Below are 288,358 nucleotides of genomic sequence, written 5' to 3'. Positions count from 1 at the left end.
GCCAGTAGCTTGCACAAATAATACCAGTTCAATTCACAAACAAACAAAGAAAAATGGTATAAATTGATACATTTGTATTCTGCTTTGCTATTTTGCCATTTGAAAACAGAGGAAGAGAATGGGATAAGTGAAAGGCTATTATTACAGCAATGATATATTATATGCTACTTTACATTATTAGGAGATAATGCAATAGCATTTTTGTGGATCACTACAGGTCATAATTCCTGACACCTATAAGCATGTCCACAAAAAGGTCACAGTTATGGGCTGTCACAGTCCACTGAATAAAACGAAATGCAATACTATGCTGCCATAAATACTTGAGTTTTAAAGAGGAGTAACAATTTATTGAGCAGATTAAGAATTTGAACAGTCCACTGCTAAAAAGCTGTTTTAATACCAGATATATTCTTACATAAGGCTGAGGGTGTAAAACCATTTGAAGTAGAGGATTATGCTAGAAGAAAAGTTGTGTGGCTACAGGGCAGATGGAATCACAACACCAATGTGCTGCAAGAAGCCAGCATCATGATGAAAATAAAATTTTGGCCATGCAAATTTTATGGAGACTTTACAAGCCACCTCTGACGATACAAAACTGCTGAAATTGCTAAATACTAAGATTTATGCTCTAAGTTTTTTTCTGTGTTGGCACAGCCTAGGTGATAGGCAGGGAGGCAAGGGCATCACCAAACCAGCTGTCAGTATGTAAATAATCTTCATGGATGTGCTATATTGCTTACTGATGGGTAAAATTATATTATACTGGTCTTCACTAAATGTTTTCCTCCTGAATTACTACTCACCACATGTTGATGTTTAAAGAATATTAATGTTGTGGGTCGAGTTATACTCAACTGATACTGGCTAACACTTTCACTTCCTTCTTTAAAATGCCTTTGAATTTCTCCATAGGACTAGGTATAGTTGAAACAATTGCCTCTAACTTTAGGGTAAGTATAAATCCTAGTAAAACAGAGACACCCTTCTGAGACTTACACTGTGGTAATTATATGGTCAAAGGCAGCTTCTTGACTCATTTTTGTAGGAATGATGTGGGAAGGTTTTAATCATATTCACCTGTAATCATGCTATCACCAAGCCAGAGTGTCTATAAAGCTTATTTCTTTGAGCTTCTCCTTTCTGCTTCTTCTGGACACTCTTATTGCAGAAACTGTATTAGTTCATAACTTGGCATATTAACTTAAGTAAACCATCAATTTTCATTTGCATTACTATTTTTGGCCTTTTACTGCACTCACTAGTTGAGGGCAGAACATGCTGTCTGATGAAGGAGTAGAGCAGCTAGAACGGAAAAGCTTTTGCAGACACTGCAGCTAAATCCAACACAGCCCATGAGGCACAGCCCTGGGGAGGATGGAGACATGGAAGAAGAGGACAGCAGTGAGCCAGACGGGATCCTCTAGATGCAATCATAAAAACTCTAGTGGCACAGCAGTGACATCTTTCAGGTTAAATGTAGGCTGAAAGGAGTTTGGCACCACAAGCAAGGGAACTTTTTCTCTTATCCAGAGAGCAGAGAATTTGGCTGTTATTCAGCAGTTTCTCTTTTGGAAGAAACGTTCACAGGATTCGAAATTTTGATTCAAGTGCTTAGGTCAAATAAGAATAACAATTTAGAATACAATATAACATGTTAGGTTCATATCCTGTACAGAAAGCCAATTCAAACAATATTCCATTGAACACAGTGATGCTTGATGTTTGTTATCTACTTTGTATCATAGTAGACAAGTCAGCAAGGCTAGAAAGGAGAGGAAGTGCTACCATACCTATAAGCACAAAAGGTGAAATCATCCATTTGTCAGGAAAGTATGCCAGTAAAAATATTTTAAGTGCATGTCTTGCACAGGGACAGAAGCTGTGGAGCTCAGGTTTAATACCTTGGTTAAGAAGACTTTAGTCTCTGACACAACTGATCTGATGTAGGCCATGTCTTCAGACTTGAGAACAGTTGCATAACTTTCATAATCAAATTGGCCCCAAATGTAGCTTGATGATGTCTTATTTGTAATACAGAGCTGACCAGGTCACAGAGGGCCATGAGAATGATGAGGGGTCTGGAGGGGAAGCTGTATGGGGAGTAGCTGAGGACACCTGGTCTGTTCAGCCTGGAGAAGGGGAGACTGAGGGGAGACCTCATTGTGGTCTTCAAGGTCCTCACAAGGGGAAGTGGAGGGGTAGGCACTGATCTCTTCACTCTCATGAACAGTGACAAGACTTGAAGGGATGGCATGAAGCTGAGTAGAGGGAGGTTTAGGTTGGATATCAGGAAAAGGTATCTGACCAGAAAGTTAAGGCATTGAAACACGCTCCAGGGAAGTGGTTACAGCACAAAGCCTGACAGTACAAGAAGGGTTTGGACAACACTCTCAGGCACATGATGTGATTCTTGGGGTGTCCTGCACAGGGCAGGAGTTGGAATTGATCATTCTGAAAACTCCCTTCCAAGTGAGCGTATTCTGTGATTCTATGATAACTCTTTTGAGATTGTGAGTATAGAAAAAGAGTGTGACTTTTTCTACTTTGTGTTTTCATCAATGTTATCTGCCTCTGTTTTGCTGTACTTTATTAATTTAATTATCCATATGCTAATAGTTTTTAAAATATTGCATGTGGGTCATGGTATTTGCCATTCATCATCAGCAGATATCTTATTCCAAATGTAGCTGTATTAGTTTTTAATTCCTACTGTTGTTTGGGTTTTTTAATTTATTGACATCCCTGTGTGGGAAAAAATTGGGAAAAAGCTGTGTATCTCTGTGTAGCTAATGCTAAAGCTCCTCCATAGATTATTTTTTCTCATCTCAGTGTCATATCATCAGATTTTCCTAAATCAATAGTCACCCTAGCCACTTCACTGTGTTTGATAACTGTGGAATGCATTATGTTCTTCTAGCAAGCAACCAAGTAAGGTAATACTGAAAGGCAACACATTTTATACTGAAAATATGGAGAAAAAATTAAAAGTATGGGTTTGTTGAATCTTTTTATTTTCAACTTTTGTAGAGTACCAAGTTCTGCTGACACCAGTAGCTCTTCTCTGTAGCTTTTAAGCAGAACTGGAGCATAAATCATATGAGCAGCAACAAAAAAACTCTTATAATCATCAGATAATACTGGGTGACAGAAAATGCAATCATATACATGAAAATAGCTTTGAAGCTATACTGACTCTAAAAGTGTAATGGACTACATTTATTAAGGTCATATTCCTTAGAGACTTTATACTTGCTTATAGGTTCTGTAAGCTGCTTATGTCCCTGCATGACTTCCCGACAGCTTTCTTGCCTTTGCTCTCATGATTTCTTCAATTTTCTCACATTTTCCCTATCTTTCATTCATCTGTGTGTCAGTGTCTAACAACACAAATGAGCTATAGCCTCAAAGCCTCAGGGTTCTATACACATCACTTGAAATGAATGGCTTACCTTGATGCAAGGTTTAGGTTGCCGAATAAGCCTGCAGATTTTGTTTTGTTTTGTTTTTAATGATTCTACGTTTTTACTACTAAATTCATTAATTTGAATTCCTCAGCTTGGAGAAATTTTGAATACTGCTGCAGACTATTACTGTAAGAATCCAGAAGGTGAAATATTTTCAGGTCTAAGTACATTCAGTACTTTTTTCTTAATACTACTGCTGGTATGTTGCTGATAAATTGGAACAGATATGCTAATTAACCCAGTACTGGCTCCGCTCCTGTTTAACATCTTTATTAATGACGTGAATGATGTGGCAGAGTGTACCCTCAGCAAGGTTGTAAATGACATTAAACTGCAAGGAATGGCTGATGTCAGGGTCAGTGGGCTGTGCTGCCATCCAGAAGGACCTCAACAGGTGGAGAAATAGACTCTCAGGAATCTCATGAGGTTCAAAAAGGAGAAGTGAAAAATTCTGCACGGGGGGAGGAACAGCACCAGGTGGCAATATACATGGGGCTGTACAGCTGGAAAGCAGGTTGGCAGAAAAAGTCCTGGGGATCCCAGTGAATACCAGGCTGGATATGAGCCAAGAATGTGCTCTTGCTGCAAAGGAAATGAAACATATTCTGGTCTGGATTAGGCAAATCATTGCCAGAAAGACAGACATAAATAAAGATTTATGCCCTGTCTCTGTATGTTGAAAATAAGCAATACATCTGAGTCTGTGGGCCTTGCTCTTCTAGAAATTGGGGTTGTTCAAGTGTGTTGCTAAAACCTATCAAGGTTATAGAAAATCAGAAGTTAGCCACCTGGTCTAATTCAGCCCCTGGAGTAATTTTCCTTCTTTGTTAAGTATGCACCAAGGATCCTAATTTCTTCAAAGTGAAGTTAGCAATCGTGACTCTCCCTGTAAGGGATAATTAGACTTTACAGTAATCAACTGTGTCTTTTGACTTCAAAGGTCAAGAATTACTCCAACACATCCCTGACAACTATTCACTTTAAGATGAAAATAATTAGCAGACAACCAGAAATAGGGATAACCTAAGCAGTTATTTCAAATTTTTGGAATAAATTAAAAGAAAAATAATAGTTTTGATAAGTCCAGACTATATTAGCTGCAGTTTTAGTTTATTTCCTTCACTGAAACATGCAATTTATAATAACACCCTTAGAATTCTTTACTGACTAACATGGATGGACATCTTTTTTTGTTAAATATTCAGGTATTAGAAAATTTTCTAAAAAATTCAGAACATTCTGAGTGATCGGTGATGTTGCAAACAGAATTCTAAATTTTTCCATTCCTCTCTAGGTTTTTATTTCATTGTTACAAGTTGATTTTCTAATTAGCCTCTATTTTTCCCCTATTTCTCATAGAATTCTAGAGGGACACACAAAAACACTTGCTATATTCCTGATTCCTGAATTGTTGTTTCACATGTTTTGTATTAGTATTCACTCTCCAAAAGAACACAAGGAGAAAGGAGGTCTAGAATAACAATTTTTTACCTTAAAGCCTGCAAAAGTGCTGCTTTTTTCATTTTATATATATATATATATATATATATATACACACATGGATGGCTGAACTGCAAACTATGAAGTTGATCACAAGCATGTTTCTTAAAAATCATATCTAAGGCAGCCCTTGATTTAACATTACATTAGTTGTCATCTTAACCTAAAATTCTCCTTTGCATAGTAAGGTATTTACTTGAGATCCAATGTTATGCCAGTGTTACAGAGCAAATAATAAGTGCAGGATTGTGACAGTTTTTCTTTCAAGAATTTGGAGCATAGAGTGGCTATTAAAAAATGTATGAATTATGTCTCTAAATAATGCTGAAAGACCCTGCTTCTTTGGGCAAACATAATCTCTCATTGTGAGAATATATTATTCTCTTTAGGCATTTCTGGATATTAGTAGCATTTTAAATGTTTACATCTGCTAATATTAAGTCTAATTATTTTCTATGGTGTTTACAATTAACTGATTTAACCCATTACATGATTTTGAATGAAATATATATTTTTAGTAAAGAGATTTCCAAGCCTTAATAAAATTTGGAATATTGGGCTATTTATAGCATCTCTAAGTGACTTTTTAAAATCCTAAATTTAAGAACATTGCTAAAATTAAAAGAAAATTAAGAAATACATTTAGTTGTTTTCTGCAGAAGAAAAGTACACAGTACTACAGGAGCTATTGCTGTAGGCTCTGCAACTGTAGGAGGACTGATTTATATTGAGAGATCAATACAGTGGCCCTCCATTTCTCATTTTGAAAGGAGCCATTGTCACCTGGCATCAAAATGATGATTTAAAAATGCCCAATATGGTTTGCTCCTCTCTTTTAGGAGCAGGTTTTACCAGCTTAACCCAGACTGAATATTATCCAAAAGTGACTCACTCCAGCAGCAAGAAACAAATGCTTTCACACATTTAGCTTCAAAACTATGGAGGAGTAATAATTTCTGGGTTACTCCTTAATTTTTATTTTTCTCTCTTATGCATAATTTCACTAGATCACTTTAGAAAAAAACACAGGAAATAAGCACATTCAAGCATTCTGAAATCTCTGTATATTGAGAACCTTGTGCTGAGGAGATTCTTATGAAGCATTTCAAAATTGCAAGGTTGGTAGGAAATGGTCACCTTTCTACTCACTGATTTGTATGAACAGAATCTTTGCTAGATTTCCAGAGAGCTTTATGGCATCCATCTTATTTGCAAGTAGTCTAAGATGTAAATGTATAATACTCCAATTAATGGCACCTATCATAGCAGGTCTCTATAATTCCATCAGACTTTTATGTTAGCACAAGTAGAATGAGGTCGAGATACTCTCCAGGGAATTCTTCCTGCTCCACAAATTGATATTTTCGTTTATCCTGCCAACATAGAAGGAGTTGGATAAGGATGTCTTTGGAGTTTCTAGTGGGCAAAATCTGGAGATTTAAAAACATCTGAAAAAGGCTGACCAATTGCTATGGTGTCATAGTGTTTTGAAAGTGCAGCTATTTCTGACATTTGTTGACAGATTTATCCTTGAAATATACATGCTTCAATTAGGAAAATATTGAGCAGATTACATAAACCATGAACAAATAAACTTCAAAATAGGAATCAGATTTAATTTTGCAAATCCATATAATTTCAGCATTGGGATTAAGATCAGAGACCCTACAAACTAAGGACTTTGTAAAGCATGTACACTGACACATTCAAAGAATAATGTTAATATACAAGAAATCAGGAGATACTATTAGATATTAATATATATAAAGCTACTCATTACTTTTAAAAGAAATCTTGTCCAACTGAATGGTTGTAAGTTGGTTTAATGGTAAAATATGCTCTCCTCTAAGCATCGTGATTCTTTCTAGTACCATGATTCCATGGTACTATAAGGATGTTCTTTTTATTTAATGAACAAGTCTAATAATCTCTCCTTATAAAATCTCAGCTGTGCAACCTCTTTCAATCTTTCTGTTTCCCAAGATCCTTACCTTACAATTACATATCTGATTTCCCAGTATTATCAATACAGGAATCTTGTAGATTCTTGAAAAAAAAGAAAAATCTGAAACAGTTCCTAAATGAGTAAAAATGTTCTCACAGAGCTCAGAACATTAGAATTTGATCAGCACTTTTCACTTACTTAAGTAATTTCATTAATTCATGTTAATAATTAATAATACTATTTGTATTTTTAAGTGTTCCATTGACTTAGAAACTTTGTGAATAATCATCTGCCATAGGAATCCCAGAGTAGTCCTCATCTGTCTGTTTTGTATAAAATTAGCCTGAGGGAATGCAGCATTATGCTGGTTGGGACCTGCCAAACAATGCTGATTCTGTTTGTAGGATTTGCCTCTCAAGTTTGTGTTACAGACATAGGTATTAGCTGGAAAAATTATACTGTAAGGATACTAAATTCAGACATCAACTTCTATTTCTGCAGGATGACATTTCATTTTTTCCCATTGTTACTGTAATCAATTCATTAGCTTCTTTAGACTCCAAATGTAATGGAAGATCCCCTCATGATAAATGTGAGCTCTGTATTTTTTCCCAAGATAAATATAATTATACATATATCTAAATTATTATCATTAATTTTCTAAAACCTTATAAACAATGTTGATTTTCTTAAGATGAATTATTTTTCTTTTAACTTTATAATTAAAAAGTCAGCTGCTGCTCTGAAAAAATACTCTGGTTTTAAAGGTCAGAAAATTTAAAATTCCATTCCTAAATTAAGTTAAGAGCAGTGTTTAGATTTGAAAGATCATTCCTCTACTGGAGGCATTCGAGCAGGTTGATTGCAGAGCATGTTTTGTGTAAGCCTGGTTAGTCAGGCTCCATGAAAGCAGCAGTAGAGAAGAGTGGAAAGGTGGTTTGTAGGGATAGTGCAGAAGGCAATTTCCCCCAATGAATTACAGCTGTACTGATTGCTGAGGAGTTGAAATAGCCTTGTCTGCCCAATGAGGATGGGGGTTTTAAAAGAGTGGGATTGCTGGTCACAAGTTATGGCTGGAGCTTGTGACCCAGAGTTTGCTGCAGTTTGGGATGGAGTCTGCTGGGTGTGCTGTGAGGAGGTAAGGGGTGTGTGGTCATGCAAGGGACAGACAAGGTAAGAAGATGTGTGAGGGACAGAGGATTAGGGAGCTGGGTAAGGGACAGGATGGGGTTAGCCAGTCATGCAGAAGGAAGAAGGAAACTTGTAGAGAGGAGTCAGTGCTGTGTGGAGCTGCCTGAGAGATGTCTGCTGGCATGAAGAAACTGGTGATGGTGTTAGTTGTGTCCTCTTGACAGATGCAATAGAGATGAGCCCATGGAGGTGGTGGTGCTGCCTTTCAGTATGACCTGCTTCCTTCTGAGATGTGCATAACAAATAGGCACTAACCTCTAGTGTAGAGCAGTACTGTAGAGCAAGCAGTACTCAGTCACTAACACTAGAGAAATCCAGAGAGATTTCTTTTGGAAGAACCTTTGATCCCACAAGCATCTGGCTTGTGTGTTTTACTGTGGAACAAAAACCAAGATAGAGTAAATGCAGAGGAGAAAGAGGCTTAGGAAACTCATGCTTAACCAAAAAATGCCTTCACAACATGGAAAGGGAGCTTCAGACCCCTACAGCTGGGTTCACAGTCATACCTTCTAAGCACAGAAGGCTGGCTATTCTGGGGAAGAGGGTATACCCAGTAACATTCCAGCTCTACTAAAACACAGAAAGAGAATAGAAAAAATTGACAGAGAATGGGAATGTATTTCCAGGCACTAAGGAGGGAGGAAGAGAATGACAGGAGGATGTCTGATATCCAATGGCTGATCCTATGTTTCTTGTACATTTTGGGTACAGGAGGTTGGGTATAAAATGCATAAACAAACCTAAAAATGGGAACCAGGGTGTCCTGAATCTTGCAGGGAGGTAGGTAAAAGGAGTACATGATGTTCTTCATTCCCAGTTAACCAGAGAATTGTCCTGTACTGATTCACTCATGCTTACTTTCAAAAGAACACTCCAATCTGTGGAATAATCACCCTGCACCTACATCTTGGAGCAAGGAAGAGTGAGGGTCTGTGTCTTCAAGCTTCTTCCCAGTCCATGACATGTTCTACTGTCTCAATACAGCACATCTACCCTAAAGCTATTTGGCCTAAATGTGACTGTAGCACCCTTAATTTTGAGCCATCCTTTCAAGGGTAAGGTACAAAACCCGCTGCATCAGTGCCCGCACCTTTCTTTGGGCTAACTCCATAAGGAACACTAGCCTTGGAACTTCAGTGTGCTGTGCAAAGGAAGTTGTCACCCTGCCAAACAAAAATTTAGAAATATGTGCCTAGTTCCTTGTGGGCTCTTTCAGAACTCTGTATTATAAAAATAAGTACAGATCAAATATCACATCTCCAGAGACATAAAAGTTGAACAAACTGGCAACCACTCACAATAAAACTACCCTTATAGGCCTTATTCCCCAAAGATTGATTAGATTTTTTTTTTTTTTTTTTTTTTTTTTTTTTTTTTTCCCATGGAATCAGCTGGAAGCTGTCTCAGGGGAGGATTAGAGAGGATACTACAAGAAGATCCTTCACGCAGAGATGGATTTGTTACTGGAACAGGCTCCCCAAGAATGTGGTCATAGCATGATGCCTGAGTTTAAGAAGCATTTGGAAAATGCTCTCTAACCTGTGGTGTGATTCCCAGGATTGTCCTAGGTAGGGCCAGCAGTTGGACTCCATGATCCTTGTGGGTCCCTTACAACTTAAGAGATGTTATTTCCAACTTTTTTTCTACACATAATACCAGAGTGATACAAATGCTAGAGGAGGAAACAGTGACAACTGCTACAGAGACTGCTCACTACTGCAGACTTTTGGCTGCTATTTAACATATAATACATGCAATGTTCCCTCTCTTAATGGACAATTAATGTGTTGTGAGTGCTGTGACACAGGCAGCTAAGACTGCCTTGTAGGAAATCTGATGATTACTGGACTCCCAGAACCACTTTGGCATTTTTAGAAAAACAAGCATGCAAATAGGCTAAAAAAAAGAGGCAAAAATATTCCGCTCATGTGTTTTGGGGTTTTTTTATTACTTTTGTTGCACTAAAGTTTAGTGCAAAGAAACTCAAGTGCTCATTCTGAAAAAAGTGAATAGCATTAAAACAGGATGAGATTTCAGGCAGGAAAATGGTTATAACAGTGAGGTCTCCCTATTTGACTCATCTGTTAAATATAAAGACCATAAAGTTGATGGGGTGACCTCTAGGCAGCAAGAGTAAGAGCCATTGTATTGCTATGGGCTATTGTCTCAGGAAGTTCTGTCTCTTGTTTTACATAATTTTTAGACATTCCCTCTCTAATATTTTTTTTTATTAAATGGTTTAGTTCTAGCAGAGAAAAACACATTAACTTATGTCTTGCCAACCATATTAAAATCACAAATCATGTTTTGGGACCAGATGTAGAGGCAGATTGAACATAGTGGGGATTCATGTATTTCAGAAATCTACACAAAGGGTCTTTGGAAGCTGGGTACTTCTATCTGATATTGCCTCTTTTATTACCATTGCATCAATATTTTTCCCAAGGGATGTAGAATTTTTTTGTTGTTGTTTTTTTTCCCCACTATATTTTAGGAAAACATTTTTCCTTTTCCGAAATCTTCAATAGAATGCTCTAGCTTAAGCAAGATCTGTTTTCATTCACAGTCAGAGGGGTTTGCATCATCCAAATGTCCACATTCCACCTAGATGAAGCTCTGTGTGTTCCCCCCAGAAAGTTCCAAGCCCCAGATACCTAGCAAGAGTGAGGGACCTACTGAGGGAGCAAGTGAAAGGCTTTGTTTGTTTCTGATTCAGTCAGACTGCCTGGGACATTAACAGAATTGCAGATTTTGGCCTCAGGATAATGGCTAATGTCTGACATTATTTACTTACTGGTAGTCTAAGAGCCATTAGTTCAGATTACTTTCCCCCTCATTTTGACTCCTCCAGAGCCAGGGATGAGCATAAATGGTGACACACATACCCTGAATCTACTTCTAGTGGTTGAGTAAACTATTTATGATGTCCTTGCTTATTGTTCCACTATTAAATGGTCATGTTTGTGAATAAACCTGACAAAAGTAATAAAAGTAAAAAATACCCTGGTACATTGTTACAATGTGTATATTGATATATATACACACAAGATGTCCATGTATTTAGGTATCTCTCATATACATATTTATGTATAACAATATATAATGTTTAAAACAAGAAGGAGGTCAATAAAACTTCCTTCTGTGTTATGTTGTGGCATTATAATTTTGGGCAGCAAAAACCTCATCTTTTACTTGTCATGTGTCTCCATTCATGTGATAGAATATTTGTAAAGGAGAGATGCTATTGGAAAAAATAGTGTCAATTTAGGTTTACATTCCACCTAGAAGGATCTCAGTGTGACATGAAGATATTTTTGCCCTGTTTTCCTGTTCTTTGCTCTGAACAGAAAAACTACATGTGAAAAAGGCATAGTCTCAAAGGTCTCTGAAGGCCTGAGGTAGCACAGCTTATGGGTCTCTCTGCATGTGGAATCAAAGCAGATGCTTAGAAAGCTCCAGACTGTGGAAGAAGTGGAAAAAAAAATCACCTCTGCCCTTCACTCGATGCAAAGCCTAACTGGGGTCCTTTGCTATCCTCTAGTCCCCTTTGGGGCCTGATAAAAGAACAGATGCCCATTTTGTGATTCCTGTGATGGTTTCCTGATGTGGTCTATTCTCTGCTTTGTAGATTTGATGGAATATTTGAACCACTCAAAGTGCTGGTGTGAGCTTCAGGAAACTCCTGTGAATACCTTTCTTTGTCTAGGCAAGATCACAACAGGTAATGCTGTAATTTTAAATCCCCACTAATTCCTTAGAGATACAGAAGAGAAAATAAAAAATATGGTAAAGGAGTTAGACATGTAGTTCCTTGATATAATGTGTTTAATTTGTATAACTGCATTTAAAGTAGGGGTAGCTACAATTTTCTCACTCCATTCAGGAGAACTAAAGCATAGAATTACTAAATGTTGTGCCTAATATTGCCTTGTGTATCAAAAGTGGCTGGAAAGGAAGCACAGTCATCTTATTGCAGCCTTTGGTATATACCCTGACCAAATATGTTAGAGTAGTTCCATAAAACAGGATATAAAACACTAATGGAATAGAGTTTCACTTTAAATGAGTAAAAATAGGTTCAATTTAATTATTTGACAGTTATAGTTCTCTTATAAATATATTTTTCCATTACCTTTGGCACAAAAGTGAAGTGACCTATGAGTCCTCCTGAAGTAGAGTTTGCAGTGACAGAGGCAATTGTCACTTGATGGTGCTGTGGTTCCATGGCTGTCTTTTTCCAGCTTTTCCGTATTACCACGTCCGAGATGCAGAGTATAAATCTTCTCTGGCAAACACAGATCTCAGAAGTTCAAATAAAGACCATAATATCAAAAGTGCTTCCAGCGTGGAGCCGACCGGCAGCGAGGTGCTCCGGCCTGAGGAAAAGACGCGCTTGGCGGTCGGAGCGCAGTACGGTGGGTGCCTGATGGACTGCTGACACAGGGGCTGCTGCTAAGTTCCAAGTGCTAAAGGGAAAGCAGAAAAACAGGGAGGTGGCAAAGCAAGTTATCTGAAAGCAGGATCAGGAAGTCCAGAGTGCCACCAACATGACTTTTCCCTTTGTTTTGACATTGACTTTGGACACAAGGGGTAAACCTATAAAGTTGGAGTTGAGATGGAACAATGAATGGACAAGAATGTACACGTTTTAGAATGTGCGTAGCTGTCAAACATTCACGCCTACAGAGAACATTAGCATAATTTGAATAACTCAATTATACTTTAGAGAGGTTTTGGAAAAAATCCTGAAGTTTCCAAGGACGATAGCTACCCAAAAGTATGTTTAGATATTAATGCACAGGATTTCATTAATTCTACCTCCAAAACAACGCTGCAAACCCACAGTCTTTTACCAAATTCAATTTTCTGTTTTCTTGGTTATTTTTATTTGGGGATGGAGAAGAGGAGGCAGCTGGGCAAAATAAATATAGAATGCCTAATTAGCAATGTTGCCCATCACTTCCATTTTAAGACCCTGATTTCATTTGTTTATAAGTTTGCCAAACTTCAGCCATCTGGACTGAAATTTCCCAGCCTGTAGGTTGACTAAAAGGAACAGAAAAGAAAAAAAAAAAAAAAGAATAGAGCTATCCAGGCATTTTTAGGGATTGGAATACAAGAATGTATTTTTTTTCACCATTGTAAAAGAAAATAAAAGGTATAATTTTCTCTGATATGTCTGGTTTTTTACTCCTGTAGTAAAAGGTCTTGAAAAGCAGTAGAGAAAGGGTGATGTAGGAAATGTGACTTATTTTTTTTTATGTTCCAAAAACTCTGCACAAGTAGGTCAAATTTAAAGACTTTTTTTTTTTTTTTCCATCACTTCAGTACACACATGCCCTCAGCAGACTTGTTTACTTTAGAGTTCTTAAATCTTCCAAGACTTTAGTCCTACTGGTCATGCTTCAGCCTGGTGACAGAGTCCTTGATGCTATCATCTGAGTTCCTGTGGGCCCCACAAAGTACCTGTGCAGATTGTGCAAAACACATTTTTCAGCATCCTAATTTTACCTGATTTGATTTGTGAGGTTTGTTTGTTTTTCCCAGTGAAAAGAAATATAAATAGAAAGAGGGAAAAAATACCTGAGTAGAAACTTAAACAAAATAAATCTAAAAATCTGGGCTTGGAATGACTAAACCAAAAACTGAGGAAGGAAAAGTAGGGATAGAAGATCTGAGAAGAAAAAGAGGCATGGGGGTAAAGTTTTTAAAATGCTGCAATGAACTATGAACACCAGCATTTAGTTCTCATCAGAACCTGAAATATTACTGAAAGTTATTCTTTCCCATCATGTGTCTTGTGTTCATAAAATGCCAAGGTCAAGTGTTTTTTTTCTTTAATCCTGGTCTGCACAGCTAAGCACAACATAAACCTGTTATTCCAGTAATTCAAGTGCTAAAGGTGTGTGTAGTGACCATCACAAACCACTTGATATCCAGTGTGTGGTTTTCTGTCCAGTTCAACCATGAAAATTTTACAGGGAAAACCCCATAGTTCTTGGTGTTGCAGACAAATGTTAAAAAGAGTTTAATGTTGCCAGGGGAATTAACTACTATATTAAAATATCCATACACGGGAGGAGATTTACACTAACATGCATAATCCTGAACTTCCATGGGGTTTTTCTGAGCACTTAACTTTGCAACTCGAAGAATATACTTTTAATGAGTAGTTTTAAACAACTTGGAAGTCTATGCAATATTAAGAGTGCTAAATTCTTTTGAGAAGAATATTGAAGATTAATCTTATCAGAGACAGTTTTCTGTGTGTTTCCCATGGACCACAGAGATAGCAATTCTGATACTTCTCAAGTATACTCATCTTTCACAGACACACATACATAAAGTCCTGTTTTGATGAGATATTGAATAGCAGGGCAGCTTTGAACAAGGTTTTACACTTCAGGATTTTTTCCATGGCTTTAAAGAACCAAAAGGTTCTTCTTAATAGAAGAAAAAGTCTGAGGATATGTACAATTAACTAGATCTTGTTCAATTTTTGCTTCTGTGATAATCTGTGAAGTTGTGCAGCATATTTTAAGTACTTATTGGTATAAATTTGTGTATCTAAAAATGTCTTTGACTTCAACGTATATTATTTTTTAGATAGTCAAGAATGCATTTTATCACTATCTTACAGCCTCCCTACTACTAAAAAGGGATGGGATTTTCCAGTGAAACCCTTCCTAATTTTTTGGCAGATTGTTCACTTCCCTGATGTACAACACTATCAGCTACTTGAAGCTTTTCAGACTCCCATAGTATAAGAACACACATTTTATGCCTTGAGCATATATTGAATATCTCACACAGAGATTAAACATTCAGCATTTCAAATAAAAATAACTGTCATGTGATTTCTGGCAAGGCTTTAGTGAAAATCAAAATAATGTTGAAGGATGAACAGCAAATAACAGATATGTTCAGAGTACTTGCTGTGAGAAATGCAAAGCTGATAGCAAATTCTTCTAAGAGTGATCAAACAGCAGACTCATGAGGACAAGAATACAACCACAATTATGGTGAATATAATGAATAAAAAGGCATAAAATGCCCTTGATGTATAATGAAGAATATAAACAGACACACACACACAAAAGTAAGTGGGGGAAAAAGGATGAAAAATGCTTACAGTGTGAATTTACAAGCAGCAGCATACCAAAATTATGGATATAAAAAAACCTGCTGGAATCTGGCAGTTCAGAAGAGAAGAGATATTAACCTCAGGGTGATTTGCATCTGTTACTCCTAACAGATTTGAACTAGCTGAAGCCAGGTAACATAATGCAAGTATTTATATAATAGATAAAATTAGAATTTTAACTCCTTTACACTTTTACAAAGTATTATTAAGGTAGGCGTTATTTTACCCAGGAGGAAAAAAAAGACTTTTCACTTTTTTACTTTCTTTTATCTTTCATACCAACAGTTCTGTATTTCAAATATGCCTATTCATTAAGAAATTGATGCTCTAATGAATATAAATTACTGTTGCAATGAATGATAATTAAAAATCAGTGTAGAACAATCAGCCATCTTTCTATTCTGATCTTGGGTGCAGCTTCTAGTTGTTGCTATAAAACAGATTAGTGTAGTGACATACCTTAAAATTAAAAGAAAAGATAATTCTGGATTCAAGCAGAGCTAGTTTTTTTATTTGCTTCAAATTTGTTTTGTTCTTCAATAAACAGAAATAGAGATGAGTGTCTCTCAGAAAATGTGTAGCAACAATCCTATACAGTTGTGCCAATGTGTAAAGGTCATGATGCATCTGTTCTAAGAGTGAGAAACTGCCTCCAGACTTCCAAGCTTAGCTCCTCCATCCCCATACTGCCAGTACTCTGCATGAAAGAGTAGGAGTACAATTTATTTTTGACCATTTTTTTTTTTACGTCAACAAAGCCTAAAATAGCTGTTTCAGTTCTGTATTTATGGCTTGGAAACCAGTACAAAGCAGCTCAGCAAAAAGAGTACTTTCAATTGACTTTAAAAATTATATTTAATATAATAATAATTCAAAATATTTTATTTGTCAGGATCATTTATTTATACAGATTAGTGCATATTTGTATAGCCTTTCTCACAAAACCTATGAGAATAGCCTAATGAATCTAAGTTGTAAACATTTTTCTTTCCACTAGGAAGGGATGCAGGTGGATATGTGCTGTAAGAAGTACTAACCAACCCATTTGTCATTTAGGTGCATCTGCTTTGGAGGCCTCTGTTGTTGAGACCAGAAAAGAGAAATGACCCCTGGACATGCTCAGGACAATGGCCACCTATTGCAGCATTTGCTCTGTGCTTTATAGCACCATGCTCAGAATAATCTTCTAAAGGCAGAAGTGCACACATTCACACACTGAGCACAACACAAAAACACGTAGGCAGTCAGATGTTTATTGTTCATTTCCCCACAAAGACAGAGATAAGTGACTGTTTCACCTAATACTGTATTTAGAGGCAGCTTGACAGAAGTTACAGCAAAATGTGATTGTAGTACCCTGAGCAATTATTGTTATCCAACTGCTAGATCTGGCAGGGCTAAAATTACCAAATAGCAGCAAACTGTCAGCATAATTTGTATAATTTTTTGCATCTGCAGAGATCTGACACATATTGGTTGTTGATTTATGCTTACTTACCACAACCAGCCATAGCACAAGTTTTATTGGACTGCAAGGCTGTGCTTTTCCCTGTGCGTCCTATAGTAAGTCCTGATCCCCTTTAGTCAGCAGCTACCTAGTTACACAGGAACCATATCTGTATATTAAAGATCTACAATAAGGCCTACTGAATACTACAGACAGGTAAAGGAAGAGTTGAAATAGAAGAACAACTTCTTTCTCTCTTCTTGAGAAAAGAGTTTGATGTTATGTCTTGCAAAACTGCCTGCACTGCTTAGAAAACAGCAAATGGGTTCTAGGATTCAGACTTAATGTAATAGAAGGGATATTGTCCAGTCCTGGCTTGTATGTTTCATGACATGGAACAATTTTTTCCTTGTGAGAATCCCTGGAAATTTATCACTCGTATCACACAGACCTGACACCGTCACCCCTGTAATGAGAAAGTCCAATCATCCTTCTTCATTTACAAATTAAGTCCAAATTCTAGAATTCACTTAAAATTTCTGTGCATTTTATGCAGCTTCATAAGAACATGAACCTGTATTAAAAAAATAACAACAAAACAAACAAACCAACCAACAACTTGCAGAGAAGCTGATTAAGGAAAAAACTTAGGACACAAGACAGATAGTAATCAAAATAGATATTATGTTTTTACTAAGGGAGTCAGAGTAGTGATATTTGCAGGCTTCTACTCATCCTGCTATGTTTTGCCTTCTGGAAATACTTCAGTGAATATATACCAAATAGCATTTTCTTCATGTATCATGTTGTTTAAATGCTCTTTCTATTAAAATGATTTCCATTACAAAGTAGATATTATCATTATGTCGACTCTAATGACATATAACATGATACAAAAATATTATAATGTAAGTGGTATCAGAGTTTTTGTATTCAGAATAGATTATTAATTAATGCTGTGTCAGCATGCTCAGTAGAGTGAAATGGAGTCACAATAAATAACAATAGCTCTGGTGGCCTATATTCACATCTCATGCTGGATTCACTCCAAAGGCTTGTCATTTCATTTTATTATCAGTAGTCATTTGAGATGGAGCACTGGAAGTAGCCAGATATAATGGGAAATACTGTTTTCTCATTTCAAAACTCACTGTAGAAAGAGATGCAACTTTTTCCATGCCAAGCTAGTGAATCAGGAGAGGTAGGAGAAAACGTTGATCTCAAAAGATGAACTTAGGTGTTTCAAGTAATGGTTGATTTTATAAGTGTTTCTTAAAGGAAAAAATATAAAACATATTGGTGGTGATTATATCTGCACAAAAATTAGTTAGAATCAGCCAGTCCACCTAGTAATTGTTACTTTTCTAATTTGGTGTACAAACCTCTCCTAAACCACCAAAGGTTGTCTAGCTTTAATCACAGAAACATAGAATAGCTTGGGTTGGAAGGGGCATTAAAATCTCACATAGTCCAATCCCCCCTGTAATGAGAAGGGACGTGTTCTGCTAGATCATGTTGTTCAAAACCCCTCCCTTTCAACCTGACTTAGAATGTTTCCAGGGATGGGGCAACCTACTCCAGTGTTTCATCACCTTCATCATAAAAAATTTCTTCCCTCCATCTGGTCTAAATAATTTTAATCTTCTTTCAGTTTAAAACCAGTGTTCCTTGACCTATCACAACAGGCCCTGCTAAAAATCTGTCCCCAACTTTCAATAGCCTCCTTTAGGTATTGAAATGCCCCAATAAGGTGTCTCTGGAGTTTTCTGCTTTCCATGCTGAACAGCTCATATCAAATATCCAGGAGAATGGCTTGGTGACTATATCAGCTAATTCCCTCAGGACTTTGGGATCCCTATTACTGGGTCCCATAGACTTCTGACTATTCAGGTTCCTCAGGTGGTCATGAACCCAACCTTCTCTTACACAGGGAGTAACTCTGCTCCCCTATCCCCTGTCTTGCAGTTCAACCACTGCAGAAGTGTGAAAGAAATTGTGTCATTGAAGACTTCAGCAAAAGTCTTTTGAGTACCTCAGCCTTCTGAGGTACCTTCATTCCCAGTTTGCAAGTCATGCTGACTGGTTGGAGCGCTTCAGGGTAAGATACACACTTTCTTTGAACCAGCCACTTCCCACAAAGTCCCAATCCAAATGAGAAAAATAAAATCTTATCTATTCCTTTTTAGCAAAATATTAAACATTATCCTGTTACTACAGTAGCAATGTATGTCAATATAGCAACAGATTAATTCCATTCTGTTCTCCCTTCAAAACTGGCTTTATTTTCAATAGAATATACATTTATTTCAATTTGACTATTTTCCCTCTTTACAGCAAAAGGGAAGTGTATTAAGTATTTTTTAAAAAGTATTCTATTCCAAAATATAGCTTCTGTATTGTATTTGATAACTAATTGGGATAAAAAAAAACCCAAACACCCAAAAAATATCAACAAACCATTAAGCAGCCATATAAAACAGAAATTGGAAGCTGCTGTGAAATTGTATCTAATGGAACAACTCTCCATGCATGATAGTCACAGAACTATTAGATTGGCAGGTTTTCTCTTTTGTCTCCTTAAAGGGCTGTGAGCACAGCAAGCAGCCTCAGTGTTTGCTCTGAGGCATAAATCACTGTGAAAACATCTTACTCTGATAAACTGGTTTAGTCACAGAGCTTACTTTGGTGCCTTGCATACCTTTTGTTTAATTGTATTTTAGTTTCTCTTTAGGTAAAAGATTTTCAGGTAATGAGATAAGAGATATTTGTTATTAATCTAGTGCACTGGTGATCTGTGGTAACTAAATTATTCCTGGAGAAAGGAGGGAGAAAAGATAGAGATATACAGAACCCCACAAAAATAGTGTGTTTGTGACATTTAATCTATTGCCTATTGCATACATAGCTAATGTGTGTATATATACATACATTATTTATATAAATGTTAAATTATATAGATAGATAGCTATCTAATTCTTTATAGATAGATAACTATATATCTAATTCTTTATAGCAGATATTATTTTGAAAGTGTGTCTATGGAGGAGTTTGTATGTTATATGCCTTCCATAGTATAAGTTGCAAAATGTTTTCCTGTCAACTTTTGTTCTTGTGTAATGTTAAAAAAAAAAAAATCTGATGTTTCTGGACAGAATACCTAATCTCAAGTAGCAATTTTTTTGTGGGTTTTTCTTTTTCCTGATTTTTACACAATCAAAGGTAAAATTAATTTTAGAATATTGTTTATTACTGTATAACAAATTCTTAGGGGAAAGATTGCATGTGTTCAGCAAGCCTGTATGATACTGATCAACATGCAGTTTACTTTTAGAAAACCGTAAATGACTGTGAATAGATATTATGAAGCTACTTGCAGATTTGTTTCTTTGTGTGTTGTCATGTATGCTGCGTTCTGCAATGTTGCACATATCCTCAGGTGTATTCAACATTTATAATCCTGGATAAAAAATGAGCATTACAGACACTGGATGGAAAATAAATGAGCTGTATCTGTGTTCCTTTTTTTAAGCCTGAATGTGATGAGGTTCAAATTTGGAGTTTAACACGCACTTCCTCATGATAACAATTACATCTCTAGCTGATCATTTTCTGAAGGGACATACAAGCCTGTCCCCATTTTCCCTCTGTTTTGACTCATATATTACTGTTTTTATTTAAGACAAAGCAGACAAGAACCCAGTTTTTTATGATCTAAGAGGCCACATGTTCTAAATATTTAGGAATGAAAGAAATACAAGTAACTGCCTACTTTGATTCAGTTATGGGAGATGTTGCACTTTCATTTATCATAATAGTTGATCACTTGACTAGGTCTCCAGGTGCTGAAGTAAAATTTATTCTTGACAAAATAGTTAAATCATTGGAGCATTTTCCTTCTTAAACAAAAATTAAATTTATGAGACTCTTAAAAATTATTTTTTTAACTCTCCTGAATTCTTTCTTTACTTAGATAAGGACTTGTATCACTCAATTACTGTTGTCATTTGGAGGACTGATTGTCTAATTTTTCTCTGGACGCCTCAATCTTTATCCCTTGAGTTATCTTGGACGTGACACAGCTTTCTCCTAATAGTCCTTATGATTAATACATTTGCTGATAAAAGAATGCTGTAAATGTCCTAAAAAAGACCTGCTGTCCATCCAGTTCAGCATCTTTTCTGCAGAAAAGCTGTTTGTATTGATCAAAACTAAAGTGAATCATAGATGGTGAATTTGAGGTTGAAGACCTCTTTGCAGTTCCCAGCAAATATCAGATTAAGATTTCAGACATAAGATTTTGTTTGTTTTCAATATTTCTTCTCTTGTGGCTAATTTGGAAATTGAGCACACAAGAAAAAGTGTCCAAATAAAGGTTTGTGTTGTTTTTTAAATTTTACACATTTGTAACTAAGATGAAATTACACATCCTGTTTTGGCTCCAGCTAGTCCATGGCAGAAGTTTATCAGCTCCAGGCCATCACTTGTTTGATTGCCCCTGAGAGTGAATGAGCATTGAGGATGAGCATTGCCTGATATTTGCCAGCTGATATAATAATTTTATCACTCACTAGTCTACTTCAGGGAAAAGAAGCCAAGATAGTTTAAACATTTGATTGAAAGTTTATGAAGCAGACCAACTAGCAGACTGGCAAGACATGGCATGGGATATGGCAAGATGATGCAAACTCAGACTAATACCTCTTCAGGAGCACACCAGAACCTGAGGACCTCATGTGTGTGTGTGGTTAGGTGTACTAAGATTTTTTGTTATCTTCTCTGACAGGAAATTTTTACTTGGAATCTATGTAAAAGGAGACCTCTGAGCTCTCCCTCCCTCTAGCTGCTGATTTCTATGCTTGCATTAGAGTTTGAAATGGTGAATTACAGTGCTCTATACTCACCTACTACTCCTCACAACAGGGAGGGAAAGTTCTCATTTTCCAGGTCCATGAGGGAACAGTAGCATTGCCATTTTTTTCAGCAATTTTTATATGCCTGGAAAAATGGGGCAGATATATCAGTAGTCTACAGCAGCAGGACCCAAATCTTTTTTCAGGTGGGTAACCATACCCATTTAATCACAGTTCTCTTTTTTAGTTGCTCAGCTGGTAGCAGACCTTTAATAGCAATTTACATTTAATCTCATCACTGATCGATCCCATTCACCCAGTTAACACCTCTGTCACAGAACAATGGAGGTATTCTCTAAAATATTGTTCTTGGCTCAATAAGATCGATTAAATATAAATGTCTGTTACTTTTCTGTGTTTCAGTGTGTCTGACTAGCTGCTAGCTCTTGAGCTGCCTTAAATTTTATAGTGCAACCTCACATACATTTTTTCCTTTTACCTGAAAGTGAAAAATTTGGAAATCAAATGAAGAATTTTTTTTATTACCGATAATTGCTGTTATATGGCCTATGCTAATAATGGCACCATTTTGTATTCTGGGGAATTCATGATGGTGTTATTCAAATAGACTTTGATTTTAAACCAGTAGAGGTTTGACAGAAGTTTCCTGTTCTTCTTTTTGTCTGTCAGAAATAAGTCAACCTGAACAGCAGCCACTTTGCCTCCCATTCTTCTTTAGGCTAGTTGAGAGTTATGTATATATAGGCTTGCATCCTGAAAAAAATAAATGCAAAATGATTCATCTGATTCTAAAGGATGTTATGAAATTTAAATGACAAAGTGTTAGTTACTGTTCTTAAGGCACTATTCAGTGCTAGAAACATTTATTTTGCTGTATGGCAACAAAGTGTTTGAAGAAGCTTTGGGCTGTTGCTCTAATCTCTAGTCCGCATGAGAGTGACCCGATCTCAGTCTTCAGTTCTGGGGTTAGCATTTTAAAGACAGAAGAAACCAAGGTGTTTCCAGTATGGAAAACAGAACATCAGGTGAAGCATCACCCCTTCACATTTCAGTGTACATGGACACATAGAAACTATAGAACCAAATATGCACAATCCAAGCATCAGGTTTCAAAGGAATTTTGATCTGTAGAGAAACATTTTTATGGAGAGATCTCTTCAGAATAGTGGATCACATCTGGCTTTTCAGAGTTTGATTTAGGATGTAAGAATGGTTAAGTTTGCCTGTGTCTTAGACCTTGTTTTTTATGTCACTGCAACCTCACAGCAAAAGTCCACAACTTCTTTGTTTAAATGTTTCTTATCCCTGTAATAGTATCAAATCTTCAGGCATACAAACCTTCACCAATGTAAGCACCCAGGGTTATTTTCAATGCTGTTAGAATGGTTTGTTTTGAAAATGGCTGCACCCAGACAACAAATGTGATAGAGAGTCTAGAGAGTTGTTTGTTCTCACCCATACTGCTTCTGTAGAAGCACAGAGATCTCATAGTTATGAGAAGATCACTGCTAGGCAGTGCTCTGAACAAAGATTAGAGGAGACTTAGATGACTTTTATGTTCGTCAGCCCAGTATTCAGATTTAGGACACTGAAATCCAGTTCCATCCACTGCCAATGTGGGAAACCAATTAGGGAGCCAAAGAGAAAGGATAAACTCTGGCTCAGGGGTCTCCAAACATGGCTGAACTAGTGTCTCTTCTCTTTCCCCGTGCTCTGCATATATAAAGTGTTTCTAATGTTTGCCATTATCACTGTTACTCATCTCACATTTGTTTTAAAGAAAGTTTCAGTGCGAGGGAAGACCTCCTGTGTCTTTTTGAGCTCTGTTTTTGTTTACCTAACCATTTGGATCTGAGACAGGATAGTTTAACAATAACACTGACAGATCTGCATATAGCTGAGCGTTGAATTGAACAAATGCTCTCATTCTTTCACTTTTAATAATTTTGATTCTCCAGTTGGGTTTCCTGGTATGGCCATAACAAATACTGTTTTGTAAGGCTTGTTATCCATGAAACCTGGGCTTTGGTGGCTTTCTACAGGGAACACCTATGATGTAATAATGCAGATGAGACCCTCCTTAACAGGCATCTTGAATAATATCTGAGACAATTTTGTCCTTTTTTGAATGCCAACATTTCCTAGTAACACTAAATTATTTTGAAAATGTTTCTTGTAGGATGTTTTGGTTTAGGGGTCACTCCAAGACATGACTTCTTGGCATTTTGATCTTACTTATAGTATTTTGTTCAGAAGTCTATTTTGCAGTAACAGGAAATGAACAAAACCTCAACTAGATGCTGCATTTTAGAGAAACAGTTTTCATATGGGAGCGTGGAAAGTTATTCCAAAGGCTGACACTTTGTGCAACTAAAACCCTGTGCTGCTTTTAGGGTTTTTTGGCCTTTTGTTTTGTAGTCAGTGTTTTGGTTGGTTTTCTTTGGTTGGTTTGGTTTCTTCACTATTGGACAAAGAATAAGTTACTCTTATTCATTCTAAGCCATTTATTTACTACTAAAAATATGAATGGACAATTTATGGTGTTAAAAAACATGTTGATGTCTTCCTTATTAATGAATGTACCTAAAAACACATAGATGAAGCTCAATTGCTAAATCATATGTTATTTTAACTGTCTGAGCAATGCTGGACATATCTGGGACACTGAGAAGGTCTTCCAGCTAGGTAGTCTAATAAAATTATGAAATACTAATAAATTAGTATAGTACATAAACCTACAAATATGTGCATTTGTTATTGCTGGCTATAATATAGCAAAGTATTTATTCTACCTTAATCATCAGTTTTGTTTTGTGTCTAAAGTATACTAGTGTAGTAATAATGACAGTAAACATTTTTTAATCTAATTTGTTATCAAATTGTCCTATTTCACAATACTTTCATTTCAGAAAGTGAGAATGAAGACATAAACCAGGACTAACTATGAGCAATTTTCTATTTTGGCATGACTGTTGTCTTAACAATGTTATATTATTTTACAGTACTGAAACAATACAGAAATGAAAAGTTAAGGGAAATCAGTAATACTTGTAACCATTTAGTACTTTTAGAATAATATGCATTAGATTCTATGAGATCTCCTGGACTGGAAGATACAGGTATTTCATTTGTATTCTGCGTAGTGTTTGGCACACTGGGTCAAATGACCTAATGTGTGGTCTGTAAACAATGTTGGGAAACAGATAATTCTACTAGACAACCATAACAAGGGAAAATTAATGAGGCATCTTCACAGAGAGTAAAAGATACACAATCCAGAAAATGTACAAGCCAGGAAACTTATTCTTCCGGGAAGTTTTGTTTTCACATATTTTTGGTGGAAGATAAATTCATGGGCCCTGATGGAATGCATCCATCAGCACTGAGTGAGATAGCAGAAATCATTTTAAAGCCATTGTCCATAATCTTTGATCCATCAAGGAGACTTGGAGGAGCACCAGAAGACGAGAAAAGCAATTGTCACTACTCTCTTCAAAGAAGGGTAAGAAGGAGGACTCAGGGAACTGTAAGCTGGTCACCCTGACTTTGATCTCCACAAAGAGGTTGTAGCAGCTAATCTTGAATAACATTTCTAGGCCCATTAAAGACAAAAAAAACCCCATGAGGAGCATTCAGCATTGCTTCACTAATGGGAAGTGTTGTATTACCAATTTGGTAAAATTTGATGAAGTGACGGTCCTGGTGGACATGGTGGGAGCAGAGGCTTTTGTCTACCTGAACTGCAGTAGTGCCTCTGACATGCTCTCCTATAACAGTTCCATAAAGGAGCTGTTGATGGATAAGCAAACAGTGAAGTAGATTGAAAATTGGCTGAACTCTCTGAGGTCGGGTGGTGGTGATGAGCAGCACAGCTCTGGCTGGATGCCAGCGACCAGCAGTGTATTTTAGGGGTCAGTACTGCGTTACTGCATCCTGTCCTGTTCAGCATCTTCATAGTAATAGGGGTGACGGATCAGTGTGCCCTCAGCAAATTTGCAGGTGGCACCAAACTGGGAGCAGTGGCTGATACCACAGCCAGGGGGCCATGCTGCCATCCAGAGGGACCTCAACAGTGGAGAAAGTGGTATTGGGAAACTTAGGAAATCTGAGTGTGAAGAGGAAAAATCCCAGGCACCAATGTATGTGGGAGGTAGCCCAGCTGCAAAGCAGCTGAGCCAAAAAAAAAACAACCAAACAAAAAAAAAAAAAAAAACAAACACCAAAACAAAACATAAAAACAAAACAAAAAAGAAACAAACAAACAAACAAAAAAAACCTGTGACTCTCAGTGGACACCAGGTTGGATATGAATCAGGAATGGGCTATAGATGCAAAGAAAGCAAACTGGCCACAAGGATAATTAAGGTATCAGGGTACCTTATATATGAAGAAAGTTTGAGAGCTGGGGCTCTTCAGCTTGGAGACAAGAAGAATGAAGGGGGATCTTAGCCATATATATAAATATTTAAAGGGAGAGTACAAAGGAGATAGAGCCAGGCACTGGCAGTGGACACAAACTTAATCACAGAAGGTTTCCTCTGAACATATCAGGAACCACTTTTTTTTTTTTTTTTTTTTTTTTTTTTACTGTGAGGATGACTGAGAACTGGCACAGTTACCCAGAGAGGTAGTTGAGTCTCCCTCCTCAGAAATATTCAAAAGCTGTGTGGACACGGTCTTGACAATATGCTTCAAGTGGCCCTGTTTGTGCAACAAGACTGGACCAGGTTACCTCCAAAAGTCCACATTAGCAGTTGTGCATATTAGGCTGAGTAATATGAAGCACAAATAAGTTTCATTGACTGACAGCCCTACTCCTCCCTAAAAATGTTTAGAGTTTATACAAGCTCCTACCTTTTAAAGTAAACCAAGTTACAAGGATTATGTGTTTCAAACAGAAAAAAAAAATATCCAAAAGTGAATTAAAATTCAATAACAGAATTTGATCAGGTAATTTTATTTTAAACCCTCCCATCTGTGCAACCAATAATCACAACTGGTATAATTATCCAATTGCTCAGTAGATAGCAATCTTATTACTGTAAACAAAATACTGTGTTAACATTAATCGCTTTTTAATGATGTCTTTTGTGTAAAGGCTACAAAGCACCTATTCTAAAATTAACAACTTGGAAATTAATGTTCTGTACACCTCAGTTTTACCCACACTTCCACCTGGCTGGTGAAGAAATGCAGAGCACATCTATGGCTTTCCAGTTCTCCTCATAGCATTCCAAAAATCTTTCTATTTGCAGGTTACCCCCCTCATATGAACTAGAAATATGATATCACATAACCCTATAAAATATGTCTACTTTATCTCTTCTGTATGATTGTAATTTCAGTGATATTTTTCTGACATTTACTGTTCAGATATCAATAAATCTTTTACAATATTTTCTCTTTGTGTCATCTATATCTAACCCTTGTAAAGTTTTTGGTTTGGTTTGGTTTTTAGGGTTTTTTTGATTCATAACAAAACTAGTTTATCTGTTAGTATGGGCACTGGATGTCCTTCCTGTGGACAAAAAAAAAAAAAAACCCAAACAATAAAAAAATATTAAAAGTCTTCACCATAGCTTTCTGTCCTGTATTTTCTGTACATTATTCTATTATCATTCAATTCTATTTTATTTCTCACTCTTACTTCCATTAAGCTCCTTCAAATTACCATTAGCAATGATACTCTAAACAGGAAACAATACAGGTAAATAGGTTTAATATTTTTCTAGCTGTTCATCTGCCTTGTGCTAACAACTGCTAATGCTAGAACTCTGCTTCTGCAAAGTACTTATTCAAGTTGGTTATTTAAAGGCACTTTGCTAGTTTATAGACCATGAATGTTTTGTATTTAAATAAAAATCTGGTTCACTGATCATATTAGAGATGGTATTTTCTTCTAGAACAGAACACACATCCCCAGCTCATAAAGAGTAGATGTGATAGAACTCTTTAGAGAAATCCATGGAAGGTGAATGCAAGTAACTGCTTCACACATCAACAATGTTTCTTTCATCTAATAATTTGCAAATTTTCTGGGGATAACACTTACTTTTAGGTATGTTTGACTAACATAGATTTTAAAACTAGAAATAGCTTTGCAGTTCCTTGAAGCACTATTCTAGGAAAAGGATCTTTTTCCTGTTGATTGCAACATTTCCATAGTTACTCATTTACCCCTTACTTGTGCAGATACATGTATAAAAAACACTACTTTTCCCTTAACTCTATATTAAAGCCATGTTTTCTTAATCTATTTAATTATGTATTTCAAAACAATTGCTCAGGCTTGAACTTCCCTCTCCATTTGTCCTAAACTACTGTAATTGTTTCACTTATGCTCTGTCACATGAAAAGGGGAGATTACCTCAACCCTAAGTGCAGGGAGGTTTACTCAACCCTTACTGCTTGATTTGTCTGTCAGTGCCCCAGGAGAGCAGGGATCCCTGTGCCTGACCAGCCTCTCAGCATCCCATGATGGGATGGGGATCCTTCGCTGAGCAATCCTGCTGGTTCAGAGGGTGGCTCAATTGACTTATTCGGGGACACACCAACAGCATAAGGAAAACTTCTCTGCAGGTATTCCCATTTTATGATCCATTAGTGGGTCTTCCACTTTATTCAAGTATGTTACCCACTGCCAGCAACAGCCAGCACCCATGAAGGACTCACACCAACAGTTTGTGGAATAGCACTCTTTATTAATAGAAAATTGTGACAGGTTAATGTTTGAGGATTGCTGGTGATAATATCTGACTGCAAAAACATATTCAAAGTAATACATGCACAAGCTGTAATCCCCAATAAAATATTCAGAACACAAAGAGTATGGTTTTACCCAAGACATGTCCCTATGGGTGAGAGGTCGTTTCAGTCCATCTCCTGATCCCTGCACTTATGATGGAGTCTTCTCTTACTTTTCGGATTTTCAACTTACTTTTATACTATTTCTTTGTGTTTAGGTGGAGCTTGAGGGACTCTAGTAATACATTTTTTTTTTACTGATAAGTGCAAAATTCTCTTACTTTTCTCTCAAAGATACAGCCAATAAAATACAGAGCACATGCCCAGTGAGGGGTGGTCATATCCTGGATGGGGGTAACTTTAGGATGGAAGTGTGCCTTGATATTGCAATTAGGTTACAGTGAACCAAGCTCATTGGAGGAGTGTAGAGGAGATAAATCCCTCTGCAGATATCCCTGTGAGGGTCCCCTGGCACTTAATTTGAGATAAGAAAAACTGCTTGCTTAGAATGACTCATGTTAGAAAAAAAGTAAGCTCTTCTTCTTATCTTTTTAGAATATTATCAGTTAGGTTTGATTCTTTATAATTGGTTGTCCCAAACAAAGAAAGATAATGTAGTTGGCCAAAATGTGTTAACCCTGTTTTCCATTGGTTTACTTGTGATCCCCCCAAACCCTATAAAAGTACATGTGTGATCCCCCATCTTTGGATTTGTAGCCTGACCCCTTCACAGACGATAATAAAGCCTGTGGAAAAAGTCTGAGCTGCTCTCCCGGTCTTTTTATGGCAGCTGGAAACTACAGGTTTGTGTGAGAAACCATGAAGCTGAGCACATGAAAGGCCAGCACTCACAAACCTTGGAACTTTCCCCTGCCCGACAACAGCAGGGCAAGGGACACAAGAAAAAGTTACAGAGGAGAGTGGTTTCACCACAGCTGCAGGCTCAGCAGCAGGACATCTCCCCTGTCTGCTCTGGCTGACTGCTGCTGGGTCATTTCTCAGCTGCAAGGTACCATCAAGTTCCCCTCCCTGCAAGGATTTCAACAGAGCTGGGCTGTGGTGTCTCCACACTGCTCCCCTCTCTGATCCATCCCCCTTAGAAGGTGCTATGGATACAGGTCATGGGTGTGAGGAATTATCATGGAATAACTTTTGAGCATGCCAACTGTATTCCCTTCAGGGAGCAGCAACTGTATTTTACCCTATAATTCCTGTGCTGTTATTGCTTCTGTTAAGGTGCAAATACAATGCCTCAGTTCCCTCTAATTTTACCCTCAGCCATCTTTTCATACACACCTTAACCTGAAGCTCATGAAAGCATTGCACAGAAGGAGGTACCTTCAGGGGAGTCCACTGTGCTGTGGGAGTGCCAATTTAGGAAATTGGAAATGTCATATAGGTAGGCGTGAATTTTCTGTCCGTGAAGTAGTTCATCAAACATTCTATTTCAAATTAGAACAGTCTGGCCTCAGAGTGTGAAAATCAAAACCAAAAACAAAGGTAGTACTGTGATTATGGTAGTTACCGAGAGTGGGTGAGGGCATGAATATTGCTTTCTCTAGAAAGGCATTGTTGTTTGAAATTTAAAATTCCCTAAAGATCAACTCTAGTGTTGATAATTTCCCTGAACTTCTTTAGTAAATTTAGACAACTGAGATCCTCTAAAATGTGGGATGAAAAATCAGTCATAAAATACATATATAACCCCAGGAGGTGTTCAGAGAAGTCCTAGAGGCTTTTTTCCCTTGTTTTGTGCCAGTATCTCTCTTAACCTCATTTTATTGTTGATAATTGCAATTGTGACTCTTCCAGTGGGTCTGAAATGGTAATTTTAGCTTTGTTTTGGCTTCTTTTTTAATGTTAAAATAAAATAATAAAAATTAAATATAGCAAATAATATATTTAATTCTTACTGATATGATTTATAAAACAAATTGTGGAATAAAAGAAATGTTATCTATACATACTCATGGGGTATTTAAATTCCTTTAGTTGCTGTATATCACTAAAAAAATATTTTCTGGAAATTTTCAACCACTTTTAATTATTTCAAACAGTTTTACTGTTTATGTTGTCATGTAAATGTAGATTTCAGGAATTCTGTCAAAGACAAGTACTGACATTGCCTTTGAAATGCACTTCAGTATAATTCTACAGTCCACCTTCAAGGCATGGGAAATAAGATCACATGTTTAGTTTATTCATTGTTGAATTGTGCTAGTAATCTTGATATTGCACTGTGTAAAAGGAAAGAGGCTTTTTTGATCCAGATAGGTAACAATTCTAGTTATCACTGGTACGTGTTAAATATGAACTTTGACTATGAATTTGATCATTGATTATAGAGAAAATTCTAATACTGTTTCTAATATTCTGAATTCTAAGGGAGGATAATAATGAAATAAATAGACAAAACTTTGCCCAAGGCCTGGTTTGAAGTCAGTTTTATTTAAGAGGATTTAAAAGAAAATTGCCGTATCTTGAGTTTTCTGATTTAACTGCAGTAAGATAGTTGTGTCTTTGAAACATACATCACCACTAGAAGGTAGTGCTGCAAAGAACATTTCTTAAAATACCATTTTCTGAAGTAACAGTAGTAAAAAGTAACCAAAATTCCTGGAGTGGCAGCCACTACATTTCTATTTGTGAAATTTAACAGCATAAGATATTCAGAACACAACCTGGCATTACTTCTCAACTACAATGTACATAATGTACATTCTCTAATTTTAAATTTATTGGACACATTCTTGCAGCTGAATATGTTCCTCTTGTATTTAGTCAGGCAAAGCTGTGCTGCGTTGATTCCAGAATGATGTAACACATTACATTAGACAGTGACATGGTCACAGTAGTTTTGTTGGGCTTGGTTGCCTTTTCAGTGCAAACAGTACTCCTGAGCCTGTGACTGTTCTATACAATCATTTAAATATTACAGTAAACAACAGATTTTCATTTGATTATATATGTATTTGGTTTAGACAATTCTGATTAAAAGAGCCAGGTTTTGTTGGGTTTTGATGTGGCCAGCAAAACTGGGTTTTTCCACACAACATTCTGATTAAAGGAATTAGCACTAGTCAAGATCAATGTAGCACCTAGTCAATAGATGACAAAGTGATAACTGGTGGATAACAAAATGTAATCACTAATAGGAAATCACAGAATGAACACAGAACCTCAATCCAATGCAACTCAATGTCTCCATCAGAGATGTGAAGAAAATATAAGCAATTTTCCATCAAGGTTTATAGACTACCAAGGAGTGGTGAAGTGATAGATAAAAGCAGGGGGCATTTTTGAATTGAGGCAAACCATTTTTAAGAGGGTCACAGTCAAAGATGAGTAACAGGCTCTGTCTGCTACCATTTTTCCTACAGTCAGCTGAAAAGACATAAATATGGAGGGACAAAAGATTATTGAACATCCTGGGAAGAAGCAACGACCTTGACGAAGATTTAGTGTTTGACCATGCTGCAAAACCACCTGCCCATGAATTTCCAAAACCATTAAAAAATTCAAGGGCTAAAATGGGAGGTAGACAAATTCAAAAAGGAAGAAGGACATATTCTAACAGTGATTAACCTTTTGAGAAACTTCCCTGGAGAAATGATGGAGGCACCTTCATAAAAGTTTTTAAGCTAAGACTATCTATGTAAAATCTGTACTTATTCATCCAAAAATTATTAGATTCAATGAAGGTATTGCAAGGTGAATTTTTATAGTCAATATTATATAGGAGCTTTAAATAAAAATGCATTAAGGCTCATTTTAACTTGAAGATTAGTGGAAGGAGGAAAAAAAGGGACCCACACTATAATCTGGATTTATAAATTTTGTTGAAACTACTTTTAAAATGAAAAGCTTAAGACCATGCAGGGTTCCTCCCTTCTCCCCAAAAATAGTGCCTCCATTTGACATGTTACTCGGGAAAATAGTCAAAAAATCAAAATGCACGTGGATGCTATTCTACAGAGTCATTGTGTTTTTCATGTTATTCCTCTAAGAAAACATCCTGCTTTCACTGTTGTGAAACGCTAAGTGACTGTGCTCAAAAATACTCTAAATAAAGGCACCAGAGCACAGAGTGTATAGAATGAATATGCAGTGAAAATATCAGGTCGGAGAAACTGATAGAAGAATGGGGATAATACAAAGAAAATTAAGATAATCAAGGGCAGTAATGAGAATAGACTTCTTTATCACTGCCTCCTCTTATGTGTCTTTTCCCCCATCCTCAATGAGTCAAGAAGAAACACAGCAAGACACTCTGGGCTGCATTACAGGAAGCCTTACTGTACAAATAGATGACTTTTCAAAGTGTAGTTTGTAAACATAAGTCAAAGTATGGGCCAGAAAAATAAGATATTTTATCTTTTAAAGTCAAAAGCAATAAAGAGACAGCAACAACCTCCTGTTCCTGCTTTTCTAGTTTCTTTTCCTAATTTTTCCCTTTTTTTTTTTTTTTTTGGTGTAACATATTGCCTCAGTTTAGAAAGGACCCACTACTTTACATCACTGCACATCATTTCTTTTTTCTACTTTTTCTCCTTCAACATGACTTTCAGATTTACAGAGAATCCACTTTGGAACCCTGCTTTAATTAGGTATTGGTTAATTAATCCCTAAAGCTCCTATGTAACTAATCCCTCATTAAAAAATCCCTATGAAAAATATGCACACTTTTGTTATGTATATTTTATGCTAGCTTCTCTTCCTTGCCACATCTCATTTCAGTAGCAAAATTAAAAAAAAATCAAAAATAAAAAAAATAAAAAGGGAAAAAGACCAAGATATCCTGAGTTCAAAAAGCTAAATGAATGAATTTTAAATAAATACTTCTGAATACTATAGGTGAAACCTTGGCTATGCTGAAAACAGTATGTATTTGTTACAAATTTACTGGGGCCAGGCATTGAAACCATAACTTCCAAAACAGTTCTAGTGTTATCAAATTTATCACAAACTTCTTACATTCATCTGAGATATAACTTCTCAGTTATATTTATATGATAAGATCATCAGATTTATAGTAGGGAAGTCAGCTTCAGCATTTGGTCTGTATGTCATATCACAATTCTCTAGTATTCTGTAAAGTAGCTTGATTTATTTATTAATAAGCAGGTGAAAAACAATGACAGAACAGATGACACTTTTAAGACATGTACAGTGTGTGCATCACCAGGAGAGTTGTGCATGGAATGTTCTTATAGACAATAATGAGACTCACTCTTAATAAAATTATTACATTGGTGTGTAGAAGTTACCTGGAATACCAATGCAGCATGCCAAGAGATCTGTCTTAGTATAAAGTCTCTGGTACCTAAAATCTCTGGATGTGTTTATTGCTGCACTGGAAAAGCAAGCTCTACGTGCACCATGGCTGTGTCAGAGTAACAGCTTTAAGAGATCATCTTTCTAAATAAGTACAATATAAAAACATGCCAAGCACATTCTGTACTAGACAAATAAATTTTATTTCTACTAAAATTTTGTATCTAGGTAAAAAAAAATAATTGCATGGGTAAAATTACAAAAAAAAAAAAAAAAGACAAAATTATGACAGCATGGTTTATGACTTTGTTAGTGAATGACCATGCATAAATCAGAAATAAAATAAAAAGTAATAAATAAGATGCAAAAAACTTTACTGCAGATTACAGTTTTAGTAGCCTTTTAATTTTAGGCAGCATTACTGTAGGTAGAAGATGAGGTAAGAACACAACTGGGCAATAGAAAATATTCTAGAATGGGTGGCTAAAATTATGTAGCATCTATACCATTATTTCATGTATATATGTGATTACGCAAAAATATTTGCATTATGATATATTGATTCTGAAATACTTAGGAGCATCAATATTACATGCTCAGCAAGGAGGAAGTTTCCTGTAGGATGATGCTAGTCAAAATCAGAAAAATCAGCAAAATAATATAAAACCAAATATGCTGAAATTAAGATTGACTATATAATTAGTTTAAAACCTATTGCTATTTTCAAGATGTTCCCCCTAAATCTGGAACTAAAAAAAAGCTTTAAAAAATTGTAGGAATAAAGGGAGTGGAAAATGAGTTGTCAGAAAGAGCTGTAAAGAAATGTTGACAGAAAGAAAGACTGCAGAAGTCTCAGTAGGGTTTTCCAGTAAGAAATAAACCTTAGGGAAGAGTGAATAGAAGTGTACACTCTATATTTTTGCTCTTTGCATGCATGCTTTGAGAGTTCAGAGTCCTTTGTTTTACATAAACTGTTATTTCCTTTAGGAGACCTCACTGTCAAGAGACCCGTTGTTCTTTCCCAGAGAGAAAAGAATCACAGAACTGGAGCTGAGGCAGACCACAGAGCTCTGGCTGCAGGCTTGATCACCTGAATTACTCTGGTAGCTGATACTCAGGAAACCTGCATAGAAACCTGAAGGACTAGAGCTTAACCTTCCCTCCCAGGCAGTGACTTACAGCCTGAGATCATGAAAAGATATTTGCAGCTCCTAAAGAGACCCATTAAATACATATTTCCAAGGCAGCTTGCATATGTATGTCAAAATAATATGAGGAATGATACCTTCAGCTACCCTCATTTAGTAGGTTGGGGGTGGTTTTTAGGAAAAGTGAATAATCAAATGTTGTCTTTTCCAAAGATCTCATCTTCGTGACTTTTCCATATTCATTAAAGGAATGGTATATGCTAACTAGGACTATTTGGTAATTTGAAAAGGTAACTTGAGTAACATCCTTTGATTAGGACAATAGATTCTTTAGATAATTGCCTATGTAAGGTGCATCTGTATTTTGTAAGCACTATTGATCTGTGCAGTTATTGCACTCCTTTGCTTTGATTTAGTGCTCATCTTAAAACCAGCCAAGTCTATTTCAAGTGACAGTATCTTGTGAACAGTGATCAAAGTGTAAATTTATGCAAATTCAATGCTTCACCTTAATTACCTTGATGGTGCTTGTCAGCACCCTTCCCCATGCTTTCACTGATTAGCAAGCTATCACAAATAATTATTATTTCATCTGCAATGACAATGATGCAGTTCACTGGCTCACTGCCCAGCCACAGTACTGAATCCCACTCCTCAGCCTGCTCTTCTGGAGTTATGCCACAGTGCATGTCTCAGGAATTAGCATCCCTACTTTATTCAGTCAATCACCTAAACTCCTGAACTTTATGATCCCATAAGGCAGGTTCTCTGTAACATTTTACAAGTAGGATTACTACATAAAATTGCTAAATATAGCCTGGAAAAATGTGAGGGCAAGGAAAGGCTTTTTTTTCCGTGAGAATTTTGTACTATCTCCACTTTATCTTTAACTCACTATTTCATTCATCCCCTCCCCCTCCCTTTTTTTGGTCATTGACCAAAAAAAAAAAAAAACTCTATCCCAGCCAAAACCATGACAGAATTTTACTTGAGCAGATAACTGATGCTACTTCTGATCAATGAAATATGAGATTTAGAGGTTAACAAATCATTCTCAGGCAGCCCATGGTTACTGAAAAATGGACACTACAGCATGGAAGTGTGTTTGGTTCCATCATGCTGGAAGCCATGAGTTAATCTGAATATGAGGTGCAAGCAAAGAACAACTCAGAAAGTAAATAAATACCTGCTTGTTCCTTTTTTTTTCCAGCTGAGTAATGGAGCAGAAAAACTAACGTACCCAAGCCCTGTCCCCATTTCAAACAAAGCTTGTTTTTCATTACACTGGATATGCTTGCATATATTAAAAAGGGCATGAAGAACGTGGGGAAGTGAATGGCTGGCTGGTTCTCTTTATGAATGCTTGTACATCATCTTAAATCGCTAGCTATTGCTTACAAGCCAAAGGAATGCAAATATAAGAGTAAAAAAAAGGCAATTAAGTAGCAACATATGGTCAAATATAATCCCCAAAAGCAGGAATATAAAAGAAAAAAAGACAAAAAAATATTGGAAGAGAAGCCTGAAGCAATGTTTCCATACTTTAAGTGAAAACAGTGTTTATTGAGTCTTCAAGGTCAGAAGAAAAACACCTGAAACTGAAATAAATGCTCTAGCTGCACAAACTCAAACTAAGAAAATAAATTAGAGGATGATACAGAGAAGCCAGAGGTAATAGAAGCTACCAGTTCTAAAATCATAAATGACAAGTACCCATAAAACATAACCCATATATTCCATAAATGGAAAGACACATTTTTTTAAGTAGTCCCCAGAATGTGACACAGGAGTTCAAGTAATAACTTAGAATTACTAACATTATAATAATTTGACCAAAGGAAAGTACTTTAATTAGTCCTGTCATAAATTAAAGAGGAAAAATTCCAACTTTAGCCAGAAACATCTACAAGGTATTAAAGTACATTGCTTACCACCATGTATTTTGAAACTACAGTATAATGTCCCAGAAAAACAAACTCAATCAGCAGACAGAAGAACCAGCACCGATTTAATATGAAAATTTAAACAGAACACAAAGATGGTAAAAAAATGCAAATCTATTTATTTGGGCTAATCAAGTAGGAACAGGTATTTCCAAGAGACATATAAAAGAAAACAGCATCAGGGCTGGATACAAATCAGAACCAGAAAAACAAGTCTGTTGAAGGTTCATAATTCTGCTTAATATTTTGCAAAAAACCCACCAGATACTAAACCCAACAACAAATTAGTGGGGTCAGTATATCTGATGAAAATTTCTCTTTTGAAAATATGAAGATAAGCAGGTGTTTCAAATCAGCTGTTCCAGTATAACACAAAGTAAAATAATACAACTCTCTGGTAACATCTGCACTCAGCTGAGTCTGATGAACTCAAGAGAGCTGTGACATGAAATACAAGCATCTACAGACAAATGAGTTAACTAACTTCCTACAATCCAATGACTGTATTCACCAGGCCTGTGGTGGGTATGATGGGAATTTCTAGCTCACATATGGACATCTAGACCTGAACACACAGGTGTAATGCCAGCCAAGAAGTCTGTGCAGTCTGGCAGACACAGCACAGGACCTACAGGAGACTTAGGCTTTCTGTTCTGCTATCTACAGGCCAGGTGGAATATCCTACATTATGTTACTAAAACATGTGCTATTTAGGCTTAATACCTATTGGATTAAGTCAAATCTGTGCTGAACCAAATTCTAATGGGTATCTGCCACTCCCAAAGTAAAATTTGGTGAAACGTTCACAGCAGAGAAAGATTCTCAAATATTAATATAAATTCTCAGTAGAAAAAAATACTCCCAAACTCCCAGTAGATACAGTGCTTTCTAGGTAGTCATTGTCTAAGAAGAACTCAGAAAATAATCTAACAAAGGGAATTATCATACACTAACATATAAAAATCCTTTTTTGTAGCAGAGTAATATTCTTTCAAATTATTTGCTTGTAGGAGGTCACTGACCACTAGGCACATCTATTACTAGAAAAGAGAAAGGTAGCAAAACAATGTAACAAACTGTTGCCACATTATGAATTGAAACCAATAATAAGCAAAAATTACAATCTCAAATTTCTTTTATAGCCTCATCATTTAGAAACCGTGTTCAATTATTATTTGAGAATGTTCCCCTGCACGTTAGAAACTCCCTGCAATCATGACAGTAAGAATACATGGGTATTTATGGAATTTTACAAGGAAAAAAATGAACTGGTAATCCATTTCTTTGCTAACTACTGGGAAAAGTGGACAGGATTTCTCTTTCACTGATGGGGAGAAAAATCCTTCCTAATATTAAAGTAATCCTGAATTAATGAGCTGAAATAGAATGTACTGGTACACGAGATATATATTGCATAATGAAAAATGCAGGAAGGCATGTTTGAAATAATTTACTAAAAACTCAATAATTTTACCCAGTGCCCTAAAGCTGAGGAAGTTTGAAATAGAAAAGAACTATATAATCTAATTAAGTTTATTCCAAAATTTTCTCAATTGTGCATTTACCAGGGTTTTGGTCAGACTACCTTTAAGTGCATTACTAAGGTTATTTTCCGGGTTGGAAAATATCCCACACCTTATCAGAACACAAGCAAGAAGCTGTTCCAGCTATTTGTGCTTCAGTCATGTCATCCCCCTTCTTCACTGTTATGCCCTATTTGCTGCCATCAGGTTAAACATGAGGGTGCTGAGTAGAACTGTGGTGCAGTAAGCACGGGTAGTACACGTTACTGAAGTTATTTTCATCACCCTTTGCAAATGGAAATGTTTACTGCTCAAGTGTTGCATGTGGGTAATCCTACACACCACAGAATAAGATGCACACTAATAAACTGCTTTGCCCCACTAGGTCTGATTTGTAAAGCACTTCTACTGACTGATGTTCTTTGCAATCTGTAGCACTGTACATGTGGAGAAGATTTTTTATCAGCAAGACAATGCAGATGAATACTTTGTGCAGAGTGTATTGATGATATAACCATTTGTACATAATAAAGGTAAGTGAGCATTTGCTAATGGAATTGTTTATTTTACTGGTGGAAGAATGCTTCTGAGAAAATCTATTTCATATAAATCTATTTACTAAATCTGCTTTAGACTGTCATTTGCTCATTGTCCAAGAGCAAAAACCCTATCATTAAAAACCTAGGAGTTCATGTATCCTCTCTGTTTATACTAATAGGATTTTATCAGTGGTTCACTGGCAGCTTGACATTGTGCTATATAAATCCATTTTGCATTTTGTTACCTTCACCTTTACTTGCAAGCTACAGCAGAAACACATTATGTGGAATTTTCTGTTGCATTTGTCTTTAACCTGCTGTCTTTATCTTCCCTGAGTACATGAAAAACTTTTCTTACTAATTGCTTTCCATTACCTTTTCCATTTTGAAACAATCTCTGAAGTAAAATTCAATTCTTACTTCAAAGAGAAAAAAAATAAGATTTTAATATGGGTAAACATAACTATCCTGTACCTGAAAACGTGGAGAAAAAATGAAGCATCCTCCCATGCATGGCTGTAAAGTTCTGTTGACCTTTAGTTTGTTGTATCAACCAGCCTTCAGTTTCATCATTAAGAGGCATTAAATGATTTCTATTAACTCATCCCTCTACCTCATTGGCCAGTTTTAAAGTCCAATTATTAATAGAGTATTTGACCTATGTAGCTCATGAAACCATTAATATTTCCCTCATATGCCCTGCACAGGCTCCAAGGTTGTGTCTGTTCCACCACACAAGCTTGGAGCTGGCTGCAGCACACTGCTGTGTGCTGAAGCCCAGGCTACTGACCACCTGCACTGCATTTCTACCTCCAAACCTGGAGCGAGGGTGGACGACAGGAACAGGTTGCCTAGTGGTGAAATGGGCAGGGGAGCACTGTGGATGGGTTAGAGCTAAGATTCGTGCACAGTGATGTGTTGGCAAGGCCTGACAGAGCATTCCTTCAAAATCAAGCCTGAGTTTGCGCCATTGTACAAAAGGCAGTCCAGAAAAAGCCTCAGTCTTTTTCATCATCCCTCAGTTTAAAGTGGTGTCTTCAGTTTCAGATTTTTCCAGCAGTGGGTTTAGAGCAGCTTCAAAGGGCTCTAGTTCTGCCCAGTCTATTGGAAGATGAGGTTGTCTGGGAAGACATCACCCCTTGAAAAACTGTTTCAATAGAAGCTCATATAAAATTTATTCCTACAGCTCTGGCAAAAGGTGCATAAAAAGCCCTGATCAAACCTCAGAGTCCTAACACGGATGTTCGGAAATAGCCATCTGTCACAAACAGCTACTGCAGCAACAGAAATAATATCAAACCTGAATTTCTGCTAGCGTTTCCTTCTGCAGCTTTATCACAAGCACAGGTGCCTTGTGATGTTGGCCATATCCTTTTAGAAAACCAAAACGTTCGAAGTCACCCTTAGCAAAAGCCTTGGGTGCAGACAGCTGCTTTCTAATGAATATTAAATTTCATCTGAGATTATTTCCATTGAATTTTATCAAAACCAAAAGCGTTCTTCTAGTAATGAGCCATTTAAAACCTTCAAGGATCTCTTTCTAGAGGGTCTGTATAAAGTAAATGCTATTCAGGAAAAGAACTGCCATTGAAATAGTTTTCTGGATTTCTTGTAAAAGCTTAACAAAGCAAAATGAAGCCCAGGATGACTTTTCTGTGTCATTCCCAACAGCACAGCCTGACATGTCTTTGCCATAGACAGCAATAGTGAAGTGTGGTGAGTGTCCTTACAGGAAAGCCAGAAAAGATGATAGATGGAAAGGAGCTGAATCAGCCTGAAGTGCATTTCAACAGCCGGTGCCATGCTACAGGAGCAGAAGGGTAGCAAGTGAATTTAGTCTGCAGAGAAATGTGGATTTATTCTTAGGCTCAATCACATTCTGGACAGATTGTGGACCTGTTCATATCTTATCTTTCTGATAAATTTGTACTGAGATTACCATCTCAGAAGCAAAATAAGCAATTTCCTGTAATATTCTATTAATGTTACTGTAAATGGTTTCTTGTCTTATAAAATCTTTCTAAATATGTGCACTTGTGCTGCGTAACACAATAGGGTCCCAATCTCACTAAATTTTGCAAAATGAATGCAGTACCTGTAGAATCATATGGACAGAGAAACAGAAAAAATACTTTTTTATTTCAGTATTGTCTACTTAGTCAACAATTATACTAACTTATTTCTGTGTGTACCTAGTAGTAAAATTTTACTTATCTTTCAAAAACTTGGAATAAATAGAACATCCACTTGATAAGAACAGTCAGTCCCGGTAGAATGTTCCAAAACCATTTCGAAGCAAGCATCTTTATCATTCATCAAATTGAAAACATTTCACTGAGACTATTCAAATTCAATAAATTCTAAAGAGCTTTTGACATAGGTTTTTCAGCCTATGAGAAACTAAAGTCCTTGTCTCCCTCCCTTCCTTTATAATGAAGGACCATACCAGTGTGAGGTTGGAAAACCCTATTTTGAAGAAAATGAAGAAAAACTGGTCAAAAGCCTGGACTTGTGAGAATGCTGTCCTTAATTTTCATCCTATTCCTAAATTACTTGGCCTTGTTTTATTATTATTTTTAAACAAAAAGCCTTAAACTTTGGATCAGAAAAATACAGAATTTTCAGGCAGCACAAAGCAGTGTACATTGCTTATTCCAGACTGTTTAATCTTTCCTGTTTCTTTTTACTGGAGAAGACAATACTTTCTGAGGCCAGATATCCCATAGATAAACAGATAAGTCCAAGTAACTGGTTTATTAATTTAATTTCTAGTTCCTAAACCCACCTGTCATCCTGACAGCTAAGTGCTGATTATGGAAAATTAAAACACAAAATTAGAACCAAGAAAAACAGTTAATCAAGTGCTATACAAAATAAATGGGTCTTGCTTCCTGCCCTGAATTCATTGAAATTCATTGAAATTAATCATGTATTAGATTCTACTCTATTGCCACCTGCATTTAATAATGAAATCTTTAGTAATCTTAAGTTTTCATGTTTCCATTCCTCGGCAGGAGGTACAATAGGCAACAAAAAGCAATTTGACAGTACCATTATCTACCTTCAGACTAATTTATTAAAGATACTTTCAAACTGGTTCACTTACTTCCCTTTATCCTATCTTCCCAAGAGAATGAGTTTTATGTGATCAGGAGAGGTTGGCATTATAGGGGAAGTGGGAGGAAACTGAAACACCTTTGGGTACGCCAATTGTTGAACCTGATAGCATCCAAATCCATCCAAGTGAAGCTTCACATTGCGAATTACACTGAGAAACAACTAGTAAAAGAGCCTCACTGAGGAAAGCACCTCTCTGCTTGCTCTGTGGGAGACTTTACAGTTGATACTCTCATGGTGTTGAACATTCTAGTGAACTCATATGGAGAGAGGATCTTACAGAGATCCAAGCTATAGGAAAACTTTAATTGAGGTTCATGACCCTATTAAAAAATATGTATGAATTTTAGTTTAATTATATTTCACACTTACGACAGCACTTACTGTTAGTGTTTTGGTATTTCACAGGCTCAGAGAATGGTGCAGGAGGTTAGGAAGTCCAACATTTCAGCGTGGGTCCAAAGCTGTTTTCTCTGTGTAGTTTGTGGAGAAAACAGGGCTGAGATACACTGGACTTGTAGGAGTCCAGTCATTGGACTCCTACACCCATCACTGGACCTATATGCCAGTCATTTATAAACTGCCCTGGAGACAGCAGAGTTCTGCTTTTGTACATTTAAGATTGACCCTATGGTGAAGAGCATGCTGAGGAAGCTTGATAAATTTAATATAGGGAGAAATTGATCTGGAATTGAAAATCACTTGAAGATTATGATGAAAACAGTTTCATATATGAAAAGCAGAAACAAGGAAGTTCTTATTTATCAGGCTGCAATCTGTAAGTGGCCGTTCCTATGGAGGTCTGAAAGTCTTTTCACCAAAGTGTATTTATGTTCTTATTAATTATATGATGAGGCAACCTGCGTTAATCATAAATTCATAGCATGATACCTCATTAAAATGCCATTAAAAATAAAGTGTCTGTAGTAAATTTTTTTCAAAAGAATAAGTAATAAAAAGTCTGTATCATACAGTTTAGCAGATTTGAAATGTGAGTGAACAGCATGTTAAACTAGTATATTCAGAGACTGTAGTAAAAAGTGCTTTAACATGAGTAACTTTCAAAGACTGGAAAAAGATTATAACATTTTATTAGACAAAAAAAAAATACATAAAAATTTATAGATAAGGTAGATGTTAAATTTATCTTTATGACCTTTAAAGCAGAACTGTTTAAAGATCAATGCAAATGTAGAAAATCTTCAATACTGTGATCATATCTACCACTAAAACGATCTTTTGTACTGATATGTCACTGCCAACTGTCTTATTTTTTCCTTAAAAAAGAAAGCTTTTATTTTTTTCTATTTATTCCATAGATTTAATATATCTTTAGCCTTCAGACATTTTATCTTTGAATGTCACCATGCAATCATGAAAAGATTTGGTGGATAAATAAAATAAAATGAAGTGTATTTAAACAGAAGTAAATCTCAAGATTTCAAGATGAAAAGGACTATAATACACTCATAGAGAGTAAAATATGCCCAGGAGACCCTATTTTATTCAATGCAGTTGTACAAGTGAAATGAAGAGAAAAATTTAAAGGTAGTGGTGTTCAACAGCTGGTCTATAACTTGAACTATGATCCTCTAGTAACATTGCTGGATTTATGACTAATAGAACATTTTTTTTTTTTTTAACCAGGTAGGAGCTCAGTCTTGAAAAAAAAATTATGTAGCACATCACTATTGCAGTTCAGTTTGTTTCTGTGCTTTTCTTTCTTCACCACGTTCACAGCAGCACACCTACATTCCTCAGGTGTGCTGCTGTGTAGAAGTAAAACCTCTCTGTGCAAACAAGCCATTAAGCTGTGGCCATGTAGGAAAGTGCATTTTGCATGTCCAGACATTGCTAACACTTGCAAAATTTTTGTGCTTTTGCTGATACTACAGCTTGCACTTCTGTCATGAATATAATCTTATATGATCTTTGATTGTAATTCCACTCCCTCTCCCCTCCACTTTTCTCTTAGATAATCCTGTAAGGCACTAGCAGGAAGGAGAGCTTGAAATATTTTGTGGTAGTTTGGGGCATGACCTTTAAGGCTGCTGTAGCCTGTAATGCTTTCTAAATGCTAATTATCCTAAAACCTCTAGAATTAAAAGCAAACCAAAGAGAGACCTGAAAATCACAGTCACTCATTTTTTTCTGTGGATATTTAAGGGAAAGATGGAAGATATCATCAATGCCAGATTTTTCACTTGCTGCCTAGTTATTCTCAACAGTGATGTGTACTGTTTGGGTGGGAATTCATGGCATGTTATTCAAGAGCTAAAGCTGGATTGCCTGAAAGGATTTTTATGCAGCCATAGCTATTGCAGCACTGAAATTACCTGTCCAAATCCTGCTGCCTGCACATTGCATGGAGAGATTTGACTTGGTGAGTCACCATAAACTGGGTAGAGATGCAACTCTAAGACACCTTAGAAAGTGGACTTGGCACACATGAAATATGTGGAAATATGTGGAAAACAAGTGATCAAATGTGCAAGTTGCTCTGCGCAAGTCCTGTTTGGTCTGTACATCCAGAGAGCTAAACTAATGATTAAGATGAGATTTTCCACTGCTGTGGTGTAGACAGATGAGTAAATGTCCCATAACCAACCTTAAAAACCATAGGAGCACAACAGCCAAATGCTGCATGCTTGCAAAGAGTGTTTCTCGTTTTAGCAGGTGTTTCTTTCACTATGTTATTCAACATTTCTGTTATAATGTTTGGATTTAAATGGCACACTTGGTTATTTTTTTTGGAGGGTGGGTGCAGGGATAGGCTATAGGGTTGACTCCTGTGTGAAGGTGCCAGAGTCTTCCCCCATGTCCACCTGGGCCAATGCCAGCTGGCTCCAACACAGATCCACCTCTGGCCAATGCAGAGGTCTGTGAAGATTTGAAAACTTTGTACAGGTGCTTTAGTTTTATGTGCTCAGAGAAACCAGTGGGTAGGAGTAAGTGCTCTGGACTTCATTGATTTCCATTTTTATTGACTATTTTATCATCTTTTTATTAGAAAGTGGAAAGTAAAATTGTTGACCTTTCATATCTGCTACCCTGAGGATAGCAAGATGAAAAACATTAAATGTTATCCTTTTCCTTTAATAACAGAAATTGGATATTTTGTTTGTAAGAGCAAAATAATCTCAGTCCTGGAGTTCATTTCACAGTGCAACAGAAAATATGCTTTGATATGTAATAGAAAGCACATATACTTTTACTATTCTCTCATAAAATGATAAAACATATTATTTGTTCATATAGGAGGTTCTGAGCAGGTGGCAGCCTTAATCTACACTTTAGGGTACCTAGCTGGTATTTGAAGTGCTTAGAAAGATTTGAAAACTGAAAACTGTATTTAAATATAGATAGCATGTCGTTGGCTAGAAATTATTTGCATTCACATCCTTAAGTGATTGCAATATAAGGTAGATATAATTCACTTTTTCCAGTAGCACTGGGTTTTAGTCAGGTGCTCTTTTCTAATGACCAAACTACAAATCATAAAACCCAGTGCAGAATTATTTCACTATGTGAATTACTTTCTTCTAAGTGGTATCAGCTCTAAGAAGTCATGTAAACCAATTTAACATATAATAGCAGATACATGTATTGGGCTTCAGTGGCATTGGTAAAACAGACTAGATTTAAATAAATAATTTTAATTTATTACCAATCAAATCAGAGTAGGATAGTGAGAAATAAAACCAAACTCTAAAAAAAAGACTTTTTCCTTGCCTTCCTTTCTTCCTGGGCTTAATTTTACTCCCAGTTGTCTCTACCTCCTTTCCTCATAGGCTCAAGGGACTGGGAAAGGGGGGCTGCAGTCTGTTCATCACACCTTTCTATCACTCATTCAAATCAGAGGGAGGACTTCTCACAGTCCTACCCTCCTCCAGCCCAGGGCTCCTCACACAGGAGACTGTTCCAACACTGGAACTCCAACATGGGTCCTTCCCACAGACTGCAGTTCTTCCCAAACTGTCCCAACATGGGTCCTCTCCATGGGGTACAGTCCTTCAGGAACAAACTGTTCCAGCACGGATCTCCCACAGGGTCACAAGCCCTGTCACCAAACCTCCTCCAAGACGGACTCCTTTCTCCATGGGGCCACAGGTCCTGCCAGGAGCCTGTTCCAGCATGGTTTTCCTATGGTGACAACCTACTTCAGGCATCCACTTGCTCCAGCCTGCAGGTCTCCATCTGAAGGTGGATCTCTCTCCTGCCATGGTCTTCCATAGCATTCAGGGGCACAGCTGCCTCACCAAGGTCTTCACCATGCTCTTCTCCATGGGCTGCAGGAGAATCTCTGCACTTACACCTGGAGCACCTCCTCCTCCTTCACTGACCTTGGTGTCTGCTGGGCGTTTCTCTCACAAATTCTCACCCTTCTCTTCTCTGGTTGCAATTACTTTCCCACACTAACTACTTTTCCCTTCTTAAATCTTTTATCCCAAAGGCCAAAATGTGCCCTGGAAAGAAAATGCCATCTGCTTCACAATCAGATCCTCAGATGATTCTAGGAAATCTATTGATGCAAAAAAAAAGAGAGAAGTTTCTTAAAAAAAAAAAAACACGAATCAATCCTTGTATGTCAGTCTGATCTGAAAGCAATGTTTGCTTTCCACCTTACACATGGTGAATGGATAAACAATTTGCAACATCTCTCTAGAAGTGAGATAGTGTTTAATAACATTTAATTAATTCTTACCCAATGTTTCAGTGAAGAACAAGAATAAATCTTACAAGCTGAAAAAAAAGTCCCTTCACTAGCTGCCTCTTTTAAGAAGTAGTGACATTTTAAAATGTAACTATTCTAAATGGTGGTCAGAGACAAGGCAGCAGTGTTCAAAAGCTGTCTCGCAAAGGGTTAGCCTACTTCTCAGCAATCTTTACGTCTGGAAATGTTTTCATGTTTTAAATTAGAGATTGTGTAACTGCTTCAGGGGTAGTAGTAGATTTCTAAACGTAGACATCAGCTTTCCACTACTGCTCTCAAGCTATTTAATAAGAGATACTACTTTCAGAAGATTGCTTCATGCTGCATATTGAAATGCATTGATCTCAGTCTGCTTTCTAGTGGCCTGATTTTCCACATCAGAAAATGAGTAAAAAAATAAAAGAAAGTACTTTAGCAGTTTGCATTTGTAAAAAATTTGCTTCACTTTCTCAGTACAAAAAGAAATTAAGACCGAATGGGACTAAAGAACAATTTGTTTTCATCCATCTGTCCATCAGAAGGTCTCTTCATCTGGGCAAATCATGGCAGTAGTACACATGCAAGAATTTATTTTCCTTATATATTACTTACCAGATTAAAATAAAAATGTCCACATGTTCCAATCTGACTGCTTTAACAGAGAGCAAAACCTACTTTAAAAACATAAAGTAAAAAGAAGAATTTATGAGCAATTTAGAACTCCATAAAAATGGCACAGCAAGACGTCCCAGACAATTACCAAGGACAGTGGCAATGCTAATTTATCTGTGCCACAGAATTGTATAAGTTATTTATAGATTTTAACTTCTGGTTTAACTTAAAGTTGTTGCTTAAAGAATTCCTGAATGAGACAATCAAGCAATTGCATGTATTTGTTAGCAAGGAAATTTACACTGCTGTAGTAAAACCTTAAATAACTAAGACATACATTATTTTGGCATGCCAAACATGTAAAAGAAGCAGAGGGGGAAAAACACTTTCACATGAGCCTTAAAGGACAGTTAATGAACTGCCAGAATTTAAAAAATGTTGTCTCTATGGATACTACATCAAATGAAACCCAAACCCATTTATTGACTTCGGTGAAAGCATTCAACGAAGGTTACACAGACAAGTGCCACAAATGAAGAGAATGACCCTTCATTTACACATACAGTAAGCACACATCCTCATCAGAACTTCTTCAGCTCATGCATTAGTGCTTGACTAGTGTGTTGACTCGGTGCCTGAACTGAGGTGTTGCAGTGCCTGAACCAACATTTTCTTTTCTCCTCAAAGAAACGTGAGAAAAGTGTTACTTGTCGTTCCAAATACCAGATTACAAGTTTAATGAATTATTGATTTCCTTTCATTGGATCTAGGAAACTTTGATAATAAACAAGGAACACATGGAATCTGGAAGAATGCTTCATGCATGACTAATTTTAGCCAGTCTGATGGGGTACCTTTTGACGGTTTTCTGTTACTGTTCATAAAAATCAACTTTTTCTTGGCAATGCAGTACCACTGAAATAAATCCTAATAGCTATAATGACAGTGTGTGGGCAGTTTTAATACAAAGAGATGGCCAGCTTCTCAGCACCCCAAAGGTTTTTTTAACAGGAAAGTATAATATAAAGCTAACTTTTAGATCTTATCAGGCTAAACTTTCACAGACACACAGACACTGTAAACCAAAAATCCTTTTGGAAATGACAGGCTCTGAACCTCTTTGCTATTACAGCATTCTGAGACTGACCCTATAAATCTGACAAGAAATGTGAAGCAAAATGGATGCCCCAAATCCTAAATCAATCAACATTGGAAAACATTCTTTAAAGTAATCTCATCAAGTTACTATAATATTGCAATATTATCAGTGATTTACTACTTTATCTACAGTTATGTAAATTGTAATATGATCTGCTATTTTATCTCATTGATTTTCTTATGAATGTAGTTTGTGAATTGTTATGAAACCAAGATACACGTCTCTATACTAATCAGATAATGCAAGAAAGGAGAAGACAGGTAGTATATTAATTCAATAGATTGTTTAAACACCTAACCATGTCTAAACTGAGACATATTGATCATATTTCAATAATAACACATTGAGGAATCCTTCTTTAATCGTGGATTAACCTGAAACTGTGTTTTAACCTGAATTCTTGTAAATAGTTGAGATAATGAGTAATATAATGAAGAAGCCCATATGTATTACTGGGGTTAGAAGATAGTAAAGAGTAGAAATCCCCAGGAATAGTGCAAAAGTTTGTTTACATTTTAACATTCCTCATATTTAAGATTATGCAGACATTTTTGAGAATGCATGCACTGCCTTTTATTTCTTCTTATAAGCAAATCTATGTCAGGCTATGATGAAAAAAAAATCTTGGAGCCCATAGCTTGATAGTATATTCCTTGGGGTCCCTAAATTCATAAAAGAATGACAAATAACATTTTCCAGAAAAAAATGATAAAAAGGTAAGCTATATTGGCAACACTCTTGGCAGTTTTTCTTTCCTTGTTTGCTGTTTAAAAATATTCATAAAGTTAATGAACAACTGGATCCAGTTAAGTAAATCAGAGGCAGAACACTAAATGCTAGCAATGCAATTTTATCTTCCCTGATGCTTCACCAGTGGACAAGAAGAAAAACTTGCAGAAGTACCAAAAGAATTTGCATCTCTCTTTAAGCAGCAATATCCTGAACAATGCCAGACTTGAACTAAAACTGATGATAAGGAGTTACAGGAAGCTAGAGGGTAACATTGAAAATGCATAAATTATGGAAATAAGATCTTTGACACCCATTTCCTTAGATTATCTGAGTGACAAACTAGAGCCTATACATTAGCAGAGCTTCCCAATATTTTTTCTCTCAAAGAATGCATTCATATCCCTTTATATGCCTCTCTTTATCTAGAGAACAAATTTGGATAGATTTCTCCAAAGACAGCTAGGCTTTTTTCCCTGTTTTGTCCTGATGTATATGGATGAGTAACAAAGGTCCTGAGGTCTGCTGGCAGGTGATAAAGTGCATATTTAATTTATTGGGTAGGAGGCACTTTGTTAGAGATGCCAGCTTCTTGAGGCAGATAACCAAAAGGATTCAGAATGAATGGAACTGTTCTTGATATTAGAAGCTTTTTCCAAGGGAGGCCGAGCTTTAAAGCAGAAGTGAAAGCAGAGTTTTAACCTGTGGTACAATGCAATAAAAGACAGGTAGCCACTGCCAGCAAAGCAGATTTTGAGTTATCACAGCTTCTGAATGGTGTTACACTGTCAAATGATTTCAAATTTGAGCTTTGGATTTGAATGTCTGGCTGTCAAAAAAAGAAAAACCTCTATTTCTTCCACTTTGTTCTAGAATAACTTTCTTCTATGAATCCTGTTGAAGAGTTTTATTTTGTGTTCAATATTTAGTGACAAGATCAGAGTGAATGACAAAGAGAATAGTTATTTATGAGGGACTGCAAGGAACTCTTTGTCCAAAGGTAACTATGCTTGTATGGATACAGGTTGTTCTGTTTTCTCTGTTCTTATCATTATACTATTACTATAGTTCTGTTACCTTGATATTTTTAATTTTCTAAAAAAAATGTATATGTATATGTATATGTATATGTATATGTATATGTATATGTATATGTATATGTATATGTATATGTATATGTATATGTATATGTATATGTATATGTATATGTATATGTATATTGGGAGAAATTCAGCCATGGGAATAAAGAGGAATTTCTGGATCTTATGACAATTATTCTATTTAGCAGGAAAATAATCTCAGAGATAATAATGATTTCTTTTGCTAAGTACATTTGTGTCTTTTAGATGTGGAGAGTGCCTAATACTTGAGAAGGCAAAAGTATCTAATAATAGAATGAAGGGATGGAGGCCAACAGCCAAAAAAAGGTGGAATTACTGGCAGCTGTGATGGATAACCTAGTAACAAAGATGAAGAAGCCTTAGCAGGAGTGCATGTATAGAGAATAAAACATAGGGTAAAAGGAGAAGTGACAAGGAAAAAAATGGATCTGTAGAAGAAAAAAAGGCATTGCTAAATGAGTTGTTGAAAAGAAAGTATCATTTTTTGCCAAAAAAAAAATTATCTAAGGAAATGACCAAGATTATTTTAATATCAGTTTTTCCCTGGAATAAACAATGAAGATAGCAATTAGGGAATTTAACAACTGAAAAAAAAATCCATTAATGAGAAATAAAATTAGTTTTGTTGACAAATCACAGACTGTGTCTGACAGGCACAGAGTTCTTCTGAGAGTCTTAAAAGGATAGATGTGCCCCAATTATATTAAATTTAGTAAGATACTGCATCTAACTTCTGCATGACTCACAAAAAATCCTGGATTCTACTCTTTTCTTGGAAGAATAAAACAAAAACAACAACAACAAAAAAATCAAAACCACGGCATGTTGCAACTATTAAAATGTTGTACTTCCAATGTGTGTCAGGATTAAAGCATTATCCTTAAGAATGAGAATCATACAGTTGACTACTATGGAAAAACAAAATTAATTATCTTAATTTAAAAATCCAAACAAAAACAAATAACCCCAAACAAACAAAATAAACCCCAAAAAATACAAAAAAAACAGTGATGTGTGCAACACAATGATGTTAAGCAATACAAAAAAGTGATAAAGTTGTGTCAGATGAGCATTTTTCCTTTGGCTTCAACCCTCAGGAGGAAGTTTGCATATACAGCACTAACTGAAAGGAGCCAAGGAATTTCAGGCTCTGTCTTCCCATCACGTCCTCTCTGTCATTATGTTTGTATCACGTCGTGCTGCCTTGGCCATCCCTGCTCATCCCTGTGTATGGGGATGGAGTCCACCACTGAGACACCACTACACACTTTATTATCAGGACCATTCATTTTCTTCTAAAGTTTTGTTTAACATTAGCTTATTGTCTGTTCCTTTCCATTACTTTTGCCATCCTAAAATATATATTCTTCAGAAGGATACTAAGAAAAATCTATAAAAGCCTATTAAATTATTAGAATAATTCCCTTTTTAGTATCTGAAACCTTTGCAAACCCTCGATGTTCCTCCTACCTAGAGTTGCAGAATAAAATTATTTTCTCCATTTTCTAGAGGAACCAATCATGGTGAATTGACACCACTTGAAAAATCAGTGGTGTAGGAAGGCACTGAAATCAACACCCATGAACTTTAGAACCACTGACTATATTAGTGTATGTAATTGTCACCAGTAGATAAAATATTCACAACACAAATAAATTTATGAGAAGATATATGTGAGCTTTGTGTGCAAATTTGCAGTAACTGAGTCTCAGGGTTGTTTTACAAAATGCTTGCTTAGTCCAGAAAGGTGTTTACACTCTGCAGTTAGCATAGCACCTGGTTTAGTGTAGTGCTCAATCCTGCTGACAAGACAATGTGTTTACTCAGGCTCAGCTATGCAGCAATGCATCCACCACTTCCACTTAGCTCAAGATTTAAGTAGGATGGGCTCCTTTTCACCTGCAAAAGCTTGTCTAAACATACATAGAGATAAATGACTGCAAGAAAAGAATTGTCTCCTTGCAATGCAAGACTTTTTTTTTCCCCATGGGATATTTGCCATAGATCTCATTATATATATTTTCCCTTACTCCTTAGTATCATTTAATATCAGACTTTCCTTTTCCTTCTCTGCATTGTATTTTTTGCCTGGTGAGACCAAGCTCTGAGACAGTGCTCATCGTTTGGACAGGAGTGTGAAAGCTTTTTGGCAAATAAGATTAGAGGTGCTCACTGGGAGAAAAGTATGTGCTAGAATGTCCTGTATTATTCAGATGTCTCATTTTTAGATATGTTCAGTCCCTTCAGTTATGTAACAGAAGACTGTACAAATGTATCAGATTTCCAAAAACGAAATGCATCAAAGGAAGTCTATGACTTTTCTTGCAGTGTGCATGGTAAGGAAGTGAAAACAAGAAAGACAGTAAGAAATTTATACTTATGAGCAAATTGTTATCAATTAACAGTATATTTAAGTTTATAGTTTTGCCCAATGAACAGCAGAAATAATAGCATAAATGTAAAACTCAAAAGACATTCATTATAATCACTTTATAACAATGGCATTATCAAAATATAGGATCAATTTCTTTTTTAATTTTTGTTTCTCTTCAAGGACATAACAAGGGCACTCAATCTAGATTCCAACTTCTCTAGTATGACTAAATAAAAAAAGACTATAGAAACCTCTGAAAGGTGACTCATATCTCCTAAATTCTGGGCCTAAAAATGGGATCATTTTGATCACATCTATGTTTTCCAGTTGCTTTTTAGGTATATTAAGAAATGTTTTTTACCCATGTAAAACATATCAGAATAGAGACTTCAGCCATCATTCAGTTAAAATTTGTCAAGATATTATGATCTCCTAAGTATAACAGAATAGAGATTTCCTTTACACAACCTCCCGTTATGTCATTGCCTTCTAGTTTTTATTCTCTTTTTCCTTCATTGGATGTACAGAGTAGATCTCCTGTGTCAAAAAGTCAGCATTTGTGGTAAAGAAAGCTGTTGATCGCAGGATTCTTTCTTGTTGCTGTATTTAGAAAGAGCATATTGAGTGACTAATGTGATTGCAAGCAGAGAGAAAAGGTCTCATTAGTCAAAGCAAACAAATTCTCTGGAAAATTCTATGTCAAGTCAGTTAATCTGCCTCTTCATAGAAGATCACTGTTATGTGTTTTTTATTTTCTGAATGCTCAGGTTGATGATCTGGTATCAAATTGATGGACGTGCTACTCAGTAACAGCAATAAACAGCGAGGAGTAAGAGCTAAGTTTTGGACATTCTGAGCCATTCAGTGATAAGCGTTCTGCAAATAATAGATACTAGAAATGTCAAATTAGGGACCTGATCTTGCACAACATTTTCACACTTATCTTACCTGTTCTTGTCTTCCAGTCCAAAATGGAACTGCTTTGACAGAAGAGTTAGGGTAAATACATTAGGATAGGTTTACATTCCAAAATCCAGTAGCAATGAATGCTGAACAAAAAATCCAGAAGCAAACTTTGGTTAAGGACCCTAATAAAATAAGGGAGAGAAATATATGCTGATTATAAAGGGTGGAAAATAAAGATATTCCACTCTAAATTTAGCATATGATCTTGTAATAACAACTTTTGTCAGAGTGCAAAAGCATCCTTACAAAGGCATTACCCAGCTTTGATTTTCTTAGCTCAATAGTTCTAAAATTTAGGCATGAAAGGTTGATTTCAGCACACAACTTATTTTGGAGTTCTAGAGGCAATTTTCTAAAAATTACTATACATTAAACATTTATTAGATTTCTGCACTTTTTTGGTGTGAAGAGGCAGCATATCTTACTGGTTGGTGTTTAATGAATGTTCCTTGAAACCAAGTCTTATGCTTAAGAACCTAAGCATCAATCACGCATCTTAACTTCAAGTTCCTATTATATGAAATATTGACTATTGTACACTGTTGTAATTTAAGCCCAGCTGGAAATTAGACACCACACAGCCACTTGCTCATCCTGCCTCTCCCCTGTCCAACACGGTGATATGAGGAGGAGAATCAAAGCTAAACTTGTACATTGAGATAAGAGCACTTTAAATAATCTAAAATAAAGTAAAAATACAGTGATAATGTTATTAATTATAATAATACAATTGTTTAGCACCTGCTAACTGATGACAGACCCACGTTCCCAAACCCAGATCAACCTCTCCTCTCAGTAACTTCCCCCCGTTCATATACTGAGCATGACATTCCATGGTGTGGAGTATCCCTGTGGTTAGTTTGGTTCACCTTTCCCAGCTATGGTCCCTTCCAGTTGCTTTTGCTACCTTCTCACTGGCAGAGCATGAGACAAAGAAAAAGTCCTTGATTTATTATAAACACAACTTAGCAAGAGACCAAAACACCAGTGTGTTATCAACACTTCTCATTCTGAATACCAAATACAGCATTGTAACAGCTACTGAGAAGAAATTAACTCTACCCTAGCTGAAACCAAGACATATATAGAGATGGAAACCACAAAATGCAGACATATGTACAAGCATTATAAACATTTACAAAGCCATTTAATTTTAAATATGCATTTGAATGATTATGCTGACACATTTCTTTCAAAATGTCACATCTATGGTTGCATCTCAATTTTGTGATAACTTTCTGCAAATATTGGCGCAAAAATTACATTTTGAAGTCAAATACTCAAAGTATGAGGTTTATTAATCTTGATGACATGGATTTCCCTCTCCAAAGGTTCCAGAGGTGCCAAAGTCACTCAAAGTCTTTATCAGAAATAGAGGTTAAGAATAAGGAAATGGCTGGATGACCACATCAAAGTTTCAGTCAATGTCTCAGTGTCCAGACAGATATCAGCAAGAAGTGGTGTCCTGTAGGATAATTATTTCTAAGGATAGTGCAGAAAGCAATTTTCCTTAATGAATTACAGCTGTACTGATTGTTGAGAAGTGGAGACAGCCTTGCCTGTCCAGTGAGGATGAGGGTTATAAAAGCTAGCTAGTGGACAGTTAGTTATGGTTCTCCTTTGCTGGTTGTTCTCTGAGGAGGTAAGGGACATGAGGGTGTGTAGGGGACAGACAAGGTAAGATGATGTTGTGTGAGGGACAGAAAGGGTTAAGCAGCTGGGTAAGGGACAGCTTGGGGTTAGCCAGTCATGCAGAAGGAAACTGGCAGAGAGGGGAGAAGGAGTCAGTGCTGTGTGGAGTTGCTGAGAGAAGGCATGAGAAGCTTTTAATAAAGGACTGGTGGTGATGCCAGTCCAGTCTGTCTTGACAAAATTATTATGGTGTCCCTCAGGGAGCAGTATTGGGATTGATGTGGATCAGTATCTTTATTTATGACACAGGGACTGGGATTGAGCACACCCTCAGCAAGTTAGCAGATGGCTGTGTGGGCAGCTGGTAAACTTGAAGGATGAGATGCTATCCAGAGACTTGAAAGGCTTGAGGAGTGGGTCCATGTGAACCTCCTGAACTTCAACAAGACCAAGTTCTAAGATCTACGCTTCAATGGAGCAGTCCCTAATATTAATACAAGCTGGGAGGTAAATGGATTGTGAGCATTCCTACAGACTTGGAGAGATTGGTGGATGAAAATTGGGGTATGAGACAGCAATGTGTGCTTGCAGCCCAGAAAGTCAGCTTTAGCCTGGGCTGCATCAAAAGCAGTGTGGCCAGTGGGATGAGGGAGGGGATGCTGCACTTTTACTCTGCTCTGGTGAGATTGCCCCTGGAGTTCTGCATTCAGCTGTAAGTCTTTAGCACAGAAAATATGTGTGCTTGTTAAAGTAGGCCAAGAGGAGGGCCATGAAGAAAGGCTGAAAGAGGTTGCTTTGTTTAGTCTGGAAAAAAAGGATGCTCAGTGAGCCCTAATTGACATGTTTGATTTCTACAAGACAGCTTATAAGAAATATGGAGATAGTCTTTTTATCAGTATCTCTAGTTAGAGGACAAGGGGCAAGGATTTTCAAATCTGAAGGAGAATAGGTTTAGAAGGGATGTAAAAAAAAAAACAAACTTTTCATGGTAAACATGTTAAGATATTGGGCTATTTTGCCCAGAGAAGCTGTGGATGCTTCCTCCATAGAAGTCTTTAAGGCCAGGCTGGATATGGCCTTCAAACAATCTGATCTAGTGAAAGATGTCCCTGCTCATATCAGGGGTGTTGAAATAGATGATCTTTGAAGGTCCTTTCCAATACAAACCACTCTGTGAATCTGTGATTCTATTATTCTGATTTTATGAAATTGATTTAGTATGACATTTTAAATAGTAGTACATCCAGGACACCATAAAGGACACTGAGTTTGACTGGTGCAGATTATTGTGGTGTTGAAACATAGACTATCAATTATACTGTGAAGTGTCTTAGGAAAACATGAAATATACAATGTTAGGTACCTTCTCGCAGAGTAAGGGGATAAATAAATAAGAGGGAGACATTTAAACATAATCATTGCTACTGTTTACTCACAGAATCTTACTAATAAGTGCTTTTATGTCTCTCTGTAAGGTTTATTTATGCAAAGTTCATGTAACAGGTTTATAATTATAAAAAATATCCTCCCATTAGACATTTTAGGTCCTGAAAATAATGCATATGTCTATTTTCACTCAAGTGCTGTCACCACCATGTCTTTCACAGAGCTGGTCAGCAGGAGTTACCTACACCCATTAAGCATTCTTCATTCTGGGTCTGTTGCCAACAAAGATCATTAACTGAACAATGTAGTAAATCTCAAACTTTTTCTGTGCTAACAGTTTGCTAATGGTAACTCCCTAGGGACTGTAAATTTGCTATACTTTCTCCTGGGTTAAGCAAGTCCTGTTCTAGTATCTCTAATTCTGAAAGACTGTACAGATGAATGATACAAGTCTGAGACTGTAAACCAGAACCTTTGAATTTCCTTTTGTAGATAAATGCCCTGTTGGTCTAGTCAGTCTTGCACATGTCTTAATCTCTGGCAGGTTCAATATTTTGTGCATTCTTGGGGAGTGGAGTGCCTTAAAAATAAGGATGTAGAATTAACAGCATTGTTTCACTCTGAAAAGAGTGCTTGTGATTTTCAATACTATCCAGTGAAAGGAAAGCTAAGATCTGAAAGAAGGAGTTGTACATGTTTTTCCCTGTACTCAAATTTATTGCTTTATACTTAGAGGTATAGAAGATTTCCAGGTTTCATCTGTCTCCATTTTCCAAAGAAAATTTTTGGGACATTCCAGGCTATAATCCTTGAGTACAAAGGATGCTTTCTGTGGATCAATAACATGCTGAGGTGCAAAGCAAGAGCTTTGAAATACTCTCCTAATTATATTTCACGTTTTTATTGTGCAATAAGCATGGTTCTGGCTGACATTTTAAGGAATAATATAATGATACTTGAAAACTGCAAAAATCTCATCTGTGTTAATACCACTAACAAATGCAGACTTTGTCTTGTGAAGGAAAAGTAGAGGATACAGTATCACAAAATCATCTCAAGACATACAGAAAGGTGGTGCATATAATGGGTAGATGTATTTAAGGAGTTATATGCACACGATGGAAGCTATTTAGACTTAAAAACCATAGAGAAAGTGTAAGAGCCAAGATATTTTTAATAAATGATGATTTAAATTGGTTTAAGATGGTCATGTAGCCTTCTGACCCTTAAATAAGGATTAAAGTAAGATACCATTTACCAGCCTAATTGACAGCTAGAGATGTAATGAGAGCTAGACAATAGTTTGTATTCTTGCTCCCATTTTCTATGTGGTCAAAATTGGTATCTCAAACTGAAAATTTGCACAGTTCTTTACTGAACTTTTAAAATAAAAATTTCTCAACAAAAACTACCTGAAAATTAATTCTGAGCATATTTATAATCACATAAAATTTTATTAAACAAACTAGCTCTTTCCAATATCATGAATTTTATCTAATCTCAAGAATTTTACCTCATTCTCAATATATTTTTCCCAGACTTTCAAGTTCTATTTAACTAAACAGCTCTTTGACCAGGTGAAACAGTCCACTGTGTCACTCAGGCTTTTTTTTCTGTAATGTATTAATAACTTTTTTCCATGGTTAATTTGAGCTTTTCAATGGCTGGCTCATGTAATGACTATATACAAAAGAAAATACTTTGACTTTCAAGTGAGAATCATCCTGAATGAAATGATTGTTTTAGTCCAGTTACATCCAGGTCACTACAACAGGCTAGATTTAACAAGAAGAATTTGTATTTGACAGCCAGATTTTGACTTCCTTATGCCTTTCCATCCTACTCCCTTATTCCAAGAACAAAAAGCAGGACTTGTATAACAATAATCTTCCTTCCTTGAACAAGGCCACACAACCTACACTTCAAAAATTCATCCACATCATACTTGCAGGGAGCAGTGAAGTACAAAATGTGCACATCTAAGGGAGTTATTCTGGATCTGGAGATCTTTTCTACTTGCAATCATATTATGAGGAAAAGGTTGTTCTAAGTACTCTCTTCCCTCTGCAGAGTACAGACATGTCAGAGGCACCACTTTTAGGCATTTTACTACAGGATGACAAACTTCTGTCTTATGTGTGTACCTTGATGTTACACATTTTTGACCTTTCTTTACCATCTGATTTCAGATGTAACCTTAGATTTTTTTGGACCTTTTAACTTAATTAGAAGCATGTAATTTTTTATTTCTTCTGCAGGAAATGAAACTATTGCAGTAATTGAACAAGTTCTTTGACCCAGATTTCTTCTTTCTTTTAGCAAGGTGTCCAAGCTGACAAGTAACATAAAATTGGCTTATAAATGTATGTGTATGCTTATGAAATAAAAAGTAATTTACCTGTTAAATATTTAAAAAAAATTATGTTCTGAAATGTCATTTTTATATTCTATAAAACGGTGGGTTTCATTTTGAGTAATTTTTGAGTATTCTTATTGAAATAAAAATTAAAATAAATTTTCCTTATTTCGTGCTTAAAAAACAAATGTAGAAATTAATACTTTTATCTTTTGAATAACTATTGTTTGTTATGTATCTAGGTAGAAAACATTTTTATATAGAAATCAAGGAACAGCTTCATTCTCTATTTTTGTCAGAGATTTACATTGTTTACTTTGCCGGAATGTTTTGTCTCAGGTTTTGCTTTTTTTAGGGCAGAATTTGAAATATGGTCATAGTGCAATGTAAGAAAGTTGCTATTTTTTCTGAATTTCAGTAACAATGATAATGCTTATTCAATTTTTCCCCAATAATGGTTCCCAGTTTTCAAATGCTATAAAAATGAATTAATAAAATATGTTTGTGTTCTCAGCTGGAGAGTAATGAGTAAATAGCATCAAAGAGGAGCGTGTTGTGTAGGCTGGTAGCAGCAATATAATATGAGAACAAAACTTCCAGGCTTCCTCTATTCTCTTAATCAAGAATTCCAGAGACAATCCCAAAAAAGACAGTGTTGGTTTTGAGTAAAGAAAGGTGAGGGAAGCAATAGATAATAGTCTCTATTTTATATATTTTGATTTTTTTAATAATTGGCATTGTTATAATTTTTTAGAAAAGAAAGAGCCCTCTCATGATACAATAGAAAATTTCTAATTACAATTTAATGGCAAAATCTAATCCATCAACAATGTCTAAATGTACCTATCATAAGTGGCCATGTATCATCAAGTAATAGTCTGTGGCACTAAGGTTCAGTGGTGAGAGTTTAGTAAGAAATCAAGAATCTTGTCTATGTGTGTTTCATTTGATCAAAACCAGAATATTAGATGAGGCAACAGACTGTGTTTTGTATTCAGAAGAATTCCACATTTTGTCAGGTGCAAAATAAAAATCTGTCTCTGCTGGGCTGCCTAGCATTGTCAGCATGCAGGAGCAGAACCAGGACTGGCTAAAGGGACATCACGACTGAAATGCGTGTAAGAAACTGTGGGCAGAAGTAAGTCATATTGTAACAGCAGTTTGGCTCAAACTGGGCTTTGCTACCCAGTAAGAACTGGAAATTTTATAGGTTGAGTGAAATTTTATAAATTCATAATTGCATGAGGAATTAGGTAGTATTATCCTGTTTACCTTTTTGGATTTTCTTCCTGTTGATGAATGTTAACTTTTAAACTAATTCAAGGATTTCTGAAAAAGGCAAAAAAGCTGTTCATTGAGTGCTAGAAAATTCAGATTAACTGTTCTAGACTTCTGATATCAGACTTGAGGTAGTCTGTTAGTAGTGACACCTTCAAATGTGAAACTGGCTTTTATTGCTTCTTGTCATAAACTTGAAAAACATCTGTGTATCTTGGTAGAGTCTTTCTGGGGCATATACCCAACCATTATAGCACTAAATAATATTCTTCTTATCTCTTTTGTAAATTGCCCCTGACAGACAGCTCAACACTTGGCAGTACTCTGTCTTCTAAAAGCAAATGTCAGTTACAAAATTCATATCGTCAGATAACTAATTGAAGTACCTATGCTTGAAACCCAGCCAAACCTGGTTTCTCCTTGTATCCAAAGGAGATATCTGGGCATCTCACAGGCAATTGCATTTCACTGATATATGGTGACCACAGTCTGTCCAACAGCCCTGAAAATAAATGATAAAGCTGGTCTTCTAAGAGGTGTGTGACTGCAGCAGCAGAATGCAGTGGTTCCTATCAGAGCCATGGAATAGAATCTGTCAGTATTTAGAAATACCTAAACAATTGGTGGCATCCATGAAAATTATGGATTACTGGTCAAGTACTGGGGGGAAAAGCCCTATATATTATTCCCCTGTTCTTATACTTTTCTCTAGTCATCAGCTTATTGTTAAAACTGTCATACTGGGCTGAAGGGACTGTTGATGCTATACACACACACACAGTCTTTAATCTCAGGAAGGATAAAGGCTTGGAACATTTGGGGTTTTTTTGAAAAAGGATCAGCACTGGAGACTCTTTGACAGAGTGCCACCGCACGTGATGGTATCAGGTACAGATTCCTGTGTGAGAAGTTTTGGTTCTAGGACCAAAGCCTAATTTTACGATTATGCTGATGAAGGTATGGTTGATACTCCTCATGCTTCAAATTACCTTACTTTACTGCTTTTACTTCCTTCAAGACACTCAGAATTTAAATAGCTCTTGTCAGCCTACCATCTGCTTCCAGTGGCAGCCAAGGGGCAGAAACATTTATAACAGCAGTGAAGCTCAGAAGTGACGTATCTTCCAAAAGTACTCACCACTAATCATGAAAAGAGGCCGAAGTGACAAAAAGAAATATTTTTGTTCTGAAAAAGAGTAGCTAGTCTCCTCCTCTGAGTTCACTGAGACAAGAATAGGAAATGTTTAGGGTACCTTTGTGCAGTGAACAAATGAGTTGTGAAAGAATTTTGGGAAGCTTTGAAGTCACTTAGTGCATGTTTTTGTTTTTGTCTGTGTGTGTGTAAAAACTTGATATAAAATGCTATCCAGGATACAACATGAAATTCAACTTAGGAGAGACAAGCTTCTGGCCAAGGCAAGTTTAGTTTGAAATGCAAGAGAACACTATGATAAAAAAAGATATCTTGGAAGTGGAGTTTTAATTCTTTGTCAGGGTCTGAAATTCTAGAAAATGCCTTTCACGTAGACACTTAAAATCAACTGAATTCAGAAGAGGCTTACACAGAAAGCAAGCAATTTAGAGAGCAAGGAGTTCTGGAGGACTGTGTCAAAGGCTTTATAGAAGTCTAGATAAATGATATCTGTAGCCCTTCCCTTGTCCGTTGATGCAGTCACCCCATCATAGAAGGCCACTAGATGGGTCAGACAGGACTTGTCCATGGTGCCACAATTCTGGCTGTCTCAAATCACCTCCCAGTTCTCCATGTGCCTTAAGAAAGCTTATAGGAGAAGCAGCTGAGGTCACTTGGTCTTTTAGCCTGGAGGAGACTGAGGGGAGACCTCACTGCAGTTACAACTTCTTCATGGGGGGAAGAGGAGGAGCATTGATCTCTTCTCTCTGGTGACCAGTGAAAGGGCCTGAGTTTTATCAGGGGAGATTTAGGTTGGACATTAGAAAAAGTTTCTTCACCCAGAGGGTGGTCAGGCACTGGAAGAGACTGCCCAGGGAAGTGGTCACAGCACCAAGCCTGGCAAAGTTCAAGAAGTATTTGAACAACACTCTAGGGCGCATGGTGTGATTCTTGGGGATGGTCTTGTGCAGGGCCAGGAGTTGGATACCATGAGCCTTGAAGTCTTCTTCCAATTCAGCTTATTCTGTAATTATAGAGAAATGCATTTCTGAAATTTTGCAGAATGTGATTATGAACTTATGGGTATTTTAATTAGAAGTGACATAAGTGGAAAGTGTTATCATGTAATGGTTAAGAAGGAAAGAATTGAGTTATAGGTAGGTAAGCACATTCATTCATAAGTCAATTCATAGATGAGTTTCTCAGGCACAAGCTATGTGATCACATCTGCCTTTTAAAAAGATAGGAAATAAAGACAGATATAAGCAAAATCTATAGCTTATTTTTTTGATATTTCACATTTGGTCTCTGAATTCTGTGAGGTTTTTAGAAGAAAAATACAGTCTTGATTTTTAAACTGTATACTCTGAGGACTGTATTCCATTACTCAGAAAATGGCAATAAATTCCACATTGTCTCACTATTGTTTTGTTCAATTATCATGTTACATTTGTTTTGTTAAAACAAGAGTTGATGGGACCAACAATTAGATTAAACAAATATTCAGTTACCTGGTAAAAAACCCCCAATCTCTGCTCATATTTAACTACAAATATCTAAACCACTCTAGCACTACTAAAATATAACACTTTGTTTTATCCTTAGCATTTAAGGCATTTAAAATAGACTGCAATTCTAGCACAACACCACATAGCATTGAAGATCTGCCTCAAGGTCACAAGACTCTTTAAAAAGTTAAATTGTACAAGCTGTAGGTCTTTCATGGGATTTGAAGGTACTCAAATTATGAGAAAAAGCAAGTTTCCTAGGAAATAATGTCATTTAAGTGGAAGGTCTCCCTCTGTTGTCACAGTAAAATACAGGGGACTGTAAATAGATGCTTGGCATAGTAGCTAGGCACAGCAGAACAAAACAAACACACAAAAAAGGAGAGCTTTTCATTCAGTTTTCAAATTCAAAAGTAAGTGCTTATTTCAAGTAAAGTATATGCTGTTACTGCAGTAGCACCAGATTTCAGCAATCCTTTGTCTGTGTCTAAAAAGTTAAGATATGATCATACATACTCTATGTGGCACAGAATATGTTCCACCACAGTCACCAAGTTAATAGGCAAACCTTTGTATTGTTCATGTGCTACTTCAAGTGGCCTACCACATGAACATTGATATGGTAGATAGATAGCTATTTCTGCCATGTTCTGTATTGCACAGATGGGCCTATGTGGATAAGAAAAGCCTTGTCATTTCATGTGAATTATTTTGTGTGCTATTTGAAGACACTTTCATTTTAAGCCTTTGATTTTGCAGAAGCAGAGCCAAGATGCCAGTTTATTTCAACAGCACCCCCAGTATAATTTAGGTTCACTGGTACAATCTGATAGGCTTTTTTATAAGATTTGGTTGTTTTGCTCTGCTGCTGTTCTAACTCACATAAGTACATAACATAAAATGGCAATCTAACAGTTTAAAGACAGAGCAAATCTATTGAGATCAAAAAGAATGACTTAGATCCTGATGAGTCACACTGCTGGGAAAGCCCATAAATATGATCGAAGGCTCATCAAACCCAGTGTTTATGGCTAAGCTGACTTAGGGGTGTATCTCCTGCCAAAAACCACGTGACACAGGAAGGGATTATTCCTATTTTTGTTTTCCTAGGACTGTTAAGGCAGTCAGCCTTGTTACACTTGCTCAGAATCCAGTTTATTTTGACTGCTTCAAACCACAATGTTAATTTTTTAATACTCTCCTAGGATAGAGCTTTTCAGTCAGGTTCTTCCCTGCTAGTCTTAACATAAAGCATGATGCAACATAAAATTTCACCAAATAATTTCAGATAATAGATTAAAACTAAATTGTTTCATAAAAGGACAGAAACAGCTTTGGACGACTACTTGTGTAGAGACTGGAGTGTCTCAGGATCATTTGGGGTCCCAACACAGTGGTGCAGTTCTGCTAAGAACGCCACCCAAAAATCAGTGGCAAATGATGATAAGCAATAGCAGCAATGTCACAGTCACATAGAAAGGGTTGGAAGGCATCAGTAATAGCACAAAAACTTGCAGAAGAGCAGAAGAAATGGAGAAAGGGTCTACAAAGATTTTGTGCGAGCCCAATGATGAGAGGAAGGTTAAAAAAAAAGACATCAGCAGCATACTGGAGGACAAAGCAAACAGAGCAGTCTCACAAGTCTTGGAAGCTGCCCCCATGTATGTCTGTGTGAACAGTCCCTGGAACAGTTTCCTCCCCAGGCCCAGGAATCTGGATCCATTCTGGTGTCTGGAAGACACTGTCCACTAATGGCCTCCTAAACAATTTCCAGTCAGGTTCCTAGGGAGAATGGATCACAGCTCACTCACAGTTTGGTTGGGGCTACCCACTTTTGGGGAATACAGGATCTTACCAGCAAAGATTTGGACTATTTCATGGATCATTGGGTCAGCTGTCAAGAGTCTGAATGACTTGCAATTTCCTAGACTATCTCTAGCCCACAGCTGTGAAGTACTTGCATCATTTCACTATACTGGGATTTTTTTTCCCTTTTTATAACCATCTCAGATAAAGAAAAAGCTCTGCCTATTTTGATACTGTTCCTATAGTAGGATACAACCAAACAGAACAATAGCACGACAATCTTATTTAGTAATTAAATTATATAGACACAACCATACAGTTCAAAAATTATTGTTCACAAGCAATCTAATAATTGTAATTGGTGACAACTTTCTGGACTAAGAAATTTTCTTTACCCTCTTCCTCTCCGATGCTCTGTTCACACCAGAGATGACAACCAAACTGTAGATCTGTCCTATGCACAGATACAATGAATTCTTTTTCCTCAGAATGCAAATTATTTTTTCAAAATATGAAACCTATCTTCTAGCCTAAAATAATCAATAATTTTCAAGTTAGAGCCTTTACAGGATGCCAGAAGGACATTTTGTATGAGTGGACAAAATGCAGATGCAATCTAAATTAAATGCAAACATTATTTCTTCAATCCAGTTACCTTTGGTTTCTCTGTAAGCAGGGATGCTTCTATTTCATTTGTGGTAGTTTTTGCTGCTCACAGTATATATTGATTCTGGATAGTCAGTCTGTCACTTCTGGTAATTTCCTGTCATTTAGAGATGCCAAAAGATCTCAGAATGTCTGAAGAGATGATAAAATCAAGAACCCCGCTTCTTAAGTACCAGATGTTTTCTCTCCATAGGGAAAACTTTTGTCTCAGCAAAAAGGATTATGACTTAGTGCCTTGTTATGTTCTAGCTGTTGCTTCATTTATTTCCATGAATGTATATGTTTCCTGTCTTGTTTCCATTATCTGTCTTTCATACAGTTTAAAAGGATGAAATTTCTGTGGTTCATCTAAGGAAGAGTAAGTATGCATACACAGAATCACACATACCTATATTAAATTCCACATAAAATATGTACAATATGTGTCCTGGTTTGAAAGACAGGTGTTTGCTAAGGAAAGCAAAAGCCTCCCTTTGAACTGAAAAATGTGATCCTTCCTTCCTACAGATTAATATGATTTTGAAATTAAGGGAGCTCTCAGGCAAAGATATGGGGGTAGGAATAACAGTTCTTTACTAGTATATCTAACAAGACAAACAAGAACAACAACAGCTATGAAATTACCCACAAACAGAACAGTAACTCAGTCCCAGTGTTTTTTGGCTGCCGGCACCTTTTCCCTGAGCTGCAGTTCCCGGTGCTGGGGGCGGGCGGGTCCCGCAGAGCTGCAGGAGGGCTGGGGGTGATGGCAGCGCTGTCCCAGGGGGAGAGAGAGATGGAGAGAGAGCTCTCCGATCACGGTGTGGGTCCCGCTGCTCAGCAGAGTGCTGGATGGTGGCAGGTTACAGGGAGAAAAAAACAGCAATGCAGGGTCCGATAGCAGTGAGGATGGCTTCAGATGCTGGGATGGAGGAGAGGCGGTGATCGTCCTTCTCATCTGAACTCCACGGGGGAAATGGGCCGAGCCAGAGCCTTCTGCTTCCTCTTCTGGATGTTTGGATATCGAGGGGTTTCCCTCCTCTCTCCCCTCCCCCTTGCCACCAGGGCCCAGTCAACAGGTATCTTAGCATGACAATGGGGAAAATTCCACAGAGGGAAAAGGGAGAGAACCAACCCCCAACAATATGCCATTGTCTTCCAGTGCTAAATACCTTGTGTCCTAGATATGTTAGTAATTTTTTTTGAAATTGTTCTCTCTTTTCACATAATTCTTTTCTTTTTTACTGGTTTATTTACATTTACATTGTTAAATTTCTTTACATTCTCAGAAGGATATTTAAAGAGAGAAATATATGCAAATTTCAGTAAAATGCTTCTGCAGGATAAATATTCATTTGATAAATCCATTATATTTGCCTTTCTTTTAAGCTGGCTAATTTTTGTATTTGTTTAAAAATATAATATTCTAATCTATCATTATCCTTTATTTTAAGCACAAATCTGTAAATACAAAAGCTAATTGCTTTCTGTCTATGAGACAGACCTTTATACTCCAAGCCTCACATCACTTTGGCTGACAAGATCCATTATGTCGTGTGAGATATGAAACATTCTCCTAAATTTTGCATTTTCACAACCTATGAGAAAATTTGCCATTAAAGCTGTCCAAGAAAAAAGTACTTTAAAAGAGTTTCACATAATAGTTATTTTATACACCCTTACACTGAAGCTTCTCCTTATTCTCTCTGTTGAAATTATTTTTTTGCCCGTCATTCAAGTTACAGAGTTCATTTTATTCTTTTCCTTACATTCATCCATCTGAAGTGTGAATTCTGCTGTTGACCTACTTTAATATATCGATGTAAACTAGTGTTAAAGCAGAGAGACATGTATTCTCATTTATTTTCAGCTGTCACTCTCAAGATGACTAATAGTATGAAATGATACTTGGCTACTGTCAAGAAGCTAAAAAAAAAAAAAGAAATCTGATGTTCTCTGCATTCCAGTTTTCCTTTCTTAGAAGATCTTGTGATCCCTACAATAAGAGTGGTAGGTTCATTTAGAAAAGAGACCTTTTCATATCAGTAACTCATCTGGGTCTCCTTTACAGCAGACTAACTAGGCATGTGAGGTTAAGATGGAGTTATCTGAGCAAATCTACATCTAGCCTTACTGTGGAATGAATAAACCTCTGGAGGCCATAGTTGTCATTACGTAAGTCTTAACTGAATAAATTTAAGGTCAAACTATCCTTCAATAAATGTTACACCTATAGTGGAGACATCTTAAGGTGAGGTGATGCCACTCTGAAAGTAATAGACAAAATTTCAATGCCAAAAGATTTCACAGCTTTGTAGAGGTGCTACTTCAGTGGGTCAGCAGCTTATATCTTTATTCAGTAGTAGCATGTATTCAATTATTGGTTCTGACATTTTCTGTATAATGTGATACCATAATATTTAGTGAAATACATTATTATTTTGTTTTCCACCAGATAAAGAGGTATTTGTCAGACATGCAATTTTAAAGGATTCAAACTACTTATTTGCTATTTTTTCATCTTAAAAAAAAAAAAAAAACAAAGTTTTTTGAAGGTAACAACCTATTTACCAGTGATGGAATGAAATTAAGACTTTTGCATGATACTGTCAGGAAACATATCACATCTTCACTTGTTAAATCAAAAGAGTTAATGGGACAAAGAGAAACTGCTTCAATCCATGAGAAGCAGAATTCTTACCAAATCTTGTTTGCTAGCATTCATTCAAAATCTTTTATGTTAATAGGTCTAATAATTACATTACTCTTTACAGAATTTACAGTAGTACAAAAATTCATAATTGAAATTCTGCATCTTATTAAGAGCATTTTTCTTTTCTTCAGGGTGCTGATGAAGTCTATGGGTAAAAGTTCTCCTGATGTATTCATTCATATATACAGAGTTATAAATGAAAACTAGTTAATTATTTTAGGAGAGGGGCTTTTCACAAGGGCATGTAGTGATAGAGAGAGGGAGAATGGTCTTAAGCTGAAGAAGAGCAGGCCTAGATTAGATATTAGGAAGAAATTCTTTACTTAGGGAGGAAGGGAGGCACTGGAACAAGTGGCCCAGAGAGGTTATGGATACCCCATCCCTGAAGGTGCTCAAAGCCAGGCAAGATTTGGCTCTGAGCAACCTGGTCTTAGTGGTCATAGTAGATGAGTTGAAATTAAATCATCTTTAAGGTCCCTCCCAGCCCTAATAATTCTATTATTCAATGATTCCACAGAACAAAGAATTCAGTCCATGCATTTAGAAGGAATTGCACATGTACATTAATATGTGCCTATATAATTCTCAAGAGATCCTGTGGTAAAGTGCTTACCGCTTTTCTTTCTACCACTTGAATATGAGTACACATTAGGCTGATGACAGATTTTAATTATTTTTAATTTATACAATGTCAACAACATAAATAAACACTGTGTAACTACTTTAGTATGTATATTAGGCTATATATTACTCTATATTCCTATCCATTCCACAATCTAAAATACATAAATGCTACTCATGATTGCAGCTTATGGTCTAGGGGGTGGACACTTTTGCTGCAAAGTTTATCATGAGATGAACCAAGATGCTTATGTAATGTATTATATTTGTGCTGTTATAACCTTGACATAAATGTATATTGTTAATTTTATAGCAAAAAATGTCAAGTGACAGTTAATTCTTTTAATTCATTTTTACATATCCTCCTGCACTGACCTTGCTTTGAAAGAAAAAACTTTTAAGCAAAATAATAATTAGCTGTCAGAGGTATTTGTCAAAGACTTTGCTCCTTAACATCTATTTAATTACAGCTGACTTTTGAGAACCAGGTTTCTGTTAATACCTTCTGACTAAATTTTTCAAATTTTCAGTTTAATACAAAATTTCATTGCCAGATTGTCTTAAAGCAATAGAAATGTGTTGCTTCATAATCTTAAAAACTTTTTAGAGACTTTCAGCATTAAATCTATTTCACTGATATATAACTTTAAATTTTATTATACATGTGTATTTTCATGGAGCTCCTTCAGTGAAAGAATGCTGTTACCACCTTTATGTGATGCTTTGGTTAGTGTAACACTCGAATCTCAATAAGACAGGATCTACACCACTTCCAATCCATTGAGAGCACCACTCCATAGACAGAAAAGTTAGAACACATGGAAATTTACTCAATGGTTCTTTTTGTTTTCCCCAGACTATAAACTTTTCTTGGGGAAACAGAAACAGATCTTGCTGACAAAAGGGTCATCATCCTTCTGTGTGGACAGCAGCAGAAATGGCAGGTTTTGGAGCTTGTACACCACCACAGAGTGAGAACCTCTCTGCCTTCTGAGCTGCAAGGAGGGTCATCTTGCATTGTTTCTCTTTCTACAGCAGTTTCACACATACAGTGATGTAAAGTGAAAGAGCTGCCCATCTTACAGGCATGGTACAAAGTAAGTTCACCGCAGTGAAGTAAAGAAAAAACAAAATGGTTTCTAAGTTGCTTTAATTAATTAAATCCAACTTTCCAGTGTACTTTACCATGTTTCTGGTGTTAATTTCCTGCAAATTTCAGTTCATGAGATTTTGATTGCAGGTTGTAATGTCTGTATTTTTTGTTTGTAAAAAGTTCTGTAGATTGCCAGATCTTCTAGGTTTTCACTTAGGTGACTTTTAAAGTGTGTTCTCTGTTCATACCATGATATAGAAATGATTAAATATATGCTACTGTAATAGCATCACTCTTTGAATTTGTAATTGCAACACACTGAAAATAACTTTGATGTGGTAGCTTCTAGAACCTGATATCTGTTCCTCCGTCTTGATCAGAACAACAAAGAAATCGAGGTAGGGATATGGATCTTGGTCAGAAAATAATCTTGTTGTTTTTATTTTTTTATTATTTTTTTTTTTTTTAGAATTGCTCTTTCAGATCATGTTGTAAATTTTACCAAAAAACAGAATTAACACATTCAGTTGTGGTGTTTGGGTTTTTTTCTGAGTGCAGGCAGAAAGAAGAAAACTTTGTCAATCATATGTCATAAGGATCTTTGGTGCCTCTGGTTAATATCCCAGTGATGACAAAAAGAAAATGAAAACATATTTTTTATTTGACATATTTCCAAAAGCTTTTATTTTCTTTCTTTTTTTTCCCCTTATTTTTCTTTTTTACTTTTTTTTATTTAGGAAGTCTCAACCCTGCTATGATTGATAGCAAAGCTGTGGATCTAACAGGCACTAGGGTTTCATCTGAAATTAAATTTTTCTTTAACTCTCATCAATTTCCTTGATGTCAGTAAGAAAACCATCAGTTATTAGTTAAAGTATCAGAACTAGGCTGAGACTAGTTAAAGGAGAATGAACCTGGTCAATCTGCTGAAAAGAGAAGAATTGCACCTGTCATGACAGTGATTTGCCACAACTACGCCCATTAGTGGAACTGGACTGGCTTCCAAAGGAGAGATTATCAGGATCAGACTGGATGATTTCTGAAGACAACTGGCACAAGTATTCAGTACACATCATCCAGTAAACCAAGTATATATAAAGGGTGTGGAAGACCCATGCCAAAGGCCTTTTCCCCACCAAAATCTACAAGAAGGAGAACCTTACTCCTGATAGAACAGTACACAAGTGGTCTTATATCACCTGAAAAACACCAGATCAGAAAAGCAATCTGGAATCAGGTGAAAATGTATGTCCACTACACTTATGTTCAAAAAAACTGCCCTAATCTTGATTAAATTCTTCATTACTCATTGTCTTACTTGTTTTCATCACTCATTCTCACTGGCAACTCCTTATAGGATAACTGCATGTTTGCAAGCCAGTTACGTTGCTGCACTGGGAACAGTATTCGCACCTATGCTGGCTCTCTGTACACTTTTGTGGCATAATTTTTAAATGTCTGTCCTTTTCATTTTTTGCATCACAGTAGTTCAGGGTTTTCAAGTCAGGACTTGAGAGAACTTGCTCATTATTCATGAGTGCTTTTATTTTAAAACTTGTGCATGATGGTAATGCAATTCACAGATCTCTCCCAGCTTTATTTCTGTGGCAACGAGTATTTGTATAAGGAAACAATTTTCACCTCTCTAAGGCTGGGTAAGCTGCAACATGGTGGGAAGTGCTACTGTTTTTAATAGTCCATACTGACTGCATTATTCTGGTCCTTATTTTTCTAGTCTCTATGAACCTGCAAGGTAAATGCTTGATGCATTATTAACAGCAGGAATTCAACCAGGAAGGCTGGGCAACCACCAACCACATGAAGTGGTTTTACCTGTGATGTTGCAGAAAATTACAAATATGTTCAGAAGTAAGGATAAATACATTCTCCTTCAGATTTTGTGGTTTTGCTTGATAAGAAATATTTCTTTTGATTAAAAGATAATTTTTTAAATAGATGTTATTATTAGTTATTCCTCACCACACTTACCTGCTATAATCTTGGACCCTAAAAGAAGCTACTTTTCTTTTCTGTTCCCAAAGAACTTCCCAACCTCCAGCACTATTTCCTAAATAGAGAGATGTCATCTCACACTTTTCCCTCAAACCAGGTTGAAACACCTCCGGGAAAACTTCCCCATAAAGGATGGCACTTGTCTGATTTCCCTTTTTATATGTTGCTCTCACAGACAGTCTACCAACAGAAGCAAACACACATTTGTGGTAGCTTGCCTTCTCCATTCTGCAGAGTGCATCAGCAGTCACCAGGGGATGGCAGGAGCAGAAGTAATAGATTATATTTAAGGCTGAGCCTGAGACTTGTATCCATGTCTGCCATTACTCACAGAGGTGGATTTTATGATGTTGCCATTTCATAATTTTCTGGTTTGAGACCTCGATACTGTAGATGTTGTTTCCACTTTTAGTAGCCTCTGGAGTCTCCCAGATATTACTTTATGTTATTGATAGCAGATGTGGCCATAGTCTCTCTGGTATATGAACATTTCTGGTGAAACTGCTATCATTTACTGTTAAATCTAATTTAAGAAAAGAAATCAACTGTTACACACTGTGTATGTATTAGAAAAATAAAGGAATCAAACACTAATAACTCAAAATAATGGAAGTAGTGGGTTTCCTTCTGTGGATTCTCAGACAGCTCAATTGCAAGCCCTCTAAATTGTGCCCGGGCTCTCCAGACACCAGGGGTGTTCAAAAGGTCCCAGTGTGAATTTTTCTGCTGTGAAATTCAATGAAGTAATGTTCTAAAAACAATGGAACCAATGTATTTCAAAAATTTTAGCACAGTAACAAAAACATATATTATTTCCTTTATGGTTGAAGCCTAGCTGTCACTACCATATAGAGACTCATTTGGAGAGTCCACAACCAGCCTCATGCTCTACTGGAGAAGTTTCTGCACTTAATCATATAAATTATCAGCAATAGGTGCATGCAAACTTTTTGATATTAAATTCTTATTTTTCCTTCCTTACAGTCATTCAAAACTTGTTAAAAGGCTTAAAAAGTATTTGAATCCAATCCATTTACTTCTAGTTTCACTTTCCAATAATCTTGAGAAAAAGGAGCAGAGTTATTAATTATTGACTTTTCCCCAGAGAAGGCAGTCTTCCTGATGATGAAAATTAGATACGAACTAGTCCAAATCTAAGTGTCCCCCAACACCACTAGAGTTTCATCTGTGATTAGACCTGAAATTAGACCAAGCCTTTAATGAAGGTCTGAAATATTCAAATAACATTTTATTTTTATGTATGCAAATTTGCCTTATGGGTTCCAGATGGAACTGGAAATGATGAAACACCAACAGGGTTTGTTGCAATATTTCATAACCAAAAGCAGAACAGCTCTAAATTTCGCAAAAAAGTATTTTCTTGGTCCAGATAGAAGATCTCCAGATATCTTCTAAAACTCAAACTAATCAAAGTTCAACCCAACTCTGTCTAATCATAAAAATTTTCTATATTTAGATGAATGGAACTAAAAAAGGACATATAGAAGTTTGCCCATATTAATGAAAGCCCATGTCAAATGTACTTTCAGTGGAAACCAGGATGCAAACAGAAAAAATGAAGCATAGAAGACTTGGAAAGATGTGTGTTGGGGGAGCAGTGACTATACTAAATATTAGTTTTAGTGGTAGAGCTTTGGTAGATTTAGGGAGGAAAAATGTTCTGTGCATTTTGATGGTTTAAATCCATAAAACATTTACTACAATTTTTTGTGACCTTCTTTAGGTGCTGGATCATATTATTAGGGAACAGAAAGAAATAAAAAGAGGTATAGAAAAGTATTGCTATCTGCTTGAAAATCCCATTAGTGATGTACCTTATTTCATGATCTGAGAATGAAGAAATTTTTCAAAGTATGTGAATACTGTTCTACTTTCTTTAGTCAAGGAACTGAAAAAACACCCCAGCATATTAAATGTAATAGCAGGGCTTTGTTGCCTTTGTAGGGTACATCAACCTACTTATCCAAAAGTGAGGAGGTATGTGGGAATATAAACCAACCAGAGTTAATTTGGTGCATGCAACCTTGTTAACCATTAAAAAAATGTGATAAAGCATTAAACACTGGGAGTGAATCAAGAAATAAATGTAAACGTTTTAAAAATTAGGAATGCCACATTCCCAAGAAAATTTAATAGGACACGACTGTGTAATTTGCTCTTCATAATTCTTAACTCTCTTCCTGCTTTGTCTGGAAACTGGACTACCTCCCATTTGCTCTTTGAAACTTGGAATAATTAAAAATCCATTATACTTCCCTCTCTCCAATGACAGTACATAAATTAAGCTTCAGCAGTGTTGAAACACACACAAGAATTGATATGACCCTTTCAAAGTGTCACTTATCTGCAATGCAAATTTCTTCTGGGTGATCACAAATTCAGCAAATATTTTTTTTCATTTAGAACTCAATCTTTCACAGCTAAGTAGTGTTCATTTGTTGATTCACAGTTCAGAAGTTACTGAGCTGTTTATTTTTGTTAATCAAATGCACACTTCTCTAGATATTTCTATATTCCAGAACTCCCAGTAGTCAGCTTCAAGGATGCCTCAGAACCTCTCAGTACATTGAGCTGCAAAAATATGCAGCCAGGCTTTTACTTTAAAAAGTGTCCACTTTTATTTACTCAACAAGAAATAATAAGTAGCAAGTTCTGATGAAGTGTATGTAGTATTTTCCTTCTGTCCTCTTTTGTGTTTACATATTTTTATTTTAGATAAAAATTAACTTAGCCCAGTGCTCCCCAGATGTCTTTGGCTCAAACCTCATACCTACAAAAAGAAAAAAAAAATGTTGCAGAGTTAGCCCATGTCAGATGTAACATTGTGCAAACATTTGACTATCTTGATTAGTGCTTTACATTTTAAATGTTATTCTGTGAAAAAAATGTGTTTTTCTAGGATTTTCTGAAGATGCCTGAATGGGCTTTCCATTTCTTATTCTCAAACCTCGTCACAAGGTGTGTATTGAAAAAGGTAATGTTGTTTGGAAGCAGCCTCTAGCCTCTTCCTCATATAGTGGAATTGTCTTTTGTTCAAGGCATAAAACAAAAATGTTGAAAATGTGCTAAGTCTTTGCATATTTTTTCTCTTGTGTTGAATAATATAGGCTTCTGGGAAAAGGATAAATTTGAAAACAACAGGTATAAACTCCATGAATTTTTGCATTAAAAAAAAAAAAAAACCAAAAACTCTGGATGCTTAACTTCATGACTGACAACGATGACTGTTTTTAAATTTACTTTGTGTTTTTGCAAAAATGTGAGCAAATTTATCTCAGCATGAAAGGGAAACACAAGCAAGTCTATCCTTTTCCTTTTTTCTTTCGGTCATTGGCTTGAATGTCCCCCAAGGGGTTTTATGATTGAAGTCTTCACATTACTTTCTGATGGCTTGAACTGCTTGTGCAACTTCTGCACAGTAAGATGGGTAGAGACAAAGGGCAAATCCAAGGGTGTAGACATTCACTTTAGAGGCACTCACATCACTACTGGGTCTCTGAAAATGTTAATATTTGGAAAGTTTACTCCACATTTATTTTAACACCTAGAAGTCCATTTATTTAGTTTAGTCCATTTTTTCATTAAATTCTACATTCTTTTAAAGCAGATCATTATTTACTTTATTATACGGATCAGGAGAATTTTCATTCCCTTTATCTCATTTTCATGCATCTATTCTCCACCCTCATCATAGTGAATGTACTGATATATTTTTTAAAAAACCCTTGGGCATCTTTAATTTATGTCCATTTCTTTTATTAAGTAATTTCCTCCTCTTCCTTTCTGGGTTTTGTTTTCATACTTGAACTGACTGTGAGATACCAGATTAATCTTGTATGTTTGAACAGCTATTGTGATGCTATTGGCTGATTCAGGATACCATAGGCAAGATTTGTTTTAATTCAGAAATTCATAAGTCTTAAGTAGTAACATTGCTCTCTGTGTTCTCTTCTAGGAACAACTTGCCAGAGTAAATGTAAAGCTCTAGCTCTATGTCTTAATTGACTTGAGCTGAGTGAGTGAAGTAGGAAATTCCAGGCTGTGATTAGTCCTACTGATTAGCTAAAATAGGCCAGATGAATAGAAGTTCAGAAATGTCTCATTTTCTTCATTGAGTGCAGAAGGAGCCAGTGAGAGTTAACACAACTTTAATTTTTTTTTTTTTATGGACATCTAAATGTAGGTTAGAATAATGTTGCCGGAGATGAGTAAGGTAAAAATTACTTGGAAGCAATGAAGTCTGTGTGGGTGTTTTGTTTCATTTTTCAAAATTCTCTTTGGAATTAGAGGGAAATTATTTGAGTTAAGAATACTTAGTGAAGTGCCAGAAAAGAGTACTTTGGAAGGTTATAAAATCCCAGTTACTGGAGGATTTTATGACAGGGTAGAAAAATATTTGTTCAGAATAAATTAAGGGACAGAGAAAGCAAAAGCTTCTTATAATTCAAATAAGATATATAAGGGAAAGATGAGAAAAATATGTGGGCATGTGTGGGCACTCTTGCACTCGTATAGGGGGCAATATGCACTTACTTCTGCTATTCTTGCCTTTTAACATGAGAGTAAAAATACTGGGAAAATGATGATCATGCTTTGCACATTGGATACAATGACATATTTTCTTCCACTGGGTATGAGGAACACCACATTATTTTCTACATTCCTGGGTAGGTCTTCCTTTCTAGTACACTTAAAGGTCCTCAGTGAGCCAATTTGTTGAACAAATAAAGACATCTTGAAAATGGAGACAATATGAACCTTACAATCTACTCACAGACCTACACTTCTGGGATGAAGAAAATACTAAATTTTATCCCTAGAGAAACTAGGACATCCTGAAACTTGTTTCCATTATGATCTCAAAACTGCAGCAGGGGTGTGGGAAAAGGAGGAAATGAATCGGGATTTAGATAAGTATCAGAAACAGGCAGGCTATTAGACAGTCCTGATGGAGCATGTCCAATGACAAACTGGACTATACTGCACTTTCTGCCTAATCACTCAGTCAAAAAACTTATAAGCACCTAGAGCACAGAAAATCTACAGAAAATAATGGAAACAGAGGGAGGGATAGTTTGTAAAGAGGTTATAAATTGGTTTCTGTTTGCCAGTTTAAGGTCTTCACTCTGGGATTACACAGAGCAAATGATTTTTCTCAGTCCTATCTTAGCAATTTTTGAAGTGGTGACAGGGTGGCAGGAAGAGGATAAGGCAAACTTTGTGAGATAATAAGTGCTACAAGGACTTTGGGAAAAAAGGACATACAAGAACTTTTAAATGTGAACATTCCAGTGAGTACCAGAAGAAGACATAAAAGATACTACCCCCCAGTCTTTCCAGCTGAAGGTTTGAAAAGAGAAAAAAATATTTTCTTAGCACTATTTCTTGTTGAGTCTATGAGTTTATAGGAGCTTGTCACACTCTCCAATATATAATGCCAAGATTCACAGATATTTCAAGTGTTTTATAAAGTAGTTGTCTTCTGTAGAGAATAATCCAATTTTTCAGTTTCAGAGCTACTTTGCTGCCAGTTGAAACCAGGTATCTCTTGAGAAATTATTTTAAGCAAACAATGGCAACAGAAAAAATATCAACAAAAATAGAATCAGTAAAAGCAGACTCTGCATGCTCAACAAAATATATGTCCTTTTAGGTAATAAAAGAACCCCAGCCATGAATTCCTCTGGCTCCAATTTCTTTCTACGTTTTGGTTTTGTTTTTTTTTTTTCCTATGCTTTTGTATGCCTTTTTTCCTTCCCCTGTGATTGTTCCCTACATGTAGCTGTTAAAAGATATTTTAAGTACAGCAGAGATTGCCTGTAGCACTGACTAAATGAGACTGTCACATAGGAAGGTTGTAAATGCACACAAATAATAAAGCAAAGTCTAGGACTTTGGCTACCACCACCTGCTCATAATAAGCTCTCATGGCCTCTGGCAAAGCAAGAAACTGAAGATGAAACATTACTTTCAGTTGCATAAGGAGGTTGTTTTTCCTGGGTGGCACTATGCAAAAGGTGTGTCACAGGAATCATGCGGGGTTGGTGGAGAAAAGACATCATGGGAATTCTGGTCACTGTGAAATCTCCTTGGTAAAATTGAAAGAAGGCTGTAAGGAACTCTCAAAAAAAAGTGCAAACATTTGCTCATTTAAAACTGAATGGTGCAGTTTCCTGATCCAGTGCTGGAAGGAGGAATGGAACACTTCCAGCAGTGTGAATGGAGACAGAAATACTTCCTTACAGGTCTCCCTTCTTCTACCATGTGATGTTTGCCCTGCCCCACTGGACACTATCTCATCTCTGAGATTTTTCAGCAGCTCTGCCCTACTTATGTCATACCAGGTGCAGATGCTTGTCATTGGCCACAGCTGTCCAGTCCAGAGTTTACATCTAACTCTCTCTTCTTAAAGAAACAAATTACTTTAATGTTTGACCAGCTTGATAATTCTTTTGTCAATCAGATTTCTTAATCTGAGGACGCTCACTGTGGTAAACAAATGCACATTAGTATTGTGATCAAACAATACAAAACTGGATGTCCTTGGTCACCAGTCCAATGTAAAGAATCAAACACCCAGTCCCTCATCACAAAAGACTGCCATCTTCCAACATGCATTTTCTTACTAGAGAACTAAGCATTTTGTATGGTGGGTATGTGCATACACAACAGTCATTAGTAGCACTCTATTCAGAACACATTATGTGTCTTTTGATGGCACATTTGAACATTTTCCTCCATAAAGCATCATTGGAGTCTTGTGTAGAGCTTTTCTAGTCCTTAGATGATCTATAACCACTTGTTCATTAGAATGTTCTCCAACTATTTAAGAGTCTCATATTTTCAAAGCATTTTTCAGATATTAGCACTTAGATTTAACACAATCACTAAATGAGGGCAACAGGACATTATTATTCTTCAAAGACTACCCCTATCAGAAATGTCTGGATGAGAACAGCAGCAGTATCTGAAACATGTTTATAAGCCCTATTTTGGCTCTTCAGACTTGACTTGTGGTAAGTTGAAATACCTGACACTGATACCAGAAAACTCTGTCTCATTAAGCTTCCTACCTGACAGGGCTTTCCCCAGAAGAAGTGTAGGTATGTCAAAAACTGCAAGAGTGGGCTTGAGCTCCCCAGCCATCTGAGGGCTGCCTCAGCTGAGCAGCGAACAGCTCCAGACCTGTGTCTTCCTAGGGGTACCACATCTCTGTGACCAAACTCCAGTGGGAAACAACTTGGTTGAGATGGTATGAAACCTGATCTCATAACAACAGAGGCATGTCCTGCCAGATGCCTTGTGGAGTCCTGCGGGGCTCCTGAATGGTGGGGGGAAAAAAAAAAAATAAATACACTCTCCAAAGCTATAAATTCATGGCATAAAAAGGAGCTGTCAGTCACAGCTGATTAAGCACCTCTTCAGAGAACACTCTCTCACTTCCCTGACATGCTTTGATGAACAGTGAAATAGTTAACACTCTTGACATTTATAGATTCTCTAGAAGTAGTACACTTGCTAGACCATACTGCTTCATGGTGGACCCGGTCATGCCTTCACTGTCAGCTTCTACTTACAAGCCTGTAAAGCAAGGGAAGATTTTACAAAATTAAAGAGAAGAATTAATGCTAATTTCAAGTGCCTCTGGCAGAAACACTTTATACATATAAATGTATATGCAGTGGTTTTCTGTTATAAAGGGAGAGGTAATGCTTTTCTTGTTTGTTTTTATATCTTTGCCAGAGATGAATTCTCTTTGATCAGAACTCTTCTGTAATCACATGAAAATATGAGACACTAAGAATAAAAAAAGATCAAATTCCCATGTCCCATAATCTTAAATATCAATTGGGAAAACAGCAAAACAAACAGCAAGATGAAATCTAAATAATTGGTACCTCAATTGAAAAAGTGTGTATGTGCATGTGACCAGGAGAGACAGAAATCTTTAATGAACACACAGCTGTTCAGTCCTAGCCAACAGTTAATCCTGCCCCTAAATCTCTGAATCAATACTGCTCTTTCCAGAGTGAACTCAGTAACTCTGTTCCTCTCTTAACTCTGCTTCTCATGTAGCATCTGGGATTCCTTAACATCATTCCTAAGGCTGGAATGCTGCTTTGTGTCTCAGTTCTCACTCTACTTTTTTAGCCTCTCCATTTGAGCTGGGTTGTTAAGGATCTCTCCTATTGCTGTCAGACAGACAGATGATAGAACAAGTGTCATAATCCTAGTTTCTGCTGCATTGTTCTCTTTTTCAATGGATAAAAGGAAGTGAGCTCATGTACACTTTGTAATGTCTCAGATTGGTTTTTCTTCCCCAGAGGTGTATTTAAAAATAAATAAAAATTTTTCAAACCAGAGAGAAATCGGTTTCTTTGGATAACACAACTTGTATGTATAATCTCCAAAAAGGAAGATTATATTGTGAGGATTGAATTCCTTTGTCTGTGCTTGTTAAGCACTGAAACTGCTCAGCACATTCCTATGTAGGTACAGGAAGTTCTCCATTAACTTAAACCACTGTTTTCAGAGCTCTAATATCAGAGCTTTTATAAAACATGCTAATTTTCAAGTATGGCCATTCAGGAAGCTATTGTTGGCCTGCTGGATTTTTTGGGGTTATTTTTTTTTGTTTATGTTTTTTAATAATATAGGATGATAATTTAGTCCTTTTTACTGCATGCTTTATGGTGATACTTATCTTTAACATCTGGACACCTGATAATGCTGTTCTGCATAGCTATTTGTGGAAAACAAAGTGGGTCAATCACTGCAGTGAAAACAGTGTTCACCTGACCAGACACTCTGATTAAGCCTGATGATTAAGATGTATATTCTCTAGTGTCCTCCTAAAACTTGCATGAGGTCTCAATGTCTTCTTTTTCAAACAGAATTTTAGAGTAAAACCAATATAATTTAGAAACAGAAGAAATCATTCATAGTTTATCTTGTGCCCACTACAAGCTGATATTCTAGCTATCGCATGTAATACATGTTCAGTACAAAATGTAAAGTTTTTATTTAAATGACCATGTAACCACATTGTAATAAAATGTACAAATAAATCTTTAAATGCACACATTGTACAAAACCTCTTTTAACTGACCATTTTGTAAGTGTTCACTGAAATCAGTGGAAGTTTAGTCCCCAGTTAAAAAGCCCCTTATGTTTGATCATTCAATATACCCAGTGACACAGCACTGCAGAGGGATAAACCAGATCAGAGTAGGTTTGGATGCTTTTAAACTGTATTGCAAAATCTGTCTATTAACTGTTATGTCATCACAGACTAATGTGGAAAGTGTCTACTCATAAATGAAAATGTCCAGTGGTTGTTCAGATTTATTTTGAAAAGTCACAAGGATTTTCAGCTGAGCACTAAAAGTAAAATATTAACTGCATTTTGAAGCTTGTGTTTTGAAAGCACATTGTGTATTAATATTTAATTTCTAATATAACAGTTCTACAATCTGTATTTATATAGAGCAGTAAGAGGTTACAGTATAATAAAGAACTATGATATGTTTTTAATAAAGACTGTTTTTACACATGAAGTTGTGGGCACACTTAAGGGATCACAACGCACATAGATTTTTATGCCTTCAAAAGATGGACAGTATTTTGTTTAAAAGGACATATATGTGGGCCTGAATTCCTGAAAATGCATTCATACATTTCTGAGCTTATATTTCACCACAATAATTTGCACCAAAAAGTAAAGAGAAAAATACAGGTTTTATTCTCGGGGGAAAAGTGTCAATAAACAGAATAAAGGGTGGTTCAATGGGAAACCAAAATTGTTTCTAATAATTATTTAATTATTGCGTGAATGTTTCAATTGACTTGGGCAAATTTTTCCCTTGCCTTCAATATTCCTTATATTTACTAATGAAATATAGGGTATATGAATTACATGAGCTAAACTATATATAAAATTCCATTTGTTATATAAATATTTGTTGGCTTTGTTATTTTTAATGTTTATTTCCTTAACCAAGTTAATGCTATGATATCAAAGCATTTAAAGGATTAGGAGTGAATTTATTGCTTTAATATAATTTCTTAAGAATGCCACAGACTTTCCTTTCAAATAACATAATGCATTTTTTGCAGCTAAAATCCTAGCTTGCATAATTTCTGCAAGCTATGTATTGCAACCACAATTATAAAAATTATGAAAATTGAAAAATTAATCTAAAATTTACTCTTCCATTTTGCAAAACTCACAGCTCTTTATATGCCCTTTAGACTCCCTCTCAACAGTAACAAATTTTCCAAGAGTATGGGGGAGAGTACAAAAGGAAGTATCAGTATATATTTTATTTTCTGAAATAGCTGACCTGTGAGTTGCCATTCAGATTATTGATACCTACAATTAGGTGTCTGCATGGGGACATTTCCTTTTGGTTGTTTGTGTTTTTTAATCTAAAAGATGTCTATATATTGAAAGAAACATGTTTGTTGGGAAAGGATAGGCTTAGATAATTGCTTTCTCCTTAAAATTTGTCAAAGGAAATCTCTAGATAATTTAGAAGCAGCAGAGAGAGCTGATGAGCTTCTGAGCTCTTCTCTGGGTCTGTGTTCATAAACATTTAGAAAAGTTGCCATTTTTTTTCCCACAGTGTCAGACAAAGAAAATGTCATGATAAATTAAAGTGACTGAAGTACAACTGACACGTGAGACGATTCCAGGTCTAGATTTTAATCTGACCTGTCTCTTCCATCCATAGCAAAAGTTAGAAGCTGGATGATGAAATTTCTTTCTTTCTTTCTTCTTCACCCGCAGTGGAGATGAGATCATCTGTAGTGGATGATTCACCTTCCAGCTTCAAAAAATTCTGAATCTTAAGAGCCTTTTTTTATATCCGAGTGATCCAGTCAGGAAATCACCTATCTAGAGGCCATCCTGACACCATGCTGTAGTGAACCCTACTCTGGGTGGCCACAAAAAGAGGACACTGGCTGACCTTCTTTTTTTTCAGCTGAAATTTGGGCATGCTGATCTTGCTGTACTACAGAGAGCACCTTGCCATTCTGGGTCATTGTCATCATCATGAATCTCAAATATGATGTAGGCTGGGACTGGAGCACATGCCAAGGGTCAGTCTCATGCCCTGAAACTGGAAAAAAAGCCTTCAGACTATAGTTAATACTACATTTTTTTAACAAGTAAGAGTAATTTCACCGTCTGTAGTATCCTCTGTGTGCTTCTAAGCTATCTGTCATTATAAATCTACAAAGAATTCCTTGAAAATGAACTCTACAATAAGTGTGTATGAAGTTTCAATGTATCATTTTTTGTTGGTAGGATATGGTTGGTTTGCTGGATTTTTGTTGACTTTTCAAGCAAGGATTTTAGAAATGATTCAGAGATTACAAAGCAACACAAAGACCAGCTTTTAAAGATAGGATATAGTACTCACTATGGTTTGTGTGAACTAATCTCCAATGACTCTTTGGGAAAAAAAAAAACCATCAACTGAAGCTTATATTCCATTGCATATATTAGCAATGACTACTTATTAATCTTATAACCTTTTCTAATTAACAGAGTAAATTCTAAAATGAATACAAATTGAATGTATCCAAGGGTAAAATATATTCAGCTATGGAATGTGCCCCTACATTTGCTGAAATATCTGTGAAGTAACTGGTGTGTCACAGAAATAATCTGTTCCATTTCTTTTTCATTCACTTTTAGTCAAGAAGAAAAGAAGTGCCAGCAGCTGGCACTTTGCAATAGCAATCTTATATATATCATAGGCATGGACAGGAAAATTGCATTGTTGCTGCTGCTGTTGCTATTGCAGCTGTTGCTATTTACTATGTGCTACAGTTCTTTCTTCCAATTATGTGACCGATGAAAAGTAGAAGAGAAATCTGAAGAGAGAATTCTGAGAATCTGAATTTTAAATCTAACAACCTAAAGTCATGAGGTGCAATGCACAAATTGATCCATAGGATGAATGATGCTTATGAAAAACATGCTACATATAAATTGACAGTGTATGGAAATTCTGCTGTGGGTGTTTCAACCAACAACTTGTTCCATAAAACCCAAGCACAGAAAAAAGTGCATGCAGGAACCACTATCATAAACAGAGATACAAATGCCTACACAGATTAGGACATGATAAAATGAAGGAAAAAATACCCATAGTTATTTCCTAGCAATAATCAAACTGGTATAGTTCCATGAAAATTTAACAATGTTTGCATTCAAGGAAGGGAAACATTTTATGTGCAGTCCTTTAGAGGCACCTGACTGTCACTCCCCTGTCTACAGGAATTAAAAAGTTCATTAAACATCTAGCTTTAATTGCACTTTCTTATGCAGGAACCAAACAAAAAGCCCTAGAGTACAGGTGATACCTTATGTCAGCTGGAACCTATTTCAACACTCTCAACTCTGGAACAGAAGCATATATATATTCTTTTTTTTTTGTTTGTGAGAAAACAGCTCAACGAGGACACATCTTCAGAACCAGAATTATTATTTTACTGCAATAATTACCTAGAGAAAACAGAAAATATGAAACATACAAGAATAAAAATCAGAACTACTTTTTATTTATACTTCCCATATCAAAAGCTCTAAATTATCCACTTAAGACAACTGCATCAATTCCATGATATACCAAACAAGATAGGTAGCAAGAGGGATAAACCTGGCATTAATAATAATGGGTATATATTAGTCTTTTAAATGTCCATTTCTGTGTCTAAGTATATGTGTGTAAGGCATACAGGCTTCTTTCAGTGATACCCAGTGACAGAGCTAGAGGCAGCAGGCACAAAGTGAAACACAGGAGGTTCCCTCTGAGCATCAGGAAACACCTTTTTCTTCCTGTGAGTGTGACTGAGCTTTGGCACAGATTGCCCAGGGAGACTGTGGACTCACCATCCTTGGAAATATTCAAACACCACAGTACTTGGTTCTTAGCAACCAGCTCTAGGCGGCTTCGCTTGATCAGGGGGTTGGAGTCTGGAGGTCCCCTCCCACCTCAGCTGTTCTGTGATTCTGTGATGGCATCATTAAATCATATACAATAAAAAAAAATAAATCTACCACTTAATGAAGTTGTCTGTTTAATTAAGAAAAGTAACTTCTGAAGCAATGCCATAAAGCAAAATTATGACTCCTTTGCAGTTGAGTAAGTTTAGCCCAGAGACATTTTATAGGTGCTAATGTGTGAGGCTGAACATGGTTATTAAATAAGTTGAGTCTCTTTCACTCACATCCCCAAAGCCATTTAGAAGCTAAAGTTCCATGGACTGCAATTGATGAAATTATGATTAAATAGAAATTAACTGACTTCTAAGTGCCTAAAACTCCCCAAGGCATTTGGTCATCTCTCTCCAATAGAAAAACATGTCAAATAGGAGACTTCCACCACTACATAGTTTCCTTGGTATGGCTCTTCTTGAGCTGTATGACTGACATTATGCTCTGTAAAATTAAAACTGATTTTTCATAGAGTTTTCTCTTCATACTACCACTCCGAAATGTATACAAATATTACCAAAAGAATAACTCAAAATTGAAGTGCTGCAGTCAATGTAAATACAGTTTTACAGTTATATTTTCCTTCAAATAAGGTAACTCCATTATAACTTTCTATGAGTGCTCTAAGCACAAAACCAGAGCTGCTATACCAGAAAACATATTATATTAGCACAGAAACCAAGGAAGATTAGTGAGAGGTAAGAGCTAAAAATGTAAAACAACAAATTATTGATTTTTTACTGCATCTGTCTCCAAAAGGCCACTGGATTCTGGGACTCTATTGGTGCCTTGTAAATATTATATGGTATGGGCTATTGTGTTACCATGATTAGAAAAACAATTCCATGCAGACCAATATTAATAACTATTGAAAAATTAATAAAAATATTTAATAGGTGCTTTTAAAGTCATCTCCACACATTTGCAGTCAATAGTCATTCATCTGAAGCTTTCCTTGAGTTTTTATTGCAAGTTAGTATACTTCATCTTATCACCCAGTTTGGGAGATATCTGCCATAATTAGAGGAATTTCCTCACATTAAGGTTATGAATATCTGCTATAGGATTCAGTATTAATTTGCTATGTGAAGTAAGCAAGAAGACAGAGGTTTGGATGGCATGGGAAAACTATCAGACATCTCATAATCTGAGTCTTGTAATTTGCAATTCAAGCACAAGTCAAAAATCATATTCATTGCAGATGAGCGCTCCCTTGACTGAAAAAAACCCAGCATCAATGAAGAAGAAACAACCCCCTAATATGCATACCCCCAAGAAAACCCACATTTTGTACACAGAGTAGAATGTCTTCAGGAGAGAAATTGAAATATGTTAAGTTTTATTTGCAATACTACCCCCAGATTTTTATCCCTTTTTTAGTAAGACATGAAGCCACCATAATACAAATGCAACCATTCACTACAGCCATCACTAACATCTGATGTCAGCCCACTTCGTTTTCAGCTAAAACTATGTAAGCCAACATCACATGGCACCATTTTTTTACTCATTCCAAAAATTCTTCACTATTAGAAAAAAAACACTTTTTATGTGGAGATCCTTAGAAGCGTTTCTTGTAAAAAACAAACAAACAAACAAACAAACAAACAAACAAAACCCCAACCAAACAATGGATTTTGTAGTGAGAAGGAAACATGGCAATGCAGGAAAACAGAAATATCAAGTCTCTGCAGTGAATTCTGGTTAGCTCCAGAGGCCATAGGATCCATTGGAAAGCTGGAACAGGTTACTCCTGTTCAGCAAACAGATGAGACAGGTGTTTAAATTGGATGAAAGTATTGGAGGCATTAGCAATATCCAAGCATTCTGTTTCAGCACACTCTCCCATCTGCAGTCTGCCATCCATTTCTAGGCTACCATTCAAGAACCTGGGTTTTTAAACTCTTCTCATTTTGCTCTGATTTTATATGAAAACTAATTGCTTGTACATACACACATCCCAGTAGCTGTTGTGCACTCAGTTGTCTAGTTAGGGCAATGACAAACCATGCAACTGAAAGATAAAGCTCCATGCCTCCATCAATTTGAAAGTTTCTTAATATTCTGTATATGTTCAGTCCTCTTTACTTGCTGCTCCCTCTATTTGTCACACAAACGCATCCGTCCTGCTGAGATCAAACTTAAAATAAAATTTGCATTCCATGGGTAATGGCCTCCTCTCAGACACCTGGGAAATGATTCTTTGGAATCTTTTATCAGGAAATCCAATTTCCCTCTATGTTAGGGTTAGCACCAGTGCAATTATGACTGTCATGACACAGTAATCCCAGTGCAATAGTGCACTCCACAGCAATAAGAAACAATTAGCAATTAAAGTTCCTATTCAGCCTTGTCTTTTTGAAGAAAGGGGAGCTAAACACAAACCTGAACTGCTGTACAGGGCTTCTGACCCACCAGCACCTGGGTTGCTTTGCGTACTATCTTTTGGAATGAAACTAAAGCTGGTATTTTAAATGCTTACATTCCAAAAAGCATTTTGGGGTCTCTTCCTCAGCAAGTAGTATTTCTTTATTCCCTCCTGGTTATATTTAAGCCAATTCCTACTCCTGTCCTCATTTTCAGGTTTCTTTCATACTTTGATTAACTTGATGGATATCCCTTCAATTATACTATCAAAGTTTTATAAAGTAATACAAACATCCCCTGGAATATATGCCAGGACAGTTTAGTATAAAATGGCACTTAAAAGTTGCCAATTCTCAGGGTGTGACTACAAGAAATAATGCCATTTGGCTATCTCCTGCTGACCTGCTTGCTCCTTGTGATGGGAAAATGCCAACCTCCTCTACTTTAAAATTCTGCCAGTGAGAAATATTTTGGTCTCTCTCCAGTCTGTAGGCGACACATAGTCAATGAAAGGTCTCTTGCAAAGTATTCCTCCTCCACTCTGGAGGTGGCAGAGAGGCATGGACATGGGAGAGGGACAGAGGTATCAGCTGATACCTTTCACAAACAGTTCATAGGGCAAACCAGAAAAATCCCATCACCTTACAGCTACCTTCTCCTTCCCCTTCCCCTTCCTCTCTCCCATCCCTCTGCTCTATCACATGGAGTGTCTCTTGAAACATGTGAGGGATGGGTGAAACAGAGAAACTTTGTCAAGGGGAAGAGATTCCTGGAGCTGCCTACTTCAGTATAAAGGTGACAGGCAGAGAGAGAGCAAAGCCCCGAACCCTTGCCCCTAAATACTGCTCTACTGAGGAATGTGTCCAAAAGTGGCCTACTCCTGGGGAGTATAAAAGAGAAGCAACACAGGGGGAGGGTTTGATGGTTTGAAGGACTAGAAATCACAAGACTGAAGATTAACTTTTGGGCTGAAAAAGCAGCCTTGCCTTCAGTTACTGATTACCAAAGTGACAGAGCTGGCAATTCCGGTTGTCCCAGATAGAACGGGGCTGGCAGGTTATTCTACTTAAAGAAACAAACCAAGACAAAAAAAAACAACTAAAAACCCAAGCCCTAATCTACAATTTTATCTTATTTTTTCTGTTTTGTTAAGGTTTTATGGCTGTGTTGGAAAAGATCTCTCCTTTTGGGGAAACCCTGGCACTGGGGTTGACAGTTCCAGAGTTCCTACTGCTGCACTAATAAGGGCATCCTGTTTGAACTAAAGGGGAAAAAAAAAAAAAAAAAAAAGTGGCATGTCATGATGACTTGATTGATGGCAAAAGGGCATCTAGTGAGGAGGCAGGAGAATCAGAGCTCTTGCAACACAACACAGAAGATTAATGCTAAGTATATTAGTATTGATGTGGGCAGTAGATTACACTTAATAAACTGTTTTAAACTATATCAACAGCCAAAAAAATGTGGATGCAAGGAACTCACACAGACTGATAAACAATTGAATTTCAGATGTTCTTTAAAAGATCACATGTATCATAGTAAAACAGAATAGTTACAGTTTAATTTGGAAATTCATCTCCATTGCTTCAGTGTTATTTAGTATTATTTCAGTACTATCTTGCTTTTCAAGGCAAGGATAAAGCCACCAGAAACACAGGGAAACACTTCTATGAGAGTCCCTTCTTTCTCATCATTAGGAGTGAGTATTATATCTGATGAAATCCTCCAGCATGTAGAATACAGTTGCTCTCTATCTTGGACCTGTTATGTGAGAGGCCTTTGCACACCCTATAAATTCAAGGATATGAATGGGGTAAAAGTACTACATATGATAGAGACTAATTTCTCAGCCATATGGCTTTTCTCTGTTTTTGTAATCTGCTTCAAGAATCTGTGTTATCTAACACTGAGCTGAATGGGAGCTATCTGTGCTCTGGCAGTAACAGAGCACCCTACTGAAACACCGACTGGAACAATAACGAGACTTGAACACTGAAATAATGCATGCTCCAAAGCCTTTAAAAAAAACAGACTTCACAGTGCCAGAGGGCAGGGAATACTCACAGAGCATTAATAAATATCACAAAAGAAGTCACCCTTTAGTTTAGACAAAACTTTGTATTCTTTGGAAAAGAAAAATCTAAACTGGCTGAAAAATGTCTTTTTAAGCAATGTTGAACTACAGCAGAGTGTTATATTTTATAGAAAAACCTAAGGTACCTAACTGTCAGAGTTAAGTCACAGATACCTGGGAGTACTTGGTAATTGAAAAATGAACCCCTTCTAGTTATGAGTTGATACATGGACTCGTACCCCTGATTGCAGGAATCAGACATACATTCTTCCTTTTACCTTCCAATAATGCTTTCAGGGCATACACAAGACCATTAACCCACAGAAAACAGATGAATGACAACACTGACTTAGCAGTAAAATTGTTCTTATATTTTCCACTAATGAAAGATAGCACATTTTAGTAAAAGTTTAAATGTTCATGTTTTTCTCAGAAAGAAAAAAGGGAAAAAAGGCCAAAATTTTATAATCTTTAAAAAAATCTAAAAGAAAAGAGGAAGAACACAAAAGCAAGAAAGAAAAAATAATAGATCAAGAAAAATAATTTTATCAAAATAAAATCTAATTTAATTAATTTCATCTGGTTTTCCTCTCTAATTACGCAACCAAAAGTTTCATAATAAAAACAAAATGCTCCATCTCAGATGACTAGTCTGCTTCACTACAGATAGTTCTTCGAAAATATTGTGATTGCTGGGAACTATTTGCTGCCATGACTGCATACTGCACAGTTTGAATCTAAACTAATGTGTAAATTTTTGAAAAATAATTAAAAATGTATAGCTAGCAATTGTGACTTTTCAAGCACTACATGACATCACAAAGCTTTCTATCACCTCCTGCAGCTCCAGCCTTTCATAGAAAAATATTCTGCTGCTACTCTTTAAATTACCATGCTTTTCCATGAAGAAAACCTGCTTACATTAGGAATACATTAAGGCACCTAGATTCCTAACATGTGGCATGTATTGTTATCTGGTGTTTTATTTTGCTTATGATATTCCAAAGGGCACTTCACGTGGTGTGACAATGGTACGCACTTTACCACTCTTATATTTTACAGAAAGATAGGGCAATATTTTCTTAAGGGATCATAATTATTGGTGAAGATTAATTCAAATCTTTTTTACCCACTGAAGATGTGGCAAAATGAAAAACATATTGCCAATGTCGCCTGTTCTGGCACATCTCAGGAAGCAATTTAAGAGCTACTGTGGAAATTATCATAAAGGTTAACAGGGTTGAGACCACAACAATTATTTTAATGGAGTTTCAGAATTTCCACTTACATCCTTTCCTACTTTTTTTTCAAAAGTGTATTCTGAAGGTTTATAAAAGAAACTTAATTATGTGCATGCTTGTGCTTGAAGAGACTTTGTGCATCAGTATTCCAGACCTGAAAGCACAACCGAGAAGACCTCTTTGCAAACATGTTAGTTGTTGGTGCGCCTTTAGGGCAAAATAGTTACATTATTTAATCTGGGAGCCATGGCAACACAGAGGTGCAAGATCAAGTACAGATTGAGTTCAAAGGATCAGGTTGTCAAGCAACATCTTAAATGAACTCAGGTCTGGCATGGATCTCCAGATGTATCTATGCAAGTTAAATCAAGGCTTTTTAACTGTCAGTGTTATTTAATCTTACTCATACAAGGACACTGAGAAAAAGCTGAGGACACACAATGTAGTAAAACATGTAGCAACACACAATGGCTTCAGTACCTGCTTTCAAAGGCCTCCTAACAATAAATTAGTTTAAATAAATTAGATAATTATCAGATAATTAGATAATTTTTATCTTAATTAGATAATTTTTGCATGGAAGGCTCTAGAATCTTTCCTCCAAAATGTTTAGTGTTTAATGACTACCATAGAATGCATTAATCATGAACCATTTATATTTTCATCATTTACCCTTGAGGGATAAGAAACTTATGTAGCCAGGGAAACCATGTAGCCCAAGTCTATTTACAAAAAACTGACATTCAGAGGACCAATCAAAATTTTCAGTTTACTTTTTAGGACTGAGATACTACTCTCTACTTTGATGAAAGGAGTATCTTAGTTGATACTACTGCTTTGTTTCTCTGGTGTGCTAGCTATCTTGTTCTGGTGTTTTGCTCATACCTTCAGCACTTTATCTGCCTCACCATCAACATTTCAGCTGGTAGGTCTTCTCCTCACTCAGCTTGTGGGCTACCTCTCCAGCCATGTCTATACAAACCCTTGCTCCGCACACGTGTCCTTTCTGCCTCCACCTCAGCCTCCCCTCTAATGCCAGGGCAGAGAAAGACTTAAAAGTCATCAGTATCACTACACAGCTGTAAGTTTAGCAGGACTTCTCCTGATTAAAGAATTGTTGAATAAAAGGGTGAGGCAAGGCAGGGATAGTAAAGGACACTATACATGAAATTAAATTATTTAACAGTGTTTTATTAAAGGCATCCACCAGTTAAGGGAACTTAGCCAGAGATTCACTTATCTGCATTGGTGTATCTTCTGAAGTAGTGATTAAAACGTTTTCCTAAATCTCATTCTCCCATTTCATTGAATTTTTACCCTGATTATCTTGTGTTAATCACTTCTTAAAGCTAGCAATAGTGTTTATCTCTTCTTTAGAAAACTTTTACTTTTCTTTGATGATGAAAATGAGCAAAATTGAAATGGAATAGAGTACATAAACTTGATGGACAGAAATAGAAAAAAAATACAGCAAACATTTCTGTGAAACTGAAATTCAACTTTCTGCTGAAATCAGGTTATTGACTTCTTAACTATTTGATGCACATTTATTCTAACTCACTTCAATTATGCCAAACTAAATGCAAATTAAGATTGAAACATGGATAAAGAAACCTGCTCTTCTGTGATCACTAGGCTTGATTTTCATCTAAGGTGATTAGTAAAAGTTGTAGACAGTCCACTAAAAATTGCATATTATCTCTTCTAAATAATCAGTTACGTTGGGTAGGCTTCAAATTATGATACTCCTTAAATATATTAATATGCTTTGAATTTTCTAATTAATGTTGACAAGTACATTCCAGTTTTGTCAAGGCAATTAATAATGCATAAGACTGGGGAGTCTTCTGCTTCAACTCTGAACTTTTCTTTTTTCACTATTTTATGTTCCAGAAAGATTGACACACTAAAATCTTTAGAAATATCTCTTTCCTTGTGGTTGCTTTCTTTTTTTTTTTTTTTTGAGGGCTCATTGCTAAATTCTCTGTGTTCTATGAATTATGAATTGCTAGAAACAGAAACAAGCAATCAGGATCACAGCCCATTTAGACAGTTGTCTGTCCAGAGGAAATCATCATCCTTTGGAGATATTATTTCTTTGATATATTGTATCTTGCTGCATTGTCTAAGGAAGTCAGTGCAATATTTCATTAAAAAGTGAAAGGAAATGTATGTTTATAGTATTCATGCAGGAGGGGTAAAAGTAGTGTGTGAGTCTGAGTCTGATGTTTTGCAAATGTCAATTTACTTCAGTTTTGAATATGGCTGTACTTAAGATTTTGGTGCAGCTAATGTAGACAGAATGACACTTTTTTAATGAGCTTACCTAGGTGCTGGTTTGCAGCTTAACCTTGTAAGCACAAAACAGAACAAGGATTAATTTATGATTATAAGTGATGTTATTCCTTTGGAAGCTAAATTTTAAGAGGCTTTCGAGTTTTATTTAGTAGTAGTAGCAATTTGGCATTATATTTGACATACTATTTGACAGCACTTAGGATCATGATGTTACATTGTGATGTAAATAGGTAAAGAGCAGAGTTACAGTGAGGAAGAGAAATAAGAATGCACAATTATTGTCTTAGTGATTCATACCAAAACAAACTTACATGTCCCTAATCACAAATGTGGTTTAAACAGAATTAGTAGCATGAGTATATATTACATTTTCAGTTTGGGATCATAGCACCTATTCCAACAAATCTGAATTAGCTTCTATTAATGTCTTTCATTAAATAAAAACAACAACAAAAAACAAACAAACAAAAAAACCCCAAACAAACACAAACAAATAAAGAACTCCAAAAACCTCAAACCAACAACCCCCCCAACAAACAAACAAACAAAAAAGCAGAAATAAAACTTGGATACCTGTCCAAACATAAAATATTTTAAATACAGGTGAAATAAAGAATAATTTCTTCATCGCAAAATGAGTGTCAAGGTGACACGGCAGTCACCATGTTTCTCAAATTAATAAGTCTTATCTGCTCCAACACTGACTCTGTTTAAGTATTTGGTAACATTATGTTATTGTAACATTGACCAAAATAGTCTGGTGAAATCACACTTTTAAGTATTTATTTCATTTTATTCAGGGAATAAGAACAGACTTACTATAAAAGCTGCTGGCAATGCTGGAGGATATCCCTTGTTCCAGATCAACAACAACTTCAAAAACACTACTTCTGGATTACTTCTTCCTCTACAATTAGCTTTGAGAATTTCTCTTTTCAGCAAAACTGCAGGGGGAAACCTATGTGTTTAATTTTATTGTTTATGGTTAACAAAAATATGATATACCTCTGGCAACCTTAAAAGTCATTTTTGCATTAAATTTGTACAAAAAGTAGGCATTTGGAGGGGATTGCCCCAAATTACAGGGCTTCATAGCTGTCCAAACCAAACAGATATTTTTATAGGATCACAGAATGTTTTGGTTTGGAGGGGACTTTAAAGACATCCAGTTCCAAACCTCCTGCCATGGGCAGGGACACCTTCCACTTCATAAGGTTGCTCAAAGCCTCCGCCAACCTGGCTTTGAACACTTTCAGGGCTGAGGCATCAACAGCTTCTCTGACCAACCTGTTCCAGTGTCTCACCATCTTCACAGTGAAGGATTTCCATATATAATCTAAACCTGCTCTCTTTTGGTTTAAAGCCATTAGCCCTTTTCCCATCATTACATGCCCTAGTAACAGGTCCCTCTCCAGCTTTCTTTTAACCCCCTTTAGGGACTGGAAGGCTGCTAAAAGGTCAGCATAGAGCATTCTCCTGGATAAGCAGCACCAAATCTCACTCTCTGTCTTCACAGGAGAGCTGCTCCAGCCCTCTTATCATCTTTGCGACCCTTCTCTGGACCCATCCCAGCATGTCCGTATCCTCCTTATGCTGGGGGCCCCAGAGCTGGACTCAGTACTGCAGGTGGGATGCCACTAGAGAAGAGCAGTGGGGAAGATTCCAGTACCTCACCCTGCTGCCCACACTGCTTTGGGTGCAGCCCAGGACACGGTTGGCCTTCTGGGCTGCAAGCAGACATTGATCAGTCATACTGAGCTTCTTGTCAACTAATGCTCCCAAGTCTCTCTCCTCAGAGCTGCTTTCAATCCATTTTCCACCTGTATTTGTGCTTGAGATTTCCCCAACCCACACACAGGACCTTGCACTTGGCCTTGTTGAATTTCATAAGTTTTTCTCCTCTCCAGCCTGTCCAGGTCCCTCTGGATGGCACCCCTTCCCTCTGGCATGTTAACCCCACCTGACATCTTGCTCTTTTTTGGCAGACTTGATGAGAGTGCACTCAATCCTAGGCCTGGACTCAAGTCCATGATGGCAACAAAGATGCAAAACAGAGCTGCTCTGAACACCAGGCCCTGAGGAACACCACTCATCACTGCTCTTCACCTGGACATTGACTTATTGACCACAACCCTTTGAGTGCAACCATCCAGCCAATCCCTTGTCTGCCAAGTGATCCATCAATCAAATCCTCATCTCTCCAGTATGGAGACCATGATGTTGTGTGGGACAGTGTCAAATGTTTTGCACAAGCCCAGGTAGATTATATCAGTCACTACTCCCTCAACCACCAATGATGTAACCCTGTCCTAGGTGTCCACCAAACTGGTCAGACAGGATCTGCCCTTAGTGAAGACATCAGCTGTCACCAATCACCTCCTTACTTTCCATGTGCCTTGGCAAGTTTCCAGGAGGATCTGCTCCATGAACTTGCTAGGCAGAAAGGTTGGACTGGGTGACCTGTAATTCGCTGTGTCTTCCTTTTTAACCCTTTTTTAACATGGGGGTTATGTTCCCCCCTTTTGCAATCAGTGGAAACTTCACCAGACTGCCACAATTTCTCAAACACACTTCCAAGTATGCATAAATGTACAATATATTAGTATAAGCAGAGCTGGTGCACATTTTTTTTTTAAATATCTTTCTGTGGTTACTTTAAAAATTAATTTATTTTATACTTTAATCCATTTTTTCCTGTATAGTAGTTTATTTGATGTCCTTTCAACAGCATTTTATATCTGTGGAGTCATAAGCCAGTGTAACAGTAACTAGTGCTGGACTTAGGTCATTTCTATCTCCATGTATAAAATGCTTCTTTCACATCTCATTTAAATATTTTTCTCCTCTGTTTTAACAATGGAATCTAGCAGATTTAGTGTTGCTGCTTTTTGACCCATGTAAAAAGGTACATTTTATAGCTTATAGTAGTTAACCATCAACGCCTTTGGATTTATCCTCTCAAAAAGCTTTTCATTGTCCTGTTAGTTTTTTATTTATTTTTAACCATTACATTCTACATCATGATCCTTATGGTAAACAGTATCCTAGTAACAGAAGTAATTCGCTGTAGAGCTCAGAAAAAAATATTAACATGCATTGCATTAAAAAAAAAAAAAAAAAAAACAAGGCTGGAGGCAAGCTTACAAATATCTGATGGACATAGCACAAAATTATGGAATGGGAAATGCTGGGAACACCTGGCAATTAAAACATGCAAAATGTTTTTGGTTTAGAATAAATTAAAGATATTGATAGTATAAGCAAAATATTATATATTATTTAATCTTCTCTTAAACAGTCTCAATCAGCAAAATTCCTGAACACGGTGGAAATTGAAAACCTTGTTTAAATGCCCTGCAGAACTAGGATCTTTCTGCTTGTGTTTTTATAAGGTATGTGTTTAGTCATGTGATAATACAGAATAGTAGGAAATAAAATTCATTAAGGTGTTGCAACTACTTTTATACCAAATATAATGCAGTGTAAACATTTTTAACTTATGAAAAAAACTGCAAAAAATACCTACCAGATGGAGCCCTAAAATATTTTTTCATGCATAATTCAGTGCAGTTTATATGTTTGCTTGGCTGCAAAGTATTTCTGAAGATACAAGAAGATGGAAAATGTGTTATATGCATATAACAATGTAAATGTTCTAGCACTTAAACATCCACCATAGTAGAGGTTGAAAGCTGTATTTTAAATGTCATTACATTTTTTTCCAGAAGTTCAGCAGTATGCTTCAACTCAAGTCCTTTCAAAACAACTGCAGCTGATGTTAAATACAGGTGTAAATTGGAAAAGATCTTAAGTTACTGTTAGTGAAATTTTATTCTAATTGAAATATCTCACCATAGTAGAAGAATTAAAGTGGCATAAAAATGACTAATATTATCTTAAAAAAAATTGCCTGACCATATAATGATGACAATTCTTTTAAATTGTTCCAATAAGATGTTTCTTCTCTTACTTGCAGAGCATAGTACAAACAAGAAAAACTGAAGATCCATGCAAATAAAGCCCAAGGAAACCAACAAGTAAACTAAGACATTTATCCTTATTTTTTGTTTTTTTTTTTTTTTTTTAAAGAAGTGTTTTCAGTGAAAAATAGGCATTTGCTTGCAAAATTCTGATGATTAATTTTAAATTTCATACATGCCTCCCTACTTAAAAAATATTTCAAAGATGCCAGGGAGAAAGAAGTAGGATTCTACTCTGTAAAAACAGTTGTTGTGGGATTTTATTAAATGTTTCAATTGTTTGATGTTTAAATGTTTAAGCTGTATCCTATGTCACTTTTTTCTTTTATCGAAGAAAAAAAGTAAGAAAGAAAGAAAGAGAGAAAAAGGACAGCATTATTAGACATGACTAATAGAAGCTCACAAAGCCTCACAAGCTAGGATTGACCAATCTCCTTTTTCTGTCCTGGGTAGAAATGAAGACAAACTCAGATATAGATATCTTCATCATTTAGCTTAAATAAGTCTCAGACCTAGAACTATATTTCTACCTATGGTGGTCTCCAAATTCTTCTGCAGGCAGGGAATACATCCTCCCTATGTCACCTCAGTACTTTGATCCCACTTTCAGAGCACTATTGGCAGTGCAAGAATGAGGTCCTTTCTGCCCAAGCACAGCATTTCTAAGACTGGGATCAAAGAAGACAGATAATACTTTCAAGCCTTCCCTCCTTGACATTTTTCCTAGATGGGACATGCAGCTAAAACAAAGCATCCCTAAGCATCTGTCTGTGTGAAAAGAGGGTGGGCAAGAAGTACACTGTACTTTTTGCCCTTGTTGTACGAGCTTTGCCTCTCTGAAGCAAAGACCTCTACACTCACCGGGTCAGGGAGTGAGTAATGGAGACAAGAAGTGACTTCGTAGCCAAAAGGTATATCCCTCTCTGCTCCAGAAGCAATATTTGTACCTCATGTGATTAAAAACACTTAATCAGTCTTGAAGTTTCATAGTAAAGCTGTCATCACAGCGCAGGTGAGTGTCCTTACCGCTAGGGAATTTTACCCTCTGAAATTTTAGTTTTCTGGATTTAAATTTTTTTACCAGGCAGTGTCACAGCTTCAATCAGATGATTAACAATTATTTTATTTTTTCATTCTCAACCTGTACATCTTGATTTCTACATTCCCCAAAATGGGCCTGGAGAGAAAAAGGAAAAACATAGGAGATAGCTGAAACCAACCATAGGTTTCATATGTGAAGATGGAGACTCTCTACATAGCCTGGTACTGAGTGCTTAAAAACTGAGTGTCAGCAGCATTCATTTAGTATACATTACTGCAGCTGCTGGAGCTCTAGCATTCATTATTGTCATTAATCCAGAAAGGTCAGAGTGCTTAGCTGCTGGAGTTGGTCTTTTGTGACTGAATTTTCTTGAAACATAATCAAAGAAAGTTTTGATTCAGTAGCATAAACCTTAGCATCAGAGAGGATTTCCATTTATTTTTGGTAAATATCATAGAGGAGAAGGACAGGGTAGAAAACAGCTGGTTTGCAGGATAATATACTTTTTAAAAGCTTGGTCTGCGATGACACATCACTGAATGACTCTGTTTCTCATGGGTATCAGACAAAGAAGTCTTAAGATCTAAAACTCCTCTACTAAACATCTCCCTGAATTTTAAGCAGTCATCAGGAGATTGGCATTAATCAATTATTTCCCAATGTATGGCATATGGCAATGCAAGGTTGACAATTACAAACCAATCAGCATATTTTCCTAAACTTGACTATTTACTTCGCTTGGCAGGAGCAGTTATAACACAAAAATAACAATAAGGGAAAAAAAAGAAAAAAAATTCTCACACACAGTACAGACTTCAAGTATTCTTTTTATCAGTAACAGCACAGTCAAACTATCCTTAAAAATTGAGGATTTTTTCTTCATTACTTTGTTTTTCATTTGTAAGCAAGGAAGACCATATTACACCAAACTTACTCTCTTGCAGCCCAACTTGAGTCCATAAGGCTTTTGAGATGCTTTGTATCTAATCTTCTGTAATAAATATTGCTACCCAAAGCAACTTCATATAAAATTCTCTTAAAATAAGTGTCACAATGAAGAGCTCTGCCTAATAATTTAAACTGTTTCACAGTATTTTTAACGTCAATCAGGTACAATAAAATATTATCTGTATAAAAAGGCTTTATTATTGGAAAACGGTAGAAGAAAATGTGGAGGATTTTTATAACTGAGCTGACCCCCATGTGCTGAATTCGTTCTCTACAAATATAGCTTCATTTTCCAAGGAAAGTACCTGCAACACCATTTTCTAATTGATAAAAGTAACATTAATCCACATAAGGAACCTACCATGATTTATATTAAAGGAAATGTTTTTTAGGCATTCAGGAGATGCTGCATAAGCCTTGCAAAACCTGTAATTCACATCTCCCAAGTTCAGAAATATTTCATAACCTTGACAGTGCAAATAGAGATGCACAGATAATCAAGCCAGTCTTTATCTCACTAACCAGTACAGCACAAACTCCGGGGGAGTCTGGAACTCAGCATCTTCCATATGTATAAGAAACCATCAGTTGTGCCTTGTGTTGGCACAATCTCATTGTTCTCAGTATCAAACTAACAGGTTAAAGTTATTGTGGAGGGGTCTTAAGAAAAATTTGTAATATCCTGTGTTTGCTGTACATGTGAAATTTTAGGCGGGTTCTTATTAGTTTTCATGTAAATAAAAGCTACCAAGAAGAGCATAGAAAAGCCATATGATCAGCCAGGGTGTTTCCAGGTGTCTCTGAATTATTTGCAGTTTTAGCAGCCTGTAAACTGTGAGTCCCTAGAGCCTGGCTCAGGTCTTCTGGTCCTCCAGCAGAAAAAGTATGGGACTGTTGCTGCCTTAGAGTGTAAGACTAAAATCTGTCATCTCGTATAGGATGATTCAGGAGCAGTCTGCTTGGTATAATTATTCAGAGGGAAGGGGTCCTGCATCCTGTGGGTTCCAAACTAATTTCCTCCTGACATTCTGACACAGAAGGATCCTGTTGCAGAACACACAACAGTCCAGCTGGCCACAGAGCAGATCTCATTCCTCCTGGTCACCTGCAGTCCCTGACAGACCCATAGGAACTAGCAATTTCACAGAATCACTGAATAGTGATTTCTTAGCTGGAAGGGACCCAGAAGGATTATCAAATCCAACTCTTAAGTGAATGGCCCCTATGGGGATTGTACCCCAAACCCTGGTGTTATTAGTACTGCTCTCTAACCAACTTAACCATGAGCTAATCTCAGGGTCAATTTCCAGATCTCTGTCTTCAGATTGGAGATAATCCCCAGACACTGCTTGCTTCCTGGTGGTTGCCAGTGCAGAGCTTTGCCTAAGCCTTTCCTCCCGCCCACATGTCTGGCCACAAAGCTTGCAGTGTATCTGGGCAGGATAGATGCTTCTTGCTCCTTACTGCACATTTTGGATGTTGCACAGGCAGTGCCAGAGGAAAGGGGAATGACAGAGAAGATTAAAAGATCTGTCTTAAGCATAGGATTATTATGTTCTAATATAAGTAAAAACTATGTATGTCAGAAACATAAAATAATTTTAATGAACATACTTTAATAGAACATACAGCTTTTTGTAGCTATGCTTGCATTTTTTTTTCTTTTTCCATTTTTTCCTATAGCAAATGATATCGTAAGCAAATTTTTTTCATTGTCCACATATCTGAACACCCAGATCTCACATTACTACAATGTGAAACAAATAATTGCTGGCAAGCGATGATTCTCACTGAGCTGTCATGTATATGGACCAGATTCTCTTAGTTCTTTGCAAACTTTCAGTTGGATTTAAGTAAGCTGACACCTCTCCAAAGTTCCTATTTCCCTTTCTTTTTTTTTACTTTTGATTTTTCTGACCATAATTGGAGGCAACTCAGGGCATCCCTATTTATTATTAAGAGCAGAGAACCTGTGACATCCAGTCCCTGAGGGAAAAACATTATTTATTTTTCCACATAGTTTCCTGACTGCTAAAAAAGAGAATAAATGTAATGATAAAATGACTTATAGCTTTCTCTGAATCACAAGCATGTATCTTTCTTAGCCATCGATTCTCTCTCCTCCAGATCACAATCCCACATGCTCTAAACTACACACAGAACCCACTAGCAAACCTCAAGTTAAGGGTATCACATACCCCCTAGTATAGGGGGATCTTCTACATCTTAGTTTTCCAGCTTTTAAATTGTATCTTCTATAGAGAAGGTACTAGAGAGTTCAGCTTTACTGTGGTACTGCTTTCAGCATTTTCTGTTCTTTCAGTATTCCCAGCAGTTAGAGAAATACTGTTTTCCTTTTCTGAGTGTAGCAGAAGAACTCAGAAATCAGTTCAATGACTTGCTCTGAGCTGCACAGGGACTCTGTCACAAATTAGGATATGATACTGTTAAATAATACTGTGGGGGAATACACTACCCTCTGAAACTGAACTCCCAGTTTAAACTGACATATCCTTCAAACAACCACCACATTACAAGAGCAGTGCTCATTAAATGATAGATTGAAAGTCAGTTTCCAAGAATCAGAGCAGCACATTCTCCTTGAGCTTTCCTTGTTAATAAGTTGTGAATCACGTATATCCCATCAATAACCTGCTGTTAAAAACAAAACTTTTTCTTGTTAGATTAGGCAGTACCATTACACAAATGTTATATTGTCCTTCACATTTTATTTTGCAGATAAACAAGACTACTTTAATTACCCCGATCTGACATGCCATCTCCAGAACAGAAGGTATAGTACTGCAAGGTAAAATACATTTGCAATACAGGGAAGGTTTATTTTAGGTATTAAATGACATGGTATTAACATATAGCATGAAAAATACTGCCCTGTTTTTCACAGAATTTTTTTGAAGGAACAGTTGTAAGAATGGATTTCAGATTTTACTGCTTATATAAAGTGTTAAATGTCATATTAATTATATTTTGGAAAATATGAAGTTTTTGCCACAAACAAGAAACATTTTATAGTAATTGGAGCATCTCAGGTATGTTTTAATTACTTGTATTTTATAATGCAGTTAATTCTTGTTGGACCTTAAATAAGCAGGAAGTTAGCGGAGTCAACGAGCGCTAAAAGTCAAATTTTACGACAAAGACTACTTTTCATTTTCTGATTGATTAGGGCAAAATAGCCACTACAATCAGTATGACAAGCAAACAGACAGACTGAGTGGAAAATAAATAAATGGAAAAGTATTTCACGAGTGTGGATGTTTTAAGAAAGGAGATTAGAAAGATGGCATCAAAAACCAAGGGAGGTATGAAAGAAATGTCATTATTTTTCAAGAAGAAATCAGAGCAGTAGAAAAGTCATCAATTTTGATACTTTGATCAAGCAGCACAGACCAACTATTGTACCTATCAGAACAAAGAATTCTTGCACCTGCAAAAAAGAAAGAAAAAGAAATAATAGCAACACAGCATCCTCCTGATAAAAATTTTGATGTGGGTGTCCTTGAGAATATAAACTGAGATCTCTGTAAAGGTCACAGACCAGAAACTGGAAACAAAGTAGATCTAATTACACCAAACCCCTTGTCTGAGTTAGCACTGAATGCACCACATATTTTTTCCCATTTTCTTCAGGAGTACTTGCTTGAAAATCTTTTGTGTAAGTTGTGCCAGAGCTGTGGGAGTAGGAGAAAGCATTCCTCCACACTGTGGTATTCCAGAACTCTGACCACAGCCTGGGCTGCCCTTTGGCTGCAAGGAGGGACATGTTGGCACCAGTGCTATGCCCCAAGGGGCTCTGGGGACACATGGTGAAGAACAAAAATTTGGGATGTATGGATCCTGCCATGACATTAAAAGGCAGCCACTCTCAAGGAAGAATATTTGTATTCAAATGAGAAGCATTTTTCTTCCTAAGGTTATGCAGTACATTCAGTGATAAATATTGGTCACGGGGCTTTGCCTCCTACAGAGTTTGGTGAGGACATAATTAAGATCATGAACACAAGGTGAAACATCAAAAATAGGACTTCAAGGAAAAAGTACATTTCCCAGGACAGGTTTCTGGGTATTGTGGAGAATGACATTTTGAATGAAACCGCAACAGAAAAATCAAATCAAGACTAGGTTTCACAGACAGAGAAATACACCATTTATCACAATATATTTTTAAAGGAAAGGCTTCAATAGCTCACAAGAACTGGGTCACAACCTTAATGCTGGCTGACTGAAGCTACTGCATTACTATCATCACAGATCACTTTTGCCCCAAACAGGTTTTAATACATTGTAATGTGGGAATTAACTGCTGCTTTCTGATAAGGAGCAAGTCACCTTCTATTATCAGGAACCAAATCATTTTAGTATTTTGCTGATATCTTCTTTTTGTCTGCAATATGCCAAAGAAAATAGTTTGCCTGTAGAGTGGAAAGAAAATGTGCCTGAATAAGACAGAGATAAAAATGGACACAAAAATTAGCCCTCGAGGACAGCAGATTTCCCAAGACCTTGCTAAGAACTCAGAGACAGCTATATTTGGCTTTAAGTACTCAAGCCCAAGCTTATTTTCAGAAAATGATAAATACTATTCAAAGAGCTTAAAAGACGGCAAAGATATTTAAAGGAAGACCAAATTTTAGTTATTTGTGATTACTTCCATTCAGTGGAAGAACAGGTATGATAAATAATCGAAAGATAAATTTGTAGTATCATGTGAATTTGGAATGCAACTATCAAGTAGGGACCAAATATTTTATCAATTGGAATATGATCATATGGGTGTGCCTATATCAGGGATTGAAGGATTTATGGGTTATGAATTCAGCTTGCACATATATATATATGGAGACTTATGGTATACACTAAAGTATGCAGCTGGGTGCCCTTGAAGTCGTGCATCTTTTGAAACAAAGGTTGCTGCCATGCAATAGGACAGCAGGGATGCTGGAGAGCATAATTTTAATATGGACACAAGGTCTTCCACTACCATAACTCTGTGCATTTTTATGGCACACTCAAAGCTAGACAGTTGGCAATCTGTCACTTTTTATACATTTGTCACAACTGTTGATAGAGATCTGTTGCAAGTCTGCTCTTAATCTATCTATCAGTTACCAAATGACTGTCACAGGAGGACCTCTTCACTATTATCTCTCTGTTTTCAATTACTCAGTGCTATGTCCTACTAATGGATAACACTTAGTAAAAAGGATAGGAAAGTGTGCATTAAATAGCTGTGATTGACAGAACCAAAAGGTAAATTCTTTGCTGTGCAAGAAAAAAGCTCAAGCTGAAGGTCTAGAAAATTATCTCCCATAGAAAATACCATGTGTAGAGAGGATGGCGACATGTCCTTCATACTATGTGACAGAAGTCAGAGAAGGTGTGTCTTGCCTTCCCTCTCTTGACACATTTTCTTGACTGAAATTCTCTTCTACTGCAATATGTATCAGAAGACTGGTCCTCCTCCAACACAACAAAACCTTCTGAAGGCTTGTACCACAAGTTCAAGTCAGACACCCACACTCTGCTGGTCCAGTTTCTGAAAGGGAATTGCAGCTTGTTTATCCCATATGTACCTACAGTGAACTCCCTCCTGACTCATAGTCACAATGACAAGACTGAAAGAGAGATGAGCAGCAGAGCTGGAGCCATGGCTTCCAGAGAAGGTTGTCCCATGACAGCTGATTAGGAACAGCATGCAGGGATCTGGTGTGGTTGTCTACTGCTTGGTGTATGACCCTGAGGATTTCGTAGAAACGGCTTTCAGTTTCTGGAGTCAGTGGGGCTTTCTCTTCAGGGTCTCTGGACAAATCGAAGAGCAGTGGTGGATCATGTCGGGTAATGAATCCTCCATGGCAGAAGCAAACGTGAGAATCATAGCAGCCATTGGAGTCCTCAGGACTAAAGTTTGGAGTGAAGAAGAAGACTTTCCAGACAGATTCACCTGCAATTTACAGCCACAAAACAGCTGGTGATAAAGTGATAAAATGACAAAATGGAAATCCCCTAGTCTCAAGAAATTTCACCAACATGGGAAGTCAGTCTTTCGGTAAAAAGACAGTATGGACTCTGTAACAAAAAACTGTAGCATACTGAAAGACTAAAACAAGATGGAGCAAAGCAAAAATAACAAAACATGGTGATTTTCATGCTACACATATTTATAAAACAAGTATGATAATTTTATTCCCTTGGAAGAATTCTGATTAACTAAATCATAGAATAGTTTAAACAATGTTGTGTTTTACACAACAAAGTGCAAAGATTTGCAGAAATATATACTTATTAAAGGCTTATTAAAATGTATTTTTGCCTCTTGACCATATTTACTCACTGTTGGGTACTGTCTGCTTCTCATCTTGCTTATCAAAATAATTTCATTGTTACCTTTTCCCTCTCTTCCTCTCTTTATTCTATTAACCCATTGTCCTCTGCCCCATACTTTCATTGCAAACACTTGGATATTTTATTAAATGGGATATAATGAAAATACATAATGGATGCTAACTTCCTGTCTTATGATTCTATATGATTTTTCCCAGTGTAAATTATAAATAACTGTTACAGTAGCACAAATCTTAGGTGACATTCTGCTTTGCAAAATGACAACCAAAGTTCTTCATTTATAGACTGGTTATTCTCAGTTTAATTTTCTGTGTACAGAAAACTGAACTGTCCATCCTCATGTAACTTCAGTTGGTATTTTCACTGTTTGAAAATCTTAGATATGTCTTTGAATAAGAATGAGTAAATATCAGTTGGTTCTTCCAAGAAGCACTATCAAAAAAGTCAGTAGAGGATCAGAAAAAAACTTAAGAAAGCTGTGAACAAAAAAGTTTTTACTGTTTTCCTCAAGTATCACAGAACAGATAGAAAAGGCACAAGCAGACAAAACAGAACTGCCAGGGAAGCACACCATTCTCCTACAGCCAATGAAGTCTATAGGTCTTCAGAAATGAAACAAATAATAATTAATTAGAGTAAGAAAACTCTGTATTTTATTCTTAATAAAGGCAGGTTACTAAACAACTGAGATGTGTCATGTCAAATTACCTGCCCACCTGAGACTATAAAAACATTGGAAAACGTAATAATCAGTAATTTACATTTCTCAGCATCCTATTGTGAATTTTTTTTATCATCTCAAGTTTTTAAATACTGAGTAAAAATATATTTTGGTATTTTGTTGAATTTTGTTAAAGTCACAGGAAGCTTGTTAACCTAGTAACAGATTTTCAAAGATTTATGTGTGGTACAGTCGTTAATATTTATTAATCAGTTCATCGGTACAACAGAATGGAAGGCACTAGGAAATGTGGGATGGGTAGATGAGAGAAAAACTGGTATATGGAATGCTGTAACTACATCACACAGTTTTAAAGAATAAAAAAGGTTTAAAGAGAGTCACAAGCTGCAGTTCTAGACTGTAGCATGGATTTAAAGGACAGTAGGTGACCTTAAGATTCTTTGCAGATTCTTCTATTCTTCTATTCTACAGCATTTTTGACATTAGGAGTGATTTTACCTTTAGGAACCAATTCAATGACAAAGCCTGGGGACTACCAGTTCACTTTGTCTCCACTTAAATCAGGGTTGGATAGGTGATGGCTATTATACACATTAGACTGGGAGAACCCTCCAAATGCTTCTTGGAAGTCAGCAAAGGGGAAGGACTTTTAAAGGCTGAGTGACTTGCTGGCACGGACAATAAGACGTGGCAGGCTTTAAAAGGCTCTGGCTGTGACAGCCGCAATGGCACAGTCTTGCCGGGAAAAAAAATGAAAGGAAATTTAAAGGAAGACAAAGCAAGATAAGGCCAGGTAACATAAGATGGCATTCCTTCATCTACCTCCAATAACATTTTGAAAAGTTAGTCTGGCACTTGAATCTCTTGCTTTCTTAGAATTAAAATAAACAAAATCAAATGCTGTCACTTAAATTTCTTTGAACGTATGCACAGAGCATTTCCAAGAAATATACCTCTCGTTTACTGAAATTTAGAATTTACATTCTGAGAAGGCATGTAATTCTGTACTAAGCATTAGTTCAGGCTCTTCAGACATGTTTAATTGGCAAGATTGATGGTAAAAAACATAAAAAGCCAAAGGGCTTGATTATTCAGTGCACTGTGTGCCATTGTAGACGATGCTACACTTGCCACACCAGAGAATTTGATTCACAACACTATAACAACTTGACAGAAGATCAGCAGAGAAACTTACATGGCTACTAAAATGTCAGTTAAAAGAAATTCCAATAAGGCCATGTACATGAGAATGTTGTGGTCAAACTGTCTTACCACTCATCAGTCTTTCATGGTGCATTTGTGCTGAATGACATTGAAAATAAAATTTCCAGCCACTGTTTTTGGTGCTGGGCATTGTTGAACCAGGTCTGCTCAAGGGCTTACAGACAGCAGTACAAAGTTGGAAATTCCTTATTAATGGCAGCTGGTATAAACAGCCCAAATAGGTAAGAAATAGGGAAAAGAAAGAATAAAGAAGTTGCACCATGATTTTTTTCCTGGCACAAAACAGACTTGTTTAGGTTTTGTTATATGCACAACATACAGCATGTTGCAAAATCATGTGTGGGTCTGGGAACAAGGCATGCATGACATCATCTCATGTGTGACTGACATTGCTAGTGCTTTGAAGAGCTGATGGTACTTTATCAGATAAGTGTAGAGGAATAGAGTGCATCCTCTGCAGATACCCCTGTGAGGCCCCCTTGGTATTCTCTTTGAGATAAGAAAAACTACTTAATTACAATGACTAATGCTAGAAAAATGTAGAACCCTTGATATCTTTTTAGAAAAATGTTGGTTAGAATTGATTCTTAGTAATTGGTTATTTTACACAAAGAACCTTGATGTAGTTGGACAGTGTTTCAATTCTGTACCCTACTGGTTTACTTTTCATCCCACCAGAACCCTATAAAAGTACCTGTAGAAACCCATGTATTTGGATTTTGCTGCCTGACCCCCTTCACGGAAGAAATAAAGCCTGTGGAAAAAGTCTGAGCTGCTCTCCCAGTCTCTTTCCATGGGCTGAAGAAGATCCCTGTGAGCGAAGATTAAATCACATAAGAGCTGACTGTCTACATAGGCAGTGCTTACACACCTTGTGGCTGAAACATGCCCGAGAAGGGCAGGGGAAAGCAACAGATAAGCAGCTATAGAATGTCATGATTACAGAGTACAAAACACTGAGCTCTGGGAGTGCAAAGCCTGTTACTGTGCAATGTTTATTTGTTGCACTGCAGCAGTGTTTCTGGAACTGCATGTTGTGTTGGAGAAGCAGCAGCAGACTTTAAACACCTATTTCCTAAGCATTATGGAAACCGAAGCCTATCTGTCAGTGGCTGTGGCTGTGGCTGTGGAGCAGCCGAGTGCAATATACCAGGAGACATTAAGAACTGTCAGACTTCTAATCGGCAAAGCTGATGAACTGTACAAGGCACGATATTAAAAAGAGAGAGCTCTCTCCCAGTCTCTCAGCTGGTACGAAATCTCATTTTTTCAGAAGGTTAACTACAAGGATCAAATTAATCTCCCAGTAATTAACGGTACCTGTGTTCTCCAAAGCATCTGGATAGTAAACCCTTGCTATATAAAAAGGTCTCTTCCACAGTGAAGTTAGTAGTAAAATTGTTAGGGCTTCCCCAAAGCCAAGTATATCAAGCCCCTTCTGAAACAGCAGGCAGGCTCTAGGCCTGCAGAACCCTTAAATGTCCTGTTCCAGTCCTTCACAAATAATTTCAGTCCCATTTTCCTGCAATTCTCCACTTCTCTGAGCTGTCCATTAAGTTTGCTTTCAGAATACCACCTTCTTTTACATGCTAAAAAAACCCAAAAATTAAAAAAGTTGTACTTCTAAATAGTTTCAAATTAAGATAGGTTGTCATTAGTCCAAGCAAACCTGCTATGAACATAACTGTTTAGTATTCAATCTCCCTAGAAGACTTCTTTTATTATCCTTTACCCAGCTATTTATCCTCTCATACAGGCAATAGTTCCAGTCCAACAGATGAGTAGAGGCCATGAGATTAAATAAAAGTCTCTCAGTAAAATATATTAATGTATTCAAAATAAAGTGATACACTGGATAGGGATGCCATTTCTGTTATAAAAGCACTTTTCTTGATCATTGATGGCTAACTGGTGTTTTTTGATAAGCAGTTCTTGACGTGAATAGAAGCTATAGTTGCATTATTGCCTGGACTTCATTTTCACTGAATTTAATCTACAACAGTAGCTTTTATAGGTCTGCAGCTACTGTCATTTCCTGTTCATATTATTGTGTTGCTTCTTTCCATAGAAAAACAAGTTAAACAGGGCTGTTCTCCACTGTACATTGGGGAGCTAGTCCCTGCTTGAATTCAGATGCTTCTGAGGGGACCCATTTGGGTGTAGCAGACCAACATAAATTGAGACAGACTTTTGTGTGTCTCAAGTGTGCTCTGTGGCCATTGTCAACTCCCACTTGTCAACTCATGCTTTTCAACACTTCTACACAGTAGTAGATGAAAACTGCAACTCACTTGAAAATTACTTTCTTCAGATAACTCTTGATATTAGATTGAATCCTTTCTTCCTGCTTCCTCTAAGTTCATTCAGAATTGTTAGGTTCTCTGCTAATCTTATGCATAGCAGATACCACATATACTCATCTCTTCGATAATTTAGCAATGTAGAAAGGGCTGCAGTTGTGAAATTCTTGTAGAACTATATATAGCTCTATATAGCACAGACAATATTATTTGGTTAGTATAATGAAATGATACATATTATTTTTAGAACCATGTGAATTCCTCAAACAGCTAATAAAATCTGTCATTTGAATTTAAACATTTGTAACTTTGTTGTTCTTACAATGAAATTTTTTTTTTCTTTTTAAGATATCTGCTTGAAGTGTCTGGGTATCTTTTGGTGTTATATTGTTACATCAGTCAAAAGTCAGCACATCATGTCCCAATGTAGGTGGAGAATAACTGAGTGATACTCATAGACACAATTTTGGTTTACAACAATCAGCTGTTTCTAGAAGAGGCTTGCATAAAGAACTGCTCAGAATTTACAGTATTTGAGTGAAAAACATGAAAAACCAGCAGAAGAAGTGATTTTAAAATATTTGGAATAAAACCTACTGTGTTAAGTATCTACTAAACCAGAAAGGACTGCACATTCCTGAATATCTAACAATCATACTGAACAACTGCTGCAGGAAAAAATGCAAGACACACTGAAACCATGCCCATACAGTTGAAGACAGAAATCTCATGACTGAGTTCATTACCCAGAGTAAGTGCTGTGGTATGAGAAACTTCCACTGAATTCTGTTCAAAAGTCAAGATTATCTGTTGAATTGTAGTAGATGAAAAATAATTATTTTCCTAAATTCTTCATCATCACCTTCAAAAAGAATTCATTGATCATTTGCAGTCTTTTCTTGTTGAAGAAAATCCTAAAAGGGAAGACTCTGTGGGTATAGAAATTATGCTGGTAAAGTAGGAAGTGTTATAATGCAATGTTATGCCTCATATTTGGATGTCTTAGATGATAGCCACATGGAAAAATATATATTGCTCTGGAAGAAAAATTCCATCTGTAGTAATTTCATGGAAATAATCCAGACACCTGCTAAAGATTTGTTTGAAGAATATTTACTTGCTGAATGGTCCATGTAATTTTCAGTTCATCTAAGCAGCAGCTGATGGCATGCTGAAGACAGAAGATAATGTTGGCACACACAAAAAAGAAACCTAAATCAAACCAAGCCAGGAAAAAAGAAAAAAAAAAACATAAACAACAACAACAAAAAAGCCTCGGGCATTTTCAATTTGTATTAAAAGTCCTTGAAAACATAAAAGCCTTATTTTATTGCTTATGGAAAAAAAAAAAAAAAAACAAGTCTTGATTCTCATGTAGTGGTTTTCCACGGGAGTCAGTAAGAGATTAAGAACACCTTTTCAGTCAATCAATTAATCATTTAAGAACACTCGTAGGAACAAAGCAGAAATACTTTGCCAAAGACAGCAAAACCCAAGGAGAAACCTATTCAGATTTGTGTTTTGTATTTTGATTTTTTTCCTGTCCTTCAGGAATACATTTTTCTATCAGCAAATAAATTTATGACATTCATTTTCCTCTTTCATAAAGTGGATACAATATTTCTGAGTGAAAAGAATAAATCTCTAAGATTCAAAGAACAATATTTCTAACACTTATCAAACATATGGGACAAAGATGTAATGGAAGTCCTAAGCAATTTCTTCAAGTATTTTTAGACAAGTTGGTGTCAGCCAAAACCAAACCGATCCCCAGGAATTTTTTTATAAATAATTTTTTCCAGAAAGTTTTCAAAATTTGTATGTCAGAAAAATAAGCCGTTGACACACAGAATGCTAGTGAAGTACTCAAAATCATTAATATGAAAATTACTACCATGCCTTACAGTTAAGTTACCAGATGCATATCTAAAACCAAAGAAATAACTGTCCAGACTTACTTTAAAAATGAAAAATAGAATAACTTCCGTTGCCTGAAACTTTGTGCTGTGCCAAAGAACACAGAATAATTGACTTTAAAAAGTCAAAGGAAAAGGTGAATTACTCTTCCTTACAAGTGTCTCAGCTAGTTGAATTATTTTATTTTTTCTTTATTTTTATAAAGTTACTAGGTCATTTAGACAACCTTTTGGAAAAAAAAAATTGAAAATCTATTCAGTTAAGCAAAATGATAACAGAGCAAAGGAGTTTATTTTATGAGACTAAAAAAAATTGAGTTGAAGAAAATGAAGAAACATTTGCAAGTAATTTGGCATAAAAAATATCAGTATCAGGCATTTCTAAATATTAAAATAGAAAAAAATCAGAATGACTGATTTTTTTGTTATTGTAAAGATGTATGTGCAGTTTTAGCACCTGAAATATGAGCAGTTTTTATTATAAAATGCACATATTTTCCAGAATATGAAACCCATAAAAGATTACAAATTATATTAAATCATATCTATGCAATTGTCTTGATGCTGAACAAATAATGCAAAAATCCTTCAAAATCCTGAATTAAAAACCTTAGCATGAAAAAGACATAGCACAAGATGTTCTATTACAGATGATCAGCAGGGACTCTGGTACAGATTATAAATTTGTTCCTAAGAATACTTCTACAAGTGTATTTTCTCTTTCATGTGGACTTGTTCAAGATAACTGTATTTCAGAGAAATCCAGCATGTCTCCAGTTTGGACCTTTATGCAAAAGCCAAACTGGATTTCACAGTTCTTCAGACAGCAAAAATGTCTGAATTTGAAAAGTTTTAGTAGAGCAATGGGAATATTTTGTTGTTTTGGTTAGATACAAAGCAGATGCAGAAATGTCCAGCTATTCTCCAGATGACAGCAAGTGATGGAAAAAGGAAAGAATCCTGACTCTCTCTCATAATTTTCAGCTTTAAAAAGGATGTGTACAGTGCATTGAAAAACAGGCTTTACCCTTCATAAGTGCAATAACCTGCTAGAATCTCCTTTCTCTGAGAAACAAGAACACAGAAAGATGTTGCGTGGATGCAGATGAGATTAATATGTTTTAACTATTCCTTATGCAGGACTTAGATGGAAACACCAGCATCATTTTCAAAAAATGTTACTTAAGTCTGTCATTCAACGAATACAAAATAATTCTGGAATTTTCAGGGTTTGTTTGTTGGGTCTTTTCAGGGTTTTACTGGGGCTTTTTGGTGTTTGTTTTTTGGTTGTATTTGGGGAGGGGTGTTTTGTTGTTGTTGTTGTTTTTTAAGGTTCTTTTCGTAAGGACTCGTTCATTGAATTGGTGTACAGGAAGTCTGGCTTATACCTTCCATGCTGCAGCCATATTTCTGCCCCTTAACTTGCAATTTAAACAAGGATAAAGGGAAGTGAAAACGAGACAAGAAGCAGAAAGAAAACAAACAAACAAACAACAACAAAAAACCAAACAAAATAAACCAACTCCATTTGAGCTTAAATAACTATGATAATAAGTTTGTTTTATGCTCTTTTTATGATTAGGAGTAGAGTTAGTATTTGTGTAAAGGACAGTATTTAATTTCTTTTCATTCCCTTTATTCAACTCTCTCTCTTTCTCTCTTTCTCCCAGATTATGTAGGGGAATGCTGGTAGGGAATGAAGCACTGCAAATCCCAGGGTATAAATAGCTCTGCCTGAGCCTAACAATAACTCTTCTGCTACTGACACAGAGAGGAGCTAAGGCAAGAAAATACTGTAACAGTATTTGTCATGCTTGTCAGGAGGAACACTTTCCTACCTAAAATATTGTGAGCAGAAATGTGTATCAGATGATTAGGTCAATTTTCTTCAGCTTGATACAAACTGTTTCACGGTGCCTGCTCATGCTAGAAATGCTCTTCCCTCTTTTGACAGTCATGTTATTTCACACTTATCAAATAATGTGTCCATAACTGTGTCACACAAATTCAACTGCAGCTGCTCTGATATGAGGCTCAAGTTAGCAAATTAAAATTCTTAATTAGATAGTTTAGGTAAATGACACTTGGCACTTGGTTTGCTTCCTCCAGTGCTGTGGTTGAAACACTGAACACAAAGAAGGGATTTGGGAGATGATTTGAGATTTTTGGAAGCTTTCTTTGAATGTGGTGTCTTCATGGCATGGAGATCAGATAGATAGAGGGGAAAAATACAAAGGGGGCAAACATAGAGTGAAGATGATGCTCATAAAGCAAGTTAGGAAGCAGGGAAACAAATTTTTTTCAATAATCAAGTAAATGAAAAGGTTTCTATGAACTACAGCAAGAAACAGTAATAAGTGATTCAGATGTTTCACACAGAGCAAAAATATATTTCTTTTAGACATAATAAAAAAGAAAATAAGGGAGTGTACTGGTTTTACTTTGAAAGCACCTGAGGGGAGGGCACACTAGGAAGTTTTTCTCCATGAGAACCTCCTCTGTGAATTGATGGGACCAGTTGGAGGCTGGTTTAGTTGTTGACAGCCTGAGAAACCGATTGGAAAAGTCGGTTCGCTCCGTGAATCACATTTGAAGCAAGTAAAGCCCGGGAAAGCTCTCGTTCATTTCCATCCTCTCACAAGGTAACACCGACCCGGCCCGGGTCCCTCTCATGGGCTGGGCTCGGGAGGCTGCCGGGCCCCGTTTCCAACCGGGAGCCCCGATAACCAAAAGAAGCCGAGCCCATCGCTGAGATCCTGGCCCTTTTCCCGGTGTGTCCGTGGCTCGGGGGGCCCTGCCCTGCCCTGCCCCGGCTCGGAGCAGCCCTGGGGTGGCCGAGCCCGCCCGGCCGCCCACACGGGCTGGGGGGAGGCAGCCGGGCCCGGTTCGGGAGAGCCCCCAGGGCTTTGTGTGCTGGGCAGGGCAGAGGGAGAACCCCCGGGCTGCGGCTGGAGCTGGGGGCGGGCAGCGCCGGGGGAAAGCCATGGACACACGGCCTTGGCACCCATTTCTCCTCTGCCTGCACTTTGCAGTTCTCGTCCTGCCCCTCCAGCGTGGCCTGGGCACCCTGAGATCCTGACACAGCTCCGGCATGGCCTGGCACAGCCCCTGCAACTTCTGGGGGAGATTTTAATTTTTTTTCCAATGCGCAGATAAGACTTAAAGACTTTCATCTTTCCTTGGGTGAGAGGAAGAAGAACAGAAAGGATACACCAAAGTCAATGAAGCAAAAGCTAAGTTTCTAGATGGAAGAAGAATGAGGAGACGCCATAAAGATTGGCTGAAAATTTCTTTTGTAAGTTATAAGGGCGGACTGTACTACACAAAAAAATTCAACAATAAAAGAAGACACTGGAGGGGAGAGTGTAAAGTGTTTGGAAAATCCTTTGCCCTGAGAGAAAAAAAAAAGGGGATCTCTGTTCGTGGGAATGAACTATAAACAGAAGTGTGCTAAAGAGAAATTTTGCCTTTGAGTAGCTCATCCTTAAAAATAATACCCCGTGACTTTTTAACATGGTCCGCAACTCAGCTCTTGGAAGAATGCAAAGTGGAAAAAGTTTCATGATGGCAGATCCCGGACAGCTGTTATTCATGAAAAAAGTGAAGTCAGGAAAGAACTGGTTATTTCCTCTCTTAAAAAAGATCCTTATAACTGAACAAAAAGAAACTCTTCTCCCTAAAGTGAACTGAAAAAATTATTTAAGGAATTGACTGAAGTGTCTCTGCATGTTGTTAAGCTGTAACAAAGGGAAAAGAGGAAGTGGTCTGAAAATCTGTTCTGGATTTATAATTATTTTCCTTTGTGTTGTTAGTAAAGTTTTTCTTTATCCCCTGTTAAATTTTAAACCTGCTTTGCTTTTACTCCTAATTCTGTTTCACAACAACAAGTAAATATATTAAAGTTGACAAACCAAAACTATGATGGGGGAAAGAAAGAAACCATAAAGATCTTAAAAAATCATCAACAACAAAAAACCCACCTCCAAACCCATTTCTAAAATAGGAGGCTTCTCTAGAGAGAACAGTGGAAGTGAAGGAACTTTGAGACTGAAAAACAAAAGGCAAATGACAGAAAAACCCTCATGAGGATCAGAGCTGCAGAAGGGAAAGACTCACATGGGTTTGATCAATCAAAAGGATGGAAAGGGGATTCACTATAAGTGAGACTAGAAGCTCAGAAATAAGGAGAAAAGGGGAATAAACAGATAGGGAAATGGCAAAAACACTATAAAAGGAGACAGTTCAGAGGGGAGAAAGAGGCTGCTCTCTGTCCAACAAAAATGTGTTGCAAATAATGCGAAGACTCATGAGTTATTACTGAAGGAAAAGTGAATTTTCTCCCATGACGTACATATTATCATTCAGATACTTGATGCTGTTTAAGTCCTTCAGTGGAGAACAAGCACAAATCCATACCACACTGACACTTCAATGTTTTTCATGAATAGCAGCACTCGAATCCAGAAAAGTGGTCTGCAGGATTTGTCTTCTACTCTTGAGGAAACCTCATGAAACAATTTTGCTGTAAATTATAACATGCAAGTGTCTAATATCAGTACAAGATATGCCTATGTATCTATGGAAACTTGTTCCTTTTTGCTACAAGTTTTTGTGCAATTTCTTTGATAGGTTATTTTGCCACTGTGTGTTGCTATGAAGACAAAGTCGGGGGCAAGGAATGAGGTTTAAATGAGGTTTAATTAAGTTTTTTTAATTGATTTTGTGGAGAGACACCTATGCTTCCACAATAAGAGCTGTCCTATCACCTGCAAGAAAAAAAACTAAAAAGATTCTCAGAGAAATGATAGCTAACAGACAATGTAAATGACAATTTTGGTCTTGTGTTAAAAGAAAAATTGAACAAGTAAAGTGAGTGTCGCTTTCTTAATTAGATTTTAAAGATATTTATGACAGTGCCACTCAAGTCAGGATTTGCATTTTAATATCTTTCTGACCATTCTTGTCAATTCTTTCATGACACTAATGCATGAATAAAATGCTGTTTTGTGCTTCAAAACCAATGCACTCTTTGCATTTTATTGCACATTCTCATGGCTATCTTATTTATCTGTATTTGCAGACAGGCCCTTTTTTGAATCTCTGCTGATTAAAAATAAAAAATTACACTAAATAAATTCCCTGAGTCTAAAATTCCCAGTCAACTTCAAAAGACCCTGTAGTATTCTTCCTGTCACCTAGCACAATAATAATATTTTTCAGACTGTGAAAAAGGTAGTAAGGCATCTCCAGTTTCAAATTCATGCTACTAAAATAGGACTTATTGCTCATCACTTTGCTGCTACTTAGCATTCAATTGGACAATCTGGTCACCTCACTTAATTTTGGATCATTGCAACCAATGTGCAAGTCTTTATGTAAGAGTTACCAGCCTATACTTATCTGCTTCTTAACTTTGATAGAGGTGTTTAGGATGAGAAGAGTTATGCTTGTTTCTCTTTTGATGAGAGCGACTTGCTCAGGTTAGCTCAGCTGTAGGCATCTACACTGTAGACATGTACATATTGTCATCACCATCCTCAGTTTGCTAAAAAACAAGGTGTTATGAGTCCTGAGTGCACCAAAAAGCCTCACTGGCCCTGCTCAGCTCTTGGGTGGACCTTCATCTATGCATGTTGGGGGTTGGTTTTCTCCCTTTTCCCTCTGTGGAATTTTCCCCATTGTCATGCTAAGATACCTGTTGACTGGGCCCTGATGGCAAGGGGGAGGGGAGAGAAGAGGGAAACCCCTCGATATCCAAACATCCAGAAGAGGAAGCAGAAGGCTCTGGCTCAGCCCATTTCCCCCGTGGAGTTCAGATGAGAAGGACGATCACCGCCTCACCTCCATCCCAGCATCGGGAGCCATCCTCACTGCTATCGGACCCTGCATTGCTGTTTTTTTCTCCCTGTAACCTGCCACCATCCAGCACTCTGCTGAGCAGCGGGACCCACACCGTGAGCGGAGAGCTCTCTCTCCATCTCTCTCTCCCCTGGGACAGCGCTGCCATCACCCCCAGCCCTCCTGCAGCTCTGCGGGACCCGCCCGCCCCCAGCACCGGGAACTGCAGCTCAGGGAAAAGGTACCTGCAGCCAAAAAACACTGGGACTGAGTTACTGTTCTGTTTGTGCGTAATTTCATAGCTGTTGTTGTTCTTGTTTGTCGTGTTAGATATACTAGTAAAGAACTGTTATTCCTACCCCCATATCTTTGCCTGAGAGCTCCCTTAATTTCAAAATCATATTAATCTGTAGGAAGGAAGGATCACATTTTTCAGTCCAAAGGGAGGTTTCTGCTTTCCTTAGCAAACACCTGTCTTTAAAACCAGGACAATGCACCCTGCCCATGGACAGGATTCCCATTTCAGCTCAGCCCAAGGCCATCAGTCCCTGCCTGAGTGGTGCAGCAGCAGCCAGTTCCCAGTCCTGTCTCCAGCTGCCTATAGGCTACAGCCTTCCTTCCAGCTCTGCCATTGCTCTCATCTCCTCCTGCTCCTGACTGCACTCCCTGGGTGGACCTTGAACTTGACACCACTTTGCCAGGAGTGGGGCTATTGTGGAGTCTGTTACCAGCACCCAGCTCTGCTCATTCTGCTCAGGTGCTGGAAAACATTGCTCTGTCAGTGAAGTCACTGTTGGACACCTTCAGGAAGAAGTGTCCCCTTGCTTAGAAAGCTGAACTTGTCTCTCCAGTATTCTCTGGTCTACCCTCAGTTTTGTTTTTAAGATCACATATCCATCTGCAAGGTGCTTTTGCTTATGAAAGTCCCACAGTGTTAATCCATAGGGTGTCAAAAATTTTCTCCTCTCAAGTGTATGCAAAACCCACATATTTAACTGACATGGCCAGAAAATAAAGACGTTTGCCTTCCTTGTTCATATATGCTACTTCTGCATACTAAAATGAGTCTTACTTACCCTTAATGATCATTCAGTGACCTTTGAAATAGTCACTAACTACAGTACATCTACATCAACACTACTTACAAGATGCTGTATCTTGCTCATATAAATGTACAGTTTCTTCTCTTCCACTTGTAGAAAATAAGAACAAAATCTCATTTCAGGTATTTCAAGTGAATTTTCTTTTTGTCATCTAATTCATCCCCCTGCCACTGCACAATTGTTCTCTGCAATGTATTTTCTAAGAGCTCTCTTGATGTATGGTGTCTTCTATTGTAACTTTTGTGCTACTATCATTCATTTCCTTTATTGCAGAAGACAAAGACATTTTATTGGCATACTCCTTTCACTTGGTGTTTTATCTACTAACTTTTTGAAATACAAATCCTTCACAAACTTTATCTGGAGTTTAAATAAGGATTTTGTCTCACAGTTAATTTGGTTTGCCCCATCCCTCAATTACCTGTTGCACTGTCTATTCTAAATTCCATTTCTATACCTTTTGTAGAGTTGTTGTGCACTGAAGTGAATGTTACAATCACTATGAATTTAATGATGATTTAATCTTGTTTGCCTTCAGTTCAACAAAGTATTCCTACATTAGCTTGAAATAATAACCCCATGCTTAAATTTAGCAAAGTACAATGTATTCTCTGACTGAAGCTGCTGTGTGCTTAACTAATTGTTTAAGCAAGGATCTACATATGCTGCTCAACTTCCATCAAATCTCCTACTTCAAACTATTTGATGAAAAATAATGAGTAAATTATTTTTTGGCCATCTGTGCTACTGCTTAATGGAAGAGTTAATAAAAACTGTTATTATTTCTTTGCAACACTGACATATATTAATGGCTATACTGTGACAAATTTATATAATGTTGTCTCAAGGCCTATAGGAAGAAGGAGCAGCAACCTGAATCAAGTTTTACCAAGTGTAACTGTCCTGTTCACCAGACAACTTGTAGAAAAACTTCTGCCTTGTAGAATAATCAGTGTTCAGCATTCACATCTTACCTCCCTGAAGATTAAACTCATGTCTGCTTAACAACATCATCTCCCTCCAAACATACATTCCTCAGTTACTCAGCATCTCAGTTGTAAACATCTTGTTGCCTTTTCTTGTTATGGCACATACATGTTTATGTATACATGGCATATTACTTGATGTATTGAAGTAAATCCAGGTTTAGAGCTATGTGATGCATGGACCTGGGTGCAGCATTTGAACAAAGCCCTTCCCAGCTCTTGGGCCTCCTGGAGAGATTCATCAGCATAGGAGTCCTACACAGTGCCCACAGTGCTCAGCTGAGATGTAATCAGCTATGGAGTGAGTTCATTTCAAACTAGAAGAATGCAGCAATGGACCTCAGGAAACCCAGCCACTGTCTTTCATTGTCTGTGCTACATTTTCTTACAGATTTTTGCGTAAAAAAAGACAAAAGTGCTAGAACTTCAGGCAGTGCTTGACATCTCTCCTAAAAATGACTTAAAACTTCTATCCAGTAATTTTCATGGGTCATGAAGGGAGAGGGGTTTTGATTATACATGAGTGGCAAAAAGAATACTGGTGGGGGTTTTTTTCCCCTCCAGTTTCTACAGCACAGTAGGTAGACAACTTCTGTGAATGAGGTGGTAGAAACCATGTTTGTTGACTTTGCTTGATCTTTTATTTTTTACTAACTATATAATTTAGTGTAATAATTCTAACAAGCCTCAAAGTATCTTTGAAGAGGGCACTTATTTCATAAACTTAATCCAACACCTATAATTACTTCTTGTGGCACTCTGAGGTCCAAGATATGTTAAACAAGACAATTACAAAGACAAGTTAAAAAAAGAAAGCTTTATCCTTGAACATGAAATTCTACATCTTTTTATTGGTCTAAGAGTATAATGCCATACATTATGGTTTTCTTTAAGGGGCCTAACCCCTTGTTTTAAGAACTGATATAAATAAAGAGAATATAAAACTGTTTGCAGTCTGAAGTCATTCAGTTACACATTGTACTTTCTCAGAATAACTGAAAGTGCTTTTGGCACTAAATGACAGATATAAATTTTATATATGCCCTCCCTCCTCACTGCAAATAAAAGAGTGATGACATGATATTATGAAATAGAAACATCTGCATACTGGCAGGTGGTTTTGGACTGTTGAATCTTACATTAAATTTTTAATTCATAGTTCTGCAAACTCAGCCTCCATCTCTCAATTTTAGCTGGTTTCTTTGTCAAAGTATTCCTTATAAAATATGTGACAACAGTAATGGCAACAGGAAAGACTAGGAAATGTTTTTCTATTTTATTCACTACTATGGCCCCTTCTGAGCATTTTTATGTTGTTCTTGACAAGACAAATAACATTACACATATTCCTCATCCATGGATTACATGAATGATTTTCAGCTGTAAACCAGGTTTGGTTTAGCATTCAGCAGTGGCTTTCAGCAATCCTTCCTTCATACTATAGTGCACTGCACACTGACAAACATTTACCTGTTTCATCTTGTTATTAATTAAAACACACTTTTTCTAACATTTCCAAAGAAGTCTCTAACTAGCTGTAATTTACCCTGAACATGTCCAAGATTAAACTCTCTCTTCAACTCTTTACTGATACCCAAAGGGAATTTCTAACCGAGGTCTTGGAACTTAGACTCTATAGATATAAAAAGGAAGCTGAAATTCAGCTAGGATTATAGAATAGGAAATCTTCCAACCAAAGTGCATTCAAGTGATAGTCAGACCAGGCAGATGGACCTGCTAAACAATTTAGCAGTCATCCAGATCTTCACCCTCACTTTGAAAGCTTTGCCTGTCCTGCTGAATCTCACAGATACTGTCTAGCTTTAACTTCAGAACTTTGGATCACTAATCACCTATCAAACATAAAAAAAAAACAAAACATTAAGCATAAAAAAGGTTATCTGATTCCACAACTAGCTCTGCAAGAGCAGATCAAAATTTACAGGAGGAGTAAGTTACCCATATACAGGCCTATTACACAGCTGTACACAATGTCCAAGACAGTTTAAGCCTTCCCGAAGCTTCTCCTCTACATAAAACAGAGAAGGATTTCCTACAGCACAGCAAATTCTATTTTTATATCAATGCCTTAAAACCCACAGTCTAGCTCCAGTAGACAGGAATTTTTCCATATAACAACTTAACCATGTCTGAGACAAAAAGGGAACAGCTGATCAAAAGCAAACAGCAATGTAGTTGAAACAAATTCCCATTTGCTAGACTGGGATAATTTGAGAGATGAAGAGGTAAACAAAGTGCATGAAATTGCCTCCATGACCAGCTGTGGGATAAAGTTGATTTAGACCCTGACAAAACTAAAGGATTTACAGTTCTAAGACACCATGGTCATGAAGAACTAGTGAGTCCTAATTACAATGTTTCACAGAGCATCCTAGAATTAGAGAAAAGCACTTTCAAAAGAAATCCCAGAGTTTTGAGATGCCATGTCCAGAGAATAAGTAATCCTTCACTCAGGTAGGTTTATTTACTCATACTTTCTTGTCTAATATTTAAGTTTTCGTAGTGCTAAAGTCAAAATCTTCATTAAACCATTTATACTTTGTTATTACCTCTCTCTAATTAACTTTGTGTTCACGTATCATGGTACTGTTTTAGCAGCTTCACCAAGTGATTAAATAACAACGCTGGTTTTGGAAGATAATAAAGTATTTGGAGCTTGGCATTGAGTAGGGATGGGAGGGGAACTTTGTACAAAAAAACCCCAAAAAACAAACAAACAAACAAACAAACAAACAAACAAAAACATGTGAATCAACTAAAACCTCCCAGAATTTTAGTTCTGTAAAGAGCTAGAGTACAGAATTCAAACTGGAATTATCAACAGCACAGTAATCAAGACATTAGTTTTGAGTCCAAACTACAAAGATTTATGGCTAAGTAATTTTGCTGTCAAGGATATGAATTAATGCTAAGGTAATTATAAGCTTTCAGGACTGAAAATCAGTCTCTATTTGTCACCAAACAGGACCACATAGAAATATAAGACTTACAGACTGAAAAACTGCCTATAAAACTCTTATGGCATTGAAGAGAGCACAGATAACATAATTAAGTTAATCTTCATAATTCTATGGAGTCTTGAAGACTCTACTCTTTTCACTGAGCAAGTGAGATGATGGAGAATCTTGCTTCTATGATATAATACCATTTAAAAATTAATGTTCAGCAGACAGGCAACAGGTTGTACATGAAAAATTAGCACACACGTGGTAATGACAAAATTATCTTAAGGATGACTAACAATTCTTAATACTAAAAGGGTCACCCTTTCTTTATTGAATTAGTGCTAATTCTAAGTCCTAAATTATCATTGTATTTATTGAGGTTTTATAGTCTTGTTGACATTTAATTTTTTGAGTGAACCATGATTTCTTTCCCCTTGTACTGTGAATGCTAGAAACCTATTTTTCTTTAAAATGTCAGTCTTGAAGAGGACTGAGTAACTGAATGTCGGAGATATTCACCTTACAGTCCCAAAACCAAGAAATCATAAAATTCTCCTGAAAATGAATGAACTGCATCTGAAGAATTATTTTCAATAAATTTGGGGGTAAAACTTTGAATAGATGTGAAAAATATCACTATGTGCAGGAACCTATTCTATACTATTTCACCTAATTTGCTCTTCTACTAGGAGGTCATTGAAAGAGCTATGATAAAAAACTGCAAGTGAAATGTAGTCTCTTTCAGTTTCAAAAAGCTTTCATACAAATCCAATACAAAATTTCTGTACTAAGAACAACACAAAAAGTAACAAATTATAGAAATCTGTTTGGTGTTTCGCTGTGGGTTTTTTTTTTCCCCTGTACTTTTAGTTTTAGGAAACTGTAGATGCCTTAAGAAAATATACTTGAAAAACTCATTGTGTTACATACCCTCTGATATTTTGAGACAACATAAAATGGTCTGAAATCAACAGAAAGACAACTCTTTGTACTGAGATGTGAGCTTTTCTCAGGCTGAGAACAGTTTCACTGATTATTGAGTAATTCTGCTTGTGTTTTCTGTCCAAAGTACTGATCAGAACATAAATTTAGAAGCAGCTACATGGTAAAGAGTGCACAACATCCGCAGATGCACACTGGCTTGCACCACTGTATTGCCCAAGTGCACCTAACCTGCAACCATTTACTCTTTTCTTCTATGTTTATTTTATGGCAGGGTCTTTTTATGCCACACTGAGAAGTCACCTTGCTATTGGCAGTTAAGTTTCCAGGGAATTTCTCTAACAAACAGATAATTTTCTTTATTTTCTAGGAGTAATAATATGATGTTAGAGGTTGTGGCACACAGTATAATCCATGTGGGTTGTGCATGCATTGACTACTTCCCTTGAAGAACATTGCCTAAGACAACATATGCCATTTGAATCTGATTTTAAAATTAGGATGAATCAGCGCTATGTTCTGAATGTAACATGCAAAATGCTGCAGGCTCAAATCCAACATTGAACTAAAGATATTTTTGGAAGTGCAGTGCTCCAGATATTGTTAAAGACTCACTTTTAATGTTAGTTGGAATGCTAAAATAAATTTTTGAAAGTTGCGGTGCATTTTTACCTAGTCTTTTATGTGGTTGTTATTTTGACTACTGCTAAACTTATAAATAAATTAAAATATATCAGACAGTTGCTCTAACTCAGATACCTTTTTCTATTTAAGTGCTAGCCCTGAAGTGTACAGAAAAAATACATTAAAATTTTTCTTTTGCACACATCACAAGTGCATGACAAAATATTTGACAGCACACCATTAAAGCTGAAGTTTAAATAGCACTGAATTATCTACTTTAAATAATTTTGCTTTTATATGATCACTGAAACCTGTCAACCTCTCTGTGTTCACTAAAAACATTACTAATTTAGGTCAAGATATTTGGAATTCAACAGACCAGTATGTTATGATTTCTATTTTTATATGAAGAAAAAGCACTCTGATATGATCACTGAAAGTATGTGTGTATTATGCCACTGTCAAGGGACATTTACCATGGTCTTTCACTGGGGAACAGCCCAATAAGACAAAAATGTTCCTGCATCAATTTTACTACAACTAAAGAAAAAGTTAGCTAGAAATCTAGATTTTATTTTGTGACAGTAGGAAAGTTTTATTCCTTTAAATGTTTATTCTTTCTGTTTTATCCTTTCTCATCTGTTTTTTTCTGAGAAAAGATACAAGGTTGGTGTGATAAGATTTGATAAAAAAAAAAAGATGCTTTTTTGTAAGGAAACAAAATGTTTCCTTGACAGCAGTGAAAGTCACATGGTAGTATCTCTCCTTTGAAGGCATTGTGCAAAAGAAGAAATTTCCGGATCAAGCTTCTGTTAAATTTACCTTCCTTTGTACTGTTAAGCAATGAAAGCAACTATAACTGTTGGCATTTTCAGGGTCAATGTGAGTCTCTACTAATCTGTAAAAACATCTTCTAAGCGCTTTGTTCCCCATGGTGAAGGGAAATAAACCGTAAATGGAAAAAGCTCCTCAGGGAAGCAAGCAAAAAGAATAGGAAAAAGTTAGGCAAGGGTATGGATTCTGCCAATGGGTCTTCTGTGTATGACAAGCACATCCCACATCTTACAAATGAAGCTGCTATAGCATTTGTTCACCCTATGGTAAAGAACACGCAGAAAAATTTCCTCTGTTGTTGCTAAGAAAGTAATAAAAATAAACTTATGAGGCTTTAGAGAATGAATGATTTGAAATTTCTTGTTTATATTCAGAAAGTGGAAGTAATATTAAGAGAGATCTTTTAAATATCAGGTACTTAGGAAAAACTCTAATTCTTTCTAATTCAGAGCAACCAGAAATGTTCATTTACTTTGTGGATGTCTGGGTAACTATATTTCTTAGATGCACTAAGAGGACCAAACAAGGAAGGACAGGTATTTACAAGCAAGTGTTTTGGCACCACGTAACACTCCACAATTGCCCTCACATACATGTTAATGCATTTCTATTTGCTAGAGACAACCACTAGATTCACCTACCCTCTCACTGAGAACTTTACTGTAAAAAAAGCTTGTTCTAGAGCTTTATAGAAGTTTTCCAGTTTTTGTTACTTGTCTAAACTCCAACTTCTGTTTTTTTTCCTCTGAGTGCACTGTTGTGCTCACAAGCCAGTGTCTTAAACTATTAATTAATTTTACAGTTTTTAATTATTAACACTGAATGTCATGTTATGAAAAATTAAGCTACAAATGGCACCAAAAATAATGCAAGCCCCCTTAATTTATAAGATAACCCTTACAACCCTTTAAGGCATGTGTAACATTGGGCTTTTGAGAGCTAAGGAGAAGTAGAAGGTATTCCTCATCTCTAATTTCTTCAGAAACGGGTCTTATTTTAACTCAATTTCACAAGAAAGGTTGCACTTGTCCAAACCAGAAGTTGTTACAAAATGACCCTTCTAAGCAGATTTTTCATGCTTTGTCCTCTCTTTATTATGATTCCAATGACTTTAGCCAAACTAAATCTGGAGGAACCTCTTAAAAAACCCAAAACACTATTCTGTAAATTTATCCTGTATACTCAAACTGAAAACTACAAACCAAAATATTTCTCTCTCATTTACTTTTTGTTTGTTTTTAACCTTAAATTTTACAGCTAAATTCAGCTAAATACAGTAGGAAAAGGCTAAATTCACGTCTAGAAAGGGTCTATAACCTTTAGCCATAGAACAAAATATATCTCATGAAATGCTGCTGAAATCTGGAGAACATTGCAACAGACAGGAATCAGAATAGCTGTGAAATCTGTGATATTACAGAAAGTATCCCTCATTGGTGAATTTAATTGAAATAATTTCAGTAATTGAGGTAGATCATAACATTCAAGAAAGTCAATATAAACACTAATTGAAATGTATCTTGTTTGTTAAGTGAAGCAAAGTGAGAAATTTCTATATAAAGCTTTTCAGTGAATTTCTACTGTCTTTAAAACTCATTATATTTACACGATAATCTAGTTAGGCTCTGCAGTCTAGTTTGCTTCAATTGAACTTGTCATAGAAAATCTTTTGTTTACTGAATGGCATAGACATATTCCACTGAATAACTAAATCCATTTTTAAATAGAAAAGGTGAAGTGCTGCTAGTAAAGTCATTCTAGCATTTATCAGAAACATTATTCTATTTTTATCCATAGTACAAAAATACTGTGAAGATCATTATTTCTTTATAATGCAGACTGTATTGCATTGTATTTCTCAATATTTATTATACAGCATTGCAATATATTTCTTCCTTATCAAAAAAAAGATTTTACACACAATCAGTGCAACCTGAAAGACGCAGTTTCATTCAACTATAGATTTGCTCTGTATATGATTAATCCTCCCCTTTTAATTAAGTTTTCATAGCAATGCATTTTTAATAGTACTGATTCATATGCTAGTAATATTCTGGAGACAGTGCTCTTGGTAGTTTTTTTACACTCAGTTATGCTAAATTATAAAGTTAGCAAATACAAAAGTACTGGTCAATTTGCTCAAGTAGAAGAACATGTAGTCAGACTCACAACAGGCCAAAGTGTCATACATCACAGTAAACAACAGAAAATTTTGGGTGGATCAGCTCAAGAAAGTAAAAAAGATCCTACATCTATTTTATTTTCAATATAAATACTTAATGGTTAAAAAAATTACTGAATGCATTAAAACCAGGGTGGTTGCACCCTACTAGGAAGAAAGAAAATGTATTGTTTTTTTTTCTAAAGGTGTTGCTTTCATATATTGGTACTTCGATGATACACCAGACAGCTGTGCAGAAGAAGTACTGATAATGGGAATTCACTTTTCACATGTCTTCCTCTCTGTATTTTTAACAGATAAATTAAATTACAAATATTTATAAGGTTTCAAAATAACAAGAAATCATCCTTGAAGGACTAGGAATATACATCTTGGCTGTTTCCAAGGAAATTCTAGCAAGTTGGACTCAATGATTCTTGTGGGTCACTTCCAACTCAGCTTATTCTGTAACTGTGATTCTGAGAAGTATCAGTATGTGCAAGGCTGTGAAAACAAAAGTAAATTTCCTGATATTTCACTAATTTATTTTTTTTTAATTCGGAATGAGAAGAATTATGTGCATTATTTTCTAGCATGAGGTAAAATGTGAGTCAAAATGACACAAAGAAAAAATGGTGTTAGCTTATTTTTGTGGCTGATAAAGATGAAGAAAAGAGAAAAAAACCCAAGAGATTGTTTTCCTCATGACTCTATAGAAAGTACAAGGTTTAAATTCGGATTACTTGCTTGAGAAGATCATTGCATACCACACATCCTCTAAAAGCTCCTTTAAAGGACTGATGAAGGGGAAAGTACATTGTGAATGCAATAACTGACCTAACTAATATAACTTAATGAAGATGCGTATTGATTTGGTTATGAGGAATTCTTAGCCTCTAAATATATAAATGCAAAATGGCAATTGTTCACTCTGAAGTTTCTGACCTTCCCTGAATGCTGTGAGAAACATGCTTGCTTAAGTCAGACTAGAATATTGCAAGCAAGGGAAAGATGTGCAACTACCAAAATTTTAACATACACTACATTTGCCTGTTTCATATATATTTTTAAGAGTCAAAAATTAAACAAAAAAGAAGGTGGTTTGGAATGAAGCACAGTGGAAATCTAATAATGGAAAAGATGGAGTTACTAAGGGAACTGTGGGGTGATGGAGTTAAAAAGGAACCAAATATATAAGCAGAATTTAGCTTCCCTCTCAGTTCTTGGTATATGCATTTTTTCTGAGGATCAAAGCTAATCCTACACTTTGAGTGTCCAGAAAAGTTAGTGGAATATGCAAGATGTCACTGACATGCAAACTGAGACTTCCCAGAAAATAAATCTCATGATATATGCATTAATAAGTGCATATACACAATATATGTACCAGTACCTTGTACTTTAATCAATAAATACAAACATCCCATTTTCCTTAATGGTTTTAAGTTACCTCTTCTAAGCTGTTGTTGGTTTGTTCTTCAGTAAGTGCATCTTTGAAATGAATAGAAATTACATGTTTAATGAAGGAAGGAGCAGTCTAGTTAGACAACTGGGTTAGTGACCATCACCAGAGAATTGCAGAAGATGCTGAACATGATGTGAAACCCTCACAGAGGACTGCTACGTAAGACAATTGAGAGGAATACCTGGCTATCGTCTGCTCTCACTACAATGTAAACTGACAAGGCAGAATATCAAAAACCCTTTGTGCTTGTTTTGTCTGGAATAGAGCCAATTTTCTTCACAGTAGCTAGTATGGGGCTGTGTTTTGCATTCGTGCTGAAAACAGCATTGATAACAGGGATGTTTTATTTATTACTCAGCAGACAAGGCTCTTCTGCCTCTCCCCCCACTCCACTAGTGAACTGGTTGGGGGTGTACAAGGAGCACTGTGTGGGAGCACTGCTGGGACAGCTGACCCAAACTGACCCCAGGCATATCCTAGGCCAAATGGCATTATGTTCAGCATAGAAAACTGTGGAAATAAGAAGCAAGGAGGGATATTCAGTGATGACATCTGTTTTCCCAAGCCAACACTATGTGCGACAGAGCCCAGCTTTCCTGGAGATGGCTGAACACCTGCCTGTTAATGGGAAATGATGAATGAATTCCTTGTTTTGCTTTGTTGACATGTATGGGTTTTGCTTTATCTATTAAACTGTCTTTATCTCAACTAACGAGTCTTTTAAATTCTATTCTTCCAGTTCTCTTCCCCATCCTAATAAAGAGCCACATAGTGGCTTTGTCAGACTTAGTTTCTGTCTGGAACTAAACCACAACCACCTTCTGTACAAAAGCCAGCCCACTGCCAGGTTCTGAGTGGGCTTTATCATTTGAATGCCTTGGAGAAAGGAATAACCACAATCTACATTGCTATTGCTCATCAAGTAAATACAGAACACTAGTCCCCCACTGTTGCTCAAATTCACTTCCCACCACATTCCCCTTCAGTGAATAATAGATGACTCTTTCCTCAGACAAGGGTTATATCATCTTACAAAGGTGCATGTTTGAGAAAAACAGCTTTTCTGCCTACTTCTTTCATCCTGAGATGCAGAATAACTTTATCCAACACCAGATACAAAATGGTTCTACTTCTGATTGCTTGGTTCTTCCTTTTGATTATTTATCAAATGCAAGACACAGAGGCACAGTAATGGTAAATAAATACTATATGCAATATTTCCCCTTTTCCTGCTTTAAAATCCGTGACAGGTAGACAGTCAGCGTACAGACGACCAAGACAGAGTTTCCAAATACTTTAAGTTTGCATATTGACTATTGAACAAGTCCTTTCCCAAAACACTTAAATAAAAATATTCTAAGCCAAAGCTTATTTTGGATCATTATTATCGTCAACTTTCAATGTCAACTGCGATGGGACAAATGTGTGTTTAACTTCATTCAGCACAGAGATTTTTACAGGAAGGGAAATATGCTTTGGTTAATGAGAAAGATGCTAGCAGAAACAGCAAGCTGTTAAAAAAGAGCAAATCAGTGAGAAATACTTTTTTCCTTGGCCTACAAAGTAGAATTATGTCATTCATCAAAAAACATGTAGAGGGACTCTATAATACCATTTCCATTTATTACATAATTATGACTTTGTGATTCTTCTTTGTTTTGCTATCTGGATAAGAATGGCCAGGCTTACATCATTCTTGTGCTGTTATTCAGCAAACCATCCTACTACTTGTGCATTTTTAGGACAATATAAAAGTCAACTTTGACTACTTCATTCTGTTGTACAGACTCTCTCTCATGAAGGTTTTAAAAAAGGACATTTTCAGATACCATAGATCTCAGTATTGCATTCATATGTAACATTAATACATAACAACAAAATAATGTCAAACAGTGAAATGGTGAATAGGAATGTAACAGCAAAGACAAAAGTGAAAGGAAAAAGGCTAGATGTTTTAAACAACTGTTTTTTTTACTATAGCCCAAGGCTTCCTCCTGATTCCTTTTAAGCTGCAATAAAAATTATATTAAATATTTAAAATGTGAACAGTCAAGTTTACTTACTGTTTCTTGGATGCCAGCGCACTGCGTTTAAATATGCATTGCAGTAATGGAAGAGAAATTCATGCTTAGATTGAGTAACTCTTCCTTGAAGTAAAGGTAGAAGATCATGTCCATCAATAATCCTGAGTAAGAGAGCATTTCAGAATCAGAAAGATAACTCAAAATAATAACTTTACTGGTAAGATATTATAACTCTGCTCATCTGCTGCTTAAAAAAACCCAAATCTGAATGGCCACCTCCAACTGGTCAATTTGGAGAAAAATGTTCAGATTCTCTTCCCTTTGATTTTTACATTACCCAAGGAAGCAATTTTACATTTTGCCATTATGAATAGTTCCCTCAACTTTTTATTTTTTTCACTTCTGAGAAAGTGAACAGATGTAAGTGAATAAATTGCTACAATACAGTCCTTCACATATACCTGTTCAGGTTTTGGGGAGTAGTCTGGCCAAAGTAACCTTAAAACTAGAAAAAATATGTTGTTCTGTGCTGAAATCCCCAGAAGCAGTGGCAATTTCTCTGCCCAGAATGTTATGTATTCCAGAATTTAAGACAGGAGTGGTAATTTCAAATTTGAAAATTAACTGTTTAAATATTCATTTATCAACTACGCACCCACACACATATAAACACATACACACACATACACATAAATATACATAAATTCTCTAAATGCTGATGGACAATTTGATCATGCTTTGAAGGAGTCAGTCAATTTACATAAAAATTACAGAATATTAATTATATTATTATTTTTAAATTTCTCAGGAAGAATTTTGTGGAGCTATATGAACCCCGCTGCTGGAACAAAAACACTTCAAGGTAGTCCATGATCTAAGATGAAGCAGTATTTATGGCATCAGTCTTACACAGAAGAATCACAGTGGAGCAACCTACAAGTGGAAGTTACACAAGTATATTTGAATTTCTATAACAGAGATCAAAGAAAACATCAGTATTTAGCATTCACTCAAGCAATATGAAAACAAAATGCATAAGATCTGCCACATAAAGAACAACAGAACTTCTGAGGTTTGGCAATATTACTGCTTGTAGAGCATCTCTCAGGACCAACCTGACTAATCTTTCATGCCTTAGACTTGTCCTGCCCTGCCATTTCCTTCAAACACTCAATGAATAATCATTAGCAGAGTGACTCTGCTCACCACTGGGCTTCCCCATGTGGATTCTTGATGCTTTGTGCTCACAAGCTGTTTGTGAGTCATAAGTGGGCTCAAAGCATATGCATATGCACAGGTTTTTCCTCTTACTGGATTTGGATAGCAACAGCTTTTATGCAGAGGCACCTTGCCACTGAGACTGTATCTCTCAAACAAGATAAAGCCTGGGGATACAGCAGTGCCAGGAGAGTGTCTTATGAATTGTGGAAGTCCAGAGGCTTTTCTTATCAGGATCCAAAACTCTGTATGGAATTATTTGACTAACTAGGTACAGAGGAAAAAAACAAACAAAAAAAAAAAAAACAAAACAAAAAACCCCCCAAAAAACAAAACCAAAAAAAAAAACAAAAAAAAAAAAAACACCAAAAAAAAAAGGGTGAGAAAAGCCTAGCTGGCATTTTGATGTATTTTGTGATATTAAGATGGTCAATGCTAAACTCACGAAGTTTAAAGTAATTTACACTTAAAGTTTAGTTTTCCACCAAATTCATTCATGCAGAACAGAACCTTTTTTAATACATTAATCTCTGTTTATAGTAAGTAAGTCCAAGGATTTTTTGACAGTACATTGCTCTGATGGTGTTGTCTTTTTGGTGCTTATTCTGTGAGTTAAGCTGTATTTACATACAACATTTCTGTAAAATACTATCGGTATGTCAATATGAAAAGAGACAACATAATATTGCAAGTATAAAATCTAGTTTCCTATTTACATGCTCACATCTATCTTAATAGGTATCACCAGAATGTATAAACATTCATGACACTTTCTCTAAAGCAGACATGACTACAGAGCATACCTGTCAGAGGGTAACTGTACATCTGCAAGTTTAGCTGTGGTAGGAAATATATCCATGTTACTCGTTGGCTCATCAACATAGGCACCAGCCTGTACCACTCCAGGCCAACGGAGAAGACCTGGCACACGAATACCTCCTTCCCAGTTCGTTGATTTTCCACCTGAAAAAATTAGCTTTGTTTACTGAGAATTCAATTTCTTCTTAGATAATGCCACCCCATAAGATTCAATTTCCAATTAAACATCCTGCCGAGCTAGAATCTTTCCATTAGATGTACGTATCCTATTTTTAATTTTCTAGATATTCTAACTTCTGTAGCAATTTCTCACTGTAAATTTACCAATATGTATTAGACATAGGTTATAAAATGCATTTAAATGACAGAAAAAAGTAGTTATAGGCGATTAAAAGGCACTTCACTGGAATCTTCACATAGGAATTGGCCTAGATAGTGTGCCCCGTAGAGATGTGAACCTAAAAAAAAACAAGAATCCAAAGAAATTAGTTATACCTAGAAGGCTGAGGCATGAATCCAGAGAAGGTGCATGATATTTTATTTAAAAATGGTGTGTAATGACTTCATATAGAAGAAAGTACTGATTTAAGTATGTTACTGAATTCTCCAATTCAATGCATTAGAAAGAAATTCACTTCAGTGATGATAACTCTCAGGATGCTGGGAAGAAATCTTTGTGTACTAAACCAGTTGCATCAAATGCACTATCAACTGATATCAGCAGTAACTTGAAGTAATTTACTGTTTCTGCAAGATCCATCACTGCCCAGTCCTCCCAACACCTTTTGCAGAAGGGCAGTGAGTTTATTCTATGACGGCATGGTCACCATTACTGAATAATTGACACGACTCTGTAAGAAGAGGCATCACAAATACTATTACCAATGCCCTGCACAGTTGTGACTATGTAGAGCAGTTCAGGGTGACCTTTGACATTAATACATCACTTGAAAAAGAAACCTTTGTTAAACAGATGGGTTTTGGATACAGTTAAACATAGTCAGGGCCATTTGGAAATAAATTGAGATTTTATGCAATGAAAATGTCTTTTAAAAACAGGAATATATGGGTTGGACTTCTGCCATCAAATTAATCAAACAGCAATTCATGGTCCAGTCAAAACTACTACAGGACTATTTTTTCCTGTGTTTCCCTTCTTCAAGTTAAAAAACAGCAAAAAAAAAGAAAAATAGAAAAAAATATTACAACAAAGTATTTCAACAGCTCTGTTTCATCAGCATCTCAAACAACCAAAACACCTCATAGACATCAAGACCTTTGGTATTAACCCCAGGCCTTGTTATACATGCTATATTCATGCTATTTTATTTATACAGTCTATTTTACTGATTTCTCAATGATCTTTTCCATTTCAGCAAAGGGGGTTTAGGATCCACCTGGTTTACTATGGGATTTTCACTGTTTGTAAAGGTAAGTAGTAACTTCATGACAGACAACTCTTTTTTGTATATGTTTACATTTTCCTTTTCTTGTGACTGAAAGACCATTAGCACATGATTCTTTATTATATCAGATTTTTTTGCTTATTTTTTTCACTGGCTTTATCAGAATTCATAAATACTGAATAGTTAGGGACACATCTAGTCTGACATCAGAAAAGTTAGACTTTCTAATATCCAGCCTTATGTCAAGCAACAATATTTGCTTAAGCTCTTAGGGTTTTTTAAAACAGAGTCAAGATCAGATCTCAACAGGATTATCAGTCTTCTAGAACACTCTTAAAAGTTTACTGTCATTGCTGAGGTAAATGTAATACCATTCCCATGATGAAGAGCGTGACTATTCTAAAACTCAAGAATGAGATGCATGCCCTATTTTTGTTTACATTCTAGTGAAATTTTATTTTCAAAACACAACTCTAAAGAAAATGTAGATTTAAGTTCATAAAGTGTTATTTGGTAAGACATAGAACACCTGTCACCAGAAGGAAGTGTTCACCCAAAAGTATGCTGCTCAATTGTTTATATTGTTGGGTCAAGATCAATGTAGATGTTAATAGGCTGTGTCCATCTTCTGTAGAAAAGATGACTCTGCCCCTGTACAACAGTCATTAAGTTTTTCAAAGTTTGGTGGGAATCAGGTGTTACACAGCAGGAAAGATTAATAACCTGACTGAGCTACGGTGCACAGAAAATCCTGTTGAGTGGGAGTTGTTAAATCCAAATAAAAATTAAAGCATAAGGCCATAAAATTACAGATATCCTCTAATTAACATACTTTTAATGAACAGCTACACCAGGGAGGTGATTTAGTTCATGAGCCAGATCCTAATTCTGTGTACACATGACAGCAGCTTTATGGCTGAACAGTATCAAGTGACAGACAACACTAAGAATTGATCTATACCTTACGTAGCTTTAGGTATGAATTTCCTTTTGTTTCTGTATGCCTGTCTGAACATAGTAAGAGGGCTAGCTAGACTGGATGTTCAAATAAAAATCTAGTTATGCTGCTGTCTCCTGTGTAGTCTGAAGACAGAGAAATTTCAAAGTAAGTGGTAAATGTGATTCTCACACATGTTGCAATTCTGAAAACCTAGACATTCGGGCGCTTTCACAGCTCTTAGGTTCACAGTACAATTTTCTTGAATCAGCAGAAAAGGACAGAAAAATTGCACATTACCCAAGCACAAAGGAACACTCCACAAACTCTGATGCCCTGCTGTAAGGCAGAAAAAGCAAAATGGATTCCACAGCAGGGCTTTCTTCTCACTTACGTCTATGAAGAAGTGACTGCTGTTTTCCTTTCAAAAGGCTAATTGGAGCATATTTTTTTTTACATCTCTGGAGACTGAGAATAGCAGGGAATCAGGGCAGGAATTACAGGTTATTGCAGAAGACTGTCTTCTATTATCTCTGCTTACGTGGTGTTCATTTTTATTAGAATTGTGCTTAGTGACTGCAGGTGCTTAATGCCATTACACGATTACAAATCCCTGGACCTTTATCATCTTTAAAACTCTAGCTGTTAAACTTTGTTCAAAATATCTGCATTCTTTTTTTCTTTAAAAAAGAAATCAAGGTTTTACTACTTGTTCTTGAAACATGTAGCAAACATCTAAATGGCTAATACTTTTTTTTAAAATCCACAAAATGTCATTATTTTAAAGAAAAATCTCTTCATATTTAAGGACCTGGCTCATTAGTTTTGTATTTTGCTTAGATTGACAAAAGAGAAACAGAGAAAAGACGGGAACCTAGTAGCCTGTATGCCTCCCAAACACTAGGCAACCTACCTTTGTGTTATTTTTGTTCTCTTAAATTCTTCTAAAAATGTTTTTAAAACAGCACAAAACACACCAGGCTCTATTTTCCTGCCTAACTATTTACACTTTCTGAGTAGTTGCACCTTTCAGTGTTATATTGAACAATAGTCTATATTCACCTTTACAGAAAAATCTGCAGGAGCAGGCAAAATACAGACATAACTCTCTGCAGTCATCCCCAACATGATGTCAAATTTTCATTTTAACCTCATTTCAAATCTTAGCTAAAAGAATATATATATATATATATATATTTCCACTCTGGTTTAAATTGACTGCTGTTACCTAACTCTGGCAATAGAGCTTTTACAAAGGATGATATATAAAGGGGAACTCTGCAGTAAATCACTATTAACATTATGAATGATGAATGATGAAAACTATTTAAAATAACTTTCTTAAATCACCTGGATTATAACCATACTACCCTTTCCTTAATATATTCTTCTAAAAACACAGCTTCCAATCCAAATTTATCTCTTGAATGATAGAGAAATACAAATATATTAATTATTTTACCCATTTATACTGGACGTTATGCCAAACATATCAACAATCAAGACTGGTTACTATTGCCTATTTTATAAAATGGTTGAACAACAATTTATTTTCAATGTCAAGTTTACTCTTTATTTTATTGATTTAAAACTTGTTTCGTGTACTCTTTTTGTTAACTTTTAATCTGAGTTGTTCTTGTACAGGTGAATAGAATAGATATGGCTCATTTGGACATTTCTCATTTAACATTTCTTCCAATCAAATGAAATTATCTCTGATGATAGTTTGTTTCAGTCAAAATTACAAGATGGGTTGATTATTTCAAAATCTGGATCACTTCAGAGAGAATATAAAAATATTTGAAAAACTTTGAAAAAAAGGTCAACTACTGCTTTCTTTCAAGTCAAAAGTAAACTCCAACAAATATCACTAGATATTTTCTATCATGCTATCACATAGCATGATTCCTGGGGCCAAAGTAATGGTCAGATTGATTTCTCTGTGGCTTACAGGAAGGAAAAGGTTTACTAACAGCTTCAAGAAACCCTGCTGAACTAACTTATCACTGCAGTATATAAACTTGCTTTATTGTAATATTTTTTTAAAAAATATTGTGTATTCATTTCTTGTTTTGATCTCACAGATCTGTACTAGATTTTTTAAAAAATCAGGGTCTAAGTCCTTAGGAAAGTTTTTTTTTTAAATGGATATTAAGAAAAAAATATTATAATACCTCTTTCTTTTGTTTCTTTCTAAGAAACAAAACACTTAAAATGAATGTTGTTCACACATTTTGGCTTTATCAGTGTTTGGCTCCACCTCCCTTAGCAGCGGAACTCATGACTCACTCTGGCACCATGACAGTAGTCAAGTGTCTATACTGTGCTAAGGGCTTCCTGAGTACAAACAAAGACTGTTTCTAATGCACATCTGAGGTACAGGCAAAATGTACATATCAAAAAGACAGTAAGATGTTAAGGAGATTGAACAGAAAATTCCATATGTGATGAAATGGGGCAGATGTCAACAAGTGATAGGGAGGGAGGACTTGTACTGTCTGCATATGCACCAGTGAAATTGAGAAAAAGTGTAGAGATGTTTTTATTGCCTTCATTGTTTACTGCTATAAATTATGTATATGTATATGTATATGTATATGTATATGTATATGTATATGTATATGTATATGTATATAATATCACACTGAAGCTCAAGTAATTCAAGAATTCAAAAATTCAAATAATACAACAAATTCTAAGAAACTAAATAGAGATTACCACAAAATATTTAGATTCAAAATCTCAGGGTACCAAAGAAGAATATAATGGTTTCCTTTAAATCAATCATCTTCTATATCTTGTTAATATAGAGGAAATTCTATTAATTTATTTATTCTACTCATCTTATTTGAAAGTAGAAATCCAAGGTGTTTGGAAAAACTAACCTTATTTCTGCTCCTAAAGGAAAGCTATGGTGACTAGGTCAAGTGGACATGCTTCAGTGAGGCAGTTAGTGAAAAACACCTAAGAAGAAGACAGTGCAGGTATCCTGGAAATCATATACACAAGCAATACCTTAATATTCTACACTTTCAACAGACAAATATCATAGAAGTGAAAAAAAAAAGCTGGAAAAATTACATAGAAATTTTTAAGAAGATACTTCTATTACACCTATTACTTTCCATATTTCAAGATAAAATTGTTAATATCAATGTATTAATGAAATGGTAATGTTTTTAATTAATTAAAATATTAATAGTATCTTGCACAAATCCCAGAAGTATTTCATGAGTTCAGGTAAGAAGGCCTTCAGTTTTTGAGAATAAATTCTTACTAAAATAGCCACTATTTTTTGTTTTAGAAGCTGTATCTAGATTTAAACCTTTGGACGATCTTCAGGAAAAGCTACTGAAACATTAATCATGGGTCAGGAGACAAAGGATTGTCATGAATCAAAATCTGACTAATAGTCAGAAAACAAAAAGAGAAAACAAACATCCTGTGACCATTTGCAAAAATACCCAAAAACCAATAGTAAGATACCTTGACGTTACACTGTGTTAAGCCCCTTATTATTTTAGTATATTTAGTTCCATTTTGAAAGGCAAGTAATTCCCATGGGAAAATAACAAGAAATTAGGGACAAGTGAAAACTCCCCATCACAGGAGAGATGGAAGAGACAATTATCTTTTGAATTTTGCCTCTGCAAAGAGGCACTGTAAAAGTTTACAAAACAAATCTAAGCTAGGGAAGATTTAAAACTTTTTCCTACTTTATGCTATATCAATAAGGAAATGTGAATAAACTTCAAGATGTTGCATGAAATTTGCAATTGTCCCATTTCAAAATAGTAAATGAAAGCACTGTGTTCTCATGGACAAGTAATAGAAGCTATACACAGCCTTTAGAAAAACTCAAAATGGAAATTCATCTTTATATGAGAAAAATTTATAAAATTAATGTCAAGAATCTTTGTAGAATCTAAATTGTCAGGATTCACATCTTAAAACAAGGTCATATTTTCTAGGATTAGGATTTTCTTAGGGATTTTATTTACTGAACAGATCCTGATAACCAACCATCAGAAAAAGGCCACTGAAAAGATACTTTGATCCATCACTTCAGTATTCAGTACTATATAATGTCTTCTGAGGAGGAATACTGCAGAAATAAACCAGACCGTATACGGCAGCAATTCATTAAACACTATGTTAGCTCTGGTTTCTAATTTCAAGAGCTATCCAAATTTATGGTGAACTGTTCTGTAGTTAGAATCCAGAGTAATAAAACCTTCAAACAGCAATTTCCCCTTTTTTGCATCGAGTTTTGCAGCACTAGCTTAACTCTCCAAACCCCTCTTAAATTTTATTATTGGTACTTATTTGGCTAGGTATCAAGAGAAATTAGTGAGCTAGAGTTGTGGAGATCGGCTGAGAGCTTTTGATTTTAGAGCAGAACCAATTATTGCTGAGCATACTGCTCCAGCTCTGACAAGAGGGTTAAGTGGCTTGATTCATATTTGCATTCATACAGCACTCAATATACAAAAAGGTAACTAGTGGAGATTGACTAGCAGAGACGGGGAGGGAGAAAGGATGTGTATGTCTCACAGGTTTTTAAACTACACACCACAGGAAGCAAATTCCTTGTGTGTGCACACATAAGCACAAGTAGCACAAAGATTGTCCTTTTGCTTTTTTAGACACATTGCTATATCAGAGCTTGAGTCCTGGGGTGTAACTTCTGTTGTGTTCCCTGCCCTGCTGTTGTCGGGCAGGGGAAAGTTCCAAGGTTTGTGAGTGCTGGCCTTTCAGGCGCTCAGCTTCATGGTTTCTCACACAAACCTGTAGTTTCCAGCTGCCATAAAAAGACCGGGAGAGCAGCTCAGACTTTTTCCACAGGCTTTATTATCGTCTGTGAAGGGGTCAGGCTACAAATCCAAAGATGGGGGATCACACATGTACTTTTATAGGGTTTGGGGGGATCACAAGTAAACCAATGGAAAACAGGGTTAACACATTTTGGGCAACTACATTATCTTTCTTTGTTTGGGACAACCAATTATAAAGAACCAAACCTAACTGATAATATTCTAAAAAGATAAGAAGAAGAGCTTACACTTTTCTAACATGAGTCATTCTAAGCAAGTAGTTTCTCTTATCTCAAAGAAAATTCCAGGGGGCCATTGCAGGGGTGTTTGCAGAGGGATTCATCTCCTCTACACTGGGGCTTCACAGGTCTGGTTGTCATTAACCCTGACAGAGTGTACAAACACTTTTCATAACATATGAATTTTAACATGAATTAATTCCTATGTATGAAAATTGCTAGTTATGAAATTAATTGATAATTTCTACTTTCTTTACTTTTGAAAATGATGCATAATACACCCATTAAATTAAGGACTGATTTTGAGATGCAGGCAGTGGAATGGAAAGCAGAACTCATATTTTAAAATGTTGAAAGTATATTCAACTAATTGCATGGTTCTTTTAATTTCTTTTAATTTTATTAAGAATGTCTCTCATCAAATAATAATTTTCTTGCATTGTGATTATTTTCTAACCCATTTGTCAGGACAGCACAGGTGTTAACTGCAAACCACTCAATTTTTCCTTTTTTTTTTTAAAAAAAAAAGCCCCATTACTACCCAACTAAACCTATCAATCAGATTTTTTTCTTAATCCAGGTAAGATCTATTTCAAGTTTTTTTCTGCACTGTAAGTACGATTACAAAATTTTGCAAGGCTTGAGAGAAAAGACTTCATTTAATCAAAGTTTCTCAAGAAGCAATATTCCCAAGTGTATTATTTCCTTTCTCATAATTTATCCTGCACCTTATGTTTGGCACTCTAGAAGGCAAATATTTTTTAGAGCTTCTAAAACACCTCAGGCTGTGCCTACGGCTACAGATATGTAACCATATGGTTCCTTAATTACTTAAATCACTATGCAAGGTCTATGCACTAATGTTGAAGATACATTTCACTCTGGTGTTACCCCAAGGGGACCCATCTGATAGACAGACCTCAGGACTTTGGTGCTCCTTGTTTTTCTTGTGTAGAATTTGCTTTGAAGCTCTCTTAAAATTTCTCAGACAGATACCTACTGACTAAAAACTGTAGGGTCCTCTTGCTTGAAAACTTCTCTGTTTGGTTATTGCTTACTCTATATGCCTGAATTTTTCCCTTTTTGAAGTTTTTTGGGTGATATAAATCTGGCAAGAGTGGAAGATTGTGTTACCATCCAAAGGGACTTTGATAGGCTTGGAGAAATGGGCCAAAAGGAACCCCATTATGTTCAGCAAAGGAAATACTAAGTCCTGCATCTTCACAGCAGTAACCTCTAGCAAAGCAAAGGCTGGGGAGTAACTGGCTGGAAAGCAGCTCTGCAGAGAGGGTCTGAAGGATTCCAATGAGCAACCAGCTGAACATGAGGCAACAAGGTGCCCTTCTGGAAAAGAAGGACAACATCACTCTGAGCTGCACTAGGAAGAACGCTGCAAGCAAGTCCTGTTCTCTGCTCAGCACTGCTGAGACATACCTGGAACACTGGGTCCAAGAGCAGAACTCCTCAGTCCAAGGTACCTGGACATACTGGAATGAGTTTGAAGGAAGGTAATGAATAATTAAGCAATTGGACCATTCAATATATGAGGAGAGGCTGAGGGAGATGTTCATCCTGGAGAAGGAAATGCTTACCAGAAGCTTATCCATCTGTCGTCATTACATGCATTTATCTGAGTAAAGAGGACAGACTCTTTTCAGTGGGGGGCCACTGACAGGACAAGAGGTAATGGGCACCAACTAACCACAGAAAACTGCATTCAAACATAAGAAAAAGGTGGACTTTTTTTTATGGTGAGTTTGATAAAACACTAGAGAAAATTTCCCAAGAAGGCTATGAAGTTTCCATCACTGGAGATTTTCATAGCTTGAATGGATACAATCCTCAGCAATGTGCTATAGCTAACTGCAGGGGCTGGGACTGCAGACCTTGGGAGATGCCTCCCAGGCTCAACTACTATGAGATTTTGCAGTTCTGTGATACTATATATATATATATATATTTAAAAAAACCCAAAAAACAAACAAAACAACAACGAAAAAAAAAAAAAAACAACAAAACAAAAACAAAACCAAAACAAAACAACAAAACAACCTAAAGGACTATTTACTTTGTTATCTCTGGCTCTACAACTGAAAGTCAAGTTGTGCGAAGGACTTTCCAAAAATTGCTGCTTATCTTTCATCTTGACCCCTAAAATATTAGTGGAAAACAAATTATACAGTCTCTAACTACTAAAAGAATGAAAATTCTAATCTCTTATAAACAGATAAGACAACTCAATGAATTTCATTAAAAATAATGAAAACAAACATTCTTACTTTATTTCTATTAGATCAAAGATTTTGACCTTGACCACAGAGTACATTACAGTTTTGGTGCAAACCCAAGGAGATGCTTTCTTCTTGCATTTTTCAAGAACAATCAGAGAATATTCACCTTTATATATGCCATTGTATCCCCCATGGACTTCTCCAGCACTGGAGATTTCTTCAACATGAGCTCCTTGGTCAGATGTAAAGTATACAAGAGTCTTGTCACTCAGATTATGCTTTTCCAGCACATCCAGAATTTGCCCTAGGTGAGAAGAGAAAAAAAAAAAAAAAAGACGCAAAGGACAACTTTAAGAATCACAGGATGAACTAGGTTGGAAAAGACCTTTGAGATCATCAAGTCCAACCTATGACCTAACCTAGCACTTTCTCATCAACTAAACCATGGCACTGAGTGCCACATCCAGTCTTTTTTTAAACACATCCAAGGAGGGTGACTCCACCACCTCCCTGGGCAGACAATTCTAGTGCCCAATCACTATTTTTTTCTGATGTCTAACCTAAACTTGCCTGGCTCAGCTTGAGACTGTGTCCTCTTGTTCTGTCAGTGCTGCCTGGAGAAAGAGACCAACCCCCACTTGACTACATCCACCTTTCAAGAAATTGTACAGAGTGATGAGGTCACCTCTGAATCACCTTTTCTCCAGGCTGAACAATCCCAGCTCCCTCAGTCATTCTTCACAGGTCTTGTGTTCCAAGCCCCTCACCAGACTTGTTGCCCTCCTCTGGATGCTGGGGACTTTAAATTACTTTTTCATTAGCCTTTGCACATATAAATATTTGTGTCCTTATGCCTCTTTGAGGCCATTTTTCACATAAACTCTCTTATACACAGCAATTGGCACATTCAGCATGCAGTAGGGCACAACCACACAGGACTTCCAGCAATCGGGACCATGACTCAGTTGCTGCAGGGTTTCTTGAAGTACAATATGAGAGGATTTGTGCACTTCAGAGCAAAAGGCTAATCCACAGAGAGCAATGACTTTTGGAAGTAGTTGCTCTGAATCAAGGAAACCCCTTAGAAAGAAGATTCAAGCCACTGAGGATATTCAGTAACACTAAGGAAAGAGCCTCAGCATGCAGAGTAGATCTCACAGTTTGGGGGTAAAGCCTTGCTACCTAGCAACCTATAGAGGAAGCATGGCAAAAATCTCAATGTGAGTGTTAGAGTAAGACCAAAAAATAAAATAAAAAGTAAGAGAATGAATGTACCACCTTTGACGTACATGTGGTTTCATTATCAAACCTAGTAATTAGCCCCTAATATCTCAAGAAAAACAACTGAACTCAAAATGTGCAAGGTAATAAACACACCCAGGTGCACACATTTAAAAGAAGTATCCACAGGAATATGTTTTGTACCTCTTAGGCACCATGAGCTCATGTTTCATCTTCACAAAGGACTCCTCACATTACTTTTGTGGAGGGTCTTGCAGTTATATAAATTACACTGAAACCCACTTAGACTGAATTCTGTAAAGTGTATTTCTGTATGAATTAGAGTGAAGCTGCTCTTGGTAACTTGCTCCAGTGAATTTTATACTGATTAAGAATCTAAAATTATTGGTTCTGGAAAATGACACAAGTTTAAGAATATAATTATTCATATCACCCTGACAATGAACCTGTCCTTTAGGGATATCAGAACATATAAAGTTAATTCTGTCTTCACAACCATTTTATCTTTATTCTTTTACTTAAGCATCCAAGAATGGCCCAATTTGAATGTTAATTTTGATTTTCTAACCTGTCCACTAAGAATTAATTCATCATCTGATGCCCAATTATTGCGTCAAAGAGGATGAGATAAGAACTTTGAATACAGAGCCTTCTAAATGGTTTTCAGATAGTTTCTGTAGCTATGCTTTTTCTGGATAAGGAGTAATTACCTTACTTTATTGCTACTATTTCTAGTTGCCTCTTAATGTTATATCATTCCAAAACTGTCTTTTTAAAAAGGTTGACTGTCTTAATTTTTCAAATGATTGGGTCATGAATAAAAGAACATCAGTCACTAAATTTAAGTAGATACCTGTTAATTTTGTTTGTAAAGTAGGAGTAAAGAAGAAATGTATGAGTAGGAGAATTTGTTTATGTAAATTTTGAAGCCTCGTGGGAGTTGAAATTTCCCAACAGAGCTGAGAAAAATCTGTTACAAAGGCTGACATTTTAAAGTTGGTGGGTTGAGGGAAAATCATGCAGATCCATCTGACAAGCCACGTGCTTGCTACATAAGGGGGACTTAGTGCCAGAAAACAAAGAGACCATTTCCCATTGGCTTCTGAAATTATTTGGAGAATGTACTTGCTAAGTGATTACAATATCTATTGTAAATATGTCAATGATTATTAAAAAGTAGAGTATAAAAATAAAAATAAAATAGGAAATTATGTGTAGGTATTCAGCCACAGAGTTCCCTCCCAACCTATATCAAGCTATGATTTTATGATACAATGACAATAATAATAAATAGTATTGTGCAAAGAAATACACAAGCAGTGATGTGCACAACAGTATTTTTTTACATGCATCATGTTCCATGATGAAATTGAACTTTCAAATTAATCTTGTATATGAAACAAAATGAAAATAAAATGAGAATGGCACTCAGTATATAACATTAAATGATCTCTGGTGATCAAAGGCATTGGCAATCATTCAATAATGGCCACTTTGATTTCCCAACTAATTTGGGAAGATATAAGAAGCAATGAAAATTGTCTTGCTATCACAGATAATTAAACTGAAATTTTAAAATTAATATTAAAATTAAATGTAAGACATTATGACTTTTTTATTTTAACAAGGTTGAGTAACTTGACTTGCTCTGGAAAAAAAAACATAAAATTCAGACACTCAAATGCTTCCCATTTAAAAAAAAAAAAAGCCATATAAAATGCATAGAAATTCTCCTCCAAAACTTGTTAAATTCAATGGTAAAACTTCATTTCCTTCAAAAGGGTTTTTAAACACAGAGGATTGCCTACATTAGGTTTAATTAATGAATGCTAAAATTAAAATTTATCTTAGAAGCAACATTTTTGCTGTACACATAGACTAATAGTAGTAATTCAAAAAACAGTATTGTCAGAGTATGGCAGTCAAAAGCAAACCTTCCATTTCTATTCATTCAATATTATATGAATTTTGGAAGCAAATACTATCATCAAGACAAATACACCTTTTACTGTTTTAGTACTTTTTTTTTTTTTGTAATTTCAACTCCTTCACTCTCACTATTGTATATTTCAGAGACTACAGAATTAAGTTAAAATTCATGCATATATATTCCCAGGCAATGGCAATTCTTTTAGCTGCCTTGAAGAGGTGCAAAAAGACCCTTTTTGCCTGACTAAAAAAGAGAAGATAGGCAAATAACTGAACACTAAATGCTTTCATATTAGACATCAAGGACAGTCAGATGAATTGCACTCAAAGTGCTAGACATGCAACTCCATGAGCAGCACACTTTAATGATTGTGGTGAACAGATACTGGATGTCTGTGTAAGAGATGATGGCAAAATTATATTGCTTCACCCATAAAATATGACTGGAAGCATGTTTTAAGTCATGTGCTCTTGAGCTAGAAGAATGGGGCTTCAGCTGGCTTAGTGTCCCCTGTGAGTTTTATTGCAGGCTTCTGAAAGCAATACATATTTCAATAGAATTTTTGGATGTCAAGTGTTTATACAGAATATAACTGTAGGGTGAATAGGTCAAAACATCAGGAAAACCATGGCTTTGTTCAAGCAACTATACCTTACTATCCCCAGAGTAGGAAACTATCAATAAAAATGGAAAGAATTTAAATTAAATTACATTGCTTGAAAGACACGTTCTGAAAAATTAACTGCTGTACTGATCTATGTGGATGGTACCAGTTAATTTTTTTTCTGATTTGAACAGATCATATTTGGAAAGACAACATTTCTGAATATAAAAATCAATCTAGCTGAAGGAGCTCCATAATTTCTGCATCTATTTAGCAACTAGAATTTCAAATCAAGCTACTCCTACCTCTGCCATTATAGCAACATATTCCTCAATGCAGGTGACTAACATTGTAGCACACAAAGGTGTTAGGTCATTGGACATTTTTCTTCCATTTATATTTTTTAAGATACAAAACATCTTGAGAACTGCATTGTTACTCGTTTTAATTAGTACATCAGTGTTCCAAAATTTAAATGAAGCTTCTTGTGAAATATACTGAGGAGTGCTCTCCATATTCTGCTCTCCATTCTTGTTTCAAGCTGTGTAAAATTATAAAGAATTGTTTCGTTCTGAATTTGAAAATGCCAAATTCAGTGGAGTTATAGCCATATGAAAGTGAGAAGAGCAATTGACTGTTCTTTTGAAGGAAACACAGCACCATGCTGCTTTTCAACTTCTCCCACAGAGCCTGAATGGTAGCTGAACCAGCCTTGGTAATGATGATCATAATTACTGAGTTTTGACTCATGCAAAGCTCCTACTGTATGCCTATACATGAAGAGATAGGGTTTATAAAAAATGAGTATTCATTCATAAAAAAGGTACAAACAGTGAAAAAAAATGATGTGTTTACAAATGTGCTAGTGATTTGGAAAAGTGTTCAAATGTTTAGTCAAGCAAACATATGAACAAATGCATTTTATTCAAAAATTAGTTTACCATCATTTCAAGTCAATAGAAAGAAATATTATTTGTATTAATTCAAAACAATTTAGAGTGTTGCTGAAATTGTGTTTAAAATCTAGAGGAAACAGAATACCTCTGTGTAATCTAGGCATTAGAAAAAAATAGTCTCTACTTGTGTGGAAAGTTTGCCAGATTCAAAGACAAAACAAGTTTCAGAAGGAGAGTTAAGGATCTGTCTCAGAAAAAGACATTTGACATTAAGGAAATTACTGTTAATGTAACACTCTTTTCCAACTCCAGTAAACTTTCCCTTGCCTCTTTTGTATACAGAAACTTATGGCAAGCTTGAGACAATTATTGAACAAAGATTCCAATAGATCAGCCTGGGAAAATAAGCCATCACATCACTGCCTAGAAGAGGCAGTTTGATTGTTGTTGGGGTTTTATTGTTTTTATTTGCTGTTCAGAATCTGCTACTCCTGCTCATGTTTGGTTTTGAATAGCATCATTAACCAGAATCAACTTGTAGTCAGCTCCAGGCACTCACCTCTGCAAGTGGCAAGCTTTTGAATAAATGCATAAAATTCTACAAATTAATGCTACATGCATAAGTATTTGGAAACCCACATTTCTCCCAGAAAATATATTGATGCCTTTCAACTATATATCCATAGGTTTACTACATAGTAACCCTCTTGGGAGTTCCTTTCTGCTAGAGCAGTTTAAGGTTTTTCCAGTTAATCATCTCTTCAGGGCTCAAAGGCTAAGATTTTCACCTTATGAAAACTTAATGTTGCAGATTCTGCATTCCATCATTCACAAGCTAACAATCATTTTAATCTCTATGTTGATTTTCTGTGAAGAAAAGATATTTCACTCTAATGCACTGATCTGATTACAAAAGCCACTGACTAAAACCTTTGTATTAAAACAAGCTCATAATGAAGATCAAGATATCCCTATCTTAATTTTAGCTTTTGGACATTTCAGGTTATAAATATGCAAATGTTCCTGTGGTATCCTCAGAGCCATCCAGTTTCCCTTTGATAAATATGTAAATCAGTTTGTCTCTGCAGTGAGGAAGTAATTATCACTTTCAGACCTAGTCATTGAGTGCAACACTTGAGGTAAAGACAGAAAATAATAAAACCATTGACAGCAACACAAGAAGTGGCTCCACATATGGTGAACAGTACATAAATGCTGCATGCAACTTGTTTAACATTCAGAGCTACAACACAACCACTGTAGAGTGGAAATTCTGGGACAAATCATTAGGATATGCTATGGCACATTATCTAGCCAGTCAACAGAATGCATCCACCTAAGAAGACAAGTGATTCTCATAAAGAGGACATTAGCATATGAACCTCAAAGGTGAGAGTGAATACTAGGTAGTACGACTCTTTGACTAGAACAGAAAATGGATGCATAACTAATTATAAAAGGTATAAGGTTCCTCCTGCAGAAAGAAAGTAGAGTGTACTTTCAGTACAAAGCCTTGAATCAGTACTGCAGTGCTACTATTTCTTAAGTTATGCCATGGAAACAATCCATACAGTGAAGTCTTTTCCATAGCTGGAGTCTCAAGTGCACTTAGCTCCTGCTGTGACAGGATAGTGGAATCTTCAATGTCAACAGAAAATTCTGCCAAAAAAGTAGCATCTGATTCTGAAAAAACACATCTATATTAGTGTTTTAATTTGTATCAGGAATGCATATTTACAGTAAATCCAATCATGGACAGTTAACATATTTATGTTTCCATAGCAAAGCCCTCTTGGATTTTGTGACCTGAATTTCTTTCAAAGTCCAAATTCAATGATGAGTTCTGGGAAAGAAACTAAGGCACTCACACTACAGATGGACATTCAGTCAGGGACCATAGTAAAGCTAGTCTGAAGTGGGTTTATTGTCTCTTCTGGTGTGCTGACAGTTTCTACCAGCTCAGAAGACAGTCCAGACCTGTCACTGTTGGCAGTTTTAAACATGGTAGGATTGATAAATCCTCCCTGAAAGTCTAGTGCAGGCACAGTCTAGCTCCAGCTGTGCATGCTCTAGATACATTAAGGGTGGGATTTATACACAGTGTACACAAAGCAGGAAGTATGGATTTTCATATGCAGCTCACCTATCCTAAGAATTTGGCCCCAAAAGTTCTGAATTCTTTTCAATGTGAAGTAAGGTAATTTCCCCAGATGTAACTACCTACCACTAGAAATCAGGTAAGAAGTTCTTAGGTCCTGATAGTGTGTAGAACAACAAACATTTTTCTGATAGATTCCCCTAGACTCAGAATTGAACAAGTAAATCAGTGGAAGTGCTCAGAAAAGAGGAGTCTTTTAAACAGAAAACAAGGCAACTTTGGTGTGGAGTCAGCTAAGGTATCAGTGTGAACTTGCTTTTGTTTGGATTTGGATTGCCATGTAGCTGTAAACTTGCAATTCACTTGTGACTGTTTATACAGTTTTATAAGTATAATTTGTCTTTCAGAGCCTCAGGATAATTTTTCAGCATAGTGCACAGCAGATTAGCTGTGCACACAGATACGCACACTGCTTAGCAGCTTTGAATAAATCAACCGGATTTTGACTTATGCATCAGGTTTTTCCTCGAGATGAGTACCACATCTCTTATTTCTCTTTTGCATATGGGTTCAAACTCTTTTTTAAATATGAAAGTTGGAATGGTATTTTAGGTATGTATAAATGCATGTGCATAATAAAGCACAGAGTTAAGAAGTCTGAAGACCTGTAAGTGTAGCAGCAATAGAGACCAATGCAGGATGGAAAAGCTTCCTGTACTGCACACTAATGATGGATTATTACAGGTCAAAAAAGTATAACTAATCAGTGGCTATTTCCTTATTAATATTTAAATCAGCTAATAAATGCATTACTTGAAATTCACCTTTAGACCTTACGTCTGTTGAACGTAAGCCTACGTATTTCTAACGTAAATCTTGAGTTTTAGCCTGCTTAAAATGCTAAAATATGAGAAATGGTCATGCAATTTTAGGAGGGTCCACTGCATTTGCATTTTGCATGACAGCTGTGATAACTTTTTGGATAAATTTGCATCTTCATTCTGCACATATCTAAGATGCCATTTCACACATACAACTAAGATGAATAATGAAAAAGACATTGTCTCATTTCCCACTTTGAGGTCTCCCATGTTTCTTCCAAATTATGAAAGGGATTTCTTTAGGCATGACCTTGGCAAACTGTAGTGACAACAGAGGATACTATTCAATTTTGAATTAGCCTGTCAGGTAAATTTATGGCTTCAGGTATTTGATCATTCCAATATATGCCGATTGTGATTGAATAAATGGGGAGTGATAAAAGAAACTCTTTCCCATGTCTTCAAAGGTTTAAACATTTATTAATGTCAGACTAAGTTTTAAATTCAGTATATATACGGTCCTAGAACCAAATGCATAATGACAACATCTTGCCAGATTAATGTATGAAGAAGTATGAAGGATTCAAAGTAGAGAAAAATTTTAACCCTCCATTTTAATGCTCTGCATTTTTCTAAAACCTTCAAAAGTATTTGACAGTTGTTTATTTAATTTTTGTAACTTTTATTAAGTAAAATTAAAATCATGAAAAGTTGGCTGACATCAGAGCATAAGCATTTGTCTTCCAGCAGCCAATTTTTTTAATCTTTGCTGAATTTGGAAGCAGGTGTTAAACACTTTCTATAAATTACATACCATAAAGTAAAGAGGAGTTTTATCAAGACTGAATTATATTCATAATGAAATCTCAATAAATTCAATTTTCTGGTTTTTTGATTTTAATTGTGCAAATCTAATCTAACATGAAAGTAGGTGTGCATTAACTCAATATATCTTATTTTTCTTCTTGACATGAGGATTGCCATACACACTTGTTAATTCACCTACTCTTCTAACTTTCATGGCTAAGTGTTACTAGACACTCAAAGCCTACTGTGAAATCAACATCACCAAAACATGTTACTTGATAATGAATCTCTGTGTAGACACTGCTACTGCCAATAAGAAAGCAGACCTGACTACAAAAATTGTCTCAAGGGACTTTTCTGCTAATGATGTAGACTCTACCCTGCCTCCTCTAAATGATGTTCAAAATTTAGGGGGAAAAAACAAAACAAAACAGAAAACCCCAAAAAACAAAACAAACAAACAAACAAACAAAAAACAACACCAAAATACACTGAGAGACACAAATTATGATTTGGAGCCTGTTTTTCCCCTGGTATATGTATGTGTTAAACATGACAAATATATGCCGACTTAAATTCCAGAGGATCCTTTCTGAAGGGAAGGAAAATAATTTTTCAGGTCATCCTCATTGATGATAGATTAATAGCTCAAAAAGATTGCTCGCTGTCTCATGAACTGGAACTTTGATTCCTTAATTCAGATAAGTGCTCTTGAAAAAATATTCACAGCCTATTCAAAAAGAGTTTCTGTTGAAGTTTCAGAGTAGTATTCAAGTAGCACAGCACATGCCTATGAGGAAGAAAAATCTGCCTTTTTCTGGTATGAGGACTGGAAAGAGAAATATGCCATTCTTGTTTTGATTTGGTTTGGAAATACTTGAGGACTCTGCTTAGGCCAAGATGTGTTTGATGCCCCTAAGACATGGTGGAGTCATGAGATCAGAGAGGGTCCTGAGACCATTAGGCTCATTGTCTTGCTTTTTCTCCAATTTTCACTCATATAATAAATAAAACAATGAGTATGTTACATGTGAAATTACTAATTAATCTGAGTTTACAAAGGTTTAATACTAAGAATGTTATGTGCCATTTTGTTTGTAATGAGAAGTTACAAAAATTGGACCGATATATTTTTCTAGTGTGAAGGCAAGGCAGAATTATGAAAGGGCTCTGCCTTGCATATAAGGATCACAGTGAGATGTGCATTTTTAGGATCAATCTGAAGGCTCACTGCGAGATGAGGAAGGTCATTCACAAAAACACCACAGATCAACTGAAATGGTCACATAGGTACATGGAACAAATTAATCTAACTGTAATTAAAGACTATTTGGGGAGAGAGGAGTTATTGCCAAGGTAAACTCTTCAAAGAACAGATGGCAAATAATCACTTGAAGGCCCCAAGCACCACATTTCTTACTCATGGGAATAGCACTATTCCTATGGATACATATGCAGGTAGAGGGTTAGTTCCTCCCTATTGATGTATGTTTTCATGAACAAATAATTTCTGAACCTATAAAATCAGAAGTAAGGATTTGTATACAAACAGATGTCTTTGAACAGGAAATGTTTGGAATCTTCACATTTCCCATCAATAGCCCAGTAACACACTGGTGTTTCAGTTTCACATGCAGAGAGAAGTACAGTCCAGCAAATGGATTTCTGCTCTTGAAGGCATTGGAAAAGTATGGCTGGCTATACACAGGAAATGACTCTATCATTATCAATATTCAACAAGTAAATATGGTAACAGTAGGATAGAGTATCTGAATACATTTCCTGATAATATATTTAATATACCAGTTCCTCCTATTTATAACAATTATTTTCTATTATTTTGCCATTAATTCCTAAAGTTAATATATAACAAGGGAAGTAATCAAATATCTCCTAAAAAAATCAGTTTACATTCTGAGAGGTAAATGTAATATTATTGTCCAGTATTTTTTTTTTGCCAAGAAAGTTGTCAAAGTTCTCTTTAACTCGGCCATCTATTTTTTTACAAGCAGCACCTGGGGGTTATTGCACAAGAAGATTGGCAAACGGCAGCAGAATCACACAAAAGTTGGATTGAGAAATTTGGGATATGGAGCTTGACTACCTCAACTCTGATCAGGCAGGAATATTTAGATTATGTCCTGTAGAAAGGTTTTAGGCTTTTTCTTTTTTTAAGGCCAACTGCCGATTTTGAGTCATTTAAAAAATGCTGATAAAAAAGCCACCATAGCATCAGCACTTTGCTCATAACCCCCTGCTAAGATGTTCAAACCTTGTTCTGTAGGTTGTACTGGTTCCATTATGTCTCACTCTGTTCTGATACTGGTTTGGAAGGTGGCTTCAAAAATCATCTAGTCCAACCTCCCTGCCTTAGGAAGGGACATCTGTCACTAGATCAGTTTACTCAAAATCTGTATTTGAACACTTCCAGTGATGCAGCATTCACAACTTTCCTCAGCAACTTCTTCCAGTGTCTTACCACCCTCATTGTCCAGTATTTCTTCCCAATGTCCAATATAAATCTGTTTAACCTTTTGGCTGCTTAAAACTTTAGTCCTTTGTCCTATCACCTACAAGTACTGGTATCAAGTCTTTCTCCAGTGTTCCTTATAATGTATTTTCCTTTATATATTCTCCCTAGAGCTTTCTCTTCCCCAGGCTCTCTCTCAGCCCACCTCTCTCAGTCTGTCTTCATAGGAGAGGTGCTCCAGCCCTCCGCTCATCTTCACCAACCTCCTCTAAACCAGCCCTGAGAGGCCCACATCTTTCCTGTGCTGAGGATCCCAGAGCTGGATGCAGCACTCCAGGTGGGATCTGCCAAGGGCAGAGTAGTGGGGCAGATTCACCACCCTCACCCTGCTGGCCATGCTGCTTTAGATGCAGTCCAGGACATGACTGGATTTCTAGGCTGCAAATTCACACTGTTGGCTCACATTCAATTTTTCATCTGCCAAATGGAAAGGATAAATTATATGTGTTCGAATTATAAACAAATAAATAAAAAATATTCATTTATTACTTGCTTAATGTATACACTGTGATTTTGTGATGTCAAAATCAACTGAAGCACTTAGATTAAAAGCACTCTGCTACCTTTTACACATATAGTAATATACTATACATTGAAATACTATGCATTGGCTATACTTTTCACATTAGCACAACTAGTATCTTCATTGACTTTACGAGAAATAATGAAGCATCCTGAATGATTAATTTCTTTCAAACATGTGGCATTAAGTTCACAGGAAGATAAAGTTTATACTGCTTTTCTGGAGTAGGCCATTCTATAATATTGAAATACAGTTACACTTGTATTATTTATTGTTTCCTGCTTTGTTTTTAAATGCTAGTCTGATTAAGAAATGAAAATAAGCTTGATTTCTAGCCCATAACTATTTCAACCACTGAGATACAAGAGCCTAAAGAGCCAAAACCCTTTACTCTCACAACAGTGAAATGGCAACAGTCTTATAAAACCATGTAAACTGAAGGACCTAAGTTAATCACAATAACTGTAGGCAAGGTAAGTGTGACATTATGAATGAGTCCATCCAGTAGTTTGCTAAAAGGGCACTTGCTGAAAAAGGAAGATTCCTCTCTTCTTCTCTTTCTCCTTCTGTCTATTTTCTCTGGAAGCTGGTTTAAAAAAAAAGGGAGGTGAAGGAGAGGAGGATGCTCTGCCTCCCCTCTTGTGGAATCGTAAGGCTGCAAGATCCACTAAAGCTGTGGAATATAACTTCATGCTGGTCTAAGGCAAGAATTTGATTATCATGGAGTCTCTTTTTGTTCATCCCTAGTAAGCAACTCAGCCCTTAGGGGTCAGGTGTTCCTTCGGATATTGAGCTTACTACTGTAATACAAAATCAGTTCAGTTTTCTCAGGGTTACTGAAATGTGCTCTTCATAAAGAAATGTTATAAAGAAAGTTTCATGGGTAGGGGGAGAGAATGATTTAAAAATAGAAGTGTGTATACAAAGCCAAAAGAAAGCAAAAACAAAAATAAAGCATTCAAAGTAGTAAAAAACAACCTGAGTACACTGTGAAACACACAACCCCTGCATCACAAACATCGGGAGTAAAAAAAGAATGATAGGAATGAAAAATAAAGATTCAGTTTCAGTTTTTCTTAAACAGCATCCTAAATTGAAATAGAAATGCCTTTTTGTACAATCAAGTGGTGAGGGAAAAAGCTGCAGAGCAAAATTACCACTTTACCAGCATGCCTTTCACTAATCACTGCATCATTACTCTATTGCTTCCCCCTGCCCTGAAAATGTCATTATTTATCTCATTATTACATTTTTTATTATACAAAAAAACCAATAAAAAGCTTTCTTTAATGCAATATAAGCAACTGTTTTTTAGAAAAAAATATTATATTTAGTAGTATTACCACCCTTCCTATTATATAGTATGGTTGTTTAAGCAGTCAAATGTACCATTGAAAAATTACCAGCCAGAGTCAATAAGAAGGCAGTTCTACAAACCTCATCGATAAGAGCTTATTACCATCTGCAATTTGAGCCTTGTGAATCAGCAGCATGAAATTCTGCATGGAAATTCACTAATATGAACCAGTCTATTGATGAACAATACAGAATCAATACTGTCATAAGCTTTATTGTATGATTACTGCTTTCACTCAGAATAAGCTCAACTTTTTTTAAGCAGCACAGTCTCAAAAAAATTAACATACATTTCAAAAGAAGCATGAAAAAGTTTCATGTCTCTCTCCAAAAAACACCATGGATTATTTTAAAAGAATCTCTAGTATTCTCAGTATCATCACTGAAACTGAAATAAACATGATCAGTTTTAGGGTTTTTTCTACAGCTACATATCAATATGCAGACACCTATGAAAAAAATGGTAGAAGACATTCCCTGAGTCATAAAAGAAACTGTTCATATCATTACAGTCCATATATTGGAAAACATATTTAATTATCCTCAAAAAATACCACTAAATCTCTGGGACCAGAAGAAAATCTGAGTTCCTGAGTCCAGGTGCACATTCCAACCATTTCTAGCCTCCAACATGAATCAAGACTGTGAAAAAAAATTACTTATATTTCCTCCTTTCCAAATCCCATGCTAGCTGAATTAAAATCCTAATGCTTTACTATATATCCAGATCTGGATTGGTGGGTGACTAGCAACAAAGTTGTATCTCAGTAGGTAAAACTGAACATCATCTCTGTGTCTCAGTTTTCCTTCTGAGAAACAGATTAATGAGATTTCCCTATCTTACAAAGGCTTTGTGAAAATGCTTATTTGCAAATCTGTTATACACTGTAGCAAAGTACTGACACAGAAAAGATGAGAGATGTCAAAGAATCTGCCTTCAAAACAGTACTTCAATAGCATGTGTTAAATAAAACATGAGAATTCATATTTAACAATGAGGAATACACCTACTGTTGAGAAGCTGCTCATTAAGAAGGCATTCTGTGATGAGGAGATAGGATTCCAATGGGAAAAGAAATAGCATGTAAACATATGTTAAAAAACTGTACCACAAATCACAAGCATAGGAAGAATGATTTTTTTTCTATCTTTGAGTACTTGACTTCATAGTCTTACAATGTTCACTTGTGCCTTCTGCATGTTTGTATGCATGTATGGGCTGTATCAGCTATGTTAAGGTACTGGGTAATCCACTACAAAACCATCTAAAGGTACAAGGAAGAGGTATGGATGAGAAGGTTTAAACACCCAGATCAAAAATCCTTGACATTTTCAGTTTCTCTGTTCCTTAGTTGCATGTTTAGGCTTCTTTCATAGATATGCAACTACTACCAGCAACACCCTTCTCCTACTAGCACAGTCACATTCTTTACAAAACCATGATTACAGGCTCTATAAATACCTACACAGATATGCTTTCAGTGTCCAATTATTGAAGAAAAAGAATGGCAAAAGTCATGTTCCTAATTCAGGGCCAAAGGTTAAAGGTTGACAACAGCAACACTTCTGCCAAAGTGAGTAAAATCTATCATCCTGATCCCTTGCTCTGGATGACTGACCTACTAAATTTCTGTGGATTTTTTTCTAGCACAGTGCAAACGTAATCTTTCTTGAAAGCTTTCCCAGTATCTGTGCTAAAAAGGTTGCTATGCAAAGGCCCTCAATGAGCAAAACCTTTAGCAGCTTCCTTAAAATTGTTTCTCCAGTCTGTATTTTGGAGACTGTCTACAATTTGAACAGAGCTGGCCCCATTTTGTTCCCCTATTGCAACCTTTATCTGAGTATACATGATCAGATCTTTGCCCATATTCACCTGCATTTCTGTAGGTGAATTTTGGCTTAAATCTTTGCTGTGCTCTTAATCTAACTGATAATGGTTTTCCCTACCCACCTTAAGCAAGGAGCAAAATCCAACTACACCATTTATATGTAAAATTAAACTTCAGAGGCAATAGTTAAACAAAAGGCTGGTTGCACATTTCATTAGAGAACTTCCTTTCCTCCTTGCCTGGATTTATCCATATTGCTTGGAGTCATTAGGATTCTCTTTTATTTCTAGTTTATCTAAAACAGACTTTGACATTTCTCTTACTAACGGAATTTAGCTTGTTTAAGAGCAGTGCTAATTTTTTTCACCAATTACAACATTTTGATCTAACACAATGCTAGATGTCATGTCACCGGTTTTGTATTAGACCAAATTTTAAGAGCTTCATAATTAAAAGAAAACCTTTACACTTTTGAACATTACATGATTATATTTTTGTAAAGAAAAATGCACAGTGCCCTATCACATATTGCACTGACAATTTAACTTCTGCAATATCGGATGCAAATGAAACCTCTTAAGCAGCTGGCAGCAAATTTTGAACTCCACAGCACTATTACCCCAAACTACATTACACTGATTTTTTTCCACCATGGAGTACTAAGACATTATTTGAACATGACTCATTAAAAAGTGCTACAGAAACGGCCACTTAAAACGTGCCTTGTAATCTTGTAAATAATGTTCTGAGGAGCTTTGCTGTATACAAAGATGTGATATAGAAAAAGGAAACTGGACTTAAGGAGGATTAGGTAGGTCAGGAGGCTTATCATAGTGGAAACAGGAGTCTTTCATCACCTAGTCACCTCTTAAATTTGGTCCCATTCAGTAGTGACTGAAAGTCATTGCTGCTTAGTGACATATGAAATGGGTTTGGGTTTTAGAGCAGATTGTAACTGGAAAGCATCCATATCATAAAAGTCAGTACCACAAATGTTTTTAATCTGTACCCATACTGACAATTTTCCCAGATGTGACCTAAAGAGTGAATGTGCATCAAGAGCTTAACTACTGTCTTAGCTGAAGAAACAGTTTCTTAATGCTAGGATAAGAGCAGAAGGCAAGACAGGGTGGGAAAATTCTATCCTAGTCACAGAGTACCTGTATTGGCTGAATACCTTCTTCTTCAGGGGCACTGGCTGAACATCTTATACAATAAGAAAACCAGCCTAATATTAAACCTTATAGATTTGAGATGTACCCAAGTATACATCCAGAAAAGCAAGGTCAAGGAATGCACTATCAGCATCAGGCATCCATTTCCAGATTTTTAATTTTATTTTTAAGTTTTCAGGCTCAGCCAACATTATGTGACATATACAGTGACTGGATAAGATCAATGCTTATCTGCTGCTTCTGATCACGTGGCATCATTCTGCTTTGCTTATCTTTTAAATCGATGTTGCACTGTTACAAATGACTACATAAGGTGAAAAGCCATGATAAATTAGGCTTATCTAGGTGAGCAGGATTTTTTCTTGGAAAAAAAATTAAGGATAGCTCATTATTTTTTTCTCAAAGCAATAGGAATTTATCCTTTTTTTTTTCTCTCATGTTATAAATAATGATTATTTTGATTTTTTAGTATAATTCAGAATTCCCAGAAAATTTGTGGTACAATTTTAGATTGTTCCATATAGAATAGGTTTCTAAATAGAGGTTCAAAGTATACAAACACTGCGAAGTCACACAAAGACGTGAGAATTCAAAATAACAAACACTAAAAGTTACATGCAACGGGGAAAAAAAGAAATATTGATTTCTGATTAATTTTTTATAATACTATGTTGCTTACCAGAAGGAAGATAGTTATTGTTCAGTATTGGAAGAACATTATAAAAACCCACAAACCTCCCACAAAACCCCAAACAACCAACCTCTAGGAATGTAAGTTCAGCCCAGAATAGCTTGAAATAAATATTAAAATTAAATTTTAATTACTTTGTAATTAAAAATAATCAGTCAACTTTAAGATCTTAAAGGATTATAAGTTTAAAACACTGGCTTTAAAATGTGAAAAAAAAATACTCTTTTTTTCTCTTTGCTTTCTGAATGTGTTAGGCTACATTACTTTCATCAGAGCAAGAATTCCTATGAGCCTTTTGGGCATAATTCAGTTTTCTGTCTCCTAAATATATTATTTTCTAAAGTAACTTTTGTTTTGTTTCTGAAAGCATTATTTTCACCTATTAATGAAGCAGTGGTATATCTATTACTAAAACAGAGAAAGATGCCACAAGGGTCATTAAAAATAGTTTATATTAAATTGGAATGGTTTTCACTTAGACACTTGATTGACATAATTCCAGAGTAGAATAAAGATTAAAAGTAGAGGATGTGATCAAGTTCATATACTTAGCATGTTAACTATTTAAACACGCACAAATTCATCAGATATAAGGTATGTAAGGATTTCGTTTTCATCATCTCGCAAATGGGTGGCATAGAGATTAGGAGGCACAGCTTTATCCTGCGCATATTACTGATATAATCACTTTTATTACACTAGGAAATCTCATTGGGAAATAAATAAATTAGATGTTTTTCACAAAAGTCTGGAGCTGGCTTGGTGGAGCTTCTGCCCTTCTCTTCCTATTTCAAAGTGCTGTGTGAAGACATGTATTTATAGATAATTCTCAATAATGACAACAGTGGAATCAAAGAAAAACAGTTGAAAAGTGGTCCGGCTTTTAATTAGTCCTACCAGATTTTACCCCACTGTCCTTCCTCAGTGAAGAGAGTATACTTTACATCTACCTTGATCCATTTCAGTAGAGGCTACATGTCGCCCCAGAGAGTTGTGTTGCAGAGTATTGCAAATGCTTCAACAAGTCATAAATGTTCCTCATGTAAGGTTCAATTTCTTCAGATATCTAAGGCTTAATTACATAGTTACTTTTAGTTAAAAAAAAGGTTATGGGTTATTATTTCCTTGTAAGGAAAATCTATTTAAGATGTCATTAGCATTCTCAAAATTTGTCTATCAGTATAGTAATAGCACATCACAAAATGGTTCAGGTTGGAAGGGACCTTCAAAGATCATCTAGTCCAATCTCCCTGCCACATGGCTCAGAGCCCTGTACAACTTGACCCTGAACAATGCCAGTAACGGGACACCCACAGCTTCTCTGGGTAACTTGATCAAGTGTCTCATCACAATTACTTTCTAATAGCTAAGCTAAACCTGCTCTCTTTCAGTTTAAAACCATTGTCCCTTGTCTTGTCAACACAGGCATTGGCAACAAGTCCCTCTCCACCTTTTTACTGGCCCCCTTTATATATTGAAAGGCAGCAATAACCCTGGAACCTATCCGTCCCTGGGCTAAACAATTTCAGCTCCCCAAGCTAAAGAACCTCAGCTCTTTCAGTCTTTTTTCAGAGAAGAATGTTTCCAGAACTCTTGACCATTTCTGTGGCTCTCCTCTGGACCTGGATGCATTACTCCAGGTGGGGTCACATTAGAGAAGAGAAGAGAAGAGAAGAGAAGAGAAGAGAAGAGAAGAGAAGAGAAGAGAAGAGAAGAGAAGAGAAGAGAAGAGAAGAGAAGAGAAGAGAAGAGAAGAGAAGAGAAGAGAAGAGAAGAGAAGAGAAGAGAAGAGAAGAGAAGAGAAGAGAAGAGAAGAGAAGAGAAGAGAAGAGAAGAGAAGAGAAGAGAAGAGAAGAGAAGAGAAGAGAAGAGAAGAGAAGAGAAGAGAAGAGAAGAGGAGGACATGTATCATGATCATGACAGTATCTGGCTTCTGCTTGCTTCATAGTTCCTTTGTTCCTCTACACTGACTTTTAAAGGTTGTATTTGATTTTGTTTCAAATATGATTTGACTTTAGTGAACAGATTTTTGTTGTTGTTGTTGTTGTTGTTTTCTTCCTCATCTCACAGAATCACAGAAGGATTGAGGTCAGAAGGGGCCTCTGGAGGCTACCTGGCCCAAGCCTTTTGCTTAAACAGGGCCACTTGGAGCCCTGGACCATCTCCAGACTTCACACCTCTATGGCAATCTGTGTTAGTGTGTGATCATCCTCAGAGGAGAAAAGTTTTCCCTGACGTTCAGAGGAAATCTCACATGTTTTAATTTGTGCCGATTCCTTCTTGCCACTGGGCACAAATGAGAAGAACCTGGGCCCATTCTCTTTGCACCCCTCCTTCAGTTCATTTATATAGGTCAATAAGATAAAAATAACTCTCTTCTCCAGGCTGCATAGGGCTTCAGTCCCAGCTCTCACAGGTTTTTCTCCTTAAAAATTCTCTAGTCTCTCTTATAACCCTTTTCTGGACACTGTTCAGTAGCTCTCTATCCCTTTGATACTGGGAACATATCGACTTATATTTTTCCTATAAAATTCCATAAAACGTTTTAAGATATTTCAAATAAAAGTTACATGTAAGATGTTTTGTGAGTCCTTTCCTTTCCTTTCCTTTCCTTTCCTTTCCTTTCCTTTCCTTTCCTTTCCTTTCCTTTCCTTTCCTTTCCTTTCCTTTCCTTTCCTTTCCTTTCCTTTCCTTTCCTTTCCTTTCCTTTCCTTTCCTTTCCTTTCCTTTCCTTTCCTTTCCTTTCCTTTCCTTTCCTTTCCTTTCCATCACGTGACTGTAATATTTACTTGTAATATTATTAACTCGATCCTATAACAGGTTAAAAGATCATGGGAGGGAGACAGTTTTTTCAGCTTTCAGGGCATTCATATAATAAAGACATCCAGACAAGGCTCCCATTTTACAGTTACCTAGCCTGTGCCAGACTAGAATTTCTGAGATTTTTTTACATCTAAGCCTTTCAGTTGGGATTATCCTACAAAGGAAGAAGACCTGATATGTAGTTCTGCTACTGCTAACAGAATAATAGCCAGCCATTTGAAAAAGTGGTGTTGGATTAGTGTGCCTTCACACAGCTTGCATGCATGTCTACAGGGGGCTCCAAAACTCTTTGCAGTGATCTGTTTTGGATTAAATTAGTGTAGTGCAATTTACATCAAAAACAATTTCTGAACATATCCATTTTTCTTCTTATACTCAATCAGGAATGAAGGAATGAAAGAAGGGAATAGAGGAAGGAAGAAAAGGATGATAGTGCATTCATTGATTCATTCATCATTTCTTTTTCCATTTTTGGACTGTAAGATTATTTCATCTGCTCTCATATGAATTATAATTAATAGCATTAATAAGGTGCTTAGCCTACATTGAAAGAAAATTAATGTTATTAGCCAGAGAATAATTCTCTAAGGCATGTCACATGCAGTGACATTATAACTGTGAATGCTTTCAACATTGAATTCTGTTATACACACATCAGTATGAAAAAGCAATAGATATACATGGTCCCAAAGCTTATCAAGAGGCTTTGTATTTTGGATTTTTGATGAGGCTTGTAACCATACTCTTCCATATTGGTTTAACAAGTCACAAACATTAAATACTCAAGGAAGTATTTTATTAATGTGTCTTTTAGGCTTTTCTTCCAGTATGACAATTGCCTTTCAGTTGAATAATTGTCCAATTTGGTACTGCTTCTCAATAAAGAAACAAATGAAAATGGAACTTCTTTGTATTTAGAATTCTGAGTCTTGAGTGGACTTTTCCATTTTAAAAGAAAAACTTTTGCTTTCTCTCTTGAAAATGGCACATCAAATCTTTCTGATTCCATCTGAACTCTCAAATTAGGAATAATACTTCAGTTGCATTTCATTGTTCAATCTTTATGTCTTTTTCTTCACTGGCCCGGCAGTACTTCTACTTGCAACTTCTCTTTTCTACTCCTGAATTTTTTAAGTCATCCACAAGGGTCTTCCACAACATTTCTCAGTCAGCAGAAAACACTGTAAATTTCTTTTAGAACTCAGTTAAAGTTAGTGTGTTTTTCCTACCACAGTCAAAGATTTCTGACATTGTTCTATAATGTAGTTTTCAATACGCTCATGTTTCCTTCATATGCTGTGTTGTCCTTACTTAGAAAGTCTTGCAGCATATTGTTATATCTGGGCTATTTTGTTCTTACTGCTTTTGCAAGTTACATTCATCTTTGCATAAATACTAATTTCTGTCAAGTGAATGATAAAACCTCCATTTCTGAAAAGCTCATAGTATTCACTTTTTCATCTTTTCTAGACATTTTTTTAACTTTTCTTTTTTAACTTTTTAAATTTTTGTAGCATCTTCTGAGGCATTTCCAAGAACATGCTGGTTACTGACATCAGAAGTACAGTGAATCAATCTACTTTCTCTGACATAGCTGATGCATTAAAACTGGACTTTTCAGTGTAGGTTAATGGAAATAAGTACTCCCTTCAACTGAAAAAAGAAAAGCTATATTATTCCTCCAGATTCATTTGGAAATGACAGCCGTAACTTTTATTTCTTTTTTCATCAGGCTAATAATGGAGGAGAAAGTAGCAGAGAAACTAAACACATTTTCTACATCCTGGAGCAAATATGCCATCTCTCATCAGCAAGATCATACAAGACATAAGCAAAAATGAGTTAGCAGATCCCAACTGAAAAAAATTGTTACTTTTATACTAGTATAAAAGTATTATGACTAGTTTGCTAGTATACTAGTTGTGGATTTGTTTCCTGATTAAGCTAGCTCTACTGTCCCCGATGCTCCCATAATGAACAGGAAAGGACAATACCTGAGGAATCTTGTGTATTTCTACATCCAAATTTGTTCTAATTTCCTATATTATCACCATTACATTTGTATCTCTGATTTATCCCAAGCTTTTAAATAGCATGCTTCTGTCCTACAGTTGGTTTATTTGACACATCTCCTAAGAGCCTGTGGTCATTCTGGAAAAGAGCAGTGGTTCAATCTATTACTACCTCTGCATCACTAAATAGCCCAAAACAGCAGCATGTCAGCTACTCTGCTTTCCAACTTGCTGTTTAAACCCTAGAGATACTCTCTGGGGTAGCAAGGAAACAGCAAAATGTAATGGCAGCAGCAAATAACCAATTAGGCTGCAATAAGCTAAATATTGCACAGCAGAAAAAGAAACAGGAACTAAAGCACAGACAGTAAAACCAGCTAATGCCCAGTAGATTGCTACAATGTGGATGCAAACAGAAATTACAACACATGTATTCTTTTATCTAATGTAAGTACTCAACTGACCAAATGCTGGTGGCTACTGATAGACATGGTCATGATTCAGGGTTGATAGAACTAGAATGAAACAAAACCTCCTCCCTTTTTACAAACTGTGATTTACAAAATAGTATTGTTCTGTTATCTCCTACATTGAAAACCCTTCCTAAGCACATCACAGTTTACCACAGCAGTTTTCCCCGTTCCTGTAAATACTGCAATAAGTACCTTACAAATCACTAAGTATGCTCTGCTACCTTTTGCCCACTATTTCTGCAATCAGACTTCTTCATGCAAAATATGCAAAGAATACATGTTTAACTGCACATGCTGGCATACTTTACATTTGCACCAAAGCTAAATATCTGTTTATAGCAACTTAGTCAGAAAGCTTTCTTGAAAAAAAAAAACAATTTGCCTTGACTTGTACTGAGAAAATAATCAGCTTGGGGTATACAGGAAGGAGAACCATAAAGTCATCTTTAGTGCTTACAATACTCCTATTCTACCATATGATTATTTACAAATATGAACTGTTATTTGTTTTTACAGGTGATTATCTCTGGAACCAGAGAAACACTTTAATACACCTAGAGATACCGGAAGCCTGTTGAAAGATTTAAGAACCAATTCCCCTTCAGCCTTAGAGAGAATGGAAGGTGCTGAAAGGCAAATTAATGTTTTTTGAATATTCTTCATAAATAGAAGTGATCATCTTAGTGATTCCAGTAACTCAGAGAACTCACTGAAATAATTAGCAAATTAGTTTTGCTAACAGTGCATATTACATACATAATTTGAAAATATTTTGATCCTGGTATCATATGGTAACTTTTTATATTAATATATTGCTTTGTAAGCACAATCTGAATAGGTGCACTAGGAAGCTCAGAGGATTGGATTTAACTACTGAGCTTCAGAAGACCATAGTTAGATGTCCACATCTCTGCTAAGTCCATGCTGTATAGAACATCATCACAGTCAAAGAAGGGAACTGGCTTTTGTAGGACATAATAAATTAGGCAATAAAGTAGCTGTTGCAAAGAAAAAGATTATTTTGTTTTCTTAAAGACTGATTCTTTCCCCTAAGCATAAAGGACAAGTATGACAGATATACTGTAGACATAAATTGTTGGTCTCAATTTGGTGAACATGAATACAAGTCATCATGAACTCCTTCCAATGCTGTTAGAAGCACACTTAACATACCCACACTCCAGTCCATTTCCTCCACTGCATCACCATATAAACCATGCTTGCTCTTTCCTCTGAAATTTTCTGAAGCATATAGAGCAGTATGGACATGAAGATAAGACAGAACAAGAAGAAATGGTGTATCAGTGTTCCTGGGGGAAAAAAAAAAAACAAAAAAACAAAACCACAAACTCTGAGTATATTTTCTAACCATATTTCTACAAATAAATCTTTCTGCAACAGAGCTAAAAACAAAACAACAAAAAAAGGCTCCCTGCCCCCCCACAAACAAACTAACACCAAAACAAAACGTGAAAAGGAGTACTGTAATTGATTACAGAGTAATTCTGACACACACCCAGTAAAAATGCCACTCTTACTGAATTGAAAGCAAAAATAAATGACAAAGCTATCTAAATACTATTTGCTATATATATATGCTATATGAAGAAAGGACTTGTTTGAAGGCAGGAATCTAGCAGTTACTGAATACAAACACGTCTCCTTATTTTACAAGTATATTTTTAAAAACCTGAATACAATTGCTGTTCAAAAACATACCTTCAGCACTACATATCTACGTGAAACACAGTTTCCTTCCTCACAAAGTCACCTGGAAGCTGATCAACTAAACTCTTATGGGGACCTGGGTCTAAGGTATATGACCAAATTTCTTTTCTTTTAAAGCTCTGTATGTGTATGCATGTGACTCTACATAACCTCAAAGTCATACTAATATAAAATTTTTTCTTCTCAAAGTAGTGAACAGTCTCCATTGTCTTCTGTCTATTTCCTAAACAGATACAAAAGAAAGAGTGCAATAAATTGGCTCTCTGCAAATTTTGCTGTTCATGTGATCTGTCAACACGATATTTATGATCAATTCCAGCAGGGTGTGAAAGCACAGCTCAAACAAGTACTTCTCCTTATGCATTATTTATACTACTTAAAATTGTGCCTTACTAGCCAAATTTACTGCTATATGCTCTAACAACATTTGCAGTACATTATGCATATTGTAAATGTCTGCTGAACCTCAAAATCCACCCTTTAAAGAGGGGCGGCACAATACAGGCATGCTCAGAAAAAAACATTTCTTTAAAATTATCAAAAAAAATCATAACATTTAGAACTTGAAAACAAAGTCTTTTAGTAGAAGAGATTAATCTGATATCAATACTTTTCTCTTAAAGAAAAAGAATGTTGTTTAATCTAGTATATTTATGATCCATTTTTCCTCTCTCCTTATATTTGTTCTTTCACAAGTTGCATGGTTAAAGCTTTTTTTTCTATTGGCATATACAATAATAGATAAACACAAAATGGGAAATTTTTATCCATATTACACATTTGATAAGTGTATTTATGATCGGAGTTTTTCTTCATTTAAAAAAAAATCACTTTTTTAGGAAACTCAGAAGAAATATAACATCCTTCATGTGAAAAATGGATTGAAAAAAATTAATTATCTTACAAACATTTGTGCATCAATCCTGTATTACCTTATTAATATAAAGTACTCATCCAAAAAATTTAAGACAATATTTTTGTCTTAACATAAAGGATACACTTTCCACAAACTTGTTTGCTGCTATTTGAAAGGTCATATACGTGAGCACTTATCACAATTGTAGCAACAAATACCAAGAGACCCCTAAGACAATTAAAAAGGCTGAAAATATCACCAACTGAAGTAAAAAAAAAAAAAAGATGTATACTTAAAAGTAGTAAGTATATGTATATATTTCATATATACACAAATGTAATACTGACCTTTCACTAGAGAATTTTACTGCAAGGCAGATGATTTTTGTTTTACAACTTGCATTTTGCAATGCCTGGGATTATGTGTCCTAAAACACAGTTGACTGAATTGAGATTAATATATAAATTCTAGGGTAAAACATCACAAAAAATTATTTGTACTTTTAACACTGCAGGCTAAATTTAGTTTTCACGCAAACCACCTTGTTCTAATGCCATAGAGACTGCATTCTCATAACTGTCTACTTGCTTTGCTAAAAGTATCAGTAGCTTCCATTACAAATGTTATTTTCAAAGTGTAATAATTCAAGTTTGTTTTGTTGCTGTAATCTTGTTTGTTGAACTGACAGAAAGATCTAACTTTCATGAAGAGTCATCAAATCAATGACTGATATAAAAGGGCACTACATCATTCTTTTTTTTCCAACTAAAATTGACAGCTTTTGATTGACAACTTGCTGTTGGGTGGAGAAGTGTCTCACCTATTAATATCCTATAAAAGATCAGAGGCAGCTATTTATCTCCTGCCAAAACACTTTGAGGAGAATCATAACTGAATACCTTTATTCTGACCTTGAAAATGGAATGACAATACCAGCTAGTAGGCAGTAGAGAAATTTGACAATAACAGCTTAACTCCTGAACCACTTCAAAAACAGCTTTCAAAATTGTATTCCCACTATCTTTTACACAGCCCAAACACAGAGAATCTCCGTTTTAAAAGATTTGAGATTTTTTATCCTCACATGAGTCACACCGTTTTTTCAATTTACTGAGTAGCTAGAGAGATTACATATATCTGACATAAGATATTCTTCAGGGTATTTTTAATGGATCTTGAAAACATCTTAAAGCATCACATTGCTGGTGACTCTTCTGCATTGCAAAGTACCACGTTCTTTTTTATTGTGAGGCGTCTTTATATTACTCAAGGATTCAGCTCAGGCTCAAGCTGTAAAATACAGCTTTAAATTGGGTGAGAGAACAATTAAAACTAATCTAAATTTGGGCTTCAAACACGAGTATTTTAACTTTTTCCTGCAAATCTATTCTAAATGCTTACTGCCTGGAAAACTGCTTGGGCAATTGTTTGCTTTTCTGTGCACTTAAGTGGCACAGTTGACACCTTGCAGGGAAGGAACTCCACCAGAGGTGCCTGGACAAGCTTGAGAGTTTGGCCCTGAGAATTTAATGAAATCCAACAAGGCCAAGTGCAAAGGCCAGCACCTGAGTCATGTCATCCCAATCACAAATGCAGGCTGGATGAAGAATGGATTGAAAGCAGATGTGAGAAGGACTTGGGGCTGTTGGCTGACAAGAAGCTCCACATTAGCTGGTAGAACATACACTTGCAGCCCATAAAGCCAACTGTATCCCAGGCTTCACCAAAACCAGCATGACCAGCCGGTAATCCTTGAACACTTCAGGGATGGGGCCGCTACTACTGCTCTACCTGTTCCAGTGCTTCACCGCCCTCCAAGTAACTGATTTCTTCATAGCACCTAATCTAAACCTGCCCCCTTTTAGTTTAAAACAATCACCTCTCATGATCTGACCTTATAAAAGCTCCCTTTCCCTCCTTTTATAAGCCCCCTCAAGATACTGGAAGGCTGCAGTGAGGTCTCTCCTGACCCTTCTTTTCTCCATTCTGAAAAACTTGAGCTTTTTCAGCTTGTCCTCATAGGAAAGGAGTTTCATCCCATTGATCCTCTTCTTGATCCTCCTCTGAATCCACTCTAAGAGGTCCACATCTTTCTTGTGCTGAGCACATCACACGTAGACACATTACTCTAGGTGAGGGAGCAGTGTGTCAACACAAGCAGATAGAAACATAACATTTTGTCTCCTGGAATTTTCCTTTTACTATAAAAATTCTACTTATTCAGTGTCCCCCCAGTGGATAAATTAATTAGTGCTTATTCCCCATGGATGCCTCCACTACTTCCAAATTAGATCACCAGTAAAACAGTGCTCTTTGTGATAGGACTGGATGAATGCAGTTCGTCAAACCTTCTTGCTCCTGCAGGAGGAAAAGCCAAAGTTTTGTATCAAAGCAGGACTGTTCTACATGCTGGATTTTTATTTTGTTCTGACTGCTAACAGTGCTAAAATTCTTGTTAGTCTGAATGAACCCAAGAATGAGTGGCTCTGTCCTGCTCTTTTAAAATACACACCTACAAACGCAGATGTCGTATTTTCAATTTTTTTCAAAATCAGAAAGAGAACTCCAGACCACCTGGGGATAACTTATCAGAACCAGAAAAGGTGTTGAAAATGTAGCAGACAGAAAGGGAAAAATGTAAATATATATATAGAAAATCTGACTCTTTCAGGTAGATATTAAAAGTAGGATTTGTTACTCCTATATCTGCATTTTTTAAATAATTCTTCCATGCCAGTAGACAAGACACTTCTACTTTTACAATTTCATGCCTCCATTGTTTTCTTTAAATACTTAAGGTAAACAATTCACGTATGTCGTATGTTTGTATTTCCTTTCTCTGGAACCTGTTTTCTTCCCCTCCTAAAGAACATTTTTGTAAGAATGGAAAAAAAAAATTATCATCTAGTACAAATTAAACTCATTACTAAACCCTCTCATCCACAAAGCTTTGGAGTCCAGTATAAAGATGGACTCCTGTTTCAGGTATTCCACTGGCCATTCAGTCTGTCTCTCATTGCAGAACTAGTGAGGTCCCTAATTATTCTTAAATGATCTGAAGGCTTAGTAAAGCTCTATATGAACCTACCCCTTCTTCCTGTTGTCTTTTTCTTCAAAAGCCATAATCAGAGGTCTGAGAAAAAGGCATTAAAGATCCAGTAGAGCTGTTACACGTTATAAGTTACTACATTTTTTAATATACATGTACATATACAGTATATGTATATAGAGATACACAAACTCCTCTCTGTAATTTTTATCATGGTGTAAACTATAAGGAATATTCTTGTAGGATTCATAAAAACACTTGAATTGAGAACTGTAACTTCAGTACAGCACGACAACTGTAAGAGCTTAAGACCTAGTGACATATGGAAAAACTCTAAACCACAGTCTCCTAGAGTAGATAACAAAAAAAAAATTAATAGGTGTTGCAACAGTGTTTCAATGACTAAAATAGAATAGATAAAGAGAAATTTTGCAGAAATTAACAGATAAATAGATAAATATTTAAAATAGATTAACAGATAAAGAGAAAATTAACTGTTATCATAAAATTTTGAAAATTATGCTTATACAGTCTATGACTGGTAAAACTCGGCATGAAAATTCTTCAAATTCACCTTCACCACAGCTTTTAAATATAATCATGTTTGTATTTAACTACTGTTTTCCAGAAACTAGATTCCATTATAATTTTAAAAAATATTATTATTACTTGTGACCAGGTATGGAAATTTCTCAGAGAGGTATTTTGCACCACAGAGTGGTATTTTTATGTTGTTAATTTCGGAAACGCTAGAAACCAGACTCTGGAATTTTGTAAAATTGGATTTTCTGTGCAGTTGGTCATTGAAGGGCATGCTGAAGATGTATGAATGACAACCACATTGAATTTAACATTAAATAATTAGCATCCATTTGACTTTCAAATACATTGTCATACCAAGAGAGCATTCTGACAGTTTACAACATGTAAACATACTTCCTCTCAGGAAAAAGCAATTAGATTTAACATACACAGAGCTGACCTGCCCACTTACAATTAGGGTAAGCAACTAAACTGCTACCTGTTTTGACAGACCAGATCTGACACTTGTAATTGCATACATTCTTCTCCAGTGTAATTTTTGGGCATTGAATTTTGTATTTGCTCTCTTTCAGCCTATTAAAGAACAAACAAAAATTGCAGCATGCATGCACTGGATTAAGGAAGATAAAATACAATACCTCCTGTCCAAAAACCAGACCAAAGTACAAAAGCACACAGCTATATACTATGAAGACATTATAAGACTTTGAAAATACAAATTCTAATGATTATATAGAATCACAGGCCAAAGTCGGAGGCAGTAGCTCTGAAGATCCCTCTCCTTATTTTGCTAGGAATCAAAACCTCTATCATTTTGTGATCTCTGTGCCCAAACAGCCTCCGGCCACCACAGCACCCACCAGTCTTTCACTGTTCACAGAGAGCAGATCCAGCAGGACCCCTTCTCAGGTTGGTTCACTCACCAGCTATGTCAGGAAGTTGTCTTCCATACGCTCCAAGAACCACTTACACAGTTTCCTGTCCACTGCACTGCATTTCCAGCTCTGTTAAGCTGAAGTCCCCCTCATGAACAAATGCCAGGAATTGTGAGACTTCTCCCAGCTGCTTATATAATATTTTGTCTTCTGCTTCATCCTGTCTGGGTGGTCCATAACATACTACCACCATGGTGTCTACCTTGTTGGCCTATCCCTTGATTCCTACCCATAAACACTCCAACTTATCACATCCATCACTAAGCTCTGGATAATCAACTCCTTAACATAAAGGTCTACCCCACTGCCTCTCCTTCTTTGCCTATTCCTTCTGAAGAATTTGATGTTTATACATGGCAAGAAGTGACAAAACTGAAAATTACTGAGAAACAGACAGAAAAGAGACTGTCTAGAAGTCCATCACCTGAACTCTGAAGAACTTAGAGAGGTAATATAGGCAATAGGTAAATAAACTTACACAGATAAAACATGAGAAAATGAATATATATTCATATACATTGAATAAAAATATAACATTAAAAAAAGCTTTACAGGAAATAACAGTACTGTTGAAGATTGGAGCTTCATCATATATTTACTGTAAAGATATTTAACCAACTAAAAGACATGTGATATCTAATGATTTTTATTTTGATGATGAAATGTGTATTCAGAAAACCAGGTAAGGTGAAAGATTGAATTCTTTAACTTCATGACTGTTTGCACTCTGGTATAATTGTGCACAAGGATTAACAGTGTACATGACTGAGTTTTCTACTTAATGTATCAGCTAAAGAAAAGGAGACTGTGTGAAAAATCCAGTGTTCAAACATGTGGCTAAAGGGCTGAAAGAACTGGAATGACAAGAATGCTGTCAAGCACTGTGACTTCCAAACACCTTGTGGCCCTTCACGTCTGCAACCTGGTTGCCTCTTGGTGGCCATTCACCTAAAAATGGCCAAAGTCAGTGGTTTAGTCATAAAAGCAATGGTCTACTAGTGCTCTGAAGTTAATAGGTATGAACTCTATCATGTCAGAACTAGTGTGTCAAAGCAAATATTGATTTTGTTGCTCACACTAATTCATGGGGCAGATCAGTTCACTGAATATTAATCTAATTACTCATATCCCCAGGAGTAAGGTTTATGGTCATATACTTTGCTGTGGATTCATTAAAGAGCACAGTTAAGATTGCTCAAATGCCCTAATTGCTTCTTAATACTTTAACGTGTTTGGATATTCTCTAATATAACATTGACTATGAAGAGCACGGGTTATAATTCTCACTGTAATTGCAGCACTCCTGTAACAAAGTTTGTTGTAAATTATGAATATGTGCTATTAACCTTGACTTCAATTTAACATCACTGCTGTCTGAAAACTATACTGACATTTGGGGCCAAGTGCCTAAATGATTTAAATCCACTTACCTTCAAGCTGGGTCAACAAAGCTATGCTGACTTAGATGATACATTATTTTGCCAGCTCTAAACACTGGGGTCAAACAACAACACTAATCTACATGGTAAAACTGCACATTACACATATTAATGCAGTTAAAACATTTACTAGTTTCCTACCATCGATTTTCATCTTGAACTTACTTATTTTTAGGCAATAATTTAATTGTCATGGCATTGAAATCAGTGAAACCTTCATAGAAATCCAGAACAGTACCACTACAGGCACTTTATATACTTGTAAATAATGGAAGAATATATGTATAGTTAACAACATATAGTTAATGTACTTGAGAGCCTCTTGAAATCACCAAATACTTGGTCACTAAGCAAGTAATCTCTCAACAGTTTTCAAATGTGTTTGTTCCAGTGTTTGTAACAACAAAGTACTTCACTGTTAGTTACAACATATCTAAGAAGGCATCTTTATATGTAGCTCTATTGCCAGGAGGAAATAAAGATGGTTTAATTAATGTATAAATACTTATGAGAATGTTGATTGTGGGGAACACTTACTCATTTAAGGAAATTTATTCTAAAAGAAATATTTCAGTACAATGTGTAGAAACAGCCACATCAAATACTCATAAGGATAGAAATGATAAAACATTGCAGTATGAGATTGGGATTTTAGATAAACATTTTTTCTTGCTAACAGCTAGAAGCAGCTGCTCTGTACAGTCATTAAGTCTAGAAAATGTAGCCGCAGATTCTTGGTACATGTTTTGATCAGCAATGACACCATATGCATGTGTTGACAGAAACTAATGCTACATACTTTAAAGAATAGTAATTCAGGGATGTGGAATAGACATTCAGAATAATAGTAATTCTATACCTTAGAATATGATTTTACCTTGAGTTAGCATTTTTTAAAATGATGCAAATTGTGTTGAAAGTGGTGGAGAAAAATACATACACATATTTTACTCCAGAAGTTAAATTGATTAGATGTCTTTTCTCCAAATATATTGATTTCTATTTTAGAATATACAAATGTATACTTTTTTTACTTAATCCCATTAAGAGCCCTTTGGCAGCAATTGTGGCAAAGTAATTGACTTAGCAAAAAGGAACAATGACTTTGGATGGTTTTGCAAACTGAATGTTTAGGTGGCCCAATATGAAGGCAATTAAAAACATTGCTTTCAAAACACCTGTTTGTTTCACAGAATCACAGAATGCATAATGGGTAAAGTTGGAAGGGACAACAGTGTGATAATCTGGCCCAGCCTCCCTCAGGGTCATCCCAGAGCACATGGCACAAGTTTATGACCAGACAGTCCTTAAATATCTCCAGCGAGGGAGACTCATAAACAAGCCTGGTAAACTGTTCCAGGGCATTGCCACCTGCACAGTAACAAAGTTCTTCATCATATTCAGGTAGAACTTCCTGTGCATCAGTTTCTGCCCATTGACTCTTGTCCTATTGCTTGGCACTACTGAGCAGAGCCTGGCTTCATTCTCTTGACACCGTCCCTGCAGATCCTTATGTACAGTGACAAGGCTCTCTCTCAGCTGTCTCTTCTTGAGGCTGAACAGGCCCAGCTACCTCAGCCTTTCCTCAGAAGACAGATGCTCCAGACCCTTAACCAACCTTATTGCCCTCTGCTGGACTTGCTCAAGGAGCTCCATGACTCTCTTGTCCTCAGAATCCCAGAACTGGACACAGCTCTCCAGATGTGGCCTCACCAGGGCTGAGCTGAGGGGCAGGATCACCTCCCTCGACCTGCTGGCAATGCTCTCCCATTGGCCTTCTTGGTCACAAGGACACATTACTGGCTCATGGACAGACAGTTGTCCACCAGCACCCCCAGGTCCTTCACTGCAGAGTTGCTTTTGCTTGTCCTGGTGCCTGAGGTTATTCTGTCCCACGTGCAGAAGCTAACACCCTAATTTCTGAAAATGAATTTTTTTCAAAATTACTATCATAAGTGTGGAGTCATCTAAAATACCAGTATTCTAAAAAAAAATTCCCATATGAATTCCTTTTAATGGATGCATCAAATCCATGATGATGAACATTTCCCCATTCCAGAAAAGTCATAGATTATTACTCTGCATTGTGCTTTCACAGAATTAAGTCACACCACAGAAGATTTTTCATATTTCAAGTCACATGAAATTCTTAGGAGTTAAACATTTCCCTTTTTATAGAGAAATTAATTACATACCTGATAGGAGGAACCCAAAGAGTCATTCCTACCAAAAAGACTAACTTCAGTCATCTTTTAAAAGAAAAAAAACTAAGATCATATATATAATGACATACTCCTTATGTCCACCAGCTCACATTGTTTTCTAATTTTCAGAAGCACTGTCATTATGAAATGCCAACATTAACTTACTACTTAGTTAGAAACCTACCTTTCAATAAATTGCATGGCTTCTTTTGTCAGCCTCTGAGTAAGGTTCTCATAGGACAGTGGCTGCTGGATAATCTCATGGTCCCTCATTAAAAAGCAGTTTAGGTGTCGAAAATGATAGAAGAAAAAAATCAAAACCACAAGTGAAATTGTGATTATTAACAAGAAGTAAGCCAATGCTTGGAAGGGTACTTTGAGAAGGCCAGTGTACTGCACTATTGCCAAAGACACAAGGGCAATTCCAGTGATTTGGATTGGGATGGCAAGGCCTTTCTGAACCCCTTTTAAAAATACGCTGCCTTGGCCAGGCTTGCAGTCTCTAAAATTGGTCACGGGAAGGCCATAAAAGTAATCAAATCCATGACTGAGGGGGTGGTGACAGAAGTCATTACTGCTTTCACAGTTCATCCCAAGATGCCACTTTCCTGCAAAGAAAGAAGGACAGGGAGTATTTTTGTAGTTAATTCATCAAAATTACTTTTAATGTGTATTATTTCAAGCACAAAACCATCACTGTCTGATTGATATCCCTCTGCTCCCAGCATTTATTGTGTGGATCCCTATTTTATATTTAAACTTTCTTTATGTCCTCATCAAAGATTTTTTTTTCATGTCTGCCTCTTCATCTCAGTTAAAAATAGTTTGGCATGGGTGCTGCTGAAGAGCATTAAATTTTGAGTGGGCTAGCAGATCACTGAAGAGCAACAGAGCACTAACAGACAGTTAACTTTGGAAATTAAGCCTTTGTGCATTTGTAGTTGTCATAAGAAAATACTATTTTGTAGCAGCTACTTATTAAAGAGGAAGAAAATTACTTTTCTGAATTTTTTCCTAGCAAATAATTTGACTTGTTTAAAAAAAAGACAAAAGAGGAAGAAAAAAAAAGCAACAAATACGAAAATAATGAGAATAGGGAAATTATTAAAGCATTTATTATTTAAATGATTGCAAAATCTCTGAAAATGCCAATATCCCTCAAAATACACATATATAGAGTGAGGCTGATTATTTTGTATTTATTTATTTCATATATATATAAACAAAAAACAATAGTAACAAGTAAATTGCAGTCAAATACTATCTCTCACAGCATTTTGTCCCACTAGGAAATCACTCTAAATCTGCAATAATGTTGGACACTGTCTGACACAAGAAAACACTGAGCCTGATTTGCATTGTACTAATATAATCTATATTAATGCTGATTATGGTAAGTATCTAGATAATTCATTCTATGACTCAGGTACAACCTCTTACCATATGCTTATGAATTGCTTCGCACAACAGACCTAACTGGTAGCTGTTATTTGAATCAGAATGCATAATAATAAAAAAAAATCAAATTCAGTTAAGCTTATAGAGATAGATTATGGATAAAACTATGCTCTTTGCTCTCAGGAAGAAAATGTGCTGAATATTTAAAAAAGCATGCTGCCTTTGACAAAACAGATGACATTATATACTGCTGGGCCAAACTTTATTCATTTTTCTGGATCAAACACCTAAACATTACCAGCATAACTTAGGGGTTGTGATTGTAAAAGAAATAAACAAGAAAATCTGCAAACCCAGTAAGTCTTCATTCCCATAACTTAGCCCAAAGAAATTTGAAATATTTGTTTTAGAGACTTCAGAATACACACGGCAGTAAATGCAAAACAGAAAAAAGAAAGCATATACAGAATTTTCATCTTTTCCAAACCATCCCAGCATCTACACATCTGTAAGAGTTCTGATGCAAACAGTCCTGAACATCTCCTCCTGAGTCTCCAGAACAGCATATTCATTCTGCATTTTTTCCTTCTTCTGTGACAAATCCAGATACTGCAGTGCCAAAGAGGGTGAACATGGGGATCAGTTCTGCTTTTTTTGTTGTTTTTTAATTTAGCAAATTGGCTGAGTGCTCTTATTTCTCTACCACAAATAACAGAACTGAGGTATAGGATGAGAATGTCATATACCTAACTTCATCTGTCAGCAAAGGTGGAGAAAAAGCAGAATCTTGAATCTGAGTACTTAGTTGAGTCCAGTTATCCTCATACGTCTCTTGATGGGCTTAAGTTTAAAATAACTTCTGTATATCATCAAAACAGTGTAAAACATTTTTAGGTCTGCTTAAGTGCCAGTGAAATGAAGGCCTCTACACCTTTCTCATTCCATCAGAATTTTCTCCTGTCAGATGGCCCCTCACCTGAGGTGGTATTCTGCTTTTTGTGAACAGAATGGTTGTGGTCACTACTTTTGACATGGTCCCACGAAAATTATTGTGATCAATTAAAAAAGCAAGTAGTACACACCATTGTACTGAAATTTCAGAATTTATAATGGTGCTATAAAGGTCTAGGTAAGGCTGGAACTCTGATTTTCATTCCCAGCACCCAAAGATGCAGATTTTTGAAAAGAAATGCTTCAATTTTTCTCTTTGGTTTGAATGAGTGTCTTAATGGACTAATCATAAAGCCAGATGTATAACAAAGAGAGCATGAAACAATTTTCATCAAGTTAAATAAGTGATTTAAAGGTGGAGGCTTATAATCTTGAACGTGGAGGCTTATAATCATGAACACAAATGATCTTCAGGCTTTAATTTTAATTTTTGCTAATATGTATTAATCTCAAAGCACCTATAATTCTGTAAGAAAATATGAAAAAGATACTCAGACAAATTAACTATGCCTTCAGGGTCACTTACTATTATGTGGAGTGTATTTTTTTAACTGGATCTCAACTACAATCCAGGATAGAAAAACCTTGCAATAACAAATTAGGACAGGGGGAGATATAGGTCCTATTTTTATTGAAAGGACTTTAGCAAGCACAAAAAATTGTTCAATGTCAAGATGAACTTGGGCCTCAGAAAAAGATTTGTTGAGAAGCAACTTAAGCCAAACAAAGCAGAGATCAGATTAGAAGGAAAAGCAACAGAAGCCCCAGTTCAAATTATATCGGCAGGTGTGACGGAATGACACAATTGCCATTCTCAAATGGCTGGGGAGGTAGAAGGTTTTGATAGGTCCTGCACTACTCTGAAAAAGCAAATGATGACTGGGTCCACAATACATGTTTTGCTTCAATCCTTGTGACAATAACCCCTGCTTTGAGCTAGTGCTTGAACAGATTACTATAATGTGCTTTAGATTCTGGGGCCTTTCTGAATCTGAGAGCAATGCAAAATGCTCTCATCTCTATGCCAATTGATGCTTCATAGAATGGACACTTCACGCAAGCATCATAAGCATTTCAGCAGATTCTACCAAGCTTTTGAGTGAAATTTATGCTGTTAATTGTAAATTATGAGAACCAAAATAATTTGAGACCTAGGCTTTTTTCCCTCTCCGTCAGCCACAATTAAGATTTCTGCAGAGCAAAAGCAATGCAATGAAAGGCAAGTGGGAGGGAGAGGCAAGTCCCATTCAGCCAAGAAACTTTACTTGAAAATCCATTTTCAGAACACAGAATCCTGAGGACACCACAGAAATCCATGTTACCCCTGTATTTTGCCCTCAGATAGTGAAAAAGGGAGCAACGTGAAGACTGATTTTTATACAATTATATATTTCTTCTGGAAATATTTTGTGCTTTTCAGATAAATGGAAAGGTACAAGATGTGGAGCAAGATGCAAACAGAAATATTTTATGTTTTTAAGGAAATATATTAATTTGAAGTACACAGCAAAAATTATAAAAAGTGTGTGTGCATATGGTATTAACATGAACAGATTTTAAGCTATTTTATGAATAACAGTTGTACGATCTGCTCCATAGGTTCAGTCAATCTTGAATTGCACACCTTACTACTGTGATATGTCCAAACATTACAATACTTCATTCTGGAAGAAATAACTACCAGTTATCAATTAGTATTTTAGCTTTGGAGACAAGCTACATAGGTGGGTTTCAAACTTTTCTGGATGCTGGACAACACACTGGATAGCAATAGTGAGGAAAAATTAACCTTTACTCAACTGTAATTGAGTATAGCAGCAGTTAAAATAATATCTATCAAATTTAAGGTGAATTTCTGAATAGCTAGGAAATTATGGATAGCTATTTCCAACAAAACATCAGCATTTCTTCCCATTGGTGAAAAATTACTTATTCTATGCATCTTCATTTTTTGACAGAACTTGGTTTTATTGCAGATCAGATTGTGTGCTTGCCTGACAGATCTATTGGTTGTCACCTTCTTCATATCACATGGGAAAACAATGAGATAGAAAAGTGTATATGTAAAGTAGATTTATAGCTAAAATATATGTTGGGACATATCAAACAAAAGGAAGTATATGTTCAGAGGAGAAAAAAAAATTAAAAATAAACAAAAATGCACCTATGGAAGAAATAGAATGTCCTTAGAGAGGAGATTGGCAAAAAAGTTAGAAATGACACTACGGGCTTGAGGAACAGAAAGGCTTCAAATTACCCTTATGCCACTACATAACTGGTGCAGGATTTGACAATTAATTGTTTGGGAACTGCTGAGTTAGACTGAACTAAGCAAAGTCTCCTTGACCTAGACCAATATCATGTGACAAGGATACCAGCAAAAGCAGAAAATGGACTGGTTGTGAATCAGACTGACTATCTAGTCTTTGAATCGACATAATTTTTCTTTCTGTCATTTACATATGCTTTATCCCTAATTGTAATGCACTTCTTGATTTTTGGAAACCTTCATTATACTCTAAGGATATGGTAATATAACATTTTATGGTCTCATAGCTATCATTCAGGCCACTTGGAAGAACTGTTCATTAAGCATCATGGATATAACTTCTGGAGATCTAAGTGGCAAGCTGTCATGTTGCAGCAGAAGTAGTTAAAAAAAGAACAGTAACTAGGTCAGCCCCAGAAAATGAGTTGTATTACTGTGCTTGTTACAAACAGAAAAAAAATTAATTGAATATGGAGAAATAGGAATTAAGTCCACAAGGAACATGACAAATTATGAACGGCTTTTTGTACTACAGTTCCAATACACCTACACTAAATAAACTTCTGATAAGTATTTCTGGTTTTCTATTTTCAATCTTTTAGGAAATCATGGCATTCTATGCTTTAAAAGACTTGGGTATAGCTAAGTAGGATTTTTAGTTAGAACACTGATTCTGTTATATCTACACAATACAGGCATTTTTGAACAGTGGCATGAATTGCTAGCCTTGCTAAACAGGGTGGCTTTTTAAACAAAAATTACTCTCAAAATGGCAAGTTTCTGTTTAATTTAAAAAACCAATTTGCATGCATCCTTCATCTAAATTAATTTAGCAATATCCCAGTATGATGTTCTCTGCACAACTATTCCCTGGCAATTCCAATACAGAAACAAATTTTGTAATACAAGTTGAACTTCTCAACAATCTTCTAAAATATCAGCAGTGTAGAATAAATCAGTGGCCAAATTAACAAAACTATTCTGACATCTTTAATGTTATGATATTAACTTTTATGATATTAATTCCAATTCTATTTAATATTAATCTACCATGATTCCTTTTGCCCATCACTGGATATTTAAGCTGCAACCAGTTGTCTGAACTATCTTTACAATGAGAAAGAAATACATTTTTATATTAAATATCTACCAAATAATATGAAGAATTTCCTAGAAATGCCCATTTCTGTCTGATGACTAAGATGGTAGCCCAGGTACAACGTTATTTACTTTATGGGAATTTAAACAATGGTGAAATGAAAACAACCACAGTGCTGACTTGTACCCTGTGATCAATCCCTCATTGTCTCTCAGATGTAATCAAACTCCTATTTACACTGAAAACTTTTCAAAATCTTGACTAATTTTCAGTTTGTTCATCATGTTTCTTCAGTACCTTGCAAAATGAGACTATAACTACACAAGTGAATTATATACACTTACCTGACTAGTGTTTCACCTAGGCATGGGAATGTGCTCAGCTTTGCTCCAGAAAAATAAATTCATATGCTGGGGGGGAGAAAAGTTTAATGCAGGCCCTTAAAAGCCTATACAGGAAGCTAATGTTCTTTTCCCTGAAATGAAAGAAAACAATGCTGCACATGTCTGCAATTTTACCTATTAGAGCTGTTGCATAACCTTTCTGCTTCAGGAGTTTGGAAAAAGTTATTTCTTCAGAAGGAAGTCCCCCAGAAGAGGCAGAAAATAAGAAGACACCAACTCGTGAGAAGGCAACCATTCCTAAATACAATAAAAATTAATGAGACCAGTATAGTACAAAGAAAGAATTTCCATTCATTAGTTCTGCATGCACTTTTTTGCCTTAGGTGGTATCACTTAAATGACATAATCAGACACTAAGTGTTGCAACTGGTATGACATACACTCATTCATTTGGGGGAGTGAGGTCTTTTCTGTATTGACACCAGCAACTGAGGCATGGAGAAAAAAATTCTGAGCTTATAACCATGGGGCCAGCCATCCCATAAACAGCTGCAGCACCTTCTGTAGATTTTCTAAGGTATAGAAAAAATTTTAGAAGTTGACCTTGCATAATTTATTTTTCTTGTACATAAAGAGGGAAGAAAGATGAGGACTAAGTGATTATCATTCCTTACTTCTACTTTGAGAATTTCCCCTGTCCTCATATGTGATTGTCTACAAGCCTTTAAGATTTTTTGAGAGAAGGCATACTGAAAGAGGGCAGTCTTAATGCTGGGCATGTAAATGTCATGAGGTCAGAAAGAGCAAGAGAGAATCTGATCCTGTAAATAGAGTGGCTTGAGCTGTCAGCATTGATGGGGTGCTCCAGTGGCATGAAGACACATCATCCAATGGACACAGACTAAGTGCACTAAAGGAGCATCAGGTACCAGCTAACAAGACAATACCTAAATATACTAAGAGTCTGAGAAGCACTAATGAGCTTATAAACTGCTCTCAGGATGAGGAACTTGAGAGCTCAGGTTCATGAAAATTAGATTACTAGGATTCCAGATGAGAGCTGGCACTGAAAATAGTAAGAACAGAGAATATCTATGCAAATCTGAGCAGATGTATCTTCAGGAAGTGTAAATTATGCAACTGGATGATTACAGTGCTAGACAACCAGAATCCTCCCTCAGGTATCCCTTGTGGTTACATGAGAATAAGACTCATTAGACTGTTTTATTAAAGAGAGCTCAACCAACCCTTCAAATGTTGACTTCAGTTTTTCACTCCAGATAGTTTTGCTGATTAACACTTCAGATAGCTTTAGTCATATATTTATTTATATTTACTTATTTTTAGATATTTCAAGCTCTTGTAACTGAAATCAGTGTAACTCCATTAAGTTATCAGAACAAAAGTACAGAAGTATGATTTCTCTTTTTTTCATTGTAACCTTTCTCTGAGATTGTGTCTCATCCAATACTGCATTATGGAATATTTTTCTTTAGCTCTATTAGCAGGAGTTTTATGTTTCTAACATTTTTTCCACATCATGATTCTAGTGTCTTCTGTAATAAGCCTTTACTAGTTCTTCAGAGATATTTGGAAGAAAACCATATTTAGAAATTCTGTAACTTAAGTAAGACAAAGTTCAATTTTTGTACCTACATGGAAATTATTAAGCATATCTGAGAGCTGATCTGTGAAGAAAAAAATTAGTTCAAGCACTAATTTTTCAGAAATAAGAGCAGGGAACACAATGGAAAGTGACCTGTGACTTTACCCACAGTAAATATTAATAGCATTATATCTGTAACAGGTATATAAATTTTTCCTTTGCAGATGGATATAATGGAAAATTTAGCAAGTTATATGAGCTGGCACTTTTGCAGAAGCTTGTTACTTGATTTGAGTGAGCACGAACGTATCAAGTAGGCTCCAGAGTCTTGCTTTGCTTTCATTCCCAGAAGCAAGGACAGGATGTTTTATCACTAATGAACAAGTGATCTGATTAATGTATAATGATCCTTGCTAAAAATGATGTTAAGGGAATGTTAAAGTTGTATGGCTAAGCACTGAGATGCTCAGAACCAGCACACTAAAATAAACAGACTAGATCTTCATTGACTCAAATAGGCTTTGTATCAGGTACTTTAAAGGTAAGAGAAATTAAATCCATGTGTTCATAGAATACTTAATGCTGTGTATGGGTAGATATGGAACAAAAATAACGTTTCAAATAGATGAGAGATTTTTTGCTTTCTTCCCGGTTTTAAGAGCAACTTGATTACTTAATGAACTGCCCTGCCCCTACCTCCCCCGTGAAAAAAAAAAAGAAAACCAAACTACAAATCCAACATTTTGTCTAAACAAAAAAAGGTTTAGCAGAACTAGAAATATCTGAGAATAAGTATTTACATTGGGCTCTTCCACTGAGTCTTTCTAGATGCATCTGTGTGGTGTTCAATACTTGGGCTGCCCACCAACACAATGGGAACAGCCTGAATGCAACCTGTGGAGGCAGGCAAAGAGCCTGCATTGAATAGCGGAGGAACTTCATAGAATCACAGAGAATCACAAGATATGCTTAGTTGGAAGGGACTTACAGGGATCACTGAATTCAACATCCAGCCCCGCACAGGATATCCCCATGAGTCATCCATGTGCCCCAGAGTACTGTCCAAACACTTCTTGAACTGTCAGGTTTGGTGCAGACAGCACTTGAGGTGAGAGGCGACCCTAGCACAGAGCAGTTTGGGACAATCCCCTCCCTTGCCTGGCTGGAGATGTTGTGCCTGATGCAGTCCAGGACATAGCTGGCATTAAATAACCACAGTCAGATTGCTTTGTCAACATTTAAACAAAAAATTTTTACTCACTAAAAAACTTTATCTTTGTGTCAACTCTTCTGAAATGTGAAAACTCCCCCATATATATGAAATATTTCAAATGTTGACCAACTCTGCTGAGCTTAATTGGTCACTGAAAGGACTTTTCATTTACCATTATTTAACCTGGTAAGGATAAACAAATCAAGAAAGGCCAGACAAAAAACCTACATACAGTTTACTGTAAATTAAATATTATATTTATATATAAATAAAGTGATGGGATTTTACCTGATCTTATAGGATATCTTCCTGTCAGGAAAGCTGCCCTGCTTGGAGTACAAAGTGGGGATGCTGCTATATGTTGAGTAAGTGTTACTCCTTCCTCTGCTATCCTGTCAATATTAGGGGTTCTGGAAAAACACAAGCAGGTGGCGAAAAAAAAAACCAAAAACAGAAAGACAATTATTTAGATACAGGCATGGTAAGAACAAAGCATCTGAGGCAAGAACTATCAGGAAAATCCAGTTAAAATTTACTGTATGTAAATTATCAAAAGTGTGGTGGGGTTGCAATTTCAATTACCATCATGTCAAATATTTTTTTACATCAGGTGTCTGAACAGAGACACTGTAATATTGCAGCAAAAATCTTTTTCCCCACTTTCTTCTATTCTTCATGGCCAGTGTTAAACTGCAACATTAATATTGCAACCCTTTTTAATGTGTTCCTTGACCAGAACAGTAATTTTACAACCTTTTTGCTTCAGAAATGAGGGCAAAAGAGACACTAGAGGAAGGCTGTGCTTCCTTGCTCCCTACTTGGTGTCTCTTCTGTCTCCCCCCAGAAAAAGGTTTTTTGGGGTGGGGATAATGTCATGTGGTGCTATAAGCTATTAGAAGAGATACAAACTATTATGACTCTGTGTTATGCTTTATATTAACAATATCTACATGTCTGACATGATTATGTCTGCTATATTAGACCCAGGGGCACAACCTAGCTTCCATATCTGTATGGGAAACTTGTCTGTGACCTGGCTCATCATGCAGATTAAAATTGGTTCCTGCAGGAAGAAATCCTGTGTCCTTGGTTCCACAGATAAAAATCACTAATGCAGACTGGCCAGCAGCTGCAGCATGCTCTAATAGCTCTCTGACCCTGGAGATTAATGACCGTGACCCCAAGGCACACTAGTGCTCCCATCATCTAAGTCTGAATAATCAGAAACACTAATTTTCCGATGGAATTATTTTCTATCTGTAAAGTCACCTACTGATAACGATCAGTAAGATGAAAATTCATCATATTCCAAAAATCGAATTCTGAATTCTCCCAGCAGAGAATACAGATCTTGGGGTTGTTCTGGTGCCTGTGAGGGGAGTGATCCAAGCACCAGTGCTGTATATATTTTCCCCTGTTTAAAACCAGAAGCTGTAGCTTGAATTTGATCTTTTTCCGAGTTATGAGATTTTACTTCTAACATCAGCAGGAACAAGAACATTTAACATTTGATGGAACACTGTTTTTAGTCTGAATGTTTTATTTAACTTTGCCAAAAACTTTGCACCACTGAAACTCAATGGCTAGATATCACCTGCTCTGTTTACACAACCATCGCATGTAAGGTGGTAGCAAGACACATCCCAGGGCACACTGATGTGTTATTCAAGTATACTAACATTTGTTTTAATTAATATATTGACTACTGTATGAAGATAAATTAAGGGCAAATATCAGCTCTTTATTTCTAATTAGTTAACAACAAGCTTGTCCAAAATCAGGAGTGCTTCAAAATACGTTTAATTCATAGTGCTCGTGTCATGTATATTCTAGAAGAAAATTGCTGATTATACTTCAGTTCTCTAGGGCTACCCTTATTTGGTTGGTTGCTCAGTCTTCTGTTTATAATGCAACTTTTTAAAAGGATAAATGTGTTAGCTAAGCCTTTGGTCAAAAAAAGAAAATAAGGATTGAATATTCAAATCACTAGAAAATTATTAACTTTGGTTACTCATAAAAAACTTACTCAAACCTCTGAATGTTCTGGCATTTTTAATTTAAAAAATCCATTGAAAACTAAATATAAAGCTATGATTCCACCAAATTATCATCCTACCTTAAGGTTCTGTTCCCATAACATCCCAGGTCTCCAATACCAAGATCATCAGCCATCAGTAAAATTATATTGGGCTTTGAAACACTGTGTGTTTTGACACTGTTTATGGCACACTGAAAAATTATTAGAAGTAAAAGGAGCCCCATCTTCTTCCTGGTATGTAAGAACAGGTGGAAAATGTAATAAATAGACTGTTAATCTAATCTGTTATTCTTACACCTTGCATAGTAAAAGAAAAAAGGATTGAATATTTTCGTTTCTTTTTCCTTGAAAGTTTTTCAAAACATCTTCTCTCCCATATTTCTTAAAAATGAAAATGCATATTTAAGCATATGGCTAAATTTTCCTTCCACTCCTTTACACAGATGAAGCCTTTAAATAAAGACAAATAAATAACTAGGTACAACTTCAGTGGCAATTTTGCATATACACATGCACTATATAGCAATAAATCATAAAAGCTAACAATGCTTGGGGTTTTTTTCTTTTTTTGTGTGTGTTTGCTTTTTGGATTTGTTTTGGGGATTTTTGTTTGTTTTTTCTAATTATAAATGTTATTTTAGAAATACAGAACCTGAAATCATTTAGTACCAAAACCTCCAAGACTCACTGCAGAAAACAAAAAAAAAGGTAATGAATTCCACCGATGAAGTAAATGACTGAATTTCTCTTCAACAACAGGAGACCAAAAAAAACACAGCTGAAATTTCTGGAAAGGAATAAATATTATGGGATAGAGAGTGAAGAAATGGACTATTAAATTATTGTAAGGAGTGCATTTAAGAAAAGGCTCTTCACAAACACTATAAATACCAGGGTCTAAAGCAAAAACAATTAAAAATGTTTTAGCTCACATCACAATGTTCTATAAACAATGCTCATGCCATATCCAACCTAAAACAGGAAGAAGGATGTATTGTACACAATAAAACATGTCATCGTACACTTTTAGGGTAAAAGCAGAGTATTTGCAGATGTACATGATATGAATGCTATTTTACCTTAATCAGAACCTGTCCTATCTCTGAGTTAAACTGCACTGACCATGCCTGGGATGAAACTGAGTGCCTTCAGGCTTTAATGGGCTGTGCCAGGCATACACATCAAAAAGAACAGAGACTCTCTTCTGTCTCTTAGTAAGATTCCCATCTTTTCTGCATGCAGGAAACCTTCTCCAAATGCAGGCGAGGCATGAATCACACCTGCCCTCTGCATTATTCTTGGACAAGAAATGGAAGAAACCAGGACTAAGGTAGAAATTTGTAAGTGAAAGAGTAGAAAAAGGAGGTAGAGACAGTTTCCAGAGAGAATGGGTATAGCTGGTCAAGAAAGAAAAATCTTGTAAACCAATGAGTTATGGTAGATAAAAATAATTGGAGAGAAGATAAAGAAGTCAAAACTGAAAGACCTGGTACAAAGAGACTAGACACCAAGTAAGAGAGATTCACAAAGAAGTGAGGTGGGTAAAATTATTTGTAGAGGAGCCAAAATAGGCAGAAGTATAAGAGTTTACTCTGACTTTAACAGCAAGAATGGAAGCTGAGAACAAGCTGGAATGAGAACTGAAGGCAGAAATTAGGAGAAATGGTAGAGAAATAAAGAAACTGGAATGGATGACAGTGAACGAAAACAAAACTGAGGAACAGAGGTGAGAGAGAACTGGTAATGTCTGGGAGGAAACAGCTGAGGAATTATGATTGTGGTAAATGAAGAGAACTGATTGGAAAGAACCTAGGAAGACAAGATTTGGGACTACCATAACAGACTTGCACTTCTGAATCCCAAGTTCATTATTGTTGCTCTGCCAGAAAGCATAGGTGCAAAGAGGGCTTTAAGTCTTTTAGTGATAGTTCACATACAGACAAAACACTAATAAATATATTAGCTATTTTTTACTGCTTAAGGTAAATTTTATAAACACATAGTTCTGGTAGTTCTGGCTTAGACTTAATCCAGAAGCCTCTAAAGATCTCAGCCGTATCACTCCAGTATACTGTTAATTTGTTTATCCCATGGGAAGCAATCTACTTCATTTTAGACATGGAAAATAAATACACAGACTGTAAGTCTAAAAGAGTAAATGCATTTCTGCATAGGATGCATCTAACACATCCTTCATCAAATAATCATACTAATGAAGCTGTGTAGCCCCTACCTTTCTTCCCTGAAAAGATAAACAAATGTGATTTGCTTCCCATGCATTCCAAGAGAACAATTAACACCCAAATTGACCCAAGAGGACAGGAACAAACTGCTGCCAGATCTGTTCCTACTCTTATGTTCAGACTGCAAAGGTCTCAAAGGTGAATGGCAATGAGTACGTTGAAAAAGAGACGTTATATGTTGGTGACATAATGTAGAGTTGCATGGATGCTTGCAAGATCTGCAGAAAGTAGCCTCATTTTATACCTCCATTTCTCATTTGGTAAATCAGTCAAAAGTTGAATTATTGAAGTCTGTCTCTGATACAATACTGCTGGATACTTCTCTACTCTGAAGGAGTATCTGTAGATACTCTCACACACTGAACTATTTGCCTTCACCTGATACAATGTCCCTGAAGTGAAATCAACAAGGAAACGGAAAATAAATAATCCAAACAACAATGATTTCTCTGGTGTACTCTTTCTGCAGCAGATTTTCATGTGTCTTGAAAAGGATGTGCATAGAAAGCAAGAAAAATCAGATGGATGAAATTGAGTGGAACAGACAACAGCAAAGAAATTCAAAGGAGCTAAAAGGGAAGGACGTGAGAAGAATGAAGCTCTGAGAATGCTGAGGGCTGTCTGTATTACACCAGGGTTTCTCCTGGTGAAAAAAAAACAAGCATGTGTAGATCTAACAGGAAAATGGCAACACAAAATCAGATGAAGCTTCCAGCTAACTAATGCTTCCTCTCTGTCCAGAGCCAATTCAAATGCTTAAGAAAAGATTTAAAAAAAAAAGCCTGGCAAAAAAATTATTTTACTAGCATACCCTTTTAGCTCTTGGCAGTCAGCATTAAAGGCATTTTGGAGAGGAGAATATTGAAATGAATATTTCTCCATGGATCTTTTAACCTTCATGGATTTGTTACAGTCTGTTTTTAATTAATAAACTTTTGGTTTGGGTCGTTTTTTTGCATTGAAACAATTTGATTTTATGTTTTTACTTCCGTAACACTCTTTAGATATTCCTTCAGTAAGCATCAGCTTTAAAGGCTTGTGATTCACATTCATCTGCCAACATTTTTCCTTCTTTTTTGTATGTGGGGCACGTAAGTGCAAGTTTTAACCTCTGCTTCACTTTCCCTGTGATATAATACAACTAAAAGTAGCTTATTTCTTTCTAAAGCAGCCGATAAGTTGAATAGACTCAAGAGGTGCTTAATCTCCTACAACAAAAGCCACAATAAGAATTTGTATTTCAATATCCCATTTCAACCTACAATACTTCAATCACTGTATAGGAACCTATAGACACGCATACATATACACACAGATGTGTTAATATGCACATATGTATGTGGGGCATATACATGTCCTACTTTTTCTACATATCTCCAAACTGTATTTTTGGGATTCTAATACGTATTTTCTACTAGAATTTAAAAAACCCAAAGCATAAATATGTAAGAACAAATGAATGAAAGAAAATCCCCAAACAGACACAACCCACTATTTTACCAAATACTTCTTTTAAATTTTAATTGTCTTCATTAAAAAATGCTGGTCAAAGAATTGGTTTTTTTTTCTTTTTCCCCATCAAGAAAACTGACTCAAGATATGTCTGTCATAGAATTATAGAATATCCTAAGTTGGGGACCTACAAGGATCATCAAAGTCCAACTCTTGGCCCTGAACAGAACCATTCCAGAATTGAACCATGTGCCCAAGAGTGTTGTCCAAACACTTCTTGAACTCTGTCAGGCTTGGTGCTCTGACCACTTCCTTAGTGAGCTGTTCCAGTGCCCAACTACCCTCTGGGTGAAGAACTTTTTCCAGTATCCAACATAAACCTCCCCATTCTCTCAAGTCCTGTTGCTGATCACCAGAGAGCAGACATCAGTGCCTGCTCCTCCTCTTCCCTTCATGAGGAAGTTGTAACTGCAGTGAGGTCTCCCCTCAGTCTCCCCTTCTCCAGGATGAACAGACCAAGTGATCTCAGCTCCTCCTCACAGGGCTTCCCCTCAAGGCCCTTCACCATCTTTACTGTCCTCCTTTGGACACTCTCTAATAGTTTATTTTATGTATTGTGGCATTCCAAAGTGCCCCCAGCACTGGAGGTGAGGCTGCCCCAGCTCAGAGCAGAGCAGGACAATCCCCTCCCTTGCCCAGCTGGCCATGCTGTCCCTGATGTCCCCAGGACAGGGTTGGCTCTCCAGGCTGCCAGGGCTCTGCTGGCTCATGTTCAACTTGCCATTGACCCGGACACCCATGTCCCTTCCCTGCACTGCTTTCCAGAATCTCCTTCCCCAGTCTGTCTGTACATCCAGGGTTGCACCATCCCAGGTGCAGAATCTGGCACCTGCCTTTGTTGAACTTCACATTGTTGGTGATTGCTCTGTCCTCTAATTTATTGAGGTACCTGAAGGGCTTCTCTGCCTTCAAGGGAGTGAACAGCTCCTCCCAGTTTAGCACCACTGGCAAGTTCATTTAGTGTACTTTCCAGTCCTGCATTGTTTATGAAGACGTTGAAGAGTACTGGGCCTAAGATGGAGCCCTGTGGAACCCCATTAGTGACAGGTCACCAGTCTGAGGTCACCCCACTCCCCGTAACCCTTTGCACCTGACCCACGAGCCAGCTGCTCACCTGTCACATGATGTATTTATCCAACTGTGTGCTGGATAATCATCTGACTACCACATACATATGCATCTTTACAAGAACAATTAAATAATAAAAAAACCCCATCTCTTCCCAACTGAATAATTTCAGCATTTTTATTAACTTTGATTAAGCAATTTATCTGTAAACTATGCTTTTAATGTAACAGAACCTTTTGAGAAAATGCTTAATATACTTTATCCTTGAAGGTACAGTATTTTCTTGATGAAATAAGCAACATTTAAAGATATTGAGCTCATTAAAAAATGCTGTTACCCTTAAGTAGTATGCAAAAAAAGAAAGAAAATTACCTTGCTTAACTAAATGTTCGAACTCAAAAAAAATTCTCTGAAGTCATAAAAAAATCACAATAGACAAAATTTACAAAAATACACAAAATAGAGACAACTCTACCCTCCATAAGATTCTGTAAATTCTTCATCTTAGTGAGAAACAAACAAAAAAAAAGTAAGCTTTTAAATTTTAAGAAATAGCAGTGTAATATTATGTGTAATTGATTATTTTCTGGTGTCAGTTTAAGATTTGCTAAATTCTCTCAATTAATTCCTCTTTTACAAGTTGGTAATATCTGTTGAATCTTTGATGTAATGTAACTGCTTTCCTGAAGCTTTTTATTATATTTCAGTATGCATCTTAACTATATACATATATGAAAATCTGTATTTAGTTGACTAAAAGTTGTCTCATTGCAGGAAAGAAATTTCACTTAATATAAACTGGGAAAAACATTAAAACAAATAATCATGTTTCTTCAGTTCAAATAATTATCAAATCTGAATTAAATAGAGATGAAGCCACAGAGATCTTATCAGATACAAGTTTAGTTTAGGTATCTTTTTAACATGGTCTCTCAAGAATTTTCTACTTTTGTCTCAACTAAATTACAGAATTTAAAAGCAGCATTAACAAATAATAAACATTCTGGTAGCAAATTATAACCTGAATGGAGTAAAATACAAACTTTTGTGATATAATGTAATTATTTTATTTTTAATAAAATCCTATATAACTAGATAGACACATTAGAGCACATACATTTTTACCCTACTACTGTTGCACAATATTCTCCATTAGCCAAACACTCATTAAAAAGTTGATTTTGGTTATGGGCTCTGGTCAGCAATGTAAGAAAGATCCTTGAAATAAGACTGGTAGTAATTTTATTTTCCAGTTATACACCATGCTCAGAATGAAAAATTAAAAAAAAAAATGACAATCACGAGTAACTAACTACTAGCAACTATGTCATGTCACTTCATGGAGACTAGATGTAAGTCTCCAAATCAAATTAAATAAATTTTTCTTACATACTTTGAGGACTTAGCTAAACTCAGCCATGATGCTTAGCTTACTTAATAGCTTTGAAACATGTTGAATCAGTGTTTTTTTTAATATACACAGATGTTGAGTGAAATGACTATTTTTGACAATGTCTTCTTCAAGAGTGTCAAATGAACATGCAGAAGAAGTTATGTGCCTAAAATTCTGCACTTTAGAGTTATGCAAGCAGAAAATGACTGTAAAGCTCTGCAAGACTGTGACTCTTACACATAAAATTAACAGTTTGGTTATATCTATTTGAACTGGACAATACAAAAACCACAGCTTCATCTCACTAATTGGTTACAAAATCTTCACTTTTGACTAACTGCAGCCAAACTAGTTTCCTTTGAGTTTCCATTCATATTCACTGCAGTGTTTTAGGAAATTTAAACACAAGTTCTAATTCAAGTAACATGGGACTAAAACACTCAACTTCACCAACACACTGCCTTCATAGAGACAGTGCACAGATCTGAAGGTTGGTATTTAAGTCCTGCTGTAAGTCATTGAAAGAGCAGTATCACAACCATTTAACATTGAATTTTATTTTTCTTTAATTTGAAAGCAGTTCCTAAACCCTTTTCACTGAAACAGTAGCCTTTGAATGTCTATCAGAGGAAAACATGAAACCAAACAGAAAAAAAAAACCCAAACAACCCAAACCAAAACCCACCTCTCTCCCCAGAATTATTTAATGAAATCTTCTGGAGTCTCCCAAGATCAAATCTTTGGATTTTATAACACCATATTCTTCTACCTACAATCACGTTTCTAGACAGAGTGGTTTACCAGAGAAAATTGCAGGAAATGGCCAGTTAATCTTTTTTTGCTTCATAAAGCTAGCAAGTAACACATCAGCAAAATGACCTTGTATGTTATTATGCAATTTCCAAAATGATGCTTCATTTAAAAAAAAATGCATTTGAATTAGTCTTTTCTCAAAGAGTTATTTTTATACCAGTTATATTTTTATTTATACTTCCATTATGATAAGTCCACTTAAGGACTCTCAATATTGCTGACTGTACTAGATAGAAAAATTAAGACAAGACTAAATGCAACCAGTAGTGATTTTACCCATGTAGAATTTAAGTACCTATACGGCCCACAGCAAATAGGCACTCATGGTACAAACCAACCCATACGAATTTATTCATCTTTAAGTTAGGCATTTAGTCTGAGCTAACTACCTAAGCTTTCTTTTTAATTAATAGGAACATACAGGCACCTTAAGAATTTTTTAAGACTGCTATAAAGAAATTTTGGAAGGGATGCTCATGACCTTTTTCCACAGACTAGAAAGCCTTAACAGCTACTTTAAACTAGATTTATAAAAAAGTAATAGTTACATGAAATAAATCCCACCCTGATGATGGGTTGCCTGTATGCTCTCAGTATGAAACATGAGAAAAACACCTTTTTATAATAAACAAACATTAAGTTTTTCAATTAGTGCTCTACCAACCTTACTGGTGTAATTGTTTCTTACTCTGTGGCAATTCCTACTAGAAATCTAAGAACTGGGGACATAGTCCAATGAGTATTAGTAGCAAAATTTTCTTCCAAGGGATTAATTTAAGGGATTATTTTTCCTTTCCAGACTGTATAGCAATATGACGAATATTCCATCTTAAATATTTTATTCTTTCATTACTCTAAAACAAAAGAGATAAGAGTGATCGATCCAACAGCAATGATTACTTTACAGGAATATTGGTAATTCTCTAACTGAAGTCAGCTATAGCCAGCATGTGTTTAAGTTACAGTCACAAATCTGATTGGAAAAATAAACTTTATTTTGACATAGTTATAAAAGAACAGAATTTATTCAAGCAGGAAGATATATCAAGAAGCTGTTGTCAGATGTGGCCAGCCAACAGACTGTGTGAGCTCAGCCCATTTACTCTCTGCTTACTTTCCTACAAGTGACACACACAAGGCAACCAAAACAGCCTGTGACACGCCAGTGATCACTAGATCCTGTTACTTTCCTTCATTAGGTCCTTGTAACAGAAGAAAAAAACATTTCAGTTCCTGATACATGGTAAGAAAAAGTCTTACTGTCCAAGGGCACTGTTCAGCCAGTCACATGGACCATGAATATTATAGTCATAACACCACTCACACGTACAAGTATCTCACATATTCTCCTGACCCCTCATCACCCCATGGGAAATTCATTCATTCTAATCATGGAACAGTGATGCACATGTCTGTCCTGTCACATAAATGGTAGAAGAAGAGGTAGGTTGTTTTGACAATGGAGGGGCACTCCAGGCAACGCCTCTGAGAGAACAGGCCAGGAGCTGCTCTGTGCTAACACAGTCAGTTCCAGGCAGCTCTGCAATGGACCCACTGCAGATCACAGGTGAGCCCGTATGCAAACATATTGAAGAAAGTGCAAAAATAGTGGGGGAGTGGGGAGGAACAGAGAGAAAAGGCTGTGAGGAGCAGTGGGAAAGGAGGAAGAGGAAAGAACAAAAAGGCCAGAGCAGTAGGAAGTGTTCTGCACTGGATCAGGAGCATGCCCAAAGGCACTGTGGAGCAAGGAGTAGCATAGGGAAACAGCCAAGCACTGACTGCAGCCTTGTGTGCTACCCAGTGCCTCCCTGAAGGGACTGTGCACAACCCGCAGCTGTAGCACAGCAGGAGCAGAGGTCTGGAGTGAAGGTGTGGAGACTAGGAAATTGAAACAGAGAAATCTGAAGCTGAACCTGGGAGAGTGGGAGGAAAACTACCTTTTCCTGTAAGATTAAATGTTTGTCCTTTTTCTTGTTTTGTTTTGTTTCTCAGTACTCCAACCAATTAAATATTTATGTTATCTATCAGTAAATTAACTTGTATTCCCCAAGTGATTTTGCCTGCGACAGGGATTTTTCCTGTCTTTATTTCACTACCAGTTTTCTCACTTGCATTCCTACTAATTTTTCTCCATATCCCTGGGGAAGGAAGGAAGAAAGGGAGTGAGTAAGCAGCTGTGTGAGTTCTTGGCTGTGAGCCAGGGCCAACCCATCACATTTAAAATTAAAAGGAATAAATGAATCCAATGGCAAAGTACTTTCACTGATTACTAGGAGCCAAACATTTCTTTGCTGTTATTGAATCCATCTAGAGCTAAAAGTGAACTTTTTACGAGGGAGAGAAATGGCAAAGCTTAGTAAGCAAAAAATAACTTAAGACCAACTGACTTAAGGTGTTGCTGTTATAAGCAGGAGGCTCATAGGACATAAACAAACAGCTTCTCCTTCCTTTTAATTTGCATGGGTAAGAGACATTAAAAATAGACAAGCAGCAGCTTATTAAAGAGCAAGCTCCTTCCCTACAGTTTCTAAAACCGGAAAATCTGGTTTATGTTACTTTTGTCCTACAACTAATATTCATGGAATGCTGTCCTTATTCTGCAAATAGTTAGGAATGAAATTGTTAGGAATTTTTTTGACAAAAGTGTTTCTAGCAGGAAAAAAAAAGTGTGCTTAAACAAACAAACAAAAAACCACCAGATTTTTTCTTTTTTAAATGAGGCAATTTAAAAATGAAATTGTTCTCCCTTACTTTTAAACATGAAAAATAGCCTGTTCAGCACTTGCAAGGTGAAAATAAACCACTTTTTTGTTCTTTTCAGCTGAGAGATATTTTTACTGCATTACTTTGACTTGAGTTAAAAGATTAACTCTCAAATTGCCCAATTCTTAGCACCTAATGAAAAATTAAAATAAAGATAATAGCTTTATCCATCCACTATTTCTATTTCCCCCCCCCCAAGTAACATAATGAAAAAAGAGCTTCAGAAAAGGGGGGAGGAGGGGAGTAGGATGATAAGCAATTTTCTAACCACCTTTAATGAAGAGATACTCCACTAATATTATTCACTAAACAATAAAAGTATGAAACACCTTAAAAATAAAATACAATCATTGCAAAACAAAATTGAAAATAATATGTAAGAATCATTAAATTAGGAGGTCTTACAAACTAGGAAAATGTTTACCCTAGAAAGAACAATTATACAGTTAGGAAAAGAAAGATGATGAGCTGCATGGTGGCCATACAGCCATCTGATTGCAAACTACATAGAAAAAATGTGTGTGCTACAAAATACGCCAGACAAATGGCAAAGACATTTACAAAACAAGACACGTACACATTAACCAAATCTGTATCCCCAATTCCAAAGATTTGACCATTTACTAATTTTAATAATTGTACAAAAGAATAACCAACTTTCCCATCAACTAAAAAACAACATGTGACTATACTTATCTTGGCAAAATATTTGAGGGATAGACTTTAAACATCATAGGATTAAGTAAAAATTAAAATTAATGTCTTAAACTGAAGGATACCTGAAACAGCAAATAATGCCAAGACTAAAAATATACATCTACAATACAAGAAGAGGCTAAGTGGATCCTAAAATACAGACAGAAAATAAAAATACCTGAACAAACAGTGCAGAAATGCAAATATAGTTTTACAGCAATACAGAAACACAGCAATTAAGCCAGAGGTATCTGGGTTTGTTCTGACCTGTGTAAGAAGAAAACCCTTACTCCTTCCCTTCCTTTCTCCCCTTCTTTTTCTCTAGTTCTTTACTCCTTGTTTACATAGGAACTTGATGAAACTTGTAAATTCTTGCTGTTAAACAGAACAGCATTGTTTTTGTACATAGGAGCTGAGGCAAAATCCCAACACGACAAAATGAAAATTATCAGTAGCTCAAAACTATAGCAATTTATTTCATTTTCACCTTATTTTGTATGACATTTTAAGATCATAAATAAACTAAAAGGTATTCAGAAAAGGCATTTTTCTATTTTCTTATGGCACACCTTTTCTTGTGGTACACCAGCATTAGCTTTTCCATTAACATTTGAAAGTTTCTCAGCAATAGCTCCAAGGGTCTCATTATCTTTTGGCTTTGTCTGGAGCATGCTGCCAGTATTTCTGAAGCAAATAACATGCTTTTCCTATTGTACAAGAATGTTTTTAAGTAAGTTTTTAAGAAAAGATGTTTTCCTTTGCTTTGTGCCTTTAGGTACAACGCAACATTATGTTTTTAAAGGATGGATTCTGTTCATCAATGAGAAAGAACATATCAATTCCTCTGTTCAAAATGCCTTTTTTCAGGACAATACTTCACTGCTATTATTAGACAACTGCTACACTAGAGAACATACCCAGTTGTCTATTATAATAATATAGGAGACCTGGAGATGTGATGCCAAGAGTTGCTCTTTTAAGTGACTAACCCATGTCAGTAGCTTCTAATCTTCATCATAATAGTCAGTTCTGTCAGCAGTGCAGAATATAAACAATAACAGAGAAAAACAGATCTGTTTGAGCTCTGTACTCTAAGATTTCCTTGTGAGTATGGCTAGTCAACTGATTCTTTAGCATGGTAGACAAAAAGAAGAGGCTATTTTTGCACCAAATTTGAAACATTTGTCCAGGATGCAAAAAAAATCCAAAATCATTATCACTGCATACCTGAAGCTATTCAAACTTGAGTACTCAAAGCCTGGAGTGGCATAGTCATAATTCTTGTTAAGAACTTCTTAAAAAGCCATCTCAGTTGTCCTGTAGTCCTCCTCTCAGTTAAACTTCTCACCTAAATTACTTTTACTTCATGCCTCCTCATCCCCAAACTTGTGATCATACAATCAAGAAGCCACCCCTCAAACTCTGCTGCAATTCTAATCTTTAAACCATGCCCTACCCTATTTCAAATCCCTTCTTACTCAAGAATTCCGTATCAGTGTGCCATTGATGTAAACTGAGGCTAAATACCTTTCAGATGCAGTGGTTCAACTCCTCCAAATCTGCTTGCCCCGTGCTGCTATTGTGACTGCCTCTCTAGCACTAGTCACTGACCTCGGTGCTGCTGTGCCTCGCTGCCTGCCTCCTCCATGACTTCCCTCAACAAACGCTCTTCCAGGGGCCAGCAGTACACAGTGCTCCCTATTGACGATTGGGGTTCTGCCTGTGTTAGCACAACCTCAGCTGCTGGACTGACGAGGCTTTAACACAGGCCTTACTAGAATCCACCTACAGAGCATCCTAAGGGCAAAAGCAAAATACATGTTTGTGAGAACACAGGATGTATGGAATACATATTAATGAGTCATTACAAAACTGAATAGCAAGCAATATGTATGGTCAGATTCTGTTCCAACACTTGTTTTGGTTTATCTTCATGGGCTTCTCTTTCATCTTCCTTCTTCTTGTATGTATGTTTGCTCAAATGCAATTCTTTTGTTTATGCCAGGCAGATTCAACCTATCCAGAAGTGATGATTTTTTTCCTTACCTTTTCCCTTTCTGTTACTCTTTTCCATTCTCCTCTATCTCAGAGATTCCTCTTACAGACACTCTCCCCTCAGTAGCTGTGTTTATACCAAGTTTGCAACTTGAATGTGTATGGGGTTACAAAGGAAAATATTAATTCATTTAATATCCCTTTAAAAGTTACTTCCACTTTTGAACTGAATGGACTATTTCAGATTACATACCCTGCACATGAACCAGTTCAAAACGACAAGCTTATTTCAAAACCTACTTCCCTCCAAAACTATTTAACAATCATTTCCATTTGATCCTTGAAACAGACTCCATAATCAAAATTACATACACTTTTAACATTACTTTTTAAACAACCAGAGCTTAAGCACTAAGAAAAAAAACTGCTGTGGCACAGCGGGAAAATCATCTAGTTCATAAAGACCCTGCTTTCTATTTTCTTCAAAATGCTTTCACAATTCAAGTAATGCTTATACTCCTTTTAATCTGTTCAAGGCAGGAAATTTTCTACTCCATAACAATACCTGATAACAAAGTGCATTCTGTTGCAAAATAATTTGCCACTATATTTGATAGTATCTTAAAGATGTGAGTCTATGATGTCAGCAACCTCCTTTTCATTGCAAAAGATACAGTGTATTAAGCTAATGCAGAAAAGACAACATTGAATATGTTATTGTTTCTCATAATTGCTAACTTCCTGCCACAAAGATTTTCTTTGAGCTGTGAAAGAATATGAACTCCAACTACATATTACCCCAATGCTTATAAATAAACTATATATACATTACAGACTTTTGGGCAGAAAGGTTGTTTTACCTTGCGGCATGGAATTGTTTCAGTTTTTGCCTCTCCTATGCAAACAAGATGGCTGCACACTTATCAGTACATGGGTACAAAGTTCAGTCACGTGAAGTGAAACAGAAAGGTGGAGGCGAAGAAGGACAACACTAAGAAAGATAATTTATACAAGACTGACAGGATTTGTTGATAAGACACTGCTTCACTAATACGGAACCATCTCAGCATGTTCTCATAATGGATATATACATATGCCTTACCAAGTTGCTTGTTTTAGTTTGATACTGAAGATCTCCTGTTAGACTCATGAATTTGCACTGTATTTTTAGAAAACAAGGGCTGTGCCAAAAGCTCAGGTATATTTCTGCCTTCTGTACACATGGGAAGCATTCCTACAGAATATCTACATGGCAACTTTGGACAAGCTGCACTGAAACACATTTTAAAGCATAAATTCAAATCAGTGTTTTTCAAACTTTTCCATTGGAGGCAGAGATTATTTTGAGATTCTCTTTTTATAAACACCATACACTAGAGCCCATCCTGGTTTCTTTAATATGCATTATGTTAAAAACTGCATGTGCTCCCAGAAAATTATTGCTTCCAGAAAGTCCAAGGACCCCAAAGTGAAAAATCATTCATTAAACTTCAAAAAGTCCTAGCTAGTTGACATATTACCTTCCTTTTCAGTAATTGTCCTCCTCACCCCAATTCATATATTTGTCATGAGGAAATTTGATCTGGAAAATAAAGATGTATCTCCAAAGACGTGAAACAACCACTGCTGATAAAACTCAATCCAAGCCTTACAACCTAAGTATAAAATTTTACTTTTCTTGCAGGCAAAACCTGTGAGCTCACAATGACGGTGAGAAATCATCACTTGGAAATTGAAGCAAGATTTTTCAACACCTGCCTAAATGCAAAGTTTAAATTGCATTTTTTCTGTGGTTCAGGAAATCAGTACAGCTTATCCTGAGCTTTCTCCTGCATTTTTCCTCTCTCTCTCTCTTAAAATAACATTCTACTTTAACAACTTTGAAAGAATTCTCTATCTCAAATACCAACAGGAAATGCTAACCTTAAGCCTTTGAAAAACTGCACTACTGCACTACTTGTGTTTATTCAAAGCTTTAACACGTGAATATAAAGAATTTTTTCTAAATCTTGTCAATCTCTCTAAAACAAATAGCCAGTAACTTTGTAATCCCTTTGATTGATGATATTTTTAGATTGATAATATTTTAGAAGGTACTAAAAAAACCCTGTATATGGACAGAAGAAGCAGACTAGAGATACAACAGATGAGAAGCAACATCCACTGGCAAAACAGCATTTCTTGCACACATACACTGCAACTCTTAAATGCATAATAATAACTACTTAAATTTTATTAGAACTATTATTAAGCGACATTAATTCAAAACCTTGTGATTATGTAAATTAGACATAATGATAAAACAAGGTTATGTATGACAAAATATAGATAAAATGAATGAAAAACAGACTTGTCTATGCTAATTAGCATGACAATTCAAGGCATTTGATATGGAAAACAAAAATGCAGTGTATAAGGATCTATTCATTCTAACTATAACAGTATGCAAAAGATTACAATGAGTTAATGAGTGTAAAAATAAACATCCTCTCATATTCAAATTAGAGTACTGAATGAAGACTGAATAGAGGGGTTTGCTTGTTTGGTTTTCTTTTCCATGTTTGATTAAACACCACTAAAGGGTGCTAAAGTGACAATTACTTGCAAACTTCAAAGCTTAAGAAGGAGTGAAAACTGAAATGCCAGCAGGGGGGGCTTGCATTTAGCTATGGCCAATAGAGTACTATGTTACCCAGTAATGTGTTCTCCAACGATCTATGTTACTTAATGGATTATATTATCCATTTTGGCCAACAGGTGTTTTTGTGGTTTGGGTTTCTTTTTCCACAAGGATATGAACACGGAGTTGCATATGAACACAGTCTATTTTTTTTTTCTTTCATAATATGTTATATTTTTTAACGTACTCTGGACTTCTGGTCACAAATCTGAGTCAGTGTCTACCGTTTTATTTATGAATATTCAAATGTATAGAAGAGTTCAATTCGTTGAACTGGAAAAGTACATTATGTTTCCAATTAGTGTTTGGGATGAAAAGAAGGAAGAATGATGCATGACTCAATTTAATGGAATTTAGTGGTAAGGCAGAGCTGCAGCAAGGTAGATCCTTTGTTTCAGCTCATCAAAACATCTCTGCCAAAGTTTTAGAAGTTTAGGATCCAACTTTACCACATCATTAAATGTTCATCTACCATGTATGGTACAGTGTCTTGGTAAAAATAAAACATGATACACTGCTATCTTAGTCTGCCTGGATGTTGGTGCACATGTAAATTCTTCTGCTTCCACATAAATCTGCTAAGACAAACTTATACTTTACTTAGACTCCAATTAAAAACAGCAACAACAGAGCTAAAACGAACCAAAAGGTATTTGTTAACTTCTCATCATAGTGAAATAAAAGGAATATAGCTAGTATCAAAGGATATTTTTGAAAAACACTTACCCAGAATTTAAAGATAATGGTTTTGCTGTTCTAGGGACTTTGTACAAATTGGGTTATTGGATTCTAGAGAACATGAACAAATCTTCAGTGAAAAAAAGATACTTAAACTTCAGCTTAGTCCAAATAACCAGTGCCAAATCTCCCTCTGAAAATTCTGTTGTCATGAAGGTATTTTGATAGTCATTACATGAAGTTATGAAATCTGTGGCTTGCAGAGGACTTTATACAAAAGGCTTTTATATATAGAACTCTATGACACTGTCTAACAGTTTTGGTCTAAAAGTTTTTTTAATGGTTATGGTTAACTTTTGTTATGACTTACATATGGGAGTCTAACTGGAAGAACATGTTGGCTATGCCATGCAAGAATAAAGATTCAGGTTTTGTAGTTTTTATAACCATAGTTTCTGACTATTAAATAAAACTGGTCTAAGCTACCACAAGTCATAAACAGAACAGGATTTTTAAAGAAAGATGGGCTTGAACAGGTAGGAAAAATATTTTTCATTTGATCTACAATGTAATTTATTTCCTGGGTGTGATGAAGTTAGAAAAAGCACATGGATATTCAGGTCCCCACACTTTGCCAGGTCCTTCAAGAATTAATGATCATCCAAATACTGAAAAATTGAAATCAGGCAATGTTTTACTTTATTTCCACCAACTTCAGAAAGTATTAGTGCCAACATCACCCTAGCTGATGCTGGTAGAAACTTGGTGACAAGAATGCCACATCCTGAGTGAAACTCTATGCCCCCTGAAGCCTGCAGTCTTTCTTCCATGCCCTGCAACTCCAGAATACACCCTAATCATGCCCCATTTCATGACCACAACACAAGCTTAGTTTTGGCATGGCACATTAGGATATATCGCCATCTTAATATTAGAAATTTTGTTAATGGCTCTTGGAAAATTGCATTAGTCTAATTTTTCCAGATGACAGCATAATTATTGGCATAAAAAGGAAAAGTCAGTGAAAAACAGATTATGGAGCCAGGCCGTCAAACAGAGTCATTAATATAATACTTATCCCCTTCTGCTTGTAGCAGTCACTGGTCTAAACGACACATAACAACATTTCTGAAATGGGGATACAACAATTCATTCTGTAGCACAGATTTTTGCAGATATCTGCCTCATTAGGCTTGGAAGATAGTAGTTTTTCATACTTAAAAATGTGTGAAAAGATTTTGAACTGCACGAAGAGGTAATAAGCTCTTAATGGGCTGGAGATATTGTCCCTGGTCTCTTTCACTGAAGTATGATACTGACTCCTCTTAATTAGTGAAACTACATATAGAAGAGAACCACAGAGAAAATTTAAAATTGGACATATAGGAACAAAAGTTTTGAGCTTTTGGCTTGGTACAACCTGATTAATCAGCAGTCAAAACCAAACTATGGCAAAGACAGGAATTCAGCTCTCATGTTAATTCAAAGGGGTTGATCTATCTGGGACAAAATCAGCAGTCTAATAGCAAAAAATTACCTTCTATTTGTCATTTATAAACCCTGCAGCTACAATAAATGTACCTGGGTGCTGGACGTACTCTAAGGATACAGAAAACATAAAACGCTGAAGAGCAATCAAAATGCTATAAGCTTCAGAAAGTGTAACTTACAACAATAGCTTAAAGAAATGAAATTTAAAATACAAGAATACAGGGAAAACACAGGTATCTTAGCAGAGTAAAAGATCCATTGAAAGATTCAGAAAATTTTAGGCATAGTGTTTGGACAGATATTTTAAGCCTATACAATTCTATTGCAAAGAATTCATCTAGATCTTGAATGTTTCTTGTGGTCTCACCTCTATGTAAGTACATGAAATGGGAATCGAGGACTCTTGCAAACCTGCAATGTCAGTGTAAGGAATCATTCACCTTACAGAGCTCAAGGTGAAATGTTTGAGATTACCTGACTAAGTGAAGCTAGCTGTCTTAGGGAAAAAATCAGGGCCTGATTGGCTTGACAGCACTTGAACTTCATTGCATTCTTCTAGGTATCCCTAATATCTAACTATATCAGTATTTACACTGGTGTTACATGTTTCATAAATATTTTATGAAAACAAGTGTCTGTAACTGGTCTTCTACAAAGAACATCTCAACTGCAAGTCTAAAATAATAAAGCTACATCATTTCCTCATCTGTTTTGTTACAATACACTGAAGCTAATTCCTTAAGGTAGGTAAACATAAGCTGAACTTAAAGTAAGTGGACAGCCTAGTGATGGGACTATTTCCTCACCAAAAATTCATCAGTGTCTTACAGGGCAGTGCTCACAAAGCATATTTACCATTGCCTGTGCACAAGAGCATGTTCTGAGATATACTACCAGTACATTCGCATGTCTGTACATGGGAGATCAGTGCAGTACCTTCTGGGGCAAGAGAATTTAAAAAAAAAAAATAAATTGAATGATGATTTGCTTGGGAGGCATACTAACTACAGAGGCCAAGGAAAAGTCCCAACTCGCATAGTAAGGAACATCCTGTACGTCCAACACAACTCTGCTGCAATGGAGACTCAAGAAGTTGGCTAACTCTGCTTGGCACTGCCCCTTCTCTCTCCACCATTTCTACTTCCCCATCAGAGCTGCTACTTCATATGTATCAGCACAGTACTATTGCTTTTCTGCCTAGATATTTCTAGACGCTGAGACCACCAGAATCACTGCAAAGAAAGAAAGGTCACAGTACTGTATGATAGCTGGCCTCCAGCTGCCTCCCTGTACTCCCCAGGCTGTCAGCATGTTCTCCCTGATCATGCAGACATTCTGGGCTGAGTGTCAGCCAGTTCATTTATTTCTACTCAACTCTTCTGGATAGATACAAACTTTTATGGGCACACAGCCACAAAGTGGGCTGAATGTCTGAGCTCTGGAGATTCAACTCCGCAGCTTGTTGCATCCCAAATAGGGAACATGAATATAAAACCTGAACATGGAACAGCATTACAGATCAGTGGCTTAGAGACCTTGTGACCCTGAGAACAGCAATTCTTTCTTTTTCTTCTCCATCTGAAGATCTAATTACCACAGCCTTTGAAAAGGTTGAGCTTTGGAACCCAAGACTGAAAGGGACCACTGAAAGGGTGACTGCATTCAGTTTCACCTTTCACTGCCAACTGATAGATGACTTGCTCTGAAAAGTTCACAGAATGTGCATTCCACATGTCAGTACAATACAAAATTTTCCTATAATCTGTAACAATCAGACTGTAGTAAAATGAACAAAAAAGCAATTAAATCCACATGCAGACAAAAAGTAAAACCAAGTTAATAACAATGGGAAGTTAGATAAATAAATGAAAATTACACAGCAAAATACATCATAGGAGAAACAAAGTAGGATACAACATATCTTATCGGGGAATGAAATCTCTTATGTCCTAATCATTCTGATAGTTTAAGGCTAAACAGGACCCAGCTATTAGGCACTTCAGGTTTTTCATTACAATGACGCTGCTAATCAGCTGAACAAGTTGCCTGTGTGCAGCCAGTATTTTATTAGAAGACCAAAATGTATGTCAAATAAGCTAAGTCACAATCCATAAAGAAGAGTAAATGGTTCCAGCGACCTTAACAGGAGAAAAAATGGCCCTAAGCTATGATATTAAGGCTTCCTTTCCCAGCTTCAGAAACTTTGTTCTGTTGTACAATCCCATCAATACAGCAACTGACATGTAAAAATATCAAAGCATTACTCCCTTGTTCCCTCTTGTGTGCTTGGTTAGCTTTCCTAGAATTTCACCTCTCGTTGCTTAAGAACCTCATATAGTGCCTTATTTAAATTTATTGAGATAAACACGTGAGAAACACATATCCTCACTTCATTCTCCTGCAGCATAACATAACATCTTCCACACCTTTGTAATTAACGCACTCGTAACTGGTGGTCAATACCAAAATCTAGAAAACAGATGACTCTCCTATCCCTGCATGCTTGGCTGAGAGAAGACACATGTGATTGATTAAAAGTGCATATACACTCTTTAACTTATGTAATCAATAAAACATGACCTAGACCAGGAGTTGCATTATACTGTTTAATTGCTTTAAGACTTATGGTCATGTTCCACTTTGCACCTATAAAAACATGAACTGAAACAACACAATTCACCTAATTCATAATCTTAAGGTGAAAAGATCATGTTTGGTGACATCCAGCACTGAGAGGGGTTTCATTTTCTGAAGGCTTATAGGCTTAACTATAGCAACTGTTGAGAATCTCAGCTGATACTTGAATTTACATTTAATTCTAAGTCATTCCAAGTAATTTGTTACTAATAGTAGGTTTAACAACTGTTTATGTAAATCATTATGAAAGCTTTTAAATTACTGGATTTATTCAAGTCTTTCAATTCTTTTTCAATATTCAAACCAAAACGGATTATAATCTGTTTATCCTCTTTGTCAAGGTGCCTGCAGAAAAAGAAAAATAAAGTCAGTCATTTCTGTGTGAAACACATAGTGCATGACACATCTATGAATGGCATAAGAAATAGGTAAGTGAATCCATGCTTTGAGCACAATATGAAATAGTGGAATAGGAAACTGCAGTAACTGAATGAAATGTATTACCTATGAAAACACTGAAGCAGATTTTGAAGCTATTACTCTCCAGGAAAGAACTCAGCCACATAAATTTCAGTGATGTACAAAACTTTCAGCCTCAAAGTAAAAAAAACCTCAAACAAATACAGAAGTTAAAAAAAAGGTTAAGAGGACCGAGTACATAAAACATTGTGTTGCATGCTTAATAACCCCATGGCACCTGAGTATTTTCATTTTATCTCACATATATACACCATATATCTGCTTTGGTGTATGCTCAGATAGCAACTTTAATTAATTTTTAAAAGGTATGTGAAATTAATTGTGCTCTTCAGACTTTCCAGGATTCAAGTCTAGTTACAGAATTACATCTTGGTTATTACATCCAAGTTCATTTTTCTCAGTAGGTATACATCAGGTTTGTAGGAATATAATTAATTATTGGTGTTCGTAGTTACTGCAACTCAACTACATTATGCTTCCCACTAAAGTTATTGAAAGTCCTCATAACTCAAAGCCAGCTTCAAGTAAGTAATAGAAAAATAGCAGCAAACAAAAAAATCAATTGCATAATTCTCAATATAAAATTTGCACTCCTTTTCAAGGAAAAAAACAACCCAACAACAAAACCAAATGCTACTGGTGAGTCATTACATAGATATTTAAGACAGCTCAAACAAAACTTAGATCAGCACATTCTCTTATTTATGTACCTAGAAAACTATACTCCACCATGAATTAAAAGTTGCTTGGACTTTTACTTCATTTCATACTGTTAGTAAAAAGACTTAGTCACACAGAATAAACCCAAACAGCTGTCTACCTTGGGAAGATTCTCCTGCGTTTGAACACAGCTTTGAAGAATCAAGTAAGCTAACATCACACTGATTATCACTGATGAGCCGGAGCAAAGCAAAGAAAATTTAGGTCATCAGCCTGTCAGCAATGTGACAGTCTTGAAACGTGTACCATAGCATTTGTAACCCAGACCATTTAATCCTAAAAATGTTCAGGTTCTGTATTAACTTTAATTTTGTGGGCTACTTTCATATAGATTGCCTATGATTTATTTCCACTTTAAATACTCAAAAGTTTTGCAAAACCCGTTTCCTCAGATGAACTGGGAATTTACATGCTAAAAACAGTGATTTTATCCCCTTTTTAGGAGGCTAGAAGCAATGGAAGTTGTGATCAAATGCTTTTTTTTCTAATTAGAACAACAAATCAAGGTAACAAGAAGAGCTACATCCACTGAGTGACAAATAAACATTTTACTCTGTCACCATATATACAGTTAAAAAGCAGCTTTTTAGAATGTTTGCTAATAAGAAAGTTGATAAATCTACCACTGTCATGTAACATCATTACCCATCCTGTTTAAATATTTGTCACAAACGTATACTCTTACAGCAGAATCACATTCTTTCTTAGGACAGAATAATACTACTATTATAAGCATTGAAATTGCTAATTTTTAATTCCCTTTAAGAGTTTAGAACTTTTTTTGGCATACTGTAGTTAGGATTTTACATCTATTGATTCTAAATATGCTCCCACTTAAGTGTGCTACAAAAGAAACTATAAACATCTGCTGGAAACAAAACTGGAATATTGACTTGTCCCACAGTGTTTATTGCAGAAACAAAACAGCCATGGGCATTTTTAATACTCATATATTGTAAGGTTACAAAAAAAAAAAATCTGAAAGCTCAGGAGCCATTTTCTTAAATCTACACAGGAACCAATTTCATGACTACATGTGGAATTTTTAAAAGACATTGAAGGTACTGCGCACAATCCTTTTCCTAGCCTACCCAGACAGGGCCTAAGCAGCATTACCATTACAGAATGAGACACGACAAAAAAAGAGAAAACCAACCCAAAACTGAAAAAACTTTGTTTGAAAATTAAGTTTTATTATTCAAAAGGTACAAGTAAAGGCCAAGGATATTTTATTTGTCTTCTTATTTCCCGAACAGGAGAAGGTATGAGGAGAATTCTGTCTACACTTCACACAAATGTAGGGTGAGTGTACTTGCAAGAGATAGGTTTTGAGATGCTTAATGAGATGAAATTAAAATTCAAATATAGCTATCTGACAGCTACAGCTAAGGCTTTAAAAACTCCACTATTTTGCTAAAATGGTGAAGCAGTTGCCAATTCAAATGAAGGCACTGTTAGGAAAAAAGAATTGCTGCAAGGCCTACCTACAAATGAGACAGTGCTTCTGCTACGGGAAGCTGCACCTAACTGGTGCCCTCACACAGAAAGGCATAGCAGTACACGTCTTCAAGCCAGTATGTCACCTTGGGAGCCTAACACAGCTCTTCATCTCTGCCTCTGCAACTGGTGCTTCAGTGATCTTGATGCCCAGTGGAGAGTCACCTGGATTAAAAAATACAAAAGGGAAAACTGAGGTAAGTGCCCTCTTTCCCTCACAACTGCTCAGTAAAAATCGGATGATGTGTCCTTGCAGGAAGACTTTTCTTCATCTCAAGAACAGTCCTGTTTCTTGAACTTCAGAACTTCTTGAATGTTTCAGCAAAAACACACAAGACCCAAAACAGCCTTCAATTAGCCATTTTTACACTCAGCAACCTGTAAGAGATAGATTAACTCCTTCCTCACATATTTTTTTTCTCCCCATTACTTTACTCTTCCCTCACAGTTTTACACGGATTTACACTTTTTGTTTCAACTACAGTCTGGCGTTAATATTACCGCTGTAAATCTCTACACAGGCACGCAGAGGAGACAGTGTCCAAGGCGTCAACTTGAGAGCTACTCTTCTGTCTTTCCTGCCAGCAGCACCAAACGGGATTTAGGAATCACGAGACAGGTCAGGTTGGAAGGGACCACCGTGGGTCGTCTGGTCCAACCGCCCTGCCGAAGCAGGGTCATCCCAGAGCACACCGCACAGAAACGCATCCCGATGGCTCTTGAATAATTCCAGAGAGGGAGACTCCACAACCTCTCTGGACAAGAAGCGCTATTCTGCAAGAGGCCCCAAGAAGAGAAACGGACTTTCCTTTAGAAGCAGAACAAGACAGACCAAAAGTCCCGCTAGCCCAGCCCGGCCCGCCCCAAGGCGCTGCTAAAACCGCCGCCCGTCCCCGACCGCCCCGTGCTGCTCCCGGCCCGACCGCTCTCGCCCCAAGCGGGCTCCATCTGCCTCGGCTCCTGCTGCGCTCCGGCTGCTCTGCCTCGCCATGGCCGCTTCCTCCTCCTCCTCGGCGGCCGCGCTGCACCCGGTCACTCACCTGATCTTTGACATGGACGGGCTCCTGCTGGGTGCGTAGCCTGTGCCCCTCTCCCCTCCACGGCCGGGCCCCCGCTGCGGCGGGTTCCGCCGCTCCCCCAGGCCCGGCCCGCCTGCCCGGACAGCGAGGGGCCGTAGCTGGCGGCGGGCAGCCTCTGTCCGTCCCTTTGCCTTCCCCCTCCGCCTCCCGCGGCCTGAGCGGCCCGGCCTCTGGCTGCTCATTCACGGCCTCCTCGGTCCGGGCGAGCAGCCAGAACGCCCCCGGCGGCGCTGCTAAAACCAGAGTGGAGAGATTAAAGCAACAGGAAACGAATTAATGCCTTCTCCTCCTTCCGCTACTTGCTGCCTTTCGGGGGCAGATTTCGCCTTAAAGTAACAGACCCGGGGCTGAATGCGAACGGGCACTTGCTCTGTCAGACGGAGGGCTGAGCGAGGTTAGGGGGTGGCTGTGGGGAGGGCAGGTTAGGGCTGAAAGGCAGGGAGAGCGGGTATGGAGGAGAACGGGCACGCTGTGTGCGCTGAGGGACCCCCGGGCCGCGCACTGCCGGAGGCCGCGAGCAGCGAGTCCCGGACGGCAGGGCAGCGCTCGGCGCCGTTCAGAGCTACCGCCTCCACCGAAGAGCCTGATACTCTTCTCTTACTTTTGGTGTCAGCGGACTTTCTGTTTTGCAGGGTTGTTCTGTAACCTGACACTTCCCGTGCTACTGCTCGATTGGGTTTTGAAGTTTGAATAGTCGCTGTAACTAGGACAGTTTTTAAGTCTGCTCTTAACTGTTCGCTGAATCAGGACTCTTTGCTGAGGAATAATGGAATATTTTAGTATGTGACTTAGTTTTTGAAATAGTCCATGTGAGTTATCACAAAGGAAGCAGTTCTGGATGTAGGTGAGCTCTTAAAAGGTGAACTGGAGGTGTGTACCTTCTTTCAACCTGAATTGTTGCAGTTTCTTGGAAGAGTGTTGTGAAGTCTGATGAATTACACTATGTTTCCAAGAAATGTGCACTTTTCCCTCCTTCAGGGCTATAAGAAGTGAAGGTGATCCACACTTAGCTTTTAAAACAGAAATGGCTATGCTATGCAAAACTGATTATTTTAGTTGCATTTTCAACTTCATGACTGGAGTCTCGAATAGCCTGGGGATGCACACACATACATATATATATATACACAATGTATATGTATGTGTGTGTAATCATATAATCCAGAATGAGTTATTTTAATTTCATCCTTAGGAGTTTCAGGAAAGCCTTTTTTTAGTTACTGCTGCTCTCTGTCAAAAGCTGGAAATCTGCTTCACATAGACAATATTAATCTTAAGAGGACACTATTGGTAATGATACCTGTATATGATTTCTTCTGCTTAAAGAAAGTTACATATAAATTGTGTATTGTATTTCAGAAATCTTTCAGCTTCAAGGAATTAGACTGAAAATGCTCTTCAAGTATCTTCCAGTAAATGAGTAAAAGTGACACTACCTTGGTGATTTTCATAATGTACTCTACATTTCAGAAAACTTTAGTATGTTTCAGGTTCTGAATACTATGAAACCTTCAACATTTTTAGTGAACCTGTTTGTTTCATGATGAGCAGTGGCCCTTGGGAGGCAAAAAGGCAGTCAGGAGACTGATTGGACTTTCCCAAGATTCCTAAATGTTTCAAGAAACTTGGAATGATTTGGGGGAAAGAGTGATAAAAGGCATATACAAATTAGATTTGTTCTGCCTGACCTATCTCCTGTATATCTTATGAATGAGACAAATGGTCATATTGATGTTACCCTACAAAAGAACACCATAATTTTCTTATCAAATTTTTAACGTGTCACACAGTGTTCACTGGAGGTGACAAAATGAATAACATACATATTTCAAGAAGCTACAGAAATGGGCCCAAAATTACTTCCTTTCAAAAAGCACAAATAAAAAGTTTTGGTATTGAATATCTATCATGACTAACTTTTTTAAGTGCCCCCATAGTAGGCTGCAATTTTTAGAATCTGAAGTTTCAAGTTTTGCAATTTTTCCTAACAAAGTAGTGTCTGCAAATGCACGTGACTATTTTTAGATGTTTTCACCTGAACCCTACTGATTTTATAGAACAAATATAAATTGATCTATAAATTATGAGAATAATTGAGCATTAAACTTATCTGATGTAACATGCTATGAACTTACTTTCTGTAATTGACATACTTGCTTCTGATCAAGGAAGGTAGGATATCTTTTGATAGAAAGATTTCCACAATCTTTGTGAGTGTAAAATTCTTAAATGAGGTCTGAGGTGTTTGCAAGGTTCTTGACTTTGGAGACAATCTGAGTGTTACCCTATAGAACCTGCAACCTATACTTTACTGGCTAATGCTAAGGCTGTGTGAAAATGTTACTGAGTCTATCAACTGATATTTTATCTACCCCCTCACTCTGTAACATAATTGAGACTGATTAAGTTGTCCTTGAGTCACACCTTGATATATAAGCTTACTTTCAATACCAAAGTTACTGCCTCTGAACTGTCTGTGAAAATACTTTGATCCTTTCATTCAGAGTCCTTCTGTGTCATTGTTTCAAAGGTTATCTAACACCATTTTTATCTGCATTTCTATTCAGTGCAATCTACCCTTGCTTTTTTTTTTTTTTTTTTTAATTACCTAATCTTTCCCTTTGAGCACTTGGATGAAATCTTAGGGGTTTTACCTGTTGTTCCAATTGTGAGGAAGTTAGTACTGTAAAGCAATGTGCTTATTTTGTAAGGGAAGTATGTGGCAGCACTTCCAGATATCTCATTTTGAATAGGTAAAATTAATTGAAGGACTTTTTTTTTTTTTGTAGGAAACTCCCACTGAAACAAATAAAAAGGCTTTGTACTAATGTACAGAAGTTGCATCCTGCTTTGTTATACATCGAATAACAGAATATCTGAGGTTAAAGGGACAAATAATGTGAACGACTGAGGTACGGACTCAGACCAGGGCATCTGAATCATTTATTCAAAGAAACGAACTGGTTTTATACATTTTTCAAGGCACAGTATTTCCTTACATGGTAATTCCCACTATGTGACCTATCCCCTGTTGTCACATCATCAACACACTTTCTAAATGTCCTTCTCTGGGGTGATGACCCGCTGTTCACCCGTCTGTCAGCTTGCCGGCTCCTCTCTATAGGGCTCTACCTGTGGCACCTCCTGCCAAGGTCAGATCAGCTCTGTACTGCCTTGTGCTTTTTTGTGCTGCCATGTGCCTCTGCAGACGCGTGCCGCAGCCTGCTGCTCAGCTCCATCCTATCTCTTCCCAAAACATAAGGATCATTGAATCCAGCTCCTTGCAGGACTTCTCAAAACTAGAGCAGAGGACTAAGAGCCTTGTCCGAATGCTCCTTGAACTCTTGACAGCCTTGGTGCCATGATGACTGCTTGGGGAGCCTGTGCCCCTGACTGGCCACCCTCTCATGCAGCTTAATTAATTAGCATAGTTGATTAGTGGTTCACTGTGTAGTAGAAACCAGAGGAAAATGAATAACTACATCTTAATTTTTCTTGTACTGCTGTACTTTCTCAAAAAAACCCCAAAACAAACAGCAAAAAGGGCAACAAAACCCCCAGCACTTCAATTAAATCATTACATTTTTAAGTTAAATTTCTACTTGATTTCCTACAGCAAATAATAACATTAAATGCTCAGAATAGTAGATTGCTTTTTCTTAAAATGTGATCGTCTGTTCCTACAAAAGAGTACAGTTCTAACCACTAGTATGTGGTATAGTTAAAAATATTAAACCTACTTATGTGTGCTCTTATCCAACACATAGTACATGGTTAACAGATAATAATGACAAACAACAACAGAAATTAGAGATATTTGATACCTAAATAAATCCTGTTGTTATAGTTGTACATTTTGGATCCTGGCATTTTAACATATTGTAAATACATACAAAATCAATGCTAGAGATAGAGAAGGAAAAATAAATTTAACTTGTACAAAATATACAACTAGAGTAATGCCCCCCAGGATCTATCTTGTAAATTTACTGCATAGGTTTATTTTTAAGCTATGACAAGTAGTTTTGTTATATAATTGTAGCCAATAGCTACCCTACTACCAAAACACAAATAGGATTGAATGTTGCCTTTGTTGATCTGTGATTAAAATTATAGGGGGCTGAAAACATTTAAAATTGTCTACCAGCTGCATGTAAAATATTAACCTTTCCCAACTGACAAATGAACTTAGGAAAATGTGTTTCTTAGCATGGTTCTTAAAGCTGAACTAGAGCTAAACTAACATGCAAAGAACAAGACACTTTATATAGGAAGTACAGGAAGATTAGTCATGTATTTATTTTTAAATTTCTGCTAGGAGTAGGGATTGTTTTATGCCAATTATTATCCTTGCCAATTTCCCTTAGTGTTGGAAAACAGTATCTTTACATGATATAAATCAGTGTGTTCAAGTATGAGAGGTGGTTCCTAAAGCAGCTTAGTTTTACAAGATAACTTCACCATAACTCAAAGTCATGTTGGACTGTACAAGCACAGGTATGCCAGCCATGCCTAGAAATGTGACCATTTCTAGGGGGATGAAAAGTCATTAAGGCAACTGGATCAGAAGTTGCTGCTTTTATAGCCACTGTCTCCTTTGTGTGAAGACCACTGTGTTTTGTGCAACTTCAAAGACACTCCTGCATGGCTGGCCAGACAGGTAATTTCTGGTCTATAATATAGAAGAAATTAGCTTGCAGTTAAATTGTTGTAGTGTTGTGTGATTCACAAGAATTTCGGCATGTTTTCTTTCTCCCCAGTGTTACCTCCTCATTGTCACAAGGTCAGAAGTCAAAAATGTACTCTTACTTTCATTTTATTGTACAAGTTGCCTAGGAGATGGCTGTTACAAGAAAACTGATGAAGGTTCCATGCTGGAGTTTGCTTATGTGCATGCTGTCTTTTATTTAAAACAGCTTCCTATTTCTTCTGCATCCAAGCAAATAACACCAATTCAATTAAACATCATTCCTCTCTAGATTTGTCTATGTTATGCCTTAAGTGCAGGAATTAATCTTCTTAGGCTATAACCTGGCAATCTTTGTAAGCCTATTTTGTGCTTCCGTATAGCGGAAACTTACTTTCTTGTCATTCTCACTTGCCATCTGATTTTCGGAACAAAGGGGGAAGGGAAAATACTCACTTGCTGGTGTGTTCAGTATTTGAAAGTTGTTGCAAAACCAAAGAGATTAAAGATATTATTAGATTAAAATACCCTATAGATGCTTCATGAGCAAATATTGGGCATAAGTAAAACAGCTCCTCATTGAAAACTAACTAAGCATAAATACAGTAAATGACATTTGTCATATGCTTGAATGCTATTATTTTAATTAAACAGCAAGGAAAATTTTGGCAAAAACGTAACAAATATACTAACCCAGAGTCAAAACTTCTGTTATTCCCTTGACTGATTTGCAAATTGCCCATCCACGTGGTTGCTTGTTATTTGTGGTTAGAATAATGCAGAACCAGAGCTAAGTTCAGCATTCAACAGGTTTTTTTTTATTATTCGATTTTAATATTGCGAAGAAATTGCACACAAATGCAATGTATTTTTGGTGCTTATTTATTAGTTGCCCCAGACTCAAAGCATTTGGTGATAAAGTAAAAAAAAAAAAGAAAAAAGAAAAAAAGAAACCATATGCAAAACAAGTTAATCCCAAGAATTTTCCAATTTCTCTTTTAATAATGTGGCTTTTATTTTCTGACTTAACACATTTGCAGTTGTATGAAGCGGAAAGGTATGTTTTGAAAATGCTAGAAGTGTAAAGGTTCTGTTTAGTGATTTTAGAGGTGCATACAGCAGTTTGACCATTTATAAAAATTAGTCTCTTCTTATGCCTAAAAGCAGATTTTCAAATCTGTCTGTAGATGATAAGGATTTGTTGCATACGTAAACTGTTTTGTGTATAAAGTTCCAATTATTTTGCTTTGAATGTAAATAATAAAGTGTCGTAAAGGGAATAGAATTTCACGCAAAGAAAAGGTACATAGAATTTTTCATTATAATAACACAATTTCTAGGTGCTGTATTCCAATTTTCTTCTTACTTAAGAAGAAAAACAACATTAACAACCCTGGATTTATTATTCTACATACTGGCAATAGTTACACTCTGTACCATCTTGGACCCAGCTCTGCACCTTTTGTTCTGAGTAGTTGTAATTCATTCGTGTAGCCTTGTTGTGAATTGGCTAATTGAGCTCTCGAGAGTGAATTTTTTCAGAACATCTTAATTTGGGCAGGATGGTTTTCTGGTCTTTGAATTCTGCTGGTATATATTCTCTGAGACACAATCCTGCTCTTGAATACTGGCATTTATACTTCTAATGAAGGAGGAGGGGTGATTGTTACTATTTTTAACTTTTCTTTTATACTGGCAGCAGACCTTAATGGAGGTGATAATGTTCACACTATGACCATTGCTCTTTTCAAGACCAGGAGCTGTGTTAACTAAAAATACAAAAGCGATTAAGCCAAATACCTTTTCCTTTCAAATGTTATTGCATTCATTATGGACATCTCTGGCACAAATTAGATACTGCTGCTGATTGTTGTTGCTCCTATTGTTTATGTACATTTCTGTATTGAAACTAATTTCTTTCACAAGACTACTGAAAATTATATGACCAAGATAATTTTTTCTGGCTTACAATCCTTCTCTCAAAGGCTGCTGACCTTGACTTGTCCCTTTTTGCCTCCCCCATTGATAAAAATAAGAAAATTGTTCTGACCTAAGATTTGTTGAGGTAGTGTTAACCTTCATCACGATTTTTTTTGCTACTTAGGGGAAAACCATCCTGTATTTTTTATCTCTGTTTTTTGCTTCCTTTTCTCCAATAACCAGTGAAGAATGTATCTTTTGTGGCTTTTTTTTGTTTGTTTGTTTGTTTGTTTGGATGGCTGAAAACTTTTTTCAACTTTTTTTTCGTTTTGAGAATATTTTGTTTCTCGAAGGGTTGAATACCTGTTGACAGTGTCAGTTGCTGCTGGTCTTCATGTATGTTTTCTGTTTTTGTGCAGCTTTTAATAATTATTTTTTTATTCCTCTTATAGTGAATATACCATATTCAGTAGTAATTTGGCAGTATATCTGATGCTGCATTATGGAAAAACATTCATTTAAGTGTACATTACTCTTTCTCCATTGCTTTTCCAAGCTATTTTTATATATAATAGCTGGTTTCTTTTTAAAATGTATTCTTACTTTTCTTTCTCCTTCCCTTCTCCCTTAGAGATATATGACATATTTTTTAAAAGTCATCAAGTAAGTACTAGTAGAGTGTGTTTCATGAAACAAATTTATTTCTAGTTCTTGAATGATTTCCTTTGGTCACTATGGGAAGAGATAGGATAGAAGTGAGTTACAGGCTGTGGCATGGGCCTGTAGAAGCCCATGGCAGCACAGAGAGAGAGGTTTGTCTCCACCTGACCTTGGGGGCAGGAGTTGCCGCAAGTAGAGCCCTATAGAGAGGAGCCTTCAAGCTGACAGACGGGTGAACAGCACGTGATCACCCCGGAGAAGGACATTTAGAAAGTGTGTTGATGATGTGGCAACAGGGAATAGGTCACGTAGTGGGAATTACCATGTAAGGAAATACTGTGCCTTGAAAAGTGTATAAAACCAGCTCATTTCTTCGAATAAATGATTCAAATTCCCTGCTGGTCTGAGTCCATGCCTCAGTTGTTCAGGACACCACTTATGGGTTAGCTCTCCAAACACTGCTCTTTTCTCTGCTGTTCGTCTTTGAATTGTCTCTGCCTATGTGTGCTTCTTTAGGCTAAGTTTCACATGCAGTTTGTCTCAGGGTAATGTGAGGCATTTGAGAGGAAAGCCCGCTTTATTATTTGTCAGTGCAGTCTTTCTGTCTAACATCTGTGTGAATTTACTCATGACCTTTGTCATTATATAATATGGACAGTGTTGCAGTGTCTCATTCTTCCAGCTCATTAATGTGCTCTCTGACCTGCTGTAATAGGGCCCCGTGGTCACCTTTGCTCTCCAGAGGATGGGCTCGTGCTAGGCCTGTGCAGCAGCCCTGCACTCGCACATGCTGCACTCACTGGGTTTGCTGCCAAGCTGCTCAGCCCTGGGCATGGATTGTGTGCTGTGCATAAATATGAGCTTACTCAGGTTCTCTTTCACAGTGTCACCACATACAGAAAATAGCCTGTTTATGTCAGGACATCTTTTGTTATATTGTGTCTTCAGAATTATGGTCTGCTTTAATTGCTCTATTTCTGTGTAGTGTAAACTGACACAGAGTACATACTCAAACTAATAGAGCTATTACTGACCAGTAATAAGTGGGATTCTAATTTTTGGATTGGTATGATTTAAGAGTTTGACATTGGTAGTGGTCATTTGGGAACATTCCTAAGCAAGAGGGAAAAAAAACTGTACTAGAAGAATGAAGTTAAAGATAATGTGTGTTTCATGAAAAAAAAGAGGATTCTAGTGTATCAGAAGGTTTGAAGTACAAGAAATTAATGGTTTAAGGTGGAGCATGCGTATACTGAGACATATTTAATTTGGATACATTTTTCTATGGTAAAGATGTTTTTCTTTCTTTGTTTTGTCATTTACATGCAGAAACCTCCTTTGACCTGTCTGTCCAGGGCAAAGGAGCATACTTATGCGTGCCTGTGAAGTGACATAACCTTGGAAAAAGTCAGCCTTCTGCTGCAGGATCATTATTACAAAAAATTACACCATGTGAAATGGTGGATCTTTTCATGCTAGGACTGAGTCTTCTCTATAGCATTATATTATTACTGGACTAACAAAATGTTCTTTGCTTAATGGCTCAGGGGAGATGGAGCCATAAAGAGCTTATCACAATGTAATAAATTTCTAGTCTTTAAAAATTAAAAACAGTGTTTCATGGGGAACATGTCTCAGGAAAATGAAAATATTTTGGCCACTAAGGTATTGTGTATATATCTAATTGTTATTCTGCTGCCTAATAACTTGCATTGTTATTATTGTTGTAGATCATATTTTTATTATATTTATCCTTCTAACATTTTTAATTTAAATTTTCTCATTTTTCATTAATGAAGGCATCTAGGAGGAAAGAGCAAGAAGTAGTTTTGGTATTCTGGTTTTGTGTGTTCTAAAATGTCAAATGTTTTATGTGTCAGTTGATTGGAAATTGTAGAGTATTGCAAAATTTGATTTCTTGAAGTGTTTGACTTGGAGTTGATTTGGCATAATTTACTGTTTGTCATGGCTTTGCCTTTTTCAAAAGGGAAGTGAACAATCCCCTTCATTCTTCTGCAACTTGTTAAAGAGAACAGGTAATTAGTATGTGGATTTAGCAGTAATAAGATACAATTCTAGGTTCTTAGGTTAAAAAAAAAGTTTTGCATCTTTATACCTCTTTTCATAAAGTACCAGTTGTACTATTTTTTAAAAAATATTTTTTTAAAAAGAGTTTTGTCTTAGGGATTTTAAAAAAAAAGCTTCAGTTTTACTTGCTAATTGTGTTCAAAGTTTTAAAGAACTTTTGATGTGTGATTTAGCTGCTTATTACATGAGGTTTCATACCCTTAGAAACATCTGCGTCTTTCAATAACCTCACATTGTACCACTACAAAATTTCTGGGTAGCTATGACCTGTCACACACCCCCTCCCCTGCCGAGGCTGACCCCTCACTGGCTGTCAGAGGAGAGCTTTCTGCACTTCTGCTGGCCAGCCCATTCCTCTCCTGGGGAAAGCAGGATGGTGAAGGGTGACAGTCTACACGTATATTGGGACAAGACTTGAAATAACATACAACATGAGTGTTTCTAGGTCCTGGGGTCCACAAATAGCCTGTGATTTCCAAAGCCTATAAACATTGGACCCCAAGGTGTAACTGCATTTATTAATGGCAGCGTTAACAGTGTCTTGAGATTTTATACTTATATCTGTATGCAAATACACTTTATACAGCAGTTTTCATATAGCATCTTGGTCTCCCAGGGAATGTCTTGGCTTTTCTTGCTTCTTGGGAGGTGTCATAGCATTAGAATTATTTTAAAATATGTATATTTATTGTTAAGATTTTTCTAATATTGCTCTAAATTCTGCAGTTATCATATATGGATATACAGATATAATTCCTTGGATATGTTATGTTAATGTTGCTCTTGTCTCAAATACTTTTCCTAAACGGAAGGTCTTTGAAATGTTCATTATGGTGTTAGGCTTTCTGTATTGTTAATTCATTTTTTTGTTCTAGGTATCTGTTCCTTTCACACACTCTAGAACTTTTTCAATAATATTCCTTATGTTTGGAAATTTTCCAATGCTCTACAAAACACTACAATTCCTGTATAAAACTTTAGAGATACAGGAGATGTCTTTTCATGTGTGTATATATACAAAGGAGAGGTTTCTTTCAATTTAAATGACTATTAAGATAATGAGCAGCTCTTCAGTAACTCTGAAGTTAGCAAAGAAAAATGACCTAAAGATATGTCAAAAATTTCTTGAAGAAGTCTCTTAGCATAGTGGATAGCTAACAGTAAAACTGGACTATTGGGCTTGTATTTATTAAACTAGGCCTTATTTTACCCTACTCAGAGCTCCTGGCCTTAAGAGTTGACATTTCAGAATCTGTAGGTGGTACCTGTCTGCATTATTCTGGTTAAAGTGCTCTTGGTAGAAATCCTCATGTTTCCCCTGCCTCTCCCATAGGCAATAATACAAGATGTTAAATTGTGTGTTAACATGTTTTTTCTCTCCTCATTCCTCTGGTTAATTGAGAAGTGGCTCTATGTTCTAACTTTGAAGTTTCTGGTAAGAGGGGAAAAAGAAAACCAATATTTTTAAATTTATCACAAATCTGTGGAAGTTATTCCTATCTTAATCCATTCCGTTTTCTAATACTGTAGATCAACATAGAATAGATTCATGTTTTCTTTTTCTTCCTTTTGTTATAATTGCAGCTTTCAGGGACTAATGTAAGTATTGCTGTTTGATCCAGGTGTTTCTGTATTTGTATGTAACAAAAAAGAAGGCATGGGTACTTATTTTCCCCTGGGTACTTTTCAGTAGATATTTAGTTTGCCTTTCTCTTCATACTATCTTACGTATTGAAATTGTGAGCTTCAGTTCTCTGCTTTACATTCTAGTTGTATGTATGAGAAATAACATTTTATGTATGAGAAACTACATTGATAACATTCCTAAGTATAACATCTAACATTCCGAAGTATAGCTCCGGAGACTTACAATATGAAAATTACTTTCATTACCCATTCATTCTTTCAGGCTTGGATCCTATGTGTACCTTTCTTCTCTCACCCTGTTCGTTTAAAGTGTTGTCGTGTTGTAAATTAAAAACAGGCTTGCTTTAGAATAATAATAATAGTAAAAGAAACCTCTGTAACTTTAGGTTCAACTTTGAACCTAAAGAGATTTGATCTGATTTTCCTAGAAATTATTCTCACTACCATCTTGAAATTCTCATTTTATTGATTTGTCTTCACTTGGCCGCTGATTTGCTAGTGCATATCAATAACTTTTCCCAAACCCCATGTTCTTTATGCCATTTTTTTCTGAGAGGTGAGCATAATATACATACGTAATTCAGAAAGATTTGTATTTATGACTGGTTATAAGGTGCCACTACCTAGGTGATGTAGGATATCGTAGGTGTAATATGAAGTATCTTACAGATAATGCACTTTCTGTGAGTAGAAGTAAAGAACTGGTTACAATATCCTGTAGTTCTGTTTAAATAACAGTGGTACTTCCTTCCTTCACGCTATAAAGAAGTGGTATTGATAATGAAAGTCCAGCAGCATAAACCATATATTCAGCAAAATAATTTACAACTATCTATGATAACAGCTGTTGCATAACTGTACTTAATGCAAGTCTAATTTTGGAAAATGTATTACTCACTTTAATTGTCTGTGGACAGTTAATCCTGGGGCCTTGGAAACAATTGCAGACTACTAAGGAAATTCTTTTTTTCACAGAATAATGATGATGCAATTTAATGGCTTTTATGCTAACAGTGTAGATGCTTCCTATTGTCAGTTCAAGAGCTACATAAGCTCTTTTGTGAGTCTGGTGTAGGGAGTTAAATTCTCAAGAGACCTGCTAGATGTTCTATAATTAATAATTAAGGTAGAGGGTATGGTCAAGAAGAAATCCCTCCTGAAGAAAACAGCTTTAATTTTTTTGTGCAATTTCAATTTTATTTGTTAGTGGCAAAATTTTAAAGTTGTATAGAATACAAATTCATAGCAGAAATGATGAGAGGCTGACAGCCCTGTAGCAATACCACCATGATCTGTATCAACCTGAGACAAGGAGAAAATCTCCAATCTCTTATGACAAGGTCAGTGACTAAAGCAACCCTTTGTATTAGAGAGTGTAGACAGTAGCCACAGTCAGTAGTGTGTAGTTCTCTTTTCTCTGATTGCAATGTTCTATACACTTGGATTCTTTTATTAATAGTTAGATTTGCTCTTCAGAAAATAGAAGGAAAAAAAGTATTTCTGCTTGTTGAGGGATTACCAGGTTTGTGTTCTTGTGCAGAGTTTTTAATCTCTTTGAAAACTGCCATCCAGAGGTTGTTAGACAGATGTGGCCTAGAGTGTGTGCACATCTTGCAGAAAAGAAAGGTCTTTGGTTGACCAGCTGTTTTATTATTATTGAACTTGTACACCTCATGGTTAATTTTTGCTTACATTTAGGAAACATGTAAGTTACCCTGTTTAACTGGTTATGAAGCTCTAACTGTATGCCTAGCATGTGTTCTAACAGTTTAAAAACATAATGGGTCAAAAAGTATAGGACTTTTTATCTAACAGTCATTAAGTTCAGTTGCTCAGTTGAATGTATTCAGCAAATAAACCAGACAATTTTCTTTTTGTTGATTGTGGGAGAAAGGATACTGGATTTTTTGTTGTTCTTTAGTTTTTAGATAGAGTGAAGGAAGTTTAGGCTATTTTTGTAAATAAAGTAAAAAAATCTCTTCTGTTTGCTTATTGAGCATATGATTTCCCAGTGCTTGCCTTTTGCAAGCACTGCTACAGTAAAACTAAGCACACCCCAGCGCAGTAACTCCTGTGTCAGGCTTATTACATTTCAGCCACCAGAGAGTGAAGCTGTTTGTGTCTCAAGATGTAAACTTTGACCTCAGCTTGCAGAATTGAGGCAGAAGGGAGGAAAGACTGAGGGAAAGTGGAATGACTTCTAGTTCAGTTCTCAGTATCTCTTTTTATTTTTATCATATTACTCATATGGAAGAATGAAATGATGGACTGAAATCTCTTGTACTCTTTGACTCTCTGAACACATTTTTTATTTCATTTAGTAGGATACACAGCAGTGTTTCTTGTAACTCTTAAGCTGTCACACTCAAAACAGTCATATTTCCATTAAGCCCAGAACCACTCTCCAGCAAAAGAAGATTCAGCCTCTCCCCTTTGAGATAGCTAAAATGATAACCCTAACAGCTACTGTCAGAGAGTCTTCTACCAGATTTCTATTTCTCCTGTAGTCCTCATGTGAATTGGGTTCACTGACTTGTTAGTGAGATTCTCTCTCTCCTTTCTGTAATTACAGTATTCTTTCGGGATTGTAGTGTCAATAAGTTTTATGTATTCTTATAAAACATCTCTGATGCTGTTTTATTATTTTTCCCCTGTTTTAAACAAGAGATAGTAGTATTTAGGTTAAATGGATTTTGATGTTTGAAGACCTTATGCTAGTTTAAAGCTGTCATAATGTGCCAAAATAACACAAGGTCAGTTTGACTCAAGATTGGCAGTTAGGATTTCTTGATCATCTCCTCTTTGCCAAGAAAGTGACACTCTTAGAAAAGCTTTAAAACTAAAATATTTTACTTCAAAGTGGGCGCTGGATCCAGTACTTCAGCCTTTAGGTACCTGACGTGTGCCAAACTTTTAAGTGTTGTCTGTGTCACTTCTACTACAATAAAATAATTGTGTGCAGTTGTTAAGATCTGATTATTGAGAGATGCCTCTATCCAAATTAAGGTGCAAGCAGGATCATATGCCAAAATCAATAGTATGGATTTTATTTAACAGTAAAATGTGAGGTAGAAAAGTAAAAAAGATGAGGGAGACAGACCAACAGACAGATTAAGCAGAGTATAGTCACCACCCTTGGATCCAGCAGCATCCTACTGGTCCTTCTTCACCCTGGGCTTCCTGGTGGTGAGGGTACTGAAGTTGTTGAAAAATTTTCACAATTTATACATTTTAGAAAACAAAGGAATTTATGTTCATTGGCTACATAGTTCTCATATTCTATTGGTTAAATGATTCCTTCACTTCTAACACTAATTAATCCCATGCTCAGTCTTTCTGGGTTTTGAGTCAGTGAGTTTCTTGAGTCAGTAGGTGCTGATCTCCCCCAGCCAGATTTAGTCTGAGCTGATTTTAGCAGTGTTGCTCAGTTGGTTTTCCTTGTCCCTTATCAGTGATGTATTCTTCTCCCCCAGGTTTTCTTACCTCCCTCTAGTCTGAGATAACACTCAGAAAACAGTACCACTTTCATCTTTTCTCAAGTTCCTGTCAGGTGGCTTAATTTACAGTCCAAGTTCCAGGAAACAGTGCAGGTATGTTTGGGGGAGACACCTTCGGTGGTTGCAGATGAGCAATTGCTTCTTTACACAGTTTGCCACAATGGGCAAAGTCCTTCAGTGGTAGCAGTGTTTTAGGCAGGCAGCCATAATTTTAAAATCCTTATAGCAGCCTTGAGGCTGATGAAGTTTTTTGCAGATTAATGTCCCTGGGGTGGAGTATGACAGAATAGGTTGTGGCTTGGCTGGGTTCTTGGCCCAACCAGGGCTAACCGGCCAGACTCTTCATTAACAAGATACAATTGGCTATTCTTCTGCTGACTTTGATATCACATTAATCCTTCTGGTTTCATCTACCTTGTGTGGGAGTGGTTTTATACAAGTGCCTTGGAACATCTCTTTTCAAAACAACTTTTTAAACCTTGCTTTGTATACCTTGGGCCAGTGAACTGCTGCTCTGTGTTATCAGCAACATCTCAAGAAGAGGAGGTACCCCCTTGGTGAAAGGCTAACTTCCGTGTGAATATGCTATAAGCTGATAGGTGTTCAGAGCTAGTAATTGCTCCTCTGGTTGAGAACACTGCTTGTATAAATTTCAGTGGTATATTAGCTCATATACTAGTGGCAGTATGATGACAGTGTAACTGTTGGCTGAGTTGAGTCTCTCCATAGACATTTTAAGAAGCTGCCTCTCTTGTAAACTGTAGATTTCCACCCAACAAGCAGGGTTTTGTAGGCACCATATCAACTGCTGTTTGTGTAGTTCTGTCTTTAATGGTTAAAAGGCTAAAAAAGCATATCAGGCAGGTTCTATGCATCAATAGATATTCTGTTTTTAAACTAATGAGATGCTGTCACATAGACGATGCTTAATAAGTACAGTTTTAGAACGTTTTGTATTAAGTTATATGTATTGCCTTTATATGTCAAAGTTCAATTCCCTCATGCTCTGGAATTGAAATACAGACTTCTCTACCTTTTCATGTGCTATTTTGCATTGGTGCCAGAGTATTTGTTTACAGCTCCACATCAGAAGATTTTGCATGCTTTATTTGTGAACTGTTTCTTTCACTTCACTATGACATTAAAAAAGGATAAGGTATATATATGAATACAAGATAGCATTAAGATACGTCTGCTCTGTTAATGTAAACTAAAAACCTTTTGAATTTGTTCAGAAGCTTCTTCCTCTCCCCATAGAAATACCATTTTTCTCTGCATATAAAGTGACAAATCAGATTCCTCTGTAGCTGCCATTGAAGAATTCTCCCAGTAATATAAGTCCAGAGGGACAAATACATGATACTCATTTGGGAACAGTTTCATGCTGCTGCTATTGTTTGAGAATCAAATTTATTTCCTTTTTAAACCTGTTAGCAATAACTTGAATTCATGGTAGGATCTCTCAAAGAAGGGCAAACAGACTGACAGCACTGAATTAGCTAGTAGCAGCATGTTTCTTTGGAGTTAGTAAAGTAATCACAATGTAACATGTTCTCTCTACCTTGGAGTGTACTTATATTAATATTCAAGTACAAGGGAAAATAAGAAGTAGGTTTGCAAAAATTAAAGCTCCAGAATAGACTTATACCTGCTCCTTACTAAAATGAATAATGGATCTTTTCAGTGAGTTTTTCTAAGTGCTAATCAAAAATATAATGACCTACAAATCATTACTCAAATTGGAAGCAGTAATTTTAATTTTCAGCTATTATAATATTTTTTTTTATCTTTGGAAGTTATGGTTTATCAATCATGTAAAATGGTTTACTAAATAACTTGCTCTTTATAAGTAGCTTATGATTTTGAAGTAGCCGTTATTTGGTGCTTGATTTTTTTTTTTTTTTTAATAGATACTTCACCTTCCTTTAACTTCAGGGAACAATAAGATGAATTTAAGTGGTAGTGGTTATGAGAGTGGAAAGGTTCAAGTCATGAATACGGCAGCAGTTTTTTCCTTGGTTTGGTGGTCCAGGCTGTCTTTAGGTTCAGTTTTCCTGGCTGGGTACATCAGTCTTGACATTTAGGCACAGCTCAAATATTTCACTTGAGCACATATGAAAAAAGTGCTTCTTTCCTCCTGTGGTGGTGAAGTGTGTGTGTCTAAGATGATAAATTTAGATTTTATTTTTCTTCCTAAACAAGTTCATGGAAGGAATGGGGAAATGCTACAGTAAAGAATTAAACATTCCCTTTCCTGTGTACTTTCAGTGCTAAACATTTTGAACCACATTTCTTTAATGAGTCCTTAAGTCTAGAGGCTTCAGGTTGGTTTGTATTCATTGGCTTGTACTCATCTTGAGTTTTATCCTTTAAAAGACACTTTTACCTGTAAAACACAGTTCTATACATACACCATATATAAGTAAATATATAAAAATAAATGGCTGTATGCTTTATATTTATATTTGCAGCATATAAATAGTTTATCTGTATAAAAGTTTATATATGTACATAATAGCATGAAAAATGTCAGGGTATGTTAGAAAAACAGCCTTAGGCTCTTAGGATGGATTGAAAGACTGAGTTTCATTTTCTGAGCTAGTGCTCTAACAGTTAGACTGTTATGCAAAAGGTAATTTCTGTTGCCTGCCTTCTTAATCCCTACTCTTACTGGGCTGCTGTAAGTGATTTCAAGGTCAGCTGTTAAACTGCTGGGTTTTTTTCCTGTTAGCCATCATGGCTAACCATAGTCATGCATTTTTAAAGTAACTGTCATAGTAATGAAAGTGTGAATGGAAGAATGTTGAGGGGGCAGTGCAAAACTGACCTTTTGGCACAAATTGCAAGATATTTGTGTACTCTAGATTGTTTATTAAAAGAAAAAGAAAATCTCTTTTATGTTTGCTTAGCTAAGTCAGGAGGCTTCAGCTCTAATTCTTAAGTGATTCTTGTGGTTTAACTTTTGCAATTTCAGACCTGTTTCGGTGACAGTTGTATACTTGCTACTCTTGCATTGCTCATATTGGTTTTATCTGTCTTGTTTGCTAATACTGTAAGAAGAAAATCTTGGATTCTCTCTGAAAGAAATAAGGGAGAAAAAATTATGGGGAATGAGTTATGCACAAACATTTATTCAGTAACATAGACTATTGCTCCCTCGGTGACCGTTTTTGGTTTTGTGTTTTGCGGGTTTTTTGAGTCTTTTTTTGAGATGGGACTGTAATTTATAAATTGTGGATAGCAATACCTTGACTTCTTTGTGTTGAGAGGATGTTCCTTGTTCCATTTTAACTTTGCTGTTCAGAGGCCTTTGGTTTCCCATTCTTTTCTCTTTTCTTCCTTACAAAAACCACCAGTAGAATCTTGCAAGTTTGTTGATATCCAACTGGCTTTTGTCTTGCCAGTGCTGCTTCCTAAAATTTGCAGGTCCAGATACCACTGGGAAATGTGTTGAGTGGCTCACTGTTTGATACTCACATCCTCAGTTGTTGAAATCCGTGTATTTCAAGAATTGGTTAATTTGTGTAACTGAATGAGCTAAGAGCACGTACTGTCTGTGGGGAGAGAAGTTGTAGAACGGCAAGATTGATGAGAGATCTCTTTAGAGTACAGAGACTTAGCTGAAAGACATCCATTCCCTGGCTTTCATGCAGTGCTGCAGCATTTTTTTCACTCCTGAGTCTCACAGACTTGATGCACCAGTCAGTGAGTTGCTCAGCTGTGTCTTTTGTGTGCTTGGGAGAGGGAGAGGAACAACAACTGTGAGTATATGATTTTGCTGATATTGAAACAGGTGGACGTAAGGATCAATGACTGAGCATGTGATGCTCTGGCCTAGACAAAAGCAAGTGTTTCTGATGGGAAATCTGTCACTATTTTGGCTTTGCCACTGCTTTGTTTAAATCCCATCTTCTTTAATACTGTCCAGTTGATACAATGGGAGAATAAACACACAAAAGCCTGTGTTATATCTTAATCCAGAAGTGAGAGAAAATGTGAATGTCATTACTATAGCTCTATAAGTAGAGGAAATACCTAATCTTGATTGATCTAGTCCCCATTTCAGCTCTTATATTGATTTGTTTGCATGTTAACAGTTTATACTGTACTAAATACCACCAAATGAGTTGCAAAAACGCAAAGGAAAAATTCACACTTCTATAATTATATTCTGGTTTATAATTATATTTATCTCTTGTACCCCAACTGTGTGTTTCAGTAATTTGTATGGTTTTTTACGCTGTTGCATACGCTAAAGAGATTATGGGAATAAGGTGAAAGACGGATAGGAACACAAAATCATACTCACCTGTGTGTTCATTCAGTATTGATGGTGACAAAATCTAGTGAGTCTTTCTCAGTCCTAATGTTTCCCAGTCCAAAATGTTGGTGAAAATGACTGACTGTGTCTAAATTTGGCTAAATTGAATACTGAAAATTATTCTCTTCTACATGTGAATAGAAATCTGCCTCACAGACATGGACACAAGAAACCTGTTGCTTTACTTAAAATTCTTCTCTTTGATCACTTTTCTATCTCTTCCAAAAAAAAAAAAAAAAACTAAAAAAAACCCCCTGCAGTTTAGTTGTCTAGGGTCTGATTTTGGATTACTGAAATATATTGAATGCACATAATTAAAGCTCTGTTTAAAATTGTTTAGGCTCCTAGCAGAAGGATAAATCATAGATGTATTTCATCTGGGAAGCTTACTGCAAAATTGAGATGAGTTATTCAAACAAAGAACTCAAAACTAGTGATTAAGATGATCTATGGCAAAAAGGAGATTTCATACCTACTAATCTCATCTCCTTGATAAACTAGAGATTATTTTGGAATAGCAATAATATAGCATTCAATTAGAAGGTGTGTAGCCTTCTGAAAAATTAAGTTCTGTATTCATGAAGTCAGAATTTTCTGTGTTAAACTGTCTTTATGTGTAAGTGATAAAGATAAAGCTTACATACTGTTTTGATGTTTGCTGTACTCGCAGCCTAGGTGGATCTGCACATCTAATTGTGACTCTGCAGTGATTTGAGCAGATCGTGCACTCATATATTCACTGTGGTGTGTTGCCAAGTGACCTGCAGGTCTTTCTGAATATGTCAGCATATTTTTGTGCCAGTTCACAAATTGAGTAATCCATTGCCTCTGTCATTTTGGTCACTTTATATGTGTTTATTGTGGCTGGCTTTTACACACTCTAAACAACACCAGTGGAGCTGACTGTGCTTTTTGTATTGAAGAACGGTCACTATAAAAATGACTAGAGTATGATATGTGACGTGAATGAATATTATTCATTCCCAGTGAAATTTAACGAGCAGATGGACAATATGTTGTGCTGATAATGTCCATGTAAAAGATATTCCAAGAGATGAGAACTAGAAATAAAATGAGAATTTTGAAAGCTTATACATTTACTCAAAATTGCAGGAGCTGAGAATTCTTACTTTTCCTTCCTATTTATTAGGACATGCCACTGCCACATATGTCCTGTTGTGTTCTCAGTTTGTATTCCTGATGGAGGCTAGCACCTGGGGGTGTATGTGTGAGTGTGAAACACTTGGGGTGCTGCAGGGCATCTGGCTGCTCATGATGTGAAGTGTGAGTCTTGCCCAGATTACCTTTTTAACTTTAGATGTGTGTGGATGTCTTGGACATACCAGGGTAAATACCAGTAGGTGCCTATAATTAGACAGTTGAGTTGAACTTCTAATTCTTGCTTGTCTCATTTCATCAATGGGTTTTATTCATATGTGGGAGCTAGATATAATTTGTTTTATATGGTATATTTATAGCAGTATGAAATTGTGCTTCACTGATCCTTCAAACTGTGTGTGGTTTCTTTCTTGTTACAGTGGTAAAAATCCTAGCCAGCTTTTTTTTCTTTTGAGATTCCTCCTTTCCTCCTTTCCAATAGGAATAAGATATCTTGAAGTCGTATCATTATTTAGTATTTATTTACTGCTCTGTAATTATTAGGGGAACATATAGATGTTCCTTTGTCTTCAGTCAAAAGAGACATATCCTTATCTGTTATACGTGTGTAGGAAATGCAGCTTTATCAGCAGTGATCTCAGATTCCACTTGGATTTTGCAATGTATGTGTGCATAATTTTTTCCTCAGTTTTCAGATTTTATTCATGTGCTGTAGTGAAACATATCTATTTGTGCAAGTAAAATGTCCACATCCATGTTTTTGTCATCTCCTCATGAAAATTAAAGTCATGTTGATTTTCAAGCAATACAAATATGTAGAATTTTACAAAAGGTCGATGTCCAGAGTCCAAATGCTATGACTTAAGGCAGAGTGAAAATTATTTCTTTTGAAGAGCAGTTGAAGGTTCTGTAAGCCGGGTATTTTAACTATAATTAATCAGGGAAGGAAAGGAAAGAAGGCTCTCTGGCGTCCTGCTTGTTGGAACATATACATTGCTCTGTGGGACTTAGATGTATTTAAGTTAAATGTAGGATTCAAATGTGTTGACAAATTTGGTGGTGTACTTGTTTGTTTGGTTTGTGTTTTATTTTGTTTCTCAGCAGCTAGAAAACTACATTCTAACATAGTATGAATAAGTAAGCCATTACCTGTTTTAATGGGTTTGTCTCAAACTTGTTCATAAGTGCTCTTCCACTGACAAACTGCAACATTGCATAAAAGACTGCTTTTAGGTCTGCAATCTGGACATCGTTAAGCTTTTCTTAAAGAAAAAAAATAAAAATTCATTCACAAGTCAGCTATATAATATTTAGAATGTAGGAGACTATTAAAACTAGTTTGTTTAGCTATAAAGTTGAACCTTTCACTTCAAATAGATTAACATGTAATTACTGTAGACAATCTGTTTTGTAGAGACTCATAGGAAAATATTCATGTTCTAGAACTTTTTGTTTCCTTGCTTTGTTTAATTCTGCTTATCTTGATATGTACTATTTAATAGGATAAGGATTGATTTTCAGTTTCAAATGTAAACTTAGGATAAGGGTTTTATGTCCTTCACCTAGTGAGTCTGAGATACAGAAGAAAAACTAGTTTATTAAAAAAAAGTGCAAACTGTGAATTTTAAAAACTGCATTCTTAAGTTAGCCTCCTAGCTTATAGAAAGTAGCAGTTGGCATTTTCAAGCAAAATGGAGGAATTTTTGTTACTGTTCTTTTTTCTTTTCTTTCTTGTGTTAGCCAGCTTAACACTTTTCAGAGCCCATTTACATGTGTTTCTGTTGTGATACATTTTCTATGTGTTTGAGGGGTCTCAAAGATGACTTGTAGTTTTTTTCCCTTAACTGTAGTTGTTTAAGGAGCATTTACAAAGACAAGTAACAGGTGTGGGGGGTTGTCTCTATTTTTAAGGTGAGAGGTTTATGTGAACCCTTTGCTGGTCTGTTAAAACATTCCAGACGTATATGTTGGGTCTCCGTCTGATCTTTTGGCCCAGCGTCCCCTCCAGTTACTGAGAGGACACATGGACTAGAGCACTCTGGCAGGTGGCAGAGAATTTATTCTTTACTGCTGTATGTTCACACGATGGTGAAATGGCCCCTGTGTTTCTCCTTTGCTTTCAGATCAGAATCGTCTGCTGATCTCAGGACGACAGATTACTGTGGTGAAGTAGGGTGCATTTGTCAGACATGCATGTGGTGTACTCATGGGCTCTGTGCTTTTTTCTTCAGACTGTTTTCTTCACAGTATCTTTGTTAAAGCTTAAAGTTTAATCACTCCTGCATAATTCTTATGTATTCAAAAAGTGACACAATATCCACATAAATAATGTCACTCTCTTGTTATCTCCATTAAAAATATTTTTGCATGGTAAAGGACATGTTGATAAGTGAAGTCCCTAGTTTTCTAAATAAATCTTGTAAGAATAACTTCTTTCTTTCCTTGTTTTTGTCTTTCATTTCTACAGTGTATTGATAATAAACATATCTTTAGAGATACAGAAGGCAGAGATATTCATGAGAAGGAAATTAAAGCACAGTTAACAGCAGTAGCTGACTTCTCAGAGGAGACTACTTAAAAAGATAAACAGACTGGTAGAAAAGCCAGTGTTTGAGATCTTAACTGAAATTAAGACAAGAGCTGGAAGTACATTTCATCTGCATATTAGTGTTAAATTAAATGTTAATTACCTTCTTTTTCAAAAATATGTAGAGGGAGGACAGGAGGAAAGGGTGGATTGTTTATTTGTGTTAAAAAAATAGCTTTAAGACTAAAATCACCTTTGACATATAAGCTGATAGTATCACTACCAAAATTCAGTCTGAAGTTAGCTCTTGTCTGAAATCTCCTGGAAATATAAGTGAGTGTGTTTTGCTTGAGTAATCTCTTGTATATGCAGTGGTACCAGCAGCGCTGTAATAATGACCATAATGTCTTTGAAGGCACTTAGAAGCTTTCTCTCAAAGACACTCTTCAATAATTAAATCTTTTTGTTTTTTTTCAGTTTACATGGAATATGTTGTGGTATCCTCCCAAGTACAGATTTCCTTCCTTCTTTTCTTTCCTTTCTCATGAAAAGCATAAAAAGAATATTTTAATTAAGACACTGCCTTCTAACTTGTATAGTAAAGAAAGGTGATGGAAGAGCAGGTCCAGATAGTTGAGACTCTAAGTTACCTTTTCTTAATGTAGAAATGACAGCTTGAAAAACCTGCGTACCTCTGAGGTGATGGTAGAAGCCTTGGTTCCCTCTTGCAAATAAAGGGAGGCATTTTATCCACTTTGCTATGTGCCTTCTGGCTCCTGGCAGTTTATGTCTCACCATTTATGTGGTCTCTTAGCAAGACCAGCTGCTTACTTGTTTGTATATTTTTTTTTTTTCCCCAGATACTGAGTGTCTCTACACAAAAGTGTTTGAAGAGATCTGTGGGCGTTTTGGAAAGGCCTATAGCTGGGATGTGAAATCCCTGGTTCTAGGTAGACAAGCCCCAGAAGCAGCAGAGTTTATTCAAAATGCTCTAGATCTTCCAATAACCAAAGAAGAATTATTAATGGAGAGTAAAATGAAGCTGGAGAAGATATTCCATACTGCTGAGTTGATGCCAGGTATGTTTCTTTACTGTATTTATAAACTCTTTATGGAATTAATTAAATGCTAATCAAGGTAGAAATTTGTAATCTGCCTTCCACAAAGCAGTTGCTCTTACAGATTATGTTTCATTTCATTTTAGAAAATGTACCCAAACCTACCTGTTTATTTACCTGTTTAAAACAATATTTTACCTATTAAAGTTGACAGAATTTTTTTTTTCTGTTTACTTGGAGAAAAGATTTTTTTCATGTTTTAAAAGAATAAAAAAGACTAGATAAATGTGCATGAATTATATTTGGTGAACTAGACATTCTTTATAATTGTTGTTGGCAGCTGTGTTTTACCAGGCCGTGAGCATAGTCTGACTTTGTTAAGCACAGATGCATTGGCCTGCACATCTAAAAGTCTGTGGGCCCATGGGATTCTGTTGGGATTAATTTTGCCTAACCCGAGAGCTGTAATTCAAGGACGGTGTCCGAGTGTGCCAGTGGAGAATGAAAGTTTTTTTCAGGTTTTCCTAAGACAGGTGAGTTTCTTTACCTTCTGAATATGTCTTTTACCAGTGATTGTGCAGGATGCTCAAGTGAGTAGCTTCAATGAGGTAACTCAAGATAAGCAAGAGGATGAATCTTACCTGTAGTGTAAATACATTATTTTGTATTCAATTGCATTTAGATTTGAAATGCTTAGAGACAAATCTTCAGCCATGCAACAACCTAAAGCTAGGCTAGGATTGCTGCTAACTTTATATACAACGCTAAACTTTCTGGGGCAAATATCAATAATTTATGATAGGAAAGAAACCAAAACCCCAGAAGGAGAAGACTATAAGAAAACTATTAGAAGTGAAATAACTGCATGTCACCATACATGTTTAACAGTTAACATTTCTTCTCTTTGAACATGTGCTCATTTGTTCTGACAATTTTTGACAGCACATTAATATTTTAATTTTTAGATGCTTTTTTATACCTAGTTTCATAATGCATTAAGAAGATGAAAGTTAGAAATATGGGATATGTTAGGAATAAATAACAAGTAGTAAAAATAAAAAGTGTGATCTTTTTCAGCAGCTTTAAAAACTAGTATATTGTGTATCTAACTTAGTTCTCTCTTAGTTATCTGTCTAATGACTTTTATATGCAAGATTTTTCAAATTGCATCTCTCTCACTTATAGATTCACCTGAAACTGTAAGCCTAGTTAAACTTTCCAGAAAAACAAGAGAGTTGGATTGATGTGTTTTTCATTTTAAATCTCAAGCATCTGGGACTGACTCTTCAAATGTATCTTTTGCATACCAAACAAACAAAAAAATCCAAACCAAACCCAACCAACCAACCAAACAAAAAATAAACAAAAACCCCCCAAAAAATAACAAACAAAAAAAACCCCTTGTCTGGTTTAGAAAATGCCAGATGAATAGACTGGGTAAAATGTTAGATGGCACAGAGAACAGTTGCTGTGAAGAAACAATATGAGTAATTGATACTATTAGGTGGATATTCCATGCCTGCTGAAGACTGACAATGTGGCTGAGCTGGCTTGAACGGAGTTAGAAAGGTGATGGAACAGATAAGCAGAAGGAAACATGAAGTTTCCTACTGTTCCTGCTTCAAAAAGTGAATTTTGGCCTCACTGAAACTGGACTATTATAGATGAAACTGATGCCTTAAGTTTTAGTTTTCATATTTTCTAGATTCTGTATTGCATTAGTATGTAACTCTGAACTTGATATGCCGGTTTAGCAAGTTCTGTTCACAGTTTAGTTAGACAAAATAATCCTTTTCCAGCCTGAGAACAAAAGACACTGTTGCAGCTTCAGGCCCAAATGGTATGAACACCAGTGAATTGTGGAGAGCCGTCTGGGAGGATAGGATTTCCCAACCTGGAGCTGTAATTGGGCAATTAACCCCAATATGTTAATGGACCAAAAATGATAAAAGTGTGAAAACGTATGACCCATTTTCCATCTTGGCTGGAGTCACAGCCGGGCTCTCATACTGCGCAAGGTGTATCCTTTGAAGGCATTTTTAATAAATACCTACTTTATTCCTCTAACACTGTCTAGCCTCTGTTCTAGGTAGCCTCTCAAGGCATCAAAACAAGCAAAATTCGTACTAGGAAAAGCAAGTAAACATTTTCATCATCACCAAAATTGTTCAACTGATTATCTTTTCAGTTCATCTAAATACACATGATAACATTTTTCAATCTATATTCTAGTGTAGAATTGATGTGAACTAGGATACAAGCTGAATTACTGTGAATTTTGGGAAACCAGGTTGATGACAGCTAATAAGCTAGAGGAAAATGTTTCTAGCTACTTACTATTCAGTTTCTTTAAGAACTGTTCTCCAGTTAAGTGGATTTTGTAATCTGATTCTGTGTTTTTGTATCTCCTAAGGATGTTTATTAGTGGATTGTGGATTTATTCTACAGTCACTTAATGTTCTTGAATTAAGAATGGGCTTCTTGCATGTGTTGTGCAAGATGTAAGATTGTGGTAATGTTTTGAGTTTACATTGTTCTCTGACTAAACTGATCTTTCAGATGGTTACAGCTAAATACAGGAAAGTAAAAGTTAATTGTCATATTAACAGTGTAAGAGGACTCTAAAGTGCTGTGTCTTTGGTCATCTTTTGAAAGTTAATGGGCAGGTGAGGTTCTATTTTTAAATCAGTTTCTAAAAGTTGTCCAAAAAATTGGTTTGAAACAGTGACCAGCGATGTTTGGAAAAGTGATTCAAACAAAGTGGTGCTTCTTTCTGGATGAGCTATGCACATGATCTTGCCAAATTTGGTAGCTCTGTAAATTCCTAAATCAAGTAAATGACAGAGATGTCAGTGGTGGTTAGGGATAGTGTGGAGGTTGAAAGAATATTTAGTTGGCAAAGCAGTTCTTCATCTGACAAGTTAGAACCTGTCCTGGTTCCAGCTGAGATAGAGTTTAATTTTTTGTTAGTAGCAGGTGCAGTGCTGTGTTTTGGATTTAGTACAAGAATAGAGTTATAGCAAACACAATGATGTTTAAGTAGTGCTTACTTCAAGTCAAGGATTTTGCATTCTCTCATGCTCTGCCAGTGAATAGGTGCACAATAAGCCAGGAGGGAGCGTGGCCAGGGCAGCTATCTAAACTGGCTGAAGGGATATTCCATACCATAGCACATCTTAAATTCCCAGTGTATAAACTAGGGTTGTTACCCAGGAGGGGAACCAACTGTGGCTTGCAGATGGCCTGGGCATCAGTCTACAGGTGGTGAGCAATTGTACTGTGCATCACTCTTCTTAGACTTTGTCTGTCTCTCCCTCTCTCCCTTTCATTTTCAACTAGTAGTATTAATATTATCATTATTACTTTTGATTATTAATCTGTTCTTATCTCAACACACAAGTTGTTTGTTTTTTTTTTTCCTGATTCTTCTTCCTGATCCACCAGGTAGGACACACACACTAAGTGAGTAGCTGTGTGGTACTTAGGGCCCAGCTGGGGTTAAACCATGGCACAGGCTATATGACAGGCATGCCACTTAGTGTACAACACCTCTGAGACATAAGTGGCTGAAGACAGAATTTTGGCTATTTCAGTATGGCCAGACTGACAGACAAGCTTCAATACATCAGGCTGTCATCTAAATGCAAATTTCATCTAAGAAGAAGCTCCATCCATTTCTAATTTGGAATTTTCTGGTAACTATTTGAGAGTTTTACACAGTTAGATTTATTTTTAGTTCTAAAAGAATCTTAAGGGATGGAAATTTTGATTCAATTGAGAAAGAAATTAATCCAAGATGACACTTACAAAATGTCAGGCCTGCCATTGGCTGCTTTTCTAAATATTTCTGTCAGAGTATAGACATTTTTATCTAAAACAGTAATGCAGTAGGCTTTCTGTTTCTGCAAATGCATTTGGAGTATTTCTATGTTGCAGGGAGGTGCATAGTCAGAAGATGAGGGAATGACAAGCAGAACAGAAGAAATATGCATATGTATATTTACCTGTACATACATAGGTGTGCTTTTGCATTAACCTAGAATATGTAAAGAGTGAGAAAAACTGAATTTCAAATTATGCAACTGCAAACAGTTGCTGTAATCATGTCAAGGTTATGAAACTACTGTTATTCTTTCACCATAGTCTCTGGGTTTTGGCTCATCATCATTATCACAAAGCACAGATCTTTAGGGATGTGTGGCTGTGTGTGCCTTTCAGATGTTTTCCATTCCTAGGTTGTTTTCATGATAACTGGGTTTAGTTGTTGCATCTCCTCTTCAACCAGTGCAGAATGTGATGTGCATACTATTTTCCAGTTCAAGTACTGTTGACTGTCCCTTGCAGCCATGAGGAGATAATTCCATACCTCAATTTTAGTTCCAAATGAAGCTATACAGAAAGCACAAAAAGAGAAGAAAGGTTAACAGTTCAAATTTCAAAGCCAACTCCAAATTTCTTTTTTCTTGAACAGTTCCATTCAGCCAACATCTAGTTAGCTTAATTATTGCTTCCTTGATTCATATTGTGCCCTTGACAAAGACTTCCTACCATGATCTTTTATTTTCCTTGCTGTTTTTGTTTCAATGGTAAGAAGCTCTGGTGAGTGCATGCTGGGCTCAGTGAGCCTGTAACCCCTAGAGATCAGCCAGTTAGCTGCAAACTTGGAATGATGCTTCCTGTTTGGCTGATACCAACTTTTGGCTTTTACATCAAGTCCTACAGGACTGTATCCCAAATATGTTTTTATCAGTAAATCAGCAACATAGTTGATGTGGGTTTTGATTTATGTAAAATTTAGTACTTACGTTCCTTCTATGGCCATGCATGTGTCACTATGTCCAGATTAAAATGAGGGTAATAATTTGATGATGAGGAAGTCACTCCAAACAGAAGGATCTATGATACCTTTCAGGGAGCAGTAAGATGAGAAGACAAAATCCCTTACTAATAGTCATAGCATTCCAAAGTGTGTGGGGAAGGGGAGGGGGGTGGGGGTGTAGGCTGCTGGTTTCCACCTTCACTTTTGTAGCTTAATGAAACGATGACATACCACTGCAAAAAGCATTTTTGAACAGTATGTCATAACAAACGAAGAAGCAGGTTGATATGTGAGTTTCACTTTTTCCATAGTTTCATGAGATTCTGAAAGAGGAGAGGAGAGAAGAGGAGAGAAGAGGAGAGAAGAGAGAAGAGGAGAGGAGAGGAGAGGAGAGGAGAGGAGAGGAGAGGAGAGGAGAGGAGAGGAGAGGAGAGGAGAGGAGAGGAGAGGAGAGGAGAGGAGAGGAGAGGAGAGGAGAGGAGAGGAGAGGAGAGGAGAGGAGAGGAGAGGAGAGGAGAGGAGAGGAGAGGAGAGGAGAGGAGAGGAGAGGAGAGGAGAGGATTTCAGTTAGAAGGGAGTTACAGTTGTCATGTAGTCCAATCCAACTGCCTGTTCAGGACTGACCAAGTAAAAGCATTTATGAAAATTAAACCAAGGAGTGAGTAACTCCACCTCTGTCACACTGTCACCATCACAGCAGCATTCCTGACTTCACCTAAGGATTGAGAGCAAGTATAAAATTAAATAGCACCAGTGATGAGCTTGCCATTGTTATAGCACACCAGATTACATTAAAAAAAATTAAAATAATTTTGTTACTTAAGTTAGCAAACAGCATCTTCTTTATCTGAGTGAATTTGGGTTTTTTTGCTGAGTGCTTTTAGTGTTCAGAGGCTCCTGAGGTTTCTTGCCTCAAATTTGTTTTTGTGAACTTAAGGATTATCACAGGATTGGTTAGAAATCTAATCAACCTGACAAAGCTCTGATTGCTAATGTTAACTTTTCTTTGATTAAAGAAAGTGATGAAATCTTTAATTCAGATTAAATAAATAAATAAGTTACACCACCCCCAACTACCCCTCCCAAGAAAGCATAAGCATGTATAGATAAAATAAAATACACATAAGGAAAGATCTGGTTGGTCATGAAATACCATTTTTGTTCTCTGTTAAAAAGAGCTTTGTAACGTATTTCTAAAACGTATACTAAATTTTTTCAAACCAGCAATTTCTTATTAAAAAATTTGGGAAGAAAATCTTTCCTTTGGATCATAATTACGGTTGACAATAATATAAATATGATAGTACTCATTAGTACATAGTACAAAGGAAAGTGGTCTTTATAGCTTATTTAAATAAGGAGAATAGTCTTTTCAACAATAAAAATTAACTGGCAACCAAATTATTGCGATTATAAAATACAAACATAGCACAGGATTGTAACTGGATCACTTACCAAATAACCAGTAACTACCTCGGGAGAGGGATAAGACAATCTCTAAAATTTTCTAAATACCTCACTTCTTCTAAAGTATTTTTGTAGTCACAAAACTATGTCAAAGGATAGCCAGCAGCAGTGGGTAGCACTAAAGTTGTTGCTTAAATCATAATTATTTGGAGCCTATGTGAGTAAAGGTTGTTGGACTCGATGATCCTTGTGAAACCCTTCCAAGTCAGCTTATTCTGTGATTCTGGGAAATGAGAAGTAGTATTTTTATTAAACAAATTAAAGTGTGGAGAAGCTTTTGAACGTAGTAAGTCATCTTCATATCAGTTTTTAAAATATCCATTTTCTATTTTGAGTTGTTTTCAGAGTTTACATGTGTTTACTTTTTGAAAAAAACAACTATGAAGTAATCCTACATTATACTGTTTCTTAGATTATTAGCTGTCTGACACTGTAATTGCTTTAATAAGGACAGTGATAATTTAGAAGAATATGAGGTATTACTATATATGAGGGTTATCTTTTCCAGCCTGCTCAAAATGTTTTTCCATTGGTTGACACTTTAGCTAAATTAGTTGCAAATTTTAAAGGAATATTATGTATGATGGTTGGGGCAGATCTGAAAGCCCTGTGAGCTGTTTGGATTTTGTTTAAGGGTGGGAAAAATGTGGATCTGCTATATGTCCTTCCTACCAGAGAATGTTATCTTTCAGCTAAATTGCTAAATTAAGAGCAATACACACACACATTTTCTATTTCTCTATTGCCTATTGATTTCTTGGTTTTCTTTCTGAGATTGCATTGTGGATAAAATACTGTTAATCAGAAATAAACTGTAATCTGTACTCAGGTGCCACTCAGGGAAGAGCTAAGCAGTGGCAGGAGGGTTATAGTACACTGTGGTGTTTGTGAAAGGATTTTGAAACTTAGTTTTCATACAGTCTACCTTAGGAATTCTAGGTGTTTAATTTATTATGGTCCTATTTTCAGTGTATGCTTTTTCTTGAGAGAAGGTCTTGTAAACTTCATTTTCAGAGGCTTTTTCTTACATAGCTTATGCTCATCATTTTAGGACTGAGACATTAGAGAAGATGGGGGAACGGAGGGGAGCTGTCTGTGTAGGCCTAAGCATTTATGTGATCTTGCTCCTGCACTCTGTGGTGGCAGTATACAAACCAGCTGTTTTCCTGAAGCTGGAAGACTGTAGGACTTCAGCTGTGTGTACAAGACCATCAAACAATGGATTTTCAGGCTAAGGTATTGTCAGAGCTTGCTATGTGATTGTATGATGGTGTTATGCCTTCCAATGAATCAACTTCAAGCAGAAATAAAAACACCAGTGTGGGTGAATGAGGGCCCATAGTGATGCAGAGTCCCCAGGCAGGTGCGAGGGAGAGCAGCTTTATTGCAAAAAACAGACCTTTTAAAGCAGTCAGCCCATTATCAGCTACATACTTTTAAATAATAGCAAACCTATTTCAACCAGCCACCATGCACCAGGATGTGAACACATAATGGTTACATGACTTGTTTTTCTAATTCAGCTGAGTCTTTTTCCCATAGTCCTTTCTGCTTAGCCAAAGTAACAGGTTTGAGCCATGATTTTACAAGGCCTTCGCTCTGTAAGGTTTACCTGTATGCAACACACCAGACATTCAGTTGGGGAGCAGAGGAAACTGAAATTAAGGTTCAGTCCAAAAGCAGCATGTATAATTCTCTTCTTTATATCAAGTGTTTTCCCAGTTTATCATGGAGATCACTTTCTTGCTTATCTTGAAAAGCATTCTTGTATAATTCTGTAACACAGACAGAAGTTTGGTTGGAGACTAACATTTGAAAAAAATAGAAGAGCTTTATAATCTTTCCTTCTTTATCTGAAAGCATTTCAAAAGAAATGGATCTGAATCTGGACATGCAGAAGTAGTACAAGTTAAGAGCAATGTTTCGTTCAGAGATGGATAAATAGAAGAAAAGGGATGGTACAAAAATTTGAAATTACATAAAATGTAGCAAAAATGTATGTGCTGTTCAGTGTTCTAAACTATTGTGTGTGGGACCAAAATCAGTTTGTATAAAGCTAAAAGGAAAATAAAAGTTCTCTTTGCTTTCCATCAATTTGAGTTAGTTTTCAGGAGTTTCATCTTGTTAATTTTCACTTCATGATCAATAATGTCATTTGATTATAAAATTTGATAGCTTGAAAGGAATAATGTAGAAAATGGTGTTGTAATAGCATGTAAACATAGAAATAGGTCCTTTCTGTTGGTTTAATTTGTTGTTTTTTTGGGTTTTTTTTCTCTTCTTGAAGTTGATAACTTCATTGACATTTGTGATTAATTGGGTTTTAAAGATGCTGACATTTAAAGTTGATCCTCCTTCTTTGCAGGTCCTGTAATGAAACTCTGCTTACAATTCTTTTCACTTATTTTTCTGTGAAGTAGTTGCTGGTGCTTAACTGTTGTAGTTAGTATATATTAAGATTCTGTGTTGATCTAAAACTTCTTATTTAAAGAAATATAATAAAGATATCATAAATATATGGTTATTTATTCCTAGTTTTTTTATAATTACATGAAGAATTTATGTGGCTCTGCATAAGATATTTATTGTCTCTGTGCATAAGATATTTGTTGCCTGTGTGTATAAGATATTTATTGCCTGTATATCACATTTGGAGTGTATTCTTACGGTGGAAAAAAAGGATCCTTAATTCTTTTGATCTTCCTTTAATTTTTATTCTTGCTGTGTGTGACTAAGCCTTCAGTAGGAGTGGTGGAGGGTAGTCCCAAGAAGTCTAACAGAGGGATCCCTCTGGGATGGGTGGGACTTGATCCCTTACCTAGTAGCCACAACAAGTAAGTAACAAGTAAGTTAGAGAGATCATGGGAATTTTCAGTTTACTTCATCATAGCCATTGAGTTTTGAATTGGTTGATTTTGACTGTCATTTCATTGAAAAGTCTTTATAAATATAGAAGATATAATGACAGTATTTGCCAGGGGAAGTTTTTTACAGGTCTTTAAAACAGTTCCTCAGTTGCCCTTCCGTTGATGTTTTCTTAAAAAAAAAAAAAAAATTACAAGGATACTAAGGAAGATACGATCTTCTTAATGAAGAATTATATGCTGAATTAGTACAATAATTGTGTCAGTAATTTGATGTGGTGGCAAGGTGTCTAGAGCTAAACTGGTGGTAATTGATGCAAACAAAAATGGATTTTCCTGATCTATAGCTTTTACAAAGGAAAGTAAACCTGGAATGAAAATACTTTTCAGCTGCTACTGTTTCGAGCTTGTCAAGTTATGCTACCTGTTCTTCCAAATGCAGTTTAATATTTTTTTTTTCTGGGCAGCTGATCTGCCCCTTGCAATTGTTTTTTTCTGTCTCGCTCTATTTACATGTATCCAAATAATATTTTTAAGTGGCATGTTCTCTGAATAATGTAAATATTTTCTCTCTGGAGATATTAGGGACAAAGAGAAATCAGACACACATGCATACACATTTATACACTGAAATCATGACGTGCTTGAGGAATATAAGAGAGAGCCCTGAAGAAATAGCCTTTCTGCAATAGTGCTTTTCTGTGGCTGGCTACCTCCAACAGAAACATAGACTAAACATACCCAGTGAGAGATGAAGTGAAGCTGTGGTGCATTGAGACTGAAGAAAATTAGCCATTTGAAAAGAGCACAGCTTTAGAGAAAACTGACCATATCACAGCAAGGGTATAGGAGATAAGAAGTCTTCTGTGTAATCTTTAGACTGGTTCATGTTACCACACTTATGTATGCTAGCCTTGCTAAGCATTGCAGTTTATTAAATTCCTTAGAATGAATGCATTTTATTTTAGGGAAGAGACACTTACACTACTGCTTTACATTAAGGAATCTTAGTTCTTCCATTACTTTAATATAGACTTACTTTACATGATTCAGAATGAAGATATAAACCATCTGGAATAAAAAACTCACTTGTATTTAACACCATATATCAGTGAGAGGACATAGTAGCATCATTTGGGAAAAAGTGCACTTTCTTAATATAACCACTTAAGGGATCATAAGAAGACTTTTAAATGGCTGATGTATTGACCTTAGAGGAGCAGTAGTGCTTGCTATGTCCGTCCAGCTCAAAATCTAACATTAGAGAAGTGCATGTATTTAGAGTTTAAAGGCCATCTTCAAATACAAGCATGGAGCTGGAAATGTCAGTTATTAATTGTTTGATTAGATGCCAGGGAAAGAATGAGAAATCTGCAGAGAGTCATATCTACAAGTCCTATTTCCAGATAGGTAGATTAGTTGCTGATTAGTTGCTGCACCTATTCACTAATCTACACAGTTTATTATCAGTAGTACTTAGAACTTCGCAAAGGTGAGCATATGACTATATTGGGAAAAATAACATGGTTGTTTATAGAATTTAATGGCTGGATCACAAGGGAAATACAAATCAGAGGTGCTGAGGTGGCGAAGGAGGAATAGGAATGGTTTAAGGGAGTGGAGACTAGATATAATGATGACAATGAATCAGGAGGAAGGGAATAAGATTATTTTTGTATAACCAGGCATATAAAATAGGATAAGAATTAATTTAGTTGGAAAATGAAAACAGAATTGTGCTCAAGTTATTTTGAAGAGCCAAAATCAACTGGAGTCTTCTTGAACGTAAACTACCTGAAACTAATATCCTGTGTCTAGTAAAGTTGGGATTAATGCCAAAAAGCAAGCTGAAATTATTTTACAGGTATGGAGGATTTTCTCTTGTGAATTGATAAAGACCAGATAGCCACACTTGATCTTCATTAGATAATGCTAATTGTTTTATCTGGGAAAGGTATCCAGCATTCAGAATACTTCAGCAAAGGAGCATTAAAACCCCTTCAGAGAAAACTCAAAACTTGCATCTAATAGCAAAGTATGTTTCCCTCTTCGACAGACTGGTTGTGTTTTCACTGTTCACTTACCTAGAAGACTGGATCAGATTGAAGTTTCTGCCCATTAGGCTTGAGGTGTTCATTACTCTGGGTTCACAGCATTGATAGATAAAGCTCTGGTATTAACAACCATGACTGACAGCTGCTCTCCTCTGCCCAGTGTTGCTTGCTTTAGTAATTGCAAAAGAGAGAAATAGCTCTCTTACAGGCTGGTTTGAGCCAGCTGCGTCCTTACTTCAGAAATTGAAACTTTGTAATCCAGTGAGAAGAGTATACTTCTTAGATTTTTTTTTTTCCCCAGGAACATAACTGTATGTGAAAGAAAATGTTCTCCCAAAATCTTAAGAGTTTCAACTAATTAACTTACATGATGTTGGGACATTGCTTCATGAGTTTATAGTGGGTCTCATTATGTTGTGATGTTAATAAGATTTTTTACATATTTTGAGAAAAGCGTGTTTGATAACAGAAAAATATGTTTGTAACTTACAGAATGTTGCATGTTTTTTGAGTGTAGAAGGAACTTTTCAGATATAGTGAGAATTTTCTTTTGCAATGGCTATTTGAAATAGGTCTATTACATTCAGTAAGATAACATCGTTGAAGTATTGCTAAATGCTATGTAGTTGGGTATAAACATTAATACATACACCAACTTAGATGCTTATACATAAAAACTAAAATGTATGTATTTGTTTTGCAGGGGTCAGTAAGCTTATCCATCATTTACACAAACACAAGATACCCATAGCTGTTGCCAGCAGCTCGAGTGAAGCATCATTTCAGACAAAAATTACCAAACACAGGGACTTATTTGGTCTTTTTCATCATATTGTGTTGGGAGATGACCCTGAGTTGAAGCGTGGCAAGCCACATCCTGATCCATTTTTAATTTGTGCAAAGAGATTTCACCCTCCTGTACCACCAGAAAAGGTAAGAGGGGGAGGGCACAAAGTAAATTTAGGTATTTTCTGTTTAGGCTATATTTGGAATTCTTTTTATTGTGATAAAGACTTAGATTAACATAAACATTATAAAAATCAGCCAACCCCATTTTCAAAGATGTTTGTACTTTCAGGGAGCAAGAATTCCCCTCACTACATCCAGAGTTTGTTATGCAGAATGCTCTGATTTCCTACATGGTAGCATGCAGTAATAGGAAAGTATAATGATTTTCTGCTGTATATATAAATCTGCAAGCTTAACTTCAGTATTCAGAATTTGGAAACAGTTATTTAAACATAGGTCAGTTTATTTTTCAGACATTCATGGCTAATTTACTTCCTAAGTGTCAAAACATTAAATATAGTTCTTTGTGAAGAGGACATATATTTTTCTGAAGCTATTTCTTTCTTTCCACTAGCAGTCTAAATCTGTGACATCATAGTTTCTGATTTTAGACTATCAGTTTGAGCAATCTTTCTCAAACAGTAGATATGTTTAGTTTTCCTGTCATATATATAACTTAACAAATTAGTCTGAAAAAAAAATCTATAGGGAGAATATTTCACATAAACTGAGACTTAAAATAATGTCTTCATTTTATTTTAGATTAAATTGCCTTTATCCTTAGAATATTTTTCTCACTTCTCTGGCCCAAGTGGAATGTAAGTTCAGAAGTTTTGGAGTTAGTTTCATTACTGCAGAAAAATGCATTACATGCTAATTTTAAGGGAAAAAATGTAGGTAGATTAGACTGTTCATTACTGTTCTCTCAGTAGAATTACTGGGGGGAAATAAAGGCTACACAAATACATATGGAATGATTAGTTAAGATTCCTCACTTTCCATACTTCAAGTTCTCACCCAGAGTCTAAATGGTATTTTCATTGCCTAGGAATACAAAGTGAATTAAGTTTGATGCAGTGTGGTTTACTCTTGAATAGAGTTAACCAAACTGGGTTTCTGTTTTGGTTTGGTTTGGATTTTTCTGTGTCAATTTCTCTTGATGTTCTGTATATGTGAATCTACTTTCTTTGTAAGCTTGCATGTTGTACATATGTACATAACCAAGGAAATTGAATGTCAGCTGTGTTAATGGCAAATTAAACTCTAATTTCATGGGAGGATCAGAAGGAGAGCTTTCCTAAAACTCTTAGTTTATGTGGTTTGATTTCAGAAAACCCACAAAGTGGTAATACTTAGAAAGAGCAAAAACATTAAAAAGCAACCCAAAAGGAAGCAGCAAAAACAGCTAACCAGTGACACTGTGTAGATACCTGTATCCTTTAGTTGTGTTAGCACTGAAAAAAATATATGAAAAAATAGTAGTGTCTTTATTACACTTAATATTTTTAAATTATAAAGATATGTTAGACAATCAAAGGCACAGATTGTTAACAGTAGTTTTGTATTTTTAATGTTGTTAACTTCTCTTTAAAGAAGGGCATAGATGTTTGAATTCATATTTCTCCATTCTAAGAAGTTTACAGCATCAAATTCCTTTAGTGCAGATAATTCAGCTGAACTTTTTTGTTTCTTTGTTTCATCTACAAAAGTCACAAATGTTAAAGTCTGGGAACATATGCACAGAATTCCCAGGAGGAAGGAAATGAAAACAATACATGTGAAACTATACAAAACATTTGTGATCAGTTGGAGTGTAATGGTGTCATCTGCAGTGTTTTGTCCCAAGCAGTGGACTAATAGAACTACAGATTTGGATTTCATGCCAGCAATCATTAATATGCAAGGTTGCAGCCAAGTATCAGGAGGTAATGTCTTCATAAGCAAGTAATTGGACTCAAGCAAAACAGGTTGTTAGAGCATCATAGGTAGTGCTTAGGCCCATACATCTATGCTATATATTATTTAAATGTTTTCTATTGGATTGGATTTACTGTGATTCCAGGTTGAGATAAAATTCTTTGGAGCTTTATGTATTCTTAAGCATTGGGGGTTGCTTGATGACTGCCTGCAGAGAACTTTCACTGGAGCTGCCTGCTAGAGCAACCTAGTGCATACCAAAACTACCCAGTGAAACAGTCAGGAAGAAAGTGACAACTTTCAAGTTTGCTTCAAAACTTTGTTGCTGCTGTCAGCAAAAATGATAAAATAGGCATAGAATTTAGCTGTCCTGTCATATCAGCCAGTGGCTATTGCTGTGCTGGCATACTTCTGCATGTAGATCAGTATTTAAGTGATTTATAAATGGATATGATATCTGGTTTACTGTTATTGAAGAATGTCATAAATATCCATCTTGAAATTTCTTAGATGTTAACCTTTTGATTTGCAGTCTTTGGTTAACTAGGAACTTAATAAACATAATGATAAAATGATAGCACAGGAATTTCAAAAATTATACAGCCTGCAAATTCAGCCTAGGTCTCCTATCTTGTGCTGCATGAAGCATCATATGAACTTCCAACACTAGTAACAATGCAAAGTCATATAAGTATATAAATAAGTCAGGTAATCAAGATATGAAGTGGAAATTAAATACTAGAAAGATTGTATTTGAATAGATTTTTTGAAAAATTTATTCCAAATTCTTTTCTCAAATACACAGATGCAACTTCTTTGAAAACCATCTGGAGCTGTACATGTGTAGAAACAATGCGTTCTTGAATGTTGTAGAAATTTCAGGCCACAGTGTTCAAAACACTTGTGTTTTTTTTCATACATTTTATTTAGATGATTGAAAAACAGTTTTCATAGTATTATTTCTGTTTGGATTCTGGTCAAACTGAACATTAATGAATCCAGGGATGCTAATGGGATGCACTCTCAAGTGCTGAGAGATTTGGAAGATGTCCTTGAAAGACCACTTTCCATAAGCTTTAATCTGTCGTGGCCATTGGGAGAAGTGTTTGAAGGCTGGAGACAGCAAATGTCACTCCTGTGTCGAAGCCAGGCAAGAAGGATGACCCAGGAAACTGCAGGCTTCTCAGCCTCATCTCAATCCCTAGAAAATGATGATGGAAGAATTTATCCTGAAAATCATTTCCAGGCACAGTAAGGAGTAACAAACCATCATGAGTATTCAGTATAGCTACACGAAGGGAAAGTCATGCTTGGCAAACCTGATTAACTTCTTTGATGAAGTGACTGTCCTGGTGGACATGGTGAGAGCAGAGGTTGTTGTCTAACTGAACTACAGTAGTGCCTGTGACACTCTCATGCATATGATGTGAATGAAAAGACAGTGAGGTAGTTTGAAAACTGGCTGAGGGGTCAGACCCAGAGGGTTGTGGTCAGTGGCACAAGTCTAGCTGGGTGCCAGTGATTACTGGTGTGCTCCAGGGGTGAATACTGGGTGTATTTAGCCCTGGTTAACATCTTCTCTAGTGGTGTGGATGAATTAAGAGAATGCTCAATGGGGTCTTACTAATGCATGGGAATACCTGAAGAGAAACTGTAATGAAGAAGGAGGTAGACTTTTTTCAGTGGTGCCCAGTGACAGAACCTGAGGCAATGGACTCAGACATACACAGGAGACTGTCTGAGCACAGCAAATACTTTTTTTTTTTTTTTTTTTACTGAGAGGATGGCCAAGCACTTGCAGAAGTTGCCCAGGAGATTGTGGAGATACTCAAAATTTGTCTGGACACAGTCCTTTGCAACAGAGGAGGTTGGACAGGATGAGCTCTGGAGGTCACTTCCAATCTCACTAATCCTGTGATTCAGTGATTAACTTCACAGATTTGGTGCAGGAAAAATAAATAAGGAAAGAAAATATTTTTGCTGAACAATATTTTTCTGTTCCACTTTAATTTATGGGGATCACATTACTTAAAATCATGCTTTTGGAATTTGAAATACTAGAATATTAATTTTTGATTTAAAAGAGTTTATAGTAACCAGGCCATTTGTGTGTATTTTTTATAATATATAGATATATATCAACTATAACTTTTCAATGCTATCTTAAAGATGTTTTGTTTCATAATAACAAAAATGGTATGCAAATAAATTTATTTAAAATATGACTCTGAATCAGAGGGTTTCTGACATCTGCATGCCAACATTTATACATATTTCCAGTATGCTTCTGTTATCAAAACCTTGCAGATTAATTAACTTCCTGCTTGAGGGCAATGAAGGTTAAGGCATTTCTTTCCAGTATTTTGGTTGATTTGCCTATAGCTTTTCTGCAGAATAAAGGACCTTAGTAGTAGTTTAAAAGCAAATAAATCCATTTATATCCACTTTTTAAGCAGAGGAATAGATTGTAGCAATACAAATGGTCATAACTCTCCTATGAAGAATCAATCTGTTCTATTTAAAAAGTTCCAAGTGATGTAAATCATTGCCTTAATTTAAAACACTATTTCTTTGCAGTTTCTTCCATTTCTAATTAATTAATTGATCCCATAGTTACAAATAATCTCTGTACCAAATCTAGAGAGAGCTCATTAAAATTTTTTCACACTGATTAAATGGCATTAGGATTTATGAGTCTCAGTGGGCATTTTATCGTAGAACAGAGAAGTTCAAAGAGAAATTTTCTGTGACTTTTTTGCTCTAGAAGATATAAGGAAAGAACAGTAGATTCAGAACATTATGACATTCAAATATTTTGTAATTTTATTCTATATTGTACAACTGAAACAAGATAAAGAAGGCTGATTTAGCACTTAATATGACTCATATTGTTATTGTGAGCTTTTGTCAAAAAGGATGCTAAAACCATTTTTTGTATTATCCCCTTCATTTTTAAACTTTTTCTACTTTTTTCCTCACTCAACTCCTCCATTTATAGTGTATGCATGTACTGTATATATTTTACTCACTATGATTTTCAGACAAACAGGTATTTAATTAGTGATGTTGCTGTTATTCCTTGTGTATACCTGGAGGCTGAATGCATTAGAAGTACTTTATTTAAAGTAAAGAAATTACAGACATGAACAGCCATTCTAGGTGGTGTGCTGAGCTGTAAATTGGAATCCCTGCTGTTCAAATTAAATGTTTTAGTCACCATAAATCTGTCCCTTTTCAATTTTATTGGCTTATACTCTTTCCTGAATGTTTATGATTCACTTTTTTTTTTTTTATTTTAGAAATAAAGGCATCAAATGTAAAAACACAGACATTTTTAAGGTTAGTTCAAATATACATCAATGGCTGTTTCTTCAAGCTTGGCTCTAGTCTATTTTTGCATAGGCCTAGATTACCAATTTTTTCTCATCTAAACAGCCTTCTAAATAGCTGTTCATGGTATAAACCATTCTGATTTACCCAAGCCCTTTTATCCTTGGACTCACAGTTCTTACCAGCTGTTTCAGTATTTGTTAGATACTTTTTTTTTCCAGTGGATGTAACCTGTGATGGTAGTGGTTGGAGTATAAGGCGTTAAGCTGCATTCAGGAAGAGAAATGACAAAGAGTTTATAGATGATCACTGTTGTTGCCAGACAGTGTGGTCTGACAGAGGCATATACAGCACATGCCAGTGGCTGCTTGTTATGAAGAGGAATCAGTGTTGCTCCACAACTCTGGCTGAAGGTGCATTTTGAGGTAGAAAGCAGAAATTTGGTCTTTCTTTTCAGAAGCCACTGGTCGTTCTTGTCTGTACTGATGTATTACAGTTCATTAATTAATTAGGCATTTGATGGGTTAGAGTCAATAAAGAACTTCTTGCCTTTGTTGATGCCAACTGCAGTGTAACCATGGAGTTACTAGACTGAATGAAGGTCTGGGATGTTTGAGTGTTTCTGGGGTGTGTTTTCTTGTTGTCCCTCATCTGCAGGGTTGTACTCTGTCAGTGATTTTGTTAGCCTTGCATCCGGTACTACACAGTGACCAGCTTCCCAACGTAGCAAAGATTCTCCTGTGGCAGAAGTGTGAGGATTGTACACCCTGGAAGGTAGTAGGACAGCAACTGATTCAGTGCCATGAGAGGTTGAAACCACTACTCCTGAGTACAACACACCTTGCTTAAGTGTTTTGCAGCAAAAGCAGAGTTCACTCCATTAATAAATTTGAATTACATAGGTTTCACTCTTACTGTACATAGAGTGATTAAAATGTCCCAGCATTTGCGTGTACCCAGATTAGTTTAGTTGTATCATGTAAAACATGCCCTGAAGTGTTAAAAGTGGCTAAAAGGTGAAATCTGAAGGGGTGTATCTATGGGTTTGGGAACAGAATGTTTCAACTTGTCTGCCTTCTAACCAAGATGAGGTGCCAAGTCCAAGGAACCTCCATTTTTCTAATTTTTTAGCTTTTTGGAGGAATGCACCTTTTTGTTTTTATGTATACATCCAAAATTGCCCAGTCTTAACAGCTTGTGTCTTTTTATCAGGAACTGAAAATATCTAGCAGTTAGTCTTTTGTAAAGCATAATTGTAAAAGTAGTTCCAGCACGTTTCTACACTGCCAAGAAAAATTCGCCACAGAGAGCATAACAGCAATCTGGAACTTCAGCTTTCTTTTTAAAGGAGATTGGAAGAGAGTTTTATCCTTGTCTTGTGTAATGTGTGGGCTACTTCTTGAAAAAATAGAGGAAAACATCTTTTTACACACTTTTGAACCCGAGAAATTCAGTCTCCCAACCTTTGGGCTTCCTTGGGAATTGTTCTAATTACCACATGATACATCAGCTCTTTTCTCAGAAAGTGTTTTGGCTAGAACTTTCTCCTGAATTCCTGAAGCCTTTACTTTTCTTGTTCTGCAGTGTGACTGAAGGCATTTCTAGATGGCAAGTTGTTTTTTGATTATTTAGTATATGTTGCTGGACTAGTTCTTGAATTCCTGCTATTATGGGGCACTGCAAAATAATAAACAGCATATAAACCCCATTTTTTATGGGTTCTTCTCCTTGCTGGAGAAGCTATTGATATCAGACAAACACTGGAGAAATTTAAAAGAATTAATTAAAAATTAATTTAAAATTATTAATAAATCATACTTTTAAATTGTGTACTGAGCAATTTCACGTAATTGGGTATTGAACAATATAGTTTTATATATATTTCTAGAAGCTTTACAGCTTGGGATGCAAAGATGCAGTACTCCAGTGGAATGTACTTCTATTGTGACACACTGGTGAACAGCCTGTTGGCTGAATCCTGCTCCTTCCTCAGCTGCTACAAAGTCTAAGCCTGTAGCCCTTGCTTGTGTCTCCCAGACTGGATGAGGAAGTCTGTTGTTAGGAAGCTTGCCTTCCAGCTGTAGAGAAAAGAACATGAGGTATTTAACCATGTCTTACAGTCTAGGACTTCTGAAGATCTACTTGTCACAGCCCATGGGTAGAGGGTGTGATGTTGGCTAAAGGTTCTTGGCAGGTGGAACAAAGGCGCTGGACCATGTGTCAGGGAACTCTTATGTTTTATTATACAGTCTTCTTAATTGTGGCAGCCAGCCCAATGTTTACACTCAAAAGGTATTGACTAACATGCCCTTAAATTCTTACAATACATTTCCACAACAAGTATCAGTAACAAGCCCTTAGTTTTTTACAGTACACTTCACAACTCTAAAAAACCTCTTCAGAAGGTGCTGGCTCACAAACAAGCCACCACACCTCTTCACACAGGCAATGAGTTGGGGTGGTGGAACAGAGCACAAATCTTGAAGGGGAGCAGGAAGTTGGATCAGGACAGCACTGCCACACCTCCATGGCAGCCTTTGCTCTGATCACCTTTTCAGTAGCAGCACTCTGAATATTTGAGACAAAACATGCTTAGGTCTGGTCCTCTGCACTACTATGCACAGTCATCTTTTCCCTAAATTCATAATAGGCCACTATTTCATACTAATTAAAATAAGGCGATTGTTTGTTTGTTTGTTTTCAGGGTTTTTTTTCAGTTATCATGCTCTCAGTTCCTATGGTTGTTTTACTTCCTCCCTTTTCTTCTGAAGCATGTGTACTTGTGTGTCCACATGTGCACTCGCCTACTCTCCAAACCTTCCCCTCCCCATGCTGGTAGTCTATATTATATATTTGTGAAAGAAAAATGAGACGTTGTATGGCTTGCAAGTAATTTAACTTTTAAGTGTTCCAGACATTGCCCTTGTTACTGCAGTGCATGTTTATTTATGGATGTATTTGTCTTACAGAGATGAAAAAAGTCATTGAAATTCCACACAAAAAGTAACCTGGTCAAGGTTTGCTTTCACAGAAGGGATCTTAATGATTGGAAAAGGAAAGAAGGATTATAATTAGTTCTTAGTCTTTGGGGTACTCTACTTGGGGGGGTGGAGAGGTAGGAATACTTTTTTTTCCTTGCATTTGTCTTGATAATATATCAAGTAGCTGCTAAGGGGCTTGATGAAATGTGATGCAGAATAATAAATTATGTTCTGCAGCCTTCTTTGCTGCTACGTGAGGTGAGTGTGTAAGCACAGAGGGACTGGTGCACCTCCAAATTCAAAAAGCATTATATTCAGATTAGCAGGTCACTGGAGATGTGTTGCTAATTGTTTTAGCGAACTCATTATGGTTATTATCACATATTAATTATGCATGGTAAGTAGGAAAAAAGGGGGGAAATCCTGGTTTTATGATAACTCGCTCACTGAGTTATCTTTTCTTTCTTTCAAGACCTTGAGTGTTTTCTTAGAGATGCCAAACAGCAGTCATTGAATAATTAGATTTTAATTAACAAGAATTTTCACAAAAATTGTTTTTAACGTCTTTTGAGTTATAGCAAGCATGAATAAATCCTCTTTCAATAAGATCTAGTGCACTGATTCTTTCTGTATCTGGAGTTACCTTTGTAATCACCCAGAGCTTGTAACAGGGGTTTTCAACAGTTTCAAGACAAAGAATGAAGACTGAAAGAAGGAATTGCATTGTTGGCAATATTTTTTTGGTTTCTTCTTTGTACATTTCTGTCATGGGGAAACCCGTAGAAACCTTTGAAAAACTACAGTCATCTATGTGTTCTTCTAGTGCACTAAGGCTAGGGAATGTTAAGTTTATTTTTTGCTCTTAGTTTGTTTAAATTACTTCTTCATTGTGGAGATGTGGTTGTATGCAATTTTCTGAGAGCTGGTATTACATGGTAGGTTTCTTATTCTGTTGTGTGATAAAGAATTTGTAAGAGTCTGTCTTTTTGGCATGATTACAGAAAACCTACATATAGAACCATCAATTAACACTGGTAAATTATTTATAGTCTAAACAGGGCAGAGCTTTTTGCTCAGACTGATTGCTGCATCACAAAATAAGTGCACTTAGAAGGTGATTACAAAGTGTACTCCATAAAGCAGTATTGAAGATGTTTTTTTCATTATTATTGTGATAGGTGTTATAAAGATAAAAGACCTTGTATACAAAAGAACTGAAGACATGAAGACTTGCGTGCTAAAAAAGGATGTTTAACATTTCCATTTCAGCATGTTTTTATCTTAGAATAATAGCATAATTCAAAGCCAAGAAGGAAATGGTTCAAGTTAAACTTCAGTAAGACTGAAGTGATTCTGATTTAAAGTAGAACACAATTCCAAGCGGTGGTAGAAATTCTGCCTTCCTAGTCCATTAAAAAAAAAAAAAGCTTTTCATTTTTTTCTAAATGATACTAAATATAGGAATTGCTATTAATTCTCAGATTCAGTGACCAGCTTATTTGGTACCATCTCTGATGACAGCTAATAATCACAGCTTAATAATCACCTTTTAGCTACAGGGGTTAATTTATCTACTTAAATTCTGTTGCTCCCATATAAAATAATTTTTAGCAAAAAGAGACAAAAAAATAGGCTATAGTAGCCCTTCCACAGGATCTGTGTTTTCTCTTTTATATGGATGTGTGCCTGGGACAATGAATTCTGTATATGTTATATATGTTCCAGTGACAGCTTTTTATATGTTATGAGTGAGAAGGATAAGAAGTAATTGATCTTCCACTCAGTATTGTAAATGCTGCTTGTCACATCCCTTTTTATTTTTTGCTCCATAAATTAAGCTTTTTAGAATCCGTTCAAAACCTCACCATCTGAACGGGTTGTGTTTGGGATTTTTTGTCAGGGTGGGGGCAGTGATATGGTTCTTTGTTTGGGTTTTTTTCTCTTCAGAAGCATGCTGATTGCATTTCTTCAGCCTCTTTCTATCAAAAAACATTTTAACATTGACTAATGTCTTTGGGTTATAGTACATAGGGCGTTCCACATGAGACCACTTTATATGTCTGTGAATACAAACAATATCACCCAAGCTCCAAGTTTTCACTGAGCTGGTCTCCCAAGTTCTGAGTTTTCACTGAGCTGTTTAAAGTGATGTCCAGTATTTAAACCAAATGTTAGAAAATGTATATATTGTTTATTTTCTTCCAGCTAATGTGTACTGCCACATTTCTTGACCATTCCATTTCATTTGACACTTGAATAGTAGACTACTTTTTCATTCCAATGTCCTTACAGATGTTAACCCAGATGACCTATAAAACTTTGAGTTATCAGCAGATGTTACCAAGTATAGAGATAAGGATTACTAGTCAATACTTCCCTGTAAAGCACTGAAATTGTTTCAGAATGCAACTGCAACTATTTTCTAAGATAGTGGCATGATAATGGAACTGGCTTTTGATGTTAGTAACTCCTTCACTTCATAGGTTAGTTGCTTCAGAGCCTCAAGGTTTTGCTGAGTAGCCAAGACTAGCTGATGAAATTTCATCCATTTCTTAAAATATCTTCTATTACAGAACATGTTTTCCTCCTTTAAGAAATTGTTTTCTTTCTTCTTCTGAACAGACACCTGGTCACAGCGATCTATTCAGTTTGTCTCCAGAACATGTTATTGCATCCTGTAGCTCAGACTGGAGACATTAGAGATTGCCTTTTGTCCTGAACTTCAGAAGTATTACAGACTCAAAATATTACTGATTAAATAAAGTACCATGGGCAAAAAGCATAATAGTATGTAACTTATCTTACTGCTTTTCACTTTCAGCAATGCAGTTATTCCAAGCAAATTAAAACAGAACCTTTCATTTTAGAAAGAGTGATCGTGTATCTGAGGTAGAATGCATTTGCAGTCTTTAGATTAGGTGCAGTATATCATTTGAAGACTGATACCAGTTGTGATTTTTTAAATTTCCAAGCCAAAAATTTTCATTGAGAAGAGGTTTTTTGTTTTTAAATTTAAGTAAAAAAATGTTTGCAGGGTTTTTTTAAGATATTCCTGAGAAGATAATATTTTTGCAATTATAGTAATAACTAGTATAGTGGTCATGAGATAATTCCATGACGAGTTACATTGTGGAGAAGGTATTTGAAGTTTGGAAAGGTGGAATTCCTGTGGTCAGGTGTTCTAGAAGAGAGGAATAATGCTATGACTCTACCATACTATGATCAATACTGCATCTGGGAATGCTTCCCTGGTTTCCTGATGTTTGTGTGCTGCTCAGTGTGGTCTTTTAATATGTACATTTAAGTACACATTAAACCATGAGGGGATAAAAAACATCATATTCATGTATGCTGGATCACAGGCATGGAGCCTGCTCTAGACAACTGTTGGAGCACTATGAAATTAATGTAAACATCTAGGACTGTAAGTACAGATATAGTTTGTAGAAACTAAGCACTGTAAACACACACTGATTGGCATTTATTTAATGAACATTGCAGCATTTTAGTGAACAAGACTCCAGTTTCTTATTTTAGATGGCAAGCAAGTATTGTCCCTCAATTCTCCTCAGAGTCAGAGTTAACAGAGGTCATTCTTGATAGAAATAAGAAATAAATCAGACAGCTCTGCTTTCAGCTGTGTTCTCTGCTGCCCTGGTCCAACAAGCAGCAAAAGCGATTTAAGCAAGACAAATTTTAGTTAATAGCCCAGCAATAAGAAATGGAGGAAGAAGAGCTTATACCAATGATTCCTGAAAGAGTGTATTTTTAAATGTACTGCTGGAGAAGGATGAAGAATGTAGGCATGAAGATTTTACAAGGCACAGAGGTCAGCATGATATAAGACATACAGCTGAAAGTGGGAGAAAGAGATAAAGAATGCAATTAAGTGAAAGTATAGAAGATGTCTAGGGAGTAGAAGGAAATAAAAGCAAGGCATAATTAATTGTGGGTAAGATAATATAGGGCCTTGGAGGTGAAAATGTAAACTTGAATTTGTAACTGCAAATCTATATACCTTCCTTATAAATAATAAAGAGTTAATAGTGTGTGGTAGCCGATTTGTCCTTACAGCTTTCTCAAGCATTTTTTAGGGAATGTAGATGAAGAGTGAGGAAATAGTCTATAAGTTAATGATGTATATGCTGAAATAGTAAAAGAATTTACTTTTCTGAGGCTAAACAGTCTGTCTCAAGAGGATTGGTAGATCATATGACAGGCCCAACATTGCAGCAAAAACTCTTCAAACATTTAGAATGCTACATGTCTAAATTTAAAATCTCATTAAGATAGTGGAGAGAAGAGTCAGCTGCAAATGTTCATTTTGGCATGTCTCTCAAAGTAAAGAAGTTTTCTTTAGAAACACTCATGTCAGAGTTTCATCTTCTCTTCCAGTATTGCGTTAACTAGTAATTCTAAAGTGCTTGGACAATTTATTACTGTCCCTTTCTCCTGTCAATTGATTTTTTTTTTCCTTATCATCTTAGCAATCAGTTGAAAAGCAAGTATGCTTGAAAGATGATTGTTGACTTTGAGTAGGCTGGTGGAAAACAGTTTTATTGAAATCTTCATATTTACAGCTCCTCTTTACAGCTGATATTACTAAGTGACAGCCTTAATTTTCTTTAAGATGATTAATATTTAGTGCAGTAATTTTGTTGTTTCTCTGGTTTTGTTTAAGTAATACAGTGCTAATGAATGGTGAATAAAATGTTCCATAAGCCGAATACTTAGAAAAGGCCTTCAGTGTAGTTTTTCTCAGAAATTTTGAAATATGTCTATTATTTGCTAGAACAATTCAGTCTCACTGGCTTTCACACCATTTCTAAAAATCTGTCAATTGAGTCCCTAACTTCTCTGTCTGAGTTGAGTATGTGATCTGGCTTTGTGTAAAGTGATTACTGGTAAGAGCTTCAGGCTCAATGTCAGTCCAAGGATGAAGAAATCCATCACAGAATGCTGTATTTTAATAAAAGGATTTCAGTTATTCGTCAGTATAAAGACATAATAATGCTTGTGACATGCTGTGGTGTATTGCTTTAGGATCAAACTGAACATTGGAATAATAGCAGTATTGAGAAGAAAGGAAAAATAGGATGTCTGATTTGAGCATTGCTTTTTTTTCTATTGATTTCTGTATTTAGCATAGTGTATGGCATGTCACGTCCTGGTTATAAAGACCTGTAAAAGAAAGTATTTGGATTCCTGGTTTTGCATGTTAGGAATCAAGCACCACGTGATGCACGGACTTACATGGAATTGGATAGATCCTAAGGAAGATCTGCTACCAGATGCAGATGTTTGGGCTTGTGTTTAAAAGTTTGTTTGCAGACGCAGAGAAGAGCTGAGAGATGACAGCAGGTGGGGGATCCCAAACCATACCTTCCCAACAGTCTGACACGTGTCACAGAAGTCATCATCCCATCAGGTGCCCATCTCCATGTGGTCAGGGCAGCACAGAGCCCCAAAGGTAGACAGGAGCTCAGATTAAGGGCTCAAAGGGACAGACAGCCTGTTCGGGCCCTCCCAGGGCTGTCCCAAAAGTACTATCAAGGTAAGTCAATGCTGGATTAATCCTTTTGGACTGAGGGGAGACTGCCTAGGGTACAACACTCAGTATGGGAAGCAGAGGAAGAGAATTTGGGGTTTGATCAGGATTTGTTACCGAGAAATAGAGGGTTAAGAAAATAAAAAACACTGGACGTGTAAATGGGCCAGACATTTGTCTGGCCATGCACAGCTCCTTACCAGTGCAGTGTTTCCTGTGTCAGCAAATTCCGCTTCTAACTCTTTCTGTCTGAAGGTCATGTGGTCTATGGTCTCTGTGTGTGTGGCCAGAAACCAGATCCAGGCAGAGGCCCATTGTTCATGGTGCCAACAGCTGGAGCAAGCATGGGTCTGGGTGCTAGCAGCTGGGCAAAATGAGGTGCCAGCCCACAGCCTGGGGCTGCAGGTCACAGGGGCCTAGCCCAGGCATCTGCAGAGTCAGTGGCCAGGCTGAGTGCAAGCATGTGAGCACTAGAGAATGAGGCAGCTGAATGACCCTGTGGGTCTTTGAGAATGCTGAGTATAACTGCACTGATCTGTGTCTCTAGCCTTTTATTTGTTTGTTTGTTTGTTTGTTTGTTTATGTGTATTTGCTGATACCTGCTCAGCCTTGCTACTGTTTGGGCTGGGGACATGGATCTGTGGCTACCTCCCCTTTGTCAGGCTATTAGATGAGGCTCTATCCCTTAGCAGCAGTAGCACATTCCCTAGCATCACGTTTCTCTCTATAAAGGGAGACTGGATAACCTGGTCGTGTTCCAGGTAGGTATCATGCTCCTGTTTCAGTCTCCTAATAAACTGCCTCCTTTCTAAACATCTCTCAGAGCCATTTGAGCTGAGCTGCATAGCACAAAATATGCAAAGTAAATGTGGAGCTGTGCCCCTATTCTGTTTCCACTCCCCTCTCCATACTGCCCAAAGGTGGGGGTTGTTTTCTCAGTTGAGGTAGTCACCATAAAAGTGCATTTAAATTTCTAACTTTATGCTTTTTTATATATTTGTGCAAATAAATTTGTAAATACTTCTTTATTTTTCACTTAGAATTTCTCTTCCTACCCTGCCTTCCTTCTTGAATCAAGAGTAAGAAAAGGAATAGATGGTTTAAGCAGAATCTGGATTTCCTGAGCAATTTTCTGTTTACAGAGCAATAAATGTTCTGAAATGAACTGCAGTTGTATATGTTATAAAATTGCTTTTGCTTGACAGGTTAATAAATCTTAGTCAAAGGTCTGAATGACTAGAGTTATTAAAAGCTTGTGTTGCCTGACAAAACCAAATAAGCCAACCATCTTTTTGCACTTCTTTATAAATACAGCAAAGGGCTCAGTATTATTTCAGTTGACCATGGCTCTCATTTTATTTGCACAGCCTTTGTCTGTGGGTCTTCCACGCAGTTTGTATGGCTTTCTTGGGTGGGTTTTGTATGTTTGTTTGTTTGTGTGGAAAACATAAACCAAAATCACCTTAATTGTCAAATGTTTAAAATGCTGTACTTCTTCAACAAGTACCCATGTTAATGGTGTAGACACCTTCCAGTAACTTTTGCAGCTATCAATAAATCTGGTAATTTTGGACAATTTAAATCAGTGTTTTCAAACCTATACCTATGTTGATCTTGTGGAGTTACTGTTATATCACTTTCCTGCACAGACATACGAGACAAGTCTACCCTATATTCGCAATAAAGATCGTGCAACAAGGATCCTTCCAGTAGCTGGATTTAGGTACTCAGTTGTGTTTGGATCCCAGTCTTGCACATCTGTCATTCCACAGAGTCCCTCCCGTGCACACTCAGACAGATCTCTTAGACAGCCCCAGATGCAAGAGTCTTTACAGCAGCTGGCCAAGGCTGCCCTGTGCCTACGCCGTTCCTCCAAGAGCCAGGACTGACTGTGCTCTTCCCTATAGGGTCATGCCTGGCTTCCAGGACACTTCACCTACTCGCCAGCTGCTCCAGCATGCTCTTTGCTAGCCTTCACACCCTCACTTGCCCACCTTTCATCACTGCACTGCTGCACTGTGGGCACGTGGGGCTCCTGGTGCCATGGCAGGACTGACACTGAGCCCTCCATGCACATATGTGTGCACAATAGTAAGCCCTTTTCTAATGAAAACCATTGGAAATGAAGTTTGATTGGACGAGACAGGACAGACTACCCACACATTGATGCAAGAATGGCCAGGAACAGATAGCCCCTACTGACACCCCACCAGCCCCTTCTGTGTCACATTCCCACAGCTCTGACCCATGGAGCTTCTTCTGTTGGCATGTCTGTGTGGGTCTGGCCCAGGGTGTCTGGCCCAGGGCCTCACAGGGCTGCTGGGGCTCATCCTATTGCATCAAGCAGCACAGGAATGAGCTCTGGTGGGCTGATGGGGTGTGTGACTGCTGGGGTGTGTCTGGGACCAGCTGCCCCAGGGTGTTTCAGGCTCCCCCCACTTGCTCTCATTGTTTCTGCCATTCTTCTTCCCATGCACAGTTCTGTCATATAAACTAATGTGTGCATATATGTACGTACTTCTGCATATAAAAATGTACAGATCCCTCTCTGTAGAAAAAAAAATTGGCAATTTTAAGTGCTTATGTTCCACACATGCTCTTTTAAATCAGTAGTAATATGATGTTTCATAACCACAGAGAATTTGGAAGGAAAGATTCTTATTAACTAAGATCAGCCTATGTGAAATGTATTCCTTTTCTTCAAGGAAGGGTAGTTGGGAAGGCAACCAAAACAGAGAGAAAAACTTTTTTAGCTTGTAGGGGAAGTAGAAAAACATGAAGAGAACCTTGGCTGGATGCCTGTGGCACTACCACTGCAAAGCACAAGAACATCTGATTGAGAAAAACATTTTGAGGTTGTGGGAAACATCTTCTCTGTCCATCAAGGTGTAGGATCTTGGGTATCTATGTGAACTAGCTCAAAAGGATAATTGTCACTTGATTTTGTAAGATTTTCTTCTTGTTACTTTTGGTAACAAAGTTAAAATGTGAGTTGAGCATATAACAGCAGTATTTCTAGACAGAATAATTGTTTCTTTTCCAGTTTTAATCCATCATCTTGATATCCAGTATCTGTTAAATTCCTACTTTCATTGTCAATGAGGAGACTGTTCTCTATGGCTTTAAAAGTATTGAAGCATTTTTTTTCTGCAGATGCAGGGTAAATTGAGAAAAAAGAATTTTCAGTGTCTTTTCTCACACTGATCTGCTTTAAGACTATGAAACAGATGTTTCTAGCCACACCTTCAAGTTCTGCAGACCCAGAACATAAATCCCAGAGTCAGTCTTTATGTGTGGATGAGATTTTCAGTCCTCAGTCTTCAGACATATTTGCTATTTTATTTTTCTATTTTCTCCATTCAGTGCTGAATCTTACCTATAGCTCACTAGAAGCAGCTGGAATCAATTAGCAAAGACTTGAAAAATAATAGAAATGTCATATAGTAGACCACTACAGCTTCTTAAAAAAAAAAAAGAGAGAGGGAAAAATCACCTGAACCATTTCGCTGAATCACAAAGTTTGTTCATCTGACAGGTAGGCTATCCTCTTTTATTTTTTGTAGTCACAGCATATTTTACCAGGTAGCCAGAACATATAATTCACAGGACTGTGTGGCAGTGATACTTTTTCACCTTGACACACCTGCTTCAGTCTGGCTTCCCTAAGGAATCTTTATATAATGTCTAGGTGCTGAAGCTTCCAAGTTATCAGTGAAATGCTGCTTGTAGCACTCAGCTGCTTGTCAGTGTGTCCAGATTCTTGGCAATATCTTGGCTTTTTTTTCTGAACTGATTTTATTACTGTATTAGAGGTACTTTCTTTCAGGTCATGGGTTGTGATGGTTAGAGCAATGTAAAATCACTCTTTCCAGTATGCCATGGTAGTCTAACTAATATATAAATACACATAATTTGTTTTTAAATAGACAAAAAGCAGAATGGACTGTGTTTATGCAGAGACACCACAGATTTTGTTTTTTTCAAACAAGTGTGTCTTATATTAACTCTCAGGTGCTTCTCTGTAATTTGAATTTTTGAATTGCAGGCGTTTGCAGAGAAGGCAATTTGTCTTTGACTTTAACTGTTAATAAATGTGTTTATATCAGTATTGGAGTGACTAAGACACTTCCTAATGGGGTGTTTTGTATTCTCATCATAGGTTTTCTAATGGTCACTTAGCAATAAGTTTTGTCTGTATATTTTGCACATTTGTCATTCAGACCTTTAAATTTAGAAGTTCCATTACAGTGCCTTCTGTCTCTGCACCAGTGAATCTAGCTGCACATTTTTGAACAGGAAAGAAAACCCAACTGATCCTGTGGTCAGAAAAAAAGGTAATTGCAATGCCTGGTGGACGCTGAGTTGACCATGAGCCAGCAATGTGCCAGGAAAGGCAAAGTGAGCTTGGAGAAGAGAAGGCTCAGGGAAACATTAATGTAAGTAAATACCTGAAGGGACAATGCAAAGAATCAGGCACTTTTTAGTGGTGCCCAATGACGGAACCAGAGGCAATGGACACAAACTGAAAGACAGGAGGTTCCCTCTGCAGAAACATTTTTTCACCACGAGGTTGACTGAGCACTGTTGCAGGTTACCCAGAGAGGTGATGGAGTCTCTCTCCTTGGAGATACTCAAACACTGTCTGGATGTTTTCCTGGGCTGTAGGTGTCCCTGCTTGAGCAGGAGGTTGGCCCAGGTGACCCTCAGAGGTTGCTTCGAATCTCAGTCACGGAATCACAGACTGTTCTGAGTTGGAAGGGATCCACAAGGAACATGAGTTTACCTCTTAAGTGAATGGCCCATGCAGGGCTCAAATCCACAACCTTTGCATTATTAACACGATACTGTAACCAGCTATTTGGGAATCATATGATTCTGAGTCCATACAATACTTACACACCATTTGCATATTTTCTGTGTATATATGTATATTATGTGGGGTCCATTACATAGGAAGTTGTTAATAATTGCATGGCAAAATAGTGTGGCAGCAAGCTTTAGAATAACAGTTCAAACAGTCTCAGAGATGTGGACACAGTTTAAATAGGAAATTAGCCCTCATCCATTTTCTAAAGACTCAGTCAAACTTGAAGGTCAGCAAATGCAGGATACTTCAGATCAGCAGATTCACTAAATGATTCTTAATTTTAATATAAAATCATTATTGTGTTGGATGAACAAGTAGTTTTCACGTAAGCATATGGCCTGATAAAGTGTTTTGAGGACTTTGCCCATGAGAGGTTGTTTTACAGGCAAATACATGGTAGTTTTCCTTTTAAATTTGTCTGCCATCTGTCAGCCTTATACCCTGTTGAATCTGAGCATTATTTGTGGTTGAAATATACAAAATGGGAGGAGGTTTTAGATAAAAATTATATTAAGACAAGCTAATGAGAACCCAGATACTGATTAACTTGTTTCTTTGAAGAGCTGAGTACCCAAAAGAAGTTATGGCAGAAACTGTGTGACAAGCATGATAACTAGTTGGTGATACCGTGGCTGGTATTGCCAAAGTAAAGTTCATGTTAAACCAGTGTCATGGCTCTGTTGGTTACTGATCTGATATATATCTTAAACTGAATAAGCCTCATGCCACAGAGAAAGAGATTGTCTGTATAGAGACCATGTATATATAGCATGTATTTATCCACATGCATACATACACAGAGTTAAAGAAGCATGTTTTTCTGGTTTTGTTCATTGTTCACTCTTATGGATTCATTTATATGCACACTTTATTCCTTTCATGGAAAATGACCTGTTCCTTTTCCTATAAGCATGCCTGAGTCAAAATAAGAGCTGAGTTCTTATTTACAGAGGTATTTTTTCTGAAAAAAAGTCATTCTGAAAATTATTTATTTCTTATTTACAGAAATATTTGGGCTTGGACTTTGCAATAGAAAGAAATTTTCTAGAGGAGCAATTTGTTTTAATGGTTGGCTCACATAAAACTGCTTGATATTCACTTGCTTTCTTTCCCTGCATTTTTCATAATTTGAATAACTAGGTATTTGCTTCCCTAAAATAAACAAAGGAAGCTGATAAAAATAAGCTAAGAGATCAGTGTGAAAAACATTTCTCTACTGTAATCTTAAAAAAATAATTATTACTTTTTTTAAACTTTCCTCTTAATACATAATAAATTATTATTAAAAATTTGTTTTTACAAATAATAATTGTATTGATCTAGTAGAACTTGAGTACACTTGCAGTTAATCCCTCATTCAGGGCTAGGAGAATGGTTCAATTTAATTAATTTTTTCTCACAATAAATAATTCAAAAAGGGTATATCATACATAGTGTATGTAGAAATATGGGGTTTATAATTTATTCTTTTACTTCTGGTGGTAGATTTCAAATTCTTTAGAAATATTGTATTTAGTACACCGAAATAATTTCTCAGGTAAAGAGAATTATGCAAGAAATTTCAAATTCTGAGTGTCATTTGCTTGCAGAGTCAAAGCATCTTTGCAGACTAAGAGGCTGAGAAATCATCTTTTGAAGTCATAAGGACAGTTACTTAAATAGATCTGGTTATTCATGTAATGAGGCTTTTCATTCGATATGGTACTTTTAGATTGCTGTTGCAAAAATAAATTATGGAATTATGACATTCCTAACCATAACCCAGTGTTATGTCGACAGGTGGGCTACTGTTGAAAGAGCACATTCAGAAATACTTGCACAGCCATTTTGTGGGTTTACACATGCAATCAGCTTTAGGCATGCTAAGTATAAGATGGTAGGTTGAAGGGATGAACCTGTATGATTCAGATACTGCCCAGCAAGAACATTTATATTCCTCTTAACTTCAGGAGTTCATACTTTTTCCAGCTTAGTTTTGTACATTCTTCTTACCTTTCCTCTGAAAATCTAGAGAAGAAAGAATTGCCAGTTTTAATGTTTTTTGGGGTTGTTTATTTGTAGTTGAAATACATAGAAAATAATTATTATAATTTTGTTTGTTTTATTTAAAGGTGGTAATTTATGGTTTTTTGCTTGTAGTTTTATGCTAATAATCTTAAATATTTTCTACAGTAACTTTCAGCTTTGAATTTTGGAAGAAAGGCTCTTTTCCTGATCAGGAAGAGTTAAAGTGTAACACAGTTATATCTCACCAAGTCACTCCAGACTGATGACTCTCTTGTGTACAGTTCAGTGAGAAGCTTGTACTGAATAGAAAAAAGCAGGACCTTTTTCATGATGGTTTTGCACTCCCAATGAAAACCTGTTTAAAGGTTAATGCCTCTTCTCACCCTTTCTCTCTTTATTCAAGAAATTAAGAATTGACCTATGTCTGAAGCATATAGGGGCTGTTATTAATACTTCCATCAGAGATTACACAATCATTAAATAATGTTTATATCAAATTCATGTATATTTCACTGTGCAGGCTGATCTTTCTGTGTGGGAAAATAACACTGGTTAAGGAGGCATTTTAGAACAAAAGCAAACTAGTGCCAAAATAGACTTCAAAAAAAATTAGCTTTCTCCATGAGAATCAAGTGCCTTTTGCAGCACCTGCTGAGGTAGCTGTAGGCAAATTATGGTGTCCTGTCAACCAAAACAAGCAGGAAGGGTACCTGCTCTGGCAGCCTGTGGGCTTGTCCACATTTTCCATGGAAAAAAGTTCATTGCTGTTATTCAAGAAATACTTTTGCTGCCTACTTCCAGTTTTAAGTTTGAGACTTAGAATTTGGATGCATCAAAACAGTTCCTCCTTTGGGTGTACCTGGTTTCTATTTCTGATGTATTTGCTCATGAGATGGGTCCAGCCTCTTCTCCAAGTTGCAAAGTGATCATGCAGTAGGCAGAAGATGGAACACAAGAAACTCCTAGATTGTTGGAAAACCATTTTCACCATAGGGCTGGTTTCACCGTATGGGAACAGGTGTCCAGGAGGTATGTGGTGGAATCAGCATACTTAAAAATACTCAAAGCTCTCCTGGCCAAGGACTTGAGCAGCCTGCTTGCGCTGGACATGTGTTGAATAGGGTGTTCCCAAATGGCTTTCAGGAACTCCCTCAGTATATTTTGTCCTACAGTTCTGAGCTCTGCGTGCAAGGTGCATTGCTTGAACGTGTTGTGTGTTACATGTCAAGGAAGTCAGTGGGTTTGATGATGATAGTTCTCTGTGGAAGGGAAGGCAGCACAAATTAGCTATTTCATTGTACAGAATTACTTTTTAGGCTATTTTTAGATAAGTGACATAAAACTCCAGCATGTTATGCAATATGAGTAGCCTCAGTAGAGAAGATCTTGAGTATTTGCCTTGTGTTCTTCATAAAAGAACAATACCCTTCTATGGCTAATCCAAGCTGCAGTTGATTGAGTTAGATTTCTGCTGGTGGGATAATTGGACACTGTTTCAGAAATGCCTGAGAATTTCTTGCGGCCTGTAACAAGTTACCATGCAAAGTTCCCAGTGTGCTGTCCTTAAACACACAGTGCTCTGTGAAAAGAGTGCTCCAGTGATCCAGAATGATCAGAGTAACCCCACATGTAAGTGTGACCTTCTCCCTGCCTCACAGCCACTGTGTCTGGAGCTGACTGTCACTCACAGAAACACTTCCTTTCATTTGATTAAGTCTTTAAAACTAGCAAGAAATATTAAATTTCTCTTCCTTCTTCTCCATCCAAATAATTTTTTTCCTTCTGGCCTTCCTTGAGATAACGTTCTGTGAACTGGTTTATGAGAGACGAACTGCTGTTGTGGTCTGAAATGTAAAGTGACATTTATGTGAGAACTAAAAACCCAGAGTGATCTAATTATATGCAGATGTAGCACTTTTTTTTTTTCTTTTTTGAAATTATGCAAATGATTTTTTGTTTTGTAAGTTTTATGGTAAATAATTTGATTCTTGTATTGGTCTGCAACATACTTCTAGCAGTGAGTTAATAAAAACCTGAATTAAAACCATATATGCATGTAATTTCCAAACAGTTCTTAATATGAATCATTGACTCATAAAGCATGGTGGCTGTAGTTAGTATGCTGAATATTCTGATGCTTAATTCACTTGATTTTAAGTTTCCAGTTTATTCATTTGTTATAGTATTTAAAAATGTCTTGGCTTACTCCTCATTTTTCTTAATGGAACTAAGTTGTTGGGCTTTAAGCTGCATTACTTTCTTAACAGCATATTTAATATGTTTCTGTTATCCCTGGCTGGTCAAATTGGCACATCCTTAAAATAAAATGAAATCTAATTCATTATTGTATTCACTACTGGAATTTTTCCCAACTATTTCTGGAAGGACTGTGAATCCAAAGATTAGGAGAGAAACATTAATCACGTTATTTCATTATTGTTTTTTCTTAGTTCATCAGAGAACTGACACAGTTGCAGACCAAAACTGCAAATATTGCAGCTGCTTAAAATGAGTTCATTCAATAATGTTTAAGTAATTCTGATGGCAAATGGGTCACCCAGAAATACAATTTCACCCTTTTCCCAGGTATTTGGAAAATCAAACATAAGAAAAAAGAAAACACAAGTTGAGCGAAAAAATAGCCCAGCATCTCTGTTATGATGTTAAAATTATTGTTTCCTCACTCTTTTTGTGAATTTCCACCACCTCCCATAAATGACAAGCGGCATAAATGGCCTTTTAAGCATCTCAACATTTTTGTATGGGATATGGAGTGATCTGTGTTGTATTCTAAATTATATTAGGGTTCTTGAAAATTTCTGGGTCACTCACATGGCTAACACAGTGGGTTAGTAATGGAATTATTTTGAAAATCTAAAAACATTGAGCAAGCAAAAATTTCAAAAGTTGTTGAACTAACCACAAACAGTCATTGCAGTAGTAATGTCTTTGAGACTGAATTTGCTTCTTAAATGCTACTTAGTTTTTAATTTTAACCATATAGTATGGGCTAGTTTTTCACAAAGAAGAAAGTAAAAATACTTCTGGAAGTGAACAGACAGCAAGTTATCTGTAGAAATGAAAGGCATGAGCACCTTCTGGTTTACAGAGATCAAGTGTCATTCTGATGTCCATGTGACCTGGCTGTACTTGGTGAATTTCTTCCTGCATCCTGTCTTGGGGCTTTTTTTAGCAGTACAGTGAAACTTAAATTAGTCCTTAAACACTTATAGGAGACTGTATTGTGCACATATACATAATGTATAGGGGTACCAAATATTGCTACAGTGCAAATTTTACAAATCATCCATCACACTTTTGACCAGTTGATAAGATTATGAAGGGAGAAAGCATCAATTAAAAATAAAGAAGTTAGAGTATACAATGCAATCCGCAAGAAGCCCAAAATATATGTCACATTCTGATAGTAAATGTTTCTGTGTCGTTTGAGGATAGATGATGAAAACATTCTTTTCATTCTTTCTTTACAGAGCAATGGATGGTAGTGTTAAATTTGCAGATGAATTCTGTATAAATCATGGCATATTTAGTCTCATCCTTCAGTCTGTTTTAGAGCTGATAGAGTGGTATCATGTGTCGTTAAAGGATACTTGTTTGATAAGCACTCCCTATGCATATATATTACATTCACAGGTCTTCCAAAATCTTAATTTTAAAACTGATTTTAATCTTTTATCCTTCCAGCCTTCTTAGTTATCACTAACCGCAATAATACTTATGGACACCCCTGTTAGTCACATAATTATTCCATCCAGAATTTTGCGGTATATAGGGTAGAGAGGGCCTGCTGTACATACCAAGAGCCTAACTAACACTCTTTTCTTATATTCTTACTTTTAATGTAGGCAGGTGAGGTAATGAGGTGCTGCAGTAATATTATTTCTTCCTCTGGTTAAGTGATTAATTTTTCTTTTTCTAGATTCATAGAGTGAAATATAAATTAATATACTTTGCTATACTTTTTTAAGCATTTAGTTCATTCCAAAATGAGAACTGTCCTATATTAGTATGACCTTTTAAGAGATCTCATAGGAGTAGTATTGATCAGTGACAGAAATTTTAGAAATAATGCACAGAAGCAGCCAGAGTCTCAGCTGAAGTCTGTATAAATCTCATCTGTCTCTCAGTTGGAATGATGCTGATGTTGCAGTACCTATGCAAAATGGTAAAGAACTTGGCTGCTTTCATATCTCTAAATTTAGTGTGTGGGTGGTCCAGGACAGTGAAGAGTTTATAACATCTCTATGTATTAATAAATCCATTTTGTGTGTGAACCTCTGTAAGCCTTTCATCATCCATTAAAATTGTGACTGCTGTTGACAATAAGTTTCAGTAGAAAGAAAGACTTCAGGAAGACCTAGTACATTTATTTCCTGTAACATGCAAGACACTGTAATTATGGGTCATTTGCCTGGTTTCTTTGGTAATTAAGAATTTTAATTGTGTCTAGTTCCTGGGAATTAGTTAAGCTTTTCGTTATGCATATTGCCTTCTGTAATCATCGGCTCCTCTTGTACAGTAAGCTTAGTGACGTCGTGGAAGTCAATTAGGTCTTTCAAGGCAGAGCAGTGAAGTACATTCTTTTGTATGAGCTGGATCAGAAAAGGTTTCTGAAAGGTCTTGATAATACTCTTCTCTGCAACATTTAACCTTATTCTTCAAGAAGCAAAGCCTGTCAGAGTTTCATTTATTATCATCAGAGTGCTTAAGGTCATGAACTAAGCTATTGTTAAGAACAAAACCTATAGGCAGAGCCATGCTTCCATTCTAATAGCAATTGTACAAAGCTTTCCAGGATCAGCTGGTTGCATATTTGTAGTTAGTAATAGTGATAATGATCAATATTTGAAGGTATCACATTGTTCAAACTGGAATGCAGTGACTGTTTGAAGGAAATGGGCACAAAAGAGATTGGTGTGATTCCTTTGGCTCCCTAAAAATCATTAATTAAGTTTTACTTCATTACATCCAAGGTAGAAAGCACCTTTTACTTTTCTCCTTTCAACTCCAAGTTGTTGCTGATAGGTTGAAAGGCAAAAATCAATATTTTAAAAAGAATGGATGTCAGGAGAAGGTTCTTTCATTTTTTTCCCTTCCACAGTCCCTGATAGATGGGTAGATATAGGACAGACATTTATTACATCTTGAAAAAATTATTTTTCTTTGAATGTAGTAAAGCTTTTGCAAGTTTCAACTTGGTTCCCTTCAAGCACAGCCAGAACAAACACTGCACATCCTTTATGTTCTGCAGTGAAATAGTCGTGTGTTTGAGAACCTGAAAGGTGTAGTATGATACTGTATGCTCATAGAATCACAGAATATTCTTAGCTGGAAAAGACACACAAGGATCATCAAAGTCCAACTCCTGACCCTGCACAGGCCAGCCTCAGGAATCGCACCATGTACCTGAGATCATTGATTAGTAGATGTGAGGAAAATTGTCCTAACCATCCCAATATCTGTTTTCAATTACTAAAATTACTTATGACAGTGATTTTGGCATTAGTAGTAGTAGCAGTGCTAATAATATTGATAATAAATGCAGCATGAACTGCAGAAGTGTTGGAAACCACGCGTCAGTATAGGTCAGGGTTTTTGAGGTCCTTGGATGCCAAAAGTTGCTTTGGGTTATTCATGACCAAATTCAAACTGAATTTGCAGGTCATGGACAGGAAGGGGCAGGAAGAAATGCTTCATTATCTAAATTCTGGAATGAGCTCCAGAAACATTATCTTTCATTATATAAAATTTCAGACCATATGATTTTTATATGTTTGTCTTCTTTGTTTATTATTCAATATTTTGGCATTAAATTACAAAATCCACATAAATAATCTGTGATTGTTTTCAACAACTTTGCTTCCAAACTGCAATCTGGAATGATTTGTGACTATTGTAAGGCATGGAAGTTCTACCTAACTAAATTCTCTTTTCTTTAAATACATTCTTCCAATATAATTGCTTGTTTTCTTTCTCATGATTGCTTCAGAAGAATTAAGCTAATAGAGTATGACTTTGACAGCACTCTTCTGATAAGTGGTGTCTGTTTTCACTGATCCAGAGTCTTACTGTTGACCTATGTAGTTTAGTGTTCCCCATACCTTGTGTATGTTGGAAATGCCATTCCTGTGAGTGAAAACACTGCTTTTACCATTTTGCAGGCTGTAAAGATGGTTCAGAGAAGTTAAATTGCCTGCTTATAAAGGTATTTAGGCACTTGCTTAATTTTACTTTAAGCTTGTGATTAAACAGCTCCCTATAAAAGCACTTGGGAACATCTGGATAACCAGTTTCTGGGATTTAAGTAAATGCATTGATGTTTTTTTAATTGAAATTAATTAAAGGTTAATTACCATGCAGATGTTCAAACTGAGAGGTTTGCTCTTGTTGTTATTAGGGGTGTCTAAGCCAAGACTGAAATTTAGTTTTCCTACTAAGTTTTATTCAGGATCATTCTCTCTTTTCAAACAAGCTATTCATAGTAACATTATAATTATTTTTTCCCCTCACCTTCTTGTTTCTCAGTGTCTTGTGTTTGAAGATTCACCACAGGGAGTCAAAGGAGCCCTGGCAGCAGGAATGCAAGTAGTTATGATTCCAGATGAAAAATTAAATCCAGATCTTAAAAAGGAGGCAACACTGCTGCTGAAGTCCATGGAAGATTTCCAACCAGAACTGTTTGGTTTACCAGCATATGATTGATGTCTTATGCCCGTGAACATGTTCTTGACTGGAGATTTAAAAGTTAAAGTTAAATTTAAATTAAAAGTTAAAATTAAAAGTTAAATGAAATTTTATTTTGGTTTTATTATCATCTTTTTCTCAAAACTAGAGCACAAAAATCCTGTTAACACTCAGTCTCTTACACATTACCTTTCATAAATTGTCTGGAATGTTTATGATTTGTCCTTTTGATAAATGCTAAGTTAAAGCAGCATCTTTCTGTTAAGTGAATCCAGCCTTGTTCTATTCCCATCATAATGTTTTTTGGGAATATTATGAAACTATTTAGACAATTTATTGTAACTGCATTGGAAGCTTCTTGTTCTGTTTCCACTTGAATTACTGTTTATATCATAATCAGAAATCTGTTCTGGATTGCCTTTTATCCCATTAAAATGTTTTTGACACTGTTATTGCTATCAGTATGTTCATCCTTTTCCTCATCTCACTGATGCCTTGGCCTGGCTACCTAGAACAGAGGGTATACAAAATTAAGCTAATAAAATGGGTGTTTATTAAATGCTTTCAATAGATACACCTTGAGCAGTCAGAGGCCTTCCAGAGCCTACACCCAAGATGGACAATGGTCATGAGTTTTTCAGACAGATAAAAGTTTGGTCTATTTGCATATCAGAGGTTAACTGTCCAATTACAGCCTCAGGTAATGAAGTCATATTCCCCCAGCTCACTCTCCCCCCTCCAATTCACTTTTGTTTATACTTTTCAGGGCCTGTGGCTGTAGGGTGTCCTTGGGTTAATTCCAGAGGAATTGTTTTGTCTGACCACACTCTGAAGACATTAGTTAACACTTTATATGAAGTTTAGTTATGCACTAATGCAGCACAGGATTTGAAAAATATAAATGCTAAAGTCTTAAGGTATCACCATACTTGCCCATCTAGTCCACTTGTATTGTGTTGTCTTTTTTCTTCTTCTCCCCACTTTCCCCAGCTTTCTGTGGTTTTTTTTCATTTTCTTCTTAGAGATTGAATGAGATTATTTCCAGACATCCCTTATAACCTCCATTATTTTGTAATTCTGTTATCTTTTCTGATATTTTGATCACCTGCTAAGAGCTATACAAGGTTATATGATCTTAGAATTTAGCCAACGTGCTTTGCATCTTATTTCATTAATTTCCTTCTATCCTTCTTATAGTCCATGTGTCATGTAGCCTTCTCTTTCATTTTATGAAATAAGTGTGTCCTGTCTCTGTGCTTCAATTCTGATGAAATTATGACCCTAACTCCTTTATCCAAATAGCTTTCTGTAGGCTCTCCTTAATTTCCGTTCTTACCCTGTCCTTGAGCCCTTGTTTTTCACCATTTTTTCTACAGAGAGTTTTTTAAACTATGCATTTTTAAAGGGCAGAAATTGCAGATTTGGTTTAGCTAAATACTTAAAATGTATTTTTCTGGTTACCATAATTTCCATTAAATGTTTATGTTGTTGGCTGTCATTCTTCCTTCTGTCTCTTTCTGGTATTTTGTCAGTACAAGAATAAGGGCCTCTTAATAAAATACTGGATACATAACACAGGTTTTGGTGGAGTCCACAATTACATGTATGTCATGATGGAAGCAATGACTTTTACCTTGTCTGAAAGGTAAGTATATATACTAAGGCTATAGTATTTATGTAGCTTTATGACAGATTTATAAAATTAATTATTGTATTCAGCACTTAAGTCCCTACATTTCTAATGAGTATCCATGAGTATCCTGAAATATGTCAAATCAGATAATTTCCTTGTGTAAGGCTGCCCTGAGCTCGGGTTTTTTTAATATGTTTATACATGATCTTCCTTAGAAAAATATTTTCTAGGCATTCCTGGTGTTTAACTGTTTTAGATTTAAGGGTGTTTTGTCAGGGACAGAAATTAATGAATTATAGACCCTTCAGTATTCACAGTGAATTTCCATAGATTTTCTTCCTTCTGTAGTCATAAAAATCCTCAAATGTTTACCTTTTATGTAGACTGTTACTATTTTGTTTTATAGTAGTCCATTTATGCTTCAAGAAATTAAAGACATTTTATTCTATACAGTCATTTGAATATGACCAAGATTATACCAGAATCTTTTTATACGTATTGTATAATTCTTTGGAGGTAAATGCTTTCCATTCTTAGGATCTGTAGGCATTTTTTCAAAAAAGAGTAAATATACATTCAGCGTAAGTGTTCTTTATATTATGTTGTTTCTTTTGGCCATGGATATTGCAGTCATAACTATTTCTGTAGTGACAACAACCTGCCTCATCAAACCTGAACTCCGTTTCTGGTCTTCCCAGACAAGATAACAGAACTATTGCTGTATAATTCCTCTTTTGACTTATGCTACATAGCACAAAGTTTTACTGTAGAGCAATAATTCTGAGCTTTCAAGTGTAAAATAGCTGCCTGTTGGGATCCCCCTTGTTCATAATTACTGAATTCCAACAAGGAAGTTACTATGTAGAAGAAGCTTTAATAACCTGTAATTAGTAACTTTTTCAGAGTTTTGCATGTATTTAATTTAACTGGTGAGTTTTTCAAAAAAAATGAGAAGTGTGATGTCTCATTTCTATTTTACTTTGAAGGAATTGTCATCAAAGTAATGAATTTTGTTTTTAAAAATGTAGATGCAATAAATATATCACTGAGAAAATCAGAATTACTTCATCGTGACCACCATGGTAAGGTCAGCATAGTTCTAATTTAATAGCCTTGTCTGTATGAAAATTAATGATCAGAAAAATGCCTCTAAACTCATCAGCAAATCCTATCACATACAATTATTTTTCTATTTATTTAGTATCCCACCTGACAGTTTTCAGTGAAATTATGGCCCCAAAGTGAAGTCTGTGAACCTGAGCCATATACCATAACCATCCCATCATTCTGGTAAAATTTCTTCCATGTCCTTTTCACCTTGTTGTTCATGAACTTCCTGGTCCTGTGCATTCAACTGTTACTAAAGTAATTTTGACTGTTGTTTTTAGCTTTTCTCTTGACTGAATGAGAAATATAAACAGCACACAAAATTAAATCCTTCTAAAGTAGCCCTGAAAATCCTGTCATCTCTATTATATGCAAGGGAGATATTCATGTCTGCAGTAGATGACTGTAGACTGCCTGATTAACCATGTACCAAGTATCAACATATGTTTGTATATATTTCTTTACCCAGTTTTTGGTTGGATTTGTGGCTCTGTAGCTCGATCATCTCAACAACATCTGTTCAGAAAAGAAAAAAAGGATTAAAAACTTGGATCCCCTCCCTTCCTTCCATCTGCTGCTTTCCAGATGAAGTCCTGTTCTGACTGAACTGAAAAAAAATCCATACCAGATCCTGGCTACAGATCATGAGAACATGTGAGCAATCAGGACATTTGAATGCTCCATCTGTGTTTTTATGATGAGGACTGTTAAAAACTAATCTAAAAAATCTATCCTCTAACTCAGCAAGCAGACTTCAATCCCAGTAAATAGTTAACACATACTTAATTTATTTTTATTAAGCAAAGATGAAATACCAGCTTAATTTTAAGGATACATTTAATTTTGTTTGGCTTAATATAGAATATGTGCTTCAGACATATCCTGAGAAGGGTTCCACCCTCCAGAAAATAAAGGCAAAAATTAATGACCAAGTTTTTACCATTGAAAAATAGGATCAGCACAACAAGATCGAGTTAAATTCAGTCATGAAAATAAATATAAATATAAATATAAATATAAATATAAATATAAATATAAATATAAATATAAGTATAAGTATAAATATAAATATAAATAAATATATTTAAAAAGACAAGTTTGTGATGTACAAACTATTGTACTAGAACTTAAACTCCATTGTACCTCACAAGTGGATTAGAGTTTACATTTTGCTGGAACTTCAATGGGATTAATTTTGGTAGAATTTCCAGATTGCAAAGATGAGGTTTCATTGAATATATTCAAATAAAAATTCATTGCCTCAGAACAGGATTAATTTTAAAATGCACTCTGACTTCTGTGAAGCTTGGCATTTGCCTTCTACAAATAAAGATCAGAAAAAGCTCAGATATTCATTCCTCATTTGGATTAGATGTGTTTCTAAAGACTGCTGTAGTAAACTGAAGAAACCTCTGCCCAGAATCACTCATGTTGCATATATTCCAAAAAATGTCTTCAGTAGAATCCAACATAGAAAAAAAAAATTTTCATAGTAAGAAAAAACACAATTATTTTCTACTACTTTAAAATTCATATGTACCTTTAACAAATAGAGAATTATATCTTTAACAAATGGAGAATAAAGCTTGAAATTTGCTGCTTTCTTGCTAACTCTAGATACTGGTTATCCATATCAAAATCTGCTTTAATTTTTAAAATTTGGTTAAATTTAGATACCAAAAACACTCGCTAGACAGTAAATTCCACAATTCTACGGGCCACATGAAAAATCTGTTACTAATTATTTGATATTAGAATAATGTTAAACAACAAAAATATAGCAACCCCTTTTTCTCGAATTAATTTTTTTCCATGCATTTGTTCTGGATTTAACCAGTTTGTATCTTCACTGAATTACTGTGTTTGGGCACTAAGAAGGTAGGACTGTATTTTATTTTTTTTTTTTTGGTCAAACTAATGAAAATAAATGGAAATAGTGGAAAGGAAGAAAAGGATGTGGCCTGTGTGCAAGTCTGACGGAGAATGGAGATTGACTGTGGACTATCGTGCATTGAATGAAGTGACTCCACCACTGAGCGCTGCCGTGCCGGACATGCTGGAACTCCAGTACGAGCTGGAGTCCAAGGCAGCAAAGTGGTACGCCACCATTGACATTGCCAATGCATTTTTCTCCATTCCTCTGGCAGCAGAGTGCAGGCCTCAGTTTGCTTTCACCTGGAGGGGCGTGCAGTACACCTGGAACCGACTGCCCCAGGGGTGGAAACACAGCCCCACCATCTGCCATGGACTGATCCAGGCTGCACTGGAAAAGGGTGAAGCTCCAGAACATCTGCAATACATTGATGACATCATTGTGTGGGGGAACACAGCAATGGAAGTATTTGAGAAAGGAGAAAAGATCATCCAGATTCTGCTGGGAGCCAGTTTTGCCATCAAGAGGAGCAAAGTCAAAGGTCCTGCCCAAGAGATCCAGTTCCTGGGAGTAAAGTGGCAAGACGGGCGGCGCCAAATCCCCACTGAGGTCATCAATAAGATCACCGCAATGTCTCCACCAACCAACAAGAAGGAAACACAAGCTTTCCTAGGTGCCATAGGCTTTTGGAGAATGCACATTCCTGAGTACAGCCAGATCGTGAGCCCTCTCTACCTGGTCACCCGGAAGAAGAACGAATTCCACTGGGGCCCTGAGCAGCAGCAAGCCTTTGCCCAGATCAAGCAGGAGATCGCTCATGCTGTAGCCCTCGGCCCAGTCAGGACGGGACCAGAGGTGAAGAATGTGCTCTACTCTGCAGCTGGGAACAAGGGCTTGTCCTGGAGCCTTTGGCAGAAGGTACCTGGTGAGACCCGAGGCCGACCTCTGGGATTCTGGAGCCGAAGTTACAGAGGGTCTGAAGCCAACTACACCCCAACAGAGAAGGAGATCTTGGCTGCTTATGAAGGAGTTCAAGCTGCCTCAGAGGTGATTGGCACAGAAGCACAGCTCCTCCTGGCACCCCGACAACCAGTGCTGGGGTGGATGTTTAAAGGGAAGGTCCCCTCTACCCACCACGCCACCGATGTCACATGGAGCAAGTGGATTGCCCTAAGCACACAGCGCACCCGTATCGGAAACCCAAATCGCCCTGGGATTTTGGAAATAATTACAAACTAGCCAGAAGGTGAAAATTTTGGTCTTGCCAATGAAGAGGAGCAAGAACAAGTGACCCGGGCTGATGAAGCTCCACCATACAACCAACTGCCAGCAGATGAAACTCACTACGCTCTTTTCACTGACGGTTCCTGTCGCATCGTGGGGATGAACCGGAAGTGGAAAGCAGCCGTATGGAGCCCCACACGACAGGTTGCACAAGCTACTGAAGGAGAAGGTGGATCAAGTCAACTTGCTGAACTCAAAGCCGTTCAGCTGGCCCTGGACATTGCTGAAAGAGAGAAGTGGCCAAAGCTCTACCTTTGCACTGATTCATGGATGGTAGCCAATGCTCTGTGGGCCTGGCTGGAAAGATGGAAAAAAGCTAACTGGCAACGTAGGGGAAAACCAATCTGGGCTGCTGATGAGTGGAAAGACATTGCCAGTCAGGTAGAGAAGCTACCCTTAAAGGTCCATCATGTAGATGCCCATGTCCCCAAGAGTCGGGCTAATGAGGAGCACCAACACAATGAGCAAGTAGATCAGGCTGCAAGGATAGAGGTGTCACAGATAGACTTAGACTGGCAACACAAGGGAGAGTTGTTCCTGGCTCGATGGGCCCACGATGCCTCAGGTCACCAAGGCAGAGATGCTACCTATAAGTGGGCACGAGACCGAGGGGTGGATCTCACCATGGACAGTATTTCCCAGGTTATCCATGACTGTGAGACGTGTGCTGCCATCAAGCAAGCCAAGTGAGTGAAGCCCCTCTGGTATGGGGGGCAGTGGTCCAAATATAAGTATGGGGAGGCCTGGCAGATTGACTACATCACACTGCCTCAGACACGCCAAGGCAAGCGCTACGTGCTGAGCATGGTGGAAGCCACCACTGGATGGTTGGAGACCTACCCTGTGCCTCATGCCACTGCCCACAACACCATCCTGGGCCTGGAAAAACAAGTCCTTTGGAGACATGGTACCCCTGAGAGAATTGAGTCAGACAATGGGACTCATTTCAAGAACAGCCTCATAAGCACCTGGGCCAGAGAACACGGCATCGAGTGGGTGTACCACATTCCTTATCACACACCAGCGGCTGGGAAAGTGGAACGGTGCAATGGACTGCTTAAAACCACCTTGAAGGCACTGGGTGGGGGGACTTTCAAAAACTGGGAGATTAATCTACCAAAGGCCACATGGTTAGTGAACACCCGAGGTTCCACTAATCGAGCAGGCCCTGCCCAGTCTGAGCCCTTGAGAACACCAGATGGAGATAAGGTTCCAGTGGTGCATATGAGAGGTATGCTAGGAAAACCTGTTTGGGTGAACTCTGCCTCCAGCCAAGACAATCCAATTCGTGGGGCGGTTTTCACTCAAGGACCAGGTTGTACCTGGTGGGTGATGCAAAGGGATGGAAAGACCAGATGCATACCCCAAGGAGACCTTGTTTTAGGGTGAACTACCTACACTACTGTGCCTGTATCTGTAACTATATGGATGTCTATAATTTGAAGATTTTAATTTGATTTAGCATGATGGTAGGGGAAAATTCGGGGTGGATAATGTTGGGGGTTGGTTCTTTCCCTTTTCCCTCTGTGGAATTTTCCCCATTGTCATGCTAAGATACCTGTTGACTGGGCCCTGGTGACAAGGGGGAGGGAAACCCCTCGATATCCAAACATCCAGAAGAGGAAGTGGAAAGCGGGGGCTCTGCCCATTTCCCCCGGAAAATGCTAAGTTCGGACGAGAAGGACAATCACTGCCTCAGCCCCATCCCTGCCATCCCAGCGTCGGGACCCATCCTCACTGCTGTCGGACCCTGCCCTGCTCCCTTCTCGCTGTGAACTACCACCATCCAGCACTCTGCTGACCATCAGCACCCACACCGTGAGCGGAGGGCTCTCTCCATCTCTCTCTCTCCCCCTGGGACAGCTCTGCCATCACCCCCAGCCCTCCTGCAGCTCTGCGGGACCCGCCCGCCCCCAGCACCGGGAACTGCAGCTCAGGGAAAATGGGCCTGCAGCCAAAAAACACTGGGACTGAGTTACTGTTCTGTTTGTGGGTAATTTCATAGCTGTTGTTGTTCTTGTTTGTCTTGTTAGATATACTAGTAACAAACTGTTATTCCTATCCCCACATCTTTGCCTGAGAGCTCCCTTAATTCCAAAATTATAATAATTTGTGGGGAGGAGGGATCACATTTTTCAATTCAAAGGGAGGCTTCTGCCTTTCTTAGCAAATACCTGTCTTTCAAACTAGGACAAGCAACCCCTTTTCTCCAATTATTTTTTTTCCATGCATTTGTTCCTGATTTAACCAGTTTGTATCTTCACTGAATATACTGTGTTTTGGCACTAAGAAGATTGGACTGGTTTATTTTTTTTTGTCAAACTAATGGAAATAAATGGAAATAGTGGAAAGGAAGAAAAGGAGTTCTCTCAGAACTCTTCTCTTTCCCAAGGGAAACATGATTTGATCAACACTTTATGTTAACTTTCCCTGTGGCCAACAAGTCTAAATTGTGGATCTAGTTATCTTATTATGATGAAGGACAGAATACGGCTCAAGGACTCAAACTAAAGTTTGAGAACTCTTCCAGAGTTCCAGAGTTCTCAAACTTCCAGAACTTCTAAGAGCCAAGGAAGCCAACTCAGGTGGGAGGGCTCATTGCATGCGCCAGTGGCTGTGTTTACACCAGGTAGTTCAGTGTAAAAAAAATACATGTATGTACTAGAGGACAGGAGGCAGAATAAGAAAGCCTGTTGGTCTCTCCTACTCTTCAGATCTTTCATTTATGAGTTCTAAGCCATCATATTCAAAATGTTAGGTGCTGATTCACTCTGGTAATTAAAACAAGCTTTAGCAGAGAGAACATTCCAGCTCTTGCTTCTCTCTTTGTGGCTCTTTCCCCAGTATATCTGCAATATGGAACTGGAACATTAAATAAGACATTAACAAGATCCTTGTTAAGAGCCAAAGTTCCTGTGATTCCAAAAGTAGCAGAGAGGACATTATTTAGTGGAGAAGAACAGAATGGTAGAACATGTTGGAGACCCATGTTATAAACCATCTAGGACCTAGCATCCCAATGAAATTAAAGAAGAGAAACAGTAAAGTCTTCCATTTGTCCTTAAAAAAACTAAAAGTAGCAATTATGATGGGAAAATTTTTCTGCCTTAACTGGAGCAAAACTCAAAAACACAGTGCAAAAGCACTCTTATGTAATACAGGTTTCTACAAATAAGAGTCAGCCCCTATGTCGACTAGGGCAATTTGACCATAGAAGGGGATATTGATTTTGACTGCATTTCATCCATGCTATTATGGTTACTTGAGCAAAGTGTATTATGGGGGTGTTACTGACTACTCTTTGACAGACAACTTTTCCTCATTTAGAGAACTTCTGAAGTTGGATAACCAAGGTTAATTAAATTTCCTGTAAATTTGACAAAGCAGTTTCCACTGTATCATCTCGATGTCTTGCTGGTAATTGAATTGATTACTTCTACATACATGCGTAGAGTGTGGGCAATATGTCTAATAGTAACAGTATCCAATCCAAATCACTGTATGGCTGCAGGTAAAACTGCTATCTTACACTCCAGTGTGATAAAATGAAAAACATAATGACTTTCAAACTAGAGGTCCTTTGTCCAGATAACCATCTTACCTATTGTGAAAAGGAGATCACACGGATCTGCAACTGATAGAAAAAATACACTTGCCACCAGCTCCTCACAAAATGATGCAGCTTGTTTGAGGAAGTATGTAAATATGGTATTTCTACAAAACAGTTTAATTCCCAATGACTTTTTTTCCAAAGGCAGTGTAGGTAGAAACATGTAGGGAGAAGAGGAAGATACACACAGATCAATCTTTCTGAGCCTCCTCTGATTGTCTGCCTGAAACCATGAAAATGGGATAGTTGTTCCAGCTGTTAACCAAACAAATTCAGAAATGCTGAAGTTTTTTCTCTGCTCGTAGTTTTTTCTATTGCACATAAACTTTAGAGGTTAAAAAAAAAAAGAAGTGAAATGCAGTTAGGCTTAAGTTGCAGAAAAATCTCTGTACACTTTGCCAGAAATGTATAGAAGTGATTTTGTGACATACCAGAGCAGCCACTATTCTCAGTGGCTGTCTCAGCTGCTGCTTCTCATGCTCCTGAGTTAATCAGCTGAGACATGGTCAAGCACTGGACCATGGTAATTGCGCTGAAGAAAGAGAAGCTAAGTGCTACACTAGGGAATGTTTTTCCTTTTCACAAAATGCTGAAAGACGTTCAATAGTGCTACACCTTGAGAAGTGTCTTTTTGCTGTAGCAGAATGTAGTTTCACCACAGTAGTTTTGTTACATAGAAATATTTCATGTATTTAACTTGCTGCAGAGAATCTGCAGAGACATGGCTATCATAAGCTCCTTTTAAGTAGGAAGAGTTTTCATTACGGTACCAAAAAATGGAGAGAAATGGGGAACATGAGAGAAAACAAGTGTTAATCCTTGCTAAAATAGCATCTTGATTTAAGTATGTGAAGACTATGCAAAATGTATTTAATCTCTTTATTACTGTGTCCGCATTCTTGGCTATGATCCAGAACCGCTACATTTTACCTGAAAAATTGGAAAGCTGATTAAGTCAAAATGGATTTCCTGGAGGCCTATGACTGCAGCCTTGTAAACTGATCCATTACAACCCTCAACATTGTTCTTATTTCAGATGGCTGCACCTGAAACATTGCAAAACCCATGGCATTTAGGTTTTTCAGACCAGGCATATTAGGTAACTGAATTTATGTTTTTCAATTGCAGTATGACACAGAAAAACATGGTGGATTTTTCCTGTCTTTAAAGGAAATCTTACTCTAAGATTTGTTAATAATGTAATTTCATCCTGTCGTATTTCCTTAACCTGCTATATAACTCTTAGTAATGATTTTATTAATGTTATGGAGTATATATGTGGCTGAAATCCATATCTGAAATTAATTTTTTGTCTGGAGTGTCCTAAACACTTTCCATGTGTCCCAAACACATTCAATTCATCAAAAAATTATTTTTGTTGGTTGAAGGAACTTGGTTTGTGAAATTGTCTAATGGGCAATTCTTCTAGCGAAGACTCAACCATATCAGGAATAGTTTGCAAACCTCTTCTGGTATGAAGGACTTGGTGACATCTACATGAAAGGAGCTGGTGTGCAGCTGTCATCTTTGCTCTTCTTAAGGCCAAATCTGTATCTGATAGGAAATTAATACCCCTTACAACCTCAGCAGAGAGTGCTGTATCCTTAGTGAAGTTCAAACCTGTGTGAAATTTGCTGAGAGGAAGAGTGTCTTGGGTTGCAATGCAGGATGCAACCAAAAGTATGCATTTTATCACCATCTGTTGAAGCTGGGTGGGGCAGTGTTATTTATCTTTTCCACACCCATCTTTCCTCCAGGGAAGTACCTTCTGTTCCTGGGCCATTGAGTCTCACTGCATGACTGATGAAATTACATCTTCCCACTGAGATGCTCCAGCCAGGGGGAGGAGCCAAGCTTTTTGTACCTAGATAAAATCTGAGATTTGGGATGTCAGAGCAGCTTTTTTCTGCTGGATTCCAGAAATAAAGCAGGTCCTTCTACATCATCACTGGATCTTCAAAGGAAAGCTGCACCCTTCTCCAGGAGCACTGCTCCAACAGAACTACATCTGTCACTGCAGGAGGACTGCAGCAACCATGTAATGGGACTGCTACCAACACCCTGACTGATGGGGTGTCAGGTTGGATTCTGACTCTGTCAGTGTTTTGGTTTTTCGGGTTTTTTATTACTGCATTTTTTTTAGCTTTCCTAGTAAAGAACTGTTATTCCTATTCCCATTCAAAATTATGATAATTTGTGGGGGGGGGGGGGGGGGGTCTAGATTTTCCATTTCAAGAGAGACTCCTGCCTTTCTTAGCAGACATCTGTGGAAGGAAGGACGGAAGGACGGAAGGAAGGACGGAAGGACGGAAGGAAGGAAGGAAGGAAGGAAGATAAGGCCTGTTCACTGCGTTGATGTGGAAGACACTTTTGTTTATAAGATCTGTTTGGCTCTTCTCCTTCCAGGCTTTAAAGAAACTGGATATTCTCAATAGCATTTGCTTTTACTGCATTTTGGCCACAATAACCATCTGTAATGTTATAGGCTGGGGATGGTGTGTCTGGACAGTGCCCAGGCAGAAAGGGAGCTGGGGGTACTGGTGAACAGCTGACTGAACATGGGCCAGCAGTGTGCCCTGGTGGCCAAGAAGGCAGTGGCATCCTGGCCTGGATCAGTGTCTTGGTTTGAAAGACAGGTGTTTGCTAAGGAAAGCAGAAGCTTCCCTTTGGACTGAAAAAAACGTGTTTCTTCCGATTATTATAATTTTGGAATTAAGAGAGCTCTCAGGCAAAGATATGGGGGTAGGAATAACAGTTCTTTACTAGTATATCTAACACGACAAACAAGAACAACAACAGCTATGAAATTACCCACAAACAGAACAGTAACTCAGTCCCAGTGTTTTTTGGCTGCAGGCACCTTTTCCCTGAGCTGCAGTTCCCGGTGCTGCGGGCGGGCGGGTCCCGCAGAGCCGCAGGAGGGCTGGGGGTGATGGCAGCGCTGTCCCAGGGGGAGAGAGAGATGGAGAGAGAGCCCTCCGCTCACGGTGTCGGTCCCGATGATCAGCAGAGTGCTGGATGGTGGTAGTTCACAGCGAGGAGACAGCCGGGCAGGGTCCGATGGTGGTTTCCCGACGCTGGGATGGCGGAGATGGAGGAGAGGCAGCGATCGTCCTTCTCGTCCGAACTCCGCGGGGGAAATGGGCCGAGGCCCAGCCTTCCGCTTCCTCTTCTGGCTGTTTGAATCTCGCGGGGCTTGCTTCTTCCCTCCCGTCCCCTCCCCTTGTCACCAGGGCCCAGTCAACAGGTATCTTAGCATGACAATGGGGAAAATTCCACAGAGGGAAAAAGGGAGAGAACTAACCCTCAACAATCAGGAATGGTGTGGCCAGCAGGAGCAGGGAGGTCATTCTTGCCCTGTACTCAGCACTGGTGAGGTCACACCTTGAGTGCTGTGTCCAGTTCTGTCCCCTCAGTTTAGGAAGGACGTTGAGACACTTGAGCACATCCAGAGGAGGAAACAAGGCTGGTGAGGGACTTGGAACACAAATCCTGTGAGAACTGACTGAGGAGGCTGGGATTGTTCAGCCTGGAGAAAAGGAAACTCAGGGGTGACCTTATCACTCTCTACAGCTCCCTGAAAGGTGGATGTAGTCAGGTGGGGATTGGTCTCTTTCTCCAGGCAGCACTGGCAGAACCAGAGGACACAGTCTCAATCTGCACCAAGGGAAATATAGGCTGGATACTAGGAGAAAGTTTTCCATGGAAAGAATAATAAAGTACTGAAACTGTGTGCCCAGGGAGGTGGTGGAGTCACCATGCCTGGATTTGTATTAAAAAAAGAGTGGATGTGGCACTGAGTGCCATGGTTTAGTTGAGGTGTTAGGGCATGTGTTGGACTTGATTATCTTAATGGTCTCTTCCAACCTAGTGATTTGTGGTTCTGTGGTACTTAGGTTACCAACCTTTACCAGAGAATGGAATTATCACAATAAACTCTACTTTAAAGAGACACTGCTTAAAGGACTAAACACTTAGTATGAGCACCCCATGGGGAGGTTTACATTTCCTTTTCCAGTGATAGTGTAGGTGACACTTCCAGGTGTAGATGAACTAAACTGATGTTTAGCAAATAACAGCACCTAACATGAAGCAGCCTTTGCAGAGCAAGCTAACTGCATTAGCATTTACGTCAGCTGTGGACTAAGATTTACAGCTACCTCTAATTTTCTGCACTAATACCAGTACCCAGTATAACTAATCTGTAAACAATCTGTCATTCTATTGTATCTGCTTCTAATTAATATATTGAGCATACCAAAAATTGAATTGCAAATTTAGGACAGCCTATATGGGAGGAATTGCATGCTGAGTATCTGAGATGTTTTCTTACAAAGGTGACTGAGACCATCTTTTGGGAGCTCTCACTCATTGATTCTAGTCTGCCTGTTATTTTTACACAATACCCTGCATTCTTAATTTATTAATGTACAAACTTTCTACTTACTCTTTTTCTTCCCTTAAACCTTGTTGTTATTAAAAAGTATTTTTATAGGAGTATTAGTTGATTTTTCTTTTTTTTTGGGGGGGGTGTTTTTGTTTGTTTTTGGTTTTTGTTGCTGTTGTTTGGTTTATTTTTGGTGTTTGGTTATAAGAGTTAAGAAACTACCACACAAAATAGTCACTTCAGAGAAATGCAAGTGGTCCTGGTTTAGGATTGGTATTCTCCAAATGAGTGCTACCACTAAACTCATGCCACCACTTGCTCCACCTAAATTTTTCCTCCCTTTCTCCTTCATAGGGTTGGAGATGAGAATTAGAGGGACAAAAATATCATGTGTTAGATAAGAACAATTTCCTAGCAACTGCAATCACAGAAAACACAGAGTAAAACACAGAGACACAGAAAACAAATAGTAACATAAACAATATTAATAACAAATAGTATAAGAAAAGGAATCATTCACACAGAAAAAAATCCTGATAATAGACAATATCAGATGTCCCCCTCTGCCACATTTTCTCAAAGAAATGCCTTCTCCCTGGAAGAGAGAATCTCTTCCTTCTGCCCCCAGCAATAACGTGAGGTGGCTCTCAGCCATGCCCCCTCCTGGCTACTGTAAAAATTAATGTCTTGTTTGGAGTCAGGACAGAATAAAATTATTTTCTCAGATGTGCTCCTTCTAAGACCTTTGTAAGGACAAATTATAATTAAAGACTAGAAAAACATCTGGCTTTAGGAGGGTTGTGTTTGGCTGGAAGACTTCAATTAGTTCTGTGCACTGAATTTATTCTATAGCTAAATATCCAATCCACTTTATACCATCAGTCCAGGCAAAGTTCATCAGCAATTAATTGATATGAAAAATTCTATAGAAAATTTTAAAAAATACTGCAGATTATAATGATTTATAACAAATTATGATAACATCTTCCTACCTGTTTTGGTGGTAGTGATAAGATAAAAAGTGTGCCACACACTTTTTGTTTGACTAGGATTGCTAGAATGAAGGGAAAATATCTCTCATGAGAGGCATGGGTAATTGCAACTCATAAAATCCTCTGTTAAATGGGCTATACATCACACAAGTATAGGCAGGCAATCTCCTTTTAGCCCATCTCTCTCTCCCCTGTTACCTTCCTCTTCCCATCCTCCTGCCAGGTATAAATATTTGGGCTTAATGTGTGCTTCAAGTTAAATCCAAGGATTAATATACATTTAAATTCCTAACAATAGATCAATATGTTTGGCAAGATTGAACACTATGGTTTATATGAGTTCATCTTTGAAGATAAGAAGTTGTCAGCATGTATGTGACTCTAATACTGGTGATTAAATGCCAACTGTCCTGCTGAGTTTCATGTCTGAGGTGTCATTCTTGGTATGGTATTTTTAAATTCTGTTAGGTTTACATAAAAAGAAATAAGATAAACGCTCTCTTCAAATATATGGCTAAACGTCTGAATTAATGTCATTTGGCTTGATAACCAAAAAAATTCAATTATTCTTGCCAAATTAATATTATTTTAATAGTTGGGGGTTTTATCCATAGAAAAAGCAAAAATTTTTATGTTTTGCTCAGTAACTTTTCTCCTTAAATGTAAAATGTCTGAAGAAATGTCTGATAAAATTTTATATAATCCATTCAAAACCAAAAAGTCCAAGAATTCGGAGTTTCCACAGCTGTTTGCATTTATTAATTAGACAGTCCTTGTCTTTGATAACAGACTCTGACCTAAAAGATACCTAGGGAAAGTACAAGCTACTTCAAATGCGAAGAGGGAAAATGTGCATTCTATTAAATAAATGAAAAACAACCTGAGATTTATTTTCAAAAGGTGAAATTTATCACCATATCAAGGATTTTTATGGGGAAACACCACCTAGTTCTTTGCTTTACAGTGACTCTTATCCTCATATTTCTCAGTTTACAGCCCAGCATGCTGGCACAGTTTTCTCTAGTAATTTCAACAGAAATCCCTTTTGATGTTGAAGAGTAAAGCTAATTCACTGAGATTCCTGAAACGAAAAGCCAACCCATTGGATGGACCATATTTACCATGTATATTCAGGACAAATAACTAAACTATTGTAAGCTAGGAGAGCTTCTGTAACATAAAATAGCTGACATTAATGATGTTATCCCAAGGGAAAGATAGGAAAATATTTCAATTACCATGAGCAAAATGTGTATGTGATCAGTAATCATGTGATTGCTGCAGAGTGGCTCGATGGCAATTCAGACCTCACTGAATCCCCTTTGGTGTCAAGAGCCACCTTTGGTGCTCAGAGCACCTTGCACCAGGAATGCAGAACTGTCTGTGTATTCAAAATGCTTGGAGTAAGAATCAGCACCACCACAAAGCCTTACCTTTTTCTAAAGTCCAATGCAGAGCTGAGAAATCTTCAATTATTGTTCACTAATGATAGGATGATACTCCCCCCACCCCATACTTGCAGGGATTTTTTGGAAATGCATGCAAACTAGTTGAGTTATTCAACTCCTTTAGTTGTCTGATTGCACAGCTGATTGCAGACATAAACAA

At 36.6% G+C, this 288,358-nt stretch overlaps 2 protein-coding genes across 2 annotated transcripts; one reads left to right on the top strand and one right to left on the bottom strand.

Annotated features, from left to right (window-relative positions):
• Positions 1-104,267: 104,267 nt before the first annotated feature.
• Positions 104,268-187,766, bottom strand: STS (steroid sulfatase). The gene is made up of 10 exons (XM_062515097.1): positions 187,735-187,766; positions 185,326-185,478; positions 183,498-183,619; positions 180,565-180,687; positions 174,514-174,937; positions 164,749-164,885; positions 141,932-142,069; positions 132,123-132,282; positions 130,141-130,262; positions 104,268-104,635 (listed from the first exon to the last, which is right to left on the bottom strand). Exons 2-10 carry the CDS (start codon positions 185,469-185,471, stop codon positions 104,268-104,270), a joined length of 1,740 nt encoding a protein of 579 aa, XP_062371081.1. The 5' UTR covers positions 185,472-185,478; positions 187,735-187,766.
• A 21,136-nt stretch (positions 187,767-208,902) lies between these two features.
• PUDP (pseudouridine 5'-phosphatase) lies at positions 208,903-271,882 on the top strand. The gene is made up of 4 exons (XM_062515096.1): positions 208,903-208,984; positions 232,319-232,537; positions 244,424-244,653; positions 271,706-271,882. The coding sequence occupies exons 1-4, from the start codon at positions 208,903-208,905 to the stop codon at positions 271,880-271,882; spliced, it is 708 nt and encodes a 235-aa protein (XP_062371080.1).
• Positions 271,883-288,358: the final 16,476 nt, after the last annotated feature.

This window comes from Cinclus cinclus, chromosome 2, assembly GCF_963662255.1.
Source record: "Cinclus cinclus chromosome 2, bCinCin1.1, whole genome shotgun sequence".
NCBI classification, from domain to species: Eukaryota; Metazoa; Chordata; class Aves; order Passeriformes; family Cinclidae; genus Cinclus; species Cinclus cinclus.
This window is presented reverse-complemented; position numbering and strand designations above follow the sequence as displayed.

Bases quoted from the DNA above. Each gene is read 5' to 3' on its own strand.
- STS (XM_062515097.1), bottom strand. From the start codon at position 185,471: ATGGGGCTCCTTTTACTTCTAATAATTTTTCAGTGTGCCATAAACAGT. The intron at 183,620-185,325 runs GTAGGATGATAA...GTGTTTTTCCAG, and splicing joins TATGGGAACAGAACCTTAAG to AACCCCTAATATTGACAGGA. The intron at 132,283-141,931 runs GTGAATATTCTC...TAATTTTTTCAG, and splicing joins ATACAATGGCATATATAAAG to GTGGAAAATCAACGAACTGG.
- PUDP (XM_062515096.1), top strand. From the start codon at position 208,903: ATGGCCGCTTCCTCCTCCTCCTCGGCGGCCGCGCTGCACCCGGTCACT. The intron at 208,985-232,318 runs GTGCGTAGCCTG...TTTTTTCCCCAG, and splicing joins CATGGACGGGCTCCTGCTGG to ATACTGAGTGTCTCTACACA. The intron at 232,538-244,423 runs GTATGTTTCTTT...TTTGTTTTGCAG, and splicing joins TACTGCTGAGTTGATGCCAG to GGGTCAGTAAGCTTATCCAT.